At 40.7% G+C, this 288,358-nt stretch overlaps 4 protein-coding genes across 6 annotated transcripts; 3 read left to right on the forward strand and 1 right to left on the reverse strand.

Annotated features, from left to right (window-relative positions):
• Nucleotides 1–1,696: 1,696 nt before the first annotated feature.
• On the forward strand, nt 1,697–73,541 carry FAM81B (family with sequence similarity 81 member B). Its single transcript, XM_066383772.1, has 9 exons — nt 1,697–1,749; nt 6,216–6,280; nt 28,162–28,405; nt 36,507–36,625; nt 52,247–52,376; nt 61,685–61,791; nt 69,381–69,516; nt 71,065–71,260; nt 73,256–73,541. The coding sequence occupies exons 2-9, from the start codon at nt 6,237–6,239 to the stop codon at nt 73,387–73,389; spliced, it is 1,110 nt and encodes a 369-aa protein (XP_066239869.1). The 5' UTR covers nt 1,697–1,749; nt 6,216–6,236; the 3' UTR covers nt 73,390–73,541.
• A 14,165-nt stretch (nt 73,542–87,706) lies between these two features.
• On the reverse strand, nt 87,707–186,830 carry SKIC3 (SKI3 subunit of superkiller complex). Of its 2 annotated transcripts, XM_066381856.1 has the most exons (43): nt 186,787–186,830; nt 181,732–181,804; nt 174,675–174,772; nt 174,224–174,314; nt 169,712–169,855; nt 168,285–168,376; nt 167,798–167,873; nt 167,150–167,290; nt 163,700–163,798; nt 163,484–163,592; nt 156,636–156,776; nt 155,006–155,107; nt 153,350–153,489; nt 149,695–149,781; nt 149,509–149,612; nt 149,016–149,142; nt 148,175–148,354; nt 147,388–147,512; nt 138,492–138,745; nt 136,506–136,608; nt 134,163–134,339; nt 133,930–134,074; nt 133,687–133,765; nt 133,541–133,602; nt 133,324–133,380; nt 131,565–131,633; nt 128,985–129,059; nt 128,212–128,353; nt 125,179–125,272; nt 122,628–122,705; nt 120,461–120,585; nt 119,526–119,649; nt 116,015–116,236; nt 115,253–115,325; nt 112,250–112,303; nt 111,967–112,078; nt 107,520–107,648; nt 102,952–103,073; nt 101,124–101,282; nt 97,980–98,132; nt 96,136–96,266; nt 94,027–94,150; nt 87,707–91,128 (listed from the first exon to the last, which is right to left on the reverse strand). In XM_066381856.1, exons 4-43 carry the CDS (start codon nt 174,311–174,313, stop codon nt 91,054–91,056), a joined length of 4,695 nt encoding a protein of 1,564 aa, XP_066237953.1. In that variant the 5' UTR covers nt 174,314; nt 174,675–174,772; nt 181,732–181,804; nt 186,787–186,830; the 3' UTR covers nt 87,707–91,053. The 2 variants fall into 2 exon arrangements, with proteins under 2 accessions (XP_066237953.1, XP_066237954.1); XM_066381857.1 differs by lacking the exon at nt 174,675–174,772 and having other exon boundaries at nt 181,736–181,804.
• Nucleotides 186,831–186,997: 167 nt separating this feature from the next.
• Nucleotides 186,998–233,348, forward strand: ARSK (arylsulfatase family member K). 2 transcript variants are annotated; one of them, XM_066381868.1, is made up of 8 exons: nt 186,998–187,232; nt 188,955–189,084; nt 191,072–191,231; nt 214,031–214,313; nt 217,672–217,843; nt 222,341–222,565; nt 231,077–231,298; nt 232,453–233,348. In XM_066381868.1, the coding sequence occupies exons 1-8, from the start codon at nt 187,095–187,097 to the stop codon at nt 232,740–232,742; spliced, it is 1,620 nt and encodes a 539-aa protein (XP_066237965.1). In that variant the 5' UTR covers nt 186,998–187,094; the 3' UTR covers nt 232,743–233,348. The 2 variants fall into 2 exon arrangements, with proteins under 2 accessions (XP_066237965.1, XP_066237966.1); XM_066381869.1 differs by lacking the exon at nt 188,955–189,084 and having other exon boundaries at nt 187,163–187,232.
• A 13,647-nt stretch (nt 233,349–246,995) lies between these two features.
• On the forward strand, nt 246,996–248,667 carry GPR150 (G protein-coupled receptor 150). The gene has a single exon (XM_066383774.1). The coding sequence runs from the start codon at nt 247,204–247,206 to the stop codon at nt 248,479–248,481; it is 1,278 nt and encodes a 425-aa protein (XP_066239871.1). The 5' UTR covers nt 246,996–247,203; the 3' UTR covers nt 248,482–248,667.
• The last annotated feature ends 39,691 nt before the right edge of the window (nt 248,668–288,358 follow it).

A 288,358-nucleotide genomic window follows, 5' to 3' on the forward strand; every position in this document is an offset into this window, starting at 1 on the left:
GTGAAGGACCTAGTGATTTTTTTTTTTTTTTTTTCCTTTTGCATTTTTCTAAAGCTGGAAACAGGGAGAGACAGTCAGACAGACTCCCACATGCGCCCGACCGGGATCCACCCAGCACGCCCACCAGGGGCGATACTCTGCCCATCCTGGGCGTCGCCATGTTGCGACCAGAGCCACTCTAGCGCCTGGGGCAGAGGCCAAGGAGCCATCCCCAGCGCCCGGGCCATCCTTGCTCCAATGGAGCCTCGGCTGCGGGAGGGGAAGAGAGACACAGAGAGGAAGGCGCGGCGGAGGGTGGAGAAGCAAATGGGCACTTCTCCTGTGTGCCCTGGCCGGGAATCGAACCCGGGTCCTCCGCACGCTAGGCCGACGCTCTACCGCTGAGCCAACCGGCCAGGGCAGACCTAGTGATTTTTATGACAGTGAGCATTAAGGAAGACACTTCAAGCTCCTAAATTTCAGAGAACTTACTGACGTTAAGTATGAAGGCCAACCCAGTGGTAGGATTCAGCCAGTTCGCACTGGTTTGGCAAAACTGAGACCTAATTTTTTGTTGAGTTCGGTGAATCAGTTGTTAAAATGGCACTTGTAATCAGGAATCTAAGGTGGACGCCTGGGCAGCCGCCCAATGTGGAAATCACAAATTTACATTCCTTACTCTTTTTTAATGTTCATCTGCGCAATATTGAATTCTAAATGCCTGTAGTATTGTTCATTCCGTCCATATGTGGAAAAATTGCAAGTGAGGACGTCAATCAAGAAGCAATATAGAAATATCTTAAATAACAGTTTTATTGGTTTTTGTCAGATATTTAATATTTTCTCATTAATATGTTAAAACTTTTTATGACAATCTAGTTTTAGTATCTCTTTTATTGTTCTTCTTTAAGTATTAAGTGCATAAAATAATAAACAACCTTTCAGTATACCGTTTGTTTAAACTTCAAACGGTCATTAGGGCAGAGAATCGGCTGTTAATTATTTGAGTCCCTACTAGGCCAACCCCACTGACATCACAGATTCTTCCCGCCGTCACAATGCTGCTGAGCTGACCTGGAGAAATCCTGCAAACACAAAGACTCTGTGAGGGTTCAGTCAATATTCCTTAGTACTTTGGCTTTCAAAGGAAGAAAAGTTTTGAACATTTCTTTAAAAAACTGTCAAATCAACAAAAAATAAAGCCAGGAAATCAAGCATCATGAGTTCAGGTATTTATCTCATGGATTACTTAAGGTCTCTGAATCTCTCAGACTCCACTTTCTGACTTACATGTCATGTTACATATAAGCAAGGTAATAAATCCCAAAGAAGAGCATCGGAGCTCTCAGGCACAATAGGGTGAGAAATCATACCCTATTATTTCACAACAGTTTGATCTAAATGAGTACATTTCCACAAGGTTTTCTAAACGTATAATGAAAGTACCTGAGATGATAATCTATTCTAGCCGACTATTGATGTGACTGGGGCTTCTTGGGGTGGAATTGAGGCCGGGAAGCAGGGAAGGGGGAGTGAAAAACAAATTGGAAGGTTCCCTTTAACTATTGCCATATGCACAGAAACTGCCTTCATTAGAAAAAAAGAAATTACCACTGCAAAAATTCTCTTGCCATAGTTCCTGATCTGATTCAACATTCCGGTTGCCTAGATACAGATATAAACAAAAGTGCCTCCCCGGCTGCAGAGGAACCACCACCAGATGAGCCTGATGGCCCCCTTCCTGGATCAGCCAGTGACCAAGAGAACAAAGTAAGTGCTTCTAGATATTCTTATTAAAAATGGAATACTTGATTCATCTTCTTTAAAGCTCAGCATGCTTTAAATGAAAATGCTTCTTTAAAGCATTACAGAGAGTTCTGAGGAATCCTGGAAAAGTTGTTTTTCTTTTCACTCTCTCCACATTTCCTGTTTTCTTTTGTTTTCTGCTTTGACAAAGAGACTAATAATGACAGCACAAACTGGGAAGCAAAAAGGGCTCAATTTGGGAATACATTCATTGGGCTGACTTTTAATATGTATGACTAAAAATTAACAAAATTTATTTTTTATTAAGATTTTTAAAAAATTATAATAAAGTCAAGATATAGATATTATCTCTAACTGGAAAAAGAGAATAGCTAAATGGAATGTTTCTTTTATTGGTACTTGTCATATCTTCCCCATTAATGAAAAAGAACATTCAGGGAAGTGTTTTTAGACTTGACTTTGTAATTCTCATAACTCCTGACCAGCAAATGCAGCTTCCTGTAATGAAAAGCTAGCACAGTATCAAGCACTGATATTTTGTATCTGTTGGCTGTACCATGAATTAGCTGTGTGTCTTTCAGCAATTATTTAACCTTTCTGTTTCTTTTCTTTTTTTATAAAATGTATTAATTAAGCCTATCATTCAAATAAGTAGGGTTTGAATGATCCACTAAGGTAAAGAGCTTAGCAGGTAGGAAGGACTCAGTCAATTTTTTTTTCTTTCTTTTTTTTTTTTTTTTTTTTTTGTATTTTTCTGAAGCTGGAAACGGGGAGAAACAGTCAGACAGACTCCCGCATGCGCCCGACCGGGATTCACCGGGCACGCCCACCAGGGGCAACGCTCTGCCCACCAGGGGGCGATGCTCTGCCCCTCCGAGGCATCGCTCTGCCGCAACCAGAGCTACTCTAGCGCCTGGGGCAGAGGTCAAGGAGCCATCCCCAGCGCCCGGGCTGTCTTTGCTCCAATGGAGCCTTGGCTGCAGGAGGGGAAGAGAGAGACAGAGAGGAAGGAGGGGGGGGTGGAGAAGCAAATGGGCGTTTCTCCTGTGTGCCCTGGCAGGGAATCGAATCCGGGTCCCCCGCACGCCAGGCCGACCGGCCAGGGCCATCAGTCAATTTTTATTATCTATATGATCTTGAACAGGTCCATTACTTCTCTGCTCCTCAGACTCCTCACCTTTAAAAATAATCATCTTAAATTCTCTCTGTAATAAAGAAGGATTTTAGTTACTTCAGGTAATTAATATTACCCTTTTGATAAAAATGATTCCTACCTTACAGGACTATTGGAAGAATAAAATTACCTTATATGTGTGAAGTTATTTTATAGGCAATTAAACCATAAAGGAACACAACATTTTAAAGTATTATGAAACAGATGAGAACTGATGCATGTAAAATTTCCCATAAGCATCACGTTGTTAGTGAGAATTTTTACTAATTACATCCTAGCTTGTAACAATGGAGATAAAACAGAGCTGACTCCTATATGCAATTAGCAAAGATATAAAACTTATTGTCTAGATACATTAAAAAATTGCATATTAAAAAAAATAAATATGCCACAATGTTTTGCTCTAGGTCAATGAGTTTTCAACCTTTTTCATTTCATGGCACACATAAACTAATTACTAAAATTCTGTGGCACACAAAAAATATACTATATTTTTGCCGAGCTAATAAAAAAATAGGTATAATCTTGATTCATTCACACCAGATAGCTATTGCTGTATTAGTTGTTGTCATTTTTTTATTTGACAATCTTATGGGAAAGAGGTCAGTGCCCCTGACTGAATAGTCAAGTATTGCACGTTTTAAAACTTATTGCGGCATACCAGTTAAAAATTGCCAGTCTAGGTCATAGAATATGAAGTAAAACATATATTTTCTGTATCTTTTATTTTCCTATATTTTTTCACTTTTCTCCTTTTCCAGGCTTAATATTTGTTACTTTAACAGTATGTGAGTTGTAGATGTATTAAAAGGATGCTATGTATGGCTTCCTAAATAAGACATTAATAAAATAAAAATGAAACATAAAGCCAATTGTTTTACTTAAGAAAGAAAAAATAAGGCAGTAACTCAGTAATTTAGTGTCTTGAACGAAGTATTTATCATTACTAGGCCCTGGCCGGTTGGCTCAGCGGTAGAGCGTCGGCCTAGCGTGCGGAGGACCCGGGTTCGATTCCGGCCAGGGCACACAGGAGAAGTGCCCATTTGCTTCTCCAACCCTCCGCCGCGCTTTCCTCTCTGTCTCTCTCTTCCCCTCCCGCAGCCAAGGCTCCATTGGAGCAAAGATGGCCCGGGCGCTGGGGATGGCTCTGTGGCCTCTGCCCCAGGCGCTAGAGTGGCTCTGGTCGCAACATGGCGACGCCCAGGATGGGCAGAGCATCGCCCCCTGGTGGGCAGAGCGTCGCCCCATGGTGGGCGTGCCAGGTGGATCCCGGTCGGGCGCATGCGGGAGTCTGTCTGACTGTCTCTCCCTGTTTCCAGCTTCAGAAAAAATGAAAAAAAAAAAAAAAAAAAGAAGTATTTATCATTACTCTTTCATTTCACAAATACTTACAAAGAGCCAGTGAGTGCCAAACACATAAGCGTGGGACCAGCCTGTTGCTGAGGAAATACCACAAATTCCTCCCGTAGGCCAGGTCTCAGTGGAGAGGTGAGAAGGAAAGAGCTGGCACTGGTAGGTGAGGACCCCAGGGCCCAGCCCTGTTCCAGCAGAAGAAACTGGAGTAAAAACATGAACCAGAGCAGACCAGTCGCAGTCTCTAGGCAGTTAGGATAGCTTTTACAGCATGGGCCTGGGCATCCAGTGGACCATTATATTCCTTCTTTAGGGGAAGACCAGGCTTCAGAGCACCTGACCCACTGCAGACCCCACCTGGCAATGGGGAGAGAGGGTCAAGCACTGTCATGGCAGCTGGAGCCTGTTCCGGCCGCCCAGCTGCAGGTGGGCAGGGTCAGGAAGCTATCTATTGTCGTGTTCTTTATTAGCTTCCTTGCTAATTGACTTTATTTTATTTTTATTTTTAGCTTTGTTTAGTTTAGTTTTTTGAAAGAGAGGTTTCCCATTTAGTTTCTTAGAGCTTAAATTAAGAAGTGGTCATTTCTGCCCTGGCCGGTTGGCTCAGTGGTAGAGCATCGGCCTGGCGTGCAAGGGGTCCTGGGTTCGATTCCCGGCCAGGGCACACAGGAGAAGCGCCCATCTGCTTCTCCACCCCTCCCCCTCTCCTTCCTCTCTGTCCTCTCTGTCTCTCTCTTCCCCTCCCGCAGCCGAGGCTCCATTGGAGCAAAGGTGGCCTGGGCACTGGGGATGGCTCCTTGGCCTCTGCCCCAGGCGCTAGAGTGGCTCTGGTCGCGACAGAGCGACGCCCCAGAGGCGCAGAGCATCGCCCCCTGGTGGGCAGAGCGTCGCCCCCTGGTGGGTGTGCCAGGTGGATCCCCGGTCGGGCGCATGCGGGAGTCTGTCTGACTGTCTCTCCCCGTTTGCAGCTTCGGAAAAATAAAAAAAAAAAAAAAAAAAAAAAAGAAGTGGTAATTCCTTAGGCATTTGAAAAAGAAATGATTTCTGTGTGTGGGTCTTAACATATTCTGCTCAACATTATAGTATACAATAACATAAACCAAGACAAAATAGCCTAGGAACATATTTCGTTTAAATTTTAAAATGAGGTGGAATCTACTCTTCTCTCCCTATTGAATTCAATTCAGTGGCAGGCTATTAAAATGAAGGTTATTAAACTGTGTCCTGTTTTTTAAACTTAAAAATAAAAGAACATTAGAGTTGAAAATAGTTTCAGCATATGCAGAAACAGTGAGTACATTTTGATCTTTTTTCTCCCTGGAAGTGCTGCAAAATTGTGAACTTTTATGCAAATAGAACTTTCTAGTGGTACCATTTTATTGAATCAGTAAAGCGTTCATATGGCCAGCTCTGCTTAATACTAATAAGTTATGTACATAATTGTGCTCTGACTTATTTCTCATTTACTATAGTAATCTGATATCCAGATTTATTAGAAAACAAAATTACCTGGATAGGTGCTTACCTGGATAGTCTGCTAGTCTTTGGCTTGGTTTTTGAAAACGAGCTATTTCCCTCAGAATTCAGCATGTCAGGAATAATTCACTCTGCGAGCATTTCTTTAGTAACCCAGCCAATACTCATTAGATATTTTATTTAAAAATTATCTTCTAAGAATAATCTATGGCTTTGACCTTTCCAAAAAGCTTTTCCTGACTGTGTTACCAAACCTATGAAACACAGCTCTCTGGTATCTTCCCAGAACTTGTGATTTTAGTCTCCAGCAATTCCAAAGAGGCTGTGAAAGATGAGCTGGGCTGATGGTCAATGCACTATAGTTTATATTTTGTTTAAAATTAAAATTTTATATAAGGATAAGATCATTAGGGTTTCACTGTAAAGTACTTGATGATACATTTTAAACCCATAACCTTTGTCTTAGGTAAGATTCTCTCCAGTCAAAATGTCAACCAAGAATTCTACAGAACTAGTTGAATATGTTGACAAGTAAGTCTGTAAATTACTAGTTGTAACTATTTACTGTATTTAGTGATTCGGTTAGATTAAAGGGGCTGAGTGAGATCTTTAAGTTCATTCCAGCCGGTCCTCTGCTTTTGAAAGAGGCTGCTTTAGACGTCTCGGAAAGCCAAGCCTCTCTACCCTGTTCCTTTCTGATTGACAGAGCAAGCTGATTTTACTCCCTCCCCTTTAAATAATCTCCATAGGTTCTCGTATACTTATGAAGAAAATAATACAACATAGGCAATGAATGGCATACAACAAGGTCTGATATAGTTAACTATGACTGTAAAAATAAACCAGATGAATCTTTTAACATTACATGATAAAAAATCAGGAAATTTTTAAATATATTAAATTAATCATCATACAACTTTGAGCTATTAATAAGTGCCACACCGGAGCGCATCCAGGGAAGGTCTGAAGGCAAGGAACAACTCTGGGGACTTGAAAATATTTTATCGATACATGTGCAATGCCCAAAAGATCCCAGAATTCCAGTTTGAAAGGTGAGATCACAGAGGCAATGCATATTTTGAGGTATTTTCTATTCCATTCGTCAAAGGAAGATTTAGTCTTATACACCAGTAAATGTTTACAAGGCACTGGAGATTTAGTATTGGGTTAGTATCAGGCTTCCCACCATTTTCTGTGTGACCTTAGTCAGTCCCCAGGGTCTCTGGGCTTTGGCTCTTACTTTGCCAAATTAAGAAGTTAGAGTGGGCCTGACCAGGAGGTGGCGCAGTGGATAGAGCATCAGACTGGGATGCAGAAGGACCCAGGTTCGAGACCCCGAGGTCGCCAGCTTGAGTGCTGGCTCATTGGGTTTGAGCAAAGCTCACCAGCTTGGACCCAAGGTTGCTGGCTCCAGCAAGGGGTTGCTCGGTCTGCTGAAGGCCCGCAGTCAAGGCACATATGAGAAAGCAATCAATGAACAACTAAGGTGTTGTAACGCACAATGAAAAAAAAACTGCTGATTGATGCTTCTCATCTCTCTCCATTCCTGTCTGTCTGTCCCTGTCTATCCCTCTCTCTGACTCACTCTCTGTCTCTGTAAAAAATAAATAAATAAATAAAAATTTAAAAAAAAAAAAAAAAAAAGAAGTTAGACTGGGAACTCTCTAAAACCCACTGCAGCTGTAAAACAATTCTGATTCTAAAATATACATCATGACAACAGATGACAAATGATCAAAGAAATGAATCAAAGTAAAGAAAATCTACTTACTGAATTTTCATTTTAAAAGTACCTTTAACAATAAAGATGATATAATTTTCAAATTCACTGATTTTTATAATAGTATGCTCACAACTAAGAATTTTCCTGTTTCCAAACCAATTGAATTAAATAAATTTTAAATAGTTCAACCACAATATTTTGGTCCCTCATTTCATGCTACCCATAAGTTGTATGTGACAAGGGGTCTGTAATTTAGAGAACATAAAACCAAACAGGGAAAAATTATATTTTTCTCTGTTTAAATATGACATTCTGAGTTAAGGAAAATGAATGTGGTATGCACAAAAATAATTACCACTGATGGATAAATTAGCTAGCCTGGCCAGCCAGTGAGAAAGAGAAACGAGTTTCACCTGACTGTTCCAGGACCAGGGGAAAATAGAAATCATTCTTCTGATCTGTCAGATTCCAGTATGAACCTAAGTGGATACATTTAGCCCAGGCTGGTCACCTACATCCCAGGAGGCAAGAGAACAAACTCCTAAAATATGGCAACAGACTCAAAAAGAAATCCAAGAATGTTTTTGCCATTTCTTGGATTCCAGAGAAACTAAACTTAAGAGAAAGGGGAAGAAATATTCTATAATTCAAAGCAAAAGCATGATGAAGATTATCTGGCCCCAACGTTATTTCTACCTTGACCTCCCCTGTATCTCTTCCCTTGCTGCCTGAGCCATTTATCTAGAACTTTCTGTGTACAACCTGAGATGATTAGTTTTCTTTTGGTCTCCCCTCTGATCTCCCAGAACAGGCTGCAAGCCTGCTAGAGGCAGGGTCTCTGTGACCTCATGTTCTTGACCCCCCAACAATAGTCTACACCAGGGGTAGTCAACCTTTTTATACCTACCGCCCACTTTTGTATCTCTGTTAGTATAAAATTTTCTAACCGCCCACCGGTTCCACAGTCATGGTGATTTATAAAATAGGGAAATAACTTTACTTTATAAAATTTATAAAGCAGAGTTACAGCAAGTTAAAGCATATAATAATAATTACCTACCACATACTTTATGTCAGATTTTTGCTAAGTTTGGCAGAATAAATCTTTATAAAACAACTTACTATAGTTAAATCTATCTTTTTATTTGTACTTCGGTTGCTCTGCTACCGCCAACCATGAAAGCTGGAATGCCCTCCCTAGCTGTAGGGACCAGGTTGACTACCACTGGTCTACCCGTACATTGAATATGGATTCTGAGGAACTGGAGTTGACAGATTTAATGGAAAGTAATAGTGGGACAGTTGCATCTTTGGGGGTCTGCTTAGAGCAGTAGTTTCTTGGGGAGCTGATTAGCTGTAAAGCAATATGGCACTGGAGCATTTTAAACATCTGTGCAGATATTTTTAATTGACTTATTAAATCCAACAAAATAAGCATAAAAATAACCATATTTAAAATAACTTCATCCTTCAAGTCATAGTATTCTGAGTGGCAACAAATTTACTGATACACAAAGTACTTGCACAAGTAAAAATTATTATTGACTCATTAAACTGCCTGAATATATACCATTACATATTCTTATAGGTTCTACCTTATAAATCTATATTGGTATACTTATAGGTAATAGTAAAAATAACAATAACAACAACAAAAATAACACTAAAATCCAGCAACAAAAGAAGAAATGCCTAGCTTATGAACAAGGTTTCTCTAGAAACGTGTACATTAGAAACATAGGCAGACAGAGGGCCCTTGTCAGTCTCGGCAGTTGGAGCAACGCCCATACATTACGTATACTTGTTAAATGCCAGGTCATATTAATAATCCGTGGGGCAGGGGCGGTGGAATGCTTGCAATCACTTATAAGACAATTATGGTGACACTATATTAAAGGCAGTAAACAATTCTGATTTCCACATGTTCATTCACAGTGAAAAGACATTCACTGATTTCAGGACAGCGTATTCAAAGCTCCTTTAGGCTTAACTGAGCACAAAGCACCAAAGCTGTTTTTCTTTCTTCTTTTCCTTCTGCTGGTTTAAGGAGCACTGTGTGGAGGCCAGCAACCCGAGTCTAGTCTGGAATCTGCCCCTAATCAGCTCCATGACATTGAGATAAAGAGGTCTTCCCCCCTCCGTGCAGCCTCTGCCCCTCTGTAGAAGGTAGAGGTGGTGAGCCGCGGAGTACCAGGGGATGTTGTGTTTGAGAGAACACCTGGATTTCATTTCCAGGATATGCATTAGAAAAATGCCTCTACTTTCCAATTCTCAACTCTGTCCACAATTTCTCATAAATATTCTTTTATGTAGTAAAGTAAGTGGCTAAGATTTAAGAGTGTACCTTATTTTCCCATGGAATTTAATCTTGAATGGTAAACAAATTCTGCCCATAAACCACTTTTTATTTTCCTTCAGTTTTTTTTTTCTGACACTCCTTAAAATAATATTTCTGACCACTGAATTAAATAATTTATAAGGTCTCTTCTATCCCTTGGAGTCTTTAGTCTTTAAAAGTTGTTTATTACCATTTATTCACTTAACAAAGTGAGTATCTAAATGCACTATGCCAGGCACTTGGAGAGTCATCAGTGACTGAGTCAAAGACCTCTAACCGCATGGAGCCTCTATTCTAGCAGGAGGGAGGGACACGCGCTGTCAGTCTGCCCACGAAGGCCTCACTGAGAAGGTGACATTTGAGTAAAGATCAGATTGGGGGGGGGATTGTCCATGTGAACATCTCAAGGAAGAACAAAGTATCTGAGGCAGCAACATTTCTGTGGTGTGGCAGAAAGAGCAAGGGGGTGAAGATGGCTGGAATTAAAAGGAGAGAAGTATAACTTGAACTAGGATGCTCTCTGGTTGAGGGCAATGAAACGGTTTTGTCCTGAGGCGCTGTCAGGGCTGCGCTATCGCAGTATAGATCTCAGGTCCTCTCCCGGTAGTACCTTCTCAGAAGAGGAGGGTCTGGCTGACAGCCAGAGAATGGCATTTAAAATTTGGATACATAAAACTATCAGTAAGTCAAACGGGCAAAATAATCAATGATTAATGGTTTCTCCTTGTGATAGAATCTGGCATTCAGGGTCTGGAGAGTATTCACCTTCAAGGTTTTTTTCTTAGTACCACAAGAGGCATTTTATTATTCTGTGAGGTACTGCTTTTGTCGCTGCATGGAGAGGATGGATACTTCACATTACAGTACACAAGGAAGGCAGACACAACGCTGTTGTTTGAGCTTTCTGCGGGATAACTCATGGTAGGCTGGAGAACTGTCAGGCTGCATGTTGCAGGATCACGTCCATCTTTGAGGGCAACAAGCTCCCGGGTGAGAAAGCTCTAGAAAGAGTCTGCATAGCTTATGAAGATGGGGATACTCGGGGCTCCTTTGGTTGCTAGTTTTTTGTTTGTTTGTTTGTTTTTTAAAGATTTTTTATTTATTTATTCATTATAGAGAGGGGAGAGAGAGAGAGAGAGAGAGAGAGAGAGAGAGAGAGAGAGAAGGGGGGAGGAGCAGGAAGCATCAACTCCCATATGTGCCTTGACCAGGCAAGCCCAGGGTTTTGAACCAGCAACCTCAGTGTTTCCAGGTTGACGCTCCATCCACTGCGCACCACAGGTCAGGCTGGTTGCTAGTTTTTATTACCTGGTGGACCCTCTCCCACCCTGAGCAGTTGCCTGGCTCCACTGACCATATTTATTGTTATAGCTTCCAGCTCTTACTCAGTGTTAATCATCTTACTTAATCCTCACAGTAAGCCTAAGAGGTAGATAATAGCATTGTTTTCAAGAAGAAGACAAGACCGGGGCTTCAGAGGAGTCAAATATTTGCCCACGGTCACACCATGCTATAGTAGAACCAAGATGATGGCCCGGAAATTTATGTCTATGTTTCCTCAAAGCCTGTTTTCTTAATCACTCCTCTATTCACACTCCCTACCAGCTATACACACACATCCTGGGACATCATCACCTCCATTCCCTCCCTTGCAACATGGAAGACGTGATGTAACCACGGATTTCTGACCTTCCTCTCTGAGTGTCCCTCTGTGGGGTCGGGGCAGCCTGGACTCAGCACATTGTGGCTGCACCTCGGAGTCACCGCCGTCAGCGCGGTGCAGTCCTTTGATCATGTCCTCTAGCACCTTCTTGCTGCCCCACTGTCCCTCCTGTGACGGGAAAGACTGTCTGGCTGGGCACGGCTGCAGGAATTGGCCCTTCTCACAGCACCTTCCCCCAGATTAGTCAGGCAGAGGCTGCCCAGGAGTTCAGTCCCCAGGGGCTCTCTGGACTCTTGCCATGAACTCCGCTGTGGTCAGACGGTCAGACTGAGGCCAGTCTCGGTTCTCTAGAGCAGTGGTCCCCAACCTTTTTTGGGCCACGGACTGGTTTAATGTCAGAAAATATTTTCACAGACCGGCCTTTGGGGTGGGACAGATAAATGTATCACGTGACCGAGACAAGTGTCAAGGGTGAGTCTTAGACGGCTGTAACAGAGGGAATCTGGTCATTTTTTAAAAATAAAACATCGTTCAGACTTAAATATAAATAAAATGGAAATAATGTAAGTTATTTATTCCTTCTCTGCAGACCGGTACCAAATGGCCGACAGACCAGTACCGGTCTGCAGCCCGGGGGTTGGGAACCACTGCTCTAGAGCAGAGAGGGAGCCCCCCGACTGCTGGACTCCAAGCGGACCCTCAGTAGTGCAGGGAGAGATGTGAGCCAAGCAGAGGAAAAGTAACTGCAGTGAAAATTATATAATGTTGGGAGCAAGTTATATATTAAAAATAAGAGGAATAAATACATCTTATATCTGAGGAAATGCATATATAACAGGAAGAGCTACTAGTTGGTCTAAACAAAGTTGCTGTGATATAGGAGAGTCAGAGGCAGGTTTAAATGTTTCCTAGTTAACATTCTCAAGAATTGACCATATGTTGGGCCACAAAGACAATATCAGCAAATTTAGAAAAATTGAAATTGTACCAAGCATATTCTCTGATCATAAAGCCTTGAAACTAGAATTCAACTGTAAAGATATGATCCTATACATCGAAAACCCAAAGGACTCCACAAAAAGATTACTCAAAACAATAAACCAATACAGTAAGGTCGCAGGATACAAAATCAGCATACAAAAGTCCATAGCCTTTCTATATGCCAACAATGAAATATTAGAAAACGAACTCAAAAAAATAATCCCCTTCACGATTGCAACAAAAAAAATAAAATACCTAGGAATAAACATAACAAAGAATGTAAAGGACCTATATAACGAAAACTACAAGGCATTGCTAAGAGAAATAGAAAAAGACACAATGAGATGGAAAAATATTCCTTGTTCTTGGATAGGAAGAATAAATATAATTAAAATGGCCATATTACCCAAAGTAATATATAAATTTAATGCAATTCCCATCAAAATTCCTATGACATTTTTTAAAGAAATGGAACAAAAAATCATAAGATTTATATGGAACTATAAAAAACCCCGAATAGCTAAAGCAATCCTAAGGAAAAAGAATGAAGCTGGGGGCATTACAATACCTGACTTTAAACTATATTATAGGGCCACAATAATCAAAACTGTATGGTACTGGCAGAAAAATAGACACTCAGACCAATGGAACAGAATAGAAAGCCCAGAAATAAAACCACATATATATGGTCAAATAATCTTTGATAAGGGGGCCAACAACACAAAATGGAGAAAAGAAAGCCTCTTCAACAAATGGTGTTGGGAAAACTGGAAAGCCACATGCAAAAGAATGAAACTCGACTACAGCCTGTCCCCGTGTACTAAAATTAATTCAAAATGGATCAAAGACCTAAATATAAGATCTGAAACAATAAAGTACATAGAAGAAGACATAGGTACTAAACTCATGGACCTGGGTTTTAAAGAACATTTTATGAACTTGACTCCAATGGCAAGAGAAGTGAAGGCAAAGATAAATGAATGGGACTACATCAGAATAAAAAGTTTTTGCTCAGCAAGAGAAACTGATATCAAAATAAACAGACAGCCAACTAAATGGGAACTGATATTTTCAAACAATAGCTCAGATAAGGGCCTAATATCCAAAATTTACAAAGAACTCATAAAACTCAACAACAAACAAACAAACAATCCAATAAAAAAATGGGAAGAGGACATGAACAGACTCTTCTCCCAGGAAGAAATACAAATGGCCAACAGATATATGAAAAGATGCTGAGCTTCATTAGTTATTAGAGAAATGCAAATCAAAACTACAATGAGATACCACCTCACCCCTGTTAGATTAGCTATTATCAACAAGACGGGCAATAGCAAATGTTGGAGAGGCTGTGGAGAAAAAGGAACCCTCATACACTGTTGGTGGGAATGTAAAGTAGTACAACCATTATGGAGGAAAGTATGGTGGTTCCTCAAAAAACTGCAAATAGAACTACCTTATGACCCAGCAATCCCTCTACTGGGTATATACCCCAAAACCTCAGAATCATTGATACGTAAAGACACATGTAGCCCCATGTTCATTGCAGCACTGTTCACAGTGGCCAAGACATGGAAACAACCAAAAAGTGCTTCAATAGAAGACTGGATAAAGAAGATGTGGCACATATACACTATGGAATACTACTCAGCCATAAGAAATGATGACATCAGATCATTTACAGCAAAATGGTGGGATCTTGATAACATTATACGGAGTGAAATAAGTAAATCAGAAAAAAACAAGAACTACATGATTCCATACATTGGTGGAACATAAAAACGAGACTAAGAGACATGGACAAGAGAGTGGTGGTTACCAGGGGCGGGGGGAGGGAGGACGCAGGAGGGAGGGAGGGAGAGAGTTAGGGGGAGGGGGAGGGGCACAGAGAAAACTAGACAGAGGGTGACGGAGGACAATCTGACTCTGGGTGAGGGGTATGCAACATAATTTAATGACAAAATAACCTAGACATGTTTTCTTTGAATATATGTACCCTGAATTATTAATGTCATCCCATTAACATTAATAAAAATTTATTTAAAAAAAAATGTTTCCTAGTTGAGTTATGGATAATTTTTAAGCTTTGGTTTTCACCTAAATTGAAAAAGTTTCACTTATGCCCCAGAGTGGTTGTGGGGATAAAATGAAATAATGTTTATTAAAGAGATATGTTGACTATAAACACTATATATAAAAAAGAGATTGTAATAATAAATTCCTTGTATTTCCCGGAACACCTCTCTAATCATTTACCATCTGTATTAGTGCCCTAGGGCTGCCAAAACACAGTGCCACAAATTGGCTGGCTTAAAACTATAGAAATCTATTGTCTCACAGTCCTGGAGGTTAGGAGTCCAAAATCAAGGTGCTGACATGGTTGGTTTCTTCTGAGGGATCTGAGGGAGAGTCTGTTTCATGGCTCTGTCCTTGCTCCTGGTGACAGCGGCAAGCCCTGGCCTTCCTTGGCTTATAGGTGTATCACTCCAATCTCTGTCTTTGACTCTACATGGTGTTCTTCCTGTGTCCCTGTCTTCACATAGCCATTCTGATAAGAATGTTGGTCATATTGGCTACTCCAGTGAGACCTCATTTTAACTAATAATATCTGCAGCAACCCTATTCCAAATTAGCTCACATTCTGAGGCACTAGGGGTTAGGACTGCAGCATAACTTGTTGGGTGTCACAAAATTCAGTTCATAACACCATCTAATAAATAGTAAATAACTGTATATAGTAAATAACTAATTAGTAAATAACTGTAATAAGAATGCATGTCTATAAAACTTGTAGAAATTACAAAGCACTTCGGGTGTGTTATTTAAATTGATTTCCTAGGACCTAGGCAAATTGGATAAGGCAGGACTCATTATCTCCATAGCACAGATAAGAAGCTCTCTTCTGGGGAACCTAATAGAGGTTAAAGGTCATGAGTGACAGGGGCAGAACTTGAACCCAGGTCTTCTGACTCCAAGTGCAGTGTTCTTTCCCCTGCAGACTCACATAACTAACACACCCTCCAAAATAGCAAGGAAACATGGAAACTTAACTGAAGACTGCTACAAAATGCAATAGTAACTACAGAAGTCATCCAAACTACTTGCTGCTGCAGTTCTCCTATGTTCTATCATAAGTGTAACCCAATGTCCACTGTGCCCTCATTCACACAGGGACTCCGGAACACCTGCCAATCTGCTTGCCTCCATTAGACACCTAATCACAACAGGTGCATCATTAATGCTGTAATTTTATTTTTAAAATTTACTGAACATGAGGAGTTTGCCTCATACAACTTTTCTCTGTAAAGATCCACCACCAGTTTCTTTTTTTAGACTCCTCTTGGCCTGGTCACTATTTGGAGTCCTCTCCTTCCCGGGCCCTCGATGCAAATGCCATTGCTGGCCCGACCCCACCAGCCTTGGTCGGCTTCCTCCAGGACTTCACCCATGAAGTCAAATTGCCCTCCTTCATCTCCCTGGAACATTCAGTCCTTTGTAAAACTCAGCAGTGGAGGCTCTCGTAGTCACCAAAATCCATCTGCCACGTGGTAACAACAAGCAATGAAGAAACTTTAGAAAATATCTTTTCAATTTCATTGCTACATACAGACACTCGTATTATTTGTGTGAGGCATCAGAAAGTTCCATAAAGTTTCACCATATATATATGTATTTTTTTTCAGGACCCTATGCACAGAGAATGTAACTAGTCATATATTAGATCCCAAAAAAATGAAAATTTTCTTTAGTTATGCCCTTTCATGTTCTAGAAAGGGGTTAAATTTTCAAACTTTTGTGTCTTGAGTATTACAAGTTGCCAAAATGGTTCTCAGAATCTTTAAGTAAACTTAGTTCTCTATTTGCAAGAACAGAACAGGCAGAGAAGTAAGATGCTATATTGCGCCGAGGCATCTGCCAGCAACAGCACAGCTCATGTAAGTCACGCCGGATCGCAGAGAACTCGCAGTCTGCAAAAAATCTGTTCCAATTCAGTTGTTGGCTACATCATCAATGGTTTATGTAAACCCCAAACCTCTCTCTGAAAGGCCCCTAGGAATTCTTCCTCCTCTGGTTAGTGACTCCATCTGGACCAGTCTGGAATATTCAGTTAAATTTCCTTCACAGTTAAACTTACATGTAAGTCCCACTGATAAAATACAGGTACCAGTGAAACAGTGCATGTGTTCTTTTGCTGAAAGAATCGCAGTGGCCACATTTTGCTACAGCAAAAGGCCTTACTCAATTTTTAACCTTCTGGATACTTTGATCATTTGGACAATGGGGTCACTGGGAATCTCTATGCGAAAACTGAGACTGTTCACCTGCATGTTTCCCATTGATTGAGAAAGGTCAATTGGAAAACATCATTCTCTTTTCTTATGGTAAATGAAAATAGGAAAAATGGAAGCTCTGTGTTCATCTTGTAGGAATCATGTAAATAGAACTAAACAGAGCATCATGTGGTGCTTCATTACATAAGTAGTAATAACAACACTCCAATTAATAGTAAATCTTAGGTATGAAAAGAAATTTCAAAAAGGAATACCCTCCCCTGGGGGGAAGAGAAATGGCAATGGAGTAGACGGACGTTACAACTCCTACCTCCTAGAACCAAAGTGTGTTACAACCTGGGAACAATCATCTTGAAAAACCAACTTTGGACTAAACTAAGAGGAATCTATAACCAAGCATCACCAAAGAAAGCTCACTGAGACTGGTAGGAAGGGTGGAGATGCGGAAAGGGCTGCCCCAGGACCAGGAGCAGGCGGTGGCCTGGAGAGTCTCTCATGGTGGGGTGGGTTGCCCAGGGAGTTGTGGGTCCTCAGCCCCAGGACCAGAGCCCCAGAGACTAGAGGAGGATTTAGGTGAAAGAAGAGCCGGGTTACTGTTTGTGAGAGAGAGAGAGAGACAGAACTCTCAATCCCAGGCTCAGTCTTAAAGGGACCACGCAGAAAACCTCATTCACAGCCATTTACCCAGGGCTCTGGGAGTGGGGAGCACTGAGAGGACTGGAGTTGTGAGAGGAGAGTATAGTCTAGAGGGCACAGGGAGGGACTATGGGGGACAGCCACCCTGAACCCTGTACTGGGTCACTCCCCAAACCTAAAGTGGCCATTTTCCCTGGGAGAACCAACACCAGCAAAGGGAAGCAATTACCTCACCCACCAGAGGCTCTCCTGCTCCAGTCAGTACAAAGAGTTGCTTAGAAGCAGGGGCCGCATCAGGGACACAGGTTTTGAGTGCTGAAGTCTGGGCTACACCTCCCCCTAATACTACTGAGAACCCTCCGAAGGTTGGGCGGGCCCAGCTGTGGTGGGGGGCGGAGCTAGGTGAGGCGGCCCACATGGTGGCGGCGGCGGGCGGCAGAAACTGGCAGAGCATCCAGTGCTGCAATGGTGAGGGTGGAGCCCAGTGAAACCGCCTGCATAGAGGCCTGTGGGACAGCCCATGGGACAGCCTGCGTGCTCAGCAGGGCCAGTGCCTGAGCACCCAAGGAGGTGGTGGTGGCGGGCTAGTGGATAGACCACACCTTGGGAATACAGAGGCCACACACACTGGCCAACAGCAGATAAAAGCCAGCCTAGGAGTGCAGCTGATCATTGCAATGGCATCTGGGCCCAGCAGAGGCACCCACAAATTCTGGATCGCCTGTAGATCCAAGAACATTGCTAAGGGCCAGTCATAAGCAGTGAGCCCCACTGGTCTGCACCAGGTTCCAGTCAGGGAGGTCCAGGGCTGGCACATCCATCAGCGAGATAAGAACATCAGCTCAGGACCTCACAACCCTAGTTAGAGTGGTATCATAAGGAAGGGCTCTTCACACCTGACCCAGCTAAGGCATAGAAAATGCAGACACAAATAGCTAAAAGAGCAGTTGCAGCAGACAAGTAGCCCACATCAAATTACAAACAACAGCTGAGGCCAACCAAAGAAGATCTAGAAACAACACAACTGAAAGCAGGAGGCAGACAACACCAACCCTATACTCAGCTAGCTACACAAACAACACATCCAAAGAAGCAGTCCATACTCAGACAAAATGGGAAGACAGAGAATTGCAATTCGAATGAATCAAAAAGAGAAATCGCCCCCACCAAAAAAAAGAACTGAATGAGATAGAAATAACCAAGATACCTGATGCAGAGTTTGAAATAATGATTGTTAGGATGCTCAAGGATCTTAGAGCAATAATGGATGGACATAATGAGCACCTAAATAAAGAGATAGCAAGCATCAAAAAGGATGCTAAGATCATAAAAAAGAATCAGACAGAAATGACAAATAAAATATCAGAAATGAAGACTACACTAGAAGGAATTAAAAGCAGGCTGGATGAAGCAGAGGATCAAATCAGATATTTAGAGAAAAAAATAAACAAAAGCATGGAAGCAGAGTGGCAAAAAGAAAAGAGGCTCAAAAAAGTCTGAGGAAACTCTAAGAGAGCTCTGTGACAACATGAAGAGAAACATCCGCATCATAGGGATTCCTGAAGGAGAAGAGAAAGAACAAGGGATAGAAAGCCTAATTGAAAAATCAAAGCTAAAACCTTCCCTAAATTGCTGAAGGAAAAAGTCACACAAGTTCAGAAAGCACCAAGAATCCCATTAAAGAAGAACTCAAAGAGACCTACACCAAGACACATCATAATTAAAATACCAAAGTTAAGGGATAAAGAAAGAATACTAAAAGCTGCGAGAGAAAAGCAGTCAGTTACCTACAAAGAAGCCCCCATTAGGATGACATTGAACTTTTCAACAGAAATTCTTGAGGCCAGAAGGGAATGGCAAGAAATATTCAAAGTAATGCAGAACAAGAGGCTACAACCAAGACTTCTTTATCCAGCAAGGCTATCATTTAAAAATAAAGAAGAAATAAAAAGCTTCCCAGACAAAACAAAAACAAAAAAAAAACTCAAGGAATTTATTACAACCAAACCAATGCTGCAAGAAATGTTAAGGGGCCTGTTGTAAATAGATCAAAGGGGAAAAATGTAGAAAAAAAAAAGTAGATTTAAAGAGTAAAATGGCAGTAAACAACTACTTATCAATAATAACATTAAATGTAAATGGGTTAAATGCTCCAATCAAAATACATAGGGTAGCTGCGTAGATAAGAAAACAGGACCCATACATATGCTGTCTACAAGAGACACACCTCAAAACAAAAGATACACATAGACAGAGTAAAGGGATGAAAAAAAATATTTCATGCAAATGGAAATGAAAATAAAGCTGGGGGAGAGGCTGTGGAGAAAAAGGAACCCTCATACACTGTTGGTGGGAATGTAAAGTAGTACAACCATTATGGAAGAAAGTATGGTGGTTCCTCAAAAAACTGAAAATAGAACTACCTTATGACCCACCAATCCCTCTACTGGGTATATACCCCCAAAACTCAGAAACATTGATACGTAAAGACACATGCAGCCCCATGTTCATTGCAGCATTGTTCACAGTGGCCAGGACATGGAAACAACCAAAAAGCCCGTCAATAGATGACTGGATAAAGAAGATGTGGCACATATACACTATAGAATACTACTCAGCCATAAGAAATGATGACAGCGGAACATTTACAGCAAAATGGTGGGATCTTGATAACATGATACGAAGCGAAATAAGTAAATCAGAAAAAAACAGGAACTGCATTATTCCATACGTAGGTGGGACATAAAAGTGAAACTAAGAGACATTGATAAGAGTGTGGTGGTTACGGGGGGGGGGGAGGGGGGAATGGGAGAGGGAAAGGGGGGAGGGGGAGGGGCACAAAGAAAACAAGATAGAAGGTGACAGAGGACAATCTGACTTTGGGTGATGGGTATGCAACATAATTGAACAAGATAACCTGGACTTGTTATCTTTGAATATATGTATTCTGATTTATTGATGTCACCCCATTAAAAAAATAAAATTATTAAAAAAAAATAAAGCTGGGGTAGCAATACTTATATCTGACAAAATAGACTTTAAAACAAAGGCTATAGTAAGGGATAAAGAGGGTCACTACATAATGATAAAGGGAACAATCCAACAGGAAGATATAACCATTATAAATATCTATGCACCTGATATAGGAGCACCTAAATATATAAAGCAGATTTTGATGGACATGAAGGGTGAGATCAACAGCAATACTATAATAATAGGGGATTCTAATACCCCACTTACATCACTGGATAGATCCTCAAGGAAAAAAATTTAAAAAGAAACAGCATACTTAAAGGACACATCAACTGAATTTAATAGATAACTTCAGAACATTTCACCCCAAAGCAGCAGAATATACATTCTTTTCAAGTGCTCATGGTACATTCACTAGGATAGACCACATGTTAGGACACAAAAGGAGTCTCAATAAATTTAAGAAGATTGAAATCATATCAAGCATCTTCTTTGATCACAATGGCATGAAACTAGAAATCAATTACAATAGAAAAACTGAAAAACATTCAAACATTCAAACAACTCAAAATTTATGAGACACAGCAAAAGCAGTTGTGAGAAGGAAGTTTGTAGCATTACAGGCATACCTTAAGAAGCAAGAAAAAGCTCAAATAAACTATTTAACCCTGCATCTAAAAGAACTAAAAAAAAAAAAACCAGCAAGTAAAACCCAGAGGAAGTAGAAGGAAGGAAATAATAAAGATCAGAGTGGAAATAAATTACATAGAGGCTAAAAAAACAACACAGAAGATCAATGAAACCAAAAGCTGGTTCTTTGAAAAGGTAAACAAGATAGATGAACCTTTAACCAGACTCACCAAGGAAAAAAGAGAGAGGACTCAAATAAATAAAATTAGAAATGAGAGAGGAGAAGTAACAACTGACACAGCAGAAATACAAAGGATTGCAAGAAAATACTATAAGAACTGTATGCCATAAAATTAGACAACCTATGTGAAATGGGACAAATTCCTTGAAACATATAATCTTTCAAAAATCAATATAGAAGAATCAGAAAACCTAAACAGATTGATTTCATCAAATGAGATTGAAACAGTTATCAAAAAACTCCCAACAAACAAAAGTCCTGGACCAGATGGCTTCACAGGGGAATACTACCAAATATTCAAAGAAGAAATAATTCCTATCCTTCTCAAGCTATTTCAAAAAATTTAAGAGGAGGGAAGAATTCCAAACTTCTTTTATGAGACAAGCATAATTCTGATTCTAAAACCAGGCAAAGACAACACAAAGAAAGAAAACTGTAGACCAATATCCCTGATGAACTTAGATAATAAAATTCTCAACAAAATATTAGCAAACCAAATCCAGCAATACATGAAAAAAATCATACATCATGATTAGGTGGGATTTATTCTGCGGAGACAAGGCTGGTACAATATTCTCAAATCAATCAATGTGATTCAACACATAAAAGAAAGGATGAAAATCACGTAATAATATCAATAGATGCAGAAAAAGCATTTGATAAAATCCAGCACCCATTTATGATCAAAACTCTCAGCAAAGTGGGGATAAAGGGATCATACCTCAACATGATACAGGCCATCTATACCAAATCCAAAGCTAACATCATAATCAATGTGTAAAAATGAAAAGAAATCCCCTTAAGATCAGGAACAAGGGAGGGGTGCCCCCTTTCACCACTCTTATTCAAAATAGTTCTGGAAGTCCTAGCTATAGCAATCAGACAAGTAGAAGAGATAAAAGGCATCCAAATTGGAAAAGAAGAAGTAAAACTGTCATTATTTGCTGAAGATATGATACTGTATAGAAAACCCTGAAGTCTCAGTTAAAAAAACTACTGGATTTGATAAATGAATTCAGCAAGGTGGCAGAATATAAAATCAATATTCAGAAATCAGTGGCATTTTTATACACCAACAATGAACTGTCTGAAAGAGAAATTAAGAAAACAATCCCCTTTACTATTGCAACAAAAAAATAAAGTACCTAGGAGTAAATTTGACCAAAGAGGTTAAAGACTTGTACTCGTAAAATTATAAAACATTGATAAAGAAAATCAAGGAAGATACAAACAAGTGAAAGCATATACCATTTTCATGGATAGAAAGAATAAACATCATTAAAATGTCTATCCTACCCAAATCAATCTATAAATTCAATGCAATTCCTATTAAAAAACCAATGACATACTTCAAAGACATAGAAGAAATATTTCAAAAATGTATATGGAATCAAAAAAGAACACAAATAGCCTCAGCAATCCTGAAAAAGAATAAAGTGGAAGGTATCATACTTCCTGATATCAAATTATTCTACAAGGTCATCATACTCAAAACAGCTTGCTAATAGCATAAGAACAGGCATACAGATCAACGGAACAGAACAGAGAACCCAGAAATAAACCCACACCTATATGGACAATTGATATTTGACAAAGGAGGTAAGAGCATACAATAAAGTAAAGACAGCATCTTTAACAAATGGTGTTGGGAAAATTGGACAAGTACTTGCAAAAAAAATGAAACTGGATCACCAACTTACACCATTCACAAAAATCAACTCACATAGAGAAAAGATTTAAATATAAGTCATGATACCATAAACATCTTGGAAGAAAACATAGTCATTAAACTTTCTGATATCTCTTGTAGCAATATTTTTGCTGATTTACCTCCACAGGCAAGTGAAATAAAGGACAGGATGAACAAATGGGACTATATAAAACTAAAAAGCTTTTGCACAGCAAAAGACACCATTAACAAAATAAAAAGACAACCCACACAATGGGAGAATATATTCGCCAATACATCTGATAAGGGGTTAATAACCAAAATTTATAAAGAACTTGTAAAACTCAACACCAGGAAGGTAAACAATCCAATCAAAAAATGGGCAAAAGTGGCCCTGGCCGGTTGGCTCAGTGGTAGAGCGTCGGCCTGGCATGCAGGAGTCCCAGGTTTGATTCCCAGCCAGGGCACACAGGAGAAGCGCCCATCTGCTTCTCCACCCCTCCCTCTCTCCTTCCTCTCTGTCTCTCTCTTCCCCTCCTGCAGCCAGGGCTCCATTGGAACAAAGTTTGCCCGGGCGCTGAGAATGGCTCCATGGCCTCTGCCTCAGGTGCTAGAATGGCTCTGGTTGCAACAGAGCAACACCCCAGATGGGCAGAGCATCGCCCCCTGGTGGGCGTGCCGGGTAGATCCCAGTCGGGCACATGCGGGAGTCTGTCTGACTGCCTCCCCATTTCCAACTTCAGAAAAATACAAAAAAAAAAAAGGGCCAAAGAAATGAATGACACTTCTCCAAGAGGACATACAGATTGCCAATAGACATATGAAAAAATGTTCAACATCACTAATCATCAGAGAAATGCAAATTAAAACCACAATGAGATAACACCTCACACCTATCAGAATGGCGCTCCTACCTGTCAGACTGGTGCAACCACTGTGGAAAACAGTATGAGGTTTCCTCAAAAAATTAAAAATGGAATTGCCCTTTGACCCAGCTATCCCACTTTTAGAAATATATTCTATGAATACCAAATCACTGATTCAAAAGAAGAAATGCACCCCTATGTTTACTGCAGCATTGTTTACAATAGCCAAGATCTGGAAATAGCCCAAGTGTCCATCAGTGGATGAGTGGATTAAAAAGCAATGGTACATATACACAATGGAATATTACGTGGCTGTAAAGAAGAAGAAAATCTTACCTTTTACAACAACATGGATGGACCTGGAAACTATCATGCTAAGTGAAATAAGCCAGGCAGAGAAAGAAAAATATCATATGACCTCACTCATTTGAGGAATCTAATGAACCATGTGAACTGAGGAATGGAACAGAGACAGAGGTGGGATCAAAGGGACCAGAGAGAAAGTGGTCAGAGGGAAAGTGGAAGAGAAGATGGGATCAGAGAAGGGAAAAATATTAGTGAAATTACATATACATAACACAGTGTTATAGAGAACAGGACAGCAAATCTTGGAGGGAAGGGAGCAAGGCGTTGGGGGGAGGGTGCAAGGGTGATGTTGAGGGGAACATGGGGGATGGGGGGATGTATTCGGTTGAACACTTGAATCTATGTAAACACAATAAATTAAAATCAATAAAATTTTTTAAAAAAGGAATACCCTCCACTTAAATATAACTTTAAAAATAAACATTAAGGAAAAGAAATAACTACAGTCCAGTATTTCTATGTAACTTAATGTTCCCATCGTTGCAGGCAAGTACATTTCCATAGCACTAGCTGCTGCTCTCCTCAGAGGAGCGGCACCCTTCAGTGTGCCACATAGCAACAACATTGAGGCCAGCCATAACAGGCAGGACCACAGACTGGCATCTGAGCAGAGCGGCAGTCACGTTTCACTGGCCCTTCTGTCGGCTTAGGTCTGCTTTCCTGTCTCTTTTCTACAAGCTTGACACCAGGCAGCAGCACACCTGATAAATGATTGAATGTGTGTCCCGCGTAACCCTGGACTGCAGAGCAGCTGTGTGGCTCATTCTTCTCACATGTCATCTCAGAATTTATAACCAGACAGCGAAGTAGGCCCGGTTAGCCCTGTTTAAAGATGAACTAACTGCAACACTTGGTTGGTAAGTGGTAGAACCTGTGTTCTACCCTCAGTCTACCTTGCCTTCCAACTTGCCAAGCTGCTTCTGAATATCTACATAACTCGAGAGCTCATATTCCATGTTTCACACTTCAGCACTTTATTATATATCCTGCCTTGTATTATGCACTGATTCACCCTAACTGTCTTGAATTAGAGCTGTTCATTCTTTAAACTATATTAGAATCACATCAGTGCTTATTTAAAATACATATTCTTGCTCTTCCCTTCACACCTCAAAGATTATGATTTAGTAGTTCAATGGTGGAGCCAAGGAATCTGTATTTTAACAACTTCCTCTCCCTTTTCAATCCCCATGATCCTATTCGTTTCTTTCTTTCTTTTTTTTTTTTTTTTTTTTTTTTTTTTTTTTGTATTTTTCTGAAGCTGGAAACGGGGAGAGACAGTCAGACAGACTCCCGCATGCACCCGACTGGGATCCACCCGGCACGCCCACCAGGGGCGATGCTCTGCCCACCAGGGGGCGATGCTCTGCCCCTCTGGGGCATCACTCTGCCGCGACCAGAGCCACTCTAGCGCCTGGGGTAGAGGCCAAGGAGCCATCCCCAGCGCAGCGCCCGGGCCATCTTTGCTCCAATGGAGCCTTGGCTGCGGGAGGGGAAGAGAGAGACAGAGAGGAAGGAGGGGGTGGGGGTGGAGAAGCAAATGGGCGCTTCTCCTATGTGCCCTGGCCGGGAATCGAACCCGGGTCCCCCGCACGCCAGGCCGACACTCTACTGCTGAGCCAACCGGCCAGGGCCTATCCTATTCGTTTCTTTATGAGGAACACTGAATTAGACCATCAAGTTCCTTGATGGATGAAACTTCTGTATATTGTATATGGGCTAGAGTAGACATTTAGTAAATTCTGACTAATTGATGTATCTCTATTGCAACTGACATTTTTATTGGTAAGTTATTAGATACAGATATAATACTTTCAGCTTCACATAAAAAATTCCAAGCAAAATGGCTTAAATGTAAGGACATGGATTGGTTCACATAAAAATATCTAGAATTTGGCTAACTTAGAGGCTTAACAATATCAAGAACCCAAGTGTTTTCTATCCTTCCTCCCTGCCATTCTCTTTTCCCTCATGATCAATGGCTTCAAGGGGTTCCAGACATCAAGCAGAGACATGACAACATCCAGAAAAGACAAGGGAAGTTTCTTTCTATGTGTCTCTTCTTGAAAACCGTACCCAAAGCCCCACAGTAGGCATCCCCTTGAGTCTCACTGGCCAGAATTTCTCCACATACTCCTACCTGAACCAACTGCATCTTAGACCAGAATAATGGGAACCTCATGATTAGTTTGCCCCTTCCAAAGGACGCAGGAACAGGAGGATGAAGCAACTCAGGCAGAGGAGAAGGATGGCTATTGGGAAGGTAACCTACAGAGTTTGCCACACTGGGGACCCCTAAGAGAAAATCTAAATTTTGAGAGGAATATAGCATAATTTACAAATCTTTGTATAGAAATGGAGACTGGAGATGAGATGCCCTTTCCTTTGCCAATCCAGGCTGCAGATGGTCTGGAAGCCAGAAAGAAGCACTAGCTCAAAAAAAATGATGAGCAAATCTGCAGTCCACCACTAGGCTACGTGTCACCCTCGGCCAGTCCGACATCCTGCCCCCCTGCTGCCTGTGACTCACAGGTCCAGGGTAGCACTATCGGCATGCTGGGGTGTGAGAGGAATGGATTTTATCAAGATGAGGCTCCATTTGGTAACTTTCCAGAAGAACATTCTGAGTCAAATGAGAGGCAGATGGAATATGATTGATGAAACCCCTTAGCAAAGCCTTCCCATCACTCAGACGAGCAGGTGACAGGAAGAGGAGCCTCACCAGGCGGGTGCTGTTAATGCTGCTGGAGAGAAGGAACTGTACACCTTGAAGCTCCCACGACCTGTAGTTTTATAAACCGTTTCTTTTTTCTTTTTTTTTAAATTTTCCAACTGAGCCTTAAAGGGAACAGTCCAGTAGAGAAGTCAGTCAGTCAACAAATATTTTTTTACTACCTATTATGTGTTATGCACTCCTCTCAGTGTCAGGGACACTGTGGAGAACAAGTTAGAGCACCCACCCAAAGAGCTTTCATTCTAGTAACAGACAGAAGAATATAAACACAAGTGAACAAGATAATTCTTGGCAATGCCAAGTGCTCGGAAGAGGAGACATGGGTATCATGATAGAAAGTGACTGAGGGGAAGGCTTGTCTGAGGAGGGGATGTTGACTGGCCTTAGTGACCTCTAGTGTGACCTTAGTGACACACTAGAGCAAAATCCCTGGTGCAGACTTCAGAGGCCGGTCACAAAACTAAGCAAAGTAAATTAAAGAAAAAGACACAACAAGAGTAGCTTGTCCTTCAAGAAGTTTATCTGTGAGGGGAAAGAGCAATATGCTAATACAAATAGAGGCTATCAAAATTTTACGTCTTTGCCCTAATACTATTATAAATAGCCCTAGCTTTTGTCTTTTCCTTTTTCTCATTTATTCAATTTACTCTTCATTGAACTTCTGACTCTTTTTTTTAAAGGTTTCTTTTTTTTATTTATTTTATTTTATTTATTCATTTTAGAGAGGAGAGAGAAAGGGAGAGAGAGAGACAGAGAGGGAGAGAGAGAGGAGAGAGATAGAGAGAGAAGGTGGGGAGGAGCTGGAAGCATCAACTCCCATATGTGCCTTGACCAGGCAAGCCCAGGGTTTCGAACCAGCAACCTCAGCATTTCCAGGTCGATGCTTTATCCACTGCACCACCACAGGTCAGGCAAACTTCTGACTCTTTTGTTCATCTTTGCCTTTCAGCTAGCATCGTTTCTAGCTATAAGAAAGTAGCCCTGTTCTCAATATAGAATTAACAGGTACTAAATTTATGTGCATCCAACTTGGCTTGTTAGAATAGTAGGTAAAATACAGAACAATTCCTGCATGGGAAACATGAGAAAATGCATGCTGTAAGATCCAAGTGTAAGTCAGAACTGCTTCTCAGATGAAGTATAAACCGAGAGTCTAACTAACTATGTAGGTGCTAACCTCCTACTAGACTTCTCACAGGTGAGAAGATACAGGAATAGAAGTAAGGATGCAGGTTCTGGTTCTGGCTCCTCCAAGTTCATTCTTGTAACAGCCCTGGTGTTGTTTCTTTGTCCTGAACAGGGGTCGCTCTTTCCTCCCTGCCATTCCACGCAACCAGAGAAGTCAGCTGGAAGACAGACTGAGCAACCAGGAGCGCACCATAGCCTTTCTCCTTGAGCAAGCCTTCCGCATCAAAGAGGACCTCTCTGCTTGTCTTCAGGGGACCCACGGCTTTCAAAAAGAGGAGTCACTTGCCAGGAAGCTACTGGAAAACCATATTCAGACCATCACCAGTATTGTCAAAAAACTCAGCCAAAACATTGAGGTAGTTCTTCATTTCCCACATGCTGGCATCCTTGCTTGACAGAGATTACCAACCACCAGTGGTAGGATCCAGCCACTTTTCACTAGTTCAGCAGAACAAATATCTAATTTTTGTTGAGTTTGGCAAACCAGTTGTTAAAATTGCACTTTTAATCAGGGTTCTCTCTAAGGGGGGTGCCTGGGTAGCTGCCCAATGTAGAACTCACAAATTGACATTCCTTACTCTTTGTTAATGTTCACCTGCGCAACAGCGTATTGTGTACCTCTTTTATTGTCCTTATTTAAGTATGAAATGCATGAAATAATAAACTACCTTTCAGTATATCTTTTTTTATACTTAAAGTGGTCATTAGGGCAGAGAACCAGTTCTTAAATTATTTGAATACCACCACTGCCAAATACCAATGTCATTTTTCAATTATAGAAATAAGTTCCTATTTTTTAAGTTTAAATTTGTCCTTCTTTACACCCTGCCCCTTACCCTCACCCTCACCCTTTCCACATTCACTCAAGTCCTCTTATCCCTCCCCTATGTCCCCCTCTCCCTGGTGACCACTTCACTTTTATTTATGTCCATGAGTCTCAGTTTTATATCCCACCTATGTGTGAAATCATACAGTTCTTAGCTTTTTCTGATTTACTTATTTCACTCGGTATAATGTTCTCAAGGTCCATCCATGTTGTTGTAAATGACCCTATGTCATCATTTCTTATGGCTGAGTAGTATTCCATTGTATATATGTACCACATCTTCCTTATCCAATCCTCTATCGAGGTGCACTTTGTCTCTGGATTTTAGCCACTGTGAACAAGGCTGTGATGAACATGGGTGTGTGTGTGTCCTTACGTACCAATGTTTCCAAGTTTTGAGGGTAGATACCCAGTAGAGGAATTGCTGAGTCATATGGTAATTATATTCTTAATTTTTTGAGGAACCACCATACTTTCTTCCATAATGGTTGTACTAATTTTCATTCTCATCAGTAATGAATAAGAGTTCCTTTTTCTCCACAGCTTCTCCAACACTTGTTATTACCTGTCTTATTGATAATAAGCAATCTAACAGGTGTGCAGTGACATCTCATTGTAGTTTTGATTTGTATTTCTCAATTAGCTAGTGAAGATGAGCATCTTTTCATATACCTGTCAGCCATTTGTATGTCCTCTTGGGAGAAGTGTCTGTTCATGTCCTTTCCACATTTTTAATTGGATTGTTTGCTTGTTTGTTACTAAGTTTTGTGAGTTCTTTATATATTTTGAATATTAACCCCTTATCTGAGCTGTTGTTCGAAAATATCATCTTTCATTTAGTTGGCTACCTATTTGTTTTGTTGTCAGTTTCTTTTGCTGTACAGAAGCTTTTTAGTTTGATATAGTCCCATTCATTTATTTTTGCCTTGACTTCTCTTGCCTTTCGGGTCAAATTTATAATTGTTCTCTATGGCCAAGGTTCATGAGTTTAGTACCTATGAGTACTAAACTATGTAATTTATTGTTTCAAATCTTATATTTAGGTCTTTGATCCATTTGAATTAATTTTTGTGGAGGGGGACAAACTGAAGTCAAGTTTCATTCTTTTTGTATGTGGCTCTCCAATTTCCCCAGCACCATTTATTGAAGAGGCTTTCGTTTCTCCGTTGTGTTTAACTTAATCATTTCAAATAGAGGTTTTTATAATATAGTGTTAATGCTGGTTCATAATCCCATTACAATCTGATCCCCCAAATCTTTCTGACCCCATCTCATACTGCTCTCTCCTTCCCTCTGGCCATACATACTACCTCCCAGATCTCTCTAAAACATGCCCTACACTCTGGCTCAGGGCATTGGCACTCACTATTTATTCACATTGGCGGGATCATCTTCCCCTACAAATTCCTATGAAGTGTTCTTCATTCCCTTCTTGTCCCTGCTCAGATATGGCCTTATCAGAAAGGATGGCCTTGACATGCTATGAAATAGCACCCTTCCCCTCCCCAACATTCACAGTATCCCTTAAACCTGATATAATTTACATAATTTTTATTTATAGCACTTTTTGCATACTACCATGGTCTGTATTTATTCAATATTTATTGTTTCCTAAAATATAATTTTCATGCGGACAAGGACTTTGTTTTGTTCACTGGTGAATCACACACCAGATGATGAGAATGTCTGGTAGGTAATCAGCACTCTGAAAGAATGAATGAATGATAATTAAGCCATTAATTATCAGAAACAGTTTCTGATTAGAAAAAAAAGAACCCTTGAGTTAAACCATGATAAATAGGTTTTTACTACAGGCCTTTCAGCCTGTTTTTGTTTGTTTTATTGATTGATTTTAGAGAGACGGAGAGAAAAATGGGGGGAGAGAGAGAAGCATTCATTTGTTGTTCCATTTAGTTGTACTCTCATTGGTTGCTCCCCATATACGCCCTGACCAAGAACTGAACTCATAACATTTGTGTGTTGGGACAGCAGTCTACCTGATTGGGCTAACTGACAAGGATCTTTCAGGCCTATTTTTAAAGTGGTAACGGGCATGATGAATCTGGGGTAGCAATTCTCAGGCAAGGATTTCATAGGATACACTTTAGGAAGCTGGCCAAAAATGTGTAAGATTATCATGAGAATTGATGCCAATTCCCTCCCCTATGTCCTTTTATACTATCAGACAGAATAGTGGCTTATATAAAAATAAAAAAAAAAGAGGGAGAGAGAGAGAGAGATTAACCCATCAGTGTTTTCCTCATGGCTTTGTACTTAAGACTAAGGATACTGTATTTATTAATTTATATTTTATCAATAGAGTCTGGCAACTCCCATAATGTATTTGAGGGAATGTAGAAATTTTGAAAACCTTAGTGAACTTCTTAAAAGCACTTTATTTGCATTCAGCACATACTGAATTGACCCCAGGGCCTAAAAGTCAGTGCCACTTCTAAAATCACTCAAAGGTATTTCAGGCATAATAAAGTGTCATGAAAGTGACAAGGTATAAGATACCCAGTAACTTGGAGATGATGAGCAAATCAAGTAATATAGAACTAGCACTAAAATAAAATTCCAATTTAGTAGTCAAGACTTCTTAGTAATTGAAAAGAAAATAGCACTTGAAGAAATATCAAAATGCTTCTAGAATATTCTATATTTTGATCTGAGTAGTTATATGGTTGATTATATTCATAAAAATACAGACATATACTTTGATTTGTACATTTTAATACATATTAATTATACCCCAATAAAAATATCTTAGCAATAAAAGAAGAAATGTTACCAGATCTCTTGAGTCTTGCTAAGAGCTTCTTTTCCTGCAATAATCATCTTGGATTAGCTCTGATAAAAAGCAAAGCCAAAACATTTTCCAAAAACTGTAAAATCTTAAAATATTTACAATCCTGTTAGAGGTTTGGCATATATAGGAAAAATGAAGTCCTGGCTGGTTGGCTCAGCAGCAGAGCATTGGCCTAGTGTGTGAATGTCCCAGGTTCAATTCCCAGTCAGGGCGCACAGGGGAAGCAACCATCGCTTCTCCACTTTTTCCTCTCCTCCTTCTCTCTCTCTCTCTTTTTCCCTCTCTCTCTCTCTCTCTCTCTCCCCTTCCCAAAGATATGGCTCAAAGGATTCAAGCAACTTGGCCCCAGGCTCTGAGGATGGCTCCATGGCCTCTCCTCAGGCACCAAAGATGGCTCAGTTGCCAAGCAACAGATCAGCAGCCTCAGATGGGTAGAGCATCACCCAGGTAGGGGGCTTGTTGGGTGGATCCCAGTAGGGGTGTATGCGGGAGTTTGTCTCTCTGCCTCCCTGCCTCTCACTTAATATATATTTAAAGAAAAAAGAAAAATGAGGAGGACCTGTATGATTGTGCCAAAAACTGAATTAGAAAATATTTTAAAGGCTGTATAGTTACAACATTATGAAGATAGCCCTGGACAGTTGGCTCAGTGGTAGAGTGTCAACCAGGCATGTGAAAGTTCCGGGTTTGATTCCTGGCCAGGGTACACAGGAGAAGCACCCATCTGCTTCTCCACCCTTCTCCCTCTCCTTTCTCTCTGTCTCTCTCTCCCTTCCCACAGCCAAGGCTACATTGGAGCAAATTGGCCTGGGCACTGAGGATGGCTCCATGGCCTCTGCCTCAGGCGTTAGAATGGCTTCCTTTGCAATGGAACAACACACCAGATGGGCAGAGCATCATCCCCTAGCTTGCTGAGTGGATCCCAGTCGGGTGCATGTGGGAGCCTGTCTCTCTGCCTCCCTACTTCTCGCTTCAGAAAAATACAAAAAAAATAAATAATAAAACATTATGAAAAACTACCCATATTCCCCCATGTATAAGATGCACCCTTTTTTGAAAAATTTGGGGTCTAAAAACTGGTTGTGTCTTATACAGTGGTTATAGTTTTTTACTTGCATTTCCTGCTTTTGCACACTTGTTTTTGCACTCATTGTTGAAGACAGTGAATCATTATCAGACACAGATGAGGACAAGCTAATGGATGGGAGTTTTGACAGTGATAAGGAATTGTATGAATTTTATGATGAATAAAACTTGAGTTCAATAACTTTATGTAATACATTTTTTTTCTAATTTTAGGCCCTAAAATTAAGGTGTGTCTTATACATGGGGAAATACGGTATAGGCTACCTTTAGTAAATAACTGACTATAAAGAAATAAGTATTTTGTAGAGAAATAGAAGCCATTGAAGTATTTTTAAAGAATCTAAATCATTAACCAAATCAGCCTATTTGCAAATTGACTGGCAAGATACGTCTTCAGTGTAAACTGATGCTTGACCTGGGCCGTTAAAAGAAATGAAAAAAAAATTTTATAATCAACCATAACTGCAGCATTTAAGTTGCTTGTTCCTTTTTAAAACTAAATTATTTCTTGGTTTAAGCTGCCAGCTAATTATGTTTTAAAATTATTTTATTATTTTTTTATTAATTATAACTGAAGAATTTTATGTGTAACATTGCTTTATTGTGTTTTATTTCCAATTTATAAAAATAATACTTGTTCATTGTACTATTTTGAAAGTTTAGAAAAAAATTTAAACCTGGGAAAGAATTTCTCATAATTCCACCACCAAACAGTAATCTCTACACTCAAATATAGGTCCCTCTAGTCTTTCCAGATGCTCCGTTTAAGATGCTGAGACTACATTTGTAAGCACAGTCTTTTATATAAAATTATGTGATAAACTCATGTCATTAAAAGCTCTTTGCATTCTATATACACCATGATTTGCTTAATTATTCTAATATTGAAATATCTTTGTGCATAGATATGTATCATCATTTGAATTATTTTCATACTATCAATTCTTAGAAGTAGAAATACCAGGGATGAACACTGTGAAATTTTTTTGTTTGTTTGTTTTGTTTTTTCTGAAGCTGGAAACGGGGAGAGACAGTCAGACAGACTCCTGCATGCGCCCCACCGGGATCCACCCGGCACGCCCACCAGGGGGTCACGCTCTGCCCACCAGGGGGCGATGCTCTGCCCCTCAGGGCGTCGCTCTGCCGCGACCAGAGCCACTCTAGCGCCTGGGGCAGAGGCCAAGGAGCCATCCCCAGCTCCCGGGCCATCTTTGCTCCAATGGAGCCTTGGCTGCGGGAGGGGAAGAGAGAGACAGAGAGGAAGGAGGGGGGGTGGAGAAGCAAATGGGCGCTTCTCCTCCTATGTGCCCTGGCCGGGAATCGAACCGGAGTCCCCTGCACGCCAGGCCAACGCTCTACCGCTGAGCCAACCGGCCAAGGCCACTGTGAAATTTTTTGATGCATTTTTCCAAATTGAATTCTGGAAAGTTTATAGTTATTTATACTTCTATAGCATATAGGAAAGTTCTTTCTTCACTATACTGCTGCAAGTATTGAGGTTTGTTGTTTTAATCTTTGCTAATTTGGTTAGAACTGAGATTTTTTTCACTTTCTAAAAGTGACTATAACAATTTAAATTTTCTCTGTCAATAATCTATTAATGTCTTTAGTCAATGTGTTGGAGGGGTGATTAGTGCTTTTTAATTATTATTGACTTGATATGCATTTTTATTAACTAAGAATAACATCCAGTGGTACATTCATAAATGTTTAACAATCAGCAATCCATCTTTTTCTGGGTGATAAAAATCTGATTTGTAGTGCTTTCCTATTTCCATGGTGTAAACACTATTACTACGATTGATTTGGAACACCAGTGCTATGTTACTGAACACAAAGATGAGAAGAGTTATATGCAGTTGGCTTTCACAAATAGGTACATGCTGATTGTAGCACAGCACTGAAACTTTGGCGATAACATTTGTTATCAATATTTTTCCAGTTTGTTGTATCTTAATTATATTTATAATGTTTTTACAAGTTTTTTATATACTTAAACATTCTAATATTTTGTTTTGTGATTTCTCTCATTACTTTTAAGAATACAAAATGTTTTTATTCAAAGATAAAATGATCTCCTCTATTATCTGTTATTTTTATGGTTTAACTTTATTATCTATTTTTTCTAAAATCTACATTGATGTATGACATGAATTAAGGATCTAAATAGATTGTTTTCTAAATAAGTTACCAGAGAGCCCAATACCATTTGTGAAATTCCTCCTCAATTAATTTTGAATCTTATATTTGGCATATTTCTTTCTTAGTTTATCAAGGTCTTCATTACATTGATCAATTTAACTATACACATCTACTTAGCTACACTGATTTATTTATCCTTATTTTATAAAATTCTTTGGTACTTAATAGTGCAAGATCCCTTTCTTCAACGGTTTTTACCAAAACAAAATATAACAATACCTACCGTTGTGGTCTAAATGTTTATTTTCCCTCCCTCCCAAATTCATATGTTGAAATCCTAATGCCCAACCTGATGGTATAAAGAAGGCCTCTGGGACGTGCTTAGGTCTTGAGGGTGAAATCTTTGTGAATGAGATTACTACACACATAGGAGACATTCCACAGAGCTCCCTACACCCTTCCACCAGAAGAAGACATAGCAAGAAGCTGGCAATCTGCAACTCAGAAGAGAACGCTCACTGGACCCTGACCGTGCAGACACCCTGATCCTGAACTTCCAGACTCCAGAGCTATGAGAAACAAATTTCTGGTTTTATATGCTACCCAGTCTGTGGTATTTTGTTACAGCAACCCAGACTAAGATATCTACATACATACAAAAACAAATGAAAACAAACAAAATTCTAGCTAGTGTTTTTGTCACTTTTATGTCTTCAATTAAAGCTTTATTTGCTCTTAAATTTTCTTGATCTTCCAGTTCACAAATGGGCATGATTCTATAAGTGGTATTTGAAATTTCTATAATTTATTTGCTACAAAAATTCTTCTTTTCCTCAGAAAATTCATAAACATAAATTTAAACATAGTTTAAGCTTTGGTCATATATATTAACTAAACTTGAATGTTTTTCAACATCATAAATTTGTATTTTCCAAAGTCCCATACTCTCACTGTTTTCTGGGTAAATATAAATTATTTTTTAATTAAATTTAATTTATTGTGTTAACATGGATTCAAGTGTCCCACTCAACATAATACCCTCACCCCCACCCCTGTGTCCCCATTATACCCCCTGCCCCCCTCCCCCTAACTCCTTCACCCCCATATTTTTATATGTCCTGACTTTACATTGTAATTTGTTTGAATGTCATGTAATATATAACTTTTTTCTATGAACAAGTAAATTTTTTCAATTATTAAGTTAATATTAATATTAGTGAAAAAGAAGCATTCATGGGACAACCAACCTGGCAGTCTAGGACAGTCAGCTCTATTTCAGAACATCAAGACATAATGAAGACATGACTAAGAAAAGATTTTAAATAACATGTCAATATTTAAACACTGAGAGATTGAACATAAAATCTGGACTTTGGCTCCTGTGAAACCATTATTCCCACCTGGCGACAATCGGCCGGAATCAAGCCCTTGCCGCCTCCCTGGGATAAAGCGGCTTTCTGACTTTGACTCTGTCATTCAGTTATACTATCAGCCTAACTAAGAAATGCAGTTAATTTTTAAACTTCTGCTTTAAATGATAGTTTCTTAACATGTGTAAAGAAGAATTAATGGGAATTTTAACTCAAAATTACAGATGTTAGAAGACCAAATAAGAGTTCGAGACCAGGCAGCCACAGGAACTAATTTTGCAGTACAGGAGCTAAGCACCAAACACCTGCAAGGAGTCGGAGACCTCCGCGGAAGAGTGGCCAGGTGAGAGGCAGCACATTAACCAATGTAAGCGCTCAGTTCTCAGCCACTGAATTCTCATTCGCAAGTAAGTTCCATAATGTTCCAAACAAGTTCCAAAAACGATACTGTCTTCACATTAAGCTAAACTGATGAGATGATAGTTATAAAAGTGTGTCATAGAATGCGGAAGCCTCATGCTACCTGAGAGATCCAAGGTTTCTATAAAAGCTCCCTTATATAGAATGTCCAGTTCAATCCACACATGACAAGAGTCTTGTCTTTAGCAGCCCCAAAGCCCTCAACTGTCCACATGCCAACATCCATACAAAGACACACCCTCATAACCACATACAAAATCCCCAGAGGTGTCAAATTCTGATTAAATATTTAAAATATACAAGAATTACATATAAAAGGGATTTACGGCCAATGGATAAAATTTTGAATAACATCTTATGTATGAGATTTCTAAATCAAAAGAAGTAATGGTACACAGTTCAGTAAACATCTGTAGGCATTGACAATGGCAGGACCACTCTGGTAGAAATATCAGATGACTCGTGAGTGGCTGACCAAACACCTTCCCACCTCTCCATCTCTGCCAGCACCCATTTTCTCACTCCTGGATTAGCCCTACTGCCATCTTGTTAATCACTCTGCAGTGTTAATGCCCAAATAAAAGTCAGGTGATTAATACCTAATACAAACTTCTCCATCTAATTCAACAAAGATATATTAAGCACTTACCGTATATGCCAGGCAGTACTCAAGGATTCAGAAATTCAGCAACACAGTTCCCTTGCCTATAGCTGTTTACAGTCTATCTGGAAAAACAAAGCCACAAATATAAGCAATGAGGGAAGCACTATAACAGGGGTCGGGAACCTATGGCTCACGAGCCAGATGTGGCTCTTTTGATGGCTGCATCTGGCTCGCAGACAAATCTTTAATAAAAAAAAATGTTAAAAATATAAAACATTCGCATGTATTACAATCCATTCATTTCCTACCTTTCATGTTCATGGTTGCGGGTGGCTGGAGCCAATCACAGCTGTCCTCTAGGACAACACCAAATTTTTATTGGATAATGTGTAACGTACACGGGTTGTTGTGAGGTCAGGAAGTAAACTTCCCTCCTTTTAATCAAGTAGTCAGCTAGCTAATTGCAGAAACCCTTTTGACGAAGAAGATGGCTAAAAGAAAAAAAGATGAGGAGTATCATACTTTTCAGCAGGAATGGACAGAGGAATTCGCCTTTGTGGAGAGAGCAGGTTCTGCAGTGTGTCTAATATGCAATGATAAAATTGCATCAATGAAACAGTCAAATATAAAGTGGCACTTCGACACATGCCATACTACATTTCCATTGAAATATCCAGCGGGGGACAGCAGGAAGAAAGCATGTCAAGAGCTACTGTGCAGATTGCAAGCTAGTCAGCAGCAACTCCGTGTTTGGACCCAACAAGGTGACTGGAATTAGGCTAGCTTTGCTGGTGCTTTAGCAATTGTGAAAAATGGAAAGCCATTCACAGATGGGGAGTATGCCAAAATATTCATGCTTGATGTTGCCAATGAACTTTTTGATGACTTTTCGGATAAAGACAGATAATTAAATGAATAAAAGACATGCCTCTGTCGGCAAGAATTGTTCATGATCATACCATCATGATAGCAAATCAAATTGAGGCAACACAAGTGAAGGACATAAATGCAGCACCATTCTTTTCTCTCGCTTTGGATGAGTCAACAGACGTAAGCCATTTATCCCAGTTCAGCGTGATTGCAAGGTATGCTGTCGGTGACACACTATGTGAGGGAAGTCTTGCTGTTTTGCCTATGAAAGAGTCAAGAGGGGAGCATTTATTCAAGTCTTTCACTGAGTTCGTTAAAGAAAAAAATCTACCGATGGATAAACTTATTTCAGTGTGTACTGATGGTGCTCTGTGCATGGTGGGGAAAAACAGAGGATTATTAGCGCTTCTTCATGAACATGAAAAGAGACCCATCCTAAGTTTTTACTGCATCCTACATCAGGAGGTGCTTTGTGCTCAGATGTGTGGCGAGCAGCTTGGTGAGGTGATGTCGGTGGTCATTCGGGTGGTCAACTTTATTGTCGCCCAAGCTTTAAATGATCACCAGTTTAAAACACTGCTGGATGAAGTTGGGAATAATTATCCTGGTCTGCTTCTGCACAGCAATGTGCATTGGTTGTCAAGAGGAAGGTGCTCAGCCATTTCGCGGCTTGTCTGAGCAAAATCCGGACTTTTCTTGAAATGATAAACATCGAGCATCCTGAGTTAGCTAACACTGAGTGGCTCCTGAAGTTCTACTATCTCGTAGACATGACGAACATCTGAACCAGCTCAATGTGAAAATGCAAGGAGTTGGAAATACAGTCTTATCCTTTCAACAAGCAGTGTTTGCATTTGAAAACAGGCTGGAACTCTTCATCACCGACATTGAAACAGGTCGTTTACTACACTTTGAAAAACTGGGAGAGTTTAAAGATGCATGCACAGCAAGTGACCCTGCTCAACATCTTGATCTCCAGCAGCTAGTGGGCTTCACATCTAATCTCCTGCAGTCATTCAAAGCGCACTTTGGAGAATTTCGTGAGCTCACTCATCTTTTCAAGTTCATCACCCATCCACACGAGTGTGCAGTGGACAGCGCCGACCTGAGTTACATCCCCGATGTCTCCATCAGAGATTTTGAGCTACAAGCTGCTGACCTGAAGGCCTCAGACATGTGGGTGAATAAGTTCAAGTCACTGAATGAAAATTTGGAAAGACTTGCACGACAGCAAGCAGAGTTGGCGAGCAAACACAAGTGGGGAGAAATGAAAAAACTTCAACCCGTGGACCAGCTAATTGTCAAAACTTGGAATGCGCTTCCTGTCACATACCACACACTGCAGCATGTGAGTATTGCTATACTGACAATGTTTGGCTCTATGTATGCATGTGAGCAGTCTTTCTCACTTCTATAGAACGTTAAGACCAACCTACAATCACGTTTAATGGATGGAAGTCTCAACACCTGCATGAAGCTTAACCTCAGCACATATCAACCAGACTACAAAGCCATCAGCAAAACCATGCAGCACCAGAAGTCGCATTAATGGTAAGAAGTACTTTATTCATCATTGGTTAGCAACAACATAACAACGTTATTCAAAAGAATTCAGAGATTTATTGTACTTTAAAAGTGTTGGTCTTACCAAAGAAATAAAAGGCATCCATATTGGAAAAGAAGAAGTAAAGGTATCACTTTTTGCTGATGATATGATCCTATACATCGAAAACCCGAAGGACTCCACAAAAAGATTATTAGAAACAATAAACCAATACAGTAAGGTCGCAGGATACAAAATTAACATACAGAAGTCCATAGCCTTTCTCTATGCCAACAATGAAATATTAGAAAACGAACTCAAAAAAATAATCCCCTTCACGATTGCAACAAAAAAAATAAAATACCTAGGAATAAACATAACAAAGAATGTAAAGGACCTATATAATGAAAATTACAAAGCATTGTTAAGGGAAATCGAAAAAGATACAATGAGATGGAAAAATATTCCTTGTTCTTGGATAGGAAGAATAAATATAATCAAAATGGCCATATTACCCAAAGCAATATACAAATTTAATGCAATTCCCATCAAAATTCCTATGAGATTTTTTAAAGAAATGGAACAAAAAATCATCAGATTTATATGGAACTATAAAAAACCCCGAATAGCCAAAACAATCCTAAAGAAAAAGAATGAAGCTGGGGGCATTACAATACCTGACTTTAAACTATATTATAGGGCCACAATAATCAAAACAGCATGGTATTGGCAGAAAAATAGACACTCAGACCAATGGAACAGAATAGAAAGCCCAGAAATAAAACCACATATATATGGTCAAATAATCTTTGATAAAGGGGCCAACAACACACAATGGAGAAAAGAAAGCCTCTTCAACAAATGGTGTTGGGAAAACTGGAAAGCCACATGCAAAAGAATGAAACTCGACTACAGCCTGTCCCCGTGTACTAAAATTAATTCAAAATGGATCAAAGACCTAAATATAAGACCTGAAACAATAAAGTACATAGAAGAAGACATAGGTACTAAACTCATGGACCTGGGTTTTAAAGAACATTTTATGAACTTGACTCCAATGGCAAGAGAAGTGAAGGCAAAGATAAATGAATGGGACTACATCAGAATAAAAAGTTTTTGCTCAGCAAGAGAAACTGATATAAAAATAAACAGACAGCCAACTAAATGGGAAATGATATTTTCAAACAACAGCTCAGATAAGGGCCTAATTTCCAAAATTTACAAAGAACTCATAAAACTCAACAACAAACAAACAAACAATCCAATAAAAAAATGGGAAGAAGACATGAATAGACACTTCTCCCAGGAAGAGATACAAATGGCCAACAGATATATGAAAAAATGCTCAGCTTCATTAGTTATTAGGGAAATGCAAATCAAAACTACAATGAGATACCACCTCACCCCTGTTAGATTAGCTATGATCAACAAGACGGGTAATAGCAAATGTTGGAGAGGCTGTGGAGAAAAAGGAACCCTCATTCACTGTTGGTGGGACTGTAAAGTAGTACAACCATTATGGAGGAAAGTATGGTGGTTCCTCAAAAAACTGCAAATAGAACTACCTTATGACCCAGCAATCCCTCTACTGGGTATATACCCCAAAACCTCAGAAACATTGATACGTGAAGACACATGTAGCCCCATGTTCATTGCAGCACTGTTCACAGTGGCCAAGACATGGAAACAACCAAAAAGCCCTTCAATAGAAGACTGGATAAAGAAGATGTGGCACATATACACTATGGAATACTACTCAGCCATAAGAAACGATGACATCAGATCATTTACAGCAAAATGGTGGGATCTTGATAACATTATAAGGAGTGAAATAAGTAAATCAGAAAAAAACAAGAACTACATGATTCCATACATTGGTGGAACATAAAAATGAGACTAAGAGACATGGACAAGAGTGTGGTGGTTACCAGGGGTGGGGGGAGGGAGGACAGGGGGAGAGTTAGGGGGAGGGGGAGGGGCACAGAGAACTAGATAGAGGGTGGCGAAGGACAATCTGACTTTGGGCGAGGGGTATGCAACATAATTTAATGACAAAATAACCTAGACATGTTTTCTTTGAATATATGTACCCTGATTTATTAATGTCATCCCATTACCATTAATAAAAATTTATTTAAAAAAAAAAAAAAAAGTGTTGGTCTTACATAAAATGCACACATTTACTTGTATTTAGTGTTAGACATATTATATGGCTATCACGGAATTACATTTTAAAATATGTGGCGTTCATGGCTTTCTCAGCCAAAAAGGTTCCCAACCCCTGCACTATAATAAAAGGCTAGGTGCTATATGCAAATCAGATTGGGGCATAAAGGACGCTTCCTGGAGGAGATGACATGAGTTTTGAATGATATATGTAGCAGTTAGCTAGACAAAGAAGAGTGGAAAAGGTACTTCAAGTTCACATAAAGGAATAACATGTTCAAAGGAACTCAGGATGATTATTGTGACATGTTCAGGGTCTATCTGTGAGAAGAGTACCTTAGTTCTGATATTTTGGGATTTGCATATGAGGAAAGAGGGAGATTGGGAGATCGGGAGGAGTGGTCCCGAGTTGAACGATGAGGGGTCTCAAAGGCCAAGGCCGAGAGTTTGAACTTTATGTAGAAGGCTATAAATAACCCTGAGAAGTAAATGGATGACATACAATATTTAGTGACACTCTAGTAACTGAATTGGTGGATACAGGAAGAAGACATGAAAGGAAGTCTATTACAGCAAAAAAAGGTAAGAAATTTCAAGAGCCTACTCTAAGCACTAGCCGTGAAAGTTCAGAGCAGGTAACACACCACACAGATGTTAGGTAAACAGACTCTACAGGTTAATATCTGTATGTATATATAGACACACATGCATACACATATACATATATAATCAATTATGTATAAATGTATTTTTATATTTCTAAAAAATATAAGCTTCTACTTTATTATATATGATATTTGATACATAGAAATAATTTTATAATATTAGTGTAAGTTATAAAGCAAGATAATAAAACAAACACCAATACTCTACTTAGATGTGCCATGCTTTTGCAAAGATAAATACAAAACATCTGAATGAAACTTGGAATATGTTTCAGTTGGGTGGTGTACTGATGACACTGCAACAATTTATTTCTTTCTGAAAACTACTTACAAACTTATTATTTTTTTCTTATAAATCCTGTTTATATACAAGACAAAATAACATTTAAATGAGACCAAGATGAATGAAATAATATCAAGAAGAAGACATGCAACTCTCTGCTCTGCTCCAATTCATTTTTGTTTTTCCTTTTTTAAAATAAAAATTGTATATATTTAAGGTGTACAACCTGAAGATTTGATGTAACACACCTTGTAAAATGATTACTACAGTCAAGCTAATTAACATATCTTCGCACAGTTACCTTTTTCTGTGAATAAAGCCCCTGAAATTTACTCTCAGAACATTTCCATTCTTCAGTACAGTATTTATAGTATTCATGCTTACATTAGGTTTCCAGACTTATCCTACATAATTTGTACCTTTGATCTACATCTTTCCATTTTCCCCACCTCCTCCCCCTGATAACCAATGTACTACTCTCTGCTTCTATGTATTTGGCTTCTTTAAATTCCCAATATAAGTAAAACTATGCAGTTTTTGTCTTTCTGTGTCTAGCATATTTTACTTATGATAACACTCTTCAGGTTAATATATGTTGTCTCATAAGGTAATATCTCCTTCTTTTTTGAGGCTTAAAATATTTTTGGGTATGTATATTGTGTGTATATGTGTGTGCATACATATACCAATCACAAATTCTTTATCTGTTCATCTGTCGACAGACACTTAGACTATTGCCATAGCTTGGCTATTGTGAATATTGCTGCAATAAACATAGGAGTACAGATATTTCCTCCAGATGCTGACTTCATTTCCTTTGTGATTGCTGGATGTTATCTATTTTTAGTTTTCTGAAGAACCTCTATACTGTTTTCTACAACAGCTGTACCAATTTACATTCCTGTCAACAGTGTACAAGGCTCACTTTGTTCCACATACTCTCCAACACATATTTTTTTTGATGATAGCCATCCTAACAGGTGTGATATCTCATTAAGGTTTTGATTTTCATTTCTCTGCTGATTAGTGATATTGAGTATCTTATTCATGTACCTGTTGTCCATTTGCATGTTGTCTTTGGACAAATGTCAATTCAGGTCCTTTGCCTGTTTTTTAATCCAGTGGCCATTATTTTTTACTTTTATTTTATTTAGAAAAATAAACTTAATGGTGTCATTGATCAATGAGTACATAGGTTTCAAGAAAACATTTCTATAGCATTTGAACATTTGAACTGTTGTTGTATACCCATCACTCAAAGTCAAATTATTTTCCATCACCTTATATTTGTCCCTCCTTACACCCTGCTCTCCACCCCCTCCACCTCCCCATTCACTCAAGTCCTCTTCCCCCTCTTCTATCCCTCCCTCCGCCTGGTAACCACTTTACTTTTATCTACATCCATGAGTTTCCGTTTTATATCCCACCTATGTGTGAAATCATACAGTTCTTAGCTTTTTCTGATTTACTTCTTTCACTCAGTATAATGTTCTCAAGGTCCATCCATGTTGTTGTAAAAGGCACTTTGTCATCATTTCTTATGGCTGAGTACTATTCCATTGTATGTATATACAACATCTTCTTTATCTAATCCTCTATCGAGGGACATTTGGTTGTCTCTGTGTTTTGGTCACTGTGAGTAATGCTACAATGAACATGAGGGTGCATGTGTCCTTACGTACCAATGTATTCGAGTTTTGGGGGTAGATACCCAGTAGAGGGATTGTTGAGTCATATGGTAATTCTATTCTTAATTTTTTGAGGAACCACCATACTTTCTTTCATAATGGTTGTACTAATATTTGCATTCCCACCAGCAGTGAATGAGGGTTCCTTTTTCTCCACAGCCTCTCCAGCACTTGCTATTACCTATCTTGTTGATAATAGCTAATCTAACAGGTGTGAGGTGGTATCTCATTGCAGTTTTGATTTGCATTTCTCAATTAGTTAGTGAAGATGAGTATCCTTTTCATATACCTGTTGGTCATTGGTATGTCTTCTTGGAAGAAGTGTCTGTTCATGTCCTTTCCCCATTTCTTAATTGGATTGTTTACTGCTGAGCTTTGTGAGTTCTTTATATAATTTGGATATTAACCCCTTATCAGAGCTGTTGTTAGCAAAAATCATCTCCCATTTAGTTGGCTGCTTATTTGTTTTGTTGTCAGTTGTTTTTTTGTTGTTGTTGTTGTTTTTGTTTTGCTGTGCAGAAGCTTTTTAGTCTGATGTAGTCCCATTCATTTATTTTTGCCTTGAGTTCCTTGCCTTTGGAGTCAAATTTATAATTGTTCTCTATGGCCAAGGTCCATGAGTTTAGTACCTATGTTTTCTTCTGTATAATTTATTGTTTCAGATCTTATATCTAGGTCTTTGGTCCATTTTGAATTAATTTTTATACAGGGAGGCTAACTGTAGTCAAGTTTCATTATTTTGCATGTGGCTTTCCAATTTTCCCAGCACCATTCATTGAAGAGGCTTTCTTTTCTCCATTGTGTGTTTTTGACTCCTTTGTCGAAGATTATTTTTCCATATATATATATATATATATATATATATATATATATATATATATGGTTTTATTTCTGGGCTGAAAATTCTGTTCCATTGGTCTGTGTGTCTGTATTCTGCCAATGCAATGCTGTTTGAATATCATGGCTCTATAGTATAATTTGAAGTCAGGTAGTTAATACCTCCAGCTTCATTCTTTTTCCTCAGGATTTTTTTGGCTATTTGGAATTATTTTATGGTTCCATACATACCTGGTGATATTTTGTTCTATTTAAAAAATGACATTGGGATTTTGATGGGGATTGCATTAAATTTGTAAATTGCTTTCCATGATATGACTATTTTAACTATGTTGATTCTTCCAACCCATAAATATGGAATATTTTTCCATTTCATTGAGTCTTTTTCAATTTCTTTCAATAATGTTTTGTAGTTTTTAGTATATAGGTCCTTCATATTTTTTGTTAAATTTATTTCTAGGTATTTTTTTGTTGTTGCAATTGTAAAAGGAATTGATTTTATGAGTTCATTTTCTGAAATGTTATTGTTGGCAGATAGAAGTGCACCGCCTCTTTGTTTTCTGTGATTGCACATGAGCCCCATCAGCTCTCAGAGGGAGGTGAATTGGGAGTCAGCCTTCCAGATGGCAGCTGCAGAAGTTGGAGTGTTTGATGTGTGGTTCAAACTCTCCACTCCTCATGTTGAAGTTGGGATTTGGGGCCTCCATCCCAATTGTAAAGCACTGTGCCTTGGAACAGAGTTTATGGCATTATTGTCTCAGCTTTTCCTGTCCATTTCGATGTAGATATTTTATTTGTCCTTTATGCAGGAGTGTCTACACTAGTTTCCATATTTTTGTTCAGAGAGAATTAATCCACATATAGCTGTTTGTTTGGTGTGTCTGAGGGAAAAATAAGAATCAAAAACCTCCCATTCCTTCCCCTGCCTCTCCAATTTTCACTTTTCTTCCCCTTCAATCTTAGTGATTTGAAGACAAGGTCTTATTTTTCATTGAAATGTCTATAATGAAAATGTCTTCTATTTGGTAATCTGCAACAGAATCTGGCTAAAAGTCATACTACTTTAATTCACCTTTCCTCTTCTATTTCTTTTCTGTATTTTTGCCAGGCTGTTGACTTACGGACAAGCTGAGGCAGATTAATTCTGTATTTCTACACATATTGACCTTAATTTCAATTAGCATTTAGGCACAGTAAAATTAAGTTGAGCATTTTAACATAATTCTTACCAAATATTTTACTGCTTCATAAATCAAATTTAATATTTGATAATTATGATGTGCTTTGAATTTTACACTGTATATTCTACCTCCATAAAGTAGAAGTTTAAAAGCAAGTACTTCCAATGAGATAGGTTCTCAGAGCTGTCCGGCCTACCTCTGACACCCTCACCAACTCTCCTCTGTTCCATAGGTTAGTCTTAACTGTGAACAAGGGAAAGGCCAGCATGTACCAGGCACTGCAGGGAGGCTCTGATTTAGACTGTGTAGCAGCATCTGGGGAGGCCAACCTTCTGCCACCTTGAGTTATTTGGGAACCCAAGACATATCTGCATATTTAAAACATGACAAATTCTGCTGATGTATGACTGAAATAAAAAGTCATCTCCTTTGAAGAAACAATAATGATATTATGGAGATGGTCTACTTTTCAAAGGCCTACTCTAAAAGATAGAATAAAGATACTCTTATTCCACTCTTCTCACTTGAGATGTCTCAATGCTAGTTAAAAAGAAAAAGAAAACAAAAATTCCATCTTTAATATAATATGGAAGTTGGCACAACCAATGACCCCAAGCAAACCACACTTAGCAAACACTGTGACTGATAGAGTCCTCCTTGGATCTTAAACATGATGATATCTTTCAAAACAGGAGTTATAATACTGAAACGTGTACACCAAATAATTTGAACAGAGTACTACTACCTACAAGCTTGGGTGGGTTCCAGGAGAGATAAGAGGTGTCGCTTTAGAGATTCACGCCAGCAACACAGAAAGCTAGGGCAGTGGCACTCACGGGGCAAGCATGCTATTAACCTCCCTCCTTGCCAATCGTACCGGAGAGAAACTTGTTGAAGTGCAACAGGATGAGGAAGGAGAGGAGGCGACAGTGTCACAACAGAGAATCTATGACTTAGTGATTTGCTATGAGATACACAACCTGGTGTTTGAGAAGAAAATGGGTGATGTGCCCCTCCATCACCTGCCTAAGGAAATAATAGATTTCTACTCAGACAAGCCCGAGTAGAGGATATGATCTACTGTCCACTAAACACATACTCACTAATCCGCAGGGAGCCAGAATCATTTAAAAAAAATACTATGCATGGTAGTTAGGATATATTTAGCCTGTGTATAAAAATCACCACCACCTGTCACTAATCTGTGTGACTTTGAAAGTTTTATTTCTAAAGGTGGTGCCTCCGTTTCCTGTTAGATTCAGGGAGTACTGATATTCTGGGGCTGCCAAGAGTGTAACTATTGAAGGAACAGGGAGTACTGATATGGCCCCTGTGAGGCTGAGAACAAAGAAGGTCAGAGACCCTTATCAGAAGTTTATGTTTGAAATTCGCCACTAAGCTAAAACCGGCCCCTGTTGCTATGCTGGCCCCTGTTGCTATGCTGCGTGCGACCTCCCTAGCCAATAGCTAAACTGCCACATCTGCTTCTGTATATGCTTGCTCACTTAGGATATATAAGGACCTGGCTGTAAGCTCCAGGTGCGGCTTCCGTTTGCAGCTCCTTGTGAGCACGGTGTCTCCGGACACCTGGGAATTCACCCCTGTGCAGGTTAAACTGGCCAATAAAGTAACATCTAAACTCCTGAAAGTCTCCGACGATTATTCTCGTACCCAGTGGATGCTACATCTCCCATCCGTAAAATAAAATGTTTTCATATGAGTCCATTAGTTATTTGACAAAAAAAAAAAAAAATCACCACCGCCTTCATCATCAATAGATAGATGAGTAGATAGATAGATAGATAGATAAACATTGATAAAAACATAAGGCTGATGAATGTACCTTTTGAGAGGAATTACCTAGACTTACCTAGAAAAACCCAGGAGAAGTTCAAAATCAAAGGTTCTTCTGGTTTCAAAGAAATTAAGAGCAAAAGAAACATTAAAGACTGCAGATTGAACAGTTACATTTAATTTTGCTTATTTCAAAAACCCCACTAAATCTATAGTAAAAAGATTTTCTTTTTAAAACATTAACCCACAAAAACCAGGGATATCAGCACCAAAATCTGGGAACCTAGAAAACAGATGGATATGTGGACACTGATTTACAGATGTTATAAAACCAATTTTAAAGCTGTGAGATGGGCTAGAAACGCTTTAGTTTTACAGCACAGAATTCTTCCAAGGCTTGGGAGTTGTCCTAACAGGAACCTCTGAAACTATGAGCATCGGCAGGCACTCCCCTCTAGGGAAAGGAATCCAGAGGGAGAGCGAGGGGCCACTACATTAATTATTAGCCGTTTAGTTATTGACTTTCAAACTATAGGTATATTTTACTTTGATAAAATGTGAGATAAAAATTCACCCAAAAAGAGATTATCAGATAAGGAAAGGAGATAGGTAAACAAATTGCTCAGGGATAAGGTGAAAGAAAAAATTAAAATACTAGATTAAATCTACTTTAGAAGCCCCCCCCCCCCAGAGAATAAATACAACTAAAGGTAACAGAGTTATTTTTTAAAAAAAATAAGGCATAATGAAACCATTCAAAACAAGAAGAAAATGCTTTCCAATACAAAAATGCTGATAGACGAATGATGTATATGGCAGACCAGGGAGCCTTCCTCAGAGCAGACCTTAGAGGAGCTCCGAAGCAGCAGAGCAAACCCTTCAGAAGAAAACCACTCACGGATGGATACAGGAGATTTGAATTTGTAACTCAAAAGGAAAAACTGTAATCCCAGCAAAATTAATATAAGAACAATTCAACCAAGATATCCTGGTTCAAGTTACTGAACATCAAGAAAAAAAAAGACTCATTAGCTATCTGGGTAGACAAAACAGATCACACAAAACAAGGAATAAAGTAGTGACCTCTGATTTCTGCACCTTAACCAGTGCCAGGAAAGAATGGAGCAGTATCGTTCTTGTTCTGAACAATAAAAAAAAAATGACCCAGTAATGTGAACTTGCCAAGTTACCTTTCAAGCATGTATAAGAGAACAGACAGGCATTCTCAAGCACTCAAGAACTTAAACATTCCAACACTCCCAAGGACTTCTTTTAAACTTTGGATGGCAAAATCTGGCCAACCGAGGAATAAATCCATGAAGATTTCAGGAAATATATCACAATTTAAAAGGACTGTCAACAAACACAGAATCTAAATGTAGAATGAAGATTAAACAATAGTGGGAAATCTAGTTAGGGAACACAGTGTAAATGTCATATAACTCGACATTTTAAAAATAGCAGAAGATGAATAAAAACTTTTGAAAAAACAAGTGTATAAACTTATTTATTTTAATTTTTTGCATGTGGTCAATAAATAATATCTAAAGTTGAAATGTAAAAATGTAAAAAGGTGCAAAAAACCTGATTTCAATCTGTGATAGTTTTTTATAACTCATTTTTTTAGAAACAAATAACTTGCAGTGAACAAAATATGTATATCCTAATTTCAGCAATGTTTTATTTTTTACTATAGTTACTTTTCCTTAGGTTAAATTAAATTAATATTCAATATCACATTTTTAATTAAAATTGCATATATAATAATATAATGTTCTAAAATTATTTGATTATAGTATTTCTATCTCCAACTGGTGTCTGCAAATATATACACATTATATTATATGTATGTGTATATTTATGTGTGTGTTATACATATATATGGATGGAATAACCAAATATTAATAATGATTATTTCTGAAAAGTGGGAACTTAGGATAATGATAACTCTCCTCTTTGTTCTTTTTTGTATTATACGAAAAATTTTAAAAATTAACAGGTGCTAACTTGAAAGAAACAATAAAATTACTCCAAAGAAGTAGACAGAAAAGTTCTTTTGAAATATAGAGTGCAAGCTTTAAAAATCACTGATCCTTAACTACAGCGTGTAGGGTGAGGCTGGCTAGGTTGGGGGGGTAAAAATGAATAGGGAGGAACTCCCAAGTTGAATACATAAATCGTAACTGCTGATCTTGTGTTGGTGCTTCTTCTCTGCCAGGTACAGGCTAAACGCTCTGCATTTATCATCTCCTTTCATCTCTAAATCACTCTACGAAGTAACATTATTCAGGACAGCTACTTATGGTTTTGAGGGAGGAGCATGAAGCACTCCAGGGACACTGTTCACATTGTCACCTGTGTCCAGCCACTGCTGTAATTGTGTGCTGGACAAATTGTGCGTTTATATGCAGTGACTTCGGCACCATCACCCCTTCATTGAGGTTAAGAAACTTGTGCCATGTTACAAACCTAGGAAGAAGGACAAGCAGTGTTCAAAGTCTAGTCTGTCTGACACCGTAGACCAAATTCTTAACTGTGAGCCTACAATGCACAGACTAGCTGTCCCAGGAGGAGAGGTCAAGGTGGAGGTTGAGAGAAGAGGTCAGGGATTGGTGGCAGCAACCACGTCCATGTAATCTCTGGGGATTTTAACGTGGACTCACATAAGAATCGTCTAATTAACCAATAAAAGAGGTTGTTCTGACAATAACATTTTACATATACAAATGTGCGGAATGGCTCTTGCCTATGACTTTGGTGCATACCATCCACTTCCTTTTTAATCATATTAATTCCTAATTTCCCCCACACACACACTAGTCGTCTCACCCCCCAAACAAAGTTCCCTTGTCATCCTTCAAGGGATTGCTCAGGCAAAATTACCATCTCACCTTTGGCTCAACATTGGCATCAGAAATCTTAAGAAAATAAAATTTCTGGATTATAAAAAATATTAAGTCATAAAACAAACAATATTTATAGCATATAACATAACATGAAAATGAGTTCCTAATACACATTATTTTATAATAGTCAAAACAGTTACTTTTTCAAATGACAAGCTTCCAAGTGATCTCTGATAACTTCTTTACAAAACTCACCATCCAGTTAGCACTGTCCACACTATCTTTCATGCACACATGAGCGCACTGAGACTGAGGGCAATGCAGCATGCAAGCTGCTCTCTCCTGAGGAGCCATGAATGGTGGGAGTGGGTTGGGCTCCCTGACACGCTGGGAAGATATAATAGTTCATCTTCAAGTCCAATCTCATTTTACTAGAGTTCCCTCCTTAAGGTACCAGATGCAACTTTCTGGGCCCAAGCATCATTCTCATGTTAGTGTGAACTGTTTTTGTCCTAATATAAGACAACTTTGACTGAGTCCACTCAAGGAGCAGAAATTTTGAGGCTAAAAGGAGGGAAATTGTGTTTTGAAAATGGGTTAAAAGATTTAGGTGGGCCTGGACACTTCTTACAGCCAAAGGAGAACTAAGAATCTGGGAACCAAGGAAAGAAGTTAATGGGATGAAAGGGAAACTCAGAGTGTGATATAGAAGAAGAAAAATGTTCAATGTTGTCTAACCACAGGCAGCGGGGAATATTCTCAAAACATCAAAACCTGTTGGAACCCCTATAATTGAGTTAACACATTAGGCTGAAAATCTAAAATTTCCCCCAGTTTTCCCAATGTCTTCACCCAGTCCAACTCAGTTCTCTAGTTTGGGTCAACCTAGTTTCTCTCCTATCATAAAGAGAAGAGGAAAATGAAACTGAAGGAGAGTCCTGTATATGCTCCTACATCTACCAACTCATTATTCTAAGAACTCACCACCAAATGAATGCACAGAATCGAGTACAGCATTAAAAATGTCATGAGCCTATTGACCTCACCAATTTCCATCTTGCCACTAGATGTGATGCCAGCATTGTGAAGCTTTCTGGAGACATTCATTTCATCATCCATGAGTACCGGCAAATTGAAAAAATGATTCAAGAGCTCATGTCTTCCGTAGAAACTTTTTCTAAGAACTTGGATATGAAGGTAACTGAAAATAGATGGAACTCTTATATTATGTGTCACTGCCTGAAGATCATTACAGCTTATCAAAATGCCCAGTCAGATGGTAACTGTTCAAAAGAACTCTTTTCTTTTTCTTTAAATATGACAGCTAATGTGAACACACCACGAATACTGTCAGTTCAATTAACAAATATTTAATGAGTGCCTCCTCTCTTCCAACACCCCCACCTATCATGTCTGCCACTGATCCTACTGTTGCCATTGTTTTCTTCTTCTCTGGGTTTCCTTCAAAGATTATAAGCAAAAGAATTTCCTATGGTAGCTATTACTATTCAAGTTCCAACATAAGTGTGAGTTGATGTTACATCCCTGCAATGGGTTATATCCCTTACAAAATAATATACAAGACCATTGGTCTGGATGCAGGAGGCCATTCCTACCCCGGCCTCTGCTTTTCTCTTCAGTTCGCCCATCATCCCCGTGAAGCTGAGCTACCTGCAGGGAGCTGCCCACTCACCCCACTATTGCATGGCCTCCATCTGCTTCTTGTTCTGTTCTGCCTGAGAAGTCTCTGCCCATCTCATGCAGTTAGTGGTTAGAGTAAAAGAGCCAGTGGAAGTCTTCTGCACCCCACTTTGTCACATGTCTTATGTGAAAAAAAAGCACAGCTCTTCTAAGTTGTTCAGGCAGAACAAAGTGGAAATTCTTCGGAATTGGGTAAGATTAAAAGTTTGTTGTTTGATTATTTGTTTCTGGGAGCCAGTTTATCAAGAGAAGAAGGTTCACCAGGGCATAGAGCATCCTGACAAGGTCAAAGTTCACTCATCCCATGGGGCTCCAGTGTCTTCCCCCCATGCACCCATCTAACTAGTCTTAGTGTTTTGTTGTTGTTGAGTCTTTGTTTTTCAAGGTACTCAATTATGTTAACAAATTATCACAATTTTATTTCTGGCTTTCTGATTTAATACCTCATTACTTTTTTCTTAAGGCCTGCCCAGAGCTTCCATAACTTTGTTAAATAAAAGTTGCTGTGGCCCTGGCCGGTTGGCTCAGCGGTAGAGCGTCGGCCTGGCGTGTGGGGGACCCGGGTTCGATTCCCGGCCAGGGCACATAGGAGAAGCGCCCATTTGCTTCTCCACCCTCTTCCCCTCCTTCCTCTCTGTCTCTCTCTTCCCCTCCCACAGCCAAGGCTCCATTGGAGCAAGGATGGCCCGGGCGCTGGGGATGGCTCCTTGGCCTCTGCCCCAGGCGCTGGAGTGGCTCTGGTCGCAACAGAGCGACGCCCCGGAGGGGCAAAGCATTGCCCCCTGGTGGGCACACCGGGTGGATCCCGGTCGGGCGCATGCGGGAGTCTGTCTGACTGTCTCTCCCCGTTTCCAGCTTCAGAAAAAAAAAAAAAAAAGTTGCTGTAAAGCGCAAGCTTATTTGGTTCCTTAGTATACTGGAAATGTTTGGTTGTTGCTGTTGGCTGTTAATTTGATATCTTTTTAATCATGTAAAAGTCTCCATCAATTCCTACTTAGCTTTAATTAGGACTGAACATTTAATTTTAGCAAATGCCCTTCAGACATCAATAAATGTCTAAATTACCATATTGATTGTTTTTTGATTTGGACTTGTTTACTTCTTTGGCCTTCTCATGTTCTATGTTAATCTATTTCCCAATACAGAAAAACACTCTTGCATTTTTGTAATAAAATTTATTGTGTAATACTTGATTCTATATCTAAGTTCAATTTTTTTTTTTTACAGAGACAGAGAGAGGGATAGATAGGGACAGACAGGAACAGAGAGAGATGAGAAGCATCAATCATTAGTTTTTCGTTGCGACACCTTAGTTGTTCATTGATTGCTTTCTCATATGTGCCTTGACTTGGGGGCTACAGCAGACCGAGTAACCCCTTGCTCAAGACAGCGACCTTGGGTCCAAGCAGGTGAGCTTTACTCAAACCAGATGAGCCCACACTCAAACTGGCGACCTCCAGGTCTCAAACCTGGGTCCTCCACATCCCAGTCCGACGCTCTATCCACTGCACCACTGCCTGGTTAGGCTAAGTTCAAAATTGAAGTGACATTGCACTATAGTTTCTCTCTCCTTAGTTTAAAAAATAAAACAGGCCCTGACCGGTTGGCTCAGTGGTAGAGCGTCGGCCTGGCATGCAGAAGTCCCGGGTTCAATTCCTGGCCAGGGCACACAGGAGAAGCGCCCATCTGCTTCTCCACCCCTCCCCCTCTCCTTCCTCTCTGTCTCTCTCTTCCCCTCCTGCAGTGAGGCTCCATTGGAGCAAGGATGGCCCGGGCGCTGGGGATGGCTCCTTGGCCTCTGCCCCAGGCACTAGAGTGGCTCTGGTCCCGACAGAGCGACGCCTAGGAGGGCCAGAGCATCGCCCCCTGGTGGGCAGAGCATCGCCCCCTGGTGGGCATGCCGGGTGGATCCCAGTCGGGCATTGCGGGAAGTCTGTCTGACTGTCTATCCCCATTTCCAGCTTCAGAAAAATACAAAAAAACAAACAAACAGGCAATGCATACAAATGGTCCAAAAATCAAAACTATATCAGATAATATACCCTGAGAATTTTCACTCCCGTTTGTCACCAATTATCACATTATTTCATGCCTCTCATAGGTAATCATATATTCTTATTTTCCCCTTTATTACACAAGAGAGAGCATATTACTGGCATTACAATGCATTCATTTCTTTTTGTACCTGCACAAATATGTCCTGAAGATGCACCATATCAGGACATGGGGAGCTTCCTCATTCTTTCCAAACAAATGCATGCTCTTTCTCTGAACATAATAGTTCACTTGATCAGTCTCTCATGCTGGACATTTGATTCCTTTCAATATTTTGATCTTTCAAACAGTGCTGCAATATATAATCCTGCACTTACGGCATTTTGTGTATATGTAGGTATATCTACAGGATAAATATCAAAAATGGGATTGGTGGGTCAAAGGTACATGTGTTTGTTAATTTGAAAGATCATGTTCTCTGTAGGACTTTTACCATATTGCACAACCACCAGAAATTTGCAAAATGTTTTATATCCTCATTGCCTCACCAATGAGTATTGTTCGACTTTTAAATTTTGCCATTCTTATTGGAAAAAGACAGCATCTCTGTGTTTTAATTAGCCTTTCTTATTATGAAGTTGAGCATCTTTTCATATATATAAGAGCTAGTTGGGTTTTTTTCTTCTTTTCAGTGAGCAGTCTGTTTTATCCATTTTCGTATCAGCCTATTTTTCTTGTTCTTCTCAATTTCTAGGAGCTCTTTATGATATGAGCTGCAAATACATTTTCGCAATTTGTCATTTGTCTTTTGACATGCATATGTTTTCTATCTGTAGCTAAATTTATCAGTCTTTTCTATTGTGGCTTCTGGGATTTTAATTCACAGTTAGAGCTTTGCCACACAGAGGCTTGAAAGAATTGCTCATAGTTTCTCATAGCATTTTCAGCGCTTTATTGTTTACATTTAAATCCTTGATCCATTTGGAGTTTTTCCTAGTATAGGATGTATCTTAATTATTTTAATTATTGAACCCTTACAGCATTTTAATATCTGGTAGGGCTATTGCCTTTCATTGCTTTCTTTTTTTTTTCCTTTCCTGGTGATAATTGTTTTTGCATGTGATTTTAAAATCAACCTAATTCCAGCAAATAAATTAACAAACAAACAAACTCTGCTTTATTTTTTATTAAAATCATGTTAAATTTACAAATTAACTTTAACATGGGCATAGTTATAATGCTGAGTGTTTTTATCTAATAATATAGAATCCTTCCCATTTGTTCAAGTTAGCTTTTATATCCTTCAGAGATTTACATTTTTCCTCTATGTTTTGGCATCATTTCTTTTTAAACCTATTTCAAGATTTTGTTCATTTCTTTAGTTTATAGTAAATGGGAGTTTCATTTTATCTTTGAGTAGTGTTAGTTGTATATCATGAAGGCTATTATCAACTTTCTACTCAAATAACTTAGTGAATTCTCTTAATTTTTCAGGTTTTTATTCCAGACATAAAATCATATGATTTTTAAATAATTTCACCTCATCTTTTCTTAATTTCATACAAATAATTTTTCTCCCTTTCCAAACTGCTTTTATTAATTACTCCAGTAAAATAGGAACTAGCAGAGCAGGGCCGGTGAGTATCTGGCTCTTGTTCCTGATTTGAACACAATGACCCCACTGTTCCCCTCTGATTCAAAAGTAAGGTTTTTAGTAAACATGTTTAATGCACAACTAATCCTATTTTATTGAGTTTTTAATTCAAGAATTATTATGACTGTTGTCAAATGCCTTTTCAGCATCTTTGGCAATAATCACGAGTTTTCTCCTCAGTTTTAGTATTATAATTATTCACATTAGTATATTTCCTATTATTAAACCATCTTTACTTTTTAAAAAGATAAATTGCTCCTGATTATATTTTTCATTCTGTGGCTGGAAACCATTTCCTGATATTTATTTAAAAACCTTAATTGCTGTTTATAAATGAGATTGGTCTCTGGGGTTTTCATGCAATGTTTTCAGATATTTAAAATTAATGTTGCACTGACTATAAAAATAATTTTGAAGTTTCTCCTCTTTTTCTAAGCTCTGAAACAATTTAAAGAGCATTACAGTGTTCTAGTCATTAAGGATTTTGCAGCTTTGCCTCTGAAACATCTGTGCCTGATGCTTTGGTGGAAAAGGGAGTCAAATCCTTTGGTATCTTTACCTAATTTTTTTTCCTATGAAAATTAGACTGCTTAAACATTCTATCTCTTTAAAGATCAGTTTTAATAAATCACTTTTTCTTGAAAATAATATTTATTTTACCCAGATTTTAAAACTTATGGGCATAAAGTTGTACAAAATACTTTTAGGAGTGTTTTAATCCCTTCTACTTTGACCTTTCCCCTTGTCATTTTACTGTTTTACTGGTGCTTTCCTGTTTTCTTGACTATTTAGGTTAGTTGTCCCTTAACAATTATATTGATTATTCTCCTATGAGCATTTTTTTTTTTTACAAAGACAGAGAGAGAATCAGAGAGAGAGAGAGATAGAGACAGACAGACAGGGAGGGAAAGAGATGAGAAGCATCAGTTTTTCGTTGTGGCACTTTGTTCATTGATTGCTTCCTCATATGTGCCTTGACCGCGGACCTTCAGCAGACCGAGTAACCGCTTGCTCAAGCCAGCAACCTTGGGTCCAAGCTGGTGAGCTTTGCTCAAACCAGATGAGCCCGCACTCAAGCTGGTGACCTCAGGGTTTCGAATCTGGGTCCTCCGCATCCCAGTCCATTGCTCTATCCACTGCACCACCACTTGGTCAGTCGAGCCATTTTTTTAATGTATTTATTTTCCAAGTTGAGAGAAGGGGAGATACAGAAACAGACTCCTGCATATGCCGTGATCGGGATTCACCTGGAAACCCCCGTCTGGGGATGATGCTCTGCCCATCTGGGGCCATGCTCTCAACCAAACTATTTTTAGCACCTGAGGCAGAGGCACCACAGAGCCATTCTCAGCACCTGGGGTCGATGCTCTCAAACCAATTGAGCCATGGCTGTGGGAGGGAGAGAGAGAGAGAAGAGGGGGGGAGGAGTGGTTGAGAAGCAGTTGGTCACTTCTCCTGTGTGCTCTGACCAGGAATTGAACCTGGGGCATCCACATATCAGGCCGGCACTCTGAACCAACCGGCCAGGGTCTTAATGTATTTTTAAATTTCACTTCCATTTTGTTTTTCATTCCACCAATTTAAGCTTTTGTCTTTATTAACTTTTTTCCTTCCCTGCAGTTTGTTTTGTGGTTCATTTTCTTATATTTTGAAACCTTTTGTATTTGTAATTTTAATTTTGTTTACTAATACAATCATTTATGACTGAATTTTCCCTGAGCATTTGTTTATTCCTATACCCCCTAGAGTTTGATATGTAATGTTCTCCTTATTGTTTCCTAGAAATCTTGCAACTGCAAATTGTATTTTTTATTGAGTAGTTAAGAAGAGTTATTGTTGTTAGTTTTTTCCTTAAGAATTTCATGCTTTGTTATACTACTAATCATTTTTAATTTTATTTCATTGTAATTAAAATTTTCTGTAGATACTGGCTTTAGTTTTTGGATTATTTTAAGGGTCCTTTTGTGGCTGGAGAGAAAAATTTTGTACATGTTCTAAAATAATGTATATTCAGTTTTTTTAGGATACAAAGTTTAGTTGAAATCTATAGAAAATAGCTTATTGGTTAGGACTTCTTAACCCTATTTTGGTCTCCTTCTTCTGTATATTGAGAAAGATTAAAGTCTCATAACTATTGAGTTTCCATTTTATCTATAATTTCATCTTTGTGAATGTTTTTGCTATTTTATTTGGATCATAGATATTTATAACTACTCCATATTTTCTTATTCCTAATTTTATTATATATGTTTTCTCTTTTCTTCATATTTAGAGTAGGACAAACTTTGCCTATTGTCTTTTCCGCTGGGCCGATGGTAGTGGGTTATCAGAACTTATTAACTTAGTGCCTTTTCAAAGAAACAGCCCTTGAATTTACATATTAATGTCATAATTTTGTTTCTTAATTTCTTTAATGTTTGCATATTAGTCTTATATTGCTGCCATAACAAATCATCACATATCACATGCCCAGTGGTTTATAGCAAAACAAATATATTATCTCAGTTTTTGTGGGTCAAAAGACTGGGAGACTAGACTGGGTCCTCTGTGGAGGATGTCACAAGGCTGGCACTGAGGGATCAGCAGAGCGGTGTTCTTTTCGGAAAGGCTCTGGGGATGAATCCTATTCCAGGCTCACTCATGATTTTTTGGCAAATTTAGTTCCTTGCAGTTGTAAGACTGAGGTCCTTGCCGACTGCCGTCGGGGACTGATTGCCCTTCAGCTCCCTGCCTTCCTTCTTGTGTTTTCCATGTGACCTCTCGCCAGCAACAGCAGATCGATCAAGGTCATCTCACACTTGAAATCTCTGACTCCAGCTAGGGAAAGTTCTCTGCTTATAGGGGCTCCTGTGATTAGATCAGGCCACTTGAATAAGAGTAGAATTTCCCTATTTCGAAGTCTGTAACCTTATTTTCAGTTGCAAACCTATTTGGCCAACTACATATTCATAGGTTCCACAGAACAGGGCACGGCTGTCCTTGTGGAGTCATTCTGCCTTCCACAATTTGTCGATTTCTTCATCCTGCTTTCCTTTGGGTAGGTTTATCATTCCTTTTTTAACTTTGTGAAAAGAATGAGTAGCTTACACGGCTTCATTCTGTCTTGTACAATTACAGAAACATTTAATGCCACACATTTACCTCTGTAGACGTGCTGTACCCTTTTGATGTGTAATGTTCTCGTGCTTCTTCCTAAATTACAGTTGCAGAGTTGATTTATTCTTTGTCACTTGTGTTAATCCTGTGAGAAGTAAATGCCAGTAAGGAATTGGTTGTGCATGAGATTTATTGAGAGAAAAAAAAACAGGAGGAAATTGGGGAGGGAGCTGGAGGAGATGCAGAGAGCCATCAGACTGCAAGGCAGGTCTGACTTCTGTGAAAAAGACGGGGAAGCAAAGTCTCACACTGCGGCACCATGTTAACAGTGTTTCATCAGCTTCCTTGAGCCGCAGTCACCCGTCAGAGGAACACTACTCAGGCACTGGCTGAACAGCTACTGGGAAGTGTGGCTTTGATACGTGCTGATGAGTTTTAGGCTCAGCAGTCAAGGCCCTTGGCCAGTTATGCTCCTTGTAGTAGGAGATCTGAGAGGCACATTTTCTTGTGAAACACTGCAATTAAACAATAGAATTAAGTGGTGGGTTTTTTTTACTCACATGATTAGGTTTTTCTTTTTTATATTTTTCTTATTAATTTGTACTTTTATAGCATTATAGAGTTATGGGTTGTGCTTTCTCTGCTTTGGAATAATTTAAGAGTTTTTTTTTAAGTCATGTGTCCTTAGTGATTTCAAATGCTCAGTGGGCACTAGGATAGAATCAACATTTGCTGCTTGCAACTTAGATTGGTATGTAAATCTATTAAATAAACTTTGTATTTTTGATATCTTTCTATATCTTTATTTATATTTTACTTACTTGACCAGAAAAGAATCAAGAAAAGTCATGTAAAATCACAAACATATTATTTCTGCTCATTTATCCTTGTAATTCTTTAGCTATTTCTTCTTAGTTCAAAATATAAAGTAAATATAGGTTCAAAACTCTATTTTCATTGTGGATTCTATTTTTAATCTATAAAAATAACCATCTTTGTTGGTTGAACATATTTTGTCTGGAATAACATGGTATCTAATATTGCTTGGTCTGCTTTTTCTTTGCTTTTGCCAGGCATGTATTTGCTTATTATTTTACAGTTAAAACAATCCTGCCTTTAAGTGTGCCTCTTAAGTGTGTCTCCTGTCACTAGCCTTTTGTAAATATGTCTCCCATAGTCATCCATGTGCTACTGGTTGCCCACCCAACATTTATCTGTTCAAACCCTTCCCTTGTTCACCTCTTTCCTTAGAGCAGTCTGATTTTAAGTGTCTATTCTCCTCCATATGACCATCTGTCTCAGGAGTTGAAGTCTATTTGACCAAAGCCAATCGCATACAGTAGTTTCATTCCCCTGAACTGTGATCAGTTTAAACATAATTGTATGCTGTAACTCTGCTCCCATTTTCTAACCCAGTCTTCTCTCCTAAAGGAATGTCCTCAGTGTTTCTGGCATTGGAGGAAGCACTCTCATCCTAGCTTCTGGGACTCGACCTTAGCTTTTCCTATTCTTATATGCCCTCAGTCATTTCACTTGGAATTCACCTGTGCTCATGTCAGAATCTTATCTGGAAATTCCTGAGGCCTCATCTTAGGTTGCTCATTTGTGTTTTTCTCAGACTCTAATTGTACATTTACACACTTAATTCAGTAAGTATTTGGTGACTATTTACCATTGGCCATCTAATGTACACTGAAGTTATAGTGGTTACAGAGGATGCAGTAGTTTATATTGTTACTGGGAAAACAAACTAAAGAAATATTCAAATTAAGAAATAGATAAATGTATGTCAATTGTATGTTTTTGTTGTATCATTAGGTAGCCTATTAGTAAAAGAATATTATAGACAGCAGAATGGACTATTCTCCTGCCATTATAGAACTGAAGATAGTTCTATAACCATTGAATCACTCCTCGGGAAAAAAAATCATTTTCAAATGAAAATGTGTTTTAGACTCAAGTCTGCTTTCTAGCTCCTTTAGGAATAAAGAATAATTAATATAAGTGCTAGTGGTTTTGTTCAGTCACGAATAAAAGTTCCTTTTTGTACTTTCATTAGGTAATACAACTCCTAGGAAAGATAGAGGCTTGCAGTTCCGAACAAACCTCAAATTTAAGAATGGTCCAGAGGGATTACCGCCATGAAATGAACCTTTTGGAATTCAAGTAAGTGAATGAAAGATTTTTAATTCTGTGAAATGCACTCCAAAAACTTTTGCCTAATAAAAGCACTGGCATTAAATGAAAACCTACTCCAGGAATAAAAAACCTGATCAAAAATTAAAGTAACAAAATTGATGTAGAGAATATTTTACACTAAAGTAGCTTATGCATTATTCATAGTTAATAGAAGAAAAACTATGAATATTAATTTTGTCATTCTCTTTGTCTGCATCATATCCCAACTGGATTGATACACTCAGACCTGGCTTATAAAGGACTTTGAATTTATCACCAATTGTGTATTAAAATGGCTCAATGGGCCCTGGCCGGTTGGCTTAGTGGTAGAGCATCAGCCTGGCGTGCAGGAGTCCCGGGTTCGATTCCCGGCCAGGGCACACAGGAGAAGCGCCCATCTGCTTCTCCACCCCTCCCCCTCTCCTTCCTCTCTGTCTCTCTCTTCCCCTCCCGCAGCCAAGGCTCCATTGGAGCAAAGTTTGCCCAGGCGCTGAGGATGGCTCTGTGGCCTCTGCCTCAGGCGCTAGAATGGCTCTGATTGCGGCAGAGCGACGCCCCAGATGGGCAGAGCATCGCCCCCTGGTGGGCATGCCGGGTGGATCCCGGTCGGGCGCATGCGGGAGTCTGTCTGACTGCCTCCCCATTTCCAACTTCAGAAAAATACAAAAAAAAAAATTAAATTAAAAAAAATAAAATAAATAAAATGGCTCAATGTAAAGCACTATTGAATACACATTGATTGCAGAAGATTATCAAGTAATTTTTAAAACAACTTTGATTATGAAAACTTTTCTAAGAGCTTATCTAAAAAAATTTTTCTAGGCTCTTCTACTTGTTTCTTTAGTAGACTGATCTTTACTCCATCTTAAATACTACCCCCCCCACCCCCTTGAGATGGAGAAAGCAGTAGACAGGAATCCACAAATACTCAACTTACTGGCCTCCTCATCCTCAAATTCTCCTTGCTTGTTGAAATGTCCACCATCTTCTGGGCTGCTGGTGCAGGCAAAGGGCCGTCTAGTCACTTGGATGATGTTACCTCACAGCCCCTCCACCCTTGTTCTTTTTCCTCTCTGTCCTACATCACTTTGGTTTAATGCCTTGGTCAAATCTAGCATTCTGATAATGCTCTGCTTTCTCTACCCCCCCCCCCCATCTCTACCATATTTTAAGAAAACTAAGTGCCACTGACAGTAAGATGTACCATATTTTTGTTTCTCTATGATACAAAGCTAACAATTAAACCAGAGTACACCTCATTTTAAGACACCTCCCAATTTTCAAGATGTTAAATTGGGAAATGTGTCCTAGAATTGATGAAAAGCAGTACTTGTAACTAAAGCTCAGAGAAGTAGATGTCTTGAGTAAAAAGAAAATACCCGCTTTATTCATACTCTAAAAAAAAGCATATTAGGTTCTTAAAATCTAGCACGAGAATGCTCATTAAACACCTGTGTGGCACTTCATCTAATCTTACCTTCGAATTAAGATAAAGAACAATGTCCAAACAGAAGTAAATAAGTAAACTGTTTCTAGAAGTACAGTTTCTGAATTGATTTTCTTGGGGGAGAAATGGGATTTATAATCTGAAATGGAAGACTGGCTTAAAGAAATAAAGTGTATTGACAGACAGGAAAGCGGGGAAAGGAAATGTTTTAGACCAGGGGTCTCAAACTCGCGGCCCACGGGCCCGCAGACTAATCCACGAAGTTCAAAATATTTTGGATAAAATTAAGTAAGCCTAGGGGCCTACTTGTATTTTTCATTTCTCTAGCATCCTAGCTAGATATTAGCTTAGTTAACAGCAGGTGTGATGCAAACTACAGTTTCTGGTCGTTTTGTGACACTGAGTAAACTGCATGTACGATTGTGCTTGTTGGACTGATTTTTTTTTGTTTTCAACTGCAGTGAGAAAAGTGTTGCGTAACAGTTGCCTTTTGTAGACCTAGTGTGGCCCGCCGAATGGCTGTGATCTTGCTCTGCGGCCCACATGCTGAGTTGAGTTTGAGACCCCTGTTTTAGACCGAGGGCTAACTGCTTTATTAACGATGCCGTGTGCTTTTTCTATCTTTAGTCTTGTGGGAAATTGGCTTACAGACAAATAACCTAAGTAGTTAAATCTGAATGTCGGCACTTTTGTAATAATATAAACTTGAATCTTTCTCTCACTTGAAATAATGAAGTTTTAAAATTCTGTTAGCATTACAGTAGGTTGCAGTGAGCTTACAAACCAGATTTCCCCCACCCAGGAAAATATTTATGAGCTCTCACCAGTCACTGAATTACTGACTCTTTTATTTACCCTTTCTTTGTCATTTTTAAATTAAAACTTAATTGCATTCATTGTAACAAAGTAAAGGAAAGATGAAAAAAAAGAATGGCCCCAACTCAGCTTCCTAATGTAACAAATGCTACCACTGGGCATGAATAATAGATGGATGAATGAATGTTTTTGAGCACCTATAATATACAGGGTCCCCCATCTCTCACGGGGCTTGGGTTCCAGAACCCCCCCCCCCCGCCATAGGCGAAAATCTGCAAAGTAGCGGCCTTATATTTATTTTATTGTTTATATATATATATTTAAGGCTTTATTTTGATTTAATATTCTTTTAATATGTTCTAATTAATATTTTTATATCATTTTCAATTTTTAGGCTACAAAATGCTTATTTTACCACAAAAATAATTATAATTAAAATAATAAATATATAAAAATACCTATATACTGCAAAATTGCACAATATAGCAAAAAATCTGCGATACAAAATTAGATATATACAATTTAAAAATCTGTGAAACAGAAAGACTGCAAAAGGTGAACCGCAATATGGCAAGGAGCAACTGTATAAATTGTGTTTTGGAATAATTTATATTCCAAATAATCATAGCCACATCCAGTTAGGGAGGAAAATGCATGAGTAAGTGACAAGCTAAACACAAGTAAAAGGTAAGACAATGTTAAATTAAATGGATCAGGAGGTAGAAATAATAAACATAGTAATAATTTATAAATGCCTACTAATCACTAAGTGCTCCAGGTATTCAAGTGTACCCAACTCTGTAGAGTGAGTCTTACCCCATTTTTAAAATGAGGAAACATAACTGTGGAGATTAAGCAATTTACCCAGCCACACAGCTAGAAATTATCTGACTCCAAGTCTCAGGTTATTTTTGTTGATCCGTGATGCCTCCATCTCATGATTCTTCCTATTAATAAACTAGTCATGTATGGAAATTTAGGGGAATGGAAGATCACATGTGCTGGAAACCGGGAAGGTAAGAGGCTGTGAAGATACTGGGATTTAAGCTCAAATACAATTTGGAACGACCAAAACACAAGTCTTGCTATCGGAGTGGAGTTGGAATTACTTTTTAATTGGTGTCATTAATCAGAAATCACAGAACCTTAATAAGAAATTAATTTAAGATATATAAGTATAAATTTAGCAGAAAAAAATATTTCTGGGAATTAATTCCTGCTTCTGACTTGAAACTTAAAATTTTAGATTCAAACCCCACTTATTTAAATATTATTATAAAAACTATATCTTCTGTGTTTATCAGCCCATCAAAGTGCATTAAGTATTTTTATATTCACATCTGGTTAAAGCAACTATCTAAATTCTTGAAAACTTCTTAATATTTATAGTTTCTGAAAGTTCAAATTTTTCATTTCTTCTTAAAGAGTTTATTGAACATATTATTGAATGTAAGTTGCTGGACTTAAAACACAAGTGAATTGCTAAAACTGGCCCACGATGGAGACAGGTGCTCATCTATGTATGTCATCCGTAAGTTGACATCAGGGAGGTTACTAGGATGTTTGTCCCATGCTGCTCATTCTCAACACAACTCTCTGCCTGGGCTATGCTGTGTCTGTAGAGCCCTGTTACATTTTATTTTATTCTTTTGCAACTTACCCTTTATAATAGCCCTTGGAGTGTACTTTAACCTGACTCCACCAGTATAACAATTAAGAGAAAAAAAACAAGCCAACATTATCCTAGTGAGGTTTCTGGCTATAATTTAAAAGTCTTAACTTTTGTGTTTTGAGAAAAGGGAAAGAAAAAGCTATCTATTTCTATCTCTTTTTGTCTGTCTGCCTGCCTGTCTACCTACCTACCTATCTATATATCTGTCTACCTCTGATAGAAACATCCCATAACCACTGGAATAGAGGATTTGGAAACTAAAAGGTTAATATCATCCAAGGTAATTCACCTTGTTGAGATTTTAACAGTAAGTTCTAAAATTAACAGAACAGTAATTTTTTACATGGTATATCATGTCCATTATGTGAGGAAATGTCTAAGAAGAGAAAGAAGATTTCCATAAACTTTTACTTTATCCTTTTTATCTTTCAAGGAGAATGCTAATTAAATAATGCTTTCTTGTTTTAATAAACTACTAAAAGACGGAGTTTGACTTCTGATTGTTACCAGGAAACTGAGTCTCCAATTGCAGGCAAAACCTTGTAATAAAAGGCTCATAAGTAGTAATTCATTCTTTATGGCTTTATTATAATTTCAGAATTTCAATTACTGATATGCCCTTTCAGAGATGTTACTTGGGCACATTGGTTTTCAGGGGGATTTTAATATTGCACCAGTGATGAGAGTAAATGCTCCTGTTTATATACACAGGAAAGGTGAGGAGTGAAAGCTGGATTCTCGGTTGTAAAGCTACCTCTGGGTTATCTGAGGATTTAGCCCCAGAAACGGGGAAAGGAAGATGAAAACCAAAGATTAGGTCTCTATATAGCTTGGCAAGTCTATAGTTTATTTGTGAACAACCTTAACAAAAGGTATTGAATGAGAAAAAACGGCTCGTTTATTCATTTCTTTAGCAACTATTTTATTACTTTCTATATTCTAGGCTTTGTTCATAGCCAGAAACAAAGTAAAATTCTTGCCCTCCCAGAACTTCGGTTCCAGTGAAGGAGAGAGCATACCAATTAGCGTATGTCACAGAGTAACGAGCACTTTGGAGAAAAACAGAGTATGGGGAGTAGGTGGGAAAAGGGTTATTGTTCTGTTTATTCAGTGTGGTAAAAACAAAAAAGTTTCTGTGATAAGGCGGTGCTTGACTATAAATCCGAGAGAAGGTGGGAACCATTGTACATTCTATGAAAAAGAGTTCCAGACAGGAAACAGTGGGCTAACACGATATCCACCTTTCAGTTGGGGGCATGTCTGAAAACCAACAGCTGTCAGTCAGTAGCACAAGTGTTTGGAAATCATTAGACTTAAGAACAGAAAGAGGAACCAACTTCACCTCCTCCAGTGGTGAGGTGCTCACCTGAGTCATGGTCTGCTTTCTATGAAAATATCCCTCTCTGTATCAAAAAATATATATAATTTGAAGAGTTGAAGCTCAGTAACTATAATACTCAGTTAACACAACTGTTGGAAAATTAACTCACTTTTTCCGTGTTTTGATCTAAATCCTGGTTTCGCAACCTCAGCACTATTGGCATCTTAGCTGGGTTATTCTTTGCTGTGGATCTGTGCTGTGCATTGTGGGATGTTTAGTAGTATCCTGGCCTCTACCCACGATATTGCAGAAGCACCCCTCAGTTGTGACAACCAGAAATGTCTCCATACCATTGCTAGATGCCCTGTAGTCTAAATAAAAATGGTATGGCCTCACATAACTTATCTTTTTTTTTTTTTTACATAACTTATCTTTATCAATTATAAAGCAAACAGTTTTTCAGGAGAACTAGGGAGGCATATACATATGTTTATGTCCAGCATGTTTTAAGCAATTTCCAGTAATAAATATCACAAGCTAAATTATCTACATATAATTTTTCCTAAAAACAAAACAACTATTTATTATTTCAAGCCACAAGTAATCTGAGTATTTTTTATATCAACATGCAATGTTTCCGCCAATCTAATATTTTGGCTGCGCTAAAAGGGAATTCTCTCTTATTTAATACTTCTAGGATGTACCATCTTGATGTTAGCCATCCCTTCCTGAACTTTTGCCTATCATTTCCTGGGTTTGCCCCACATGAGTAACTCAGCACCACTTTATTTATTTATTTATTTGTTTATTTTTGAATGAGAGGAGGGGAGACAGACTGCCACATGTGCCCCGACACTCAAACCAATTGAACCACTGGCTGTGGGAGGAGGGGAGAGAGATAAAGGGGGGGGGGGCAGATGGTCACTTCTCCTGTGTGCCCTGACCAAGGATCAAAGCCAGGATGTCTATACATTAGGTCAACGCTCTATTCACTGAACCAACCGGCCAGGGCCTAGCACAACTTTTAGACCCCCTTCTGCCACCAACCAGCGCGGCTCCAAATAACGGTGCAGAATTAAGGAAACACACTTACCAAAACAAAAACCAATGGGACCGGGAGGACTCTTCAAACTTCCTGGCAGTATCTGAGTGCCGCATAGCCCCAGTTCGCTTTATTATATAGCCATATGCAAATCAAGGACCTTGATACAAAGTTGCACATCCAAGGCTAAGACAGGAACTCTCCCAAGGCAAAAACAGGATACATTAGTGAAATCTACCAACATCCAAAAACAGAGTTAGAGGAAGGGCATGTATATTGCTTCCAGCAACCCAAGGAAGCAAGTGGAGTGGGTGCAAATACTCAGCATCAAAGCCAAATATGGAGATGGAGGGGGGGAGAACTTAGCCTTTTGCCAAGCCTGGAATCTAACAATGGCTTTTTGCCATTTACAGTCCACAACACCCTTCTACCTTCCCTTCCCAAAGAACCCATTCACAGAGACCCATTGGTGGCAAGGGGGACTTCACTGAAGATTTCACCTGAGACAGAAAAGACGACCAAGGAACACTCTGCTTCCCAAAGTCCTTTTGAGGCTCTCTTCCTTTCCCCTTCCCCCTGTCCTGCCTCTGAGCTTCCTCTCCTCAACTAAGCAGAGCAGGTCCTGGCTGGCCCAGCTCCTCCCCCAGCCTTGGGGTAGCCTTTGCAGATCAGGGGTTCGCTCAGCCAGTGTGCTCACAGCCAAGGCTCTTTTTCTAAATAAAAGTTATATTTAATGACAGGTGAATAGAATACAAAATTTAAATATAAACTTAGATTAGACTACACTATGCTCTGTTTCAGTTTTGTTCATAAATAAGCCATAAGCCATGCTAATTTGCTTCATCTGTGAATGCTTTCTGGCTGTGACAGCAGCATGAAGTAGCTGCAAAAGAGACCAACCTGCAAAGCCTCAGATAACGTGACTCTAAAATATGTACAGCAGTTTGCCAAACTCCACATAAAATAATACTCCCCAGCCCGGGGGACTTAGTGTATTTCTCCAGACACACGTGTGCGCCCAGGGCCCTAAGCAGCAATCTGTCTCCTGCTGCTGTGTGTGCACGTGTTTAGGGAGTGTGGAGGGATGTCGGCAGCAGCTGGGCTGAACACAAGCTCAGGATGGGGCCCAGAGGGTGTTCCCTTGACCCCCATCACCCCATAAGTACCTGCTACAGACATCGAGCCTCATCATCTAAAAAACACCTGCAGATTATTTTCAGTACTAAATTTTGGTTCATGTTTAAATTTACTTATTAAGATAGACAAATTTTTCCTTTAGATTTAATTCACTTTCAAATAACCTATTTGAGGAAGTTGAGAAAAGTCAAAAATGGACAGAAAACCAGTTCGTCAGATACAAGAGAGACCAGGTGGACCAACTAAATCAGTGTCTGAAGCTCCTACAGGAGAAACTGGTAAGGGGTTCTGTTATTCGTGGAGCAGACGCTGCGTGGTCATTGTCTGGAGGTTAGCCATGAGTTAAGTCCCGACCGCTATCTTCGCCACCCACTGCAACCATCACTTTGTCAGTAACTTACCTTGTGGGGCACCAGGGTCAGAATCCAGAATCCCCTCCTCTGTTCCCATTGCTGCTCTACAACTCTGTGACCCACAGTTCTCAGAATGTGTTCTACCTCTAGAATAACCAAAAGAGTTTTTAAAAATACAGACTCCTTGTCCCAACGACGCAGAGCTGACACCAGATAGACCCTCAAAGGCCTCCCCTGGGACTCTGTGCTTCTAGGCAAGCTCCCTGGGTGAGGCTTAGACACAATAAAGCCTGATCATTTCTGCCCTAGACAAGCCATCTTACCTCTCCCGAGATTCATTAGCAGACCAAAGGTTTTCAAAACTCCTTTTCCAGATCAGACCTTTTGTAGAGAAAGCCCCAGTGTTGGGGTGGGGAGGCTCTGGGAGCCACCTGCAGGGCTCCCCTCGCCCACCGCCCCAGCATGGTGGCCACGCCCCGGAGCCCGGGCCTTCAGGGATTCAATAAGATGTTTCAGGAACTTCGGTAGAGGGGCTTTAGGCAGCCCTGTAAATGCTGCTCCTGGTCCCCCACCCGAGTTTATAAACAACTGATAGAGACATGGTCCAAAAGATGGAGAGAATTCTTTCAGCTTTATCATGAGAAGGGTATTGAACCACGTGTAGTCAGGTCTGCAGCCCCTGGGCCTGGCTGTCCTGCCTGATTCAGGCCGATGCCTCCAGTGTTTCTAGGCTGCACAAAAGAATCAGGGGGTCACCCGCAGGTAGCAGCTCCCACCGCAAGGAAGAGAGTGCCTGGATTCCACCTTCCTGAGGCAGGCAGGGCTAAAGAGAGGAGACCCAAGGGCCCAAGCCCGCCAGCCTGGTCTTGCTCCACATTCCCTGCAGGGGAGAGAGGAGGAGTCCAGAAGCTTATTCGCCTCGGGCTGCTGCATATCAGTCATCTGGAACACTTTTAAATAAGATCAATTCTAAGCTCCGTCACAGGCCAGTTAAATCAGAGTTTGGGGGTGACCCACGGTTCAGGTGATTCTAATAGACAGCATGGTGGAGAGTCACTGTTCTGGCGAAGTCTGTCCACACAGAGATACGAAGCCCAGGGAATGAGGACATCTGACAGTAAGGCGCATGTCCAAGGAGCTCGGGTCAAGCCAGAGCTAAAACGCCTTCCTTGACTACCCTTCTTTAAACACGAGACTGAAATTCCAAACTCAAGGCATTTCAGCAGGACCACAGCCCTTTCTTCTCTTCATAACATACAAAATTCCAGAAATTACAAATGAACCAGGCCAAACATTGGGATGAACTCTTATACTTGTGAACACAGTTTTAGATACAAAGGAACTTGATTGGAATTTTCGTGGTTGACAGGGAGAAGTGTATTTGTTAAAAACATTCTCAAAGCTGAATTTGTTACAGATGTTCTCTAAGCTGTTTTTCCTGCCTGCAGAGTTTTATCGTGTGATCTTTTATAGGAAAAGTCTGAAAATAATACAAAAGAAAAATCACAGCAGCTTTCCAGCAAATTAGAGAATTTCATTAACACACACAAACAGGAAGCAGAACCCAGCAAAGTAAAGCAGATAGAGAATAAATTGTCTAAAAAGATGAACCAACTGGAAAAGCGTGTCTGGGAAGAATTAGAGAAAATACAGAATGAATATCATTCAGGTGAGTAGGTACCTTTGAATAAGTAAAGAACATCAGTCCTTTCCTGTCCAGTCCCTCCGAGTGTTTTACTTTGAGCTAATAATGGCTGGGAATTAATGTTGTCATTAGTGACATCCTTTGTACTTACCTCAACTTTCCTCAATATCCCATAGATCAGGGGTCGGGAACCTATGGCTTGTGGCTCTTTTGATGGCTGCATCTGGCTCACAGACAAATCTTTAATAAAAAAAATAATGTTAAAAATATAAAACATTCTCATGTATTACAATCCATTCATTTCCTACCGCTCATGTTCATGGTTGCAGGTAGCTGGAGCCAATCATAGCTGTCCTCCGGGACAACACCAAATTTTATTGGCTAATGCATAACGTACACGGGTCGTTGTGAGGCTCTCATGGAATTACATTTTAAAATATGTGGCGTTCATGGCTCTCTCAGCCAAAAAGTTTCCCGACCCCTGTCCTAGAGTGTCAGCACGCCAGCAGGAGATGGGTAACTTTCTTCCTTCACACTTGGCAGTGTCACAAGCTTGCCACTGATGTGAAGTTGTTTTGTTTGTTATTTTAACTCTCTGTGATCAGAGACTCATAGAACTGTTAGACCTGGAAAGTCATTGGAGATCATCAAGAGTGGCTTGTGGGTATGTCATGACACTAGGAGCCTATCAAATGCCTTTCAATGAACTTGCAGGTAATGAGCCTGGACAGATATCAGATTGGAGACCTGACCTTTAGAAGTAAGAAAGAGAGATGAATTAAGAGAGTCCAGTGTAATGACAGTCTGTCTTCTTAAGGAGGCTCATGGCAGCAGTGTCAAGCTGCTAACATCAAGGAGGATTAATTTGAAAGGCTCATCTAATTTGTCAAAGCGAAGGACAGGGAGAGGTGCTGCAGAGCAAATCATTGCCTTCAGTCACAATTCTGAGGGAACTACCTGGAACCAGAAGTTTCCTTTACTAGAGAAAGCTCCAAGTCCTTTTCTGTCCTCTAGAGCTCAGAAAAGCGCATGTCCATTCTACCTACTTTTGCTCCTGTGTAGCAGTGCCTTGCCGGCGACTTGGAAAAACATCATTGTCTCACTGCGCCAGATATTGCCCACATAGAAGCAAAACTCTCTGCCTAGAAATCTGACCCTCACCACATTGCCTCCCAGCTCCCACTGCCAAATCAGAATGATCTGGCCCAGAATCGTGGCCCAAGCTCAACTGACCCTTCTTTTAGGCCCTGCTTTCTACTTAGTACCAGAGGTTTAATTCTGTTCAGCCCTAGTGCAACCGCAGCATGAGCTAAGAGGGATCTGCAATCTACATGTCCCTGCATTTTATTAAGGGGCAGCTGAGCAAACAGGGACTCCAAATTAATGGTATCTTCCTGTATGCCTTTAATAAAAGCATGTTGAGAAATGACTGTGTGAAAGGCTCTGAACGAGAAACAGGCTGTCTGTCCCCTAGGAAACCTGAGATCTGGTCGGTGGTGGTTCTGAGGGGTAAGACCTGCAGAAGAGACACAGAGTGCGCAGGGCAGGGCGTGAGGGGGCGCCTGGCCACCTTCAGGTGCCTCCAACAGGTCGACGAAGGGAAAGTGTCAAATCTCACCCGAGGTTCTGAAGGTCTTTCCCTTCAATTTGGTGATGAAAAAAAAGAGAGAGAAATCCAAATCTCCTGTCAAAGTGTACTGGGGGAAAAAAACTATTTTAAATTTCTCTCTAGACATACAGAACCATCTTATTAGGCAATGTAGTATTTGGGAGGAGAGAAAAGAAAGGAACTGAATTAAGTTTTCACAATGAAGCCAGATATAAGGAGAAAGAAACAACATTGCTAATGCATCTTCATGGCATAGGATAAATGGTTATTCATTTTTAGACTGGTCTTAATACAATTTAAAGTGCTTTAAATTAAAAGATGATCAATTACAGCAGGACTGCCAATTAACAACTTCTGTAAAAAATGAAAGTTCCGATACATTGTTTAAGTATATTCATATCCTCTTCCAGGGTTTAAATCAACCCATGACTCTCTCAGCTCCCTCCAACAAATACAGAAAACAAAGATGGATTTAGAAATAAATAAACTAAAGAAAGACCTAAAGAAATTACAGCGTAAAATAGTGGAGCTCCAGGAAGTATAAGACTTTCCAGTCACCTTCTTTTTCACCAGATGATGGGGTGATTTGTCAGTAAAAGTTGAGAAGATGAAAGGTAATAATATCTCCAGGATGTTTCTTGCTTCTACTGTCTCTGTATTTCTTACAACTTTTTAAAAGAGATGAATGTATCAAAAAATCCAATAAAGCAAAGAAGCTCTATGAGGTTTTCATTAATGAAAAAAATAATATTTTTATATACATGCCTTTTTATATTTCTTATTTGCCTACAAATCAGAAAGAGCAATCTATATAATGTAAGAGTGAAGACCCAGCTGTCATACATTAATACAGTGGTCCCCAACCCCAGGGCCGCGGACCAGTAGCGGTCCGTGGGCTATTTGGTACCGGTCTACAGAGAAAGAATAAATAACTTACATTATTTCCGTTTTATTTATATTTGAGTCTGAATGATGTTTTATTTTTAAAAATGACCAGATTCCCTCTGTTACATCTGCCTAAGACTCATTCTTGACGCTTGTTTTGATCACGTGATACATTTATCCATCCCACCCTAAAGGCCGGTCCGTGAAAATATTTTCCGACATTAAACCAGTCCATGGCCCAAAAAAGGTTGGGGACCACTGCATTAATATATGGCAGGAACTGTGGCAAATTGGAGACCAATTGCCTGTCCAAAAAAGAATAGCCACTGTGCAGTTCCCATTCGTTAACATATAATCCATTATTGCCAAAACCTTCATTTTTCAAGAGAAACCAGAAATCTCAGTTTTATATGCAACCTCCCCATTTTTAAGCATTATCAACAGTTGGCCCTCCATATCCATGGTTTTGTATTGGCAGATTCAACCAACTGTGAACTCCAAAAAAACTCCCAGGACATTCAAAAACAAAACTTTAATGTTCCATGCACCAAGTACTATGCTGAACCCATGAGAACAGTCACATGTAGGTATACCCCCCTGTAGCCCATATGCAAATACAGGTTATATGCAAATACTATGCCATTTTAGAGAAGAGACTTGAGCATCATCAGATTTTGGTGTCCTCAGGGATGAAGGGATGGAGGGGTGGAGGGATGGAGAAATGGAGAGATGGGAGGATGGTTCTGGAACCAATCTTCCCTCTCCCACCCCAAATACTGAGCTATGACTATAGTTCAAAATAGTTCTTAACCTATAAGGGAATGTCTGTGGGCAGATACTCAGTGAAGTGTCAGTTTGGGACTTCTGACCAAGATTTCTGTTTTCTAGTAATCCCAACGGACTCATTGTCTCCATATGTATCAGAATTATGAACAAAGAGCCAACTCATGCAAAATAGACAACAGTTTCCTTGAAAAACATCCAACATTGATTTAAGTACTAAATTCAAAAGCATTTCAAAAACTAGTTTTCTATAAAACTAAAATGTCTAACTTTTCTAGATATAAAGTTAAAAAAAGAGCTTAGTAATTTTCAGTAAATTCAAGAAAAATAAAACAAACTATTCATGTCATGCACTATTCTCCAGGACAAGGACCAATTTCTAATCTGAGATTTTCGTAAACTTGGCAAGGAGACCTTTGCTGCGGACTTAGGCTCCTTCCTTGGTTTAGGGAAAAAGATGACACCTTCTCCCCAATAAAGAATAAGCTTACCTTCCAAATAAGTTTATGACCAGTGCCCACCTCTCATTTTTTAGCTATATGAAACCTCTGCATTTATTTTTATTAATTTACATATAGCATAACTGATTATTTTCCAAGGAATTTTTTTTATAGCAGAATTTAATAGTTTAAAATGCAGTAGTGGCCCTGGTTAGTTGGCTCAGTGGTAGAGTGTCGGCCCTGAAAGTCTCAGGTTCAATTCCTGGTCAGGGCACACAGGAGAAGCCCCCATCTGCTTCTCTACCCTTCCCCTTCTCCTTTCTCTCTATCTCTCTCTTCCCCTCCTGCAGCCAAGGCTCCATTGGAGCAAAGTTAGCCCAAGCACTGAGGACGGCTCCATGGCCTCCTCTTCAGGCGCTAGAATGGCTCCAGCCACAATGGAGCAATGCCCCAGATGGGCAGAGCATCGCCCCCTGGTGGGCATGCTAGGTGGATCCCAGTCGGGCCCATACAGGAGTCCATCTGACTCCCTACTTCTAACTTTGGAAAAATGCAAAAAAAAAAAAAATGCAATAGCAAGTGTCCTTTGCTATCAAGTTTCATACTAGGACAAAGTATCTAGTATCTCAAGTAATCCCAATAACTCTTACAAATCAATAAATAATATTTTTAATAAGAAAAGAATATGAACAGAGTAGGCACAGAACAGTACAATAAATAATGGAGATATAAAAAGACAGTAAACCTACTACGTTTTCAGATTGGCAACTATTGAAGTGATTGATAACACTGGGTTGACAAGGGTGTAAAGAAATGTGCATTCCCATATATTTCTAGTGAGTCTGTATATTGGTGCAGTGATTTAGAGGGCAATTTTGAAACTCTATCAACATTTTCAATGTAAATATCTTTTGACCCTTTCTAATTTCTAGTAGAGAAAAAGTCCTTGTAAAATGTGCAAAGATATATGAACAAGGATGCTCATTATAGCATTATTTGTTGTAGTAAAAAAAATAAAAATAAAAGACCGAAAACAACCCAGTATTAGGAATTAATTGACTAAATTAATATTACCAAACAAAAATGCTATCCAGACCTTAAAAAAGAATTCAGAAAGTTAGGACACACAGTTGAAAAAAGCATGTTGTGAAGCAATATGAATATGATCCCACTTATGTCAAAAATCTTTTTTAAAAAAGTTAATATTTATTCCACAATATGCAAAAAATAATTTTTAATAAACTTAGCAGTGATGAGATTATGAAGACTTTTGTTTTCTATTAAGCATTTCTTAATGCTTTTACATTTCAACACAATATTGTTTCTAGTAGAAATATATTTAAAAATACCACCACCACAACAAATATACTATTTGGCTGAAAGAGTAACTCTTTTTAATCAACCAAATAAGTGGCTATAGGAAGGGTTAAGTTAAAAATTCACATAGGCCAAAGCCAGGTCACCTCAGTCATACCTACTTTTTACTTTACAGACAGCTACAAAAGCAGCAAGGTCAAAAATCAAGTGAGAAAAAGGATGCTGATGCATTTTTTCCCCTGTAGGCAAAAACGCTCCTAACGAAAATATAATTTAACAGTACAGGGTCAAGCCAAAGCTTTCCAGAACGAGTTTCATTGGTGTTGAAAGGGTAGTAACATGGAAAATAGAATGTAATGCATGGGGGTAATCAAAGGATCAAATATAATCAAAGGGTCCAGCGTTCTCTTGCTTGGGCTCCCCGGTTGGGGTGTTCACAGGTGTGCATGGACTAGATGGCCTGCGAATTGTGCCTAGTGAGAGTGTGGATCCAGGTGTGTGTGGTCTAAAGCTTCAGCAGTTCTGACTTGTTCTTGTTGTGTACTGATGAGTTGGCACAGTAATCTGTAGGAATATTCCTGGAAGCCATTGCTTCTTCAGGACAGCAGCAACTTAACTCCATACAGAAGTGACTATTATCAACATAAATATATCCTTCTAACCCAAATGTATCCCCAACTCAGCTTCTCTTTAGCTGGAGCCAAAGATGATCACGGCCACACCAGGAGTACCTGACATTAAGTAAAGTGGGAGTGGAAAGAGATAGTGGTCCTAATCAACCAATGACCTTATTGTAACTGAAACGCCTTCCGCAAATGTTCCAATCCTGTAAACACATCGGTAGGCCTCATGCAAGTGAGCGTCTCTGAGGTTCTAGAGTCATCATTTCACAGCAAACTCACCTCTGCTCAGGGACCAGTAGAACGTTGGCCCTCCCTCCCTTTACATTTATTTTGTCAAGGGGCCAAAAAGGTGACAAGGATGAATGAACTATGCAGAGCTCAATATACATGGCACTTCATTCTACACCAAATAGCAAAACCTAATCCCTTGAGAAATATCATACTTTTCTCTCCACAAATACAGGAGGATGCCTGAACATCATTGAATCTGCAACCCAGATCCACTCTGGACTTGAGGCAAATGTTGAAACAGCTCAGACAGTCCTCAATTTAGGCACAAACGCCATCTATGCAGCATGTAGTCCAAGGTCCTGCCACCACCCGGCATTTCCGCCATTTCTTTCCTCTTATCAAAACCTGCTTTTAGGGAAAATATCACATGAAATTGTTCACGCTGAGCACTAAATGATAACATTCAAAGTATTTTCACTTCCCCAATGGAGATGAAGGACAACTCTATCACCTTATACTACACAGCTGCCTTTCAGCCCCACTGGGAAGTGGATGCACCCACCTCCTGACAGCCAGGACAGCAATAAGGCCCAAGGTCAAAGAAATTGCATCCCCGGAGTACTCTGGACACCAGCAGCTCTCTCCTCTCCTACACAAACTTCCCGAACATCTGTTAGGTACTGTTGGTGTCACCCTTAATATTCCCATAACCTTGGAAATAACATTTTCCCAGAAGGAAAAACGTAATCTAATATATATGTGTTTTACCTTAGGAAGTGCCTCCATTCATTCGTGTGCTAGGCATTTAAGATACAATACTGAACAAACAAAAATAGACCCTGCCCTTTGAGAACTTACAGTCTTCTGGAGAAGACCAGCAGTTCAACTTGCAAATGCCTGGGCAAGTGAAAGGTGCAATGGGAACACCTGGGAGAGGCCTGTGGTATCAACACAGGGAAGCAGGCAGGGGGTCTTCCAGAAGAAGGATAATGAACTGAAACCTCTGAAGTATAAGTAGACATTAGCCAAGGGAGGGGGGCATGATAGGTAGATGTGGGGGCTCAGGCAGGATGGAGCAGCCTGAGCAAAGGCCTGGAGGCCAAGAATGGAACGTGTGCCAGGAAATGTGCCGGAACCTCGTGTGTGTGGTGAAGGTGTGGGTGTGTGTGGGTGGGGCGATGGGACAAACAGTGAAACAGAAGGCCGAGAAGCTAGGTGGTGGGAGGTGTCTATTACAGCGGGCCTTATAACCATCACTTTTTCTTTTCAGGGCCAACACTAGCCTTTAAAACACTTCAAATAAGACAGTAATGTCAGATTTTCATTTTAGAGAGTTCCCCCTGGCTGTATTGTGAAGAATAGATTACAGACACTGGCAAAGTGCATCTGTGTGGGGAAGGAGGGAGACGATACAGGAGAATGATAATGGCGTAAACTAACTGATTTTTAAATACCTGTGGGGTGTCTAAGTGGACCTCTGCAGGGGTGAGAGAACGATCAAGACCTGGAGCATGAGAGAAAGATCTGGACTGAGGATTTAGCATAGAAATGGTTGTTGAAATTATGGGTGAAAAGGGGACTGTCTGGGGTTGGATTGAGGAAGGGAAACATGGAGACTTCTGTGAGAGAGAGGGATGAGGGAAGAACTCCGAGGACGCCGAACAGTGTGGGGACAGGCAGAGGAGGAGCCTTCAAGCCCCCAGGTGAGTCTGTGCCACAGCAGTGAAATAAGAGGCAGTATCATCATTGGAGTGGGGGGCGGTGTCAGGCTTCCACGGGAGTGTCTGCTACCATGATGCCAACAATCAACTTGGCAGTTCTGCAGGTAATGCCGTAAGACCTGCCATTAGATTTTCACCTACTGACCCTGTAAACTTGGAAAGTTGGGTATATGACATAACTCAGTAGGCAGCAGTTGTAAATACTTCCCTGACTGCCTTTCCATGAAAATAAATGTGCTGCATTTCCTCAGATGCAGAAAGGATAATGAGGGTTCCCGAGAGGGACAGGATCATTGCTAAGAAATGCACTAGGTTGTTTTGGCCCCTGCCCAGCTTGGCATTTCCCAGGAGATTAGAGTCACACACATTTGTGGTCAAGTTCTCTTATTTCAGATCTTTCCCTTAATATACAGTCATGAACTTTTCTAACTCCATAGACTAGATTTCCATACCCCTGATGCTTGCCGAGTCTGCTACTTCATTTTCATAAGATATTTACATGTGGTAAATGTAAATAAAAATTGATGTGTTCAGTAATATGTCATCAATCAGGTCCTCTTTTACAGTCCCAAAAGACAAACGGCAAAAACAGAAAAATAATCTAAACTTCTGTGCTTAAAGTCTTGAGGGGTAAAAATTTGAGTTTAAAACCATTGCTACCCAGTCACTGTCTGTGACTTTGATATATTATTTAACTTCAGAATCTTAGTTTCCTCATCTAAAAATAGGGGGGAGGAGGTAACAACACCTACCTTGTATGTTATTGGAAGAATTAGAAAAACATTTATTGAGCTATTAACAGGTATCAGAGACTTCTATGAGCACTTAGATGAACTCACTTAATATTTCAGATGTCTATTACTGAGGCACAGAGAGGTTAGGTAATTATGTAAGGTCTCACTGCCGGTAGGAGATGGAGCCGGGACTTGAATTTGTCAACGGAGAGGACTCTTCTTAAACAGTCTGCTACATCGTTTCTTTGTATGTAGAGCATCTATTGCAGTGTCTGGTACTGTACTTGATAAATAGATTAGTAATAGCAAAGCTTTTGAATTTTATGGGAAAGACAAGTTCTATGGTACTCTTTATCCAACTCTGATTATGCCGAGTATCTAAAAATATGCAAATTCAAAAAGGTCCTTTTACTATATGAGAGAAGAAATACGTTGGCTTGCAATAATTTTAGCAATGGAGCAAAGCAGAAAGAAGTGCAAAATATAAATTTCTCCTGGAAAAAAATTATAATAAGAAAATATTCCTCGGCCCTGGCCGGTTGGCTCAGCGGTAGAGCGTCGGCCTGGCGTGCGGGGGACCCGGGTTCGATTCCCGACCAGGGCACATAGGAGAAGTGCCCATTTGCTTCTCCACACCCCCCCTTCCTCTCTGTCTCTCTCTTCCCCTCCAGCAGCCAAGGCTCCATTGGAGCAAAGATGGCCCGGGCGCTGGGGATGACTCCTTGGCCTCTGCCCCAGGCACTAGAGTGGCTCTGGTCGTGACAGAGCGACACCCCGGAGGGGCAGAGCATCGCCCCCTGGTGGGCGTGCCGGGTGGATCCTGGTCGGGCGCATGCGGGAGTCTGTCTGACTGTCTCTCCCCGTTTCCAACTTCAGAAAAATACAAAAAAAAAAAAAAAAAAAAAAATTCCTCTACTTTAAAAGCACTTCTTTCTGAGGAGGGACACTAATAGCTGGTGAAACATTATGGACATTGACTGGAAGTGGGCAAGGGGCTGATGCCAATGTCTAGTGAAGCATTTCCTCCAGGAGTCCTGACCATCGAAGCAAACCCCCAATAGATACTACTGCCAGGTAAAGCCTTTAGTGCCCAACGATCAGATGCCCCTCCAAAGATAATGCACCCCACTCACAAGGGAAACATTCAGCGATAGATTTCAATGGGGACAGGCCTACATGGATGCATGTGAACGGTGCTGGATAAACCGAGCCTTGCAACCCCAAACGCCCATAGCAAGGAATCTCTCTAGTCTTTGTGCCTGAATTCCATAGCTTTGCACTTAAAGGCTTTTAAGTATTCACAACATCAATGTAAAATCCTCAAAAAGGAATGAACACACACCCATGAGCTTTTATGAAAATACTTCCTCTGCAGGGATTAGTTGATAAATAAGGAGCACAAGGTGTTTCAAAACCAAGAAAGTGTGAAGTAACTAAGACATGGCAGGCAAAAGAACGCTGATGGGAAAGAGGGTCAGAAAAGTAAAAAATGGCCCTGGCAGTTGGGTCAGTGGTAGAGCATTGGCCTGGCATGTGGATATCCCAGGTCCCATTCTTGGCCAGGGCACACAAGAGAAGCGACCATCTGCTTCTCCACCCTTCCCCCTCTCCTTCCTCCTTATCTCTCTCTCTTCCCCTCCCACAGCCAAGGCTTCATTGGAGCAAGCTGGCCTGGGCGCTGAGGATGGCTCCATGGCCTCCATCTCATGCGCTAGAATGGCTCCAGCTGCAATGAAGCAACACCCCAGATGGGTAGAGCATCGCCTCCTGGTGGGCATGCCGGGTGGATCCTGGTCGGGCGCATGTGGGAGTTGGTCTGACTGCCTCCGCTTCTCACTTCAGAAAAGATACAAAAAAAAAAGTCAAAGAGAAAACCAAGGGCCAGCACTTGTAATTTTATCAAGCATTAACTAAAACAGTTACTTTACTGCTGGCCTCAGCTTCTATCAAGTTCCAAATCTCACACGGGTGGAGGAACACTCCTTATCATTGTATAGGTTTTAATTTGCAAAGTTAGTGCTTTGGAGGTTTCCTTCCTCCTCAGGTTCCTCCAAGAACTCCAACAGTCGCACCAGGAAACTGGCAGCATCTACGTCAGGGGTCCCCAAAGCCCACGGCCCCATTTATCCGGCCTCCGCCGCACTTCCGGAAGGAGCACCTCTTTCATTGGTGGTCAGTGAGAGGAGCATAGTTCCCATTGAAATACTGGTCAGTTTGTTGATTTAAATTTACTTGGTCTTTATTTTAAATATTGTATTTGTTCCCATTTTGTTTTTTTACTTTAAAATAAGATATATGCAGTGTGCATAGGGATTTGTTCATAGTTTTTTTTTATAGTCTGGCCCTCCAACGGTCTGAGGGACAGTGAACTGGCCCCCTGTGTAAAAAGTTTGGGGACCCCTGATCTACGTACACCTTGGTAGGGTAACTGAGCCAGTCCTAAAGTTCTTTGAGGTTTAATAGAAATTATTAACATTTGACAAAGATTAAAATATTGTCTAATTTTAATAATTTCCATTATTAAGCAATCTCGGGGCCAGACTGTTCTCTAAGAATTACAGTTTTAAAAGAGTGTCTCTCTCAGTAGTGTAAAGTGAGGGTAACATCTGTAAAAAATGTGAGAATTCAGTAACGAAGAGAGTGGCACAGAGCAGCCTTCAAGCTGTCCCCGCAGGCCCATCCCTGGCCGCGGGGCCCTGGTGGGCAAGGGCTCCACCTCTTAAGAACAGAAGCTCCGCGCTGAAAGCAAAGGGCACTGCACTAAGGGATTCTGCCCTGCTAGCTCTCGCCCGGGCTTTCTCAGAACCCACTAAATGTGCACAGAATTCTGCCCTGCTAGCTCTCACCCGGGCTTTCTCAGAACCCACTAAATGTGCACAGAATTCTGCACTGCTAGCTCTCACCCGGGCTTTCTCAGAACCCACTAAATGTGCACAGAATTGCTCCCTGAATGTTGCCCAATGTACGCAAGTATTCATCACTGCCTACTGTAAATCTGGGTTCAGTGAGTTAATAAGTAAATATTTTATTCTGAGTCTTATCCTTAGAAAAAGTCTTCCAACCCTATATATATAAGGTCTACTGGAAAGTTCTGTACTTTTCTATCACAAGTTTCGACACATAAGCACATGTTTATTTGGCGCATGTGTGCCTCTCTATTTTTATCACTTAATGTATACATACTGATGTAGCAAATTAACTAAAACAAAGTTGATTCACGTTAGTCTTATGTGTGAAGTGATAGTGTACCTATGGCTACTGATAAAGTTCATTTACGCCACTGTAATTTTTACGAATTTCAACAAGGAAGAAATGCTACAGTAGCATGTCTGTCGCATCCACCATATTCCCCGGACTTAGCACCCTCCGACTATCACTTGTTTTTGTCCTTACAAAATTTTTTGAAGGGCAACAAATTCAAAAATGAAGATATCAAACAAGCACTGGTTCAATTTTTTGCATCAAAAGATAAAACATTTTTCAAAAATGGGATATACAAATTGCCCTCACGCTGGCAAGAAATCATTAATAATAATAGTAATTATATTATTTAATAAAATTTATTGACAGTAAGAAAAACTTGTATTTTGTTTTATTCCAAAAACGGACAGAACTTTCCGGCAGACCTTATATATAGGACGTGTTCTGAGGCACTACTGTGCTAGTCTCGGGCAATTCTGAAATACCTGTATATTTATTCCCATCTATTGAAGCTGCTTCTGACAATATAACTCTGGCCTCAGCTTTGCATTTTCCAATCTCATTTTTTCCAGATGAAGAACCTTCTGTTCCATTTGGCTTTTTTCGTACGCCCAGATACTTTTCAGGCAAATTTCCAAATACCTGAAGCCACAAAATAGTCTATATACAGACTACTTTGTACCCATCTTTCCTTTCTTAATCTATTAAATTGATCAGAATAATTAAGATGAGAACTTTTTAACCAGTTTATACTGGTTCTCCAAAAAACTCCTGATTGCCTAATACTAAACTATACAGCATTTTTTTTTTTGCTACATAAAGATATTTTGTTTAATCAGAGAGAAATTGGCATTAAGAATGTGGCATTCTTCAAAATAAAAAGACAACCCACACAATGGGAGAACATATTCACCAATACGTCTGATAAGGGGTTAATAACCAAAATTTATAAAGAACTTCTAAAACTCAACACCAGGAAGGTAAACAATCCAATTAAAAAATGGGCAAAGGGGCCCTGGCCAGTTGGCTCAGTGGTAGAGCGTTGGCCTGGCGTGCAGGAGTCCCAGGTTTGATTCTGGCCAGGGCACACAGGAGAAGCACCCGTCTGCTTCTCCACCCCTCCCCCTCTCCTTCCTCTCTGTCTCTCTCTTCCCCTCCCGCAGCCAAGGCTCCATTGGCCCGGGTGCTGAGGATGGCTCTGTGGCCTCTGCCTCAGGCGCTAGAATGGCTCTGATTGCGGCAGAGCGATGCTCTAAGATGGGCAGAGCATCGCCCCCTGGTGGGCATGCCAGGTGGATCCCAGTCGGGCTCATGCAGGAGTCTGACTGCCTCCTGGTTTCCAACTTCGGAAAAATACAAAAAAAAAAAAAAAAAAAAAAAGGGCAAAGGACCTGAATAGACACTTCTCCAAAGAGGACATACAGATAGCCAACAGGCATATGAAAAAATGTTCAATGTCACTAATCATTAGAGAAATGCAAATTAAAACCACAATGAGATACCACCTCACACCTGTCAGAATGGCGCTCATCAACAAATCAACACACAGTAAGTGCTGGTTACAGTGTGGAGAAAAGGGAACCCCCTGTACTGCTAGTGGGAATGCAGACTGCTGCAGCCACTGTGGAAAACAGTATGGAAATTCCTCAAAAAATTAAAAATGGAGCTGCCTTTTGACCCAACTATCCCACTTTTAAAAATATATCCTAAGAATTCCAAATCACTAATTCAAAAGAAGAAATGCACACCCATGTTTATTGCAGCATTGTTTACAATAGCCAAGATCTGGAAACAGCCCAAGTGTCCATCAGTGGACAAGTGGACTAAAAAGCCATGGTACATATACACAATGGAATATACTACACAGCCATGGAAAAGGAAATCTTAACACTCGGGATGGCACAAATGGACCTGGAGATTATTATGCTGTGAAATAAACCAAGCAGAGAAAGACAAATATCATATGATCTCACTTATATGTGGAATCTAATGAACAAAGTGAACTGAGGAATGGAATAGAGGCAGAGGCGGGCTCACAGGGAGCAGAGGGACAGTGTCAGAGGGAAGGGGGATAAGGGGATGGGATTAGAGAAGGTGAAGGGATTAGTGAAATGATATATACAGAACACAGAGATATAGATAACAGGACAACAGCAAATCCCAAAGGGAAGGGGGGGGCTAGAGGAAGGGGGGCAAAGAGGTAAAGGGGGACAACGGGGTGGGGTGAGGGAGTTATATTGAGTGGGATACTTGATCCCATGTTAACACAATAAATTAAAATAAAAAAGTATGTGGCATTCTTATAAACTCATTATTTATGCCATCTGGGAGTCAGATAATCAATGGGAATATCTCGTGTAATGTAGATGTTATTTCTGAAGTATAACCTATTTGACATGTAGCAGGCACATGTATCATAATTACATTCAACCAATTATAGAGGGGACTGCTATGAGTGTAGTTCTGTTGTTCCTCTCAGGGTCTTAGCTCCCAGAACTGACTGTATTTCTACAGTGGAGGTCTCACTGGAAAGGGGTTCTACCCTAGGAAGGTCTGTAAGCACAGGGAGGGGCCCTGTTCAGGAAAACCAGTTGCTGCTTCACAGGTTCTGCACCAAGCAGTTTATTTCAGTTTTTCGCTTCAGTCAGCTCGCCTAGGACTAAGAAAACTTTGGTGACCCGTGAATAAGAGAATGCAGCCATTAGAAGTCTAGCTCAAGAACCTGATTTTATAAATTCACATTAAAACTAAAGGCCAAGAGATAAGACTTATCAAGTCACATACTCATTCAGTATTGGAAGTATGAAACCTACCACTTAGGTTTTGTTTAATTAATGCAGTTTCTTTTTAAAAGAATTAGAATTGAAGTACTTAATCAACTATGTTGGTGGTGCTGGGCTGTAAGTAGCATGTCAAGTGAGAATAATAGTTCAGGCATTATTACAGAAATGAACCACATATTCTTAGTCAACAATTTTTGACATTTATATTTTCCCAGTAACCATTATTAATAACTCATCATCTTTATCTAATGACCCCTTTCTTGGGCAAGAATTTAGATGACCTCCAATGTCAGTAATTTGGTGAAAATCAAATTCAAAGGAATGTATGTTCATTTTAACAGTATACACAATGAGCAATGTCCTCATTTTCTGCTGCTGGCAAACAAACGACCACCAACTCAGTGGCTTTAAAACATCATTGTATCGTCTTAAGAGTCGTACAGGGTCTCCCAGGCAACAATCGTCAGCAGGGCTGCACCCCTTTCTGGGAACTCCTTGGGAGTTTCCCTACTTCTTCCAGTTTCTAGAGCAGGGGTCCCCAAACTACGGCCCGCGGGCTGCATGCGGCCCCGAGGCCATTTATCCGGCCCCCGCCACACGGAAGGGGCACCTCTTTCATTGGTAGTCAGTGAGAGGAGCATAGTTCCCATTGAAATACTGGTTTGTTGATTTAAATTTACTTGTTCTTTATTTTAAATATTGTATTTGTTTCCATTTTGTTTTTTTACTTTAAAATAAGATATGTGCAGTGTGCATAGGGATTTGTTCATAGTTTTTTTTATAGTCCGGCCCTCCAACGGTCTGAGGGACAATGAACTAGCCCCCTGTGTAAAAAGTTTGGGGACCCCTGTTCTAGAGTCTGCCCTTATCACATCTTCAGCCAGCAATATAGAATTTCTCTGACCTTTGGTTGTCACTTCTCTCCCCACTTTTAAGGACTTGTGATTAAAGCGGGTCTACCAGGATAATCTCCACCTTCAAGGTCCCTCCTCTCAATCACATCAGCACAGCCCCTCTCCCCATGTATTCACAAGTTATAAGTAGGGTATGGACACATCTGGAGGTTATTATTCTGCCTGTCACAAGCAGAAATATCAAAATGAGCATTTCATTACCCATCTTAATATAATTTAAACATGTTTCTATAATAGGTATGATATATAGGGACAGTATGTGAAACGTGAAGCCCAAATGAACTTTGGTACTGATTCAAACTGAGGACAGACTGACATGCAAATTATTTAAACAGCCCTGTGATGTAAGATGGAATCCAACCCTTTTTTCAATGGATACACCAATTTTAATTATACCTTTTCCGGAATAATTTCCCTTCACTAAAACAAATAGGTATTTTTCAATTCTAAGTTCAAAATATAAGGAAAAAAATCCAATGTTTCATAACAGCTGTTCGTTAGAGATACTATTCTTAAGTCTCCACAAAAAATTTTGAGGTCTAAAGATAATTTAGCATTTATAATAAAAATTTTAGTTGTGTAGGCTATTTGTTTAGGTACATTAGAATTATTTTAATCAGTCAAAGAAAGGAAAAACACACTATTATATACTACAGAAACAGCTAGAAACTGAGTGATCTTTGGGTGCAATGGAGCAAGTGACTGTATTTTCTAAACCAAAATGAGGCGTATACTCAAACTAAGGGAGTTTTCTGACTTTTTACTTTATCTGTATAAAGTCTTAAAAATATATATGAGAAGATTATTGTACTTGTATCCAATACACAAATGTATCCTTCTAAAGTAAAAAAAGGCAAAACAAAAACAAACCTTCAAAGCAAAGGTCAGTTTATAACCAACAGTTGTTATACTTTGTAACAAGCAGCATGGGAGGCCAACACTTTCTCTCCACTAGACAATGAAGTGTGCGAAAGGAAGAATGAAGAAGGGTCTACTCTGTCAAAACAAAGTTTCTACGCTCTTTAACGTGCAAAAACTGAAACGGATGTGCAAGACACACGGTCTCAGACATACATTTTTATGCTTACTTTTTTTTTGTTCCTATAAAATTTCCCCAAAGGGGACATCAAACTTTCTATGGGACAACCAAATAGATATCATTTCATATATATTACTTATCAGTAAATATTTACCTAATTCAAGTTTCATACTTTTAATCCCTTAATGTATGAGTATTTCTGTCCAATGCCATCTATGTAGATTACCAAGTTAAAGAAACTCATTTTATAAAGTAAAAAAGAGTACAACACTTTAAACTAAGGTTGTATTTTTATCCTAACCAGAAATTAATGTAAGAGACACTTCAAGAAATATGACATGATCCTAAAGATTGTGTTCAAAAGTTTACTTATAAACTGAAATGTACTTCTACCACAGAAAATGATCATCAGATGCCAAGCTAGTCTACAAATCTTATCAATGGCCAAATGACAGATAAAAATGAGCAGAAAAAGCACCTTAATTCTCAAAAAATTTTAACAAAAATAATAAAATAATATAAATGCTAAATATTGGTACTTTAAGAACACTGGTTCGAAATCCTGGGCTTGCCTGGTCAAGGCACATATGGGAGTTGATGCTTCCTGCTCCTCCCCACTTCTCTCTTCTCTAAAGTGAATAAAATTTTTTTTAAAAAGAAATAACAGTAAATGTACCTGACCAGGTGGTGGTGCATTGGATAGAGTGTTGAACTGGGATGTGGAGGACCCAGGTTCGAGACCCCGAGGTCACCAGCTTGAGCACGGGCTCATCTGGCTTGAGCAAAGCTCACCAGCTTGGACCCAAGGTCGCTGGCTCGAGCAAGGGGTCACTCGGTCTGCTGAAGGCCCACGGTCAAGGCACATATGAGAAAGCAATCAATGAACAACTAAGGGGTCACAACGAAAAACTAATAATTGATGCTTCTCATCTCTCCGTTCCTGTCGGTCTGCCCCTGTCTATCCCTCTGACTCTCTCTGTTCCTGTAAAAAACAAACAAACCAAAAAAAAACCCCAGTAAATGTAATTTCTCTAGTTAAGCTATGTATAAATCCTGAAGGGAAATTTCAGCCATTTTTTTTTAAGTGAAAGGAGGGGAGATAGGCAGACTCCCACATGTACCCAGACCAGGACCCATATAGCAACCCCACCTGGGGCTGACGTTCCAGTACCAAGCTATCCTCAGAACCTGAGGCTGATGACCTGGGACCAACCAAGCTACCTTTAGTGGCTGGGCCACACTTGAACCAAGCCACTGGCTGCGGGAGGGGAAGAGGCAGAGAAGAGGGAGTGGGATGGGGAGAGAAGCAGATGGTCACTTCTTCTGTGTGCCCTGATCAGGGATCCAGCCCGGGGCATCTATATACCAGCAGACACACTATTCCTGAGCCATCAGCCAGGGCCAAATCTCGGCCACTTTTAAAGTTCCTAGAATCTGATAATGCTGATTCGCTTCTACTTTTCTTTGCTTCAAGTATACTGGTTAGCACCACTCTCCTTTATTAGCTAGGATTAAATAAATGACAGCATAAGTCTGGCATGAATTAAGCTCTGTAAAAACTACACAATTAGGAATGATTTAAGACTCACAGAAACTGAGCAGCAATTTGAAGAAAAGGTAACAAACAGAAGAGGATGTGTGTACATCTATGCCCCCCAAAATGCCCTGAGATAAAGTGGTCCCTCATCTTTCACAGGGGTTAGATTCCAAAACCCCACACAACAGGCAAAAATCTGCAAAGCAGTGACCTTATATTTATTTTATTATTTATATATATTTTAAGACTTAATTTAATTTAATATTCTTTTAATATGTTTTAATTAATATTTTTATAGTTCTCAATTTTTTTAGGCTAGAAAATGCTTTTACCGCAAAATATACGATAATTAAAATAAATATATAAAAATATCTATATACCGCAAAATCCCATGATATAGCGAAAAATCTGCGATGCAAAATTAGATGTACACAATTTTAAAATCTGCGATACAGTGAGACCGCAAAAAGTGAACCGCGATATGGCGTGGGACAACTGTACTACGGTGTTTTCCAATCTTGCTTTCTAGAAAACCTGGGTGTGAGGCCCCTAGAGGCCAGAACTAGGAAACAGTTAAAAGGTTATCCTTTGCTTACAGGCCTGGAGCAAAGGCTAACCCAGTCCACACCGCAGGTAAAAGTTATGTTAGGAAGCGACACCCCAGAAAACAGAGACCTAGAGCCAAAGCCTAAGCATTGAAGCAGAGATGCACCAGCCCCCGGGGAGGTGAAGGCCTGAGTGCTCTCCTGAGGAAGTGGGAGGCCCCAGCCCGTGCTGCGCAACTCGGGCTGAGTGTGGGCCACGCTGGGAAAGCACTGAACCGGTTTGACATGAGAAGATAAGAAACTGGAGAGAATCAAGTTGCTTTATCTTGTTAAAGAAAGAAAGAGAAGAATCATTATTGGATCAATCGAGTGTTTCACAAACCTGAATGGACATTAGAATCACGCACGCCCTTAAAATGCAGAGACCTACACCTCATCCTTAAATATTTGATCACACAGGACTGATGAAAATGTTCAGCTAAATTTGGGAATTCATCAAATTATAAGTTATTTCAACAGATTAACCTCTGAAGTAAAATTTAAATTGTAGAATATGATCAATTTATATAACCTCACAAAGTAACACTGTGAAGCAGCTGGTCTGGAAAGATGACATACATAAAATAAAACCACACATATTTATACAACAAATAATACATGTACATGTCTGAAAACACTTTTTAAAACACTAATCCAAAGTAAGTGGCATAGTTTCAAATACATAATGGGCTTTTTGAAAATTGAAATAAAATAAACAAACATGCAATAGTGCTCTCAAATATTAGAATTTAAAATTAAAAATTTTATCTGATATTGATGCTATAAAGAAAATAAGACACTGTATTTTTATTTCAGAAATTCAAGTCTTTTCATCATAATTTAAAGAATTAGATGATCAATTAAATAGCATTTTCCAAGCTTTTCCATTCATTTTTTAAAATACTGTCATATACCTGAATGTCTTGAATTATATGAACATATGCACTAGCAGTCTGAGACTCACCAACATTCATATCATGCTTCTTCAACAGAATCTGAGATGAACCACTAGTAAAATAGGTAATAAGATAACTTGGATTTTATGAGTTGGTCTGCTGAAGTCCAAAAATTCATAAAAGGAATTCTGCATTGTGCTAATTTGCTTTTGCATATTACTTAGAAAATGACTATTAAGGCTTTATTGTAAGGGATCACCAAAAAATTCTACTGTGCACCATGCAGAAATAGAGAAAATAATGGTTTATAAATAACTGTTGAATAACTGAGGGAATCATGGTTTTTTCCTCTCATTATAGACCTCGCAAAATCAAAGCTGTTTTTCAGATTAAAGTTACATTAGAATTCCTGGGAGAAATGAACAATATATAGTTTTTAAAAAATGTTGCTTTGGGGAAAGCGCTGTTTCGTTGTTTCTAACAGGTTTTTCTTTGCTTGCATTATATAAAAAATGCATTGTTATTGTGAGGACAATTCTTGATTCAGTTCCAATGCTCTCGTATCTCCATGAGTTTTGGCATTATTTACCAGCACCTGTCGGAAATTACATACAGGGACATTAGTATTTTGTTCATTACCAATATCTATACTTAGATTCATAGAAGCCATATATGCCAGAGCCACAGGCAATATCAAATAACATGACTATGTTCAATCTTTCAGTCATTTATGCTGAAATAAACTGTCCAACCAGCACTAACATCAGAGATAAGCCCAATTTATTCAAATCCTCAATTCATATAAATGCCAACATTTTGACTGTTACCACTGTCAGCACCATATAAAATTAAAGCTTTGTTTGGCAGCTTTATTTATAATAAATACTGTCACAACAAAACTTTTACCTAAAAAGACCATTTTATGCATAGAATTGTCCAAATGACACTACTCTCCTTTAAAACCACAGTTTAGGATTGAGGCTCTAAGTTCTAGGCTCTTTGAGAACTTTTCCATGATACTAACATGCCACAAAATAGAAGATTTACTTCAGCTGATAATTTGATTCCTAAAACAGTTTTTGGTTGTTCATTTCCTTTTTCTTTTTTGGGGGGGACAGAGACAGAGAGAGGCACAGATAGGGACAGACAGGAGAGAGATGAGAAGCATCAGTTCTTCATTGTAACTTAGTTGTTTATTGACTGCTTTCTCATTTGTGCCTTGAGGCGGGGGGACTACAGCAGAGTGAGTGACCCCTTGCTCAAGCCAGCAACCCTGTGCTCAAGCTGGTGAGCCTGTGCTCAAGCTGGTGATCTCGGGGCCTCAAACCTGCATCCTTAGTGTCCAGTCCGACGCCCTATTCACTGTGCTACCACCTAGCTAGGCGGTTGTTCATTTTCACACACTGTGAAAGGACTGAGATTTTGCTCTACTTGCAAGAAAACAAGTCAGCTGCCATGATACAGCAAACAGCACAAGCGTCAACATATCTACATTCACAGGGCTGACATGGAAGGACACATAGTTTCCCATATACACACTGGAGTGCATTACAAGAGGGGAACTCTGAGCCTATGAGACTTGGCAGTCAGGCCCTCTGCTCACAGCATGTTTAGAAATGCAAGAGACCCATGGTGAACTGTCTCCCAAGACTCTCATACAAGTTCTTCCTTTTTCGTTTGCAATATGTTGATTATAATGCCTTTCCCCAAACATTGTTTTCATTAACATTCCTTTAATAGTGTATGTTTTACTAAAAGGCAAACAGTATTTCAAATGTTACAGATATTAAAAAAAGCTCATTAATTTTTATTGTTTTCAAAATTGCTGGCTGAAGTTATGAGACTCAATCTATTACATGTTTTATTTTAAAAAACATTTTTAAGTTGGATTTATTGGGGTGACATTGGTTAATAAAATTATATGTTTCAGGTGTACAACTCTTTAATACTTCATCTCTATATGGTATTGTCTGTTCACCACCCCAAGTCTCTTTCCATCCCCATTTCTCCCCCTTTACCTTCTCCTCTCCCCACCAGTCTCCCTCTGATAATCACCATACTGTAGTCTGTGTCTATGAGGTTTTTTCTTTGCTTAACTAGTATGTTTTACATAGTGTACACTACAGACTCCCACATGTGCCTGCCGGGATCTACCCAGCATGCCCACCAGGGGGCAAGGCTTGGCACATCTGGGTGTTGCTCTGCTGCAATCAGAACCATTCTAGCAGCTGAGGCAGAGGCCATGGAGCCATCCTCAGCGCCTGGGCCAACCCTGCTCCAGTGGAGCCTTGGCTGCAGGAGGGGAAGAGAGAGACAGAGAGAGAGAGGAGGGGGAAGGGTGGAGAAGCAGATGGGCACTTCTCCTATGTGCCCTAGCCGGGAATCAAACCCGGGACTTCCACATGCCGGGCCGAAACTCTCCCAATGAGCCAACTGGCCAAGGCCTGTCACTATATTTTTTAAAAGAATTTTAGATATATGCATATATGTTTATATATTTAGATACCAGAGCCATCCCACATGTAGAGTAGAAACTGTCACATGTATTTTATAAAAAAAAACAAGATGCAGCCCTGGCCGGTTGGCTCAGCGGTAGAGAGTCGGCCTGGCATGCGGGGGACCCGGGTTTGATTCCCGGCCAGGGCACATAGGAGAAACGCCCATTTGCTTCTCCACCTCCCCCCTTCCTCTCTGTCTCTCTCTTCCCCTTCTGCAGCCAAGGCTCCATTGGAGCAAAGATGGCCCGGGCGCTGGGTGGGGATGGCTCCTTGGCCTCTGCCCCAGGTGCTAGAGTGGCTCTGGTCGCAATAGATCGACCCCCCGGAGGGGCAGAGCATCGCCCCCTGGTGGGCAGAGCGTTGCCCCTGGTGGGCATGCCGGGTGGATCCCGGTCGGGCGCATGCGGGAGTCTGTCTGACTGTCTCTCTCCGTTTCCAGCTTCAGAAAAATACAAAAAAAACCCCAAACAAAACAAAACAAAAAAACAACAAGATGCAGTAAAACAACTTTTCTAAAGATAATATGAACACCCCATTAAATTTTGCTATGTCTAAACATATCATATCTACCTATTTGCCTCCATGGCAATGAACATAAGAAATACCACAACCAACACTTTACACCTTTGTCTACCTTCTTTTCTGCTACACAGCACATTTGGAACATGTATACTGCTCACAAAAATTAGGGGATATTTCAAAAATGAATATGAAGTGATAAAATATCCCCTAATTTTTGTGAGTAGTATATTTCCTATAGGCTAACTCAGTAGTTCTTAACCAGGGGCAATTTCAACTCAAGTATCATTTGGCAATGTCTAGAAGACCATCTTGGTTGTCACAAGTTAGTTAGAGGGTGCAGGCCAGTGCTACTGGGATGTAGAGGTTAGAAAGGTTAGGGATGCTGCTAAAATCCTACAGTGCACAGAACAGCAACTGTCACCCTCCTCCAACAAAGTCCAAGATAAAGATTCTGAATAAAATCAATGCCTTACATCAATGAGCTCAGAGTCATTTTTAGCATATAGGTGCCTCAGTAAGTACCAACGTGCTGTTGATACAATAGATTTGGGATAGCCAGGCTGATACACCAGTCTCTCCAAAAGTCGTCGTGTCTCTCTAGGAAAAGTTATTCACATTATATAAATTAATATAAAATATTGCATATATTAATCTCATACACACATTATCTTTCTTATTCTTTTGTAGACATGGTGCTAATTACTCCACAAATTATAACAATAAAGGTAATAATAATGGTTAACATTTATAAAGTGTTTATTTTGTGCTATGTACTAGGCCCAGTGTTTTACATACACGGTCATACTTAATATTTATAACCTTGTAAGGCAGACTGCTGTTGTTAATCCCATTAAGTCTCATTCTAAATAAAAGAAAAAGGCCCTTATTTTATGAGTATTTGAGTACTCTACCTAGTCTTTTTGAAAATAAGCAGAAAATAAATCAATAAATGGTACAGAGCATAGAACAGAACAAGAAGAGATACTCAACATCTATTCTAGAGCTTAAATACTTAATGTTTTCAAGGGTGTGTTCAACGTGGGAACCCATGTAACAACAGGCTGATTTACAGCAGTGTTCTAATTTTTTCTTTCCTAATTTACTAACATCTATGACTTCTGTACTTATACCAACAATATAAATAGTGGTCATTTAGATTCATGAATAGGAGAACCTTATAAATAATATTTGTTTGAAGCAGAAACTAAAGAACTTTGTCTTGAGGATGCTTTTACATAGAAACCACATAGTAAACACATTGTTTTTTCTTAGACTGTATGCTTATTTAGGCTGATTTTGGTGGTGATAAACATTAAGAGAGGTACTGGCCCTGGCCGGTTGGCTCAGTGGTAGAGCGTCGGCCTGGCGTGCAGGAGTCCCGGGTTCGATTCCTGGCCAGGGCACACAGGAGAAGTACCCATCTACTTCTCCACTCCTCCCCCTCTCCTTCCTCTCTGTCTCTCTCTTTCCCTCCCACAGCCAAGGCTTCACTGGAGCAAAGTTTGCCCGGGCGCTGAGGATGGCTCTGTGGCCTCTGCCTCAGGCGCTAGAATGGCTCTGATTGCGGCAGAGCAACGCCCCAAGATGGGCAGAGCATCGCCCCCTGGTGGGCATGCCGGGTGTTTCTAGCTTCGGAAAAATACAAAAAAAAAAAAAAAAAAGAGAGAGGTACTAACAGAGATTACGAGAGAAAGAGGTTAAGATCCTAAGTAACCCACACTGAGCATCAGCAACAAGAGTTCATTAGGAAGTTTAAATTAGAGCCTAAAATATTTTTTGGTAAAATGAGTTATACAAAAAATGGCCATATATAAATATTAATATAAACCTGATTAGCCAAATGCCTAAATTCTTCTTCACTCCTATTTTGTGGTGTTGAAGTGATCTCTACCACATAGTTATATGTAAGCTGTATGTCTATATTACCTATTCTGTTCCAGTCATGTATGCTTCTAAACCACTGTTTTACTTATGGCTGCTTTGTGTCATAGCCATTACAGCTAGATATTACTCTTAGTATTTTGAAATACTCTTGCCTGTTTTATCATCCATACAATCTTTAAGTAACTTTCTTTATATTTATTTCTGAACCCATCACCTCCTCCCTCATTAAAGAGACTGCTAAAATTTTCATATTTTTATCTGAGAACTTTTGTATTTTCTAGAAATAATACTCAGATTATTTACATATCTGTATATTCAGTATTTATTGCTTTTTTCATAGTTTATTGCCTTGTAAGACTTATGTCAATCTAAGCTTGAACTTGAGCCTTTTTTATTTTGTTTGTTTCTAGCATCCAAATTACACTGGTGGCTCATCCTAAGACAGTAAAAAGCAAAAACCAAGGCCTTCTTCACTTGAAATACTGTCCTGCCAAATCTCATATTCTATATCTGTGTACCAAATTAGTTTTTTAAAAACAAATGTAAGACTTTACTTTCTTCTTTACTGGGTTATTAGCACCAGCCTTCCTAAAGTAAAAAGTAGTAACAAAGTTGTCAAACTAATTCTAAATCTTTCTTTGCTTTCTAGGAAGGATTAAAAGTAAAAAAAATATTTCCAAGAAAAAAATTCTTCATACCTTGCTCCCATTTTGCGATTGAACTGTAGCAAAGCTTGTAAAAGGACAGCCAGTGGACAAAAGCAAAGTTTCAATGCCTCAGTTGTAGCTTCCTGAACCAAGGATGGCCAGTGATCACTGGAAATGTTGGCCTGTAAAAATAAAAGACAAATATCATATCAAAGCTTTTGATATGTTTACCTTAAAAAATGCAATTCAACTCTCATTTACTGAATGCCCATTTGTATATGATTATTACTAAACTGAAAGCTAATTTCCTCATCTGTAAAATAGGGTGACTGTGCATATTACATTAGAACAAGCTAAGTGCTTTATATGTCTATAATTCTTTTATTCCAGGTCAGATTTAAACTTCCTAGTATTAAGAACAAACACACCACTAAATAATATAAACTAAAAAATAATGTTAGACTAAAAGAGGGGATTGAACCCACAACCCCAGCACATCAGGGTGACACTACAACCAACTGAGCTACCTGGCCAGGGCTTCATTAAGTTTCTCCTACATCTTTTTATATCTTCCTATGTGCCTATAACACACATACATACACAATATATTTAGAGATATATGCTCTTAAAAATATATACCACAGCAGCCTGACCAGGTGGTGGCGCAGTGGATAGAGCGTCGGACTGGGATGTGGAAGGACCCAGGTTCGAGACCCCGAGGTTGCCAGCTTGAGCGTGGGCTCATCTGGCTTGAGCAAAAAGCTCACCAGCTTGGACCCAAGGTTGCTGGCTCCAACAAGGGGTTACTCGGTCTGCTGAAGGCCTGCGGTCAAGGCACATATGAGAAAGCAATCAATGAACAACTAAGAAGTCGCAATGCGCAACGAAAAACTAATGATTGATGCTTCTCATCTCTCTCCGTTCCTGTCTGTCTGTCCCTGTCTATCTCTGCCTCTGTAGGGGGGGGGGGGAAATATATATATATATATATATATATACACACACCACAGCAAATATATAAGATAGCATATACACTGTTCTGCAGTTTGCCTCTCCACACATCCACTTAAATATCTTAAAAAATTTTTCCACACTAGCATATAAGACTTCTAGATTAGTAAGACTAACTTAGTGTCAGAAAACAGGATGTCAGCCTGACCAGGTGGTGGCGCAGTGGACAGAACGTCGGACTGGGATGCGGAGGACCCAGGTTTGAGACCACGAGGTCGCCAGCTTGAGTGCGGGCTCATCTGGTTTGAGCAAAGCTCACCAGCTTGGACCCAAGGTCGCTGGCTGGAGCAAGGAGTTACTCGGTCTGCTGAAGGCCCACGGTCAAGGCACATATGAGAAAGCAATCAATGAACTAAGGTGTCGCAACAAAAAACTGATGATTGATGCTTCTCATCTCTCTCCGTTCCTGTCTGTCTGTCCCTATCTATCCCTCTGACTCTGTCTCTGTAAAAAAAAAAAAAAAAAAGTAAAGAAAGAAAACAGGATGTCAAATAAAAAATTACCATATATTCCCTCTTATAGATATCAAACTGAACTGAGAAATGTGTGAAAATGTTAATCATTGGTATCTTTGTCACATATGAGTAACTGGGTTAATTCTAACTTAAGTCACCAAGAAACTAAAACGTATATTCTGCCATAAGCAAACTTAAAATTGATATCTTTAGTTACTTTCTCCAAACACTGAGAACGTTTGGCTGAAGTCTATTAGTTCATGTTCTTCTATGTCCACCAAGAGCCCAAACACAAAGTTTATCAGGTGATCACACTAGATGGCAATAAAGCAATAGGAACTCAATAGGATATTACTATATAAAAGCTTTCATCTGAAATAAAAATAAAAGAATATATTTTTCATAACCATAATTATAACATGATCTTACCACACAGACTTCTAACGCAAGCAGTGCTAGCCTCAACAGACTCGAGAGCTTCCCACTCCAACTGCCCTGCTGGGACGCGACCTGTAGACTCTTCCGATAACACATCTCTGCAGCACCCATCATTCCCTGAGACTGATAAATGTACGCCAACCACTGAGAAACAGAAAAAAAGAAGCACCCAAAAGATTTTAGTTTAGTACACAGTGTGATGCTTCCAACAAATTCAATTAACTTTGATGAAGTTAAATTTTTTTATGTAATCAATTTCTTCTAAGAAATTTCAATGCAAGGTTTTAAAATTTAACATTTGAAAATCAATGCAACCCACCACATTAACAGAATAAAGAAAAAGAACCATTCTAACAGATACCAAAATTTTTTTGATAAAACTAAATACTCATTCATCATAGAAAAACAAAAACCTGTTGAAAAACTCAGAATTGAAGCAAACTACCTTAACATGCTAAATATAACTACAAAACCTACAGCAAATATACTTATGAAATATTAAATGATTTCTTCCTGAGGTAGAGAATAAAACAAGAATGTCCACTTATCACTACTTCTATTTAATTATATTCAAGGTTCTAAACAGTGCTCTATGGCTTGAGAAAAATTAAAAATATCAGAATGAAAAAGTAAAACTTTATCATTTGCAAATGACATAATTAGTATGTAGAAAATCTGAAACCACTTCAAAGAATGAGTGAATTTAGCAAGGATGATGGAGGGTCAGTATTCAAAAATCAACTGCATTTCTAAAAGTTTGGAGATAATAATACACATACACACATACACACATACACACACACACACACACACACACCAGTTTCAATGGAACAAAAAAATACCTAGAAATAAACTTAACATAGAAAATGTAAGAGATTTCTACAATGAAAATGTAAAACATGCTGAAATTTAGAACTGAAATATTTTGGGGGATATACCACATTCACGGATAGAGAAATTCAATAGCTTTACTTTGTCAGTTCTCTTTACATTAACCTACAGGTTCATGCAATTCCAGTGAAGATTCCATCAGAGTTTTTGTGGGGTTGGGGTTTAGCAGTGGTGGGGGGGTAATTGACAATTTATATGTAAATGCAAAAAACCTAAAATGACTGAGATAAACTTAGAGAACAGGAAAGTTAGAGATCTTAATATTACCACATATCAAGATTAATTATACAGTTTTATGCAGGAATAAACAAACAGATCAAAGGAGCAGGACAGGGAGTGCTAAAAGACCCACATATACACAGTCCCCTGATTTATGATAAGAGCATCACTACAATTCAGTGGGGACAGAATAGTCTCTTCAAAGAAGAGTGCTTGAACAATGAGATATCTATAAGGAAAAAATAAACCTTGATCCTGCAACATTCACAAAAACTAATCCAAGGTGGACCACAGACCTACATGTGAAAAATAAAACAATGTTTATAAAAGAAAACAGAAAAATATCTTTATAAACTTCGATTTCTTAAACACAGCACCTCAATAAAGAATTAACCATTAAAAAATGACAGAATTCATTAAAACTAAGACCATTTAAAAATAAATAGATAAAAAACAGTAAGAGTGCTAAGCTAAGGAACAGATGTGAGAAAATATTTGGAAGACAAATATCAAAAAATGTGGTTATATCCAGAAAATATAGTAATGAATTCCAACAAACCTATAAGTAAACATCCTGATGGGTGTTGGCGCAGTGGATAGAGCATTGACCTGGGATGCTGAGGACCCAGGTTCAAAACCCTGAAGTTGCAGGCTTGAGCGTGGGCTCACCAGCTTGAGCATGGGGTCACCAGCTTGAGTGTGGGATCATAGACATGATCTCATGGTTGCTAGTTTAAGCCCAAAGGTCACTGGCTTGGAGCCCAAGGTTGCTAGCTGGAGCCCAAGCTTGCTGGCTTAATCAAGGGGTCACTGGCTTGGCTTGAGCCCCCCCCCCCCCCAGTCAAAGTACATATGATAAGCAATCAATGAACTAAAGTGACACAACTATGAGCTGATGCTTCTCATCTTTCTCCCATTCTGTCTGTCTGTCTCTCTCTAAAAAAAAGAAAAAGGCAAATAGCTTATGACAAACCAACTGAATAAAGTAATTATGTACTTTCTGTATTTTAATATCAGTAAGAATAAAGAACATAGTCATCATTGTGTATTTATCATTGTGGATAACCAGAATCAGCTAGAAGGGCAGATAATTGTTGATCTAAGCATCAAACCTGAAAATAATTATTTCTAAAAACATTAAATAACCATTAAAATCTTAGATACGGGTGACCTGTAAAGTAGCTAAGGAAAAACTACACATCCCCTCTAGAGACAGTTAAAATCTACACAGCAACCCTACTGTAAAACATCTGTAATACTTTAGTTCTCTTACATCAACTCCACTGTTTTAAATTAAGAAAATTTATAATCAAACATTAAGAAAACTTTGAAGTATTGTAACAACAGATTCTAAATTAGTATTCAACTTGCTTCGTTCCTCAAATCACAATACAGTCATCCCTCATCATATCATGGTTCACTTTTTGCCGTCTTACTGTATTGTGAATTTTTAAATTGTATATATCTAATTTTGTATCATGGAGTTTTTGCTATATTGTGGGATTTTGTGGTATATAGGTATTTTTATATATTTATTATTTTAATTATTTTTGAGGTAAAATAAGCATTTCTGGCCTAAAAAATTGAAAATATAAAAACATTAAAATATATTAAAAGAATATTAAATCAAAATAAAATAGTAGCGCACAGCAGATAAGTAGACAAAGACTCGCATGTATAAAAAACACAGCTACAGCCACTTCAGCTTGAGCTAGTTTGCCCAGATGAGATTGTACACGGCACACTATAGGCTGATGGATGGGAGGCAACCAACCGGAGTACTGTGTTCTGTATATATAAATAATAAAATAAATATAAGGCTGCTACTTCGCAGATTTTCATCTAACACGGAGGGGGGGTGTTCTGGAACCTAACCCCCACGATAAATGAGGGACCACTGGGTACCCTAAATCATGAACATGAGAGATGTCTGGTGAATTTAAAAGCATGACAAAAGAGCATACCTCTCACTTCAGCTTAATATCACAGAGTATTTTAATTCAGGATCACGTAAGAAAGATTTACCTGCCAAGCTGGAACAGAGGTTGAGTTGGACATGACTGTTTTTTGCAGCTCTTCAAGCACAGTATCTGGGAGAGGCTTTTGTGATTCTAGGAGTGCTTTACACTGAACTTGTCTCAGAAGTAAGATAACAGCTGGCTGGTCAGGTTTACTCTTTAAATTCTAAAATTTAAACCCCAAATACAAATAAATCAAATAGGTACTTAAGTGTTAAATGCAATAAGCAATTAAGCTATTCTCTACATGGGGGTAAAATCTAAATTTGACCTTTCCTTATTAAAAAGATCAACAACGGGGAAAGTAAAATAAATAAAACACTGAACACCTTGGGGAATATCAAACTATACATATAAATAATTTATAAAATCAGTAATGCTGTTATGTTTATATAAGTCATTTATTTTAGATTTAATATGTCCCTTTCACCTAGTTAATTCTCAGATGATAGCTTACGAACTTTAAACTTTAGGTTCTGACTGTAAATAGCAGAAATAAGAAAACGTGAAATTAACAATGAAGGCTAAGCTAACCCTGTACCTTATTGGGAAAAAATACTACGTAAAAAGGAAAGAGCTATATATTTTTTGCTTTCTGAACTTCTTAATGAAGATATTCCTTGCATGTCTTTCCTCCAGGCAAAAACTTCATATACATTGGGAGTAAGAGAAATGACCCACTGACCCATTTTTCCAAGCTATTTACACCCTTGTATATATGTATATATTATGGCCTTTATATACATATGGAAGAAGTTGAAGAAAGTTCTCTATACAAGTACTTCCACTATTGTTTTAAATATTTCTTCCTTTATTGCTTTGTCTCTCAGTAACATGTTTCTATTTTTTACTAATTAGGTTAGTCTTGAATGTATTTATTTCTAAAATGTACTTGATTGCTTTTTTCTAAGTAAGAGATTGAAACAATAAAATGACAAGAAAAGGCTCATAAAAGCATCTCTTATTCTGTCAGACATAGCAGTCAACTGTCAATTTATGAATACTCTACTCTCACTATGAAATACTATCCTGTCCTGAACTCAGATAGCATTTCTTAAATAAAAGAGAAAATTTATCACTCTGTTTTTCAGAGAATTCAAGAGCTGAAGAGATCTGCAAAGACCCATTTCTATTTCTCTGCAAAATTTATACTGCTCTTTTAAAACAATTTCTAGGAAGATAACATAACCTCCTTGGTAAACATTTATGAAAAAGATGTTTTCAGGAAAAGTGATGCTTAAAATTCTCCTAACCCATTACATTATATCTAAGTAGGTTTATAAAACTGATTTAATCATTCAATCCATATTTACTTAGTGAGCCCTTACACTATGTGCTAGGTAAGGTGTTAAGAATTTACTCACGGAGCCTATAATTCAGGTATATAAAAACTATACTCTGAAAGGAATAACCGGAAATCAAAGAAAAATACTACCTCCCTAATGGTGCCCCCCCCAATCTATTATACTAAGAGCTTGGATCCTAGAGTCAAACAAATGTGAGTTCACATGGCAACTCTATCCATTTGTAGCTGCAGACTTCTGTGCAAATTACCCTCCCTAAGCCATAGCTTTCCCATTTGTGAAAATGGGGATAATTATAAGTATCTTTGTCATATAGACTATTGTGATATTCAAATGAAAACTGCTAAATGCTAGGACTGACTGGCTTGGGGTAAGTATTCAATAAATGTTGGGTGTAATTATCATCATTGCCACCACCACCACCACCACCACCACCACATGCTGTTTAAATAACATGCATTCTATTTTTGAAGTTATTTTCCAAATAGAATAAGAATCCATAAATCTCAATGGTCAATTCCATAACAATACCTTCGTGCAAAGGGCTTCGGCTTCACATATTCTCCCTGTGTCTACTAGAGCAGTGACGGCTTGGGAGAGACACCACTTTTCAAGAGAGTCATTGTAATTTTCAAAAAATTCTTTGTCTTTAACTACAAACAAAAAATGTCAATGTTAACTTTTTCTGCAATTTATAATATATTCTCAGAGGAGTAACTGCTAATAAGTATCACAATAAGACTTATACATATGTATACAATTTTTATAACTTACGTAAACCACTGGAATACCACAGGCTATGCTATCATGAGACAAGTTTCTGAAAAGTTTCATGGTAGGAATATTTGTAATTAAACAAATTATATACCTGTGGCATAAGAAAAATCTCTATATCTGTAGTGAAATTAAAAATAATTCATTGAAAAAAAATAAAGACTTATTGCAATATAATTGACATACAATGAGCTGCACACATGCACATATTCAAACGGTACGTTTGGAGATAAGCTTTGATTTACAGGTAAGTACATATCTGTAAATCATCACCACATCAAGACAATGAACATATTCATTATCAAGTCTCCTCCTGGCCCTTGGTAATCACTTTTGTCCCTAACACACACCCCTTCCTCTCCTGTGTCCCCAAGCTACCACTTATCATTTTCAGTCAAAATAGATCAGTTTGCATTTTCTAAAATTTCTTGAACAATGAAATCATAAATTCTTTGATGTTTTTCACAATTATTAGCATGGTAAATGGCATTAATTTTCAAATGTCAAAGCAACTTTGTATTCCTAGGATAAACTGCACTTGATCATAATATATTCTCTTTTTTATCTGCTGTTCAATTTCAGTTGTTAAAGTTATATTAATGATTTTTTGCAGCTATGTTCAGGAGTACTGTCCTTCTGTAGTTTTCTTATATGTCTTTGTTTGGTATCAGGGTAATTCTCGTCTCAGAAGAAGTCAGAAGTGTTACAAGTTCTTTGATTTTCTGGAAGGGTTTGTATAGAACTGGTATTATTTTTTCATTTGGTAGAATTCATTAGTGAAGTCATCTAGTCCTGGAGTTTTCTTTGTGGGTTTTTAACTATAAATTCAGTGTCCTTAACAAATACTAAGCTTATCTCTTTTTCAGGAAGCTTTGTGTCTTTCAGGGAATTTGTCCATTTCATCTAAGTTGTCAAATTTAATGGCATAAAATTGTCCGTAAGCCTTTTAAAGGCTACAGTAATGTACCCTTTCATTCCTGACAGACACTGGTACTTCCCCCCCCCCCCCATGTCAGACTAGAAGTTTATTTTGTTTTCTATTTCATTATTCTCTACTTTTCATTATTTCCTTTTGTCTTAATTTGGAGTTAATTTCCTCTTCCTTTTTCTAGTTTCTTAAGGTAAATGAAAGATGACTAATTAGAGGCCTTTCTTATTTTTCCAATGTAGACATTTAATGTTATAAACTTCCCTAAAAGTAGTGCTTTAGTGGCACTGTAGAATTTTGATATGTTGTTCTTTATATTTTCATTCAATTTGAAATATTTTCTAATTTTCCTTCTGATTTATTCTTTGACCTGGATTATTTAGAAGTATGTTAGTTTCCAACTACTGAGAACTTTCCAGATAGTTTCCTGTTACTGATGTCTGATTTCATTCCCTTGTATTAAGATAACACACTTTGTGTGATGTGAATCCTTTTCAATTTATTTAGACCTGGTTTATGGCCCATAATATGACATATTTGGGTGAATGTTCTATGTGCACTTGATAACAATATGCATTTTACTGTGGTCAGAAGTGTTCTACAAATGCCCATTAGGTCAAATTAGTTGACAGTATTGTTCAAGTCTTTATTATCTCTTTACTGATTTTTCTGTCCAATTATCCTATCAATTCAAAAGAAGAGTGTTGAAACCTCTAACTGTAATTGTGGATTTATCTACCTCTCCTTTCAGTTCTATCTATAAATTTCTGCTCTAGGCAATTTTTTCAAAACTTTTCAATTTTTTCTATTATTTTACTGTGAAATACCATGCATATTTTAAAATCTGTTAAAGCTGTTAACCAGTGCCTAAATGTTATTACAAGCATACCTCAGAGATATTGTGAATTTAGTTACAAACCACTGCAATAAAGTGAGTCTCATGAAATTTTCTGGTTTCCCAGTGAATGTAAACGTTATACTTATACCATACTCTAGTCCAGGGGTCCCCAAACTACGGCCCGCGGGCCACATGCGGCCCCGAGGCCATTTATCCGGCCCCCGCCGCACTTCTGGAAGGGCACCTCTTTCATTGGTGGTGAGAGGAGCATAGTTCCCATTAAAATATTGGTCAGTTTGTTGATTTAAATTTACTTGTTCTTTATTTTAAATATTGTATTTGTTCCTGTTTTGTTTTTTTACTTTAAAATAAGATATGTGCAGTGTGCACAGGAATTTGTTCATAGTTTTTTTTATAGTCCAGCCCTCCAACGGTCTGAGGGACAGTGAAATGGCCCCCTGTGTAAAAAGTTTGGGGAACCCTGCTCTAGTCTATTAAGCGTGCAATAGATTATGTCTAAAAAAAAAAAGTATATGCCTAAATTTAAAAATACTTTATTGCTAAAACTTCTAATCAGCTTCTGAGCCTTCAATGAGTCATAAGCTTTTTACTGTGGGAGAGTCCTGCCCCGATATTGATCACTACTGACTGATCAGGATGGTGGTTGCTAAAGTTTAGGGTGGCTGTGGCAATTTCTAATCAAGTTTGTTGCATCAATTGACCTTTCCTTTCACTTGAACACTTAAGAGGCCATTGTAGGATTATTAATAGCCTAATTTCAATATTGGTGCATCTCAAGAAATAAGGAGGCCCAAGGAGAGAAAGATGGGAAAACGGAGGGTCGATGGAGCAGTTAGAACACACACAACATTTATTAACTTTTCTATCTTATATAGCATGGGGGTGATTCCCCAAAACAATTACAATAGTAATATCAAAGATCATTGATTACAGATCACCATAAAATACAGTAATTAAAAAGTTTGAAATAGTGCAAGAATTTACCAAAGGTGACAGAGAAATGAAGTGAGCAAATGCTGTTGGAAAAATGGTGCAGATTTGCTTGCTCAACAGAGGATTGCCTCAAATCTTCAATTTGTAAAGAACACAGTGTTTGCCAAGTGATATAACGCAAAGTGCAATAAACAAGGCAGGCTCATTTTGTCAGGTCCTGTTGCTAAGTTGATTCCATTGTGAAATGACCCTCCTTATCACTGCAATATTTTCTGATCTGATTCTCATTTGTCTGAAATCAATATGGCCACCATAGCTTTCTTTTGATTAGTGTTGGCATGATGTATGCATCTTTTTCCATCCTTTAACTTTTTAGGCTCTTTTTATCTTTATATTTAAATACAAATTTATATGTTGTCAGTATGTTTCTTTTTGGCAGTAGTTGGCTTTTGTTTTTTTATCCAATATGACAATCTCTGCCTTTTAACTCAAGTATTTGGACCATTTATTTTAATTTGATAGTTACTATGGCTGGGTTTAAGTCTAATGTGTTATTACTGATTTGTATTTCCATATCTAGTCTTTGTTCCCTTGTCCTCTTCTTTTGGATGACTTTTCACGATTCCAGTTTACTTACTTTGTGGCTTATTACCTATAACTCTATTTTATTAGTGTCTATTTTAAGGTTTAGAGTATTCATCTTTAACCTGTCACAGTCTACCTTTTTTTTTTCTTTCTTTCTTTTTTGGTATTTTTTTTTCTTTTTTCTGAAGCTGGAAACGGGGAGAGACAGTCAGACAAACTCCCGCATGCGCCCGACCGGGATCCACCCGGCACGCCCACCAGGGGTGACGCTCTGCCCAGCAGGGGGCGATGCTCTGCCCCTCCGGGGCATCGCTCTGCCAACCAGAGCCACTCTAGCGCCTGGGGCAGAGGCCAAGGAGTCATCCCCAGCGCCCGGGCCATCTTTGCTCCAATGGAGCCTTGGCTGCGGGAGGGGAAGAGAGAGATAGAGAGGAAGGAGGGGGTGGGAGTGGAGAAGCAAATGAGCACTTCTCCTATGTGCCCTGGCCGGGAATCAAACCCGGGTCCCCCACACGCCAGGCCGACGCTCTACCGCTGAGCCAACCGGCCAGGGCTGTCACAGTCTACCTTTAACTAACATTATATCATTTACTGTACAAAATTTTTAAAAGAAAATACTTCTATATCCCTTCCTGCCCTTTGTGCTATTGTCATACATGCTTTAAAAAGCCCATTACATTCTAGAGATTTTTATCATATATCATTTGTGGACTTGTTTCTACCAATGCATTTTTCTCTTCTTTGTATACCTATTAAATTTTAACTGGATACCAGACAATGTGAATTTTACCTTGCTGAATGCTATGTTTTTGTATTACTATAATGTTCTTGAGTTTTCTTCTGTAAGCAGTTCACCTTCTTAAAAATGATTTGATCTTTTCAAGGTTTGTTTTAAAGCTTTGTTAGATGAAACCATAACAGCCATTAGTGTAGAGTTAATTGTTCCCACTCCCTTTCCACAATACTCTTCTGAGTACTTTATCCTGAATTTATCATTATCAAATGTGTTTTGAAACTTACTTGAAGCAGAAACAGCAGATAACAGTGCCAAGTATAAATCCATCCTCTTTGGCTGAGTGTGGTTCACTAGAGCCAGTTTATCATCAGCATGACAGGCTGCCATCAGCCCGGCCCAGACAGCAGTATCACCTAAACATAGGAAATATAGATGGAAAGCTTGTTAATATTAACATATTGCTGAAAAACTACCAAAGATGAGTTTACAAACACACATAAAAATTATTTGTATCTAGAAAGGTTCCATTTTCTTAAAAAAAACCCTAAATTATAGTTGTTTTCAGAAGATTCATTACTATATTCATCCTCTAAGATTTGCCATTTTTATCAAACATATCTGTTGGGCAGATAAAATGTATTATGCTCACTTTGTTAAAGAGGCCGTTGCCCAGGTGGTATTAATGTGTGTTGGGGTGGGCTAAAGGCAGGCAGAATCCTTGTAGCCTGGGGCTTGGTTTTGGGATTAAGCCTTTCCTACCCTTTTTGGTGTAAGGTGGTACAATCCTATCATGCCTCAGAGAAGTGACTTTGTATTAGAGACTTCCCTATTATGTATATTGGATTAAGGGTTTGGATTTCTACACTATAAAATGGGGATGGAACGAGAGTTTGCGCGCTTGGTTCCTGAGGTTAGCATGAGAGAGCAGAGAAAGGAGAGCCAGCAGCAGAAGGAGGCCACGTGGAGTAGGCCAGGAGAAGCAGCCAAGATGGCGGAGTACTGAGTGAGATGGGGAACTGAGGAGAGGAAGGCTGGTGAGCTAGAAACCTTTGATTCTAGGAAACTCGGATAAGTCAGTGGCTTTGTGAGCACTGAGTGTGACTGGGTTTTGGAGCCCAGTGTGTATTTTTACTTGCCCGCCGGGTGCAAGCTAGATTAAAGGCTATGGCCCACCAGTTTTTGGCTCCGCTGTTTCTTTGCCAACTGTCCGAATCCAATGCGAACCTGCATGGGCCAGAAGGCTGCTGTGATGGTGGCCCTGGCCCTGATTACTGGCTTTACAATATCATAGCATGAGAAATATCCTATAAGCTTTTCTTCCATAGCTGGTTAGTTCAGTTGCCTAGACTACTATGCTACCGTGGAAAGGACAATTACATTCACTTCCACTGGACACCAAGGACAAGTCTCAACAGGCACTCTTATTCATCAATCAGTCCCTGTTTTAAGTGCTCAGTCATAGGAAAAGTAAGATAACAAAATTTCTTTTAGTTTTATATCTTTTTTCTTTTTTTATTTATTTATTCATTTTAGAGAGGAGAGGGAGAGACAGAGAGAGAGAGGAGAGATAGAGAGAAGGGGGGAGGAGCTGGAAGCATCAACTCCCATATGTACCTTGACCAGGCAAGCCCAGGGTTTCGAACCGGCAACCTCAGCATTTCTAGGTCAACGCTTTATCCACTGCGCCACCACAGGTCAGGCCTATATCTTTTCTTATCTCACTGCCCCATCCAGTATATACTTATCAAATGTCTGAAATTTGTATCTATTTCATTTATAGATTATTAGTATTACTAATTGTATAAAAGTCATTAGAAATCCCATACAGCCTGACCAGGTAGTGGTGCGGTGGATGGAGCATCGGACTGGGATGTGGAAGACCCAGGTGCGAGACCCCAAGGTCGCCAGCTTGAGTGCGGGCTCATCTGGTTTGAGCAAAAGCTCACCAGCTTAGACCCAAGGTCGCTGGCTCGAGCAAAGGGTTACTCGGTCTGCTGAAGGTCTGCGGTCAGGGCACATATGAGAGAGCAATCAATGAACAACTAGGGTGTCGCAACACGCAATGAAAAACTAATGATTGATGCTTCTCATCTCTCTGTTCCTGTCTGTCTGTTCCTGTCTATCGCTCTCTCTGACCGACTTTCTGTCTCTGTTTAAAAAAAAAAAAAAAAGAAAAAGAAACTAAGTTAAAGTATTGAAAAAAAATCCCATACAGATCAAAAAAGTTAACAAAAAAATAATATATGTCCATATTACAAAATAATTTCTGCTCCAGATAATGACTACCTTATTTTAAATAAGACACATTAAATTCCAGAATAAGGAAATGGGGCCCATGCCCTAGAATTTATGATGAGATCTGACTACTTTATAATAAAAGGCATGTGACTAAGGATTAGCTCTGGGTTTTAGGATTAACAAGGACACTAATTAACTATGAGTCAGCTTTCTTTGGGATTTGTTTTCCTACAAAACAACTAGATGATAGCTCATATGCTATCAGGCCTAAAGCACTATAATCCCAACTGAAATGGCCTCACTTTCTGAACACTGATTTACCCCTATGATTAACTGAACAACCTCTTTAGGAATTTAGGGTATTTTATTGTTTAGATTTTGGTAGGAGAAATGGACATTAGTGGCCAGATCTTTCTCCTGTCAAAATTCATAAACATTGCTATTTTAATTAACTTTTTTATAATCAGCAATTTAAATTCCCTAGGAAACAAAGTATTAATATAAATATATATACACATATATATTTTTTAAAAACTGTAAATCTAAAACATTTTAAATATAACTTGTTAAAAATACCTCTTAATATCACAGAAACAGTAATCTAGCAGAAACTGGATTTCCATCCACTTAATTCTAAATTCTTGGGATTATATTTATATTTCTAAAAAGATCCTTTGGAGTACCATCTATCAAAACTGTACTTTGTTCACCTAAAGATCTGCAAGGACTAGGTGTACAGCTACTACACATAACTACAATTAAATTAGCTTTCACTGGACTCTAAGAAAAAGTCTCAAACAGGTACTCATCCTCACACTCAGCCTCTGTTCTGTGTATCTTATATGATGACTCTGCTTCTCTGAGTATTTCTCCAAATAATACAGGAATATCAGAAAACATCATTAGAGGGACCTTTGTTGGCCAATCTTACTTTCTAAAGTTTATGCCACTTAATACAGTGTGTCTGTAAAGTCATGGTGCACTTTTGACCGGTCACAGGAAAGCAACAAAAGACGATAGAAATGTGAAAATCTGCACCAAATAAAAGGAAAACTCTCCCAGTTTCATACCTATTCAGTGCAGTTAGATGTGGGCTCACACACAGATTTTTTAGGGCTCCTTAGATAGCTATCCCGTATAGCCTCCACAGACTCGTCACTGACTGATGGCCTACCAGAACGGGGTTTCTCCACCAAACTGCCGGTTTCCTTCAACTACTTATCCCACCAAGTAATGTTATTCCTATGTGGTGGCGCTTTGTTATAAACGCGCCAATATTCACGTTGTACTTTGGTCACGAATTCGAATTTAGCGAGCCAAAGAACACACTGAACTTTCCTCTGTACCATCCACATCTTGACTGGCATGGCTGTGGGCTGCTCTGTTGTATACACGGTGTTACGTCACCATCTGTACATGCGCACATGCTGCCACATCATCCTACAGAAACTGGGAGGGTTTTCCTTTTATTTGGTGCAGATTTCACATTTCTATCATCTTTTGTTGCTTTCCTGTGACCAGTCAAAAGTGCACCATGACTTTATGGACACACTGTAACATCAAAGGCTAACATCTTCTATAACTGTGAATCCACAGTAAGAATTCTTGAGAGTAATTCTATCTGACACTTGGTGTAAATACCTCCAAAAATCAGAAACACACCCAATACATAACATGAATAAACTCAAATGTTTGAGGTCTCTTTTTGTTCTGATTATTTTGAAAATAAAAAAAATAATTACAGGGTTTTAGTCTATTTGTTTTATTAAAAAAATCTCTAAAATGTTAGATATTTTGCAGTTTAGTTGGGATCTTTAAAATTTATTGTGAAGATAACATTGGACCTGTTCTTTGTATCATTTGTTTCCTAACAGTCCCTGGCCAAAAGCAATAGCATTCTGATCTAACAATTGCCTTAAGCACTCTGAAGAAATATATTGTTTAATGCTGCACTTCACATTAAAAATAATATTATGTAAAAATACATGTCGTAACCTACACTGCTGGACGTCCTAGTCCTTCTGTAACAGTGGAAGCATGCTGGTACAGCCCATCAGCGGCTCTGGTGAGGAACGGAACGCACATGGCCCCGCTGATTAGAACTAAGAACTAGCTCAGGTAGGGCCAGCACTTTGGCACTTTTAACCACAGAAAACATATTTACAATCTTCACGGAGCTAACTACACATAAAAATAACTAAATATGTTTATTAAATAATTTAGTAGTTATAGGTAAATGTAATTAAAGCCTCATGGAAAATGAAAATAAAACTACCTCTTGATGATATTCCTTTAAGCCTGCATCAATCATTGATTATCTCTTCATTATCACTAGCCAATCAAAAGTAGATAATCAAATATTTATATGAAAAATCTTCAAATATTTTAAAACTCCCTTAACTTATTTCATAAAAATATAAACTTTGCTCCTATAAATCACCAATGAAAGATGAATAAAATTCTAATTAATGAAGTAGATTATATTATATTCACCTGGAGAAAGAAGAGCTGCTTTCTGAATGGTCTTTAGTGCAATATTTTTTTCATCCTCTGCTGAACTGCTTCCAATGGCCAATTGATTTATTGCAGTGTATAGTAATGCCTTCTACATAGGAGAAAAGAAAGGTGTTAACCAATTCTCTTTAGAGCTCCCTGACTTTCAAAGTGACTAAAAGAACAACTATTGGATATAATGTGACCCCCTAAGGCTAGGAAGAACAATTATTCTTTTTATTATTTAATAAGCAGAACATTTCCATCACAGGGGTAAACTAACCTTGCTGTGATTTGAGTCCAGAATATGAGCCACAGTTCCTGCTACAGCACCTCCCTATAAGAGAAAAGAACTGATCATGTCAATAATGCACAGACTTTGATGAAGAGTCTAATGAGAACTAATAAAATCTCCATTAAGTCAATTAAAAAGTTCGGTTTTATCACATTAAGTATCGACTTATTATTATTGCTTTAAAAGACCAGCTTAATATTTTTATAAAAGAAAATACTTTTTTCACTATAATCACTTCAACTCTGCTCATTAAAAGACTAAGTTATATGATTTTACAGTGGTACCAAACAAATGTACACACTTTCTAACAATATAAAAAATGGTGAGGAAAGAAAGACTGAAAAAGAGAGTAACTGCAAGAGACCACAGAACCTATATGAGATAAACACGGCTTCTTCACAAATCTATAGTATTTAAAAATTTTTCACAATCCCTAGGAAAATAAAGTTCTGAGGACCACTAAGCTCATCATTGCTTCAATAATCAACTCAATACTAAAATGAGAAAAACATATGCATATAATTTTCATTACGAAAATTTGAAATTTTTCATTTTTTAAAATTCAATTAGGTGTTTTACCTGGGAAAGAAATAAAAATGATTTCATTGTAAATCAGAAGTATTCCGTAGTCTTCATTTTATATCAGAAGTGTGTTTCGGAAATGTTTTCAAATATTTAGCATGTAAAGAATGCTAAATTTCTTTTTAAAGTTTATATAAAACACACAAAAGATAGATTAAAAAGAAGAAAGACAACACAGCAGAGCAGAAAAAGGATTTAGGAATTAGATCTGGGGTCACCATACTAACTGATCTTGCACAAGTTATTTAATCTCTATGTCTCAAGTTCCTTCCTCTATACCATGAACAGTAATTACACGTACTTCATATGGTTGTTGGGATTAAATGAGAAAATGTATAAAAATGCCTACCACAGTAGCTGGAACATAGTAAGTACTTCATTTCAATGTCTAATGATGATGGTTTTATAGGTTCTTTGAACCAACCTATTCACTGAAAATAAAAAAGTAGGATAATACTTTGCTACTCAAAGTGTGGTCTGCATACCAGCAGTACTGACATTTCCTAAGAGGTTGTTAGAAATGCAGAATATCAGACTCTACCGCATGCCTAGTGAATTATAATCTGCATTTTAACAAGATCATCAGGTGATTTCGTTTGCACATTAAAATTTGAGAAGCACTGGTATAAGATATAAAAAATATGTAGCCTGACCAGGCGGTGGCGCAGTGGATAGAGCGTGGGACTAGGATGCGGAGGACCCACATTTGAGACCCCGAGGTTGCCAGCTTGAGTGCGGGCACATCTGGTTTGAGCAAAAGCTCACCAGCTTGGACCCGAGGTTGCTGGCTTGAGCAAGGGGTTACTCAGTCTGCTGTAGCCCCACGGTCAAGGCATATATGAGAAAGCCATCAATGAACAACTAAGGTGTCGCAACGAAAAACCAATGATTGATGATGCTTCTTATCTCACTCCGTTCCTGTCTGTCCCTATGTATCCCACTCTCTGACTCTCTGTCTCTGTAAAAAAAAAAAAAAATGTATTCTTAAAAGTATTAAACAACAAGTTATTAAGGACTTACCAAGTCAAGACTAAAAGGGAAAACTAGACTCCAGAGAGGTGAGCAGGGAAACCATTTTGCCACTTGTAGACCCTAACAAATCTGAATTATTCTAAAGGACTCGTGGGCTAGTGGGACAGAGACCAGACCCAGGGCTCAAATAAAAAGGGGAAGTATATAGGAAACCTATATCAAAATGAGCTGAGACCCCAAAAGGCTATACCCACAGATTAAAGGTGAATCAGAAGTAAACCAGGTTTCAAACAACCTTGAAACCCAGGGACATAGTAGTCTGTTTGGTCCATAAACCTCAAGCTCTAACCTTGTTTAAGGTGGTTCCAGACTGGTGGAGCTCCCAAGCAACTGGCAGAAATAAGCACAGTTTCTGTCTATAGAAAGGTACCTATTCCTAGGCCAAAAATTATTTCCACAAATACTTTTCAAATATGCACAATCAGGTAAACAAAGGAACAAAGACACCATGGGTGAAAACCAACAGAAATAACAAAGGAAAACAGGCCCACAAGACTTCAAATATTGGAATTTTTTGATGTACTAAGTGTTTAAAACACATTACCTACTATAGTTAGGTTTACCAACTAGTTGAGTCAACAATGAAAGCTCATATTAACCATAGACGTTAACAAAATACTTGGCTCAAGCCCAAAGGTTGCTGGCTTGAAGCCCAAGGTCACGGGCTTGAGACCAAGGTCGCTCGCTTGAGCAAGGGGTCGCTTGCTCTGCTGGAGCCCCCACGGTCAAGACACATATGAGAAAGCAATCAATGAACAACTAAGGTGCCACAATGAAGAATTGATGCTTCTCATCTCTCTCCCTTCCTGTCTGTCCCTATCTGTCCCTCTCTCTCTGTGTCAAAAAAAAAAAAAAAAAAGGTTAACAAGATACTTTACAGACTCCTGAAAATATTGTGTCTGGCTTTTACGCACTAAAATACAGTATTTAATCCCCTGTATAGAATATTAGTGACTCTATGTTTAGATTGACATTTTTAAATGATAGCAGTAGGTTCTAGTTTTTATTTTTTTTTATCTTTAAAGAGCTTTTAAATAAGATTATCTTTTGGGATCAAAAACACAATAGCTAATGCTTATTAAATGGCAACATTTCAAGTATAACCTTATCACGTAGCTATTAACATAATCTGTATGCGTTCAAAAGAGTCCACCTAAGTCTATGCGTTGTCCACAATACCTAAAGCAGTACAAGAGTACACGAAGAAACTCAATGGACCACTGACTGAATAACCAATGGAAAATTGGGTTAACAGCAGAACTCCTTGCTATATTAGTGAATATTTTTCAGGATGATAATGCTAATACATTAAAATTATATTATTTACCACATCACAAGTTATTTAATCTTCGTGCCAGAGTTGAGCACATTCCTCACCTTTGCATTTTGTTGTGTGTACTGAGCAACCACTCGGGACAACAGAGACCAGAGAGCAGGGTCCGCTGGGTTACTACAGAGATCACCAAAAGCAGGGCTTAGTGATGGGAGTTAACCACAGAAAGTACAAGCAGCCAGCATTTCATTTAGTACCTAAGTTTATCCTTTAGACATCTAAAACAAGTTCATATAATTGTCCATATGTGGTTGAAAGTGTCTTAAATTTTAGAAAACATTATTTTATATTTCTTTTATACACCAACAGTCCTTGTGAAAATAAAGGAAAAAATCAGCAATGTGATGATTACAAATTGTGAGATCTAATTAAAAAATGTTAAGGAAATATAATATGTTGTGGTCAAAGAATACACAAGAGGTGAGAACTATGGAAGGAAAGCAGTACTGATGTAACACCTTATTGCTGAAAATAAACCCTGTTGCTAGTGCTATCAGTTTGCTATTGCCCAAACTTTGAATACATTAGTGAATGCCTATCAGATAACAAACTGACATCATAAACTTGAGAATTAGTAAGGGCTTTCATACTAAAAGTTTGGAAGGACAAAATTTCTGCTATCTCTTTATTAAATTAAAAAAAATCTTCACAGATGAAATAATATGTACAGTTAACTGACTATATGGACAATTTCATAAAACCACATTTTGGTTTCCAAATGTATATGCTTACAACCTTATTTTTTATTTTTAATAAGGTCCAAACATCAAAGACCATGTCATCAAGTTCACAAGTGCAGAACTTACCTGTGAACAGCCTTAGACACTTGTCTCTGCACCGCGACTTTGCGGCCTTGCAGTGCGTAAACTGCTGAAGTAAGAAGGCATCTCTGATAATCACTGTCTTTCTGTTTGATGTGTTTCAGTAACTCGTTCACTGCAGCTTTTGACAGTGTAGCATCCTGCATTGCCAACCCTAGAGCACACAGGGCTTGAAGGCTCTCTGTGGTTGGCTCCTTTAAGATAGAGCTGTAAATATATTTTCAAATTGCTGATTAACAAGAATACAGTAGCCTGTAACTATTAAAACATAGTTAACATTTAGTAAAAAAAAAAAAGCAATTTACTTAAAGATTCACCTAACTAAGCCCAGCTTTAAGATAAAGATAAGAACGAAGTACTTGGCTTCTTGGGACAGCAATTTCCCTATCTGAAGCATTTTTTTTTTTTTTTTTTTTGTATTTTTCTGAAGCTGGAAACGGGGAGAGATAGTCAGACAGACTCCCGCATGCGCCGGACCGGGATTCACCCAGCACGCCCACTAGGGGCAACGCTCTGCCCACCAGGGGGCGATGCTCTGCCCCTCCGGGGCGTCGCTCTGCCGTGACCAGAGCCACTCTAGCGCCTGGGGCAGAGGCCAAGGAGCCATCCCCAGCGCCCGGGCCATCCTTGCTCCAATGGAGCCTTGGCTGCGGGAGGGGAAGAGAGAGACAGAGAGGAAGGAGGGGGGGGAATGGAGAAGCAAATGGGCGCTTCTCCTATGTGCCCTGGCCGGGAATCGAACCCGGGTCCCCCGCACGCCAGGCCGATGCTCCACCGCTGAGCCAACCGGCCAGGGCCTGAAGCATTTAAAAGTATCAAAAGCCCTAGCTGGGTAGCTCAGTTGGTTAGAGCATCGCATCATATATGCCAGGCTGCAGGTTTGATCCCGGTCAGGGCATATATAAGAATCAATCAATGAATGCATTAATAAAAGTATCAATGGCCTTTCACAGAGCAGCAATAGATAAACTTCTTTTCTGGTCAGTATATCCAAGTTTTAGAAAAAACCTTTTTATTCTAATAGTAATTATGAACATTGTACCATAACAAAACAGAGAAACTTCCAAACACTTTTTAAACAGTTTATTAAAATATAACAAATATTTAAAACATTACAAAATATCACAGCTACCACTACATCTTTTACTATTTTTTTAGAAAGGGGAAACAAAATGTTTAGAATTTAATTTTGATAGTTATAAAATCATGAATTTTCATGGGCAGCGCTGGAGCAAGTTAGCAGCCTACTCTGAGCATCCACAGTAATGCTTTTTACAATAAGGGTTAAGAGATGCAGAAGTCCAAATATGGAAGGATGTCAAGCAGTCACAGTCATTTCTATCAAAACAAATAACCGCACTGTATGTTGGTACAACTGAAAAAACACATAATAAGATTTAAATCCCAATACTGACAGCAAAAAAAGAAATTCCAATTTGTTCCTTGGTTCATAAGGATGAAAACCTATCTACTCTAATACTAATATATCAAACCTACATTATTACTGGAATAACTACATCCCACTAAGCTACATGGGCTGAATACTCAGTAACTCCATGTTGTCTTGTATCATGTTCTAGTGATTTTATATGCAGTTATTTAACATAATACAATCTATTAAGTGGATAACCAGATAATTTTTCCTGTATAAATGGAAGTTATTCTCATTCTCCATAAACAAACAGCTAGGATACTGCTTAGTTTCCAATATATGAATGCCAAGCAATATTAGTAAAGAACTGGTAACTGAATTTTTCATAAATGAAGTCAAAGTAAAGAGGGCCAAGGGGCAAAGCGTTAAGTTTGAAAGATGACATGCAGAGAATCAAAAACAAAGAAACACAGCCCTGGATCCAACAACATAAAACAAGGAAGTAAAGGTTTTCCTCCTTCTAAGAGAAGAGAAAAAGGATCAGATTATATTCCATAATTTTTTCCCACTTTCATTATTGTTCGAAATGATTTCCGTTACTGTTTTAAATTGTAACACAAAATTACTCTAATTGTGTCTAATTGGGGAGTTACTTCCTCCTTGATAAATGCAGTCAATACATTAGCACCTCTGATTCTTGTCCCAAGCCATTTGCAACTTGGGTTCTTTGAACATGGTTATATATAGCCACATAAACATATTACATAAATGTATCCAAGTAAAGTGACAAGAATTATTTGTTTTTATTCCAATTGGTTTTCTTAAAACAGCAAGGAGAAAGAGAAAGAATTGCTTATTTGTTATATAAGAAAATGACTTAAATCAGGATGGGATAAAAGTATCACAATGAAGAAATAAGTATAAAGCTTACCCTATAAAAGTGATTCTCAACTAATACCAGTTAATCATCTCCCACCTTCTACCTTTGAAGAAGGGTGGGTGGGGTAATCTGGAGATGGACATAGGTCATTTTTGGTTTCACAATGATTGAGGATTATTATTAGCATTTAAGGGGAATAGGACAGAAACATAATCTTGCTGTAATTGGGATAATTCTATACCATTGTAATAATGTGTACCTATGCAAATGCTAAAAAAGCATTCATTGATAACCACTGGCCAATAGCATATATTAATCATACACTGCTTTTGAAGAAATTAAGATCAACTTTCTAAAAAATCTTTTTTCAGAAGTCAGAAAATACCAAATATATAACCACATTGAGAAATAGTTACAAGTTATACTGATTGGCAGCATTTTTTTAAAACCTCAACTTTAATTAACTTTACCATGTTAACTTGAAAAGGAAAGACGAAAACGATCTCTTTGGGAACACAAAAGGCCAAAAACCAAGCCAGTTACAACTGCTTTTATTAAAATTTTAAAATCCTACTAGATCAGGTCATTAATTACTTTTTTAAAAAATACATAAAACACACAGTGTACATGATGAGTTTGGACTGAGTGGATCCAGGACTAAGAATTAAGCCATCATCTCTAGTTCTACCTGTGACTGTCAGATCAGAATCAGGTGGGTCAATTCCTTTTGTTCACCACAGTTCCTCAAGCATTAAGACCTTCTGCTCTAGCCCTGGCCGGTTGGCTCAGCGGTAGAGCGTCGGCCTAGCGTGGCGGAGGACCCGGGTTCGATTCCGGCCAGGGCACACAGGAGAAGCGCCCATTTGCTTCTCCACCCCTCCGCCGCGCTTTCCTCTCTGTCTCTCTCTTCCCCTCCCGCAGCCAAGGCTCCATTGGAGCAAAGATGGCCCGGGCGCTGGGGATGGCTCTGTGGCCTCTGCCCCAGGCGCTAGAGTGGCTCTGGTCGCAACATGGCGACGCCCAGGATGGGCAGAGCATCGCCCCCTGGTGGGCAGAGCGTCGCCCCATGGTGGGCGTGCCGGGTGGATCCCGGTCGGGCGCATGCGGGAGTCTGTCTGACTGTCTCTCCCTGTTTCCAGCTTCAGAAAAAATGAAAAAAAAAAAAAAAAAGACCTTCTGCTCTAAATTTAAACTTAGTATTTAAGTGTTTGGTCATGGTAAGTGTTGACATCAATTATACATACCATTTAAACAGCAATGTCTTGGCTATGTCCATTTTTCCTTGTTTATATTCCGTTATTGCCAGAGCTGTCAAGATATGGGCTTTGTCTTGCTCTGACTCAACAATAGGCAAAGCTCTCTCATAGGCTGTTATATAGAGTTGGAAACAAAAAGAAAACAATATAAACGCAATCCTGATGGACACACTATATATTTTGCCTTTTCTAATTCTATTTTTCAAAAAGATCTAACTAAAAAAAAAAAAATCTTATTGTTCCTTTGCTTTCAAGCACATGGAATAAAAATTCAAAATCATCTAATTTTGTTTAGCTGTTCCAAGGTAATTCTGGGGATACCACCAAGATTATTATGTGATATTCCCTAAATTCTATTTTCAGAATCTTGAGAGCCATCTCAGTCACTATTTTTAAAACAAGTAGAGGGCAGGAGCCACTGAGATAAGCACCATAATTCCCATGTGCAGATCAGCAACTCCATCAAACAACCACAGATCCTTACAGTGAGCTGCACACACAGAGGTTGGGCCCATATGTGAAAATGCACTCAATTAGCACTTTTGCAGAAACCAAAATATAACGGTTGAAGTCCTCACTTATCAGAAAGTTATATTTAAGCACTGTGAAATAGTAAAGACCTGCTTTCAAATGCTAATTCTATGTCAACCATAAGTGATCCTGGACCTCTGTTTATTTAAATAAGGAAAGTAAAACTCAGCTCATAACACTGCTGCTATAAGGACTATTCATCATAATAATGTACTAAATGACAAAACAGATAAAAAAGTTCTTAGTATTGTTCCTAATTCCTAGTCAGATGTTAATAAACACTGTAACTCCTACATCTCAATATTACATCTTTCTTTATGTAAGGTCATCACGATCAAATTCTTCATAGCCCTGAAAAAGGTGTGTCCTTCAGCTTCAAGCAACAAACTCACCTTTGCTGCTCTCTTTATACAAACCCTTCATAAACAAAGCCAGTGCAAAACCAGTGGTGTCTTCTAACTCTTCAAGGGGTATAGACTTAAAAGCCTGGATGGCTTTATCATATTCACCAATGGAACTAAGAAGCAAAACATAATTTACTTTTAATATAAAAAATAATTTTGGCTTATATATTAAAATGTAGAGACATTATACCACATTTATTGCTATGACTTTACCTATCAGAGTTAAAACTGTAGTAGGAAAGTAGAAGGCATATCACTCATTTCAGAGAAGATGCACTAGGAAGAATTAACTTCACACATCGCTTCCTTAAATAACATGTGAAAATGACCAGTTTTGCTAATTGCAGTGTTTTATCAAACTTGAATTAAAATCCCAAATTATAAAAATAATTTAAAGTTAACTTTTATACAGAACTCTAAGTTTTAAGCTTAATACATTAATTATTACTCCCTTAGGTATGGTTCCAGCATTTTTAAAAAAATTTTTTATTTTATTTATTTAATTTTAGAGAGGAGAGAGAGAAGAAAGAGAGACAGAGAGAGAGAAGGTGGGGAGGAGCAGGAAGCATCAACTCCCATATGTGCCTTGACCAGGCAAGCCCAGGGTTTCGAACCGGCGACCTCAGCATTTCCAGATCGATGCTTTATCCACTGCGCCACCACAAGTCAGGCGGTTCTAGCATTTTTGATGAGCTTAGTAAGTCATAAAATAACCCAGTCAGACTTAAACCTAGCCCGCGTGTACACTGTTTATCTGCACGTTTTTGTTTTTGTTTTGTTTTTGGAGGGCACGCTAAAATTCCACAGACAAAGCTATGTATTATATTTTCTGTACTTAATAGGTATAAAAGTAAAAACTTATATATGATATGAAAGATAATACTTTTTAATAACAGAAAAATAACTTGTTTTGTTTATTTAAAAAGAGTGGATAAGCTCAGCTGCCATCACCTGGAATAGAAGAAACATGTATCTTTGATGTTCTTATTTAGTATTCATCACTATAATCAGAAGTTGCTTCTATTATTAATGTGTTATTAGAAATCTTTTTATAAAATCTTTTCAGCCTGACCAGTCGGTGACACAGTGGATAGAGTGTTGGCCTGGGACAGTGAGGATCCAGGTTCAAAACCCTGAGGTCACCAGCTTCAGAGCTGGCTGGCCAGCTTGAGCATGGGATCATAGACATGACTCCATGGTCAGTTGAGTTGAGCACAAAGGTCACTGGCTTGAGCAAGGGGTCACTGGCTCAGCTGGAGCCCCTCTCACACACCAGTCAGGCACATATGAGAAAGCAATCAAGCATATAAGGAGCCACAACTATTAGCTGGTGCTTCTCATCTCTCTCCCTTCCTGTCTGTCTCTCTCTCTTCCTCCCTCCCTCCTTCTCTGCCTGTCTCTCTTGCTAAAAATAAAATCATTTTAATCTTGAGAGTGTGGGTGGGAACTAAAAATTCAAGCAATCTTTGCCTCTAAAATCCAATTTACAAATGTGAAAGAATTTAAAAATCAGTAAAATCAAATATTGATATTTTGATAAAGAGAAGTTACCTTAGATTGTTTATAAATAATTTCAATTTGGGAGCAGCTCTCAACTTAAGGAATGCTTCCTCAGCTTGAGCTGAAAACCTTCCTCTCCTCTCCGAAAACCACTCTGGTGCTAGTTCTACCCTCTAAAACAACTGGATTCATTTTTTAATATATTTTAAAATCTTGTTTGAACTCAGAAGTCTTTGAGAATCTGAAGGAAGCTATGCGGCTCCCTTTCTACATTCAAAATGCACACACAGAGCAATTTTTATGTATTATTTTAAAAGAATTCAGAACATTTCTGAATTCCTAATGTCTAGCCCCAGTTTAAAAATATACAGAAAATCAGAGTAAGTCCAATACTTTCAATTAACTAGGTTTTGATTTATTAGAGACAGCAACTGCCTCTTTTCCAAATTCTCTTATATATAGTGCACCTGCTCAACTCTAAACCTGTTCATGAAGCCGCGTGGAGGTAGGTATTGTTACAGGTGGAGGAAACCGTTAACACAGCCTGCTATTGTGGGAACTGTGTATCCTGGGGAATGTCCCACCTCACTTGACCCACTATTTTCACCAGAAAAATCTAGTAGGGTCACCAAATTAATGGGAAAAATATGCTTACCATAACAATCTGGCATAATTTCTAATTGTGTCATTATAAGTAACTTGATCTTCTGCATTCTGTAACAACAAACTTGCCCTTTTAAGAAAAAGACAAGGTATTTTAAATTATCTATGTGCAATAGCATTCTTTTACCCTTCTTCATTAACTGAATCTAAAGATTTATGTTTTTACTTAATTTTATTAATTCTTTAATATTAGTTATAACACTTACTCATATTTTATTCAACTGCCACCAAAAAAAGAATACTTAATAGATTTTAGATTGTCAGGAAAATTATTTTAATAAAGTAAACCTCGTAAGTGAAATTATTTATCATACTGAGTTTTAAATATTCCAAAAGTCTTAATCTAAATATGAAAAAACTGTGTTAATGATTTAAGTTTTCACATATTTAAACCATATACAAAACACCCTTTGAAATATTTATATACTAGTAGTTTGGGTTAGGAAGCCAGGAAATTGAATGCTTTCATGTGCCATTACCTTTTACATACAAAAATATATTTGGTCACTACTGAGTTTAGGGAAGGGAAAGAGACACCAGGAGTCCTGAAAGGCTTAGAATTAATACTCCAACATGCTGACAGCCCAGATTTTTACCTTCTCATGCTCAGTCCCCTTTGAGCAAGCAGGGAAATGTCTTAACAACTAAAAGGACTGGAATACTTAGTAAGATTTTATTTTATTTTCTCTTTAAACAGGATTAGCCAGGAAGAAATATCCAAGAAAAGCTTCCATTCCCCCTGATGTTAAATGAAAAACAAAAATATGCCAGAAAATCTAAAAGACAGTAATATAGAAACAGCACTATATTAAAAACTACACCTCTGGTTAGATTTATACCTAATGAGTAGTTTCAAACCTCGAATACTTGTTTAAGGCAAAAACTCACAGCAGTCATCAGTGAAGAAAGAGCAGTGCATACACATCCAGTGACTGTGCAGTTACCATCTTAGCTGAAGATATAACCAGTGTCAGATTCACAATATGTGCAATTATAGCAGGGGTCCCCAAACTTTTTACACAGGGGGCCAGTTCACTGTCTCTCAGACCGTTGGAGGGCCGGACTTTAAAAAAAACTATGAACAAATCCCTATGCACACTGCACATATCTTATTTTAAAGTAAAAAAAACAAAACAAAACGGGAACAAATAAAATATTTAAAATAAAGAACAAGTAAATATAAATCAACAAACTGACCAGTATTTCAATGGGAACTATGCTCCTCTCACTGACCACCAATGAAAGAGGTGCCCCTTCCGGAAGTGCGGTGGGGCCAGATAAATGGCCTCAGGGGGCCGCATGCGGCCCTCGGGCCGTAGTTTGGGGACCCCTGAATTATAGTGTGTACCCCAAAACAGCGAGCACCCTAAATCTGTCTAGTTTTCTGTTTAGAAATCCTGACCTCTGTTGCATCCTATTTTATTAAACGGTCTGGTTACTGGTGAGTTTACCGTGACACTGAAGGAAACAGACTGTGGTTTTTCATAACCTCTCCCCACACACCTGGCAGAGTAACTTCTTCATGACAGCCTCCAGTACCATCTAGTGATTACTCCTTTGAACTACAGAGGGATCCATTAAAAAATGGCCAAGTATTTAGGACACCTCAATTATTTCTTAATCTAACAAGGCCTCTTCTAAAATCCATCTATTTAGATTGAGGGCAAGACTGTACCTCAGAGAGCAACAGTTACTTGCTTATTCACAAATCAACTAATTTGAAGAGATAAAACTTCATGTTATCTTCCTTTCCTACCATTCTCCTGACTGGTCACTCCACTAGAGCACACTGTCCTTCTTTCTTCCACATCTCAAGTCCACTCCTGAGTCAGAGCACTTGCTCTCGCTGTTCCTCCTGCCTGGAATGCTCCTGTCCTGACTACCAGGTGGCTTGTAGCTTCACTCATTCAGGCCAGGCCCCACTGCCTCCCTTGTCAACCTATCCCCTCTTAAAACCTACCCCAATTCACTGCCTGCCTCTGTAGTTTCTGATCCCTTACTTTGATTTTCTTTCCTAGCAATGACTACCATCACCGACGTCTCAGAGCTTACCACGTGGCTCCCCCACCAGAACACGAGCTCCCTGAGAAAGGGGGCTGTCTGCTTTAACTCCCCGCTATACTGCCAGTTCCAGGGACGCTGACTGACACACAGCAGTTCAATAAATCACTAATGAAGGGATAAATAAATGAGATTCAAGTGATTCAAATATATCATGTTCTGATTTCTTCTCTGAATAAATACATGCATTTAATAAAGCTAGACAAAGTCTAAAGGGATGGATTTTTCTAAAACAAAATCTGAGGGGTTTTTTGTTTGGTTTTGTTTTTCTCTTTCACTCTCTCTCTCAGGTTAAGCAATAGAAACCAGAATAGAGCTGAAAATTTGAACTGTATATTGTCACCTTCAAAGATGTAATAATAAGTTAATAAAAGACTAAGAAAGAAGCCAACACATTTATTTAGTACTTTCTTCATGAAAATGAAACTAAACAAAGATGAATGGCAAAACAGGACAGCCTTTCCATGCCGCGCCGAGCTTACCTGTGGTACGCCTCTGCTGCTTCCTTTCTCAGCTGTAGATGTTCGTTTAAATAACCCAACATTGTGAAAGCTGGAGCATAATTCTGAATTCTTTCTGGAAATCCAAAAATATCTTTTCCTTATATGTACGTAATGGTAGTGTGTGTAAAATATTTGTTTTATTTTCAATTTTTTCAATATTTTAAATACCAGATTATCTCCTGAGATCCCTAGAATTGTTAAGGATAGTACTGTAGTCTGAGATCTTGACCATAAAATACCAGTAATCATTTTATAATTCTTCTAAATTATTGAATAACAATTATACCTATTATCTACTTATGTTCTAAAGTTTAAACATTTTTATTCTTAATGGTATAATAATTTGAACATGTACCTCATGTTAAAACTATTTATTTATAAGGAAAATTTAGTTCTTCCTCTAATCACTAAAACTTTCTGTGATTGCCTGACCAGGCCAGGTGGCGAAGTGGATAGAGCATCGGACTCGGATGCGAAGGACCCAGGTTTGAAACCCTGAGGTCGCCAGCTTGAGCACTGGCTCATCTGGTTTGAACAAAGCTCACCAGCTTGGACCCAAGGTTGCTGGCTTGAGAAGGGGTTACTCGGTCTGCTGAAGGCCCACGGTCAAGGCACATATAAGAAAGCAATCAATGAACAACTAAGGTGTTGCAACGAAAAACTGATGATTGATGCTTCTCATCTCTCTCTGTTTCTGTCTGTCTGTCCCTATCTATCACTCTCTCTGACTCTCTGTCTCTGTAAAAAAAAACTTACTGTGATTAATTTTAGCCACAATTTTTCTTGGTGGTTGTGTTCCAATTTCTGTATGTCTTTTAAAAAAATTATAACTCAGTACTGTACACTAGAAACAGAGGATGACTTAGGTATTACCAATGTAGCATTTTAAAATTTTAATGTCAAAAACACCTTGCATCTAATAATGTACAAAAAAGAAACACATCTGATCTCATTAAAAGTAGTACATCCCTTAAATTGTTTAACAAAATTTAGTGTAATTATAACATATGCGATAGTTAGGTTTTAATATTAAAGCATAAGGTAAAAATCACATAGTCAAAGTTATTCTTGAAAAATCCTAATGTTACCACACAAGGAGAGAGTCACCACAACTGAGCCAGACTGAGTAAGAGATCTGTGCCATCCATACACACTCACCATGAGCAGTCAGCAGGACAGGGGAAGAGATTGTACTCACTCTGTATTACACCATTTTCTACTTTATTTATTTAGTATTTTGTTGGTTAAGCACATGTAGCTGAATTTGTTAAATGAGTATGTTTATCATTATGACAGCACTATAGAGTTAAAAATGTAGCTTAGTAAAACAGTGAGGAAATAATTTGTTGGTTATACCCAGAGGCAGATTAAGGTAGGCTGAGGTCCTGGCGCAGAAGAAAATATTGGACCCCTTACATTAGCAAAAAATGTCAAGTTGGGGTTTTGCAGGGCCCTTCAGAAGTTGGGGCCCAGGGTGCACACTGGGTGCACTTGCTGTTAAATCTGCCTCTGGTTATACCAGGTATCTGAATTTTGTAGAAAGCTAAAGATTTACCTCTTCACATAAATCCTTTATAAATGGTATCCATTGTATAAGGAAACCTATCAATAAAATTTCCGATCACACATCTTCTCAAGGCTCTAGGTATTCACTGGATTCACTCATTCTGGTACACAGATAACACGCTGATGTCCCAAAGTGCTGACCTGTAAGCTAAGTGCAGTCCACTCAAGTGCCCCAGGCTCAATGCAGGAAGAGTATTACAATCCTTTCAATATCTATGATGAGGCATTTTCTCTCCTACTTTTCACAATTTATCTGAGTTTTTATATTATACAGCTGCCAATATTCCTGCTTAAACTCATTGCTTCCTTAGAATTTTGTCAAAAGATAAAAACAATGCTAGTAAAACTAACATTTCTTGAGGGTGTAGGGTATGCCAGGTACTCTGCATATTTTGTATAAATTATCTTATTTAAACTCTAAGCAGTCAATATTTTCATTATTGTATTATAGGGGGGAAAACTAAAATTCTGTTTGGTTATATGCCCAAAAATTTTATCATGGCTACTAAGTTATGAAGCACAGATTAAAATTCAATAGTAGTTTGATTATGGGAAGGAAATTATTATAATAGATGGTAAATAAAACTTCACCATTCTGCCCTTTTCTTAGGCCTAAATATATTTTCCAATATCTTAAAGAAAAATCAGGTGTTAAAGAAGGAGGTTCAAGGCACTGGATTTGGAACTTACAGCGTATTACCTCATTTAATTCTCACATCTCCACAACCTTGGTATTACTATCTGTGGGACAGCTGTGTTAGGCTTGCTCACTGGTTTACTGGCTGCAAGCCCTCTGCCTGATTGGTACGTGAGTGAGTGAGTGTATGGCTGCACCACGTGTGTATGGCCTATATATAGCTATGGGTGCTTGTGCTCAGGGGGACTGCGGATGGCGGATTGCCTGCCCACCACAGTGAGGGGTGATTTTTGCTGTTTTTTTGCCAGAGGTTTCCCCTACCTATGTGCTTGCCCGCCATTGTGAGACTGAGACTCTATTAGATGGAATGGCCCAGTGTTTTCTGGCTCCACAGTTTCTCTATCATCTGCCCGAATCCAATGTGGACCTGCCTGGCTTCAGCCACCAGCATTACACTATCTACTTTTCAAGGTTAACAGAAGTTAATAGAAGTAAAATACTTGGCCTAAGACCATGGAAGAAGTAAATGTCAGAGCTAGAACAGCAGCAACTCAGGCACTTTGGGCTCCAAAATGCTTTCCATTACGACATAGAAATCATTTTTATCTTGAATCATTAGCCAACATGTTATCCCTCTTCAAAAGTCTTTATCACAGTTTAAAAAGTAAACTGCAGGTCACCGGGAATCAAAAAGGCAAATTCATATCTTAAGAAACACTAATACTATACTTAATTTGGAATTAATTTTTTAAATTAATTTATTTGTTTCAACAGTTATTAAAGTATCTTGCCATTTAAAGGTGCCTTACCTACGTATTTACTCAAAACCACCTGCGCTGCCGGGATAGCATTCATCTGGAGGATGTTGTACCGGTACAGTTCTGTTTCTCGGTTGCTTTTATCTTGCAGTGTTGTACAGACCCAATATGCATAACCTATTGCTCCCTCAGTCTTAAAAAAGCCAAAGTTAACAAGTGGTCACAGGGTAATAAATATGCCAAGAAAAATTAAAAAGTCAAACAACACACTTCAACACAGTACATAATACATCTTAGTCTTAAGTCAACTGTTAAGTGCTGTTACAGGGTCACTAAGACACAACACAGCTAAGAACATATTTGTATCACTTGCTTCAACGCTAAGTAAAAGAATCAAATTGGATAATTAAGGGCAGAACACAGACTCCACCTGATGGGTTACTTTGCTTCTTCTCAGCACCATTCCCACATGTCAAAGTATCAATTACCAATCAAACGATTTATAAAGCACTTTCATAATTAATCTAGAAATATCAACCAAGTCTAGTCTTTATCTTAAGTTTATCTTTTCTAGAGTCTTGGTTTCTATTCTGCATGACCACTACAGCATCTACTAAATCCCAATATCATTTCTTCATCAGATCTTGAAAGATAGGAAGATGCAAATGAGAAGTTCTTTAATTAAAGATAGCTCATCTGCTTCTAAGAAAGAATAAAAAGTAGAGACAAGGGCTGTATTAACATTTGATACCACTAAGTATCCACTTTCTCAACAAGGATAATACTCATTAAACAAGCCTCAAGAAAAATGCTCAAAATCTTACATGCATACTGAGTTCTGTAGTGTGCCTGAAAAGATCCATGGTGTCATAACTTCCAACTATCTCTGCAATAAGAGCCTATAAAAAAAAAAAAGAGGTTCTTAATGTGATTAAAAGGAATCATCATCATCATCATATATGAAACTGGAAAATATGTTTAAAAGCTGTGCTTAAAAACAAAGTTAATCTCAATGTCAGTCTTGTCTACCATCTTCCTGTGGCTCAGACGGTAAGAATGACTTATTAAACTGACCCTCAGGATGACAAATACTTCCAGAATTCCTTCTTTAACCTTCTCCCTTCTCTCTCACCCTTAATTTATTCACACTAGTTTTTTCTGGAGCAGGATTATTAATCCCAGGATCACCTCAGATTCACCTGGGTAGCTTTATTAAAAAGAGGTCTTCACTCTTTTAGTCTCCATAGGTATGGGGTAGAGTCAAAACATGTTTATTTTTTAAAACTCTATCAGGATTTTAAATATTACAGCTATGCTTCTGATTGAAAGACTATGTAATAAATTAAAGTTACTTTCAAGCTCATCTACCTTTTTAAAAAAATCAGGGTTCTGTTATCAGACATTAGTAATATTATTAAGAAATTAATATTGTCTCACATCTTTTGTTGGCATTTTGATTAAATCTACCAGTTATTTCCTGAAATAAATTATTTTTAAGAACTAAAATATTTGAAAAATAAAATACTTTGAGGCCCTGGCTGGTTGGCTCAGTGGTAGAGCATCAGCTCAGTGTGTGGAAGTCCTGGGTTCAATTCTCAGCCAGGGCACACAGGAGAAGCACTCATCTGCTTCTCCACCCCTCTCCCTCTCCTTCCTCTCTCTCTCTCTTCCCCTGCAGCCAAGGCTCCACTGGAGCAAAGTTGGCCCGGGCGCTGAGGATGGCTCTATGGCCTCCGCCTCAGGCTCTAGAATGGCTCTGATTACAACGGAGCAATGCCTCAGATGGGCAGAGCATCGCCTCCGGTGGGCATTCCAGATGGATCGCAGTCAGGCGCGTGCGGGAGTCTGTTTGTCTGCCTCCCTCCCCCCCCCCCCCCCCCCCCCCCCGCTTCTCACTTCAGAAAAATACAAAATAATAAATAAATAAATAAATAAATAAATAAATGCTTTGCCTGACCAGGTGATAACGCAGTGGATAGAGCATGGACAGAGTAGACTGGGACGCAGAGGACTCAGGTTCAAAACTCCAAGGTTGCCAGCTTGAGCGCAGGCCCATTTGGCTTGAATGCAGGCTTGCCAGCTTGAGTGTGGGGTCGCTGGCTTGAGCGCGGGATCATAGACATGACCCAATGGTCACTGGCTTGAGCCCAAAGGTTGCTGGCTTGAGCCCAAGGTCACTGACTAGAGCCCAAGGTCACTGGCTTGAGCAAGGGGTCAATGGCTCAGCTGTAGCCTCCCAGTCAAGGCTACAATGAGAAAGCAATCAATGAACAACTAAGGTGCCAAAATGAAGAATTGATGCTTCTCATCTCTCTCCTTCCTGTTTGTTCCTATCTGTCCCTGACTCTGATTCTGTCTCTCTCGCTAAAAAATTTTTAAAAATAAAATAAATACTGTTTTTCTGATGACACCCAAGATGTATGACCCTAGAGCAGTGCTACTCAGAGTGAAGTCCTTGGACTACCAGTAGCAGCTGCAGCAGCATCCCTTGGAAATAGTTAGAAATGCAAATTCTTGAGCCCCTGAGTTCAATTTACCCAGAGATCAGTATAGCAATGCCATTGTTTCCAGTTGCCACCAGTTAATGGGACAGAGTCTGCCTTTCTAACTCTGCTTACTTCACCAACTAACTAAAATTAGACCCAAGGCTCAAAAGTACAATAAAAAGATAATCAAAACCTGGATTAATGATTTTCTGACATGGGTGATGCTTCTACTATTCTATGAACCAAAAAAATCAATGACTTACTAATTCATTACAATTTCTTACCTAGACAGGACAAGAAGGCCACTCAGTCAAATCCCCTTCCTTTTCGGGTAAGAAAATAAAAATCCAGTAGTTTTGTTGAGATTAAACAGCCAGTCAGTGACAGACTCAGACTCATAACCAGTACACTGACTACTATTTGACTGTTGAAAAAACTACACTTTTCTTTTTGCCAGGGGTGGGGTGCTCATAAACAAGCACCAAATCGAGCATGAAGATTTTATAGAGAATATGAGACACAGTCAAAATGACCTGTAAAAATGGTAATTTGGGGGTTGGGGGAAATGTGCATTAACAGAATTCTTGACTATTTTTTAAGCTTAATAATGTCAGGCTAATAAGGTTCAAAGCCTCTCAAATCAAAGCTTAATCATTACAAGCTTTATGACCTTGGGCACAATACTTGGAGACCTCTGAGCTTCATTTTCTACATCTATAAAAAGTTTAACAACTACCACCAACTCAAAGGACTGTAAAGATTAACTGAAATAATGAATACAAAAATCCTAGCATAGTAATGAGCAAAAAGTAAGTGTTGTCATCATCATTGTTATTTATATTAATAGGTTATACCACTTTATATTAATAACTATTTATATCAACAGAATTATTAATAACTATATGTTATATACCTTACCTGTCCAATCCAGCACATTAAATAAGATGGATCAAGGGATTGAGCCATTTTGAAAGCTTCATGAGCTTGCTAAGAAAAAAAGGCAAGAAAATACTACATCAAGTTATTTTACAAATTTAATATTAAATTGTTTATGTTAAAAAAGCATAGAATAAGAAAAGTCAGACTTATCAACATAAACACATATGAACCTAAAACTTTACTGTTAAAATACAATTATCAAAGCTAAAAACAGTGTTTCACTAGAACACACATGGGGACAACTGATTTCTCCACACGTTCAGGGGTTTTGGTCCCCAGCAAAAAGGCAATATAGATGTCCATTAAATAGTCAGTAGAACTTTTAACCAATTACCCATATATTTCCCAGCCACAGGTGTGAAGGAAGTGACTAAGTAAGGCCATAGCTATTCCCTGCTCTGTGAGCTTAACTGGGTGGATAAAAACTAGAACCCACGAGGTCTGAGATATATACCATATTTCCCATGTATAAGCCACACCTTAATTTTGGGGCCTGAAATTTGAAAAAAATGTATTACATAAAGTTATTGAACTCAAGTTTTATTCATTATAAAATTCATACAACTCCTCATCACTGTCAAAACTCCCATCCATTAGCTTGTCCTCATCTGTGTCTGATGACGAATCACTGTCTTCAAAATGAGCACAAAAACAGGTGCAAAAAAGCGGGAAATCCATATTAAAAAATCTATAACCACTGTATAAGACGTACCCAGTTTTTAGATCCCAAATTTCTCCGGAAAAGGTATGTCTTATACATGGGAAATACAGTACCCGCTACTGGACAAAAGCAGTGGTTGACATAATCTGTGCTAAATAGTCAGAAAATTTTAAAGACACCTCACTTGGACACATAAAGGTACATGACTTTTTTTTCCTGCTACAAAAAATAACTTATATGCTGCTTTGTATTTCCTTCTCAATAATCTAGGTGTGGCAGGAAGCTGTCTTACATTTCCTCTAAAAAGGTAAGCTAACGGGCAACTGTGCCAATGTTCATAAAACTGCACTTGTTTATTAACTAAGACTTTCATTTACACTAAAAAATATTTCCTCACACTTTAAAATCCACGTTAATATTTTCCTTCATTCTATTTGCAGTCTTTTAAAGTAATCTCTGCTGTGATGTAATATATTCCTGAGAATATTACTGAAGCTATTTTAAAAGGATGATGACATTCAGTATACTGGCTGAAACACAAAACATTAGATACAGATATGTTAATCTGTAGATGTACAGAAATGTCTAAACATGACCTACAAACACATGCCCAATTCTCTACCATGTAACTGTTCAAGTACAACAAATTACATTGTGGATTTTAAAAGGAATTACAACGGCTAAAGCCAAATCTAATCACTGAAGCAAATGCTAAATGTAAGCTGCTAGAGTACCAGTCATTTCCCTTTCCCAACACAGCCTAGATGGGCGTCCTCTACAACAAGCACAGATACTAAGAAAAACACCCAGATAAGTCAGAGAATTGTTTTAAACTCTAAATGAAAAACCAACATAATAACACCAAAAATTCTTGAGTGGGTGGAAAGGAAAATATGTCTTAAACATTCATTATTCAATAACAATCTGAATCCATTAATTATCTAGCATATTAGATAGCACACTGGAGAGAGAACAATGTACAACATATTTCTCCACAAGAAGTTGCACTATTATAAAGAGATCATATACAGAAAATGTTCTTTATAGTTAATATGATAAAACAAACAAAACATTTACCTCAATGTTTTCATTTGAAAGGTATAACACTCCCAAGTTGGTCCATGCAACAGCATTCTAAAAAAAAAAATGTATGTATAAAAATCAGGTTCCTTCTCTATATGGAAGTCTCAGAATATTTATTAACACCAATTTTGAAGTGCGTTTTCAAACTATAGAAATGATCCCTGAAAGTATAGTCTTGAAGTGCGTTTTCACAAACACACAGAACACTCACAATTTGCTCCGACTGGATTGATTTGATGAAACAATGCTGAGCAAGAGCATAATTTCCAATACCTAAAAAAATAGAATTTGATGAAACTAAACATTACCTGAAACAGGCAATCTTCTAAAATTATTGAAGTATCACTCGAGTCTTACCACTGTGACATGAAACCACACCAAGAGCATTCCAGTATAAGTGATTATCACTGTTGAGTCTCACGGCCTTTTTCAGACACTGAAAAGTAAAAGTAGATAAATTTTTATTTCCTGGAACATCAGCATTTATATCAAGTTAAATGTGGTTTATGTGAAAACACTATAGTATTTACTTTATCAAACCATCTTTCAGAAAGCATTCAGTGTTTTTTTTAATTTATAAGAAATTTCTCAAAACCGTACATGTAAAGATTTCTCCAGCAACAATTTAAGATCATTCATGTTGCTGCCTGTTTCTGCTAGATGTTGCGCTTGGCGATAATAATTAATTCCAAGATCACACCATGTATTAGATGTAGACATCAGTTTTAATGCACGCCCATAACACCTATGGAAAAATAAAAGTGAATGTTATGTTTTGTTATAATGTCCTAATTTGATTTGAATGTCATTATCAGACAATCTTTGTAAATTACCTTCCTCCAAGATGGAGGAGCTCATTTTTCTTTAATACTTGTTTTCCTTCTTTCTGACCTAAAAGGACTCCTGAAACATTCACATTCACTTTAGATGGTGAGACAGCATACAGACTGGTACAAGCATCCCCAACTAGCTTCCAAAGGCAAGACACATCAGCTCGAAGCTGCAGAGCCCTGAAAAACAAGTGTGATTTTTAAAAATTATTTACAAAAAGTATAGCATTTATCTTCCTCATTATTACCTATAATTAAAAGAGAAAAACCATACATACAATTCTGAGTAAGAGCTACTTTTTATATTAAATGCAGAGAATGATTTACCAAATTTCCTCTAACTGAATTACATCTTTTAACCTCCCTAACAGGAAGAAGGAAGGGAGAAAAGGAGGAGTTGATTGTTTTAAGTGCCAGAAACGTCACAAACATTTCTTTGATACTCTTCATTATTTTTGTTAGAAATAGCAGAAATTACACAAATAAATCAGTAAATTTTTCAGAACCAATTTACCTTTAATATTGACTTTTTTAAAACTATGCTCTTTGTGCAACTCCTCTAACAGCTGAATATGATAAGCTCAAGGTTTTGCTTTCAGATCTTCCACAAATAAAAAAGACTAGTAACAGTATGACATATCAGATATATGTGCTGGTCCAAAAGAATTTTTACTCTCAGAGACCAATATCAAAAATATAAACATAAAAATGTGAAAATCCATATTTATTGAAGCAAGTAAGACTAAATGAACAAGCTTGAAAAGTAAACATCGTTATCATAATTATCATTAATTATGATGATAAAAATCACTTTGTTTTAGAATGAGAAAAATCTAAGCTACACATTTAATTTTTCTCTTCTCAAGATCTTATAAATAAAACATAGTCATTTAATTTAAGCCAAATCTTGATAATCAGCTATCACAAACAGCTATGTTACTGGCAGATGAACAAGCAGATGGAACATTTTTCATAGCCTTTTCTACTCATGGAGCCCAGCCAAAAATAATTTTCCAATGTCTTTCAGAGAAGTAAGATTAATTATTGCAGTTATCACTGAAAGCCCCTCGTGTGGACCAGGAAGAACAATACTAATTGTGGTTCCTTTGCCTAAATAACTTAGTATAAATTCTAAAATTGAGAACATAATAAAAAATAAAAAACCAGACATAAAAGAAGAGAAACAAGTCATTTTAACAGCCTATCCACTTATTGAACTTAAAGTTCAATAAAAAAATATTGAACTTTAACATCTGAAGTGAAATAACGTTTACACCCTTACACAAGAATTGTGGTACTATGAACTTTTAAGTATAGAAGTAAATATAAATTTGGGGCTTATCACTTTAAAAGTTTTATATACTTCCTCATAATTGGTTGTGAGTGCTATATGCTTTCCAGAACAAATTTTCTCAATACTAAGGAAGGCAGTATTTTTAGCTTAAGTATCATCACTCAAAGGTTCACATTTATGCTTAATTATAGTTCAAAGGATGCCTTTTTCACAATACTTCCCTTTTTAAAAAGGGCTATATTATGCGAGACTTGAAGAGTAGCAATAACAATCAATGGGAAAAGAAAGGCTAAGGTTTTCATTTCACACTGGTTCATATTCACAGCAAAGCAACCCTGAAGTAACCAAATCAAGACGGAGCAGAGAAGGCAAGTAGGAAAAAGAAGGAATGCACAAAAAGTTTAAGGGCAAAAAATTAAACGTATGACTAACTTGTGGACTTGTTAAAGCCATCTATCACAAATAACATTCTACCTAGCTAATGAATTTACAATTCTATAAAATATCACGTTTACCCAAATTTTTCTGATTCCTTTGTTGTTATTAGACATCACTTTTTTGCTACACAGCATCTCTCCAGGAGCCATCAGATTACTCATTTCCCTAAACCTTAGGCCCTCCCAATAAGCTTAAAATAAGCCCTTACCACTGAGCACCTGAAGCCCTATTTCTAATCGTTCCAATTCTAGACTCTCACGTAGCTAGGCCTACTGAAAGAACACTAACCCATGGTTATCAGAACTGCTGCTCCACCAGCAGACGGCTTCTTCCTCCCACCCTTCCAAGCATTCAGCATGTCAGCTACTTAAGAGCAAGAAATTGTACCTGTTCCCCAGTGCAAAATTAATACAATATGTATTAGAGTATATTCCAGAATTAATTGGCTAGTCTGTTATTCTTTATGTTTGCTATTCCGAATAATGGTTCCTATATCTAACAAAAGAAACATAAGATGTTCCTTTACTTTAAGTAGAATTTATTCTAAATTTATCTTTATAACAATGCTAAGAAAACAAACACAATGAATGACAGAATAATACTATAATACTAACCAAGTAAAATATTCCAGTGCTTTTTCTATGTAGTCTACAGCTTTCCCATCAAGATAATCGACTAGAGCTGCTTTTGCCATCATGAGGTGGCATTCACCCAAACCTAAAATCAGGTAAGTTTGTAGTTGTTAAAACATGTAAAAGATACACTTAGAAGAACTGCAAATAAATTTGTATAGTTTTTGAAACCTGTAAAAGAAACAGATACAGTAAACTCCAAATAAATTTATATTAAAACTTTCTAGAAAATAAAACTTAATAGTATTTTATAAAAATTATCTTTAAGCATGGTCTTATGCACATTTAGCAAGGAATTGAAATATATAGCAGCATTCGACTGGAATAAATATGTACTAAAAGAAATAAAAACTATATATGAAACCTAAGAATTTCCTTGACTCTGGGTAAGTTACCTCTTAAAAATCTCAGCCTTGAAAATGGAGATATTATCTAAATGCTAACCTCTGCCATATTACTAATCATCAAACATTGTAAGCTCTGACTGGTTGCTCAGTGGTAAAGCATCAGCCCAGCATGTGGAAGTCTAAGGTTCAATTCCCAGTCAGGGCACACAGGAGAAGTGACCATTTGCTTCTCTACCCCTCTCTCTCTTCTCCCCTCCCGCAGTCATGGCTGGAATGGTTCAAGTAATTTGGCCCTAGGCGCTGAGGATGGCTCCATGACCTTGCCTCAGGTGCTGAAATAGCTCCCTTCAGAGCAGTGGGGCAGTGGCCCCAGATGGGGAGAGCACTGCCCCCTAGTGGGCTTATCGGGTGGATCTGGTCAGAGCACATGCAGGATTCTGTCTCTCTGCCTCCCTGCCTCTCACTTAATAAAAAAAAAAAATTGTGAAACAAAATCTGATTTTTTTATGTTCAAAACTATATAATACCATAAAAATTAAATAAAATCAATTTCCTAAAGTGCCTAAGAAACACTAATAAAATGAAGTTTTACAGCATTTTTTTAAAGAAGGTTTTCAAGACAAATTACATGGTACTTATAACATATACTATTTCTGATTTAAACTCTAATTTCTTGTTCCAACAGCTGAAGATTTTTTTTACTATAACAAGTATATAGAACCAAAACTGTAATGCTAATGTACTACCACAAAGGAAATATTCTTTTTACTATCTTGTTGAATCACTGGGTCTGTTACCAAGAAAGAAAGTTCTATTTTTTACCATGTTTTAAGTTAAGAAAATGTGAATAATTTTTAAAAACTGAGGTTTACTCATATTTGTGCACTATTCATAATTTTAGGAGTGATGAACTGCTTGGAACAGCTGTTGAAGTATATATTTTCCTACCTAGGTCTATATACTTCTGCCATTTTCTTAAAGAAGCAAACAATGCTGTATTATATATGTTAAAGTTTTCTTGATTTTATATATAAAAGAAAAATGTTTTTGATTTTGTTTAAAAAAGAAAAAATAGAAAGCATATATAATGATTTTGATGAAATGAAATCATAAAAATTTAGATAGAAATGATGTTTTACTTTATATTACTAAAAGTAATTTGTTAACAAGGACAATGTGTCTATAGAGGAACTGAAATTAACTTAGATACATAAAAAATAATGCAAGCTGCCTCTAACGTTCAAAAATTGAAAAAAATGAGCTTCTATAATTTACAAAGTAATTAAAAGGTATTCAACTATTCTGAAGCAATAGTGAATTAATTACTAAAGTAAAGAACAGGAAAAATCTTGTCTGAGAAATCCATTTTAGATCCAATAGCTATCATATTTGTTTAAAAGTCAAATCTCTATTATATTACTATTTACTAACTTATGAAACAAGACTTCAAATTTCTATATTCAATTCTTTATGACAAGCTATATACTATTCAAGAGGATCATAATGGCTGCTTACTACTAAGAAGTCCTTTTCTCAGGTTACTCAAGACATTTAGGAAATTCACTCAAGGATTTTGTACTCAGCATCACAAAAGTGAAAGGAGCTATTAAAAACAAATTACCTTTCAAAGCAGGCACGTAATCTTCTTTCTTTTCAATGATGAGCTGGTATTGAGCTACCGCCTCCTTATATTGGCCTAGGAGTTGCTGTATTGCTGCAACCTTAAACACGCTGTATGTGGACTCTGGGTTCAGCTCACTGGCTTTTGTGAAGGACTTCAAGGCCGTTGTATAGCTGCCTCTGCTTAAGTATGCCTCTCCTAACGATTCCCAGCAATTGAAGTCCTTTGGGTCTGCCCTTAACGCTGCCTGTAAACTTAAATGTCAAGAAACAATAAGAGAATTAAAAGTAAAAGAACTACTTCTACACTTAAAAGGAAAATACAAAATAAATAATTTAATTGAATCACACATACCCATGCTTCCTTCTCTTTATAAAAGTGCTATTTAAAACAGGTATACCTGGGCCCTGACCGGTTGGCTCAGTGGTAGAGCGTCGGCCTGGTGTGGAGTCCCGGGTCCGATTCCTGGCCAGGGCACACAGGAGAAGCACCCATCTGCTTCTCCACCCCTCCCCCTCTCCTTCCTCTCTGTCTCTCTCTTCCCCTCCTGCAGCCAAGGCTCCACTGGAGCAAAGTTTGCCCGGGTGCTGAGGATGGCTCTGAGGCCTCTGCCTCAGACGCTAGAATGGCTCCGATTGCGGCAGAGCAACGCCTCGGATGGGCAGAGCATCGCCCCCTGGTGGGCGTGCCACGTGGATCCCGGTCGGGCGCACGCAAGAGTCTGTCTGACTGCCTCCCTGTTTCCAGCTTCGGAAAAAAAAAAAAAAAAAAGTTTAAAACAGGTATACCTGTTCCTTTCATAACTTGAATATTTTTTATACTAAAAAAATTTTTTCTTATTTTTTTATTGACTTAAATTTATTGTGTTTACATAGATTCAAGTGTCCCACTGAATACATCCTCCCACACCCCCAAATTCCCCTCAACATCCTTCTTGCCCCCTCCCCCCAACACCCTCTCCGCTTTCCTCCAGGATTTGCTCTTCTGCTCTCTACAATGCTGTTATGCATATATAATTTCACCAAGCTCTTTCCCTTCTCTGATCTCATCCTCTCATCCACTTTCCCTCTGTCCGCTTTCCCACTGGTTCCTTTGATCCCTCCTCTGCTTCTATTCTGTTCCTCAGTTCACATTGTTCATTGGATTCCTCATATGAGTGAAGTCATATGATATTTTTATTTCTTGCCTGGCTTATGTCACTTAACATAATAGTTTCCAGGTCCATCCATGTTGTTGCAAAAGGTAGTATTTCCTTCTTTTTAATGGCCCCATATTATTCCACGTGTATATGTAGTACAGCTTTTTAATCCACTCGTCCACTGAAGGACACTTGGGCTGTATCCAGATCTTCATTATTGTAAACAATGCTGCCATTAACATGGAGGTGCATTTCTTCTTTTGAATCAGTGATTTGGTGTTCTTAGTATATATTCCTAAAAGTGGGATAGCTGGGTCAAAAGGCAGTTCCATTTTTAATTTTTTGAGGAATCTCCATACCATTTTCCACAGTGGTTGCACCAGTCTGCATTTCCACCAGCAGTGCAGGAGGGTTCCTTTCTCTCCACATCCTCGCCAGCACTTACTCTGTGTTGTTTTGTTGATGAGCGCCAGTCAGAATGGTGTGAGGTGATATCTCATTGTGGTTTTAATTTGCATTTCTCTAATGATTAGTGATATTGAACATTTTTTCTTTTGCCTATTGGCCATCTGAATGTCTTCTTTGAAGTGTCTATTCATTTCTTTTGCCCATTTTTGATTTGATTATGTTCCTTGATTTCTCTTATCAATGTTTTATAATTTTCTGAGTACAAGTCTTTAACCTCCTTGGTTAAATTTACAGCTAGGTACTTTCTTTGTTGTTGTTGCAGTAGTGAAGGGGATTGTTTTCTTAATTTCTCTTTCAGACAGTTCATTGTTGGTGTATAAAAATGCCACTGGTTTTTGAATATTAATTTTATATCCTGCCACCTTGCTGAATTCATTTATTCGGTCCAGTAGGTTTTTACTGAGACTTTAGGGTTTTCTATGTACAGTATCATATCATCAGCAAATAATGATAGTTTTACTTCTTCTTTTTCAATTTGGATGCATTTCTAAAATCTTAAATCTACATTCCTCTTTACTAGATTCCCCAGCCCCCCTTGTACTGTTTACAACAGGACCTTTAACATTTCTTACATCATTGGTTTGATTGTAATAAATTCCTTGAGGGTTTGTTGTTTTTTTTTGGTATAGGAAACTTTTTATTTCTCCTTCTATTTTAAACGATAGCCTTGCTGGATAAAGAAGTCTTGGTTGTAGAATCTTGTTCTGCATTAATTTGAATATTTCTTGCCATTCCTTCTCGCCTCAAGTGTTCTTGTTGAGAAGTCGGATGTCATCCTTATGGGGGCTCCTTTGTAGGTGATTGATTGCTTTTCTCTTGCAACTTTTAGTATTCTTTATTTCTTAGCTTTGGTTTTTTAATTATGATATGTCTTCATTTAGGTTTATTTGGGTTCCTTTTTAATGAGATTCTCTGTGCTTCTTGAACTTGTGTGACTTTTTCCTGCATCAATTTTGGGACATTTTCAGCTATGATTTCTTCAATCAGGTTCTCTATCCCTTGTTCTTTCTCTTCTCCTTCAGGAACACCTATGATGCAGATGTTGTTTCTCTTCCTATTGTAACGGAACTCTCTTAGAGTTTTCTCAGACATTTTGATCCTCTTTTTCTTTTGCTGTTCTGCTTCTGTGCTTTTGCCTATCTTGTCCTCTAAATTGCTGATTTGATCCTCTTTTTCATCCCGCCTGCTTTTCATTCCTTGTAGTGTAGTCTTCATTTCTGATATTGTGTTTATCATTTCTGTCTGATCCTTTTTTATGATTTCAATGTCCTTTCTGATGCCAGATATCTCATTGTTTAGGTGCTCATGTTGTCTATCTATGGTTGCTCTAAGATCCTTGAGCATCCTCACAATCATTATTCTAAACCAGGGGTCCCCAAACTATGGCCCGTGGGCCATATGCGGCTCGCAACGGCCTTTTACCCGGCCCCCGTCGCACTTACAGGGATTCAGCTGGTTCCCTGATTCATTTCAATTGTAAGCGCCAGATTGAAATAATGCGCCTGCTGCTATACAGGAACTCTTTCCTGTATTGCGCTCGGCGCTCACTGTCCTACCTAGATGATCACGTCACGACGTTGTAGCGCGCGACGTGCGTATCTAGGCCTGACAGACTGAAGACCGAGGCGCTGGGTCCACAGTGCGGCAGCCACACTAGGTAAGTATATTTTTTATTTATTTTTTAATTGGATTTTAAAAATGGACCTATATTGTGGGCAGAGACCTGAACCTACATGGGAGGCAGAGACCTGGACCTACATGGGAGGCAGAGAACTGGACCTACATGAGGGGCAGAGACCTAGATCTACATGGGGGGGGCAGAGACCTGGACCTATATGGGGGCAGAGGGCATGGACCTACATGAGGGGCAGAGGGCATGGACCTACATGGGAGGCAGAGACCTGGAACTACATGAGGGCAGAGACCTGGAACTACATGGGGGGCAGAGGGCATGGACCTACATGGGGGGGAAGAAGGCATGGACCTACATTGTGGGCAGAAACCTGGACCTACATGGGAGGCAGAGGCCTGGACCTACATGAAGGGCAGAGAGCATGGGACCTATATGGAGGGGCAGAGAGCATATATATATTGGTATTTAAGTATTATCAATTTGGAATCCCTAGGAAACAATGACGTCAAGAAAGAGAAAAACTGACTCAGAGTGTAGGATATTCAAAGAACAGTGGACTTATGATTACTTTTTCATGCAGTACAAGGAAAGAGCTGTGTGTTTGATATGTCAGAATATAGTGTCTGTGTTCAAAGAGTATAATTTGCGTCGACACTATCAAACTCAACATAAAGATAAATGATTGGTTGGAGATGTGAGAAAAGATAAAATATTAAAACTGAAAAATTCATTGTCAACTCAGCAAAATACTTTGGTGAAGCAGAAGCAGCTAATGTTTCATCACTACGAGGAAGTTTTCAAGTTGCCAAGCTAATAGCATGCGCTGGCAGATCATTCGTGGAGGGAGAATTTGTTAAAGAGTGCCTTCTTTCTGTTGCCAAAGAGATGTGTCCAGAAAAGGCAGACTTATTTAGTACAGTTAGTCTTTCAGGATCTACAATAACACGAAGGATTAAAGAAATGGGGGACAATTTGCATCAGCATTTGCAAAACTCTGTGAGAAAATTTTCTTATTTTTCCTTGGCACTCGACGAGAGCAATGATGTTCGTGATTCTACACAACTTCTAATTTTTATTCATGGGATGAATGACAATTTCGAAGTCACAGAAGAGCTTGCTGCACTGCAAAGCATCAAAGGAACTACTATGGGAGAGGATATCTATGAAAAGGTTTCCCAAACTGTGAAGGATTTGGAGCTGGACTGGGCTAAACTATCCAGTGTGGCAACTGATGGTGCGCCTAGTATGGTGGGGCCTAAGAAAGGAGTAATTGCTCGCATTAACCTAGAGATGGACAAACTTAACCATTCTCATCCAATAGCCATACACTGCCTCATCCACTAACAAGCGTTATGTAGTAAATCACTGAAGTGGGACTCTGTTATGAAAATTGTGGTATGTTGTGTTAACTTCATTAGAACTAATGCACTAAACCACAGGCAATTTCAGGAATTTCTGTCTGAGCTAAATGTGGCCTATGAAGGTGTTCTGTACTACACCGAAGTCCGTTGGCTGAGTCGAGGGAGAGTTTTGAGATATTTCTGACTTACTTCCACAGATTACAGCTTTTATGCTTTCAAAAAACAAAGAATTACCAGAGCTCAATGATGTAGAATGGAAATGGCACCTCGCCTTTCTGACAGATGTAACAGAGCTACTCAACAGTTTCAATGTGCAACTTCAAGGAAAAGGGAAGCTCATCTGTGATATGCAATCACATGTAAAAGCATTTGAAGTAAAATTAGGCCTCCTTATTAAACAAGTGAAGGAGGAAAATTTCTGCCATCTCCCCTTAACTCAAAATCTGTTAGCGGAAAAACTCTTGATTGCATTCCCAAAAGAAGTATGTGTGGATTCACTGGAAAAGTTGCAAAAGGAGTTCCAATTTAGATTTAAAGAGCTTCATCTCCATGAACAGGACATTCAGCTTTTCCGTAACCCATTTTCTATTGACATTGAAAATGTGGATTCAATTTACCAAATGGAACTGGCTGAACTGCAGAATTGTGATTCTCTGAAAGACGCATTCAAGTCAAACAACTTGCCTAATTTCTATGCCTCTCTCTCATCAGAGACATATCCTAATATCAGGAACCATGCTCTTAAAATGTCAACAATTTTTGGCAGCATTTATGTCTGCGAACAGACATTTACTAGGATGAAAAATTTTAGCTTTTATTTAGTTTTGTTGTTTTTTTTTGTATTTTTCTGAAGCTAGAAACGGGGAGAGACAGTCAGACAGACTCCCGCATGCGCCCGACCGGGATCCACCCGGCACGCCCACCAGGGGCAACGCTCTGCCCACCAGGGGGCGATGCTCTGCCCCTCTGGGGCGTCAATCTGCTGCGACCAGAGCCACTCTAGCGCCTGGGGTAGAGGCCAAGGAGCCATCCCCAGCGCCTGGGCCATCTTTGCTCCAATGGAGCCTTGGCTGCGGGAGGGGAGGAGAGAGACAGAGAGGAAAGAGAGGGGGAGGGGTGGAGAAGCAGATGGGCGCTTCTCCTATGTGCCCTGGCTGGGAATCGAACCCGGGTCCCCCACACGTCAGGTCGACGCTCTACCGCTGAGCCAACCGGCCAGGGCCTAGGATGAAAAATTTTAAATGTCCAACCCGATCTAGACTAACCGATGAACACTTGCATCATTTGTTGCGGCTAGCAGTGACAAATATGGAACCGGACATTGACTATCTGATTAGCCAAAAGCAAGCCCATAGTTCCCATTGAAATGTTGGTAAGTTTGTTGATTAAAATTTACTTGTTCTTTATTTTAAATATCGTATTTGTTCCTGTTTTGTTTTTTTACTTAAAAATAAGATGTGTGCGGTGTGCATAGAGATTTTCATAGTTTTTTTAGTCCGGCCCTCCAACGGTCTGAGGGCCAGTGAACTGGCCCCCTGTGTAAAAAGTTTGGGGACCCCTGTTCTAAACTCTGCATCCGGCATCTTAGTTATTTCCATTTCATTCAATTCTTTTTCTGGGGATTCCTCTAGTTGATTCATTTGAATTGCACTTCCCTGTCTTCCCATTTTGTCTCGATATAGACTGCTCCTTCAAATATGTTGATTGTGTAGCTGAGTATACGGTTGGTGTTGTTGATTCCAGCTTTCAGTTGTGTAATTTCTAAATCTTCCTGGGATGGCTTCAGCTGTTTGTAATCCGCTGTGGGCTACTTGTCTGCTGCTACTGCTCTTTATGCTGTTTGTGACAATGTTTTCTATGCCTTAGCTGGGTCAGGTGTGAGGAGTCTTTCCTTAAGATACCACTCTAACTATGGTTGTTAGGTCTTGAGCTGATGCTCTGTATCTGGCCGCTTGATGTACCAGCCCTGGAACTCACAGGCCGGAAACTGGCGAAGACCAGTGGGGGTCACCGCTTTTGACTGGCCCTCAGCAACCTTCTTGGAGCTACAGGCGATCCAGAATCATCATCTCCTCATCCGACACCCGATCCTGCATGTCGGCCATCTTGGGCTGCTCTGGCCCAGCCCGGCCCTGGTGCGAGGCAGGTCGGGAAGGACGCTGAGAATACTAAAAAATTTTACTACAAATTTGCAATGAATAAGAACAAAATAACTTTTTTGAAGACATGCTGAACAGAATGCCTTTCCTTGACTATCTGGAAAAACTTCACTTTCCTCTCCTACCAGAACAGCTGTATGTCTCAGTATGCCTCATCATAGCCTATAAACCAGGGGTCCCTAAACTTTTTTTTTTTTTTGTATTTTTCCGAAGCTGGAAACAGGGAGGCAGTCAGTCTCCCACATGTGCCCGACAGGGATCCACCCGGCATGCCCACCAGGGGGTGATGCTCTGCCCATCTGGGGCGTTGCTCTGTTGCAACCAGAGCCATTCCAGCGCCTGAGGCAGAGGCCATAGAGCCATCCATCCTCAGTGCCTGGGCCAACTTTGCTTCAATGGAGCCTTGGCTGTGGGAGGGGAAGAGAGAGACAGAGAGGAAGGAGAGGGGGAGGGGTGGAGAAGCAGATGGGCACTTCTCCTGTGTGCCCTGGCCAGGAATCGAACCCGGGACTCCTGCACGCCAGGCCAATGCTCTACCACTGAACCAACTGGCCAGGGTCCCAAACTTTTTACATAGGGGACCAGTTCACTGTCCCTCAGACCACTGGAGGACCGGACTATAAAAAAAACTATGAACAAATCCCTATGCACACTGCACATATCTTATTTTAAAGTAAAAAAACAGAAAGGAATACAATATTTAAAATAAAGAACAAGTAAATTTAAATCAACAAACTGACCAGTATTTCAATGGGAACTAAAAATAAGACAGTCCCCATCTTTTGGGGGTAAAATTAATATAAGACAGGGTCTTATAATAGGGGAAACATGGTGTGTAGTAATGTGGGGGGAGACTTTTGGGCAAAGGGAGGTTATAGGGGCCATTATGTTGTTGTACATTTGGGGGAGTATGGGGGGGCCATTGTACTGTATAGTAATGGTTATAGCGCTTGCCTTTCTTCCTACTTCTGCTGTTATTTCACACTGCTTCCGGTGATGTGGGGTGCTGCAGCCGCAGACCGGATGTGCGTCATATGACACACTTCCAAAGCCATGACGTGTGCATCCTGCGTCATCGGAAGTAGTACTGTACGTGAGCAACGCCACGCTTTGCTGCGTCACCACATACAATACTCCACATACAGCATCCACATCCTGTGCTACTCTCACGGACCACCAATGAAAGAGGTGCCCCTTCCGGAAGTGCGGAAGTGCGGTGGGGGCCGGATAAATGGCCTCAGGGGGACACATGTGGCCCGCAGGCCGTAGTTTGGAAACCCCTGCTATAAACCGACACCAATCCTACCAAAACAGAGATAACCACAGTTGAAAAATAGGAATAATAGGCATGCTTTAAGTTTTTGATTAAATTCCATTTCCAGGAAAAGAATAAAATTAATGTATTCTAGGTATTAACATAACTTAGAAACAACTCTATCTTGATTCAAATATATTTTATTTACCCTAAGTGTAGCTCAAACCTCTTGCTTAGAATGAGCTGCTTCAAATGCCCTTCAAGCTGCAAATGTCTTCACTGCCCAAAAGCAATGTATGTGATTGGGAGAACAGATATTAACCTCCGCTTTTATCATTCCTTAGATTTCTACTGATAACCTACTATATATGATATTATTAAGACTTCATTCGGGCCTGACCTGTGGTGGCACAGTGGATAAAGCGTCGACCTGGAAATGCTGAGGTCGCCGGTTCGAAACCCTGGGCTTGCCTGGTCAAGGCACATATGGGAGTTGATGCTTCCAGCTCCTCCCCCCTTCTCTCTCTCTGTCTCTCCTCTCTCTCTGTCTCTCCCTCTCCTGTCTAAAATGAATAAATAAAAAAATAAATAAATAAAAAAATAAAAATTAAAAAAAAATTAAGAAACTCTTAAAAAAAAAAAAAAAAAAGACTTCATTCGGTTGGCTATACTCCTTAACAACAGGACATCATTTCACCCATTTTTTTAATTCCAGTACCGTGCAGATAATAAGAACCAATCAACTTTAAATAAGTTTAGCTATTTCTTTCCTCAAAACACAACCTGGTATGAGACAACCTGTAAAGTTCATTTTGGGTACAAATGAAGTTTAAGAAGCCACTATGCTGTGGAACAAAGTTTAAATATAATGAAGTGCCTTACTCAGCCACTGCTTGAGAATGCTGACCAGCTTTCAAATAGTACAGCCCTCGCCGAAGCCAAGCCCATTTTGCGGTTCCAGCACTTGCCTTTTGAGTTACCGTTGTCAGGATAGCTAAGGCAGTTTCCTAATAAGAAGAACTAAGATTAGAAGATAAGCAAATATCATAAAAATACAAAACACGTAAGTAAAGTATTCAAATATATACATATTTTTTTAAGTGAGAAAGAGACAGGGACAGACAGAGGGACAGATAGGGACAGACAGACAGAAAGGGAGAGATAAGAAGCAACAATCCTTCGCTGCGACACCTTAGTTGCTCATTGATTGCTTTCCCCCATGTGCCTTGACGGGGACTACAGCAGAGTGAGGGACGCCTTGCTCAAACCAGTAACCTTGGGGTCATGTCTATGATCCCACACTCAAGCCAGCAACCCCGCTCTCAAGCTGGATGAGCCTGTGCTCAAGCTGAAGACCTCGGGGTTTTGAACCTGGGTCCTCTGTGTCCCAGGCCAATGCTCTATCCATTGTGCTATCGCCTGGTTAGGCTCAAATATATTTTCATTTACCACTTCTGATTTTTTAAATTTAAACTGGTATATACAGTTTCAACAATAAATTAAAATTTTAACGTCTGCCAATGAAATGAAAATTTACTCTATGATGACAAATATATTTCCTATTGCATCTACAAGGAAAAATAAAGATAATTTTAAAGTATACATATATAAAAGTGTTTCTATTTCCACACTTCACATAAAAACAAAGGACACAAATTATTGGACATACCATCTCCTCCAGCTCCACACTTAAATCAACCGCAGCCGCTCCAGATTCCACATCAGTGTCATCTAACTCAAAAGCTTTCCTGTAACATCCACGAGCTCTGTTTTTATCTCCTATGACATCTCTGTAATAATGACCCAAATAGCAGAAAACTTTGCCCAGGTATGTATCCAGTCTGGCAGCCTTTGTAATAAAAATTGGTAACATTGTCACCCCATTAAAATTAATAAAAATTTATTTACAAAAAAAACTGGTAACAAACATTAAAGTTTCTCTGGATAGGTCTCTTTAAAAACACAAAAGATAAATACTCAGATTAAAGGGAAAAAGGAACAGTTTTATTAAATATACAAAAATATGCTAAACATCCTTTAATGGAAGATTTAAAACAGGCAAGAAAACGAGCTGTCACTGCTTAAAAGTGTAAAAATGTTATCTTTATTAAAAGAAATGTGAAATTTGAGTATTACATTAATCTGCTTTTATAAGTCAAGGTAAGAAAGTAAGACTTCCAGATGGTAAACATCTAAAAACCAAACAATATAAACATCTAGAATTACATAATTATATGTCCACAAAACTAGAGGTAAATACTTAAGAACAGTATTGTTTTTCAGAGATAATAATCTCATTTTCTATAAAATGTAATTAAGTAACTTCTAAACTTTTATGATTTAGTTTTCTTTGAAAATCCATATAACATTTTTACAAAACCTTATGTATGAGATGAAACACAAAAACAGTTCAGTAAACAGTAATTTTAAGAATCTAATCATATAATTACTATTTATGGCTTTATTATGAATCCATTCAACTAAGAATTAAATGGTAGCACTTATTTTACCTTTAAAAAGTGGGTAAGAGTCTTTGTTTTATCTTTTCTTGTTTCTTCACCCATGAACCAATAGGTTAACCCAAGATGGTAATGATAATCAGCCACTTCAGCATCTTTCCCAAGAGCTCTCTGAAAACTAAGTCACCGGGGGAAGTAAAAAGGAATATTGAAATATATAAATAACAGAATCCTAGCTTAAACAGCCAAAGTTTGATTGATTCAAGGATGGTGAATCTTAAGTCATTACTGTAGGATTCAAATTACAATGGGGAAAAACACCAATTTGTTCCAGCTGATTGGATTTCAAACCCACCATGGATTTTTTTTCTATAGTTACTGTGTTACATGCTAAATACACTACTTAAAAATACCAATACTTAAACCTTACAAAGATCAAGTTTATACAAAACTGTATCTGTACCAAGCCCACCTACTTTGAATTTTTGAAAAATATAAAAAACGAAGATACAACTTAACCTATTAGCAATCCATATAGCCTTACCATTTTTCTGCTTGCCGATAGTCCTTTTTGGTAAAATGAATAAAAGCCTCCAGGGCATGAGCTTCAGGTAGGTCAGGATAAGAAGCGAGCACCTCTTCCATAATCTATAAAGTAGGTATCTGTCAATTCCATATCCAAATTAAAATAACTTAAAAAAAACTCCTCAGTTTGAATGATAAAACCAACCTTTGAAGCTTCATCTAATGAGCCTTTATTCAGATAGGCCAAGCTTCTGAGAACCAACAGTCCTGGGATATTATTTGCATCAGAAATCTAGAAAGTAATAATTGTAAAGATTGCTATAAATCTCCTTCAAAACAGGCAGCAATATTTCCTGTAATTAAATAATAACCACGGAAGAGCACAGAATAAAGACACAGAGGTATTGATTTCTATCATTACTCAGTTTCATTCTTTGCAACCTTTTTCTAGAGAAAATTTCAAACACATAAAAAAAAATCAGAGAATAATATATTAAATCACATGTACTCATCATCCAGCTTCAATTATTAACATAGTCAATCTTTTCTTTCTATACCTCCACCTAGTCCACACCACACCCTGCTGAGATTATCCCACATGACAAACTTTTCATCTGATACTTCTGTGTCTATATCAACAAAATAAGTTCAATTTTAAATAACATAATCACACTAACATTATAAACACCTGAACAAATTTAAAAAAAGAAAAAAGCAAACAAGAGAAAAAAAACTAAATAAAACCAAAACATCATTAATAGCATCAAATAATTTGTGTTTAGAGTTCTTTATCTCATATATATTTGAATACTTTATTTAATCAAAATCAAAATAAGGTGCATATATTTTAAGTTGCTAATAAGTCTGTTAAGTCTCCCTTTATTATTTAATTTACTGGGGTAACAGTGGTCACTAAAATTACGTTTCAAGTGTATAATTTTATAAGACACACTCTGCACAATGCGTTATGAGCTCATCATGCAGTCTTCCATCGCCACGCTTAGCGCATGTACCCTCTTCTACCCCCCACCCCTCTTTCCCCTGGTAATCACTATACTATTGTCTGTGTCCATGAGGGTATGTTTTTTGCTTAATCCCTTCGCCTATTTCACCCAGCACCCCAGTTACCCTCCTCTGACATCTGTCAGTCTGTTCTCTGTAGAAATGAATCAATGAGTCTGTCTCTATTTTGTTTGTTATTTTGTTCATTAGATTGCACATATGTATAAGTGAAATCATAAGGCACATGCCTTTCTTGACTGGTTTATTTCACTTAGCAGAATAACCTCCAGGTACAACAATGCTGTTTCAAAAGGTAAGAGATCCTTCTTTATGGCTGAGTAGTAGTCCATTGTGTAAGCGTACCACAGTTTTTTATCTGCTCATCTACTGATGTACATTTGGGCTGCTTTCAAATCTTGGCTATTGTAAATAGTGCTGCAATGAACATAGGTGTGCATATTTTGTTTTGAATCAGTGTTTTGGGATTCTTAGGATATATTCCTAAAAGTGGAATAGCTGGGTCAAAAGGCAGTTCCATTTTTAGTTGTTTGAGGAATCTCCATACTGTTTTCCACAGCGGCTGCACCAGTCTGCATTCCCACCAAGTAGTGCACAAAGATTCCCTTTTCTCCACATTCTCGCCAGCACTTGTCATTTGTGGATTTATTGAAGACAGTCATTCTGACAAGTGTAAAGTATTATCTCATTATGGTTTTAATTAGCATTTCTCTTATTAGTGATGTTGAGTATATTTTCATATGTCTGTTGGCCATCTCTACGTCCTCTTTGGAGAAGTGTCTCTTTAGTTCTTTTGCCCATATTTTAATTAGATTGTGCTTTTTTTTTCCTTTGGTGTTGAGTTCTTCACACTTTTTGGATATTAACTCTTTATCAGATGTATCAGTGGGGAATATGTTCTAACCATTAATAAGATGAAAAGGAAATCCATTGAATGGGAGAACATATTCACCAATGACATATCTGTTAAGCATTTTTAGCATTCCTTCCACCCTTTTCTTCTTTCTCCCTTACAATTTAACTGTTGAAAAATATGGGCCATTTGTCAGTTTCTCATAATCTGGTTTTTTGCTAAATGTATTCTCATAGTGTGACGTGTTCGGTTCCCTGATCTTCTGTAAATTAGGTCTAGAAGCCTAATCTGATTCAGGTTTGATGTTTTGGCAAGAATACCTCACATAGCCTGACCAGGCAGTGGCGCAGTGGATAGAGCGTTGGATTGAGATGCAGAAGACCCAGGTTCAAGACCCCGAGGTTGCCAGTTTGAGTGCGGGCTCATCTGGTTTGAGCAAAGATCACCAGCTTGGACCCAAGGTCGCTGGCTTTAGCGAGGGGTTACTGGGTCTGCTGAAGGCCCTTGGTCAAGGCACATATGAGAAAGCAATCAATGAACAACTAAGGTGTCGCAACGAAAAACTGATAATTGATACTTCTCATCTCTCTCCGTTCCTGCCTGTCTGTTCCTCTCTCTGACTCTCTCTCTCTGCCTGGTAAAAAAAAAAAAAAAAAAAAGAATACCTCACATGTATTTGCACTTGGTTATGATGTCTGGTTGTTTTTCTTTTCATGATGCTTGTAGCCACTGATACTAAATGCCTGTATCCATTCATTACAGACTGCAAAAGTGGTGATTACTTTTCTCATTTTATCATTCGTTTGTGGAATACTTCAACAAAGAGAACTTTCCTTTCCTCTATCTATTTGATTATTCTTAGGAACAGTACATAGAGGAAAGGCATCATAAATGCCTTAATTCTTTTCAACTGGTCTTTAGCATCCTCCAAAGATTTATTTTATTGAGGATGTTTTGTTGAAAATTTTTTTTTGTATCATCATGAACACTTGTATTTAAACATATTTGATGTCTTTCAATTCACTGCAGTTACTGGTGCTCAAACTGCCCACTCTTCAACCAGTGAGGATGCATTCATGCTAGTTCCTGAGTCCCTCCAACAAATCTAGGACCATTTTAGTTTCCTTGATTTCTAGCACTGAAAGATGTTCTGGGCTCTTCCTGTATGTTTTCTGTCTCAGACCTGGGTGCTATCAGTTTTCCAAGGCACTTTTCATTTTGTTTTTTTGTAAAAAAATAAAATACTGAAAAGACCTCCACAAAGCATTCATACATTATTGGTAGAAGGCAAAGAGGAAATAAGGTATTAGTTCTTGAAGGATGCTTCCAACTACTAATTTTAAAGAAATAATACGAAATGTAAAACCCTTTGAAATATACAAAACAGATTTTTTTATAGTCAAAACCTTGCAATATACTGAATGATATAAATTTAAATTTAGATTTAAAATGCTTTCATCTGACAAAAATCTTTAAAGGCACTGTTGTTATAATTCGTAACTTACCAGTTAAGTTTTTTTGCTAGGGAATTTCAAATTGCTTGAATAAATAACATTATGAAATCAGTTTGCTTCTTAAATATCAAGCTTCCTCTGAGTGTTTTATTAAATTGCATAAAACAAATAAAGAACATTCCCTACCATGAAGCTACTTGTGTCCTTAGTTATTCCTGTCAATAACCTATGAAATATATTCTGTGAGAAAAAATTAGAATCCCAAATTAATAATAATCAAGTAGTAACTTAAGAGGGCAAAAAGAGAAGAGAATAATAAGAGCAAGAACTAAAGAAAGACATTGTATCATATGAAGAGCAGTGTAAATAAGTAAGGAGAAGCAGATAACCTTAGGAGTTACAAAAGTACAGATGCGGTGAATTTATACCTCTAACACAAAACTCATGTAAGTAAACGTGGTAAGAAAACGCCCTTGATGCCTGGTTGACTGGAGACTAAGTCAGCTGAAGGGAAAATGCAATGATAAGACTACCTGATCAAGAGTACAAAGTGCTTCCTCCGAAGATTCATAATCTGAGAGTTTAACCAAAGCCTCTGCTTTCAAACGAAGACAAAGATTCTTCTGATGAAAACTGCCACCAGACATACCAAGATTATCCATGTTCTTCAGAGCTGACAAAATTAAGGACATCTAAATGAATACAACCATATCACTTCCCTTCTTTTCTTTTTAAGAGACATATAATAAATTAGTTACAATAATAGTCAAAACCATACATATGATGATAATTAAAAGCTAAATATAAATTCTCCCCTGAACTCTTTGTGGAAATATCTGAATTTAAAACAGAACAGACCTCAATTTAAAACCTTTATCTTCAGCCTGACCAGGCGGTGGCACAGGGTATAGAGCATTGTACTGGAACACAGAAGACCTAGGTACGAAACCTCAAGGTCACTGGCTTGAGCATACGCTCATCCGGTTTGAGCACAGCTCACCAGCTTGAACCCAAGGTTGCTGCCTTGAGCAAGGGGTCGCTCGATCTGCTGTAGCCCTTTGGTCAAGGCACATATAAAAAGCAACCAATGAACAACTAAGGTGCTGCAATGAAGAACTGATGCTACTCATCTCTCTCCCTTCCTATCTTTCTGTCCCTATCTGTCCCTCTCTCTTTCTGTCACAAAAAATAAAATAAAAACAAAACTTTTATCTTCACACAACATAACAAGACTGGATATCCTGAAACAATGATGGCTGTGGTTTCTGCTACATAACAAAGGTTAGCTCTCAGCCAATGCATCTGTAACAAACATAGCAAATTAAGGCTACTGAGAAGGGAAAGAAGCTGAATTAGAATGGACCAGGGTGAATTGTTTCTCAACTAAAGAGGGTAGGCCACCAGCTGTATCAGAGCAATGAATCACTTGTGATTTTCTATCCCATGCCATTCAAATAGGCTCCAAGATGCCTTTCTTTATCTAGGAACTAGTGAAGGTCCTGGAACACACCAGGAACTTTATTGTTACAAGACAGAGCACCACCACACAAGCCAAACTGACTGTCAAAATTCCAAGAGTGAGAAACCTTTGACAAATATTCATTGTCAGTTTAAAAATACACTAATAGGGATGCATAGAGACCTGGCATTTTTTAACCTCAATGAAATTTAAATTAGTTGGTAACTTCAAAAATAAAATATAGCAGCCCTGGCCGGTTGGCTCAGTGGTAGAGCATCGGCCTGGCATGCAGGAGTCCCAGGTTCGATTCCCGGCCAGGGCACACAGGAAAAGCACCCATCTGCTTCTCTACCCCTCCCCCTCTTCTTCCTCTCTGTCTCTCTCTTCCCCTCCCACAGCCAAAGCTCCATTGGAGCAAAGTTGGCCCGGGCGCTAGGGATGGCTCTATGGCCTCTGCCTCAGGCGCTAGAGTGGCTCTGGTTGCAGCAGAGCAACGCCCCAGATGGGCAGAGCATCGCCCCCTGGTGGGCATGCCAGGTGAATCCCAGTCAGGCGCATGCAGGAGTCTGTCTGACTGCCTCCCCGTTTCCAACTTCAGAAAAATACAAAAATAAATAAATAAATAAATAAAATATAGCACTCTTTAAAATATACATCTTTTTAAACCACTCTCTTTCTTCACCAAGATGAAAAGGTACAGGGTTGGCCAACTTTAAAACATCAAGGATACCTTGATTGCATGAAAGAACAGCTTCCTTAGGTCTATGCATTTTGATTTGGGCTTCTGCCAGATGATACCATCCAGTTGTGCAGAGAGGACTTTCTTTTAACCCTAAAAGAATAAAAATAAGCACAAAATCCAAGGTTTCCATGACTATTGAGATGAACAGCACCACCACCTACTCTCCAAATCAGACCTCTCCCCCTTTCTCATCTCTCACATCTCATCAGTCACAAGGTCACTCTGACTCCAGGCCCCAATCCACTTCTCTACCACCAGGACTGCAGTTCAGTCTCCATCATCTTTATCCCAGAGCACTTCAAGTGCTTGCCATCCACTCTAATTCTCTCTCTATGCTGTGGTGAGAAAATCTGTAAAAATATGAGATTATGAAAATCCCCTGCTTAAAACTTTCCACTGGTTCCCTGCTGCCTTAGGATGCTTAACAAGGTCTGCAGCCTCACTTCTTGTCCTCTTCCTGCTCCCACATTTCATTTGCAAATCTGGCCAAACTACAAGCAATTCCCTGAATGCCAGCTTTCCTCTAACCCAGGCATGGCCAACAGTTTTTGCCCCCGAACCAGATTAGAAAGAAAACTTTTTTCACGGGCCAGACAAAATATTAAAATTAAAAAATGTTAAATACAAAAACAATTTGTTTAAGTAAACAAAATTTTATTGTAATTTGTTTATGAATAAAAGTTAAGTAATTTAGTACAACAAATTAACAAAAAACTAATGTGATGTGTTGAGGTGCTTTGTATTGCCTATTATTTTTTTAATATCTGGCTCTATACTTGTAGTAGCTATTCTTAACACAGCCTCCAAATGTAAATCATTCAATCTTGATCTTGTTGTACTTTTATTTAGATTCATTAAAGAAAAAGTTTGCTCACAAATATAAGCTGAGCTGAAGATTATTGAAGATATCATAGTTTATGTATAGCGATTTAGTTGTGACACCTTAGTTGTTCATTGATTGCTTTCTCATATGTGCCTTGACCGTGGGGCTACAGCAGACCGAGTAACCCCTTGCTCAAGCCAGTGACCTTGGGTCCAAGCTGGTGAGCTTTGCTCAAACCAGATGAGCCCGCGCTCAAGCTGGCGACCTCGGGGTTTTGAACCTGGGCCCTCCGCATCCCAGTCCAACGCTCTATCCACTGCGCCACTGCCTGGTCAGTATGTATAGCGATTTAAAAGTACCACTTATTTCATTTCCACAGTGCATCGTGTGGAGAATATTAAAAATTTAATCACGGGCTGGATCCCACCCGCGGGCCGTATGTTGGCCATGCCTGATCTAACCTCAGCCTATTTCATTCCTTGGCCTGAAATGCTCTTCCCACCACCACACGTATATTTGTCATTCAGATCTCAATTTCAATGTAAGAATGGAGATATTATTATCCCTATTTTATATATGAAGACACTGAGACAGAATTTAATTAACTTATCCAAGGTCTTAAAATCAGTAAGTGGCAGAGCTGGAATTCAAGCTTAAGCATAATCGCGAGCATATAAGTTCATTTTTTTTACTCCTATCTTAAATATACATTCCTTAAAGAAAGGTTCAAAGATAAATACCTATTGAATGAATAACAACTATATCCCATGTTACATGCCATCACTGTACACTTACCTTCTTTTAAGTTCCTAACAGCATCTTCAAACCTTTTGTCTTGTAATGCTTTAATGCCTAAACCAATGAGGCCTGGACCACTTTTTGAATCCATTTCCACTAGTCTGCAACAATATTGCTGTCCCTCATCAGTAAGACTTCCTGGAATTAAAAGAAAAAGTTATTAACATACATTTACCAAATATCAAAGCCTCAAACCCCATATAATTTAAATCTCAAAAGCTGTTTTAAAAAAGAAAATGAATTGGCTATTACAATTTCACCTTCAATTTCTACCAATCTGAATCAAAACTCTCTTACTCCCTAGAAACACAACTCCTGACAGACTGCCTTGGTTACATAAACTTTTTATTAGAGAACACTCATTGGGGATAAAAAGAAAAAAAGTCTATCATGAGTCTTTCCATGATTATCTATATTCAGGGTACCTAAAAACTGCACACAGGTAAGCAAACTGTGGATAGGTACTTGAAAATATTTTCCTAAAGGATAGGATGAACACAAAAACTTCTAAAATAAGGTAAACTTTCCTAACATATCCCCCTTTGCTAACATCTGGAAGCACAATTATAGAAACAAAAAGAAATGTGGGAGGATCCCACTCATGTTTGTCCTGTGTAACATACTCTTCACATATGACCAGATGGCACTTAAAGGAATTCTCTGTAGTGTCCTCAAAAACCACCTGCAATAATAACACAACTGATTCTGTGCACAGACAAGGACTATTCCAGCTTCAATCCTCAATCTTCCTCTCCTCCATACTAATTCCTGTTGAAAATACCATCTAAATGTACAGTATGATGATAGGAAATTGACCTCCTTGTTTTTCAATAGCAATCATTTATTTAATTTATCTGCTATTTTTAACACTTAAAAGACTCCAAGATTACATATTTAAAGACTTTAAAACAGCTTGACAATACTATTTATATTCCTCGGTAAGGCAAGCCAGATTTGGGGCTGATGAATGCTAAATCTCCAAGGATAAAAAATACATTCTGAGGAGGTCCAGGGCAGATGCTAAGTATTACCTGTGAGAAGTCTGTTTCCTAAAGGTTCTTACCAAAAACGTGAATTTTAAAAAATAACTAATTCATTTTTCACATCCCAAAACAACTGATCACTACTATAGAATTCTTCTTTTAAATAAACCTTGTTGGGCATGAACTGTGGTGGCAAAGTGGATAAAGTGCCCACCTGGAATGCTGAGGTCATCAGTTCAAAACTCTGGGCTTGCCCAGTCACAGCACATGGGAGAAGTAACTATGATGAGATGATGTATCCTGCCACCCCCCTCTTCTCTCTCTCCTTTCTAAAAATCAATAAATAAAATCTTTAAATAAATAAATAAATAAATCTAGTTGGGGGAGGGAAACACAGTATGTACTTATTTCTTTATTTTCACCTAGATTTTCTAATATTTCTACAACACAAAATCTTAAAACTCTTTTCTCTGCAGATTGAAGAACCAAACTTTCTTTTTTTCTCCCATTTTAGCAATAAAGCAAAATAAATCAAAAAGTTCATTTAGCATGAAAGAACATTTGTCAGATGACAACTATGAAAGCTATTCACTATTTATGTGAATCTTTATAACAGTCAATCTGAAAATCAACCAAGTCTCAAAGGAGGACAAATGAGAATGAAATACATTTGTCGCCAATGGAAGAGAATCCGGTAATTAACTGCTGTCAAGTAGCAAATTCCACAGAAATTAAGAATACTCTGGGGAAGGTAGAGAACATAGAGATTTTCAGAAGTTCCTAATACACAGGAAGTTTGGTTTACAGGAACAATAAAAGGAAAATAGGAGTCATTAAACAGTTTCCCACTGTTCTGCATTAACTATTGAACTTCCACTCCAGAATATGGACAAACTCTCTAATCAATCAGCATAATCCCCCTGCTACTTTTTTTTTTTGTATTTTTCTGAAGTGAGAAGCAGGGAGGCAGAGAGACAGACTCCTGCATGCACCCGACTGGGATCCACCCAGCATGCCCACCAGGGGGCGATGCTCTGCTCATCCGGGGCGTTGTTCCATTGCAACTGGAGCTATTCCAGCACCTGAGGCAGACGCCATGGAGCCATCCTCAGTACCTGGGCCAACTTTGCTCCAGTGGAGCCTTGGCTGCGGGAGGAGGAGAGAGAGAGAGAGAAAGGAGAGGGGGAGGGGTGGAGAAGCAGATGGGCGCTTCTCCTGTTTGCCCCGGCCAAGAATCGAACCTGGGACTTCCACACACCGGGCCAATGCTCCACCACTGAGCCAGTCAGCCAGGGTGCTACCTATTTTTTCGAGAACTTTGTCATATACATAGTGAATTCAGGTGCAAAACTTTGCAGACTATTTGCTGATTCTATTTCTTCTTATTTTTGTAGGCTTTTTGGAATATAAGGACCATAGGAATAAATTGCTTACTAAGAAAGCATTTAATCAGTTCTCAGGAAGAAATTTCAAAGTATTCTCTTGTGCCATCTGGCATTTGAGCAGGTAAAGAATGAAGAAAAGGTACAAACCACTAATAGCTAAACAGTCATAGCCAGAAAAGAGTAAACACTGGCCATTAATTTCTTAATAGCAATTTTAACAGTAGAAAAAGGAGTAGAGGAATTAGTACCAGATGCAACACAATAAAGAAAATCAGTTCACGTATGTTGGAAACACACTGGGACTCCTGCTAAAATCTAAAGGAACTGGGTGATTCAGGAATGATGCTTCCTATCAGCGAAATACACCCACTCAAGCATTTTCTTACATACAGCAAGTCTCTTAGCATACCTCATCCTCCTCTGACCTCAATGCACTGTTCATAATGTTAACTAGTCCTTTCTTCTTAAACTCTCCTGCCAGGTGACACTATTGCAATCCTCTCTTCCTCCTCCTCCTCCTCTAAAAGCTTACTTTTCTTTTGCATGCTTCCTCTTCCTCTCCCTTAAATGCAGTCAGTCAAGTCCCTCGATTGTCAAGTCCTTTTATACCTGCTAACCACTTCTCCCTACTCTTATTCCATCACTGTAATTTAAGTTCCAATTCAATAACTCTGATTCAAAAGACAGTGCTAAAGAAGGCTTCCTAATTATAAAATCAGTCGTACATCTTTCTGAAATGCACTTTGGTTGCTTCTTTGCTGCTTTGCAGGCCCCCAGCCTCCTCCCTGACCTTTCCTCTTTTCCGTTCTCTACTTCCCCTGCCCCTTCCCCTCCTCTCCCCTTCAAGCTGGCCAGAGCTGTCCAGGTACAGTTCTCATCCCTTTGTTCTTTAGGCATCATCTGAAGTCATTCACTACACTTCACTTTCACCTATTTCTGTGGACTGTATTGCTCTAATTTCAAATCCACATGTTTATGACAAAAATAAAGAATTTTTAACTTTATTTTTCTATTACAGTTTATTTTGTATTAGTTTCAAGTGTATAGCATAGTGGTTAGATAATCATATCCATTACAAAGTGGTCCCTCAAGTGCGCACCTGGCACCAAACCTAGTTATTACAATATTATCGACTATATTACTGATGCTGTACTTTACATCCCCAAGCTGGTTGATAAGTACCCATCTGTACTTCTCAATCCCCTCACCTTTCTCACCCAGTCCCCAAGCCCCTCCCTCTGGCAGCCAGCAGTCTGTTCTCTGTAGTTCTGAGGCTGTTTCTATTTTGTTTGTTCATTTATTATGTTTTTGTTTTAGCGAGAGAGCGAGAGAGAGACAGGGACAGACAGGAAGGGAGAGAGATGAGAAGCATCAATTCTTCATTACAGCAACTTAGTTGTTCATTGATTGCTTTGTCATATGTGCCTTGACTGAGAGTGGGGTTGTAGCCGAGCCAGTGACCCCTTCCTCAAGCCAGCGACCTTGGGCTTTAAGCCAGCAACCTTTGGGCTCAAGCTAGCAACCTCGGGGTTTCGAACCTGGGTCCTCTGTGTCCCAGGCCAACGCTCTATCAACTGCATCACCACCTGGTCAGTCATTCTGCTCTTTAGAGTCCACATATAAATAGAATCATATGGCATTTGTGTTTCTCTGTCTGATTTGTTTTTAAGAGCAAAGCTGTTTTAATATAAGAGTGAAGTAAGATGTGTCAGGATATCATCATCTCATCTGTTGTCATGGATAAGCTCTCAGCAGCTCAGCTGCTAAAGGGTACCACTGAAAACTTATCGATAAAAGACATGAAGAAGCAACTATAGCAAGGGAACATTAAGATTCTAAGCACTGGGAGTTTGTGAGACTATTTTCACGAGCATTTGGTCTGGGCAAGGAGGCCCTTTGTTAATCCAAAGCTCTCCAAAGACCTTTTGGGCATTGGCTCAGCAGTGGTGAAATCTGTGCAGTGGCCCCTGAAGGAGAACATACTGCCAGCCAACTAATAGTTGTTTAATATTACAGTAACATTGTAAGCACTGTAGTCCACCAGCAATGTGCTCTAGCTACAAGGAACTTTTCAGGTTTTTGTATTAGTAGCTCTCAGTTGGTTACCACCCTTACCCAAGAAGAGAACCAACCTTGTAGAAAAGGTGCATCACAACTAAACTTGGACTTGATTCTTTTCATCTACCTTTACCTTAAACAATAGTGTGATTAATCTACTGTTGGTCTGGAGCATGTCATGTCTTCAATGTCTTTAATGACTTGTTAAGAGACATTATCCCATATGCTACTGGCTTGTGAAATTCCCACAGTGAACCTGTGTTAAATAAACTGTTGGCAAAGACAAATTCAGTCTCTGAGCAAAGTTTGCCACCCAAAACAAAACACCCACATACAAATGACTTCCAAACCATACGTCTAGCTTAGTATCGACTGCTCATCTGCAAACCATTAACGGGCAATTCCCTTTGAATGCCCATTAACATCTCTCCACAATTTACCTTTCATATATACCATTACTCTATATTTGGCCAACTCTTCAGGACACTCAAAAGTTAAAATTGATTTCTCCCTCCTTACCTCTAAAAACCTCTCCTATTTTTTTATCCAGTGTTACTTTTTATTTATTTATTTCCTTAAGTGAGAAGCAGGGAGGCAGAAAGACAGACTCTCCCATGCTTCCTGACCGGGACCCACCCAATAATCACCCTATGGGACAATGCTCTACCTATCTGAGACCACTGCTCTGTTGCTCAGCATCCAAGCTATTTTAGCACGAAGCAAGGCCATGGAGCCATCCTCAGCACCTGAGGCCAACTTGCTCCAACCGAGCCATGGCTAGGGGAAGAAAAGAAAGAGATAGAGAGAAAAGAGAAGGAGAGGGGTGGAGAAGCAGATGGGCGCTTCTCCTATGTGCCCTGACCGGAAATTGAACCTGGGACTTCCACACACTGAGCTGACGCTCTACCACTGAGCCAACTGGCCAAGGCTCATTGTTGCTTTTAATTGTTATCATTTCCCAGTATCACTTACTTAAATCGAGTCTATCTTCTATACCATCTCTCCTGCACACCATATTAAAGATTTTATACTTCATAAATTGACTCGACATGACATTTGTAATGTTTTCTTTTCTCATGTCTATGAAGAGTGCTCTTGCAAGTCTAAAGACTCAGACAAAGTAAGGGGAAAAGTCCAAATTGCCAAAGGAAAATAAAATTCCGAGACCAAAGGTAACAGTTCTATATTTAATTCACTCCAGGGGGACTATAAGTACGAGTAGGACTTATAAGGGGAAGTTAAAGTGGGGAGAGCTGAGAGGAGAATGATAGCTTTCTAACAGCAATGTTCCCTCAGGTATCTCCTATAGTTGTTCAAACACTTTCCTACTATGAACATGTGATGGTCACTCATGCACAAAGCATTGCCCTGTGTTTCCTCATTTATGAAAAAGAGGAAAAAACTGATTAGAAAAGTTCTTCAATAACTTACAATCATTACTATTGTGCCAGTACTATTATTTTTATTTCAGTAACTGGTTTCTGTGAACTTTGTTCACATCAAGGGAATATAGACATGAATAAAAGTAATGTTCAAACTATCAAAAAAACAACTTATTCAGACAGATATTGAAGAAAGAGAAGAGGCTATTGTGAAAACTAATACATTTCCTCCTGTAAACTGGCTGAACACCAGCCTAGGGTTCAGCCAGATGTAGCTAGAGCACATTGCTGGTGGACTCTAGTGCTTACAATATTATTGTAATATTAAACAACTATTAGTTGGCTGGCAGGATGTTCTCCTTCACCTCCACTGCTCCAGTTCTGGGCAACTCCCAGCAAGCCAGCTATGATCACTTCTCTTCTTCCCCCCAAAAGTACACAAAGAAGCAAGAGCATAAAACAGGCACTGAGACACTCTGACTTGAATCTGCTCCTGCTCATTAAAAGAGTAGAACATTTGCAAACTTCATTCTTATACTATGGTATTTACAATAATGTACTTGTGACACAGTAACATTAATGCTGGGAAAGCTAATCTTCCACAAAATCCTCTGTGTGATATTCATAGCCCTACGTAATACAATTCAACCTACTTAAACCAAAATATATCTTCACTACTTTCACTATAGCAAATAAAACTATTTTATTATTCCCCAAAACTGCACCTAGCTCCATACCTCTACTAAGCCGTCTATTCTAGAGCACATTTTACCTCCTCCTGTTTATGTAATTTCTATGGAAAATTCCAGACCTTTTCCAATTCCCACCTTCAAAAACACTTCACTAATCAACAACTCATAATTCCTTTGTATCACTATACTTTCCTATACTTATCAGCCTTTTCATGTGCACAAAGACTACATTGTACCATCTTTTGTGTCCAAAATATTGAAACAAAACATTACCCAGTGTAGGCACTAAAACAATTTTTGATTAATAGTAACATCACTCCCACACATTCATAAAGAAAAAATTACCTGATTCAATTAAATGCAAACAAAGCACTTCTAATGGATACTGTACAGTGGGATAGATGTTTAGCATTCCTTCACAGGCCTTCTTCAATCTAGCAGTCTCATGAGGAAACTTGAAAATATAAAAGTAAAATAAACTAAGAAGTAGTAAAATATACTTCTGGACGCTTTCCTATTTAGAATAGAAAACTCACATTAGAGATGTCAAAATCAACTTACTTTAGATAAACAATGAATGAAATGTCTATAAAGTACTTGGTGATCTTCACTAGGAATCTTATCTGATAAGTCCAATGCATTCTCAAAAGCAGTTAAAAGCTGAAACAAATAAACAAAAAAGCTATCATCTCTAGCATATTTAAATGACAACTATAAAACAGTTCAACATTTAAGACTCACACAAACTACACACTCAACTAACTGTAAATACATTGTATTGTATGCCCTGATCATTTCAATGAGGAAAAACATGTATATATAAGTTCTGGAATACATTCTAACTCCAGTGGCCAGCAGACTGCAATGAATTAATATGGGATAACTATAAATTGGCAACATTAACAAAACAGTCCTGTAAGTTTGCTATTCCCTACAAAGTAGTAAACCAGAGAGGTACAGTCTCATATGACAATGTAGCTGCTACTGCTCAGATCATGCACAATATCTCTTCTGAAATCACCCGCATGTTGTTTAGAACATCTTTAATGATAGCAAATTTTATATTTTATGAACTTAAGTTATACTTTTGGTAAAATAAAGCCAGAAATATGACTAAACTATTATAAAATAATTTCTTATATAGTATCATTAACTAACTTTAAAGAAAATTACAAAAGAGGACATCCAAATAGGTTTTGAGTTAAAACAGCAATAGTAGAATCCAAGGCAAGCACTTTAAAGGACATCATTCATTTGATTACCTAAGTTCTCCATTTTAAAAGACTTCCCATGACTCAATAATGAAAACTTATAATACAGTTCACTGCCTCACATTTTCTTGATGAAGTATGGTACAAAGTCTATATAAATAAGTCAAATTTTACTGCTCTGACATAAAAAAATATTTAAAAAAAATAAAGAAAAAGCCTAACTTAAACAGTCAAGCACAAGGGTGTAAAAATAATGAAATGAATCCACATAGAAAATAGGTGACAATTTTTTTTCTGAGCACATTTAAATAAAAGTTATCATTAGCATTCAAGGTAAAAATAACCACCCTCAAAAACCCTTTTATCATATTTTTAACAGTTAGAAGTCAATTCTTAAGATGATAAGTATAATTGTTCTCTTTCATGAAGAAGTATAGCATAGATCAGTGTTTTTCCATTGCCGGTCTGTGGAACAGTCCACCAGAAACTTTGTGTCAGTCCGTGAAAGAGTTAACCACCCTGATGATGTATGATGATTTTAGACCCAACGATCTTAGCTGAATTCACTTATGCTCAGGGTGATTTCTTCGCCTTAGTGGTCCCTGAAATAAATCTGTTTTTGCCGGTCTCTAAGTGTAAACCTACTGGTATAGAGAATTCAAAAAAACCACTTCACTTATTCTGATATGTGTTTGACTTTCTAGGAAGATACAATTTAAGAGCAGTTAGTAAATCACCTAATTTTTGTCAGGGCTCATTTTTACCCACAACTAAATCTATATAGATAAACCAACACACATATGCAGATCTTATTCTCATTCTTATCCTCAGCACTTAGGGTACTGCCTGGCATATAGTAAGCTCTTGATAAACACTTTCTGACTAAAGAAACAAATTAATGAGCAAGCAATTGAACAATATACAATGAAATGAGATTCCCATTCTATATAGAGCTTATCATTGCTTACATTTAAAATTTCCATTCAATTTAAAAAGTATATATTGAATGGCTACATACTATAGTAAGAAACTAAGTTTGTTTTTAAATTTAAAAACATAGGCCCTGGCCGGTTGGCTCAGCGGTAGAGCATCGGCCTGGCGTGCGGGGGACCCGGGTTCGATTCCCGGCCAGGGCACATAGGAGAAGCGCCCATTTGCTTCTCCACCCTCCCCTCCTTCCTCTCTGTCTCTCTCTTCCCCTCCCGCAGCCAAGGCTCCATTGGAGCAAAGATGGCCCGGGCGCTGGGGATGGCTCCTTGGCCTCTGCCCCAGGCGCTAGAGTGGCTCTGGTCATGGCAGAGCGACGCCCCGGAGGGGCAGAGCATCGCCCCCTGGTGGGCAGAGTGTCGCCCCTGGTGGGCGTGCCGGGTGGATCCCGGTCGGACGCATGCGGGAGTCTGTCTGACTGTCTCTCCCTGTTTCCAGCTTCAGAAAAATACAAAAAAAAAAAAAAAAAACCATAAAAAAATACTCTGGCTGGTTGGCTCAGTGGTAGAGCATTGGCCTGGCCTGCAGGAATCCCGGGTTAGATTCCTGGCCAGGGCACGCAGGAGAAGTGCCCATCTGCTTCTCCACCCCTCCCCCTCTCCTTCCTCTCTGTCTCTCTCTTCCCCTCCTGCAGCCGAGACTCCGTTGGAGCAAAGTTGGCCCGGGCGCTGAGGATGGCTCTGTGGCCTCTGCCTCAGGTGCTAGAATGGCTCTGGTTGCAACAGAGCAACGCCCCAGATGGGCAGAGCATCGCCCCCTGGTGGGTGTACCAGGTGGATCCCAGGCGGGCGCATGCGGGAGTCTGTCTGACTGCCTCCCCATTTCCAACTTCAGAAAAAAAAATACCAAAAAAATTAATTAATTAATTAAATAAAATAATAGAATGCTGAAGATATTTCCCAATTATGGTTCAAACCCATTTTTTAAAGTCTTTCAAAAATTATTTTCGGCCCTGGCCAGTTGGCTCAGCGGTAGAGCATCGCCCTGGCGTGCGGGGGACCCGGGTTCGATTCCCGGCCAGGGCACATAGGAGAAGCGCCCATTTGCTTCTCCACCCCCACCCCCTCCTTCCTCTCTCTCTCTTCCCCTCCCGCAGCCAAGGCTCCATTGGAGCAAAGATGGCCCGAGCGCTGGGGATGGCTCCTTGGCCTCTGCCCCAGGCGCTGGAGTGGCTCTGGTCACGGCAGAGCGACGCCCCGGAGGGGCAGAGCATCACCCCCTGGTGGGCAGAGCGTCGCCCCTGGTGGGCGTGCCGGGTGGATCCCGGTCGGGCGCATGCGGGAGTCTGTCTGACTGTCTCTCCCCGTTTCCAGCTTCAGAAAAATACAAAAAAAAAAAAAATTATTTTCAATTATTTCAACATTTGCACATTAAAAGGACTATTTCTATAATCAGTACTCAAAATACAACTATAAGTACTCTAAATAAAATACTCTAGTTGAATCATTCAACCTCACAGTAATTTAGTATTCTCAGTTCATAAATATAAAGAAATATGCCTTTTAGGCACAACTTTTTAGAAATTATATCAGTTTTGTGAAAGCCAATTTCAGTCCTTTTTTCTTACAGTGAAAAAGTAACTGATCCCTCTTATGCATACAATGGAGTAATTCTGCTACACTGAATACCAATTCCACTCTGTCCAGACTTAGTACAAGACTGTAGCCAACAATTCCGTCTTTAAGAGGAAAAGCCTCAGAATTAAAACTGGTCATTTACAAAATATCTAGTCTGATATACAGTACTTTTTTCTATTCTAAATACATCACTTTGCTTCCACTTTCTAAATTCAGGGGAATAAGCAGGTCAATACCAATTGCTGGGTCTCATTACTCTGATGCTCAGTGCTCTCAGCCAGCAGCTGAGTCAACTTCCTCCACAGCTGATGGAGCTCCTGGCGGTCTGCACCTCCTTCCTGCCGCACCTTTATCAGCTTGTGCCATGTTCGGGCCACCTACCAAGAAAATTCAAAATAGTTATTTTATCTTAAATACTAAAAATGTCAATAAAGTCTGCAAATAAAAATATTTTCATCTGCTAATACATAAAAACAGCAAAAGCATAGAATTCTATTATGAACTCTATGAGAAATAAGCTGATGGGTAAATCTACAGAGCACTTCGATCAGAGGGATGACTGAGCTACCAGAACAGACATAGGAATCCCGTTCCACCCTCATGACAGCATCAGCTATGGGACAGCACAAATAGGCCACTACATTCTACAGACGGTGCTTTTACTTATTTATTTCTGCAGTTTCAAAAGGGTTTGGAAGTTATAATATCTGAACTTTGAATTTTAATTTACAGTTTTCAAATCACCATGATTTGTATTATCCCTCTAAACTTTTTAACACCTCTTTCCATAACAATTTTTAAAATTTTCCCTTAAGCTAAATGAAAACTTTCTTCTAATACTGATTTTATTAAAAGTATACTACCCCAGAAAACCATTGACCAACCTCTACGTGTTTCTTTTCTTGGTAATAGAGATCCACAAGTTTCCTACAGACATCACACCACTTCTGTTTGTCAACACTTAGAATAAAAAAATAAAAAATAAAGTGATTTTTGAATCTAATAAAAACAATTGAAAATATAAAACACCAAAATTAAAATATCTCAATACATAATATTGTCAGGTACTATTTTAAATCAGAACATACTACATCTTTCATACTACAGTAAAATTTTATAAAATAAGACTCTCCCGAAAAGGCTTGAGAAATATTATCTTCCATTACACTGACTGAAAATATTATCAAAATTAGTCAATCCTTTTACTATCAGTATTTTGATTCCATTATAATCACAATCAAGAGATTCTGTTGTAAGAATTTGAAAGAAAAATAATTTCCAGTAAATGTTTGGAGTACTTCTTTATCATTTTTAATCAGTTCTTCTAATTCATGCTTTTAAAAAAACTGGCCTTTCACACGTATTGATTACCTTTCATAAAGATCCAGGAGCTTTTGGTAAACACCAGGTAAGTCATCCTTAGCATTTATCTCATTACATTTCTCATATAGGTTTGCTAACCCCTAAAAGAGGAAGAAGTACAAGTCATTCTTTCCAAAGGCATTTAATGCTCTTGCATGTATATATTTTCTAAAAGTGACAATCTATAAAGATTATTCATGACAATGATAATTACTAAATGATATCTGTCTGGGATTTTCCTCCAAATTTGGGGTGGAAAGGAGTAGGTGAAAGTTTAGATTTTAAAAAATTGACTATCAGAGGATTTTTATTATAGCTGGATGATGGTCAAGATGGACCCATACCACACTTTCTTTTGAAAATATATATAAAGTGTTTCACAAGAAGAAAAATATTTTTAATGGTAATTATATAGTCTTAACCCCTAAGGTATTAGCATATAATATAACTACTTTTATATGGTGATACTAAAAAAAAAATCCAAGTAGTCTGTAAAAATTGTCATTTTTGCTTCAGTAAAGATCAGGTATCCTGAACCAAACAGTACAGAATAAATGCAAGAATCTCTCTAAACTAGCAATCTCCAATGGGTGTGCCGCCAGAGGTGCAGCAATGTGCCACAGAATTTCTAAAACACGCGATACCGGACTGTGAAGTTGAGGCACTGACCTCTTTTCCCTTAGACTGTCAAATAAAAAAATAACAACAGCAAACACAACAACAGCTGTCCAGTGTGAAGAAATCAAAATTATACTTGTTTTTTTATGTAGATCAGAAAAAAAAAAAAAAAAGTATGTTTTGGTGAGCTGCCGAATTTTAGTGGTTTGTGTGCCATGAGATGGAAAAGTCTGAAAACCACTGCTCTACGTGTTACCAAACACCGCATTTATGTTCTTGCTCATGTAAGCCTGAGAAAAAGAGGTTCACGTTCTACTACTGCCTTTTAAAAAGTTTCCAAGATGTGACTAAGATATGAAACAAAGTTATTAAATACGAGAAAGTTGGAGAAGCCAACTAAAAAACAGAAAGAGCGTTAAATACAAAAAAATTTCACCTAAAAAACAGATAATTGCAAATTTTCTTATGATTTTATTTTTCAGAAAACATATTAATAAACATTTCCCTCAGGTAAACATAAAGAATATTCTCAGTAAATCTTTCATATGTACATATAATTAAGTGGGAGACTTACATAATCATGTTTTAGTTCCATTCCTCATGTTTGAAGGAATTCATTGGATTGGATTGTTAAATAATGGTAAATAGCATCGTTGGCACCACTTCTTTAAAAAGCAACTTTCAGGATTAAAAGACTAATAAATCTAAATTATTTCTCATACACAGTAGACAGAGGTTTAAAGTTTTTAAAAATAAAGCTGTTACTTGTAATTCTAAACAGTGGGGCAAGGGGCAAACTCTTTCCTATAAGGACATACCTGCCAAGCTAGTAACTGGTCCGGCTCCAGCTCCACAGCCTTCTTATAGGCACCCTGGGCCTGGCTGGGCTGCTCTAGCTCGGCGGCAGCAACACCAATAAAAACCCAGGCATTGTAATTATTTTTCTCTTGTTTTAACACTGTCTGGTTAAAAAAATTAAGAGAGGGTCATTAAATTTTGAAAGTAATGGAAAACACAGTTTACTTGAAGGTCAGAAAATCTGAATCTACCACTAATTGGACAATCTTAAAAATGCTACTTGACCTCTCTGGTCTTCAGTTTCCTCAGTGAGAGAGGGCGTCAGACTGGATTAGTAATTTCGAGGGGTCTGAAATATGAGGTATATTTTTTAAAAGCTGCCCAAGTAATACTGATGCTTCCACCAAATGCCTTTCCCTATCCCCTGAAAATAATGGATATAAAAAGAAAAATAAGAATGTTCTTACTACTTAACCATCCTGCCTGTCTCCACTCTACAGTACTTCTTGTTAACTCACAAAACTCTTTTCCACATGGTGTCACTTTATCCAATTCCCATATTTTCATTCACTATAACATTTCCCCATATTAGACAGATAGATATTTTCATTGAAATTATAGGCTAAGAAAGTAGATTGACCCCAGTCTGACTGTACGAACTACATTCCAATAAATAGTGGCAATGAGTGGTTAAACAATACCTGTCAGCTAGAACAAAAATTTTATACAGAGCTATTACTTTCAGAAAATAATAGCTACTTACTAAGATAAAATAGTTTTAAACAGAAAGCAAAGATGTTCTAGTAAAACAAAACTAGTAGCTAAGATGAAATCAGAGCTCCATTTTAGATATTGCAGAGGAAATAAGAACATATCTATGAGTTGAACAAGTCAAATTATTAGGCTTATGTGTATCCACACAAGACTCCTAGCAATCTGTCACCAATTTACAGCAGAAATCCCATTCTAGCCAACAATGTTGCCTCTCAAAAACCAGCAACAATGAGGTAACTACCAAAGTTAAGCTCTACACACTGGGGCCTTATTCATGCTTGTGGCCTCCACAGCTACAACAATGACTGGCATGTAACTGCTGAACAAACAATAAATGTCACAGTCAACCAGCAATCATTACCTACCTACTGTCTGCCTAATGACCAGGTTTCTAAAATTTGAAATAGACTTTAAAGAAATAATTATAACAATTAGATGAAAAGAGGTATGACATGCTGAGAAAACAGAAAGTGTGGAAAAGGTGAAGGGATTAAGAAGCCAATTACCGGCCCTGGCCGGTTGGCTCGGTGGTGGAGCGTCGGCCTGGCGTGCAGGAGTCCCGGGTTCGATTCCCGGCCGGGGCACACAGGAGAGGCGCCCATCTGCTTCTCCACCCCCGCCCTCCTTCCTCTCTGTCTTTCTCCTCCCCTCCCGCAGCAGAGGCTCCATTGGAGCAAAGATGGCCCGGGTGCTAGAGTGGCTCTGGTCGCGACAGAGCACCCGGATGGGCAGAGCATCGCCCCCTGGTGGGCGTGCCGGGTGGATCCTGGTTGGGTGCATGCGGGAGTCTGTCTGACTGCCCCCTGTTTCCAGCTTCAGAAAAAATAAATAAATAAATAAATAAATAAATAAATAAATAAATAAATAAAAAGCCAATTACCAGTTATAAAATAGTCATGGGGATGTAAAGTATTGCAAAGGGAATACAGTCAATAATATTTTTTTTTAAGTACCAAACTTCAAAGTCCATCTACACAAGTCAAGAAGGCTCCCTAAAAGGAGGCTTCTAACTAGTTATAAAGGCACACAGCAGACAAGGTGGTAATCTGGCAAGACATAGCAAATACACAGAGATACATTTCTTTATTAAAAATTTTATTTAGTCTCCATCAACATTCTAGATTACTACACATAAGTAATCACCTTTACTTCCTGCCCATCTCTGCTTTCTGGTTGGGTCTCTCCAGTATAAATGACGAACTGCTTGGTGGAACTCACACTGACTCAGAGAGAAGATGACTGGTGCTGCTCTAACAGCAGAAACAGGCACGTGTCAGTGGACTGCCCTGGGGCAGAAGGCAGCAGTCCCTCTCCAGCCTCTCCCCCCGGCAGCTCCCTCACAGCCTGAACAGACTGCCCAGCCTTCTTCTAACCAGGGTTTGTTCTGTCCTGGCCTCCACCCCTGCTGGGCTCAGTCACCACTGGAAACCTAAACCTCACAAGGGCATCCTTTGCCCCTAAAGCATCACACCCTGCAATGATGTGTATTTTCCTCAGTCTTTCCCAATTCCCTCCCTCCCAGTCTCAAACTCTCCACTGTGCCCTCTGGAACTCCCAATCTGGACCAGCCAAGTGTCCTCTACATTTTCAACCCTTATTTTTTTTTTATTTATTCATTTTTAGAGAGGAGAGAGAGACAGAGAGGGAGAGAGAGGAGAGACAGACAGAGAGAGAGAAGGGGGGAGGAGCTGGAAGCATCAACTCCCATATGTGCCTTGACCAGGCAAGCCCAGGGTTTCGAACCGGCAACCTCAGCATTTCCAGGTTGACGCTTTATCCACTGCGCCACCACAGGTCAGGCTTTCAACCCTTCTTTTAACTGTACCAAGTTCTGCCTCAACTGAAACGTGGTTACTAACCTACAGAGTTACATGCTGCCGCTGAGTTCTTCACTCTTACATCCCACATGATCACAGGACCGGGAGCTGAGGAGAAGCTCTTCCTACTCACGTGGTCACCTGCATTCCTCCTCTGCTCCTCCCTCCTTCAAAAACTGCAGTACCACTGAAGCTCAAGCCATTCAGCTACACTACGACAAATATCCTTCCTGTTACCGTCTACCAACCTCCTAAGAATCTCCCTTTTCTGCAGTGAAAATGTGCATCCTTCCTCTCCACCTCAATTCCTGTATTCATTCTAATATCCATGTTGACCACTTAACACGGCCTCTCAGTTACTCACCCTCAGTACTACTCAGCCATCCAAAATCTGGAGGTCTGTATGCCCCCTCCTAGTCTCCCTCGGTAACACAATTCTTTAACCTCTGACGTGTCTAATTTTTTACCCCATTGCCTTTTTTCTCTATCATCCCATCTCTCAATTCTTGTTCCTTCATGGCCCATCACTGTCATCACTACCTTGCAAACACCCGCAACAACTCTGCCTCTTTCCCCTCACCTTCCTCACTGTCCATAGCTGAATTCCATCATGCCAGATCTCCAAGTCTGAGAAGGTGAGCAAGGGAGAAATTACACAGATGAGTTCAGATTTTACCTTAAATAACCTGGTCTTCCAATAAGCATCTACCAGGGCATGATAATCCTTTCAATCCTTAAGAGTATGTTTGTTTTCCCACTATGAATAAAAACTGTTATACCTCTCTTTTTCCAAATTTATTTTTTATGCAACTATAGTTGATACACAATCTTATGTTGGATGTAACAGTTTCAGGTGTACAATACAGTGGTTTGATATTTTTATACCTTACAATGTGATTACCCCCCAACTCTAGTAATCATCTCACAGTGTAAACCTATCACAGCATTACTGACAATATTGATTTCATACTTCTTTTGTCTCAAACCTCCTATACAATCCTTCTTCCACTCTCACTTTACACACCACTAAGAAACCAGAAGCCATCAGAGTATCACTCTCCTCTTCCCATCCTCAACTCTCCAAACCTGACAACGTACAGATCTGCATCCATCTTCCCTCCTTTCTAGATGGAGAGAGTATCAACAACCTCCTCAGAAGCGCTGGGTCCCACTCACTTCCCGAGGGCTTCCTGCTGCTACAACCCTCTCTCCTGCACACGCAGTTTCAGCCTGTGGACTGGAACATCCCCATCAGCACACATAGGCACTTTAGTGTCTTGGAATTAAAATGGCAACATACCATTAAGCAATGAAAGCTGTAAGATACAGTAGTGTCCTATAGTAAACACATCAAAAGATACCCAAGAGATATTCAGATTTTAAGAACTTGGCTTTGGCCTGACCAGGCGGTGGCGCAGTGGATAGAGCGTCGGACTGGGATGTGGAGGACCCACGTTGGATACTTGGAGGTCGCCAGCTTGAGCGCTGGCTCATCTGATTTGAGCAAAGCTCACCAGCTTGGACCCAAGGTCGCAGGCTTGAACAAGGGGTTACTCGGTCTGCTGTAGCCTCACAGTCAAGGCACATATGAGAAAGTAATCAATGAACAACTAAGGAGCCACAACGAAAAACTAATGATTGATGCTTCTCATCTCTCTCCGTTCCTGTCTGTCTGTCCCTGTCTATCCCTCTATCTCTGTGTCTCTGTAAAAAAAAACACAAAAAACAAAAAAAGAACTTGGCTTTGGTAACTTACTAATACAGAGAAAGACAAAATTAAGTGTGGTAGAAATAGCTTATCCTAGCACAACCACTCTAATGGTTCTATTAAATAACCTTACCACTTTTGTTATATTTAAACAGTAAATGACTCACATATTATGAACTGATGTTATAAGGAAATAACATAGTTTTATTACAGAAGAACAAAATATTGGTTACCTTACAATGTTTCAAAGCTTCTTTGTATTCCTTATTTCTGATTGCGTCTCTAGCACTTTTCAGAGCAGTCTTCACTTCCTTGTTAGACATTCTGTCAAAATAAAAAGCCTAAATAAATATACAATAACAATCTGCATAACTCTAAGAGTTCCAGCAAACTTAACCACTTGAAAAAGGCACATGTGATTTCTTCCACCTGGAACACTCTTTCCCCCTTAATATACACATATCTTATCCCTCACCTTTTTAGATTTTTCCTCAAATGTCTCTTCCTCAGTGAAACCTTCACTGGCCATCCTATTTAAAATGTCAACACTGCCTTCTTTACTCCAACCACCCAATATTCCCTTAACCCCCTCTCTCTAATACTCATTTACTTTTCTTCAAAGCACTTATCACCATCTCATACACTTATATCTTATACACTGTATATTTTACTTATTTATCTTACCTATTAATCTGTTCTCAACCCCATCAGAATGTAAATTACATGTATGCAGGGGGTTTGTCTGTTGTTACTCCTTTTTCCTGCTGTTCTACAGTCAGCACCTAGTACCTGACAAATTGTATATATTATTGTGTTTGAAACTGAGTTGTATTTGAATTATACTCTCTCTCCATATAATAGACTAAAACAGATGACCAGGACCCAAAACACATACCAATTTCAATTCAACTCCACATTAGTATAAAGATTTAGTAGAATAAGCCCAAGTCATAGAGTATGAACAGTAACACAAATTTCAGTAACTATGATATAAAAGTTTAAGACAGCACTCTGTTTTTAAGCTAGTTTGTGTAACATAAAAATCAGGGTACTGGCCCTGGCCGGTTGGCTCAGCAGTAGAGCATCGGCCTGGCGTGCGGGGGACCCTGGTTCGATTCCCGGCCAGGGCACATAGGAGAAGCGCCCATTTGCTTCTCCACCCCCCCCCCCTTCCTCTCTGTCTCTCTCTTCCCCTCCCGCAGCCAAGGCTCCATTGGAGCAAAGATGGCCCGGGCGCTGGGGATGGCTCCTTGGCCTCTGCCCCAGGCGCTAGAGTGGCTCTGGTCGCGGCACAACGACACCCCAGAGGGGCAGAGCATCGCCCCCTGGTGGGCGTGCCGGGTGGATCCCGGTCGGGCGCATGCGGGAGTCTGTCTGTCTCTCCCCGTTTCCAGCTTCAGAAAAAAAAAACAAAAAAACAGGATACTAACTTTCTTCACAGCAAAGGTTACTGTAAGATTATAGTAATATAGTACTCTTTGTAATATAATCTTTGAAATGAAATAAATGCAATGTTTTCACCAGAGGTCCCCAAACTACTGCCCGCGGGCTGCATGTGGCCCCGAGGCCATTTATCCAACCTCCCCCCCCCCCCCCTGCACTTCCAGAAGGGGCACCTCTTTCATTGGTGGTCAGTGAGAGGAGCACAGGATGCATCCTCATCCTGTGCTCCTGAAGTACTGTATGTGGCCGCGGCGCTCACATACACTACTACTTCCGGTGACGCAGGACGCACGCCTCACGGCTCCTGAAGCGCGTCATATGATGCACATCTGGTCTGCGGCTGCAGCGCTCTACATTGAAATACTGGTCAGTTTGTTGATTTAAATTTACTTGTTCTTTATTTTAAATATTGTATTTGTTCCTGTTTTGTTTTATTACTTTAAAATAAGATATGTGCAGTGTGCATAGGGATTTGTTCATAGGTTTTTTTTCTTGTTTTTGTTTTTTTGTATTTTTCTGAAGTTGGAAACAGGGAGGCAGTCAGACAGACTCCCGCATGCGCTCGACCGGGATCCACCCGGCACGCCCACCAGGGGGCGAAGCTCCGCCCATCTGGGGAATTGCTCTGTTGCAACCAGAGCCATTTTAGCGCCTGAGGCAGAGGCCACAGAGCCATCCTCAGCGCCCGGGGCCAACTTTGCTTCAATGGAGCCTTGGCTGCAGGAGGGGAAGAGAGAGACAGAGAAGAAGGAGAGGGGGAGGGGTGGAGAAGCAGATGGGCACCTCTCCTGTGTGCCCTGGCCGGGAATCGAACCCCGGACTCCTGCATGCCAGACCGACGCTCTACCACTGAGCCAACTGGCCAGGGGCTGTTCATAGTTTTTTTTATAGTCCAGCCCTCCAACAGTCTGAGGGACAGTGAACTGGCCCCCTGTGTAAAAAGTTTGGGGACCCCTGGTTTACGCTTAAAGGTAATGAATATGCAAGAGGATTCTACACTAACTTCAGCCATAAAAAGATGTATCAATTGGTAGACAAAGTATATCTTCATTTAATACTAAGATATAACATTTCATTTTAAGTAAATTAACATATCTTAAGATTTCACAACTTATTCTGGTTTACCAGTAAACAAGTCAAATTCAATCACAACTTGATGTAAAAAAAAGAAATATTTGTATTTTTGCCAACTCCATTGAACTCTAATATCATCAGGAAGATAAAACAAAGCTGCATAAATATTAAGTTGGTATAGCCTGCAGTTGTCCAGGCAGCATAATGAACTAAGACGATGGCTTGCTGACATGGCACACCAATAGTCCTTTATACGCAAAGGAGACTGAGGTAGAAATACAAGATCAAAGAAGTTATAGAATTTTCAAAAATCCTTTCAGCTTAAAGAATGTTAGGTTTTGAATAATATAATATAAAAATTAAGATATCTGCCTGACCGGGTGGTGGCGCAGTGGATAGAGCGTCGGACTGGGATGCAGAGGACCCAGATTTGAGACCCGAGGTCGCCAGCGTTGCCAGCTTGAGCGCGGGCTCATCTGGTTTGAGCAAAGCTCACCAGCTTGGACCCAAGGTCACTGGCTCAAGCAGGGAGTTACTCGGTCTGCTGAAGGCCCACGGTCAAGGCACATATGAGAAAGCAATCAATGAACAACTAAGGTGTCGCAACAAAAGACTGATGATTGATGCTTCTCATCTCTCTCCGTTCCTATCTGTCCCTATCTATCCCTCTCTCTGTCTCTATAATAATAATAATAATAAAAAATTAAGATATCATAAAATTAATTTATCTGCAGCTAGAACCAGATTCAGAATCCCTAAATTGGCATAACAGTTCAAAAAGGACTTTTTGGCTAGTTATAATTACAAAACTAAAGTAATATATTTCATATGCTCTTAGTTTAGAAACTGCTCTTTTAATTGAAATTATCTTGGTTAAAATTTATAGCTGAAAATTTCTCAGGGATTTTTCCTGAAGTTAAAAATCTTGACTGGAGTAGACAATAAGTTTCGATGCTAAGTGCACATTAAGTTTTTAAACACCAGTTATCTTTTGAGGGTAAACATGCAAACTAAAAAGAAAAGAACATCAATGATGATGACAACTAATCTAGACTGTTAAGTCTAATCCGGAGGGACCCGAAACATTGAAGACACAAACAAGGTCCATCGATTACACACCAAAGCTTTATTGTCTAGCTTGGCCAAGCGGCGGCAACTCCGACAGAATTCTGAGGGAGAACGCGCGGTGGCTCCTCAGTTAACTCTTTTGTGGGCCAGCACAAAATTTCTAGCAGACAGGTCTGCATTAGCAGTTGAAAAGCACTGATTTTATTATATTAGTAAGAGCAGAGGCCTTTTTTTCCATTTCTTTCATGTCGTATGCTGTGAACAGCTTGGGAGTCTAAGTGCTGGTTGACTCTCCCTTGCTTGGACGAGCTTCCATTCATATGTTGGGTGATAGGAAAGATGGTCTTTGTCCTGGAAAAGCTGCATTCTTCTATTTGTTTTTCTTGGTCTTGTCTTGGCACTGTTTCTTTTTTAACTTGGACTTCTTGATGTTTTCTCTTGGATGCATTTTTATTTCTGTTGGTCTATGAGGAGCCCTGAGGAGCCACTGCGCCACCTCACCCGCAGGTGTTGTAAAGTACCAAAAGCTACAGAATCAATATTAATATTTTAAGAGGCTTGAAGAACATTTTATTAATTTGGGTTAAGGTGTGCAGAGAAATTCTGAGACTAGTCTCTGTACTGTGTGATTGGCATGACCAGGATGGCCCTTGGCATTGTATTGTAAATGCAAAGGGGAGGAAAACATGGATTCCCAGACAATCCACCACACCTGTGGGGAAAGGGGTGAATGGCTAGCCAGGTGCAGGAAGAGAAAAGCCAAAATAAACCTTTTCTTATAGCAATGAGCCATTTGCGGGCATTTGTCCCCATGGAAACTACTTCTCCTATGTAAATGCGTATGATTAACACGTGTGACTCTGGACAGTGAGATGGCGGATAAACACTAGATAATATAGGAATGCCTTTTAATATGTAAAGAGACATCTTTCTACCATTGTGTTGACTTGTAAATTTTGTTTTCTTCAAAATGATGTATGGCTTGCAAATTGAACATGGTCCTATCATGTTAAAGGACATATGACTATAACCAATAGTGGTAAAGGGCTCCTAATTACAATTTTTGCTTCTGTACTTCCCACTTACAAAACTATTAAAACTAGGTAGAACAAAGGGCCGGCGCGCTCTCCCTCAGAATTCTGTCGGAGTTGCCGCCGCTTGGCCAAGCTAGTCAATAAAGCTTTGGTGTGTAATCGACGGACCTTGTTCACGTCTTCCATGTTTCGGGTCCCTCCGGATTAGGCTTAACATTAACCACACTGATGTTGTTTGAAGATTATAGACCAATGATCTTAGTCAAATTTGCTTATGCTCAGGATGATTTCTTAGCAGTCCCTGAAATGGTTCCCCTATTCCCTGGTCCCCAAGTGTAAAAATGTTGAAAGCCACTGAAAACAAGAGAAAGACCTAAGGTTTATGAGTCACTAATGAATCAAATGCTAAACTAGGGATAATGAGTGAAGTGCAATAGGAATTCAGAGAAGAAAAGTGTGTTGTGAAGTATTTGCTACCAGATGGAGAAGACAGGATTTAAAAATGGCCTGACTGGCCCTGGCCGGTTGGCTCAGTGGTAGAGCGTCGTCCTGGTGTGCAGAAGTCCCGGGTTCGATTCCCAGCCAGGGCACACAGGAGAAGCACTCATCTACTTCTCCACCTCTCCCCCTCTCCTTCCTCTCTGTCTCTCTCTTCCCCTCCCGCAGCTGAGGCTCCATTGGAGCAAAAGATGGCCCGGGCGATGGGGATGGCTCCGTGGCTCTGCCCCAGGCACTAGAGTGGCTCTGGTTGCGACAGAGCGACGCCCCGGATGGGCAGAGCATCGCCCCCTGGTGGGCGTGCCGGGTGGATCCCGGTTGGGTGCGTGCGGGAGTCTGTCTGACTGCCTCCCCGTTTCCAGCTTCGGAAAAATACAAAAAAATAAAATAATAAAAAAATAAAATAAAATAAAAATGGCCTGACCAGGCAGTGGCGCAGTGGATAGAGCGTCAGACTGGGATGTGGAGGACCCAGGTTCGAGACCCCGGGATTGCCAGCTTGAGCACGGGCTCATCTGGCTTGAGCAAAAAGCTCACCAGCTTGGACCCAAGGTCGCTGGCTCAAGCAAGGGGTTACTCGCTCTGCTGAAGGCCCGTGGTCAAGGCACATATGAGAAAGCAATCAATGAACAACTAAGGTGTCGTAACAAAAAACTGATGATTGATGATTCTCATCTCTCTCAGTTCCTGACTGTCTATCCCTCTGTCTGACTCTCGCTCTGTCTCTGTAAAAATAAAAAAAATAAATAAAAAAAATAAAATGGAGGGAAGGAGGAAATTAATCAGAGGCAACTGCATTAGCAAAGTCAGAGACATAGAATGAATGTGATAGAAATGAACTGTATAGGAAACATGAGAAAATGAAACAGAAGGACCTTGATGAAGAATAGAAAAAAAATAAGCTGGGTAGGTAAAGTAGAGGACCAGATTACATAAGACCTTCAAAGTCAGACAGACAAGTTTAGACTTAAATATAGCAGCAAACAGAGCTATTTAATGCTTCTAAGTAAGTTATTTTTGAAGACCGCTATCGACAAACTCCATTCTTCTCTTGGTAACCAATTTTAATGTTCCTATACCCTTCCATATCCCTACATGTCTCCATATGTAATTACAATTACAATTACTCTTGCTTTGATGCAATCCTCTGGTCTTCCCTTCGTATTCTTTCTTCAATTTGACATTTAGCATAATACACTAGCACTGAGGCCCTCTCTTCACCCAAAATAAATAAATATATATGTGTATGTGTGTGTGTGTGTGTGTGTGCATGTGTGTGTATGTATATATATGGCATATGTGTGTGTGTAATATCAGATATATATATATATGTTTCAGGAATTTATACATATATGTGATTAAGGGGGCTAAGTAATTTTTTTTCTTATTGAATTATTAGTGGCATTAATAAAAATATTTGGGTTTCAGGTATACAATTCTGTAATATATAGTGATTTTTTTTTTGTATTTTTCTGAAGTGAGAAGCAGGGAGAAAGACTCCCGCATGCAACCAACCAGGATCTATCCAGCATGCCCACTAGGGGGCGATGCTCTGCCCATCTGGGGCATTGCTCCATTGCAACCAGAGCGATTCTAGTGCCTTAGATGGAGGCCATGGAGCCATCCTCAGCGTCTGGCCCAACTTTGCTCCAATGGAGCCTTGGCTGTGGGAGGGGAAGAGAGAGAGAGAGAGAAAAGAGAGGGAGAAGGGTAGAGAAGCAGATGGGTGCTTCTCCTGTGTGCCCTGGCCAGGAATCGAACCCAGGACTTCCACATGCCAGGCCAACACTTATATTAACTGGCCAAGGCCTTATATTAATTTTTAAAAAGAAAAATATCTGCCAATTCCGAGCCCTGAAAAGATCTTCTCCTTAGGAGGTAGAGTGAAGAAGGGAGACTCATTCACTCATTTTCTAAACAAAACTTCACTGAGTACTAACCATCTACTAGACACCATCAAATTCACCTCCTTTCAGAGTAAAACTCTACAACCCAAAATTATTCCAGGAGACCCCATACTTCTCTTTTGGGAATATTTTCCTCCATTCCAAGTATTTCCAATACCTTAAAGAAAAATCTAGCTCTCTTGCAAGTGTCTAATCTTCCTCAGCCCTGCAAATTATACCTTTCCTCTTATTTTTCTCCTCAATCTTAACTGACTTTTTAAAATAAGAGCATTCATTTTGCACGTTTTCACCCAATAAGTTTTCTACTACCAACTTAAAAGATTTTAATTCAACATATCAATCATAAAAAGTAGCAACTGCACTTAAAAAAAAGTTAGAAAGGGACAATCATAATAAAAAGACATATACCTCAAAACTAACAAATATAGGTAGATGGAATAATATACAGTATACTACAGAACCCATCTAAAGCTAGGGCACCTTAAGCTATATTCATTTGTACAGATACAAAGATTCCATAAAACAATAATAATAGCTACAATTGTAAATAATAGTAATAATAATGACAATTACAGAAAAGCAAAAAATGATACCTTTAAATCTAATAACAAAAGTCTAAATGCATTTTATAATAACCTTTATTTTGAAAGAATTTGGTAAGATCAATTATTGAATAAAAGTAGATTCCAATCACCTATTATTTAGCCTTCTAAACACTTACCTTTTACCTACTATCACTCTCTATCTTCCTTTGAATTGAACTTCAGATTGTTCCTTAACCGTTATCCATCTAAATTAAGTAAAATGAGACAGTCAGGCACATAAAAGGTGACATATATAACCCCAAACCTACTGAACTTTTTTTAATACATAAAATTTAAGCTCGCCTGACCAGGCGGTGGCGCAGTGGATAGAGCATCGGACTGGGATGTGGAAGACCCAGGTTTGAGACCCAAGGTTGCCAGCATTGCCAGCTTGAGCGCGGGCTCATCTGGTTTGAGCAAAGCTCACCAGCCTGAGCCCAAGATCACTGGCTCGAGCAAGGGGTTACTTGGTCTGCTGAAGGCCTGCGGTCAAGGCACATATGAGAAAGCAATCAATGAACAACTAAGGTGTCGCAACGAAAAACTAATTTATAACTTAGAACGTGAGAAACCTTATGTATAATTTTTCATCTTTCCCCGAAAGACACTAATCTTAATCTCCAAATTTCAAAAATTAGTCTAAACCATGTTCCCACAGCCTCAAGAGATAAAAAGAACTTCCATAAACAATCACGTTCGGAAAAAACACTCCAGGAACACAAAATATATTAACTTCAGTGTAAAAAGCTGAGCCAAGAGAATATCACCTATTTCTCAACTACTTTGTTTTGAATCTAGGACAAGGATACTTATTCAAACCCAATTTGCAGCCTAGCTACATTAAAGTGAACCTTGTTCCAAGCCGTATAAAGAATTATAAATATACTGCTCACAAAAATTAGGGGATATTTCAAAATAAATATGAAGTAATAAAATATCCACTAATTTTTGTGAGCAGTATATTTTAAGATGTTGCCCACATCATGCGACTACATTAGTTTGTAATTAAATAAAAATAGAGAAAAGTTTTTTAAGGTTAAAAATCTATCTAAATAGCCATATAAAATATTGGCACAAATTCTACATTACTACAAATTCTGAGTATCTTTTGACGGCATCCTAGATTGAGTCAAGCAAAATTAATCTAGGATGCTTCGTGGAGAGTTTTTTTGGAGTGGTTTTAGAAAACTGAATAAAGTTTAAAAAGAAAACATGGTACTTGACAACTAGGAGATGAATAAAATTTAGATGAGGCAGGTGGGGATGAACACGAAACAGAAAGTGAGTTTACTGGACTAAAACATGCTATCAATATACTTAAATATTAGTCCCACGGAAAAGCATCTTACTATAAAGAAACAAAGATTTGTGATTCAAACAAATGTTTAGGAAAGTAAAAGCTAAAACAAGGGGTCGGTAGGTAAAATAAATGTTAAAATCTGACTCTCCATATCACTAACTTCTTTAAGCCCCCATCCCGCTATAGTCCATATTCTTCCCATCCAACCTGATTTAAATTTATTATTCAGTCACTCTGTCCCTAAAAATACTCCAGAGTTTTTCAGCCTCTTCACTCTGCCATATCCATACACCAAAGCAAGACTTAACTTGGTTGAGGAGGGGCTTAGGAATCAGATGGATCTGGGTTCAAGTACCATCAGACCGTGGGCACCTTACTTCATAATTCCAGGCCTATTTTCTCATTGGTAAAGTAAGTATCACATCATTTATCTGATACGTACATAGACGTAGTGCCTGGACACAATATATGTAACTTCTGTTCTTAGCTACTGCCACCCTCTCAACCAACTTCACCACTTCTTTTCCATTCCTACCCTACAGTGGTTATCATATACTTTCTCTTTACATACAAAATCCCCACCACTCTCCTTCCTTGATCTTTCAAGAAGCAACCTTTTTGCCTATGCTCCTCAAAAGATGGCTATCATTAAACAGAAGTATTCTCTTCAAATTGGTCAGTACACAAATATGAGACTAAAGCCTGCAAGAGAACCAGTCTCTCCTGAACCACTAAAGCATTTACTGGTTGAGCTATTCAACTGACATTTAACAGACACTTTTTATTGTTCTATATAAATGTGTCCTGTCTCCCAGGTCAAAAAATTCCCCAAATAAAGATAACATGTCTGACGTAATGTACAAAATTTCAACAATGTAAGGAGTTCCTTACATATCCAACACCTATTAAGTACCATAATGTACCAGCTTCCAAAGCCTACTCAGAAATAGTTTTTAGTTCCCCACTGCCAAACAGCAGTAATTCTCCATTTGCTAAAGTGAGAAAGGAACAATCTTTTCAACATTAGCTCACATTACCTTTTCCACCATCCCCAGAGCTTTTCACCTCTACCTCTTTACATCTCCCATTCAGCCTGTCCAATTCTGCTTGTCTACTCAAATCCCACGTGGTAATTCAAGTCTACATTCAAGTGTCAAGCATAAAGCCTTCCCAGATGAATCTCATACTAGTCAAAACTTTTTAACACTTATTATCTATACAAACTATTTCCAAAAGTGTATACCAAGAAATATTAACATGCTCAAAGGTGTCAATACATGGCCTAATAATTTTGTGTATACTGTACATTACATATGTCACCCTTTGAAAGTCATTAGGCTCTGGGAAGTGCTATAGTAAAGACCCAAACAGTTTAACCCAGGGACTCTGCCAGTTATGTTACTATGAAACATTTATTTCAATGAACAGTAATTAACATTTGAAGCACTAACATTCTCCTAAGTACAACTGGGATATTCTGGTTTTCAGTTTTTGTTTGTTTGGCAATTAACTGTACTTTTTGATACCTTTTATACTGTTATTAAATTTATAGGGGAGTGGGTATGTGTTTGTTTCCCACAATAAGCCTAAAAGTTCCTTAGGAGCAAAAACTGTTTAAACTACTGTCTTGAGTTCCTAGTGTCTGGTACATTGTGATATTTAACAAATATTCACAGAATCACTGCAGGTGAAGAAAATACTGAATTTATTCCACATAGTCACTAACTACTGACTTAATACCTTTTCTTAAGGCAGAATACATATACATAGTTCTTCTGGAACTTTGAACATTAAAATATGAAAAACCAAAACCTGGACGAAGACTTTCAATTACAGACCTTTACAAACTACAGAGTTAAGCATTTCAATAAAGCAAGCAATCCCTAACAAACAAATCTTTAACTGATGACTTAAACATACACATAATGGAGCCCCCTACCCTCCCTGCAATACAGATACATACACACATGTACATGTACACAGATGCACACTGCCACCTCAAAAGTTCCTTTTCTGATAAACTTATGATTAGCAAAAATGCTCTATGTACAGAAGAGAGTGATCAAAATAATAGACACCTGCAATTATATAATAATTAGTTGAAAAAACAGGAAAAGGTTGGGAGAGGTGGGAACTAGTGTGGGAAATGGTGAGAAGTAGATGAAAAGGGGAGATAATTCATGTAAAGTGAAGAGAAATTGATAGATGAATGGTTAAAAGTCGAGATAGGCTGACTTCAGCTCAAAATAGAATTTCTAATAATTAGACTGGTAAAAATGTGGAATAGCTGCTTATAGGAGAGTGTTTCCCATCACTAGAGATGGAAAAGCACAGACTGGACAACCTACTGGCAGAAACACTGTAGGACAAAATGAATGTCAGATGAGAAGTTGGATTAGAAGCTTCTTAGATTCTTCCAGTGCTACGTGCCTGGGGACCTAAAATATTCATCCTGCCCCACCCAATGCAGCACCTGCTCCCACTGACACTGTCAAGTGGAGACAGAGCTAAAAAAGATGCAGTCCTGTCATCCTGACCAGGAATTCAGAATACAGGTCCTGTGGAAACAAGGCCAGAGAGTAAATACAGTTCACAGAATCTGTACTATGCCACAGATGAAGTTAAGTACATTTTTGATGAATCTAAATGTCAGTCAATGTTTCTATGGTAAAATGTGTTCTGCATTCCAAATTAACTCTGAACATACCCTGTTCATGAAAAAGCCTATCTGTATTACCTTCCACGTTGGCCTATTATTTCACCTTTGTTTCCCTACAGTATACATTCCTTAGGACAAGGACTACTGTTTATATATCTGTATTCACCACAGATGTCAGGCATGCTGCTCGGTTAATATTTCTGCTTCACTAACAGAGCAAGGTCAGTAGATGTCCTAAAATTTTGTAATTAACTGGAGACAGAGTATACAGTGAGGTAGGGCACAAAGTACTCAAATTCAAGTCCTATTCAGACTGGCTCCCTGGGTAACCTTGGGCAAGTCATTTAACCTCTCCACGCCTCTGTTTTCCCATTCGCAAAATGATGAAAGTGCAGAAAATATTCCATGTAAAATTATTTGTTGCACAGTAAGTGCTTAATAATGTTAGTCTAATCTCCAGGATGGAATAAGTGTTATGTGTGTATTAAATAAGGTCTGTCCCACACTACAATTATTTCCTGCAAAAGATCAGATATTACTATTGAGTTGATTTTATGTCAAATGAGTACTGAAACTGCCAAAATATTAAAAGAACTAATATGATATGCAAATTTATAGCTGAAACTATGATAATTAAGTCAGGAATTTGGCGCTGGGACAGAAATATGCTTCTTCCAGATTTCTCCAAAGGAGTCCAACAGTCAAGATGGACCAGTGATTTCTCTGCAGAAAAACAATGGGTTCTGAACCTACGTCCATTAATCTAGTACGTCACACAGCCCAGCATTTCTTTCTGTTCGTGTCTCTCCTTTGCACCTTAAAGGCAAGAAGTACCTAAGCTTTCCCTACCTAGAACCTTAAGCTGTACTTGCGGCTCCGCTCCTGACACACCCGAGTCCAGTCCATTCTAACCGCACCGGCAGAGGCGGCAATAAGCGGGGGCAGCGGCAAGTTTCCTCGGGGGGCTGTGTACAGGGCCCCGCCGTCTCCGCAGCGCACCGGGCCGCCCGCAGAGGCCCCAGCGAGCACCACCCCTCCTCCTCGAGCGGCAGGGCGCCGCCACCTCATCACCGCTCAGTCCTCGGTCTCGCCTACTACTCAGCCACGCTCGTTCGGCGCAAAACCAGCACCCTTGGCCCTGACCCTTTCACTCTCCCCATTTTCACGTCCAAAATTTCAACCGCCTACCAACTCCAACTTCTGCAAAAGCGACAGCCACCCGGACCCACCTGGGACAGAAGCTTCTACAAACACGTCAAATCGGGCGCCTGCGCATTTCCCAAGCAACGCTCACGTGACTGGGAGTGGCTACCGCCTTGTTTTTTCGGCATTCGATTAAAAGGTCTTAACATAAGTTTACTAGGGGGGAGTCCACCTTTGCGCATGTGCTCACGCTGACCCTGATGGGAGTTGTAGTTCTTCGGAGAAAGTACTAGGAAGAAAGCAAACCGCGACCTCTGAGATCCCTGCCCACCTCTTCCCTGGTGGAGGAAGGCGGGCCCAGGACCCAGAGGCCGGCGGTCAACTGGTCCCTGCGATGCTGCTGCTGTGCGTGTCGGTGGTCGCAGCCTCGGCGCTGGCAGCACCAGCTCCCGAGACCACTGGGGAGAGGCAGGGAACCGTTCAGGCTTGGCCCGATGCGCCTAACGTGGTGCTAGTTGTGAGCGACTCCTTTGTAAGTACGGAGAGGCGACAGGGGGCGGGGCGCACGGGTTCAGATCCGCTACCTCCGCAGCCTTTCCGGTGCTGCAGGTCTGGGGAGCAGAATCTGAGACTCAAACATGTTTTACCCCGATGCAAACTAAGTGCATTTTATCTTGAGGCCACGTATAAACACAAGAAGACCACATAGATACGCCTATAATACATATAAAACAATACTTTAGTGAATAAAATGCACTCTGAGAGCGTCTTTGCTTCTGCTATAAGTGGTTATTTCCACATACAAGTATGCTCTGATTCTTCCCACCTTTAAAAGAACCTGATCTGAATTCTACGTTCTCCTCGAGCTGACACTCCAGTCTCTAACAACTATCCCATTTTTCTGTTTCCCTTTGCAAAACAACTTCTTAGGATAGCTGCCTCACCTCCTCACCTCCCATGCTCTTTTCCCCTTTCTAGTCTAGTTGTCCATCCCTACCGCTCTGTTGAGAGTGCTCTTGTCAACAGCACCGACTGATTCCCTACTGCCAATTCCAGTGTGCATTTTCTGGCCCTTTTTGGGGTACCCTCTCAACACAGCTGACATTACCTCTTTCTTGACATCCTGTCTTCTCTGGGCTTTCCTGGGACGCAGTGTTCTGTATCTTCCTCACTGGCCATTCTTTCTCAGTTTCTCATGCTGCCTTCTCCTCTTACTTGGGACTCCTCAGGTTGGGCTTTCCTGGGACGCAGTGTTCTGTATCTTCCTCACTGGCCATTCTTTCTCAGTTTCTCATGCTGCCTTCTCCTCTTAACTTGGGACTCCTCAGGTTTCCCACTGGGTTTCTTCCTTTCCCACTTTCACTCTCTTCTTGAAAGGTTTCATTCAGTCTCATATACGGTGAATACTATACTAGACTCCCAAGTTACCTTTCTCAGATCCAGACTCCTGCCTGGACGCAACATCCCATCCTATTCTACATCCATTTGGAAATCTCATACATCTCGTGGATTTATCTATATTCCATATTTTAAATTGGCTCATTTTAAACTGTACTTTCACTGATTTATAATTACATTGAAAACATATCATAGTTATAACTCCAGGACTAGAATATTTTTTTTTCTGTTTTTGCTCTTTACCAAGGAAAGTTCAGTTCCCAATTCAATTCCAAACTACATATCTCCAACCCAAACATCTCTCCTAACTTTCAGGCGCATTTATTTGCTGCCTAATTGATACCTCCATTTACGTCTTGCAGGTGTCTCTAACTTTACATGCCCCGTAAATCATTTGAACGGCTGGCTCCTTGTCATTAGAAGCCTTCACCGTCCACTCTATACCTCAGGCTTTTTGCAAAGCACATCAGTCTACTTTTTGCTCTGCCACCAGAATAAACTTCAAAGGCACCAAGGACTCTGTTTTATCTCCAGATTGTATCTCCAGACCTTACACAGTGCCTGGCACATAGTAAATAATAAATGTTGGTTCAATCAGTCCATCATCGTCTAACAGAATGATCCAGAAAGTCCTTCAATTTATTTACTATGTTTGAATGCATATAAGTGTAACACTACGTTGAATTCTCCCAGATGCTGATATCATGTCTATACTTGTTTTTATCCTTTGAGTATTTTAGGATCATACTGCAGTCTTTTGATGCTTGTATATTTTATGGTTAAAATTAAAGGAAATAATTTTCTTTTTGCATGTGTGTGTGATGCAATCAGTGCTAATTAAATTTCTGTATTCCAGGATGGAAGGCTAACATTTTATCCAGGAAGTCAGGTAGTGACACTTCCTTTTATCAACTTTATGAAAGCACATGGCACTTCCTTTATGAATGCCTACACAAACTCTCCAATCTGTTGCCCATCACGTGCAGGTATGAACGTGCTTAGCAGTAATGGAAGAAAGAGGGCACACATTGAAAATAACTTTACAATTTGAAATGTTATCCCCAAAAGTAGTATAGTAAGTCATATTTGGCATCTAATAAAAACAATTTTTAAGTGATATGGATTTTAGTGTTGAGTATGGGGGTTATTAGACTTTCTAATTTACTTTTTCAGAGTAGTAATTTTTATCATTTAAAATGGTGTTTAGTTCATGTGTTACTGTTTTACTTTCTTATGATTGGTGACTAAGAATCTTTCACCAAGAAAATGAGGAAATATTTGTATTTCCTGGAAGAGTTTTATTTCCAAAGAAATTTTTCAGTATGAGGGCGTTGGGAGGGGATTTAAGAGTATTCCACACAATAATCAGAACTGTTGTACATCAGGTTTATCTGAAGTTTTCTGTGTTATTTCAGATTATACACTCTATCTTTCTTTAGGCTCAATTCATTTATATCCCAATCCTAATCACTTTTATTATAGTAATTTAACAAATAGGCATGGTAATGGAAAAATGTGACATTAAGCCATGAATAACTGAGAAATGGAAAAATGGCCATTTTCTGACAGAGTTGTTTTCCGCATTCTAATACGTGATTGTTTGCTTAGGTACCTAAATAGCACTCAGCTCTGATCTTTGTTAGTTCCTTTCTCTAACTTTGAGCATAGATTGTTTTTCTTTTTCTAGTTCCTTGAGATGTTCAATTAGCTTGTTTATTTGAGCTCTTTCTTTTTTTTCTTTTTTTTGTGACAGAGACAGTGAGAGAGACAGAGAGAGGGACAGATAGGGATAGACAGGAAGGGAGAGAGATGAGAAGCATCAATTCTTCGTTGCAGCACCTTAGTAGTTTGTTGATTGCTTGTTCATGGGGGGGGGGGGGCTACAGCAGAGTGAGTGACCCGTTGCTCAAGCCAGCGACCTTGGGCTCAAGCCAGCGACCATAGGGTCATGTCTATGATTCCACGCTCAATCCAATGATCCCGCACTCAAGCGGATTAGCTCATGCTCAAGCCAGCAACCTCAGGGTTTCGAACCTGAGTCCTCTGCATAACAAGCCGATGCTCTATCTACTGTGCCACCACCTGGTCAGGCTCTTTTTTCTTAATATAGGTATTCATCACTATGACCTTTCTTCTTGGAACTGCTTTTTCTGCATCCCATTAGTTTTAGAATGTTGTATTTCCATTTTCCCAAGATATATTTTGACTTCTCTCTTGATTTCTTCTCTGACTCATTGGTTGTTCAGTAGCATGCTGCTTAATTTCCACATATACTGGTATGTGAATATTCCCGTTTTCTTCATTGTAGTAAGAAAATTGCTTGATATGATTTCAGTCTTCTTAAATTTACCAAGATCTGTTCTGTAGCCCAACATAGGATCTATTCTGAAAAGTTCCATGTGTGCTTGAGAAGAATATATTATATATTCTGTTTCTTTTGGATGGGATATTCTTTAAATGTCTGTTAAGTCTTTCTGGTATAACAGGCAGCTTAAGTCTAGTGTTTTCTTATTGATTTTTATCTGTTGTTGACAGTGGGGTATTGAAGTCCCCTACTATTGCTATCTATCTCTCCCTTTATGTATGTTAATATTTGAAGAGGGACTTATTGAAGAAATAGTTGTAGAAAATGAGAAAATTAACCATTAACTACTTAGGGATTATTTTTATGATTGAAAAAAGACCCTAAAGTCAGATAGGCTTTATATTATATTTAATCACAGCTGTTTTTACTGTAAACAACCTATAAGCCTTAGAGACTCGCCTGTAAAATGGAAACAGGCACTCCTTGCAGAGTTTTCCCCTGGATAATCGAGGTAGTTAGGGATGTTGGGGAAAGCACCTTATGCAGGTGTGCCTTATTCCAGAGCGTGAGCTCTAAACTAGTCGACTCTATTCTCTCTTGGAGTATTTGTCTTAATAGTTAACCCAAACTGGTAAGCTTTACACTAATCCCAACTTCTTTTTCCCCAGCAATGTGGAGTGGCCTCTTCACTCACTTAACGGAATCTTGGAACAACTTTAAGGGCCTCGATCCAAATTATACAACCTGGATGGACATCATGGAGAAGCACGGCTACCGAACACAGAAGTTTGGAAAGTTGGACTACACTGCAGGACATCATTCCATTAGGTAAAAAATAAAACAAAAATAGTTCCTAGTAGGCTTCTCTCTGCTGTTTACATAAATGTACTCTTTTTTACTTTTTTTTCCTCTACAAAGGTAAAATTAAATCTATTAATCCCTTAATTGTGTTAATTTGGCACTTCACCTTTCTTTAATCTTCTTAAAATATTAAACTTGCTAATATGCTGATAATTTTGTTTTTCTTAAATATTAAAGGTCTATTAGAGTGATTATAAAATTTAGCCCACAATTTATTTTTAGTGAGTTTGTTATAAAGTGGCTACTGTATTATTTACAATCTGTTTAAAGGTTAGTCTTCTTGCTACTTGCCTTTGTCAGTTCATTCTAATGTGAGTCTATTGCAACCTTTTTTTTTTTTTTTTTACTAAATCCTCAAAAACCAAGCCGTCAAGCATGGTGGATAATAATGAGATCTAGAATCAGATTGCCTACTTTTGAATTCTAGTTTCTCTATTTACTACTAACCTGTAGTAATCTTGGGAACATTATCTAAGCTAAGGAACTTTGTTTGTTGTAAGGATAAAATGAAATAATATGTGCAGAAAAGAGCTAGCACTATAGGTCTGAGATGTCTATCCTTGGAAAGGTCTGCTTTCAAAGTTGGCTGACATCTGGGAACTTGAATTTCAAGAGTGTTCCCTATATTCCTTAACTGATAAAATGACTTCCTGAGTACCTAGAGTGTTTGTACAATGTAGTTGATGCTGAACACCTGCTTTCACTCTGGGAGTCTGGAGTTTTGGTATATTCTAGGCAGAAGGTGTCCACATCAGCCCCCAGTAACAACATAGGTATTGAGTTTCTAATGAGCTTTCTAGACCACACTTCACACATATTGTCACAGTTAGGTGGTGGGTGAGGTAAGTGTGTTCTCTGGGCAGTTTGTGCCTGGTTTCCTGTGAAATCACCCTAAGCATATCTTCCCTTTGTTGACTTTGCTTTGTGTCCTTTTTCGGTAATAAATCAATGCCACGAATAAAACTATTTGTTGACCTGTGGTGGCGCAGTGGATAAAGCATCGACCTGGAATGCTGAAGTCACGGATTCGAAACCCTGGGCTTGCCTGGTCAAGGCACATATGGGAGTTGATGCTTCCTGCTCCTCTCCTCCTCTCTCTCTCTCTCTTCTCTCCAAAATGAATAAATAAAATCTTAAAAAAAAAAAATAGGACTCCTGTGAGTCCTCCTAGAGAACTTAGGTGTGATTTTGGGGTCTCCCAACACTGTGACTCCTGGCACAAATGTATATACTAAGACCTAGAGCAATACCTCTTGCCCGCCAGGTGCTAATTGAGGGCTATGGTAATTATAGGGTAATTATAGTAGTGATGAGGATAATGCTAATGATTATAGTAAGTAAGAACCAGAGAAATAATTCAATAAAAGTAAGGGTGAGTGTTGTGAGATACTGTTACCCAAAAGTTCATATCCACCTGGAACTTTAGAATGTGACCTTATTTTGAAATTGATCCTGCCTGACCTCTGGTGGTACAGTGGATAAAGCATTGACCTGGAACGCTGAGGTTGCTGGTTCAAAACCCTGGGCTTGCCTGCTCAAAGCACATATAGGAGTTGATGCTTCCTGCTCCTCTCCCCTTCTCTCTCTCCTCTAAAATGAATAAATAAAATCTTTAAAAAAATAGATCCTATTTGCAGATTTAATTAGAGGTGAAATCATCGTTGATTTAGAGTGAATTTTAAATCCAAGGACTAGTGCTCATTGGAAGAGAAACGGACACAGACACACAGAGAGGCAGTGTGGAGACAGAGACATAGATGGAAATGGTCACAGCTACGAGCCCAAGAATGCTAAAGATTGCCAGGAGTTACCAAAGGCTAAGAAGAAGCAAGGAGCCTAACCAGGCTTTGGCTTAGTGGATAGAGCATCAGACTGGGATGCGGAGGACCCAGGTTCGAGACCCCGAGGTCACCAGCTTGAGCGCGGGCTCATCTGGTTTGACCAACACTCACCAGCTTGGACCCAAGGTCACCAGCTTGAGCAAAGCTTTACTCAGTCTGCTGAAGGCACACGGTCAAGGCACATATGAGAAAGCAATCAATCAATGAACAACTAAGGTGTCGCAATAAAAAAAACTGATGATTGATGCTTCTCATCTCTCCTGTCTCTCTATTTCTCTCTGTGACTCTCTTTCTAAAAAAAAAAAAAAAAGAAGAAGAAGAAGCAAGGAAAAGTTCTTCCCTAGAGCCGTTAGAGCAGCAATTTTCAACTGGTGTGCTGCAAGAATTTTTATAGCATGTCATACGTGACAATTTAAGTCAGGAGGACTGACCTCTTTTCCCTTAGGTTGTCAAATAAAAAAATAACAGCCAACACAACAATAACCAGCCAGTGTGAATGAGTCAAAATTATACCTATTTTTTGTCAGATCAGCAAAATATATATTTATACTATAAATATACAGTAAAATATACATATAAATATATATTATACAGGAAATAATATATTTTTACTACCTCTGGCTAACATAGAAGAATATATTTTTCGTAATCAGATTATGTGTGCTATGGGATAGAAAGGTTGAGAATTGCTGCTTGGAGGGAGTGCGGTCCTGCCAGCAGCCTGGTGTCAGATGTCTGGCCTCCAGAACTGAGGGAATCCATTTCTGTTGTTTTCATCCACCCAGTTTGTCCTCATTTCTTACAGCCGCCTGAGGAAACTAACGCATTGAGCTTTGGATAACAGAGACTAAAATAATCGAAGAATGTGAGTGGGGCTGGTTTCCCAGCGCCCTTTTGTTCAGGGCCTCACTTCATTGTAATGTTGATGAGATGCCCTAGAAAATACTGTTTTCTGGTATCAATCGGCCAGTGGTAAAATTGGTTTTGTCATTTCACTAAAGTCACAGAAACAGTTGATGATACTAAGTGAGGATTTACTGTATTTATCTTGCTTTTCTGGTTATTGTTATATTTCTTTCCTTTTCCATCTTCCAAAATCTAAAAGATATCAAAACTAGAAGCCCAGAAGTAATCCTGACTTCCCCACCCATCTTCTAATCCATCACCGGATAATGTCAGCTCTACTTATAAAATATTTCTCCAAATTGTTTACTTCTCATCCTCTCTGCCAAGTACTGCCATCTCTTGCCTAAATTATTGAAATGGCCTCCTCACTTCCTTTCTTCTGACTTGTTTTCTATAGGCAGCCAGAGTGATCATTTAAAATATATCCATTTGATCAAATGATTTACCTGCTTAAAATCTTTCACTGGTTTCTATCTCACCAGGTAGACTAAAATCCCAAATCCACAACATTGTTTGTAAGACCCTACAACACCTGGCCCCTGTGCAGAGGTGGGGTAAGTTTGGTTGAGGCCCCGGGCACAGAAGAAAATATTGGGCCCCTTAAAAAAAGAGAGAGACAGGGAAAATAAAAATACAGGTTAACCATATTTTTAAATAAATAAAAAATATTATGTACTATTTTTTTTTTTTTTTTTGTATTTTTCTGAAGCTGGAAACGGGGAGAGACAGTCAGACAGACTCCCGCATGCGCCCGACCGGGATCCACCCGGCACGCCCACCAGGGGGCGACGCTCTGCCCACCAGGGGGCGATGCTCTGCCACGACCAGAGCCACTCTAGCGCCTGGGGCAGAGGCCAAGGAGCCATCCCCAGCGCCCAGGCCATCTTTGCTCCAATGGAGCCTTGGCTGCGGGAGGGGAAGAGAGAGACAGAGAGGAAGGAGAGGGGGAGGGGTGGAGAAGCAGATGGGCACTTCTCCTGTGTGCCCTGGCCAGGAATTGAACCCGGGACTTCTGCACACCAGGCTGACGCTCTACCACTGAGCCAACCGGCCAGGGCTAATAAAAAATATTCTGTACTATTAATGTTAAAATTGCACACATGAAATCAAACTTGGTGTCATTAGAAAAAAGTGTCAAGTTGGGGTTTTACGGGGCCCTCAGAAGTCGGGGCCCAGGGTGCTCGCCCGGTGCGCCCCCGTTAAATCCGCCTCTGCCCCCGAGTGCCTCCAGGTTTATTTAGTACCGCTCTCTTACTCCTTCAGTATGTGCTTGGTCTTTATTTAAATCCTTGAACATGCTTTTTACTACCTCCGATGATTGATAAGCTAGTCCTGAGCGGAGCGCTCTTCCCCTGCTCTGCCTGGCTAACAAAGCAGAAAGGGGGGAGGGAAGAGTGTGGTGGGAGGGGCACAAGCTATGAATCGTCAAAACAGTTAAGTGCCAGCTGCCTTGCCTACCATCGGGAGAAGTTACTTAACCGCTCTAAGTGTCCGTGTTCTTACCTGTACCTGGGGTTAATAATACCTACCTCTTTGAATTACTGTCATTTTTAAATGAGTTAATAAGATTATATAAAAGAATTGAGTGAAATAATACAAAGTATTTAACAGTTCCTGGTACAAAGTAAGTATTTAATCAATGTAAAATATTGTTGTTATAAAATGGCTTAACCAGAATAATTATAATATAATACATAACTTTTTTTTTAAGTTCATTGCACTGTATTTATTTCATGCAGTTTTACAAATTTCTCTTTAAAATCCTTCTCCTTTTTATAAAATAAGGCTATTTTATAAAGTAAAATACAACTATTCATGTTATCCTACTTGAAATTCTTCCTCGGTTTCCTCAATCAATCCAATAAAAAGAATCTGAAGTTGAACCCCTTGTCCTCCCTGTTATCATCATTCTTTCTGAAATGGTTAAAATATAGCCTGAACTTGATTCTTCAGTGTGATCATTTTTGAAGGGCAAGGACCCTGTCTTTTCCCTTGCTGTATTCCCACGGCCAGTAGTGCTAGTGCGTTACAGGCGCACAATTAAATTTTGGGGGAACAAATGAATGAAATAAAAAGTTATGTTGCTCTACCTATAGCTTATTATTTGATAAACACTGATATTCTGTTTAACCGAGAGTCAGATCACCTGTTCATTATTAGTATTTTGTATATATCTTCAAGTTATAGAATATGTCCTGTTTTTCAGTGTTTAAAAAATTTTAAATATCCTTTATTTTCCTAAGTTGTTTCTCATTTGGAATTCTTTTTTTTTTTTAAATAATTTTATTTTTAATGGGGCGACATCAATAAATCAGGATACATATATTCAAAGATAACAACTCCAGGTTATCTTGTCGTTCACTTATGTTGCATACCCATCACCCAAAGTCAGATTGTCCTCCATCACCTTCTATCTAGTTTTCTTTGTGCCCCTCCCCCACCCCCTTCCCCTCTCCCTCTCCCCCCTCCCCCCGTAACCACCACGCTCTTATCAATGTCTCTTAGTTTCAATTTTATGTCCCACCTACATATGGAATAATGCAGTTCCTGGTTTTTTCTGATTTACTTATTTCACTTCGTATAATGTTATCAAGATCCCACCATTTTGCTGTAAATGATCCGATGTCATCATTTCTTATGGCTGAGTAGTATTCCATAGTGTATATGTGCCACATCTTCTTTATCCAGTCATCTATTGACGGGCTTTTTGGTTGTTTCCATGTCCTGGCCACTGTGAACAATGCTGCAATGAACATGGGGCTGCATGTGTCTTTACGTATCAATGTTTCTGAGTTTTGGGGGTATATACCCAGTAGAGGGATTGCTGGGTCATAAGGTAATTCTATTTTCAGTTTTTTGAGGAACCACCATACTTTCTTCCATAATGGTTGTACTACTTTACATTCCCACCAACAGTGGATGAGGGTTCCTGTTTCTCATTTGGAATTCTTAAATTAGTAAAAGGAAAAGAGTCACTTAAATGTTATTTCAGAGGTCAAAGATGGTTTTCAGAATAATAACTGCTTACAGCATAGTTTCATTTACTCACCCTCCTACCAGTGAAATTGAAATAAACTATCAGGACTGTTTGTATGAGTGCTCTACCCACACAGTCATATGGCTGACAAATAGGTCAAGGCTTCAGATAATAGCATGTCTGCTAAGGTTATATGAATCAGGGCTTATTGTCTTTCAGCTATTTCTGTGAAAGTTTAAAAATTGATCTTGGGGGAAATATTCTCTTAATATCAAACTTCATAAATAGGAGCATTCAGTGTTTTTGATAGACTGACTCTCAAAGTCAAAACTCAAGTTTTTATAACTTTTGCTCCATTGAAATGGACTCTTTTTGATCTGTTTACATTTTCAGCCAGAAATGCAAGTTTTTTAGTTTATTACTATAATGGCCTCTTGTTCCTTTTAGGCATCAAGTGAGGCTTTCTTTTTGTACCAGGTTAGGAACACTAGTCCAGCTCTGTGTCCCTTAGTCTAATAATATACTCCCACATTGGGAGTTCTAAGGGCTGCACAATTGTTTCTTCCAGACCATTGTTAGTCAAGTACTGGTAGTACTGCTCATTAAGATGCCACTAACTGATTAGAAGACCTTGAGCAGGTTATTTATCTACACTCACAAAACTTAAGGGATATTTAAAAATGAATATGAAGCGATAAAAAAAAGAAGCATTTCTGACCTGTGGTGGCGCAGTGGATAAAGCGTCAACCTGGAATGCTGAGGTCGCAGGTTCAAAACCCTGGCCTTGCCTGGTCAAGGCACATATGGGAATTGATGCTTCCTGCTCCTCCCTCCCCTTTCTCTCTCTCTCTCTCTCACTCTCCTCTCTAAAAAAAAATTAAATTAAATTAAATTAATAAATAAAAAAAAAGAAGCATTTGTTCTTTTTTTTTTTTTTTTGTATTTTTCTGAAGCTGGAAACGGGGAGGCAGTCAGACAGACTCCCGCATGCGCCTGACCGGGATCCACCCGGCACGCCCACCAGGGGGCGATGCTCTGCCCATCTGGGGCGTTGCTCTATTGCGACCAGAGCCACTCTAGCGCCTGAGGCAGAGGCCATGGAGCCATCCCCAGGGCCCGGGCCATCTTTGCTCCAATGGAGCCTCGTTTGCGGGAGGGGAAGAGAGAGAGAGGAAGGAGGGGGGGGGGGTGGAGAAGCAGATGGGCGCTTCTCCTGTGTGCCCTGGCTGGGAATCGAACCTGGGACTTCCGCATGCCAGGCCGACGCTCTACCACTGAGCCAACCGGCCAGGGCCTGCATTTGTTCTTTTTTATTAAATAAGAACATCAGAAAGGTAAATGACAAGTCAAAGAAAGTTGTTTGGTTATGTAAATGAGATGCAAAGCCAACTTTTATTTCATTGGTGAAAATGCACTATACAAAAGGCTGAAAGTACAGGAGTATCTCTGCACGTTCCCTGATCCCCTAATTTTTGTGAGCAGTGTACTTAGCATTCCAGGCTCATCAAATGAGCTTACACTAGATGACTTTTTCCTTTCTGAAATTGTGACTTTAATGGAGTACAGTTAAGTTGTTTATAAACTCCTAATACTCATCTGCCCCCCCATCATATTATATGTATCTATACTATGCTTACAGTAGTTTTATAGGTTCATATTTGCTACATCTTCTTAGCAACTGAAAGAAAACATTTGTATTTAATTCATTAGGTGGGTGGATCACTTTTGCTATAAAGTAAAACTTCTGCCAATATATTGCCAATATTTAAAACAGTGGCTCTAGACCAAAGGCCATTTTCATCCCAGAAGACATCTGACAATGTCGGGGGACACTTTTGGTTGCCAGCCCTGGGCGAATGCTGCTGGCATCTAGAGGAAGAGGCCAAGGTTGCTGCTAACAGTCAGTGCTGCACAGGACGCCCCCCAGTCCCCAGCAAAGAACTGTCAGGCCCAGAATGTCAGTAGTGCAGAATTTGAGAAACCATGATCTAAAACCAAGTATTTTATACTTGTCAGCCTTAGGAATGTCACACTTACTATCACACCTGCATTTTTTTAATCTTAAATTTATTCTTCCATATTCTAAGGGATCAGACGAAGTTGAGACTAGTATGTCAATTTTTTAGAGTTAACAGAACCAAAGAAAATGTTAATTTGGAAGTTAAAGAATTATAAGGTAATTGCCCTGGCCGGTTGGGTCAGTGGTAGAGCGTCAGCCTGGCGTGCAGGAGTCCCGGGTTCAATTCCTGGCCAGGGCACACAGGAGAAGCACCCATCTGCTTCTCCACCCCTCCCCCTCTCCTTCCTCTCTGTCTCTCTCTTCCCCTCCCGCAGCCGAGGCTCCATTGGAGCAAAGTTGGCCCGGGCGCTGAGGATGGCTCCATGGCCTTTGCTTCAGGCGCTAGAATGGCTCTGGTTGCAACAGAGCATCGCCTCCTGGTGGGCGTGCCAGGTGGATCCTGGTCGGGCGCATGTGGGAGTCTGATTGCCTCCCCGTTTCCAACTTCAGAAAATACAAAAAAAAAAAAAAAAGGGGAATTATAAGGTAATTAATTTCATATAGACATTTTAAAACCTAGATTTTTTTTTTTTTTGATTTTTTTTTACAGAGAGAGAGAGTCAGAGGGATAGATAGGGACAGACAGACAGGAACAGAGAGAGATGAGAAGCATCAATCATCAGTTTTTTGTTGTGGCACCTTAGTTGTTCATTGATTGCTTTCTCATATGTGCCTTGACTGCGGGCCTTCAGCAGACCGAGTAACCCCTTGCTGGAGCCAATGACCTTGGGTCCAAGCTGGTGGGCTTTTTGCTCAAACCAGATGAGCCCGCGCTCAAGTTGGCGACCCTGGGGTCTCGAACCTGGGTGCTCTGCATCCCAGTTGGACGCTCTATCCACTGCACCACCGTCTGGTCAGGCAAAACTAGATTTCTAAGATCAATACAATTTAATAAAGAACTTGAATATTAAGTAATATTTTTTAAAGTACTACTACTAAAAGGTGATCTTTAAGTTAGTTACAAAAGTAAAATCAGATATACGCAATACGTATATAGCAAATATTTGTTGAACCACCTACTCTGTACCAGACACTATTTTTAAATGATGAGAATACAATGGGCAGAGCATCGCCCCCTGGTGGGCGTGCCAGATGGATCCCGGTCAGGCACATGCGGGGAGTCTGTGTCTCTGCCTCCCTGCTTCACACTTCAGAAAAATACACACATACAAAAGATGGGTCTCTTACATGGAACTTACATTCCTGTGACATCAGAAGAGAATTTAAACAAGTTGCTGTCTTTCCTAGCTAAAAGTTTAAAACCTAAAATCCAATTCTTCTTTACTTCATCTTACTCCCACAGTAATTATGTATGTTCTAAATTCATATAGTTTTGGGTTTTTCTGAAGCCAGTTCTCAACAGGCAACTGTTAATCCTCTCAAACAAATTTTAAAAGGCCTACTTCTAAAATGAGAGAGTTGCTATGGAAAAAACTCAAGCTAGCACCTCTTGGCAAACGGCAAAGGGAAGCGGAGGATAGACTGCTAGCACCACCCCTCCTGCGCCAGCAGCATCGCAGTTTTCTAAATAGAACCTAAGTGACCAAGAGGAGAGCGAGAGAACTCAAGAACAGCAACCACAGCGCCCTCTCTCAGTCCCTCGAATTCTGCAGCCTAAGGAGTAAGTGTGTTTACCTAGCTACGTCCACTATTATTTAATAATCTGGTATCTATACCTTTAGGTCAGTTTTCTGACCCATACTTTCTGATTTTATTCTATTCTTTTCCCATGATGAAGAAAGACATTCATTCCTTCGATCATTTTAGAAGCTTTTTTAGACCTACTCCCCCCCACACACACACACAACCTTATCTTTATTGATACTCAGTATCTAGAACAGCTTACATAATTCTGGGTGCATTCTCAGCATGATATTTATGACAGTGGAAGAGCCTGCTGTTGTTTTGGCTTTGTTTTGTTATTCCAGAACTCTCCCTCTGATGACTAGAAAATTCTTGGCAGAAGCAGCTTCTGGAGCTGTCTTCAGATTGCTGTCTACCATGACTAGTTTCCTGTAACACGAGTGACAGCTCTGAGCCCACAACCTCAGTCCAATTCTTGGATTTTTTTCCCCGTTTAATTATTAAAGTTTAATATTTAGCTGCCCATAATAGATTTTATCTTCTACTTTTTGCCAGTCTTAGCCATTTGAGGATTTATAAATTTATCTTAATCTACTTGGAAAGAGCCTGAAATTATTTAATCTGGAGATTTAGCTTTTTCAGTTTAATTAACTTTAGCATTAACCAGATATGAACTAACTGAAGAGATTTATAGTTTAAAATAGGAGGTTAAAAAATAGGTCTAGATAACTACATCAAAGGGGAAAATGTGGTAAGTGCTGATTAGCGGAGGAAGCAATCCCATACAGATTTTTTGAAAGGGTGGGAGAAGAGGCTGTAAGTTACTGTATTTAACCTGTGCTAAGGTGCACAGCTCTCACTATCTAACATCTCTGAAAGTTTAGTGCATCTTAGAACTGATAAAAATTCCCTTATATATTGGCAATGTTTTTCCTTAATAGTATACATTTTTTAAAGTACATTTTACCTCAGGGGTCGGGAACCTTTTTGGCTGACAGAGCTATGAACGCCACATACTTTAAAATGTAATTCCGTAGGAGCCATACAACGACCCATGTACATTACGTATTATCCAATAAAAATTTGGTGTTGTCCCGGAGGACAGCTGTGATTGGCTCCAGCCACCCGCAACCATGAACATGAGCGGTAGGAAATGAATGGATTGTAATACATGAGAATGTTTTATATTTTTAACGTTATTATTATTTTTATTAAAGATTTGTCTGTGAGCCAGATGCAGCCATCAAAAGAGCCACATCTGGCTCACGAGCCATAGGTTCCTGACCCATGCTTTACATTAACAGTATTTTAAATTTAATCAACTCTCAGAAGTAGAGCATCACTAGGCTCAAATGGGGGACAGGAAGGACAAACTAATAAACAAAGGCATCCAAGGAGGAAGAAAACAAACTTTTTGGAGCAGTGGTCCCCAACCCCCAGGCCACGGACTGGTACCGGTCCATGGGCCATTTGGTACCGATCCGCAGAGAAAGAATAAATAACTTACATTATTCCTGTTTTATTTATATTTAAGTCTGAAAGATGTTTTATTTTTTAAAAATGACCAGATTCCCTCTGTTACATCCATCTAAGACTCACTCTTGATGCTTGTCTCGGTCACGTGATACATTTATCCGTCCCACCCTAAAGGCCGGTCCGTGAAAATATTTTCTGACATTAAACCGGTCCATGGCCCAAAAAATGTTGGGGACCACTGATCTGGAGGACATTGGATCAACCAGAATTCCTATAAGGAAACACTGAAAGGCGAGGCTTTAAACTTATGTGAGGACTTAATAACAGACCGAGGCAACTGGCAGAAAATAACCTGCGTGTTTCTTCACATAAGCTGAATTTTATAACCTCCATAAAGTTTTGTTCTTTAAAAAAAATAGTAATTGCCTTGTAATGTTTCTGTTCTATTAGTTTCATCCTTGAACATATTTTTTGCCCAACTGTTTTAGACGAATTTTTTGGAATTCATGTAATTCCTTGATTGATCTAATCTGCCATCCCTTAAAAGTAATATCTACCATATCCCAAGTTAGATTAAAGCAAAACCAGAATGTATTAAAAAATAACGTTAAAGGGAAAATTTTTTCTCAACCAGACAAGGTAATTAAAAATTGATGTCTGTCAACAAAGAAAGAACAAAACTCATTAATAGCAGTCAGGAAAACTAAAAAATAGTCCAGATCTAATTTAGTATGAAGGCAAGTATTATTATAACCCAGAATAATAGCTTATTTTTATATTGACAATCCTTAGTCATTTAATACAAGATTTAACTGATAAAAATGTTTAAAGTAATACTATGTGAGGAAGCAAAGGACAATACTAGCCCAACTGGCTAAGTGTGTGTGTGTGCGCGTGTGCGTGTGCGCACGTGTGCATGCGCATGTAAGAGAGAGAGAGTTTCTTACAATGAGAAAGCCCCAGGACCTGGGCAGTTAGCTCAGTCTGTGAGAGCGCTGTTCCGGAACACCAAGGTTGTCCACGGCGCATACAAGGGGCAGTCTATCAGTGCACAACTAAGGGGAACAACAAACGAATGCTTCTCTCTGTCTCTGTCTCTCTCTCTCTCCCCTCCCTCCTCTCTCTGTCTCTCTAAAATCAATCAATAACAAAAAGCCTCAACTTTCAGGAAAATTCAGCTTTCTAAAAATATCATAACCCAGAATAATAGCTTATTTTCATATTGACAATCCTTAGTCATTCAATACAAGATTTAAACAAGAGAAATGTTTGAAGTAGTACCATATACCTTTACGGCTTGGAGTCTAGAGTACACCAGAGTCATGCCATAGAGCCAGGCTGGCCATGACACTGCTGCTGGCGGCACTGTTGTCATCATTAATCTTTGTTATTCCTATGTCTTTTTGTCACTCCCTGAAGATTCAGAATCTCAGGACCTGAGTATCAAATAGGCAAGATTAGGTCATTTGCCAACTTACTCCCTAAATGCCTGGGATCATGGTGAGAATACATCACTCCTGCTTCAGCTTCCGCAGTGGGAGATGGCATCTTCCCTCTCATACAAAACCCACGCACAGGGAAATCTCTTCCAAAAGGCAGGTGATGTGGAGGACATGCAACATCCTTCACTGGACTGTCTTGGTAGCCCTTCACCAACAATTGTAGACATGATGACATGTGTTGTGCAGTAACTGCTTGGCAAATTCTTAGTGACAGATGTACTAGAGAACAGCTCACCCACTTTGTCTTGCAGACTTGATGGAATTCTGATCAGGTGATATTTTCTGTATAATATTGAAAAGCAGAAGCTTACAAAACTTTTAAATGTTAGAGTTGCTCAAATTGGTATGTTAAATTACTTTGAAGGTACTGTATAAGAAAAATCTCCCCCCTTTTTGATAAAAAGGTAGTGATGGATCTAAACCATTATAGTCACAGCCAAACTCTTTTATCACAGTTGCTTTTTCCACAAAGTAGCATATGGGCCTTTATTTTTAAAAGTATAGTAGTAGAAATGCGGTGGTAATACCATTCTGGTCGTTAAGCGAGTCGCCTCAAGCTCTTGCCTAGCATGCTTACAGAATTTGTTAGGCACATGGTAGGCATTCCATGAATTATTTCTCGAATATACTTAAAAAGGCTCCCTTTATTTAAGTAAGACCAAACTGCAGAGAGCATTGCTGTCAAGGGCTATAATCATTGTAAGAATTCAAAGTTATAAATATTGATGCTCTCATTGTCATGAACTCACTAGCACACTAGCAGATGACTGGGCTGAAGCTCACAGCCTAAAAGCCATTATGTCCCTAAGTGTTCAGCACCACACTCATGCAAAATAAAACACACTTAAACTCTAATTACTATTATTATGTAGCATTTTATTATATAGTTGCATAATGTTTATAATAAACATATAATAAAATAAATATACGTGCTCGATAATATATTAATAACAGTATAATTACTAATATATAACATGTTATTATAACTTACTATAAAGTATATTGATATTATATGCATATTATATGTGTTATAATATTAATATCTTTCTATTGTTTAGTGGCAAAAAAAATCCATGATTTTAATCAGATTTATGAAGAGCTCTATGAATAAAAAGGATAAGAGCACCAATTCCTGTGATTTCACACACACAAAAAAGTTGTAACTAGTAAAATTAATCAATGGGAAAACATACATATATAGGGCATTTAAATAATGTATATTGAAAAGTGATGTTCCAGTCTGAATTTGCCAGAGTTGGTATTATTTGTTCAAATAAAACAGACTGCAGGCCCTGGCCGGTTGGCTCAGCAGTAGAGCATCGGCCTGGCGTGCGGGGGACCCGGGTTCGATTCCCGGCCAGGGCACATATAGGAGAAGCGCCTATTTGCTTCTCCACCCCCCACCCCCTCCTTCCTCTCTGTCTCTCTCTTCCCTTCCCGCAGCCAAGGCTCCATTGGAGCAAAGATGGCCCGGGCGCTGGGGATGGCTCCTTGGCCTCTGCCCCAGGCGCTAGAGTGGCTCTGGCCGGGGCAGAGCGAGGCCCGGAGGGGCAGAGCATCACCCCCTGGTGGGCAGAGCGTCGCCCCTGGTGGGCGTGCCAGGTGGATCCCGGTCGGGCGCATGCGGGAGTCTGTCTGACTGTCTCTCCCCGTTTCTAGCTTTAGAAAAATACAAAAAGGAAAAAAATAAATAAAAAGAATAAAAAAAACAGACTGTTGTGATATAAATCTAAGGAAGATGGACAACACCCTTTAAGTTCCTTAAAAATGGTATGTGTGTTTCTCCCAACTTTGAGAGAAGAGTAATTCATGGGAATAAGTATGGATTCCTTTTTCTCTTACAGAATATATTAGGCTGATATTATTTGCAAGGGCATTATTCAGAATTGTAATCTTCCATGCAAGAGACGTATCTAAGATGTTATCTGTTACAATCTCATCAGTAACAATGATTGTGTGTGTGTGTCCGTGTATACAGTAACAATGATTGTGTGTGTGTGTCCGTGTATAAGTGAGAGAGAGTGAGAGCACTCTCCACAGTCTAAGGTAGTTAATTATCTTAGCAATCTTAGGAAGCTGAAGGTTTAAGTCTAGGTTCCAAATTTGTTTTGAAATAAAAGTTATGTTCTCATCAATTTTAATGTGTGATATTTTTTTCAGATGAGATTGTTACTCTGCGCTGTGGGCTGACCGTATCCAGGGCTACAGCAGTAGAATTTGGCACTTTGGTATAGGAAACCCACACACAATGGCACCTATACAAATATATGCAATAATTAGTTGGTAATGTGTTAGGTAGTTTTGTTTTCCATTTTTATTAGGACGAGATTTTGGTGTTAAAAAACTAATCAAACTACTGACTATTGGATAGTGTGTTTAGCCATGACCTTCTTTTCTGGACTCAAACCAAGGTAGAATAATCCTATTTATGGGCTACTATGGAAACTATTTTGATTATTCTGTGTAAAATTTGAGGAATTTTTTCCCGTAAAAGAATTCTTACACTGTTAAATAGAGCAGTGCAATTCAACTTCAATGTGCATAAAAATCACCTGGACTTCCTGTTAAATAGCTTCTCTGATACAGTGGATCGGGGTGGTGCCTGAGACTCTGCATTTGTACAATGTCCCTGGTGCTGCTGGTGCTGCTGGTCCTTGGACCACTCTTGGGAGTAGCAGAGATATAAAGAACCAGACCTCAGGTCAGCACCTCCTCAGGGGGAAGTAGGACAAGGTGTGACCAACCGTGAATGCCTTTATGAGAAATGTGCTTATTTGGTGTGTCCCTGTGAGAAGAGAGGCACCCTCTTAACATTTCTGCCAAGAAGTGAAGTAGATCTTGGACCACTTAGGAGGGACATTGGACAAAATGACACATTGAAGCTTCTGTAAGTTTATAGAAAACAGTCTTTTAGAAAGGTATACATTGCATCCGAGCTCCTCCCTGAGGCTAAATTAGAGTCCACTGTACACTCGTGAAAGAAAGAGAACGGAAAAGGCAAGGAACATCTTACTATTATTAAAACAGTAGCTTTGACCTCATGGATCCCCTGAAAGCTTCTTGGGTTCTTGCAGAGAACCCTGGGTCACACTTTAAGAAATGCTGGCATACAGGAAGCTACACATTGTATGTTCATGTCTATTACAAGTAACTGTAAACTTATAATGAGAGGAGCTAATAAATCATTATCTAAACCACAGTAGTTTTGGTTCCTTCCCGTTAGTAGAAGCCCTTTTTGTCTTGATTGAAACTGTACTCTTGAGCCTGACCAGGCGGTGGCACAGTGGATAGAGCATTGGACTGGGATGCAGAGGACCCAGGTTCAAAACCCCAAGGTCGCCAGCTTGAGCGCGGGCTCATCTGGTTTGAGCAAAGCTCACCAGCTTGAGCCCAAGGTCACTGGCTTAAGCAAGGGGTCACTCGGTCTGCTGTAACCGCCCCCTCCATCAAGGCACATAAGAGAAAGCAATCAATGAACAACTAAGGTGCCACTACGAAGAACTGATGCTTCTCATCTCTCTCCCTTCCTGTCTGTCTGTTCCTGTCTCTCTCTGTCTCTATCACAAAAAAAAAAGAAAGAAAAAGAATGAAAGAAATTGTACTCTTGATATCCCAGACAAAGCACATAGAAATGGAAAGGAAAAAAATTGTTCAAAATATCCACATTGGTTAAGTAATGATAAAGTTTATATTTGGAGGAGGTTACAGCAATTAATGGTGGTGGAGGGTATGCAGAGAAAGACAGCACTTAGAACACCACCACAAGGAAGCAGAGCTAAGCACAAGGCCAGAAGACACTGTTTCCTGGCGCAACAGTCTGGCCTACTTAAAAGGGGATTGGACACACTAGTTGTTTAGTAAAGAGAATTATAATTTAAAAAAAACTATCTGTTACAATAATTATAGTTGGTTATAAAGTTGCATATTCACATTCCCTTTCCCCATTTTCATCATTTGTGTTATTACTGACCAGGAGCTGAGCTGAGAAGCACAGCGCCTGTTAACAGCCCACTGCTTATTCTGTGTTGACTGTGCTACTGTGCTTAACTGGAGCCCTGGAGGCTGGGATAGCCCAGGAGTAGTGAGAATACAACCATCAACATTGATTATAATTATTAATATTACTGAATACCTAAAACATGCTAAGTGATTTTAAGTTATAAAGAAGGAAATTTTTACTTTATATCATACTTAGGCACAATGCCTGAAAATGGATCAACTAAACAAAGTGTTAACACTCTTTTTTTTTTCTTAAGTGAGAAGTGGGGAAGCAGAGAGACTCCCACAATCACCCAACCGGGATCCACCCAGCAAGCCCACCAGGGGGCGATACTCTGCCCATCTGGGACCATTACTCCGTTGTAACTAGAGCCATTTTAGTTCCCGAGGTGAGGCCATAGTGCCATCCTCCATGCCCAGGCCAACTTGCTCCAATGGAGCCATGGCTGTGGGAGGAGAAGAGAGAGATAGAAGGGAAAGGGGGAAGGGTGGAGAAGCAGATGGTCGTCTCTCCTGTGTGCCCTGTCCAGGAATCAAACCTGGGACATCCACAGGCTGGGGTCGATGCTCTATCACTGAGCCAACCAGCCAGGGCTAAAGTATTACCCTTGTAATGAACTAGCTTACTCAAGATTTCCTGAAAGAGCAGAAAAGAGGAAAATTTGGAATTTATGAGAGGATCTTTTATATTCAGCTATAATCTATCCCTGCTGCCTTAATAATGCTGAAATTACTTGTAACTGTCCTGAGTACCAACAGTTATAAGAATCATGCAAAGGTACACAGTATGACGAATTAACAAGAGGATGCCACTTATATAGGAGAGTAAATCACATGTTATTTATTAAGAGGGAAAATATAAAGCCAAGTTTGAAATTAGCCATAATGACAACAGTAGGTCAAAATTAACTTGATTTGAGCATTTTTACTCTTAAGGGATGAACCTAGATTTTAAAAGAACCTCAGGAACAGAGTTAAAAATAAAAATAGAGAAGGGAACATAATCTTATCAGAAAGATTAAATGGAATCACACTTATTCACTGCTGTGGCAAAACATACAGTAATCTAGGTTTGGTACAGTAATCTTTCAAGGTTTAATCACCAATTAAGATTCTGCACCCAATTTCAATGTGTATGTGTGTGTGTGTGGGGGGGGGGGGTGTGTGTGGCAAGTTTCCATACACCAACAAGCACTCTCTTGGAACCAAAGAGTGTCCTATTCAACTCAATTCTGACACTAGCTCCCTGGAGGCAGCATCAGATACCACAGGGTAAGGACTCAGAGGTGTAAGACTGTCCCCTCCCCTCCACTTCAGAAGTCAAGTCACCAGTCCAGTTGTCTCCTGTGCTTCTGACCACTGGCTATAAACCAGAGCTTCCCATGACCCCCTCCTTGGGCTCTATTAATTTGCTAGAGCAGCTCACAGAAAAACATTTCACTTACTAGATCACTGACTTATTATAAAAGGTTGTACTGGAACTCAGAGCCAAATGAAAGAGATGCATAGAGCGAGATATGGGGACAGAGCAGGAAGCTTTCATGCCTCTCTGAGCCCGGTCACTCTCCCAGCCCCTCCATGTGTTCCCCAGCCAGGAACCCTCAGGAAGTTTTATGGAAGCTTCATTGCACAGGCAAGGTTGATTAAATCACTGGCCGCTGATAATTGAACACAAACTCCATTCACTCATACACTCTCTCCTCCCTCGAAACAAGTTGGCAGGGAGGACTTAAAATTTTCAACCCTCCAATCACATGAGTCTTTCTCTGGACAAGCAGCCCCTTTAAGTAACCTCATTAAAGTAATAAAAGGTACTTAGTTGCTCTCATATCTTAGGAAATTATAAGGGTTTTAGGAGCTGTAAACAGGACTAAGATCAAATATACTATACTGTTCTCAAAAATTAGGGGATATTTCAAAATGAATATGAAGCGATAAAATATCCCCTAATTTTTATGAGCAGTATATATTTCCTATTATAAATCACTATATTACACCTATTGAAGGGTTGCCCAGGGTGGGGGGAGAGTAAAGAGGGACAAATATACAGTGATAGAAAATAATTTGAGTTTGGGTGATGGGCACACAACGCAATCAGCAGTTCAAATGTTATAGAAATGTTCACCTGAAACCTATGTACTCTTACTGATCAATGTCACCTCATTAAATTTAACTTCAAAATAAACAAACAAGCAAGCTTGCTTGATTTCTCTCTTCCGTAATAATTTTGCAGCCATATTTTTTCATGTAACACTCCTTGATTGAGAAGAAAGCACTTTGGTTCCTGAACATCTGTATGAATCTCAGTGTCCTATTTCTTCTTAACATCCTTGAGCTCTAGCATGAGTGCTGCTGATGTAATAAACCCCTAATATCCGCCTCCACTGCTGTAACTAATAATGGTCACATAGTGAGATTTCAGCAATGACTTTAAGCAAAAGACCAAGAAACTAATGCTATATTGTTTTCATAGTTACAGCTAGTGCTCAACTTACAACCACAATTGGTTCTGACAGACCGGTCATAACACGATTTGGTCGTAAGTTGAGTAGGCTATATGTACAGTACTGTAAAATGATGTTATAAAAATCTTTAAGTCAAAAAAAATCTTTAAGTCATATTTTATCATAATTTTCTTTCATTATTATTATATATCATAATTTTCTTTTTTCATTTTATGCCATTTGTATCATCTCTACACCATTTTGTTTCTTTACCAGTACAACTGGTTTAATATTTGCAAAGACAATTTCCTCTTGGTAGACATCTTGGGAGGGGTTTGATGAAAAATATCCAAGACACAAAACACAAATTGCTGTACCGAGTCTGGGATAACAGTTGAAATGGTGCACGTGGAGATGGTAGTGCTGCTGGAAGCTGGTCCGCACTGTCGTGTGCCCAGCTGGGCAACACTTGCGCTGCCAGACGCGGAGCAGTCGTGGCTAGCGATTGTGGTCGTAAAGTTTGAATGGTCGTAAGTTGCATAGGTCGTAAATCAATCAATATTTGTACTGACCCAAATTAGCCCTTTCTCCTTGTCAGCAAAAAATCCATTAGTCATTCTTTCCCCTTATCACCAGATCTCTCTCCGTTGTAATCCTGTTATTTCTGTTCTGCTTCTGATCAATAAAAGCTGAGGGAGAAGGAAATTCAGGTCTTCTTTGCCTCCCTTGGTAGACCTCCCCCTCTTCCTCTTGACATAAGTTTGTGTCTTGAGTAGGTTTCTTCCACGTGACACTGGTAGTTTCCAGCAGGCTGGAGTACTACACAAAAACCCGAAAAATAGAACAAGAATAAAATAGTTGCCTATGTGTTCTCTAAAACTAAGATTATTTAGAAAAGTTACTTTTTCCTAGAACAAGATATTTAGTAAAATAAAAGATGTTTTAGATTCCAAATACTTCTGAATTTTCTAGCATTTTTGTCTTTTATTCTTTTAGAATAAGTTTAGAAAGGAATATGACAATGTGCCAAGATATAGTAGTAGCTAACCAAAGCTACTATAATTTTCTCCTGTCACTAAATCTTTGTATTTTTAAAATCCTACCTCCAGTGTGTACCCTATGTGTTTCTGCAGGTTCATGTTTTAAACAGTTTCCAGCTCTATCTTTCTTATTATAAGAACAATTTTAACTCTGCTCTAAGCCGTCTAAGCTAATAGTTATATACAAATTCCTTATCCATTATAAACTAGATATATTTTGGCCCTGGCCGGTTGGCTCAGCGGTAGAGCCTCGGCCTGGCGTGCGGGGGACCCGGGTTCAATTCCCGGCCAGGGCACATAGGAGAGGCGCCCATTTGCTTCTCCACCCCCCCCTCCTTTCTCTCTGTCTCTCTCTTCCCCTCCCGCAGCCAAGGCTCCATTGGAGCAAGGATGGCCCGGGCGCTGGGGATGGCTCCTTGGCCTCTGCCCCAGGCGCTAGAGTGGCTCTGGTCGTGGCAGAGTGACGCCCTGGAGGGGCAGAGCATCGCCCCCTGGTGGGCAGAGCGTTGCCCCTGGTGGGCGTGCTGGGTGGATCCCAGTCGGGCGCATGCGGGAGTCTGTCTCACTGTCTCTCCCCGTTTCCAGCTTCAGAAAGATACAAAAAAAATAAAAATAAAAAAAATAAACTAGATATATTTTTATTAGCTGAGTTAAAAGTTTTTGATTTTTCAAAATTTTTAATCTATTTTTTCTAACTGCTTGATAAGTTACATAGCAGTACTTCTACTTTTTCTCAACCCATATACAGTATATTTACTTGACATAATGTTTAGGAAGCAATCTTGGATATTTCTAAGAAGCTTGTTTTTATGTTTTGTTGAGGCAAGCACCTGCAAACTAACCTATCAATTAAGAAATGAGTTTTTAAAAATTCAGTTACCAATTTACAAACAAATAATATTTTATATTAAAACATAATAGCCTGACCAGGCAGTGGCGCAGTGGATAGAGCCTCGGACTGGGATGCAGAGGACCCAGGTTCGAGACCCCGAGGTCACCAGCTTGAGCGCGGGCTCATCTGGTTTGAGCAAAAGCTCACCAGCTTGGACCCAAGGTTGCTGGCTCGAGCAAGCGGTTACTCAGTCTGCTGAAGGCCCACAGTCAAGGCACATATGAGAAAACAATCAATGAACAACTAAGGTGTCGCAACGAAAAACTAATGATTGATGCTTCTCATCTCTCCGTTCCTGTCTGTCTGTCCCTGTCTATCCCTCTCTCTGACTCTCTCTCTGTAAAAAAAACCCCATAATATTCCATATAAGGGAAATTTCAAACTTTCTAAAATGACTGACGTGCCCCATAGGTGAACTAAAATAGAACTTGTATCTGCCTTGTGAAGACAGGTAAAGAAATTTAGGTAGCCATGATAAAAATAAAAATTTTCTAGTATTTATTCAATGTGTTTTGATAAATATAAATAATGAAAAGTAGAATTTTGGTGGATTACATCTAACAGATTCTAATTAATTCAACTTGCATATGGAAAGCCCTAAAATAGTAAGTTTTATAAAATTTATAATACAAATATTGATTGACTTACAAGTTCTGCAACTTACGACCATTCGACTTTACAACCACAATCGCTAGCCATGACTGCTCTGCATCTGGCAGCGCAAGCGTTGCCCAGCTGGGCATAGGACAGTGAGGACCAGCTTCCAGCAGCACTACCATCTCTGCATGCACCATTTCAACTGTTATCCCAGACTTGGTACAGCAATTTGTGTTTTGTGTCTTGGATATTTTTCATCAAACCCCTCCCAAGATGTCTACCAAGAGGAAATTGTCTTTGCAAATATTAAACCAGTTGTACTGGTAATGCAGTGTTTTACTTAAACCTGACGAATGTAAAAATAAGAAACAAAATGGTGCTGGCCTGACCTGTGGTGGCGCAGTGGATAAAGCATCGACCTGGAAATGCTGAGGTCGCCGGTTCAAAACCCTGGGCTTGCCTGGTCAAGGCACATATGGGAGTTGATGCTTCCAGCTCCTCCCCCCTTCTCTCTCTGTTTCTCTCTCCTCTCTAAAAATGAATAAATAAAATTTAAAAAAAAAAAAGATTCTTAAAAAAAAAAGTTTAGAAACAAAATGGTGTAGAGATGATACAAATGGCATAAAATGAACAAAGAAAATTATGATATATAATAATGAAAGAAAATTATGATAAAATATGACTTAAAGATTTTTATAACATCATTTCACAGTACTGTACATATAGCCTACTCAACTTACGACCAAATCGTGTTACGACTGGTCTGTCGGAACCAATCGTGGTCATAAGTCGAGCACTAGCTGTACATTCTTTTTCTTTTGCTAATTAACAAGCACAAAGGAAGGGGCAATCTAGAACCTCTAGGTTAATTATCTAAAGCCTGTGCACATGCATTCCTTTGTGTCTGCACAAAGGTCACTCACACAGCTTCTTGGTGTTTGCATCCAAGAGACATTCACTCAAGGCTTTAAACTAAAGTTCTCCAACCCAAGTCAGAGAGAGTTCAAGGTTAGGTGGGTGATTCCCTACATTTTTGAATTTGCAATACTTAATAAATTTCTTAATGAGACCCAGTTCTATTAGTCTGAACATTTACATGACTGACCCTAAAAATTATTTTCCTTGCCTAATCTCAAAGATGAATTTTCAGCAAATATCAAGCCTAACATTTGTTCTAAACTTTTTGCAGATATTTTTGTCTGGCTAAAAAAATTTCTTTTACTTTGTAATAGTTCTCCCATAAGTGGATGTTATTTCATCTTTATTTTGTTAATAAGGTGAAATATGTTGATTCAATTTCAAACGTGAAACCAAATTTTCCTTTGTAGAATAAACACTTTGTCAAGTTTTTTAAGAAAATAATTTTCCATATTGCTTTCTTATCTTTCTGCTTAGTTTTTAAAACTTTTTAAATACCTTTGAGTATACCTGTTTTTATTGCATCCCCAGCAATCGTGTGGAAGCGTGGACAAGAGATGTTGCTTTTTTACTCAGACAAGAAGGCAGACCTATGGTTAATCTTATCCCTAAAAAGACTAAAGTAAGAGTTATGGAAGAGGACTGGAAGAATACAGACAGAGCGGTAAACTGGTTAAGAAAAGGAGCAGTTAATTACACTCAACCATTTGTTCTGTACTTGGGATTAAATTTGCCACACCCTTACCCTTCACCATCTTCAGGAGAAAATTTTGGATCTTCAACATTTCACACATCTCTTTATTGGCTTAAAAAAGTACGTACACTATGTGCTCAATACCAGAAGTTAATGTGATATCTGTAGGTTACTTGTATTTATTTACTCACTGTTTCTTTTATTACCACTTTAAAAAATTTTAATACTTATTATATTCACATTAAAGCAAATTGACCAATAACTGGTTTCCTAAAACTGAAAGGGCAATTTTACAGAAATAAAATAAGTGTTAGAACTTAGATACCTACTTCTGAATTGAATACATTTACATATAATATGTCTATCAAAAGAGAAAATGAAAGACATTCTCCAAGGAGTGCAGGCGGTATTTACTTTGCACGGGTCAGAGTCACAAAAATAACCATGCAGGATGAAACTGTACAAAGCTCTTAATAATCCATTGGGAAGATGACCGTTTCTTTAGTACTCTTCAAACATTTGTCACAACATTTAAAATTATTCTATCTGGGGTTCTAAATGTATAGGGAAATGAAAAACAGTGAAACTAATATTTATTTAATGCATTGTAACTAGAAACACTGAGAATTAGTGTTTTGCTTTTTTGTTAAAAAAAACAACAAACACATTGAGTAGTTTGAACACGGCTTGCCTTCTTATTGTATAATTTAGATATGAAGCAAGTATCTTCACATCTTGGCATATTCTTTGATCAGGGGTTGGGAACCTATGGCTTGCGAGCCAGATGTGGCTCTTTTGATGGCTTCATCTGGCTCGCAGACAAATCTTTAATAAAAATAATAATGTTAAAAATATAAAACATTCTCATGTATTACAATCCATTCATTTCCTACCGCTCATGTTCATGGTTGCGGGTAGCTGGAGCCAGTCACAGCTGTCCTCAGGGACAACACCAAATTTTTATTGGATAATACATAACGTACTCGGGTTGTTCTATGGCTCTCAGGGAATTACATTTTAAAATATGTGGCGTTCATGGCTCTCTCAGCCAAAAGGGTTCCCAACCCTTATCTTAGATTCTTAGATTCCTTTCCAAATCTGGCTTACCTTCTGACATTTTCCCCCCTTGTACTCTCAATATTGTAATATATTTCTGAGAGTTCCTTTCATGTGAAGATTTTTGTCACTGTCACTTTATCTAGGACATGTTTATACTTTTTCTCAGTAATCTTCCTCATTTGTATGCATGACTGTGTCTTCACCAAGTTCCTCTGGCTCCATATCTAGCAGTGTCAACATTCCCATATCAGCTATTTCTTTTATACTTCCAGTTAATGTTTGATTCACATTCCACTTCCAGTGTTACCAATTTTTACTTCTTTATTGTATATTCATCTTTGTTAACCAATTCCCTCTTTTGAGTATCTATTTTTAGACAATGTCACATGGATTTATCACTGGGAGACAGGGAGACAGCACAACTACACACTTTGCTGTCTGTGTGTATACTGATTAAAAGATGTGCAGTGACCACACCCTTTGAAGGAAATGGCCTGATTAGTCACTGACACACATCTTTCATTCATATAGTGATCTGTAGACTAAAGAGCTAGTAGCATATGAATGTGAAATTTTGTACTTTATGCAATAACTCACAGTTAATATACCTTGAAGTAGGGCCAGTAGCCGCAGCCACCATCACAGCGGCCTGGCTCATGCAGGTTCACATTTGATTCAGACAGATGGTAATGAAACAATACAGCCAAGAATTGGTGAGCTATTATCTTTAATCCTAGCTTGCACCTAGTGGGCAAGAAATACACACAGTGGGAAAACACTTCCCTTTCCATTCAGGGCTCCCAAAGCCACTGACTTATCCGAGTTTCCTAGAATCAAAGGTTTCTACCTCACCAGCCTTATTCACCTCTGTTCCCCATCTCCTTCTCTCTGCACAAACTCTGCACAAACTGGCTTCTCCTTCAGCACTCCGCCATCTTGGCTGTTTCTCCTCTCCTCCACATGGCCTTTCTCTGCTCTCCTCCAGTGTGGGCTCCTCTGCCCCATTTTATAGTGTAGCAATAAAAACCTCTATACCAATATACAAACAAGGAAGTCTCTGATACAGAGTCACTTACCTGAGGCATAATGGGATTCCTCATGAGAGTGTACCACCCCACATCACGCAACAGTCAAGGGTGTGGGGGGAAAAGCTTAGTTTTAAAACTAAGCCTTAGGCTATAAGGATCCTGCCTGCTTACAGCCTGTCCCCCACACGCAATGCAAACTATAAGTGAACAAACATATATATCATATTTACAAACTTATTTGACCAAAACTTGATAACTGATATCTGTACATATCTGAACCATGTCAAGGGAGGACCGCTTGTGTTTTGAAATGTGTCTTTTAAATAAAATTTAAGTTACTTTAAAAACTCTAATCGGAAACACTATTTAATGCACCCTATCTTAAAGAAAATATTGTCAAAGTTCCAAATACATTACATCTTAAAAAGTTCTGATTCTATCTTTAAAAAATTCGTCTATAGTTAGTACTAGCCTAATGAAACAAGTCAAATAATTTTTATTTTTGTATTTTTCTGAAGTGAGAGGCAGAGAGACAGACTCCCCAGATGTGCCTGACCAGGATCCAACTGGCACGCCCACGAGAGGGAGATGCTCTGCCTATCTGGGACATTGCTCCATTGTAACCGGAGTCATTCTAGTCATTCACTTCATTCCAATGAAGCCTTGGCTGCGAGAGGGGAAGAGAGAGAGAGAGAGAGAGAGAGAGAGATAAAGGAGAGGGGGAGGGGTGGAGAAGCAGATGGGTGCTTCTCCTGTGTGCCTTGACTGGGAATCGAACCCAGGACATCCACACGCCAGGCTGATGCTCTACCACTGAGCCAACCAGCCAGGGCTCAAATAATTTTTAAGTAAATAATAAGTAGATACTTAAATTTTTAAAGATATGTGACTAAAAGATATATATGACTTAAATCTTAATATTTGTCACCAAAACTATAAGAATTTATATATATGAAAATATATTTGTTTATAACAAACAGTTGGCTATCTCACTAGATATTGCCATTGTACTGGTGAACTGTTGGAGGAAAGGAGTTCTACATCCTTAGCTTGTTGATTCTGAAATCTGAATTGATCACACAACTATATTAAAGTATTTGTACCCTTTTTCTGTACTAGAATAAAACCCAATATAGCTCATGTTATTTTCATTGACATGTATAATTTTAAAATAATTTTCACAACTGTCTCAGTATGTATACAGATACTAGTATATACATTTTGTTATTACTAGGAATATTAACAATTTGTTTCTAATTTATGTATTTGATTTACCATTTTCTGTTCATAATTTTCTACTATCCTAAATAATTAAAGTAGATATGTCTAGTTCACCACACATACTTGTTGGATGACAGGAACATTACTACTTTTATTTTTTCTCTTTTTAGGTGTCTTTTGATGACATCAAAGTCCCAACATGGTTGCCTCTATCAGAAATGCACCCAATAGATTATTACTCTTCTTATACAAAAAACTGCACTGGGAAGTTTACAGAAAAAGAAATTAAGAATATTCGAGCCTTTTATTATGCTATGTGTGCGGAGACAGATGCCATGCTTGGTAGGTGGTATAATAATTAGCAATTACGTGAAGAAAAGTATAATATCTTTCTAAGACACTGTGATAATTCTGGTTGTTGACTTGTGTGAACGTCTTGAGATAATTTCTTTTTTTTTTCTTCTTTTTTTCTTTTTTTTACAGAGACAGAGAGAGAGTCAGAGAGAGGGATAGATAGGGACAGACAGACAGGAAGGGAGGAGAGATGAGAAGCACCAATCATCAGTTTTTCGTTGCGACACCTTAGTTGTTCATTGATTGCTTTCTCATATGTGCCTTGACCACGGGCCTTCAGCAGACCAAGTAACCCCTTGCTCGAGCCAGCAACCTTAGGTCCAAGCTGGTGAGCTTTATTCAAACCAGATGAGCCCGTGCTCAAGCTGGCAACCTCGGGGTCTCGAACCTGGGTCCTCTGCATCCCAGTCCGACACTCTATCCACTGTGCCACCGCCTGGTCAGGCAAGATAATTTATTGTATCAGTTGCTTAGATTTAGGATTATGAGGTTCTTGCCACGTATAAAAATTAGATAATTTGTATTAATAGTAGAACAAAAGCCTTTTCTATTTTAGTTATTAATAAGTTAATAAATGCTTAGATTTATTAATACACAAAGAAAGAATCATTGAAGGCAATGTCATTTGCTTGAAACAAAACCTTTACTAGTCTTGCCTGACCTGTGGTGGCGCAGTGGGTAAAAGCGTCAACCTGGAACGCTGAGGTTGCCAGTTCAAAACCCTGGGCTTCCCTGGTCAAGGCACATATGGGAGTTGATGCTTTCTGCTCTTCCCTCCCTTTTCTATCTGTCTCTCTCTCTCTGTCTCCTCTCTCTAAAATAAATAAATAAAATCTAAAATAAATAAATAATTTAAAAAAAAAAACCCTTTACTAGTCTTAATCAGTAATCAGTACAAGCATACTTCTTTTTATTGTGTTTCACAGGGGTTGTTTTTTTTACAAATTAAAGGGAAGACCCTCCACCCAGCAAAAAGATTACAGCTTACTTTATTGCAATACTCACTTTTATTATGGTGGTATGGAACCGTACCCGAAACACATGTGAAGTGTGCCTGTATTCATCCAAACACAGGTAGACATGTGACAGGTAACTATAAGGCATTTTAGGTTCTAGGAGACAAAGTTGTTTAGTTGTAGAGTCTTGTGACTTATTATAATTGCAAAACAAATCCATTTGCACTAGGCCCTTCAGAGTAAGGCTTAACTAAAGGTGAAGTCAGATTCCCCATGTATATTCTGGTGTAGAATCATATTGAATTTTCTTCCCTAACTTAGCTCAAAGCCAAACCTGTCTCTATAAGATGATTATAAATAAAATGTTTTGCCTATTCACTTGAAGGATTATGACAATTTCCATTTTAGGTAGAGAAACCAGTTTTAAAAAATAATCCATTTCTAGCTTGACCAGGCAGTGGCACAGTGGATAGAGCGTCCTCCACAGTGGGATGCGGAGGACCCAGGTTCGAGACCCCAAGGTCGCCAGCTTGAGCATGGGCTCATCTGGTTTGAGCAAAGCTCACCAGCTTAGATCCAAGGTCGCTGGCTTGAGCAAGGGGTCACTCAGTCTGCTGTAGCCCCACGGTCAAGGCACATATGAGAAAGCAATCAATGAACAACTAAGATGCCACAACAAAAAATTGATGCTTTTCATCTCTCCGTTCCTGTATGTCCATCCCATCCATCCTTCTCTCTGTCTCTGTCTCTGTCTCTGTCAAAAAAATATATATATATCCATTTCTATAATAAGTTCTTTTCACAAAACCATTATCATTTCTTTTGTTGCACATTGGAATAGAACATAATTGCATTAGTGAAGTATAGGTAGCTCCTTTTCCATACAAAGTAAACCTCAGGAGCAAACAAGTGAATGGCTATTTTTAAAAAAGCAGTCATTGAGCAAAAATAGAAAAGTATAAAACAGAAAGCAAAACAGTCATACGGATAAATTATAATATAGCAAGTATAATATATATGAAAGGAGTCTTGAGGACTTTCCAATTACTTAATCTAAAATGCAAGTAAGATTTTAATTAAGTTTTTAAATCCTTAAATCTATGTAAATGTTGAATTGCATTTATATATTTTCTGATGTTAGTGATTGTCACCCATTTGCACCCTGGGAATCTCTCTTGAATGTTTGTAGCTATCCATTCATCCATATCTACTAAAGTGAAATAGTATACACTACTGCTGTAGGAATACTACTCTTGAAGTTTCTTCAGGAAAAAAAAATGCAGCAGCTCACTTCAAGTTACAAAGGTTATGAAATAGATCATATCTTTGCTGTGAAATCTACAGCTGGTTTGATCACCGTATAGTATTTATGACTGTTCACAATGCTTGTTCAACAAACATTTAGTGCCTCCCAGCAATCAGACACTATGCCGGGCACTGGTAGTATTAAATTGAATATTATCAAAAAATCACATATGAATTAAAAACCCTTTAGGCATGTACTCTACCTCAGGGCCTGTCAGTCACTGTTCCCTCTGCTAGAGATGCCCTTCCCTTTGCTTTTTACATGGCTGGCTATTGTCAGTCTTTAGCTGTTGGCTATCAGCAACTCAGGAATATCTTCCCAACCACTCTAAGTAAGTATACCAGCCCCATCACCCTACTCTGGTCTATACTTTGCTTGCTTACAGTATAATCTTTAATTATTTTGTCTATTTACCTGTTTATTGTCCATATTCCGTGAAGAATGTGAGCTTCATGAAGGCAGAGATGTGCAGTCTTATTCAACATTGCATTTTAGGTACCTAGCTTTGCATCCATAGTGCCTGCCCACAGTAAGAACTCAGTAAACATTTACTAGCAATTATAATACGCTGTTGTAACCACTGTCGTGTACAAGTTGTGGGCTCTTGCAGGGCAGAGTGATTGACTCTACCTGGACGATTGGGGAATGCTTACCAGGGAGGAAATGCTTGAGCTGTGTCACAAAGGAAGAATGGCAATTTGCCAAGTAGACAGAGAAAAGGCATTGGACACAGAAGGCAGAATATGTACTGAGGCAAGAAAGTCTAAACTAATTATTATTAGTTCAGGGGACTAAGTTGTTAGGAATATGAAAGTTAAGGGTTGGATAGTGGACAGGGGCTTTGTGTGTCATGCTAAAGAATTAAGCAATGAGAAGATGCAAAAAGGTTTAAATGGAGTGTGACATGATTAGATATTTTAGAAAGATACCCACCAGAGTAGCACAAAGAATACTGTGGAAGGGAGAGAGGAGTTCAGGCAAGAAGACCAATTAGGAAGCAATCACAGCTGTCCAGCTGAAAGATCCTGATGGTGGTCTGAATTCCGTAATAACTCTACAAAGCCCTGGGTTTCGGTTCTGTCTGAACCTCTGGATCACCTGTGGTTTTTGTTTATTGTTTTTAAAAATAAATTCCAGCCTGACCGGGCGGTGGCGCAGTGGATAGAGCGTCAGACTGGGATGCGGAAGACCCAGGTTCGAGACCCCGAGGTCGCCAGCTTGAGCAAGGGCTCATCTGGTTTGAGCAAAAGCTCACCAGCTTGAGCCCAAGGTTGCTGGCTCGAGCAAGGGGTTACTGGGTCTGCTGAAGGCCCGTGGTCAAGGCACATATGAGAAGGCAATCAATGAACAATTAAGGTGTTGCAATGTGCAACGAAAAACTAATGATTGATGCTTCTCATCTCTCCGTCCTGATGTCTGTCCCTGTCTATCCCTCTCTCTGACTCTCTGTCTCTGTTAAAAAAAAAAAAAAAAAAATTTTTTAAAATAAAATCCAGACCTCTGTATCCCAGATTGAGGAACTGCCAAAGTAGGGATGACTCTTCTCTCCAGACTTTGCCTTTCTGTGATTCTCTTAATTATAATGAGGAGGAAGCTTCAGGACACCATGAAACAGGGACTGACCAGAGGAAGTTTACTGTCCAGGTGTTCCCTGTCCCAGAATGTGCTGATCACACTCATATGCTGTCTGTACTGGTTCCAGCCCTTCTTCAAAGATGGGATTTCCTTAATCCTCTGCCACCTTCATGGCCCATGAAGCATGGGCATGATCTGGTGATTGGGGATTTGGTAAAGGGTAGCAGAGGAGTTCTGACCCCTCTTACCACCTCCCATTGGGCAAAAACTGTGGGTCAGTGTGGTATCGACCCTTTCATTACCTGAGACACGTGTGGTGCTGCTGTCCAGACGTCTTTCTTTTCTCGTTCGAGTCACTAAAGGGGAAAAATTTTTCTCTTATTCAATAGAAACAGAGAAAGCATAACAGCATGACCTTCAAATAAAGAAACTATCCTATAAGTATTCAATATTATATTTTTTGCTTCCTCTCTCTTGTTTATCAACTGAGGAACAGGCACATGGTATTACTTACTTAAGAGCAGTAGATAATATTCAGATGTTAAGCATCCTGAAAAACTCCTATAGGATAGAACTGTTATAAACTTATTATGATAGAATAAAACATTAACTAAAAGCTAATTAAGATTTATCTTGATCATATTGTAGGTGAAATTATTTTGGCTCTTCGCCAGTTAGATCTTCTTGAGAAAACTATTGTCATATACACTTCAGACCACGGAGAGCTGGCCATGGAACATCGTCAGTTTTATAAAATGAGCATGTACGAAGCTAGTGCCCATGTTCCACTCTTGATTATGGGACCGGGAATTAAGGCCAACGTACAATTATCAGATGTGGTTTCTCTTGTGGATATTTACCCTACTATGCTTGGTAAGTAATGTCCAGTAATTCTGTAAATCTTTATTTGTAATAATGCTGGAGAATGAATAAGCAAAGTAGTCAAAGGCCCTGCTGACTTGCTTATAACCTTGAGTAATTCCTTTAACTGTGAGTCAAATCCATATCTGAAAGGTGAGGATATTCCTCAGGTTCCTTTGGCCTTCAGTTACAGCCATTTTTCCTTCAAAAATTCACAATCAGGATATGGCTATAGAGCAAGCCACGTAAGATACTCAAGTTCATAACTTCTGAGGTATGATTTATCATTTGATTTTCTGCTTTCCTAAAATGTCAGCGCTTCCCTTCCTGATTATTTCATCCACTTTGAGACTTCTAACTTTGTACAGTGTTAGCCAGTCCCTTAATCTGATGCTCTGAACATTTCTTCCAAGAATCTTTAGATTGTTCTGTGCTCTCTGCTTTACTAGTTTCCTACAAGCATAACTGCAGGTCTGGGACAGCAACCTTTGGATAATGGAAGCTAGCAGTTTTTAATAAAATAACGCTATCATCAAATATCAAATTCATAGGGAATTATACAGAACTATTAGTTTCTATCTAATTTAGCAGACTACTTTAAATTCAATATGATTTAAATATCATTCTTCCAATGTTTTGCTTTGTTTGTTTTTTAGAGAGGAGACAGAGAGGCAAAGAGGCAGAGATACAGGGAGAGAGATGAGAAGCATCAACTCTTAGTGGCAGCACTGTAGTTGTTCACTAATTCTTCTTATATGTGCCTTGACTGGGAGGCTCCAGCTGAGCCAGTGACCTCTTGCTCAAGCCAGCAACCTTAGACTCAGGCCATGACCATGGTGTCATGTCTATGATCCCATGCTCACGCCGGTGACCACGGGTTTTCAAACCTGGGTCCTCAGGGTCCCAGTATCCCAGGTCGACATTCTCTCCACTGCACCACCACCTGGCCAGGCTATTCTTCCACTGTTTTAAAGAGCCATCAGCTACAAAGAGTACCATCAATTTGTAGATAGATTTAGGTGAAAGAAAAAGATAGCACAACATAAGATATATATGTTTAAAATGTATATAAATGTGAAAGAAATGTCTCTGAAAATCAAGAAATAAGAGAATACTTTGTATCTCCTTTCCACTACAAAGTCTTTCCCTTCTTTTACCTAAAGGCTATTCCAGGGTCTTAACTATCCTTACAGTTAATTTCTATCACTGTCCTTTCCTTTTCTCTTTTATTTCATATCACTTCCTTATATATTTGAACACTTCTTTGTTCTTTTCTCTAATGTATATATATTTTTATATTCATTAATTTTAGAGAAAGAGCAGAAAGGGAAGAGAAAAATGTTGATTTGCTATTCCACTTATGTATGCATTAATTGGTTGATTCTTATAGGTGCCCTACCCGGGGATCGAGCCTGCAACCTTGGCATGTGGGGATCCTGCTCTAACGAACTAAGCTAACCAGTCAGGGCCCCTGATGTATATTTTTAATATCAGAGTCTTAGTCGTCATTTGCTGGTTCCTTTATCTCGAAGTAATTAACACAGTCATATCTGCCACTTTCTGGCACCACCAATCCCTATTACTTTTCCTCATTTCTGTTTTTGAAAGAAATCTGTAGACCCTGGCTGGTGGCTCAGTGGATAAAGCATCAACCCAGCAAATAGATATCCCAGGTTCAATTCCTGGTCAGGACACACAAGAGAAGCGACCATCTGCTTCCCTCCTTCTCCCTCTTCCCCTCCCACAGCCAGTGGCTTGATGGGTTTGAGCTTTGGCCTTAGAGGCCCTGAAGATAGCTCAGTTGATTCGAGAATTGGCCCCAGGCACTGAGAATAGCTTGGTTGATTTCAGCATCAGCCCCAGATGGGGATCCTGGTCAGTGCCCATGTGGGAGTCTGCCTCTCTATCTCACTTTCTCTCACCTAAAAAAACAAACAAACAAAAAAGGTGTATATACAACTATGTATATGTGTAAGTCTCTCTCTCATTATCATCTTTGTAGTTTTATGAATTGTAAAGCTGGTGGCCATGGCCTTGCAGGTTTATATTGGATTCAGGCAGACGTTAAAGGAACTGTGGAGCCAGAAAATGGTGGGCCAATCCGTTTATTAGAGTCTTGCAACAGCAGATGAGCAAACAGGCAGAGAAAACCACTTCTCTCTCTCTCTCAGGGCTGACAAGCAAACAAGCAGGGGGGAGGGAGGGCAAGGGAAGACCCCTTCTCTGGAAAACAATAGCAAAAAATGGCCGCTCCCAATGGCCACAGGCAATCCGCAATCTACAAGGTGCGGCCCTGAGCGCAAGCACCAGCAGCCTTACATGGACTATACACACGTGGTGCTGCCCCCTGCTCATGGGCCAGTCAGGCAAAGTACAAGCAAGCAAGCCTAACACACTTGTTTGCCCGAGATGAATATATGCTTATTTATATTGGCATTTCTTTATAGCTTCCTCCCTGGCTTTTCCTCATGTAGAACTTTCCCCACCCCTCCCCATTTCCAATGAAAAGCCTACTGAAGATCATCATATTTGATTAACTTTTTAGCCTTTTGTTTAATGAATACAGTGATTAAGGTTGGGGGGATTATTTCTGTTTTCCTCCATATATTTTATGGTGCTATCTGGCATTCTGTTTATCTTCTTGACTCTGGAGCTAAATGATACAATATCTTTAGGGAACTATGTGCAGTATATCCTAGCCTGTTCCTAGTCATCTGTTCACCTTATGTGTTAGCTGATTAATAAGCATTGTTTAATCATTTTTCTTTAAATATTGTTTATATTTTCCCATGATGCACATTTTCTACTTTACAATCTTAAGATAAAACAGTATACACACCTATCTAATTTTAAAATTCCAGTATTAGAAAATAAACTATATACAGTAAGATTTATCTCCATGGATATATATTATAGTACTGTATTAAAAAATTTAAGCCCTAGGCCCTGGCCGGTTGGCTCAGTGGTAGAGCGTCGGCCTAGCGTGCGGAGGACCCGGGTTCGATTCCCGGCCAGGGCACACAGGAGAAGCGCCCATTTGCTTCTCCACCCCTCCGCCGCACTTTCCTCTCTGTCTCTCTCTTCCCCTCCCGCAGCCAAGGCTCCATTGGAGCAAAGATGGCCCGGGCGCTGGGGATGGCTCTGTGGCCTCTGCCTCAGGCGCTAGAGTGGCTCTGGTCGCAACATGGCGACGCCCAGGATGGGCAGATTATCGCCCCCTGGTGGGCAGAGCGTAGCCCCTGGTGGGCGTGCCGGGTGGATCCCGGTCGGGCGCATGCGGGAGTCTGTCTGACTGTCTCTCCCCGTTTCCAGCTTCAGAAAAATGAAAAGAAAAAAAAAAAAAAAAAATTTAAGCCCTAGCCAGTTAGCTCAGTGGTAGAGCATCAGCCTGGCGTGTGGAAGTCTTGGGTTTGATTCCTAGACAGGGCACACAGGAGAAGTGCCCATCTGCTTCTCCACCCCTCCCCCTCTCACTTCTATCTATCTCTCTCTCTCTCCTCCTCCTCCTCCTCCTCTCATGCTCGATTGAAGCAAGTTGGCCTGGGTGCTGAGGACGGCTCCATGGCCTTCACCTCGGGCACTAAAAAAATGGATCCCGTTGAAGATGGGCAGAGCATCGCCCCCTAGTGGGACTGCAGGGTGAATCCCAGTTGGGGAGCATGTGGGGGGTCTGTCTCTGCCTTCCCTCCTCTCACTAAAAAACAAAAAAAGAATGCTTAATTGCTAGTGAATTAAATTGCAAAACCCTCATTGTCAGGATCTCAGTGGAGGGTTTGGATAGGCATTCTGTATAGCCAGTGTTTTTTAAACCCCCTATCCACAAACCAGTGCCAGACTGCCCGAAATTTTGTGCCAGTTCACAAAAGAGTTAACCACCCTGATGTTGTATGAAGACCAGTGGTTGAAAAACACTGACATAAAACCATTTTGGTTTTATTTTATTTATTTTCTTTTTTTTCAATTACAGTTGACATAAAATATTTAGTTTCCGGTATACAACACAGTGATGAGGCATTTATATAACTTCCAAAGTGATCACCCCCTGACACCATACACAGTTATTGCAATATTATTGACTGTACTCCTTATGCTGTCCTTGACATCCCATGACTGTTTTCTAACTGCCAATCTGTATGTGTTATCCCAGCGTTCTTTCACCCAGACCTCCAGACCCTTGACATCTGGCAACCATCAACTTTTTCCTCTGTATATATGAGTCTGTTTCTGTTTTGTTTGTTTGTGTTGTGTTTTTTTTTTTTTAGATTCCACATAAAAGTGGAATCATGGTATTTGCCTTTCTCTGTCTGACTTATTTCACTTAGCATAATACTCTCTAGGTCCATCCATGCTACTGCAAATGGCAAAAGGGAATCCTCATCCCCTGTAGGTGGGGTTGCAAATTAATATAGCCTATTTTGTTTTTACTGGCTTAAATGTATTGGGAAGTTGAGTAACTACAGTAAAGCAAGTGCAGTGTTGAAGGGTCAGAGACCCTGGTCCGCCTAAATTCAGATCCCTCCTTCAGTATTCACCGTTTGGCCTTGGGCAAGTTACTTAATATCTCTGGCCTTCGATTTTCTTATCAATAAAATGGAAATAACAGTGGCTATTCCATGGTTTAGAACAATGACTAGAACATTGACTAATAATTAAATACTATATATTATCATTCCTATTTTTTGTTTATCTTAGGTATTCCCTTAAAATGTACATAGTTTGCATCATTGCCTTACCAGTCTGATGCCTTATCTACTTATATATGGTCAGGAAGAAATATAACCTTTTCTCTCTTAAGGAGACCACCACATATATCCAGGTCTGCATTTTTACCCCTTACTCTTTTAAATTTAAGTCACTCTATTTAGAATCCTGAAGTTACTTTTAGTCTTCACTTATAAGATAAGCTTTTCTTAGAAAGATAAGATTTTCTTAAAATGTAATTAGATTTGCCAGAAGAAAAAATATGAAAAATGGTTTTAAACAAAGATCAATGAGCTTTCTGAAAAACAGCTTAAGCTGAAGTGCTTTTTTTTTTTTTTTTTTTTTTTTCATTTTTCTGAAGCTGGAAACAGGGAGAGACAGTCAGACAGATTCCCGCATGCGCCCGACCGGGATCCACCCGGCACGCCCACCATGGGGCGACGCTCTGCCCACCAGGGGCGATGGTCTGCCCATCCTGGGCATCGCCATGTTGCGACCAGAGCCACTCTAGCGCCTGAGGCAGAGGCCACAGAGCCATCCCCAGCGCCCGGGCCATCTTTGCTCCAATGGAGCCTTGGCTGCGGGAGGGGAAGAGAGAGACAGAGAGGAAAGTGCGGCGGAGGGGTGGAAAAGCAAATGGGCACTTCTCCTGTGTGCCCTGGCCGGGAATTGAACCCGGGTCCTCCGCACGCTAGGCCGACGCTCTATCGCTGAGCCAACCGGCCAGGGCCTGAAGTGCTTTTAAGAAAATTATTGATAAATATGAGAAATGAATAAATACACAGTTTCCTGAGGCACAGACAAATTAATAAATACATAAGGTATTTTTTAAATTCTATGGATATTTGATATGAGTTTTGTACAACATCAGTTTATAAAGGTATATTATTCTACTACTGATAATGGACTGGGCACCTGAAACCTGTATAATTACGTTAACCAGTGTCACCTCAATTAAAAAAATAATAGACTGGAAATAAGTCATAATATCTCTTGCCTGGACTCCTGCACTATAACTTCCTAACTCCTCTCTTCTACCTGTACCCACTTTTAGTCAATTTGCCATACAGTAGTTGGCATCAGACCACTCTGCTCAAAATCCTCTACTGGTTTCCCATTTCCCTTAGAGTAAAACCCAAAATCTCTAATTGGGCGTGGTAGCCCAACATGAACCCTTCCCCTCCCCAATTCATCTTTTACAGTTTTACCCCTCACTACTGTGCTCCAGCCACACAGGCACCTTGGTGTTTGGGGAATGAGCCAAGCAGGTTCCCGCCCCGGCCTTGACGCTCGCTATTCTGTGGGCTAATGCCCCTCCAATCTAAAGGGCTCACTCTGGCCTTGCCTCTGGTCTCTATTTAAGTGTGACATCATCAGAGAGGCCTTCCTGGACCACACTGTGTAAAACACACATACCCACCCACCTGCCATCATTCTCTGTCCCTCAGCCTGCTTCAGCTTTCTTCACTGCACTGACTGCCATCTGACATGTCTGTCCAGCTCCCGCATCAGAACAGAAGCTCTAAGAAAGCTTATCTGCTTTGTCCAATGTTTTTTTCCTACTCCTAGATAAGAACCTAATTTGCTGAATAACTGAAAAAAAATTATGCTTAAATGTACTTTTATCTCTGCTTACTACTTACTTCCCATATAAACAGGAGAATAATGTAAATTTTCTTAGGCTTTCGAGCTTCTTTAGGAAAATTAGGCTATGAATAGGTATAAAATAAAGTACGTCTAAGTATTGAAGGTTATTAAAATGCTAAATGAAGGAGCCTCCCAGTCAGGGATATATGCCCTTTAGTCCCTGCTTCCCGACCATCTTCACAGTCCTCTTCTCCCCCTTCCCGCTCCTCGCTAGTGTGGCCACCGACGGCTGACACACACAAGGGGGCTGCCTGACCCAGCCTATTCCCTGGCTCCGTCTTTCCTGACAGGGACCTTACAGTAAATAGTCTACTGTCTTGTAGTGCAGTTATTTCATCTTGGGCAGTCCCTTTCTCTCATGCACGTTCTCTTTAACATCCTTCCTCCTCCTCCTCCTTGTTTTTAACCAGTTATCTTTAGAATAATTTTTTTCTTTTTCCCCTTCCTTTCTTTCTTTCCTTCCTTCTTTCCTTCCTTCCTTTCTTCCTTCCATCCTTTCCCTCTCACTCTCTCTCTCTCAAAAGAATGCCTTGATAATGATTGGTGGCAGAAGATTAATACCTGCAATATGCCTCTTCCAAGGAAATGGAAGATACAAATTTTAAATTAAGTTCCATGTAAAACAAGCACTTTCAGAAGACTTAGAGAAGTCTTTGACTATTTCTTTATTCTCCTTTAATCAACCTGTTTTTTCTCAAATACATATAATCAAATTAAATTAATTTTTATATTCAATTTTGTTTAATTTTTAGCAACACAGATCCATTACTTTCTATTTTTCATTGGAAATATTTAATTATACCTAAAAACATAAAACACTGAAAAGGGGTGGGTAGGTAAGGCAACTACACTAATTTTGGAACTATCCTGAGTACCCAGCCATAATTAATGGTATTTTTTCTATAAGAAAAAGATAGTTTGAATTATTAAACCCTGAAGAGCAATTTTTACATTATATTACATTATAAATACCTCGTTCTTACAATCTCTTTTTAAGTTAGACATTTCCATGCTATGGTTTATATATCTACATTTGATGAAGAAAATAAATTATTTTTCCCTAAATCTAGGGAAATTTAAATTTAATCTAGGATTTCCCAACAAATGTTCTGCAAAATACTAATTCCTTAAGGCACTACTTGGGGGTAAAAGAAAGTTCTGTCATCAAATAACTTTGGGACACAGGACATACTATATACCACTTTCAAAGGTTTATGATACATAGCAGTAGTAAATTTACAAATACATAAATTTACCTATTTAATTTTAACCATTGTTTGCAAACATGTGATAAATAAACCCCTTTCTCATACAGATCTTATTAATGTCTCACAAAAGGAATGTGAGAAACATCTGTGATTATTTAATCATTCAGAAATTAAGGACTGATAATATTAATATTTGTTGAGGGCTATGTGCCAGGCACTGGTCTCAGAATTTTACATAAATTTTCATATTGAAACCTAAAATAAACCTACGAAATACAGGTATTATTGCCACGAACCAGCGCAGCTAGTAATTCCAGGTCCTGAGGTAGAACGGCGTGGAATTAGGAAAACAGACTCACCAAGAAAGAGAATGGGATCAAGAGGCCTCTGCAATGCTGATGGCAAGATCAGAGAGAGAGAGCCCCCGGTCTGCCTCATTTTATAGTGTAGAAATTAAAGCCTTTAAGCCAATTTACAAATAAGGAAGTCTCTAATACAAAGCCACTTATCTGAGGTATAAAAGGGATTCCTCATAAGAGTGCACCACCCCACATCATGTAACAGTCAAGGGTGTGGGGAAAAGCTTAGTTTTGAGAAGATCTTAGCATTAGAAGGATGTTGAAAAGATCTTAGTATTAAAAGGGTGTGTGGAAGATCATAGTATGAGAAGGCTGGAGAAGAGCTTAGTCTTAAACTAAGCCCTAGGCTGTGAGGATTTTGTCAGCTTACAGCCTGTCTCACACATAGTATTATTACTCCCTTTGTACAGATGAGGAAATTGAAGTTCCTAGTACTTAATAACATGCCCAAGCATGACTAGTGGAGCAAGCACTTGGATCAAGGCCATCTATTTACAATATCCATATATTGTACAGTCTCTAGCCTCTGAGATCTTTAATATCATTGATGAATGTCCAATTAATGAAAAAATGAGTTATTTTTAAATATTGTATTACTTGTATTATAGATATTGCTGGAATTCCTCTGCCTCAGAACCTGAGTGGATATTCTTTGTTGCCGTTATCAGAAGTGTCTAAGAATGAACATAAATTCAAAACCCTGCATCCACCCTGGATTCTGAGTGAATTCCATGGATGCAATGTGAATGCGTCCACCTACATGCTTCGGACTAACCAGTGGAAGTATATAGCCTACTCTGATGGTGTTTCAGTATTGCCTCAACTCTTCGGTAAATTTGTTGATACATTTTCTATATGTAGTATGATGTGTAATGAGCTGACCTACATAGTGTTGCCTAAGAGATCCAGTAATCATCATTATATAAATACCTGCTGCTTCTCATACTGGGACAATCTACAAAAGGTTGCCTATGTGAAAAGCAGCTTTCACAAATCACAAATCTTTGCAAATCACAATCTGAACTCCAGAGTAAGTGCCCTAAATCTTTTGATCTGGGACTGAAGGTTGAAACCACTGGGTTTTTTTTTTTTTTCTGATCAGGGTATCTTCTAATACTCATGGTTATCTTTCCCAGTTAGTAGTCAGCACCCTCTCAATGTACCCTGGTTTCAGCTGTTCTGGAGGATTAACATCTATATCTTATGGAGCCTGACCTTTTACATATATTATTTAATGTTCCCTGCAACCCCACAAGATGATGCCATTATCCTCATTTTATAGAGATGAGCAGGGGTCAAAGGGATCAAATGCCTGTGCAGGGTCTCACAGCTAAGAAGTGGTAGAACTGGGATTTCAATCCTGGTCTGACTACAAAATCCATGCTCCTTTCACCCCACAATAATGCCTCCTCCCTTCATTAATCTGTGAATTAATTTTAAAGCAGCATTATTAGAATTAAGGTTTTACTTATATCCCTTGCCCCCATTTCACACATAAAATATGTATGAATGCCGTTATCAATATTTATTTCTCCCTAAGTTTCCTTTCCAGTTACAAATGTCAAAATTATTAACTCAGAATAATTGTTAGTTTGGGGCTATTGATGTGGGACAATAAAATCATTACTGCTTTTTTTCTATGCATGTCAAGGTAAGCAAGGCATCAAAATCAGGAAGAATTAGGGCTAAGCCAGTTTACTAGAGATAAGGTTTGACTGTTTCTGCCATCTAAGGGTAGATAAGAAAAAAATGGGATAGCAGGATGATGGTCAGAATGAAGATATTTTGAACATACATTTAGAGAGGTGTTTAACTTTTGGTATATTATTTTACCATTTATACTGTCCTTCATCGTACTACACTGAGAGGAACTGAAAAGAAAAATAAATTCTAATACATTATCTGTCACAAAGTAATGACATTTTAAAAAGGATCTCATAGCAGGTGATTATTTTGACAGGTATTTAATTATTTTTTCTTTCAGATGTTTCCTCAGATCCAGATGAACTAACAAACATTGCTACAGAATTTCCAGAAATTACTTACTCTTTGGATCAGAAGCTTCGTTCTATTATAAACTACCCTAAAGTTTCTGCTTCTGTTCACCAATACAATAAAGAGCAGTTTATTAAGTGGAAACAAAGCATAGGGCAAAACTATTCAAATGTTATAGCAAATCTTAGGTGGCATCAAGACTGGCTGAAAGAGCCCAGGAAGTATGAAAGTGCAATTGATCAGTGGCTTAAAACCAGTACTAATCCAAAAAAAATCTAAACAAAAAATAAGGTTCTAAAGCTATATAGAGATATGTTAAAAGATCATGCTTAACTATGTCTTTTGTTTGTTTGTTTTGTATTTTTCTGAAGTTGGAAACAAGGAGGCAGTCAGACAGACTCCCACATGCGCCCGACCGGGATACACCCAGCATGCCCACCAGGGGGCGATGCTCTGCCCATCTGGGGTGTCGCTCTGTTGCAACCAGAGCCATTCTAGCACCTGAGGCAGAGGCCACAGAGCCAACTTCAGCGCCCGGGCCAACTTTGCTCCAATGGAGCCTTGGCTGCGGGAGGGGAAGAGAGAGACAGAGAGGAAGGAGAGGTTGAGGGGTGGAGAAGCAGATGGGCGCTTCTCCTGTGTGCCCTGGCCGGGAATCGAACCCGGGACTCCTGCACGCCAGGCTGACTCTCTACCACTGAGCCAACTGGCCAGGGTTATGTTTTAATTTTTTTTTTTTTTTTTTTTACAGACGGAGAGTCAGAGAGAGGGATAGACAGGGACAGACAGGAACGGAGAGATGAGAAGCATCAATCATTAGTTTTTTTTCGTTGCGACACCTTAGTTATTCATTGATTGCTTTCTCATATGTGCCTTGACCGTGGGGCTACATATAGCAGACCAAGTAAGCCCTTGCTTGAGCCAGTGACCTTGGGTCCAAGCTGGTGAGCTTTGCTCAAACCAGATGAGCCTGCACTCAAGCTGGCGACCTCGGGGTCTCGAACCTGGGTCCTTCGCATCCCAGTCCTACGCTCTATCCACTGCGTCACCACCTGGTCAGGCTAATTTTTAGTTTAATAATTACTAATTCATACTTTCAAAGAATGAACACTACTTTAAAACAAAAAACAGTCATTACAGAATTAATTATTTTCAAAAATGATTACTATTAACATCTCATTCACACCAACTTCTAAGAACTTAATGGAAGTATTGAAAGGATGAAAGCAAACAATATAATATAGTTACATTCTTCTGAATAATATGGAATGTAGAATAACTATTACTGATTATTGCCGGGGTCCAGCCCCGGGGGGAAGGATCCAGGGGTCCCACAGGAGGAGACGGCGTCGGCGAAATCGAGTGAGAGAGCCGAATTCTTTTCTTTCTCTTTATTCTCCAGTTAGCATTTACTGCCAGGCATCTCTCCCAAAATGCTGGTCTAGCTTTCTTTTTATGCACACACACTAAGTTACAATCACATGGTATTCAGAATACATTGATCAATCATTGTTTTTGTATCACTATGCTTACATCTATAAATCAGGTGGTAAGTCATTCAAAGTACAGTTATACAATCACTTGAACAGCAATAACAATATTGATACAAACTTCTAAAAGGTCAGTATTGATTAATAACTCTACCTTGTCTAGGATACTATTGTCTAGTCAAATTTTATTTATTACTATATTCATACACTAATTAAGTTCTAACTTTACTTTTCTCAGAGTGTTCCACCACCTGCAGGTCAGGTATGCATGAAGAATGGAAAGTTTCTTTACTCTACCACATGAGAAGGCTAGGGAGGAAAAGTGATGAATTAAGTGAAGGCTGAAAGGTGCTCTGTGTATAGTTACTGTTTCCTACCTATTCATAAGTCACAATCTATTCTTTCTAACATGATTAATAAGAAGAAGTTCTCCTACCAACTTAACCCTTTATGAGGGATATCATAGCCAGCCTCTTATGTCTATGAGCCCAGTTCAAGGGGCTTACAGGCTTTTCTGTGGAACTCACACCCTCTGTCTCATTTCCAAAGAAATTACTATGAATCTACAGGGAAAGCACGGTACTATTATCCCTGTGCCATAAATGATAGCACACACCCAGAAAAGGGGGGATATAAGGCCAGATTAATTCAAAAAGGTCAAAAGGGGGAAGTATCGTTGTGCCTCTCCTCTGCGGTGACTTTGTCAACCCGCAGCTGTTAGTCTTCACTGCGGTGACTTTATTAACCAGCAGCCATTGGTCTTCTTCTGCTGTGACTTTGTCAACCAGCAGTTGTGGATCTTCTTCTGCTGTGACCTTGTTAGCCAGCACTAGTGGATCGGCTCCCGACAGATTATTACTTATGGGCCCTGGCCAGTTTGCTCAGTGGGTAGAGCATCAGCCTGGTGTATGGACATCCCAGGTTCAATTCCTGGTCAGGGAACACATGAGAAGCAACCATCTACTTCTCTCTCCCTCACTCTCTCCCTTCCCTCTTCTTTACTTTCCCACAGTCAGTGGCTCCATTGGTTTGAGCATTGGCCACAGGTGCTGAGGATAGCTCAGTTGGTCTAAGAGCATCTACCTCAGGCACTAAAAATAGTTTGATTAATTTGAGCATCGGCCCAAGACAGGGTTTGCCGGGTGGATCCCAGTTGGGGTGCATACAGGAATCTAACTATCTCCCCTCCTCTCACTTAAAAAATTAAAAAATATATATTTTAAAAAGATTACTTATGAACCATAAAATAGTAATTCCATGAGTATTTGGTAGTATCTGATGAATTATTTGTATCTGATGGGATGTGGGTCATTTGTGTTTATTTGATGAGATTATTTGGAATATTTGATGGGACACAGACCCTGGATACAGTTGACTTTACTTTTTTTTTAATAGGGAATATCTGTATAAGGTACAAGCTTCAAAAGGTACAAAGCAGTTAACAATGAGCACGAAGTCTCCCTTTCCCAGTCCTCCAGCCACCCAGTTTCCCTTCTGCGAAGCCAATACTTTAATCACCTTCCTATGGATCATTTTAGAGACAAACCACACATCTACAAACTTTATATTCTTTTTCTCCACACACAAACAAATGATAGCATACTATACAAACTTTTCTGCATCTTGCTCTCTTTTTTTCCCCACTGAACAACAGATAACTAGAAGTGAATTTGCTAGGGCAAGACCAAATATACCTAAACAAAGTATACCAACTTAATTCTCACCAGCAATGTGTAGGAATACACTGTGAAGACTTGCAGAGTTAGGGTAAACAATTAGAGGCAGAGACGCTCCCTAGGCAAAAGCCCTGCACAGACCCCGGATGAGAGTCCAGAGGCCTCTCTGACCTGTGCTGGAAACAGCAGGATAAGATTTAGTAACAGAAAGTGTTTAGGCTCTCAGAACAGAGATGAGGAGTCAGAATGTTCCTTGCACCTTACTTCACCTCCTGAAGACTTCTGCTGTCTGCTTCCTTGAGTTATTTGGAAGCTGATAAATATCTGAGTAAGGCTGGGATGGGGCTTCAGTCCTTCGGTCTGCTGACCAGGACTGTTCCCTCCACTCGGCCCCCTGGAGCATTCCATCTGGTCTCCGAGGAGTTCGTTGTCACCGCGACAGCATTGCATACCCTCACATCCTTTGCCAAACTGATTAAAAATATATTATTACTTTTATTTTTATGAGTATAGTATATCATATTTGCATATATTTACTAGTCATTGGAATTTCCTTTACTGTGAGCTTTCCTATTTTCTGTTCTTTGCCCATTTTTGTTTTGGTAGTTGGTCTTTCTTTTCTTCTTTTTTTATTACAGGCATGCTTTAGATACTGTCTATAAAAGAAGTGTAATTTTCTTTCCTTTTTAATTTGTTTTTTTACTTTGTTGCAGTGTTTTTAGCATGTAGAAATTGGCATTTTCATGGAATCAAATGTATGAATATTTGCCTTTGTAGCTTTGGAATATTGTGTCATATACACTGCTCACAAACTTAGGGGGTATTTCAAAATGAATGTGAAGCTATAAAATATCCCCTCATTTTTGTGAGCAGTGTCTATTTAGAATGGTCTTCCCCACTTTGCTTCTTTTAGAGTTTTATTTTTTCATCCTTAGATCCTTGACCCATCTGGAATGGTTACCAATTAGAGGTCTAACTTTAATTTGTTTTATAAGATGACTACCCAGTTGACTTTCACCAAGTAAACTAGCATTTATCCCATTGGTTAGAAAATGCCACTTCATTATATAACACTTTTTACTGAATAAATTATCTTTTCCTCTATTGATTTGAAATGCCCCTTTTATCATATACCAATGTCCTACATTTGGGTCCTTTCAGAATATTTTTTATTTTGCAATGGACAGTTCTAATTTGTTTATTAATGTGGTGGTCAATATCTGATCAGAGTGGTTCCTTTGCAGTGGTTTTCTTTTTAGAATTTTCCTGGCTAATATTGCTAATTTATTTTTTCTATTCAAATTTAGAATAAGTTTGTCTAGTTTGAAAAATGAAAAGCCTTGTTAAATCATATTAAATATATAGCTAATTTTAGGGGGAACTGCATTCTTTTTGATGTTCAGTTATTCTAAAGAATAGAGTATGCGGCCCTGGCCAGTTGGCTCAGCAGCAGAACATCAGCACAGCATGTAGAAGTCCTGGGTTTGATTCCCAGTCAGGGTATGCAGAAGAGGCAACCATCTGCTTCTCCACCTCTCCCCTCTCTCTCTTCCCATCTTGTAGCCATAGCTCAAATGGTTCCAGCAAGTTAGCCCCAGGCACTGAAAATGGCTCAACAGCCTTGCCTCAGGCGCTGAATAGCCTGGTTGCCAAGCAATGGAGCAGTAGCCCCAGATGGGCAGTGCATCGCCCAGTATGGGGTTTGCCGGGGTGGATCCGGTTGGAGTACATGTGAGAGTCGATCTCTCTGCCTTCCTGCCTCTCTCTTAAAAAAAAAGAAAAGAAAAGGGTATACTTTTTCCTTTCTTCAAATCTTGCATTATAACATTCGGTAGACTTCTAAGTTTTCCTCAAATAGATTTGTTTCTTCATAGAGATATTTGGAAAGTAGGGATCTTTAAAAAAAAAATCACATAGGCCCCACCCCATACCAACTGAATTAGAATTCCAGGGATGGCACCTGGGCACTCTTTTGTTCTTATTGTTGTTCTGTCTATTAAGCTCTTCTAATGTGTAGCCAGAGGTGACCTTATTCTGAATTGTTTTGTCATTATTGTTGGAGGTGCAATTTTTTTCTTTTTTCTTTTTTTGAATGAGGGAGACAGAGACAGACAGAGAGGGACAGAGAGACAGGACGGGAGAAAGATGAGAAGCATCAGCTCTTTGCTGTGGCATTTTAGTTGCTCATCGATTACTTTCCAAAATGTGCCTTGACCAGGGGACTCCAGCAGAGCCAGTGACCCCAGACTTCAAGCCAGCAACCAGGAGGTCGTGTCCATGATCCCATGCTCAAGCCAGCAACCCTGCGCTCAAACCGGTGACCTCAGAGTTTGAACCTGGGTCCTCTGGGTCCCAGGCCAACACTCCATCCACTGTACCAGCAGCCGCCTAGTCAGGCTGGAGGTGCTATTTTTAAGCAGATCTTTCTTCCGTTGTATCCTCTAACTGATTGTTGTTTATATATGCAAACTCTATTTCTAGATGTTTATTTTGTAACAAACCATATTATCATTGGTAATAGTTTCTCACTTGGTATCTTATATTTTCCACGTAAAAAAGCTTATCTGCAAATAATAATTTTACCTAATTTCCTTTTCAACTGTCTTTGAAGTTTTCTTTATGAACCAGTTCATCTCCTTTATTTTTATTTTACCATTCTAAAGTGAATTTGTATGAGCTTATCTTTATAGTTATGTATGACTTGCTGAGAAATAAATTTCACTTCAGGTATATTCTGAAGTAAAACCCTTGAGAAAAAGATCTCAATCTTAGATTATTAAGGTTAAAATTAAAATATGCAAATCTACCTTCCATATCCTAATTAAAACTAAAGAACATAAAATAGCTAATGTGTGGGCATATGTGTTAATTTTAGGAAAAAATAAAATAATTATAGAAATGTGATGCTAAAAACACAGGCAGTGTAGATACATATAATCCACCTTGTTCTACCAAACCCTTTGATATGGATCCATTGTTAGAATTTCCAGTGTCTTAAGCATGTTTGGTACAGGATCACAATTAGGTATAATTGAATTTTAAGAACAATATCTAATATACAATGGCATCTAACAACCACAAAAACAAAAAAAGATAAGAAAAACTTGCAAAATAATTTATCTAACACCAGAATCTGAGAGAAATAAACACAAAACATAAACTGAGTTGAGGTCAATCTTTGGACTTTAGATTTTAACTACCTCTTCTGCTACCACCCGTAACAATCTACCATAATCTGTGCTTTAGAATTCGGCAATAACCTCCTTAGAGGTCTCCCTTAGTCTGCCTGCCTGTGGCTTTCTCACCACGGCAATCACAGAAATTATGTTAAAATATATCCATTCACATCACTGGATACTCAAAATCCTCCCTGGTTTCCCATCTAACTGTAAAAGCCAGAGTCATGACAGTCGCCTTCGAGGCCCTCTCTGATCTGGCCAAGCGCATCTCGGACAGCATCTCCTCCACACTGCTACTTGGTTCGCTCTGCTCCAGCCACACTCGCTCTGCTGTTTTCAGGCACACCAGGCACTACCAGGCACGCACCACCTCAAGACCTTCGTACCTGTCAATTCTTTCTGCCTCCAATGAAGTTCTTCCCTCAAATTTCCACAGGGTACACTTTGTTACCTCCTTCAAGTAATTGCTCAAATACTACCTTTCAGAAGGGCTTCTCTGCTTTATTTTTCTCCATAGAAAACATTACCATCCAATTTAGTGTATGTTTTACACATTTGTTTATAGTGCCTCCACAGCTCCTCCCCCCCATAGGGGATGAAGTTCCATTTAGGCATGGCCTTCTATCCTTCCTGTTTCCTAGAGTATCCCAAATGCCCGACACGCGGTAGAAGCTTAGCACTTACTGAATTAATGTGAGTTAGGATTTTACTGAATTAATGTGAGTTAGGATCAGAGGTAGAGTTTATCAGATACCATATTGGAAGAGAAAACTAACATATTAGTTCATGGCCGGGCAGGGGGTGAAAGGGAGTAGCCTCTCAATAAAGTAGAATCTTCTAGAAACAGTCAATTCTAGCAAAAGCCTGAACAGAAGAGCTGACAAAGAGACTCTATCCCTCTTTGTTTTATCTTTTTCTATGATAAAGGCCAGACACTATATTTGAAGCTTTGTGATCCATATGGTCTTTGACAACTACTCAATTATGCCCTAGTAGACAACAGTAAATAAATGAACTTGGCTATGTATCCTTGAAACTTTGTTTTCAAAAACACAGGATTCGACCTGTGGGCCATAATTTGCTAACTGCCGGTCTAGAGCAATTGTTCACAACTTTGCTGCAAATTGAATCACCTGAGTACATTTTAAAACTCTCAATGACTGGCTCTGCCCTCCAAGCATGGAGAGTTTTAAAAGCCTCTCAATTTAAAAATGAAGAAATAACAAACACTACTTTTTCATATACGAGAATAACAAAAATTCAAAACAATGATGAGGCTGTTTACTATTGGGATTATAGGGGAAAACACATATATTGCTTGTGTACCATGTATTAAAAATGCTTTAAAAATGTACGTGCTCTGCCCTAGCAATACCAGTTCTAGGATTTTATCTTAAGGGGATAATTGAATGTGTATGGAGGAATATATGTGAAGAGATGTCCTTCACAGAATTATTTATAAAATAAAAACTGGAAAACCTCTGTCCAAATATAGGGGGTTATTTAAATCTTTATAATTTATTTCACATTAAACAGATAATTATATCACATTTTTTTACTGACTGACATGGAAAGTTGTCCAAATATAATTTTAAATGGAAAAAAAAGCAGGATACAAAATATCATATATAGTATGATCTATTTTTTTAAATATATAATAGTCTGAAAGATTTATAACTTAAGTATTAACAATGGTGACCTCTCTGTGTTTGTTAATTGGCTTTTGTTGCTAATCTGTATTGTCCTTTTTCTGCAATTAATTTGCACTATTTTTATAATAACATAAATATTTAATGTTTAAAACATATATGTCACACTTAAAATATCAGCAATATTGAGACAAATGAGCATTGTGTGCCCCTGAATTGATTACACTGAGGAAAAAGCATCACCTACACAGTATTTCTGTCCAAAAAGTCTATTCCAAATTTCATTATGTGGAAACAAACACAACTTTAGAACATTCTATAAAATGTGCCAAAGACCCTTCAGACCCACCAGTGTCATGAAAGGAAAAAGGTTAAGAAAATGTTTTAGATTAAAGACCAGTACAGAAACACTACAATGAAATGAAACACAACTTATGATTCTTGATTGCGCCCAGCACACTGGATGAAAATGCACAGCAAACTACCGCTTGGTGAAATTTGTCAGAGACAAGAAGAAAAAAATCAATAAGCTTCCAGATTAAAAAAAACAAAGAACGATGATTACGTCTAAGTAAGTAAGGAATCAGAATGGCTTTAAGCTTCTCAACACAAACGCTTAGAAGCCAGAAGCAATGGAGCAATGCCACCAAAATCTAGAAGGAAAATGTTCCTAGTATAGAAGCCTAAACCTAGCCAAGGTATCATTAAGTATGAGAATACAATAAATTTCAGACATGCAAGGTCCAAAATTTACCCTTTCAAAGAAGCATCACTGAAGGATGCTTTCTACCCAAGCAAGGAAATACACAAAGAAAGAAAAACCACATAAGATAGGAAAACCAGCATGAAGCAAGTGAAGGGGATCTCTAGGATGATGGTGAAGGGGATCTCTAGGATGATGGTGAAGGGGATCTCTAGGATGATGGTGAAGGGGATCTCTAGGATGATGGTGAAGGAGGACTCCCGGATGACACACCTGTCCTAGAGGGTGGTCTGTCCAGATTGAATCTCCATGACTCAAGTAATAGGCTCAGTGAGAGCTGTCCTCAGCCTGTGTATAATCTTTTAACCTTATAATATATTGGATAATGGGTACTACCAAATGAGAAGAAACCAAGGGGAAAAAAGACCAGAGATTCAAAGAATGGGGACTCCAAACCAAGAGAAAGGCAGAGAGTTTTTGTTGTTGTTTTTTGGGGTTTTTTAATTTACAGAGACAGAGAGAGAGTCAGAGAGAGGGATAGATAGGGACAGACAGACAGGAAGGGAGGAGAGATGAGAAGCATCAATCATTAGTTTTTCGTTGCAACACCTTAGTTGTTCATTGATTGATTTCTCATATGTGCCTTGACTGTGGGCCTTCAGCAGACCGAGTAACCCCTTGCTCGAGCCAGCGACCTTGGGTCCAAGCTGGTGAGTTCTGCTCAAACCAGATGAGCCCGCACTCAAGCTGGCGACCTCGGGGTCTCAAACCTGGGTCCTCTGCATCCCAGTCTGACGCTCTATCCACTGTGCCACCGCCTGGTCAGATGGCAGAGAGTTTTATTGACAACAAATGATTGTTCCAGGACAATATTTATGTAGCAGCCCATGCAGGAGGAAAATGGAAAGAAACCAGCATGGAAGAAAATGAAGGTATCTGTAAAGCCAGTAGCCACGGCCACCATCACAGCTGCCTGGCCCATGCAAGTTAGCATTTGATTCGGACAGACAATAATGAAACAATGGAGCCAAGAACTGGTGGGCCATTACCTTTAATCCTAGCTTGCACCCGGCCGGCAAGAAATACACACAGTGGGAAAACACTTCCCTTCCATTCAGGGTTCCCAAAGCTACTGACTTATCTGAGTTTCCTAGAATCAAAGGTTTCTACCTCACCAGCCTTATTCACATCTGTTCCCCATCTCCTTCTCTCTGCACAGACTCTGCACAAAGTTGCTTCTCTTTCAGCACTCTGCCATCTTGGCTGCCTCTCTTATGCAAAGCTAATTTCAGGAACCAAGAGAGAGAGCCCCTGGTCTCTCTTATTTTATAGTGTAGAAATTAAAGCCTTTAAGCCAGTATACAAATAAGAAAGTCTCTGATACAAAGCCACTTATCTGAGGCATAAATGGGGTTCCTCGTTAAGAATGCACCACCCCACATCATGCAACAGTCAAAGGTGTGGGGGTAAGTTTAGTGTGGAGAAGATCTTAGTATTAAAAGGGTGGGAAAGGAGCCCTGGCCGGTTGGCTCAGCGGTAGAGCGTCGGCCTAGCGTGCGGAGGACCCGGGTTCGATTCCCGGCCAGGGCACACAGGAGAAGTGCCCATTTGCTTCTCCACCCCTCCGCCGCGCTTTCCTCTCTGTCTCTCTCTTCCCCTCCCGCAGCCAAGGCTCCATTGGAGCAAAGATGGCCCGGGCGCTGGGGATGGCTCCTTGGCCTCTGCCCCAGGCGCTAGAGTGGCTCTGGTCGCAATATGGCGACGCCCAGGATGGGCAGAGCATCGCCCCCTGGTGGGCAGAGCGTCGCCCCATGGTGGGCGTGCCGGGTGGATCCCGGTCGGGCGCATGCGGGAGTCTGTCTGACTGTCTCTCCCTGTTTCCAGCTTCAGAAAAATGCAAAAAAAAAAAAAAAAAAAAAAAAAAGGGTGGGAAAGGCTTAGTCTTAAAACTAAGCCTTAGGCTATAAGGATCCTGCCTGCTTACAGCCTGTCTCCCACACCCAATGCAAACTATAAGTGAGCAAACATATACATCATATTTGCAAACCTATTTGACCCACAGTATCTGATAAGGTTTCCATGAAAAAAAACCAAAAAACAACTTGAAATTGCTATATTACAGGTTAAGAAACTGACCTAAAAAAAAAAAGAAAAAAAAAGAAACTGACCTGGTGGAAATTGTACTGAGGGACTATTTAAAGGTATAGGAAGAATTAGCTGTCATAACTGAAAATTAAGAAAGGCAATTATTAACTTCAACAAAAAAGTAAAAGAAAATAATATTTATAATATCCTACAACATTCAGTTGAGAATATTTTCATTTCATAATGTGAACACTGAATATGGATTTAAACTGAAATTATATTACTATATTAGTATGTGAAGAGAGAAACTGTAGAGACAGAGGTATGAGAGCTAAATCTTTAACCTTATCTAATAAGAATGTATTAAATACCTAAAATTACTGAAGTAATAAAAAGCATAACACTCATTATTTAGAATTGTGGAATGAAGTACGTGCCAGAAGAAGTCTAGAAGGGAGAGGGAGTGAAGATGTAGGCACAAGGAACCCTTTTTTTATCAGCCCTCCAGTTCCATCTGACTTTCAAAGTAATGTGCATGTATTTTAATAAGAATTTTGTGTGTGGCCTGACCAGGCGGTGACGCAGTGAATAGAGCGTCAAACTGGGATGCGGAAGGACCCAGGTTCGAGACCCCGAGGTCTTCAGCTTGAGTGCGGGCTCATCTGGTTTGAGCAAGGCTCACCAGCCTGGGCCCAAGGTCGCTGGCTCGAGCAAGGGGTTACTCGGTCTGCTCAAGGCCCGCGGTCAAGGCACTATGAGAAAGCAATCAATGAACAACTAAGGAACCGCAACGAAGAATTGATGTTTCTCATCTCTCTCCCTTCCTGTCTGTCTGTCCCTATCTGTCCCTCTCTCTGTCTCTGCCAAAAAAAAAAAAATTAAAAAAAAAAAAAGAATTTTGTGTGTGTGTGTATTTTGTCTGAAGTGAGAAGCAGGGAGGCAGAGAGACAGACTCCCACATGTGCTCGACCAGGATCCACCCCGCAAGCCCATTAGAGGGCAGTGCTCTGCCCATCCAGGGCGTTGCCCCTTTGCAACCAGAGCTATTCTAGCTCCTGTGGCAGAGGACATGGAACCATCCTCAGCACTCAGGCCAACTTTGCTCCACTGGAGCCTTGGCTTCAAGAGAGGAAGAGATAGAGAGAGATGGGAGGGGGAGGAAGGGTGGACAAGCAGATGGTGGCTTCTCCTGTGTTTCCTGGCCAGGACAACCACACGCCGGGCCGACGCTCTACCACTGAGCCAATTGGCCAGGGCCAGTAAGAATTTTTTAAATTAATGTTTTGTCAGGTCTTAGTAAAGTTCTGTGAAACATAATTTCACTAGTAGACTCTTGCTGTGTCATATGACAGCATTTCAATAAATTTGAAACAAATTAAAGATTTATTTTGAAAAACATTAAACATATAGTAGCTAGGAGAAATCACTGAATTATTGGTATTGCTTAGAGCTCCCTGGAAAAAATAGATCATAAACTGGGTATGTTACACAGAAAAAAAGCCCTGGCTGAAACCTTCGAGGGGAAATGTGAAAATTAAACCAGGAGTGTGATGTCTCAAGGCTATCATTCTCCCTCTTTCTTAACTGTTCCACCAACAATGGCTATTCCAACATCTCCCAGGGCTCCCCTGGGCTCCTCTAGATGATACTGGCATAGATGGGTTTATACTCAAGGCAGGAACATTTGCTCACAGTTTTCTAAAATGAGTCACATATCCATTAATTCATTAACTCAAAACATATTGACTGATACCTATACTGTGTCAGGCCCAGTGGTAGGCACTAGGGATATGATGATGAAAATGATAAAAAGTGTCTGGCCAAAGGACAATAGCACAGGAAAAGGCAGGATTATCATCTGCACCCATCAAGCCCTCCTATCTCATGCATCTTGAAGGGCCAAATGTTTTCTCAGCCTGGGAATGTGGACCTCAATAGATTCCCAGAGCAGGAAGTTCAGGAATTCTACTTTCAGCGTGACTCAAGTGGAGGATGCACAAAAGACAAATTAATGCTTCCAAAAGAAAAACTAAAATTTGTTTGTGAGGATGGAGGGCTAAAATAAAAGCCAGCATTTAATCTAAACCATTTCCTATAACGTGGATGTCCTTTTTAAATATTGGCCACCTTATTATTTTCTTAGTCACCTTTTCTCTATGCTTATTGGAGGCGTAGTCTCTCCTAGCAACCTCCCGTCTGCTGGAAAACAGAGTCAAGAGAATGAGAAGCTGTGATGACACATCACCACTGGATGACAATATTAAGGGAAAAGCAGTAAGTGTACTACCATTTGCATAAAACCTATTAATGTCCTCTTCAGACTAATGAATTGTGTTTTTACATCACCAAGAAAGCAGATGTGGTCCTCTGCTTCTATTAATGAGGAGTATTTGAAACTATCTGCAAACCACTGCAACTCCCAAATGCCAAGCAACATTACTGACTTTATCAGTGGTCAGCAAAATCATTAGTAAACTGAGCCAAATATCAACAGTACAACAGTTGAAATTTTTTTATTATTATTATTATTTTTTCATATTTCTGAAGCTGGAAACAGGGAGAGACAGTCAGACAGACTCCCGCATGCGCCCGACCGGGATCCACCCGGCACGCCCACCATGGGGCGACGCTCTGCCCACCAGGGGGCGATGCTCTGCCCATCCTGGGCATCGCCATGTTGCGACCAGAGCCACTCTAGCACCTGGGGCAGAGGCCACAGAGCCATCCCCAGCGCCCGGGCCATCTTTGCTCCAATGGAGCCTTGGCTGCGGGAGGGGAAGAGAGAGACAGAGAGGAAAGCGCGGCGGAGGGGTGGAGAAGCAAATGGGCGCTTCTCCTGTGTGCCCTGGCCGGGAATCGAACCCGGGTCCTCCGCACGCTAGGCCGACGCTCTACCGCTGAGCCAACCGGCCAGGGCAGTTGAAATTTTTTTAAACTTAAACTATATAGGTAGGTACATTCCTTATCGAGGTAGCGCCCACACATGGTATTTTGTGGAAGAGCCGCACTCAAGGGGCCAAAGAGTCACATGTGGCTCTCGAGCCAGTTTGCCCATCAGGGGTCTAAGCAAATCCTCTCATTGTTGGCCAGAGAAAGACATGTCTTTATCAAAGATTCATCTGTTGGGCTCCTCTTTACTCAAAACGCTGTTAGGGCCTGACCTGTGGTGGCACAGTGGATAAAGTGTCAACCTGGAATGCTGAGGTCGCTGGTTCAAAACCCTGGACTTGCCTGGTCAAGGCACATATGGGAGTTGATGCTTCCTGCTCCTCCCACCTTCTGTCTCTCTCTCTCTCTCTCTCTCTCTAAAATAAATAAAGTCTTTAAAAAATTTAAAAAACAACAACAACAAAAAACGCTGTTAGGTTTCTTTGTTCCTGTTTTTCTCCTGCTAGTGTAGGTCCACGCATCTCAAATCTTGTTTTTAAAATCAAAACTCATTTCCTATTTATTTTTTTCCTAATAGCCATCAAGAAGCCATTTTGAGGGGTACAGACTCACTCAGGAGCTTCATTTTTTGGGTACTGGTTCTGGGTTAACTGAGCCTTTACAACTGGCCTAGCAGAGCTACCTCTGTCCAGATGTGCTCTATCGGTAAAGAGCGAACAGGGGAGGTTCCAAAGCAATCCCAGCGGTCTGTGGGAAGTAAACGTGGGGGCTTTGGCAGAGATCAGAAAGACAGACTGGATTGGAAGGATAGGTTCATAGAAGGTGGAGAATAAGAATCATGTGTGTTCCTCAAGTGTACAACCCACATTCGAGTGACAAGTGACGAGAACAACCTATAAAAAACGAGTGCACATCTACCCGAATCCAGCTCTCTCTCTGTGCATGTGCGTTTTCAACTAACTTTGGGAACTCACAGACCCGGCATCACGCCCCACGCAGCCTCACCTCCACCTCTGTTTCCCGCGCCCTACCTGCCGTCTTCGGTGTCTACTCTTCCTCCAAGCTAAGGATGGAGTATCCCCTCAGCCTCTCAACTCTGGCTCCGGCGCCCAACCTCTCCGTACCCATCTCGCTGGGCTGGGGTCTCAACCTGACTTCCGCACAAGAAGTCCCGGCTGCAGGGCCACCGCCGCTGCCGTCAGGACAGCCCGGCCACCTGGTTGTCCTGGGGGTCATCCTGGTGGTGGCCCTGGCTGGCAACACCAAGGTACTGTGCCGCCTGTGTGGCGGCGGCGGACCCTGGCTGGGTCCCAAGCGTCGCAAGATGGACTTCTTGCTGGTGCAACTAGCCCTGGCAGACCTGTACGCGAGCGGCGGCACCGCGATGTCGCAGCTGGCCTGGGAGCTGCTGGGCGAGCCGCGTCGGTCGGCGGGAGACCAGGAGTGCCGCTTCGTGCAGCTCCTGCAGGTATCGGGCCGGGGCGCCTCTGCCCACCTGGTGGTGCTCATTGCCCTCGAGCGCCAGCGCGCCACGCGCTGCCCGCAGGGCCCGCCGCTGCCCGCGCGCGCCCTCGCCGCCCTGGGCTGGCTGCTGGCGCTGCTGCTCGCACTGCCGCCGGCCTTCGTGGTGCGCGGGGGAGGCCCCTCCGCACCCCCCGCCGCGTCCCCAGCCGCCCGCGCCTGGCCCGAGGAGCATCGCTGCCGCGGCATCTTCGCCTCCCTGCCGCGTTGGCACCTGCAGGTCTACTCGCTCTACGAGGCCGCTGCGGGATTCGCGGCGCCGGTCGCGATCCTGGGCGTCGCCTGCAGCCGCTTGATCCGCGCCTTGTGGCAGCGCCCGCCCCCGGCCCCGTCTGCTGCGGCGCGGCCGTCGGCGAGTCCCGGCCCAGCGCCCGCCCACAGTGCGCTGCCGCGCGCCCAAGTACGGAGCCTGAAGACGAGCCTGGCGCTTGCGCTGCTGTTCGTGGTTTTCGAACTGCCCTATTTTGCGGCCCGGCTGGCAGCCGCGTGGTCGTCCGGACCCGTGGGAGAGTGGGAAGCGGAGGACCTGGCGGTGGCGCTGCGCCTCGTGGGGGTGACGAACAGCGCCCTCAATCCCTTCGTCTACCTCTTCTTCCAGGCAGGCGACTCCCAGCCAGGGAGGCGGCTGTGGAAGCGCCTAGGCGCGCTCTGCTGCTCGCCGAAGGGAGTTTCAGAGGACGACGAAGCTGCCCGAGGCCAACCCGCACTCCGTCGCCACCGCTGGCCCCACCCTCACTATCACCACGCTCGGCGGGAGAAGGGCTGCGCACGCCCCCCGCCGCCGCGCCCCTGGCCGCGGCCCTGCTCCTGCGAAAGTGCGTTCTAGGTGGTCCGTGGCCAGAGACAGGCCACCTGTCGCCGCTGAACAGCCTCCGGGAGACGAGAGGCCTGTCGGGTACAATCTAGATAACGACGGACACGAGGTTCTCCGAGAGAGTGACACTGAAACTGTCCCCATTTTTCCTTTGTTTTTCCTATTTATTTTCTTCCTTTTAGTTCCTTTTCACATTTGCGCGAGGGAGCGAGCCATTGGGAAATTGTAAAAGCAGTCCAAGTTACAGTTATTTTTGAAGCTATTTACGCTCCCATAGTTTTCTGGATAACATCATCTGTTATAGCTAAATTGCAAGCTTTTTATTATTTGCTGGGTTATCATCTATTTTTGCTTATTTTGAGCCATGTTTAAATCGAGTGTACTTTCGGAACCAGGCTTTCTTTCCAGGAGGCAAATCCCCACGTTGCTCTCCCTGAGGAACCCAGAAATTGTACCAGTGATGCTGTGAAAAGTGTAATCATGCTGTTACTTAAGAGCCACAGAATATCGGTAAAATAAAAACATTTCCCAGAGCACAGTTAGTACTGTGTTTTGTTTTTTAACATGGTAATGTGTTTTCTCAGGGGGAAAAAAAAATCAGTGTGGCCTTTATTTCCAGTTAAGCTTCCACTTCAATAGAAGCTGTGCTTGTAGGAGGGAGACATAAAAGCTAACCTTAGTCCCTTTCAAAAAATGCCCAGTGGCAGTAGAAAATTGCTCTGTGCCCAGACCAGCCCCTACAGCGGAGATTCTGTCTGCAGGTGAAGCCTCAGCACAGTCCCCAGCAAACTAGAGAACACAAGCACCAAGGTGGTCCACTCACTGTCCCAGGTGGGGGAGCCTCGTGGACATTTGCAGCTTGGGAAGGAAGCTGCAACCTCAGAATGCTTCATGGACGTATAAAACTCCCTTTGTTAAAAATGAAAGCTGTGTCTAGTGGTGTGGATTGCTGAGAACAAGTCAAAGAGTAGATTTAATTGGTACCCTGCTCTTACTTGTCCTTGGTTTCATAGCACTGGTGAACAATATATCTAGGCATTTATTTTCCAGTGTCTTTCAGCTGAGTATCTGCAAGCTTTCCATTATTGTTATTGCCTGTGCATGCACAAAGGGGCAAGCATTGGTAAAATTCACTTGCAGAGTCAATGCTCTCTCCGGGCTTTCTTTGTTTTATTCGCTGATAATATATGCCAAACAAATAATACATGACATAAAGTAGGCACTCAACACATATTGGTTGAATAATTCATTATATGAGTCAGGCGTTGACAGAATGGATAAAAGATTTACAAAAAGAAATTGTCATTAGGCTTGAACCTCCCTACTATTTTCCATAATGCCTGTACCAGTTTATATTTCTACCAGCAATGAATGAGGGTTCTTTTTTCTTCACAACCTCTCCAATAGTTGTTATTACTGTACTTGTCTTGTTGATAATAGCCATTTTGACAGGTGTGCAGTGGTATCTCATTATTAGTTTTGATTTGCATTTCTCTAATAGCTAGTGAAGATGAACATCTTTTTATATATCCATTGGCCATTTGTATGACTTCTTGGGAGAAGTGTCTGTTCAGATTCTCTGCCCATCTGTTAATTGGATTGTTTGTTTATTTGGTGTTGAGTTGTATGAGTTCTTTATATATTTTGGATATTAACGCCTTGATGGAGCTGTTCTTTCTAAGTATTGTTTCCCATTTGGTTGGTTACCTTTTTGTTTTGTTGGCAGCTTCTTTTGCCATGCAGAAGTTTTTAGTTTGACATAGTTCCATTCACTTATTTTTGCCTTTACTTCCTTGCTTTTGGGTTAAATTCATAAAATCTTCTCCAAGCATTAAGAGATTGAAAAAGACAATGAAATGGAAGTATATTCCATGCTCATGTTGGAAGAATCAACATAAAATGTCCATATTACCTAAAGCAATATACAGATTTAATGCAATCCCCATCAAAATACCAGTGACATTTTTAAAAGAAATAGAACAAAAAAATTACCATATTTGTATGGAACCACAAAAGACCTCAAATAGCCAAAGCAATCTTGAGAAAAAGAATGAATCTGGAGATATCACACTACCCAACTTCAAATTATACCTAAAAGTGTCAATAATCAAAATAGCAAGGTACTGGCCAAAAACAAAAAACAAACAAAAACCAGACATACAGCACAATGAAACAGAATTGAGAACCCAGAAATAAACCCATGTGTGTATAGGCAAATGTTTAGACAAATGACCAAAAACATACAATAGAGAAAGAAAGCCTCTCAGTAAATTTATGCATGGGAATTTAACCTCGCAAAGCTGCCTGAGACTGCCGTGCAATGAAAAAGCATAGACAGCCTGACCAGGCGGTGGCGCAGTGGATAGAGCGTCGGACTGGGATGCAGAGGACCCAGGTTCGAGACCCCGAGGTCGCCAGCTTGAGCACGGGCTCATCTGATTTGAGCAAAAGCCCACCAGCTTGAACCCAAGGTTGCTGGCTCCAGCAAGGGGTTGCTCGGTCTGCTGAAGGCTCGAGGTCAAGGCACGTATGAGAAAGCAATCGCCCTGGGCTGTTGGCTCAGTGGTAGAGCGTCGGCCTGGCGTGCGGGGGACCCGGGTTCGATTCCCGGCCAGGGCACATAGGAGAAGCGTCCATTTACTTATCCACACACCCCCCTCCTTCCTCTCTGTCTCTCTCTTCCCCTCCCGCAGCCAAGGCTCCATTGGAGCAAAGATGGCCCGGGCGCTGGGGATGGCTCCTTGGCCTCTGCCCCAGGTGCTAGAGTGGCTCTGGTCACAACAGAGCGACCCCCGGAGGGGCAGAGCATCGCCCCCTGGTGGGCAGAGCGTCGCCCCCTGGTGGGCATGCCGGGTGGATCCCGGTTGGGCGCATGCGGGAGTCTGTCTGTCTCTCCCCGTTTCCAGCTTCAGAAAAAAAAAAAAAAAAGAAAAAAAAGAAAAAAAAAAAGAAAGCAATCAATGAACAACTAAGGTGTTGCAACGTGCAATGAAAAACTAATGATTGATGCTTCTCATCTCTCTCCATTCCTGTCTGTCTGTCCCTGTCTATCCCTCTCTCTGACTCACTCTGTCTCTGTAAAAAAATTAATTAATTAAAAAAAAGAAAAAGCATAGACAGGAAGGCCCAGCTACTCAGCCATCCCAGTTGGGCCCCACTCCCAGAAGACCCTCCAGCTAAGTGCACTGGTATGAGTGACCGCAGGGGAAACCAGTAGAAAAACCACTGAGCTCACCCACACACTTGTGAGAAGTAATAAAGCATAGTCTGTATATATTGGGTTAGTTTGTTTTACAGCAATAGATAACTGAACAATGGGTAGATTAGTAAAATGGTGTTGATTCCTTAAAAATGGAAGTCACAGGACCAGATATCAGAAGATCTGGGTTATAGTCTCCAACCACATACAAATTGGGATATTTAACTGCTTACTGTACAATTTGGTGAGGTTTCACACCAGTTTGAAGTGAGAGAAACCCAAGGGTATGGTCAAACTCAGGGGACAGGGCTAGGGCCCCAACCTTAATCCCTGGAGACTCAGGAGAGTTGGTGGTATAATTCCAGTCTGCAGGCAAGAAAAGACCCACGTCCCAAGTCAGTAGTCAGGCAGAGAGAGTGCCTCTCTCTTTTTCCACCTTTTGTTCTACTCAGACTCTCATTTTGGGAGTGGGCAATCTGCTTAACTCAATTTCCCAATTCAAATGCTAATTTCTTCCATGAACCTTCTCACAGGCACACCAATATATAACATTTAACCGTATATCTGGGAATCCCATGGCCCAGTCAAGTTAACACATAAAATTAACCATCACAAGAAACTATGAGGTCTCCTTATAACTTCATTTCTAACGGAAAGTATCAAATGTCTACACTTTTTTTTACTTATTTCTCTTCCCGAAAGTGCTCTAAATGATATGTAATGTTATCTTATTAAGCATAGAAGGATACAGAAGATTGGAAATTAAGCCTGTGTCATCATTCATGAAGTTACACTAAGAGAAAGGATTTGGGTACTGAACATCCAAGAATCACATTGCAAGCTACAACATTCATTCTTTTGACCAATGAAGTCATACCACTGTTAAAAGAATAAGACCCTGGCTGATTGGCTCAGCGTAGAGCATCGGCCCAGTGTGTGGAAATCCCGGGTTCAATTCCCAAAAAGGGCACATAGGAGAGGCGCCCATCTGCTTCTCCACCCTTCCCCTTTCCTTCCTCTCTGTCTCTCTCTTCCCCTCCTGCAGCAAAGGCTCCATTTGGAGCAAAGTTGGCCTGGGCGCTGAGGATGGCTCTATGGTCTCTACCTCAGACACTAGAATGGCTCCGGTTGCAAGGGAGCAATGCCCCAGATGGGCAGAGCATCGCCCCCTAGTGGGCATGCTGGGTGGATCCCAGTGGGGCGCATGCAGGAGTCTGTCTGTCTCCCTCCCCGCTTCTCACTTCAGAAAAATACAAAAAAAAAACCACAAAATGAGAACCAGTCCCTGCTGGCTCAGTGGATAGAGCACTGACCTGGCATAGGGACATTCCGGTTCAATTCTCAGTCAGGGTATACAGGAGAAGTGACTGCTTCTCTCCCTCTTCCCCTCTGGTAGCCAGTGACTTGATTGATTCGGGCATGACCCTGGACATTGAGGATTGCTCAGATGACCCAGCACATCAGCTGCAGTCAATAAAAATAGCTTGGTACTCAAGCATGAACCCCAGATGAGGTGGCCGGGTAGATCCCAGCTGGGGCGCATGTGGGAGTCTGCCTCACTATCTCACTTCTTCTCGCCTAAAAAAAAAGAAAAGAATTAGACTTGCTTTATTGCAAATCATACAGCAAACATTTCTTTAGCTGGATGAAAATTAAAGTATATTTTAAATTTTAAAAAGACTATTCTTCATATTTGTCATTATTGTATATTTTTAACTATAGTCACTAAGAGTCTACCTTAGGCTACCATGTTCTAGAATATATACTTTGTGAAGTAGCAGATGCTTATTTATTAATATATTATAAAGGAAAAAATAGTTTCATACTTAAATGTTTGGAACCCTAGGTTAAATAGGGGGTAAAGCCAGTAGGCACGGCCATCACCACAGCCTCCTGGCCCATGCAGGTTCGCATTTGATTCGGACAGACGGTAATGAAACAACGGAGCCAAGAACTGGTGGGCCATTACCTTTAATCCTAGCTTGCACCCGGCGGGCAAGTAAAAACACACAATGGGCTCCAAAACCTACTCATTCAGTGCTCACAAAGCTACTGACTTATCCGAGTTTCCTAGAATCAAAGGTGTCTAGCTCACTAGCCTTATTCACCTCTGTTCCCCATCTCCTTCTCTCTGCACAAACTCTGTACAAACTAGCTTCTCCTATAGCACTCCGCCTTGGCTGCTTCTCTCCTCTCCTCCACATGGCCTTTCTCTGCTCTCCTCTCTGCTCTCTCCTCTAATGCTAATCTCAGGAACCAAGAGAGCAAGCTCCCAGTCTGCCCCACTTTATAGTGTAGAAACCAAAACCTTTAATCCAATATACAAACAAGAAAGTTACTGATACAAAGTCACTTATCTGAAGCATAATAGGATTCCTCATGAGAGTGCACCACCCCACATCAAAAAGGATGGGAGCCTGACCTGTGGTGGTGCAGTGGGATAAAGCGTCGACCTGGAAGTGCTGAGGTCGCTGGTTCGAAACCCTGGGCTTGCCTGGTCAAGGCACATATGGGAGTTGATGCTTCCTGCTCCTCCCCCCCCTCTGTCTCTCCTCTCTCTCTCTCTCTCTGTCTCTCCCTCTTCTCTCTAAAATGAATAAATTAATTAATTTAAAAAAAAGACTACATCCTTTGATTCACCTTTAAAAAAAAAAAAGGATGGGAAAGGCTTAGTCCTAAAACCAAGCCCAAGGCTACAAGGATCCTGCCTGCCCACAGCCCGTGCCCAACACACATTCATATAATCACACTCAGTCCTAGCAAGAAGGGCAACCAATCACCTGGGTGACAGGCTTCCATGTGGGCAACGCCATCTTTAACAAAGTGAGCATAATATATTTTATCTACCCAACATAGGGTTTATCCTTTTTGACTTTTTATTACAAAATATACATAAAAAGTTGAAGAAGAATACAAAAGAATACTCACATATTCACCTCTGAGCTTCAACAGTTAACATTTTTAAATGTTAGCATTGTTAAATATATAAAGTTGCTGTTTTTGAATAAGTTGTAAATTAGTTGCAAACATCATATCATTACATTTCACCTCTGAAAACTCAAATGCATCTCGTAAGACATGCTTGCATAAAAAGCATATGACACTCAAGAAAATTAACATTAGTTTCCTAATATCATCTAATACCCAGTCCATATTCAAATTTTACCTTCTGTCCTCAATATAACTTGTAGAGATTTTTTTCTTTTGAACAAATATATAATTACAATCCATACTTATATTAGATTGTTATGGCTCTTTAGTCTCTTTACTCTAAAACAGCCTCCCCGGCCTTTTTTAAAATAAAGGTATTGTGAGTTTTGGGTTTTTTTTTTTTATATTTTTCCAAAGCTGGAAACGGGGAGGCAGTCAGACAGACTCCCGCATGCACCTGATCGGGATCCACCTGGCATGCCCACCTGGGGGCGATGCTCTGCCCATCTGGGGCGTTGCTCTGCTGCAACCAGAGCCATTCTAGCGCCTGAGGCAGAGGCCACAGAGCCATCCTCAGCGCCCGGGCCAACTTTGCTCCAGTGGAGCCTTGGCTGTGGGAAGGAAAGAGAGAGACAGAGAGGAAGGAGAGGGGGAGGGTGGAGAAGAAGATGGACGCTTCTCCTGTGTGCCCTGGCCGGGAATCGAACCCAGGACTCCCACATGCCAGGCCAACGCTCTACCACTGAGCCAACCGGCCAGGGCCAAAGGTATTGTGTTTTAAGAGACCAAATAAATTGTCTGGAAAAATATCCCACATTATTAATTTTTCTTAATATTTCTTTATGGTTTTTTTTTCTTCATTTTTCCAAAGCTGGAAACGGGGAGGCAGTCAGACAGACTCCCACATGCGCCCGACCGGATCCACCTGGCATGCCCACCAGGGGGCGATGTTCTGCCCCTCTGGGGCGTCGCTCTGTTGCATCCAGAGCCATTCTAGTACCTGAGGCAGAGGCCACAGAGCCATCCCCAGCACCCGGGCCATCTTTGCTCCAATGGAGCCTCGGCTGCAGGAGGGGAAGAGAGAGACAGAGAGGAAGGAGAGGGGGAGGGGTGGAGAAGCAGATGGGCGCTTCTCCTGTGTGCCCTGGCCGGGAATCGAACCCGGGACTCCTGCACGCCAGGCCGACACTCTACCACTGAGCCAACCGGCCAGGGCCAATATTTCCTTATGGTATTGTATATGGCCAGTAGCCACAGTCACCATCACAGCCACCTGGCCCGTGCAGGTTCACATTTGATTCGGACAGATGGTAATGAAACAACATAGCCAGGAACTGGTGGGCCATTACCTTTAACCCTAGCTTGCATCTGGTGGGCAAGAAATACACACAGTGGGAGGACACTTCCCTTTCCTTTTAGGGCTCCCAAAGCCACTGACTCATCCGAGTTTCCTAGAATCAAAGGTTTCTACCTCACCAGCCTTATTCACCTCTGTTCCCCATCTCCTTCTCTCTGCACAAACTCTGCAGGACTCCACCATCTTGGCTGCCTCTCCTATGCAATGCTAATTTCAGGAACTGAGAGAGCAAGCCCCCAGTCTGACCCATTTTATAGTGCAGAAATCAAAACTTTTAATCCAATATACAAATAAGAAAGTCCCCCCCCCCCGGCCAGTTGGCTCAGTGGTAGAGTGTCGGCCTGGCGTGCAGAAGCCCCGGGTTCGATTCCCAGCCAGAGCACACAGGAGAAGTGCCCATCTGCTTCTCCACCCTTCCCCTTCTCCTTCCTCTCTGTCTCTCTCTTCCCCTCCTGCAGCCGAGGCTCCATTGGAGCAAAGATGGCCCAGGCGCTGGGGATGGCTCTGTGGTCTCTGCCTCAGGCGCTAGAGTGGCTCTGGTCGCAACAGAGTGACCCCCCGGAGGGGCAGAGCATCGCCCCCTGGTGGGCGTGCCAGGTGGATCCCGGGTCGGGCACATGCGGGAGTCTGTCTTACTGTCTCTCCCCGTTTCCAGCTTCAGAAAAATACAACAAAAAAAAGAAAGTCCCTAATACAAAGTCACTTATCTGAGGCATAAATGGGATTCCTCATAAGAGTGCACCACCCACATCATGCAAAAGTCAAGGGTGTGGGGAAAAGCTCAGCGTTGAGAATATCTTCGGATTAAAAGGGTGGGAAAGTCCTAGTCTTAAAACTGTGATAAGGTGCCAAAGAACTGTAAAACTTAGTATTGGCCATGCTATTTTAAAGAGGAAAAGTCAGGCTTCTTGCCCCCTCCTTTCTGTGGAGAATGGAGGGAGAAGAATGTGAGAGCTTCCTGGTTTACAAGGACATACTACGTACTGAAATATGAAATCCCCTTTTACTAAGAGGCTTAAAAGTCATTCTATGATGTAGCCCAGGCGTTCAGAGAGATTTTGTAAATACGATTTGTATACTTGTGTGTGATTTACACCAGCTCAAAATGGCCGATCGCATTTCTGCTTAGGAAGGGCTATTATATTGTAAATAGAGAGAGGTTTTTGTACTAGGTTTTGAATGGAAGAAGGAAGGAGACTTGGACCCTCTCCCTTCCCCACATCTGTGAGGAAGAAGGTAAACAGCCAGGAATGTGGGAGAGGGAAGAGAGATTTGAGTAGCCCTTTCCTCTCCCCTTTCTTTCTCCTCAATGGGCGATTTACAAACGCTTATCCTCTGACATCATGTAGGCCCCCTCCCATCCTGAAATCGTGTGATTGACATATGTACCTCTAGACAAAGGGATCACGAGACCACTACCCCTTGCTTGGGAAGCCTGTATTCTGTAACATTTTATATGCTTTCTGGTAATCATTCCTCTTGAAATCCTTTATATGTATAAAAACTTGTAAACCAATCAAACAGGGACTAGCTTCTTTGGTTTCCAAGTCTTAGGTTTCATTTCTTTAACCTGCCAGCGTCAGTTTCGTTTCAGGGCTTGTGGCAGGTGACTGTTGGTCAAATAAGTTTGTAAATATGATATATATGTTTGCTTGCTTATAGTTTGCATTGGGTGTGGGGGACAGGCTGTAAGCAAGCAGGGTGGTTATAGCCTAAGGCTTAGTTTTAAGACTAAGCTTTTCCCCACATCCTTGACTGTTGCGTGATGTGGGGTGGTGCACTCTCATGAGGAATCCCATTATGCCTCAGATAAGTGACTTTGTATCAGAGACTTCCTTGTTGTATATTGGATTAAAGGTTTTGATTTCTATACTGTAAAGTGAGGTAGACCAAGAGCTTGCTCTCTCGGTTCCTGCTATCACTATTGCAGGGACCTCCCTGATCCTTTGACTATTAAGCCTAATCCGGAGGGACTCGAAACACTGAAGACACCAACAAAATCCGTGGATTTCACACCAAAGCTTTATTGTCTAGCTTGGCCAAGGGGCGGCAACTCCGACAGAAATCCGAGGGAGAGCACCACCCTTTGTTCTACTTAGTTTTTATAGTTTTGCAAGTGGGAAGTACAGAAGCAAAAATTGCAATTAGGAGCCCTTTACCACCATTGGTTATAGTCATATGTCCTTTAACATGATAGGACCATGTTCAATTTGCAAGCCATACATCATTTTGGAGAAAACAAAATTTACAAGTCAACACAATGATAGAAAGATGTCTCTTTACATATTAAGAGACATTCCTATATTTTCTAATGTTTATCCGCCATCTCTTTGTCCAGAGTCACACACATTAACTATGGTGCATTCAAATGGGAGAGGTAGTTTCCGTGGGGACAAATGCCCACAAATGGCTCATTACTATAAGAAAAGGTTTATTTTGGCTTTTCTCTTCCTGCACCTGGCTAGCCATTCACCCCTTTTCCCACAGGTGTGGTGGATTGTCAGAGAATCCTTGTTTTCCTTCCCTTTGCTTACAATACAATGCCAAGGGCCATCCTGGTTTTATGCCAATCACACAGTACAGAGATTATTCACAAAATTTCTCTGCACACCTTAACCCAAATTAATAAAATGTTCTTCAAGCCTCTTAAAATATTAATATTGATTCTGTAGCTTTTGGTACTTTACAACACCTGCGGGTGAGGTGGCACGGTGGCTCCTCAGGGCTCCTCATTCCCCCCTCTGAATGGGAGGATAAGATGTGATATCTACCAAGGGGAGAGGCTGGTAGGTGGGCTGAAATGTAGGTTGAAGGACCAGGAGGTTGGTGGCCCCTAGCTTGCATTTGACCAGGGTGACCACCATGCATAGAACACAGGGGCCGATCAGGAGCATGGCAAGGAGCACCAGAATGGGACCTGCAAGGGAGGAGAGCAATGTAGTGGCCCATGAGGGCCAGGTAAACCTGGGGACCCAAAGTCCATGTGTTTCTCTGTCCGAACGGCGTTTCTCCAGGCGGTCTCTGAGGAGGTCCAGAGATTGGCGGATGACTCCGGAATGGTTGGCGAAGAAACAGCATTGCTCTTGGAGAGCTGCACACAGTCTTCCTTGGGCAAGAACAGCAGGTCGAGTCCCCTTCGGTTCTGCAGTGCAACTTCTGCCAGGGAGCCCAAAGATTTCTCGAGAACTCGGATTGAGCTCTCAAGGGTGGCAATGTCCTGGTCAATGAGTTCCTGAAGAGCCCTGAAACCAGAGTCCTGGACAACTAGGGCCGAGATACCTGTTCCTAGTGAGGTGGCCCCTAGCAGGCTGGCCAAAGCTACCGCCCAGGGCCTATAGCCCTTTTTCTTCGGTGAGGGGAGTCAGAGTGTGACTGGTCATAGAGAGCCTCTCGGTCCTCCTCTGATAGGTAGGTTACTCGGGGAAAGATATGGACTAGAACACAGCCTCCTTTAAGGTTCTTGAGTGGACCTTTGGAGTCTGGTTGAGCCCTCCATCTAGCTGTGTCAGCTCGATCAGGAATTGGCTTGATGTGAGCTCGATGAATCCACGCTGCGTGGCCAGCAAACTTTACAGGCGTGGGGGTACTGAGGACCACCGGGAATGGGCCCTTCCACCGAGGCTCAAGGCTCGAAGCTGTATACCTGCGGATGAGGGCAAGATCCCCGTGATTACTTGGGCTCGGGGAGGCGGCCCCTAGGGGGTGGGCTCGCCTCACCTTGTCATGGATTTCCTGTAGGGCTTCTTCAAAGGCCTTCAAGTGAGAACTAAGTTGTGATTTAGTGAGTGCTGGAGTTAGCTCTAGGCCTATATGAGGGACAATTGGGGGGTCCCTGCCAAAGAGGATTTGGTAGGGAGAAAACCCATGTGTCCCCGGGGTGCACCGAGCCCTCAGGAGGGTGTAGGGAAGCGCTTCCACCCAACCTAAGCCAGTCTCCAGATGAATTTTTGTGACCATTTCCTTTATGGTCCTATTACACCTTTCTACCTGTCCTGAACTCTGAGGCCTATATCCACAGTGTAATTTCCAATCTATTCCTAACACCTTAGCAAGGACTTTTGATATTTCGGCCGTGAAGGTTGGGCCATTGTCGGACCCCAGGAAAAAGGGAAGGCCAAATCTGGGGATTATTTCCTGTAGCAGTGCCTTTGCTACTGTGGATGCATTCTCTCTCCGAGTTGGGTAGGCTTCTGGCCATCCTGTAAAAGTGTCTACAAGCACTAGTAAGTAGCGGTACTCGTATTTACTGGCTTCATCTCAGTAAAGTCCACTTCCCAGTGTTCCCCCGGGGTTGTTCCCTGATACCTGATTCCAGACGCCCCAGGGCCTCTGCCAGCATTGACCTGTAGGCAGGCCTGACATCGGCGAGCAACTTGTTCAGCCAGTCTGCGTACATGTGGAATCTGGAACCAGGGTGACACCAGGGTTTGCAGCTTCTTTCCACTTAGGTGCATTGCTCTGTGGATTTCCTCGAGAAGCTTTTCACCTAGGGCAGCGGTTCTCAACCTGTGGGTCGTGATCCCGGCGGGGATCATACGACCAAAACACAGGGGTCGCCTAAAGCCATCGGAATATACATATTTATTATACAGGTGACCCCTGTGTTTTGGTCATTCGACCCCCACTGGGGTCGCGACCCACAGGTTGAGAACCACTGACCTAGGGGCTGTGGTAAGGCTACCTTACCTTGGGAGTTCTTCCACCATCCACTTCTGAAAGTCCAACCCTCTCGATGGTATGTCTCTTGTTCTTCTTTGGAGTAAGCTGGCTTTTCCTGGATAGTGGGTTCTATGACGAGGAGGAGAATTCGAGCGGCGACCTCCCTGGTGGCGGCGTCTGCATGCCTATTACTGCGAGCTTGCGGGGAGTCCCCTTTTTGATGTCCGGGGCAGTGGAGGATTGCCACTCGCTTTGGGAACCAGAGGGCTGAGGATTTCCTCTTTATTCTTGATTTCTTTTCCTACTGAGGTGAGAAGCCCTCTGTTCTGTTAGATTTGTCTGTGGATGTGGGCTGTGGCGAAGGCATATCGACTATCCGTGTAGATCAGGGTCCCCAAACTTTTTACACAGGGGGCCAAGTTCACTGTCCCTCAGACTGTTGGAGGGCCGGACTATAAAAAAAACTATGAACAAATCCCTATGCACACTGCACACATCTTATTTTAAAATAAAAAACAAAACAGGAACAAATACAATATTTAAAATAAAGAACATGTAAATTTAAATCAAGAAACTGACCAGTATTTCAATGGGAACTATGGGCCTGCTTTTGGCTAATGAGATGGTCAATGCCTGGTTCCATATTTGTCACTGCTAGCCATAACAAGTGATATGATGCGCTTCCGGAGCCCTGATGCATGCGTCCCGCGTCTCCGGAAGTAGTAGTGTACGTAAGCGCCGCCGCACTTTGCGGCGCCGCTGCCACCACATACAGTACTCCAGGAGCACAGGATATAGATATTGAACACCAATGAAAGAGGTGCCCCTTCTGGAAGTGTGGCGGGGGCCGGATAAATCGCCTCAGGGGGCCGCATGCGGCCTGTGGGCCGTAGTTTGGGGACCCCTGGTGTAGATGTTGGCTACCTCATGATAGTTCTAAGGCCTTGATCAGGGCAATTCTGCCTTCTGGGCTGAGGTACCTGGGGTAGGGCTGAACTCCAGAGGATTGTCGCATCTCCTGAGACCACAGCCGCTCTTGCCAGTCGACGGCCGGCCCTCCCGGACAAAGCTTCTGCCATCCGTATAAATGTCCTTTCCCCCAGGGATAGCCTCATCCTTAAGGTCCTCTCTGGTTCCCTGTGCCCCGTTCAGTACCTCTATGCAGTCATGTTCTGGTCGGTTCCCTGTTCCTTCTGGCAGCAATGTGGCCAGATTCAGTCCTCCTACAGTCTCGAAGGTGATCCGGGGCATTTCTAGGAGCCAACCCTGATAATGAATGAGACGGGAATTCGAGAGCCATTTCCCTGACGCCTGGGTGAGAATTGGTGCCAGCGAATGGGAAGTGATGATTGTGAGGCTCTGCCCTAAGGTTAACTTGTCCGCCTCTTGCGCCAGGGCTGCCGCCGCTGCTAGATGCTGCAACAGGTTGGCCAGCCTCTTGCGACGGGGTCGAGCATTTTTGAGAGGTAGGCTACAGGACGCTTCCAGGGTCCTAGCTTTTGGGTAAGCATGCCAGCAGCGGACCCTCCTTTTTCAGTCACATAGAGATTGAAAGGCTTTTCTAAGTCAGGCAGCGACAAAGTGGGGGGCTAACCAGAGCCGTTTTCAGATCCTTAAAAGCCTGGGCACACTCCGGGGTCCACCGGAGAGGCCCGTTCCCTTTCGTGGCTTTGTACAGGGGTTTCGCTATGTGGACAAAACCAAGAATCCAGATTCTGCAGTACCCCACTGTGCCCAGGAATTCCCGAAGCTGTCGCTTGCTCGCAGGGACCTGGAGGGCCTGGATGACTCGAGTCCTTGACTCAGCTAACGCCCGCGTCCCTTGGCTGAATACGTATCCTAGATATTGGACAGTTTTCTGGCAAATCTGGGCCTTTTCCCAAGAGACCCTATATCCCAGGTCCTGTAGGGCCTGCAGTAGCCCCTCTGTCGCCACCGTGCATTCCTCTAGGCTTGGTGCTGCTACCAGCAGGTCATCTACATACTGGAGGACAATTGCTTTAGGGTGTGCCACCCGGACCGGGACCAGGTCTCTCGCCAGTGCCTCTCCAAACAAGGTCGGAGGATTCTTGAACCCTTGAGGCAATCGGGTCCATGTTAATTGACCAGAGTCACCCGTGTCGGGATCTGCCCACTCAAAGGTAAACAGGGCCTGGCTCTGCGGAGCCAGGGCTATGGTGAAGAAAGCATCCTTTAAATCTAGGACCGAGAACCATGCTAAATCGGGTGACAACTGGCCCAGGAGGGTGTGTGGATTTGGCACCACCGGGTGGATGGTTTCTGTCCAGGTGTTTACTTCCCTAAGATCCTGGACCGGCCTGTAGTCATTTGTGTCCCCTTTACATACCAGCAGCAGCGGAGTGTTCCAGGGGGATTGGCATTCAGTTAAAATCCCCGCCTCTTTCAGTCGGCGGATATGGACGGCTATCCCCCGCCTGGCCTCGGGCCTAATCGGGTATTAGTGTACTCGCACCGGGACCGCCTGGGCTTTCAGAGCCACGATGACGGGTGGGTGGTGGCTCGCTAGCCCAGGCGGGTTATCCTCCGCCCACACTTTGGGGAATTGAGTCCTCCACTGTCCGTCCGCTTGGGGCCCCGTTACCGGTTCATTCAGGCGGTGCTCCTCCACCAGCGGCAGGGTGAATGCAATCGTCTCCGGTTTGTTGAAAGCGATGGCTCCTGTACCCCCTTGGAACGTGATGGAGGCACTCACTTTCCGCAGTAGGTCTCGTCCCATCAGGGGGTAGGGGCAGTTGGGCATTACTATGAACGAATGAGTGACTAACCCTCGTCCCAGGTCCACCGTCCGGGCCGTGGTCCAGGGATATCTGTCGGCTTTCCCTGTAGCCCCTTGCACGGAGATCGTGTTCTTGGAGAGGGGCCCCAGAAGTTCTTTCGGGACAGAGTGTTCCGCCCCCGTGTCCACAAGGAAGGATACGGGTTTTCCCCCTACTTGGACTGTGATCATGGGCTCGAGGGGGTTTAGCGGAATTGAGCCCCGGCCCCGTCAGTCCTCTTCCTCAAACAGAAGGGCTTTGGGTTTTTGTTTTTTTTAATAAATAAATTTTTATTAATTTTATTTTATTTTTTTATTATTCATTTTAGAGAGGAGAGGGAGAGACAGAGAGAGAGAGAGAGGAGAAACAGAGAGAGAAGGGGGGAGGAGCTGGAAGCATCAACTCCCATATGTGCCTTGACCAGGCAAGCCCAGGGTTTCGAACCGGCGACCTCAGCATTTCCAGGCCGACGCTTTATCCACTGTGCCACCATAGGTCAGGCAATTTTTATTAATTTTAGTGGGGTGACATCAGTAAGTCAGGATATATATATTCAAAAAAAACATCTCCAGGTTATATTGTCATTCAATTATGTTGCGTACCCATCACCCAAAGTCAGATTGTCCTCCTTCACCTTCTATCTAGTTTTCTTTGTGCTCCTCTCCCTCCCCCTTCCCCTCTCCCTCCTCTCCCCCCCATAACCACCACACTCTTGTCCATGTCTCTTAGTCTCATTTTTATGTCCCACCAATGTATGAAATCATGCAGTTCTTGGTTTTTTCTGATTTACTTATTTCACTCTGTATAATGTTATCAAGATCCCACCATTTTGTTGTAAATGATCCGATGTCATCATTTCTTATGGCTGAGTAGTATTCCATAGTGTATATGTGCCACATCTTCTTTATCCAGTCATATATATATATATATATATATATATATATATATATATATATATTTTTTTTTTTTTTTTTTTTTTTTTACAGTGAGGGGGCTTTGGGTTTTTGTCCTTGGCTGCCCGTTCCTTTTCCTTTCAACTTGGGCCAATCCCGCTTGAAGTGGCCGTGCTCACAGAGTAGGCACATTGATCCTTTTCTAGGGGCTCTCGGGCAGCTATGCAGTTTCCAGCGGTTATGCTGCTTTCCGTCGCCCTGCTTTGTTACAATCCCTTGTTCTTGTAGGGCCGTCACTAGGGACCAGTTTGTCTTTTTCGCTGCTTTTACTGCTTCAGTGTCCCTATTGTTATACACCCGAGTGGCTATGCTGCCTAATTTTTCCCTAGTTTCCCCATCAAATCCCTCTAATTTCTGTAACTTTTTTCTAATGTCTGGGGCCAACTGGGTAACAAATCCTAGGTTAACCGCTCGCCTATTGGGTTCCGCATCGGGATCGATGGGAGTCCAGGTGCAGTATGCCTCTAGTAGCCGCTCTAAGAATGCGGCAGGGGATTCCTGCGGTCCCTGCGTTACTTCACTTACTTTGGTCAAATTTGTGGGTTTGCGAGCTGCCGCCCGCATCCCGACCAGGAGATACCGGTGGTCAGCTGTGAGCGCATCCCTACCACCTCGGTCGTTGGGGTCCCAGTTAGGTCTCTCAGTGGGGAGTGCCTCTTCTAGGGCTGCCTGGCCCACCGGAGTATCTGGGGCTTCCTGGCCCGCCAGGAAAGCGCATCTTGCTCCGGCACGGATACGCTCCCGCTGCTCCGTTGTGAACAGGACCTGCAACAACTGCTGGCAATCGTCCCATGTTGGTCTATGTGTGTGAAAAATAGACTCAAGAAGGGCAGTTAATGCTTGGGGTTTCTCCTCAAAGGAAGGGTTTTGGTGCTTCCAGTTGTACAGGTCAGAAGTGGTGAAAGCACATACACGAAAGCACCCCAGGGACCTCTCTGAGGAGCAGGAGGGTGGACTTCTGCCTCCCGGCAGGGCTTACCTCACTGTCCCTGTCCTCCCCTTGGTAAGGGGTGCCCTGCTAGTGTGCGCGGGGGAAAGGGAGGGGGCTTGGGACGAGGCTCCCTGTTCTCCTCAGCTGGAGATTCCCCCTCCGGCTCATATGGGGGATTCGGGGTTTCTTCCTGTGGTGGAGGCTCCCGATATGGAGGGGGCTGCAAAAGGAGCTCATCTTCTGGTGCACTAGGCAGGACTGCCAGCCTGGGTTCTTCTCGGGGCCTGGCCACTCTAGTTACTAACACCCTGCTACTTCTTTTCAGGGAGCATTTCTGCATCCACGGGGGGGTTGCTCACAGAGAGCGACCCAAACGTCAATGTAGGGGAATTGGTCCGGATGCCCGGGCCGGCCTGTTATTACTGACCATGCCCTCCGGGCCAGGACTGAGTCGAACGACCCTTCGGTGGGCCAGCTTACCCCAAATGTAGGCCATTTGTGTTTGCACAACGTGTGAAGGAGGCCCTTGGAGAATTTCTCCTTGTATACATCCTCCTGTGGAATATAAGCCAATTTAAAATGAGAAATCATACACTCAAGGGGGGACTGCGGACCTTTGCTGCTTCTGCCACCCATGTCTGGCTCTGGGGAGAATAGGACCAAGACAAATGCAGTGACAAAAACAGACAAACAGCAAAAACAAATAGACAGACAGGCGCCACTCTTCCCTTGAGCTCAGAATATATGAACTCAAACAGGGTTCCCTAAAAGCAGGATGCCCTTCCAAATCTCCTAACCTCACGTCCGAGGGGAGACGGCCACTGGCCCCTTCCCAGCTCATCAGCCAGGGCTTGCATGGCAATCAAATGGTCGCGACCTTGTTTTACTTACCCAGGGTTGAACAAGAAAGCTCCGGTGTACAGACCGATGGCAGTCCCTTGATCCCGGACGAGCCCCCAAAATGTTAAGCCTAATCCAGAGGGACTCAAAACATTGAAGACATGAACAAAATCTGTCGATTTCACACCAAAGCTTTATTGTCTAGCTTGGCCAAGTGGCAGCAACTCCGACAGAAATCTGAGGGAGAGCGCGCCGGCCCTTTGTTCTACTAAGTTTTTATAGTTTTGCAAGTGGGAAGTACAGAAGCAAAAATTGTAATTAGGAGCCCTTTACCACCATTGGTTATAGTCATATGTCCTTTAACATGATAGGACCATGTTCAATTTGCAAGCCATACATCATTTTGGAGAAAACAAAATTTACAAGTCAACACAATGATAGAAAGATGTCTCTTTACATATTAAGAGACATTCCTATATTTTCTAATGTTTATCCACCATCTCTTTGTCCAGAGTCACACACATTAACTATGGTGCATTCAAATGGGAGAGGTAGTTTCCGTGGGGACAAATGCCCGCAAATGGCTCATTACTATAAGAAAAGGTTTATTTTGGCTTTTCTCTTCCTGCACCTGGCTAGCCATTCACCCCTTTCCCCACAGGTGTGGTAGAATGTCTGGGAATCCATGTTTTCCTCCCCTTTGCATTTACAATACAATGCCAAGGGCCATCCTGGTTATGCCAATCACACAGTACAGAGACTATTCTCACAATTTCTCTGCACACCTTAAACCAAATTAATAAAATGTTCTTCAAGCCTCTTAAAATATTAGGAAAAGCTGGTTTTCTGCTTTTCTCTTGTCTTTTCTTGTGGCTTGCCTGCCTTGGTGAGACACCAATAAAAAGAATGGCCCACCATCCTCCGACTCACCATTTCTTTACTGTCTGCCTGAATCCAATGAGAACCTGCATATGAATGGCCACGATGGCGACTCCTGGCCTTAAAACTGGCGTAGTTGCAGCAGGATTCAGAGATCGGTATGGGGCCGCCACCCTTGACGGGTGGGGTAGAGGACTGGTTCCTGCTCTGGCTCCCCATGGCTGTCCTTTTAGGGGCCATGGGCTACGTGTTTTTTACGCAAGAGGAAACCAGGAGTTCTGTGCGAGAAGCTGCCCAAGGTCAAAAGCTTTAGTATGAATTGCAAATCAAACGGCAGAAAAGGCTAGAATTAGAGCAAGCACTGGAGAAGGAATTACTGATTTGCAAGTTGCAGTTTGCCTGGAAGCTGAACGTTTGTACCAGTGGATTCAAGAGCTCGAGTCTCAGCTTCTGACCAAAAGCCAGCAGCCACAGGAGCCTAAACGGTCACCAAAGGAGCAGCAGCATCCGTGCCGGTGGATTGGCTTTGAGTCAGTGGGAGCAGGCGCTTGCAACTCCTCTTCTGAGGATGAGAAGGCTCAGGCTGAAGCTGCCATATGCACACTGATAGCCCGACCAGTTGTCGCCAAGAAGGTAAAAACCCAGGAACAAAGAGTCCCTTAGGGACAGCCACAGCCTCCAACCCAGGTAATGGAACACTCTGTGGTTTGGCCCTATACCCAGGCAGAGCTGATGGAGTTGGGGGCACAATTTAGGCTGAATCCCTGGTAGCCTGTTTACTACGATTATGGGACAGAGGGGTGGATGGCATCATGCTCTTTGGAACAGAGATGGAGAAATTGGCCGCCATTACCACACACTCTTCCTTGAGGCAGCGTCTTCAGAACTGCCGTGGCAACCCAGGAGACCATACCCTATTAGAATGGGTGATGGCTGCCATTCGTATGGTCTGGCAGAATGCTGGAGAATTGCCAGGGACAGTGAGTCGGTGGCAGTGCTACAGTGAGTTAGTAAAGGTCCTTCGGGAACTAGGTATGAAGAATGCTGTTTTCAACCCTGGGTCCCGTGGGCCAGATGAGGAAGTATTTACGGCCAAAATGAGGGAATTTGTCCTTGCTAGCGCCCTGTCAGCCTTTTTGGGGTCACTTATGGCTATCTTGGGCCCCCATGTGGGGCAGCCCATCAGTGCAATTACACAGATGGTAGCAGATTTGGGAGAGCTGGAGGCTGCTCGGGATCATAAAGCAGTGAGGGCTGCTGCCTATGTTGCCCCCCAACTAACAAGGGAAATGGGCCTATAAAGGTTACCCGAACACAGATGTGGATAGATTTGTTTGTGGCTGGATCAGATGAGGGGAAATTGGATGGCCAGTCTAATAAAATTCTTTTGGAGCTTTGGCGACAGCTTAAACCAGAACAGAAGTTCCAGCCACTGAGACGAAAGGCCCCAGCAGTTACCAATAAAACGTTTGGTGCGCGTACAGCTCGGTTACAAGATTATATGATAGAGACGGCCGAGGGAGAGGCGAACTCCCAAGACCCATTGTACCAGTTTAAATAGGAAAAGGGCCGAGGGACCCGTCTAACGGGGGTGGGTGGGGACCAGAGGCCACACTTGGAACTGGCTATCCACTGGTCCCCTTCCAATGTACAATGGGTGTTGGCCTTGGTGGATACAGGTGCAGACTGTTCTCTCCTCTATGGGAACCCAGAGCGGTTTGCTGGGACCCCAGTGGTCATTGACGGTTACGGGGGCCAAACTGTTCAAGTGAAGCCAATAACTATTCCATTGGGGATAGGAAGACTGCCTCCTAAACCATATAAGGTGTATGAATCTCCTATTCCTGAATATATTTTGGAGGTAGATGTCTTGCAAGGACTGTGGTTGGAAACTACAGCCTGGGAGTTCTGGCTGCAGATCAGGATTGTGAAGGCAATGTTGCAGGGACACGCATCACATTCCCCTTTGCAATTACCCATTCCTCAGCGTGTGACTAACACCAAGCAGTACCGCCTGCCAGGTGGTTATGAAGAAGTCACAGGGACAATCCTCGAACTAGGAAAAGTGGGGATTATCTGGCCAGCACACAGCCCTTACAACTCCCCAGTGTGGCCTGTGTGCAAACCAGACGGAACCTGGAGAATGACAGTAGATTACTGGGAACCTAATAAAGTTGTTCCCTGTTGGGCAGATGGAATGTATTATGCTCACTTTGTTAAAGATTATGCTGCCCACGAGGAGGCCGTCGCCCAGGTGATATTAATGTGTGTTGAGAATCCTTGTAGCCTGGGGCTTGGTTTTGGGATTAAGCCTTTCCCACCCTTTTTGATGTGGGGCGGTACAATCCAATCATGCCTCAGAGAAGTGACTCTGTATTAGAGACTTCTCTATTTTGTATATTGGATTAAAGGTTGTGAAGCTACACTATAAAATGAGGGTAGAACGAGAGCTTAGGCTCTCGGTTCCTGGAATAGCATTAGAGAGCAGAGCAGAGAAAGGCCACGTGGAGGAGGCCAGGAGAAGCAGCCAAGATGGTGGAGTGCTGAGTGAGATGCCAGTTTGTGTAGAGTTTGTATCTGGGATAAGGAAGGAGATGGGGAACTGAGGAGAATAAGGCTGGTGAGCTAGAAACCTTTGATTCGAGGAAACTCGGATAAGTCAGTGGCTTTGTGAGCACTGAATGTGACTGGGTTTTGGAGCCCAGTGTGTATTTTTACTTGCCCGCCAGGTACAAGCTAGAATTAAAGACTATGGCTCATCAGTTTTTAGCTCCACTGTTTCTTTACCGACTGTCCGAATCCAATGCGAACCTGCATAGGCCGGGCTGCTGTGATAGTGGCCCTGGCCGTGGCTTCTGGCTTTACATTTGGCGTAGTCTGTGGCAGGATTCGATACAGATCGGCAAGGAGCCTTTGATCGGTGGAGTAGAGGACTGGCTAGTGTTAGGGTTCCCCATGGCTGTCCTTTTGGGGATTGTAGGCTGGCTGACTTCTACAGCCATGCGTGAGGAAACTGAGAGCTCTGTGGAAGATGCCGCCCGGGACCTGCAAACCGAGCAGTGGAAGGAGCTAAAGCAAATGCAGGAGAAACCGATGCTGACCCTGGAGCTGGAGGAAGTGCTGGAGGAGGAGGCCAACCAGGTGTTCGAGATTCACCTGGAAATGGAGCAGCTGCTGGAGGAGGATTCAGAGGTTCGTGAGTTGCAACTTGCCCTGGATGTTGCGGAGAGCCAGCAGTGGCAGGAGGCCGGGGCTGAGGCTGAAGCTGAGGCCGGGTCCGGAGCTGCATGGTCTGCGGAGCAGAAGGCGGCGGCAGCCCGGGGCTTGAGCCTGGCAGCGGGAGCTGGTGTTTTCAGTTCCTCTTTGAAGGATAAGGAGAATCGGGCTGGAGTTGTGATTTGCAGTCTCCAGAAGATGGAAGCCCAGCTGGAAGGATCACCTACTACGGCCCTGGTAGGTCTGCGATCTTGGGGACATAGGATGAACGTTATCATGCTCTCCAGAGCCAAGATGGAAATGCTGACTGCCATTGCCATGTGCCCCTCTTTGGGACAGTATAAGACCTGCCAGGACGGCAGGGATGAGGGGGGTGGCTGATGCCCTATGTGCATGGACTGATTTCCTGGACTACGACCGGAGTGGGCATTGGCTCCTTTGTTGGATGGACTTACGGATTACGGATTTTGGACAATGTGAAATACCCTGATGGGGGTGGGGGGTGGCTTTGCTGGAAGCATTCCACTACCCCGGGAAGTTTTTCCCGTGGCTAGAAAGAAGGCCGAGGACATTTTGCGCTTTGGGCTAAGTGCTGAGAGACTGGTGAAATGTACCTTTGTAATTGTTGAAACTGTATGATTTTTGCTGTTGTAATCTGTGTAATGTTCTAATTTCCTTGCACAGGAATGCTGGTGATGTAAATTGTGGGTAGTAAAGTGAGCATAAGGGTGGATTGTTGGGCAGATGGAATGTATTATGCTCACTTTGTTAAAGATTACGCTGCCCACGAGGAGGCCATCACCCAGGTGATATTAATGTGTTGAGAATCCTTGTAGCCTGGGGCTTGTTTTTGGGATTAAGCCTTTCCCACCCTTTTTGATGTGGGGCGGTACAATCCAATCATGCCTCAGAGAAGTGACTCTGTATTAGAGACTTCTCTATTTTGTATATTGGATTAAAGGTTGTGAAGCTACACTATAAAATGAGGGTAGAACGAGAGCTTAGGCTCTCGGTTCCTGGAATAGCATTAGAGAGCAGAGCAGAGAAAGGCCACGTGGAGGAGGCCAGGAGAAGCAGCCAAGATGGTGGAGTGCTGAGTGAGATGCCAGTTTGTGTAGAGTTTGTATCTGGGATAAGGAAGGAGATGGGGAACTGAGGAGAATAAGGCTGGTGAGCTAGAAACCTTTGATTCGAGGAAACTCGGATAAGTCAGTGGCTTTGTGAGCACTGAATGTGACTGGGTTTTGGAGCCCAGTGTGTATTTTTACTTGCCCGCCAGGTACAAGCTAGAATTAAAGACTATGGCTCATCAGTTTTTGGCTCCACTGTTTCTTTACCGACTGTCCGAATCCAATGCGAACCTTCATAGGCCGGGCTGCTGTGATAGTGGCCCTGGCCGTGGCTTCTGGCTTTACATTCCCCCTTTGCACGCTGCTGTTCCCTCAATAGCTAACATGATGGATCGGCTAAGCCAGGGGTCCCCAAACTTTTTACACAAGGAGCCAGTTCACTGTCCCTCAGACCATTGGAGGGCCGGACTATAAAAAAAACTATGAACAAATCCCTATGCACACTGCACATATCTTATTATAAAGTAAAAAAACAAAACAGGAACAAATACAATATTTAAAATAAAGAACAAGTAAATTAAAATCAACAAACCAGTATTTCAATGGGAACTATGGGCCTGCTTTTGGCTAATGAGATGGTCAATGTGCTCCTCTCACTGACCACCAATGAAAGAGGTGCCCCTTCCGGAAGTGCAGTGGGGGCCGCATGCGGCCCGCAGGCCGTAGTTTGGGGACCCCTGGGCTAAGCCATGAGTTGTGGACATACCACTTTGTGGCAGACTTGGCCAATGCTTTTTTCTCTATTGATATAGCTGCAGAGTCAAGACCAATTTGCCTTCAGTTGGGACGGGAGACAATGGACCTTTACGTGTTACCCCAGGGCTATCTGTATAGCCCCACCTTGTGCATGGGCTGGTGGCTGCTGACCTGGCTAAATGGAAACAGCCCGAGGCAGTTCACATGTACCATTATATCGATGATATTACACTAACTAGTGATTCTCTTCCAGAATTGGAGCAAGCAGTCCTATCCTGCTATCCCATTTGAAAGCATGTGGCTGGGCAGTCAAGTAGAACAAATTACAAGGACCTGCATTATCTGTTAAATTCCTGGGAGTTATCTGGTCAGGTAAGACAAAAATTAATCCCTGACACAGTTATAGATAAGATCCAAGCATACCCTGTGCCCACTACAGTAAAAAAGTTATAGGAATTCTTCGGTTTGTTGGGGTATTGGCAAGCACTTAAAACCCATTTGGCTCAGTTACTACGCCCCTTGTACAACCTTATACGGAAGGGGGTTCGTTGGGATTGGACTAAGCGAGGTTCATTTGCAGCAACTAAGAGAGCTGTCGAGGTGGCACAGGCCTTGCTTGAATGTGTTTGTTCGTGCCAGACCCTGTGAGCTGGATGTTCATGTAACCTCGGAGGGGTTTGGATGGGGCTGTAGCAACGGACAGAGCACTTACAGCAACCTATTGGGTTTTGGTCCCAATTGTGGAAAGGTGCTGAAGTCCATTACTCATTAGTGGAGAAGCAGCTGACAGCTGTGTATGCTGCCCTCCTGGCCACTGAGAGTATTACAACCACAACACCAGTTACAGTCAAAACAACATACCCTATAGCTGGATGGGTGAGAGATTGGGCGACCAAACCACGTAGTGGTATGGCCCAAATGTCCACCCTGGCCAAGTGGGGTGCCTACCTGCAACAGTGCTGTGCTCTTAGCACCAGCCCATTGAGGGCAGAACTGCAGGAAGTCTTGGGTCCAGTCACCTATGAGACCTTAGAATCAGGAGCAGCTGGGGCCCAGGAGGCAGAACCTGAAGTCAGTCCCTTCCAGGAGGGGTGGACGCCCATCCCCGAGGATGCCTGGTATACTGATGGTTCCAGCAGGGGCCAACCTGCCAAATGGATGGCTACAGTCTTCCATCCGGCCACTGAGACTATTTGGATGGACACAGACGGGTACAGGCCAGAGCAGCCAATGGGCAGAATTAGGAGCTAATTGGCTAGTTGCTCATAATGAACCTTCACCTCTGGTGATCTGCACTGACAACTGGGCCGTCTATCGTGGACTGACCCTTTGGATTGCTACTTGGCACATTAACCAGTGGATGGTAATGCACCATCCACTATGGGGTCAGGCTATGTGGCAGGACTTATGGGAAATAGGACACCAGAAGCAGGTGACAGTATATCATGTCACAGGGCATGCCCCTCTAGTCCTTCCTGGGAATGATGAGGCAGACACCTTGGCAGGGGTGCAATGGTTGGAGACTGCCCCTGCAGGTGATGTGGCACAGTGGCTCCACTGGCGCCTGCTCCATGCAGGACAGAGAACTATGTGGGCTATGGTTAAGGCTTGGAACTTGCCTGTGTCCTATGCAGAGGTACTTGCAGCCTGTGAGCAATGTGCAGTGTGTTCCAAGGAACACCCTCGGAGACCACTGGTGTCACCTGGACAGATCCAGGAGGGGTCATGTTCCACTGACACGATGGCAGATAGAAGTCATTGGACCCTATGTACCAGAAGGGTACCAGTATGCAGTCACTTGTGTAGATACTGCCACTGGTCTGCTTGTACTTACCGAACCCATAACCCTGACCAGAGGGCAGTCATACAGGCTCTGGACCACCTGAGTGCTGCATACAGGCGACCGCTGGTCCTTGAAAGTGACAATGGTACCCACTTCACTGGTTCAATGGTGAGGCAATGGGCTCAAAAGCTGGGGGTGGACTGGAAGTACCATGTTCCCTACCACCCCCAGGCTGCTGGTATCATTAAGCTGTATAATGGCCTTTTTTTTTTTTTTTTTTTTTTTTGCATTTTTCTGAAGCTGGAAACAGGGAGAGACAGTCAGACAGATTCCCGCATGCACCCGACCTGGATCCACCCGGCACGCCTACCATGGGGCGACGCTCTGCCCACCAGGGGGCGATGCTCTGCCCATCCTGGGTGTCGCCATGTTGTGACCAGAGCCACTCTAGCGCCTGGGGCAGAGGCCACAGAGCCATCCCCAGCGCCCGGGCCATCTTTGCTCCAGTGGAGCCTTGGCTGCGGGAGGGGAAGAGAGAGACAGAGAGGAAGGGGGGGGGGGAGGGGTGGAGAAGCAAATGGGCGCTTCTCCTGTGTGCCCTGGCCGGGAATCGAACCCGGGTCCTCCGCACGCTAGGCTGTATAATGGACTCTTAAAGCAGGGACTGCAACAGGAGGGGGGCACTGGCTCCCTTACTGGATGGACATGCCGTTTATGGATGATACACTGGATTTTGAATGAGAAACCTCGACGGGGGAGCCCAGTTCCAGTAGAGGCCCTCCTGCATCGGGCAGCTGCCCCCATTCAGTTGCAGATATGCACCAAGGACATTTTACTCAAGCCAGGTTTTGGACAGCAGGGCAACGTGCTCTTGCCTGCCCCAACAGCCCTCCTTAAAGGCCAACAGCTTTGATGGACTTGGCCCTGGACTGTACAGGCCCCCCATCTGAGATGGGGGCCTTGTTGGCACCATGGAGAAAGGGACTAGAGGTGGACCTCCAGTTAACTCCTTGGGCAACCAGCACCTGGCCACCTAAATTAGAAGTGTATTATCCCTTGAGTGCTCAGGGGGACAGCATTATGAAAGGCACCTTTGTACTTTTTTTATGGCCAATAATGAATTCTCCTATTTTACTACACATAGAACCAGCAGATGCTGGTGTATTGGGCAATAAGGTTTGGTATGCCTGCTCAGGGTGGCCTCTGGTACCAGCTACTGTGCTGTCTGCAGACAAAACTCTGGCCTGTATTCTGCCAGAGGGAAAAGATTTGCTTCTCTTCGTGCCGCTGACAGCTCTCTCATTTTGCCCATAGCTTTTGAATTGTTAATCCTATTGCTGTAGTTGGTACTGTTTCTGTTTATGCAATGTACCCCACTCCTTGCACAGTGACCATCATGGAAGATACCTATGGTTTAGATTGTGAAGCGAGCAAAAGGGGTAGAATGTTGGTCAAATAAGTTTGTAAATATGATATATATATTTGCTTGCTTATAGTTTGTATTGGGTGTGGGGGACAGGCTGTAAGCAGGTAGGGTGGTTATAGCCTAAGGCTTAGTTTTAAGACGAAGCTTTTCCCCACACCCTTGACTGACTGCATGATGTGGGGTGGTGCACTCTCATGAGGAATCCCATTATACCCCAGATAAGTGACTTTGTATCAGAGACTTCCTTGTTTGTATATTGGATTAAAGGTTTTGATTTCTACACTATACAGTGGGGCAGACTGAGAGCTTGCTCTCTCTCGGTTCCTGCTATCACCATTGCAGGGGCCTCTCTGATCCCTTGTACTTCATGGGAAAATCTGGTTTTCTGCTTTTCCCTTGGCTTTCCTTGTGGCTTGCCTGTCTTGGTGAGTGTAAAGCCAGTGGCCAGGGCCACCATCATAGCAGCCATTCACGTGCAGGTTCGCATTGAATTCGGACAGTCGGTAAAGAAACAACGGAGCCAAGAACTGATGGGCCATCACCTTTAATCCTAGCTTGCACCCGGCGGGCAAGTAAAAACACACACTGGGCTCCAAAACCCACTCACATTCAGTGCTCACAAAGCTACTGACTTATCTGAGTTTCCTAGAATCAGGTTTCTAGCTCACCAGACTTATTCACCTCTCTTCCCCATCTCCTTCCTTCTCCCTGCACAAACTCTACACTAACTGGCTTCTCACTCAATACTCCGCCATTTTGGCTGCCTCTCCTGGCCTCCTCCATGTGGCCTTTCTCTGCTCTCCTCTCTGCTGTCTCCTCTAATGTTAATCTCAGGAACCAAGAGAGCAAGCTCCCATTCTGCCCTCATTTTATACTGTAGATTCATAACCTTTAATCCAATATACAAAATAGGGAAGTCTCTAATACAAAGTCACTTATCTGGGGCATGATGGGATTGTACCACCCCACATCAAAAAGGGTAGGAAAGGCTTAATCCTAAAACCAAGCCCCAGGCTACAAGGATCCTGCCTGCCCACAGCCCACAGAGACACACATTAATATCACCTGGGCAACAGCCTCCACGTGGGCAGCGCCATCTTTAACAAAGTGAGCATAATATATTTTATCTGCCCAACAGTGAGGCACCAATAAACAGAATGGCCCACCGACCCTGCCATTTCTTTACCATCTGCCTGAATCCAATGGGAACTTGCATGTGAATGGCCACGATGGCGGCTCCTGGCCTTATAGTGACCAACCGCAAAGGAATGTCCGATGATGTCATGGACGGTTGAAACTGCTGACGACTGAAAATGCACCAACATCCATAACTGGTGAAAAGCACCCCTGCACACAGCGATAGCAACAGCCAATCAGCAAATGCCCTGCTACGCTTCCTACTTCCCTAAACCTAGCCCTTAAAACATGACCTAAGTCTGTAGCCAGGGCTGCTCTCCCTTACAAGACAGCCCAGCAGATTTCCTTTCATTAAAGTCTTTTACACTGGTCTTTCGGACTCCTATTGATTCTATCATTTGGTGCCGAAACCCAGGACAGGGTACTAACTGCCTGGACGATCTCTCTTTGCCATCAATACTTACAACCAGGGAAGCAATGGGCAGCGGCAGCTCATCCTGGGTTTACTTCCTGATTCTGTTTGGATATTGTTAGTCAAATAAGTTTGTAACTATGACATAAATGTTTGCTCACTTATAGTTTGCAATGTGTGTGGGGGATAGGCTGTAAGCAGACCGGGTTGTTATAGCCTAAGGCAGGGGTCCCCAAATTATGGCCCACGGGCCACATACAGTCCCCTGAGGTCATTTATCTGGCTCCCGCCGCACTTCCAGAAGGGGCACCTCTTTCATTGGTGGTCAGTGAGGGGAGCACATTGACCATCTCATTAGCCAAAAGCAGGCCCATAGTTCTCATTGAAATACTGGTCAGTTTGTTGATTTAAATTTACTTGTTCTTTATTTTAAATATTGTATTTGTTCCCGTTTTGTTTTTTTACTTTAAAATAAGATATCTGCAGTATGCATAGGAATTTGTTCAGTTTTTTTTATAGTCCGGCCCTCCAACGGTCTGAGGGACAGTAAACTGGCCCCCTGTGTAAAAAGTTTGGGGACCCCTGGCCTAAGGCTTAGGTTTAAGACTAAGCTTTTCCTCACATCCTTGACTGACTGCATGATGTAGGGTGGTCCACTCTCATGAGGAATCCCATTATGCTTCAGATAAGTGACTTTGTATCAGAGACTTCCTTGTTTGTATATTGGATTAAAGGTTTGGATTTCTACACTAAAAAGTGGGGCAGACCGGGAGCTTGCTCTCTTTCGGTTCCTGAGATTAGTATTAGAGGAGAGAGCAGAGAAAGGCCACATGGAGGAGAGGAGAGCAGAGAAGGCCATGTGGAGGAGGCCAAGAGAAGCAGCTGAGATGGTGGAGTGCTGAGGGAGAAGCCAGTTTGTGCAGAGTTTGTGCAGAGAGAAGGAGATGGGGAACAGAGGTGAATAAGGATAGTGAGCTAGAAAACTTTGATTCTAGGAAATTCGGATAAGTCAGTAGCTTTGTGAGCACTGAATGAGTGGGTTTTGGAGCCCATTGTGTGTTTTTCCTTGCCCGCCAGGTGCAAGCTAGGATTAAAGGTAATGGCCCACCAGTTCTTGGCTCCGTTGTTTCATTACCATCTGTCCGAATCAAATGCAAACCTGCACGGGCCAGGTGGTTGTGATAGTGGCTGTGGCTACTGGCTTTACAGGTGTGTAATTGTGGGTTTATTGGCTGGCGGTCTGACCCTGTCCTGAACTCCTGCCGGACCAGAGTTAGGTGATTTTTTTTGAGGTCTTCTTATCCCCGGCAGGTCCTTGTGCCTTCCTTCCACCCCACCTGTCCCCGCCCCTGAGTCGTGCTTCAGGAGGACTCTCATTTAAGTGGCCTGTCTCAATTCTAATTTTCTCAGAAATCTAGGCGCCCAGTTAGGTTGCTCTCATTCTCATTAGGACTGAGGTCTCCAGTGACACCTGGTCACCTCACGTTCTACTTATTCCATGGGGAATAATTGAGGGAGTTTGAGGATGCTCGTCTCTCTCTTTATTCTCAGCCCATCATGGGCACCTCCCAATCACGAACCTCAGAGGCTATGCCCCCAGGCTGTCTCTTAAAAATCTCATCAATCTCGATCTCTCGGACCTCAAGCTAAAAACTCATCTTCTTCTGCAATACAGTCTGGTCCCAATATAAACTCGACAAGGACTGCCATTGACCAGAAAACAGCACATTTGACATAAACATCCTTCGAGACCTAGACAATTTTGCCATCGGACTGGGAAGGCCTCAGAAATTTTCTATGTACAGGCTTTCTTATTTCTCCAATCTCGACTCTCCCTCTGTTCCTCCTGCTCAACCTACCAAATACTTTTAGCAAAAACCCCTTCTCGGCCCTGGCCGGTTGGCTCAGTGGTAGAGTGTCAGCCTGGCGTGCAAAAGTCCCGGGTTCGATTCCCAGCCAGGGCACACAGGAGAAGCGCCCATCTGCTTCTCCACCCCTCCCCCTCTCCTTCCTTTCTGTCTCTCTCTTCCCCTCCCACAGCCAAGGCTCCATTGGAGCAAAGATGGCCCGGGCGCTGGGGATGGCTCCGTGGCCTCTGCCTCACGCGCTAGAATGGCTCTGGTCATAACAGAGCGACGCCCCGGATGGGCAGAGCATCGCCCCCTGGTGGGCGTGCCAGGTGGATCCCGGTTGGGTGCGTGCGGGTGTCTGTCTGACTGTCTCCCCATTTCCAGCTTCAGAAAAGTACAAAAAAAAAACCCCAAAAAACAAAACCCCTTCTCCCCCGTCCTTCTCCAACTTTCCTCTAAGCTCTGATCTTTTTGACTCCTCTAACCATGTGGTGCCACCACCAGCACCTCAACCTCCTCTTCTCCTCCTCCTGCAGATTCTGACCCTCCTTCTTTCCATCCAGCTGTTCACGCTGTCTGTCTGTCTGCTTCCTCTCTTCCTCCTCTCTATGCTGACAACTCTCTGCCATCTTGAGAAGCTTAAAAAAGGCAAAGTTGTCTATTAAGCTGTGTGAGTAAGTAATTTGTTTTGTCTCTTTGTTTATAAAAAAAATATCTCTAGTATAATTTTAATTAAAACAGGTAAAGTGCACTCATTTAAATTTCTAGATTTATAATTTATATGTGAAGTCTTTGTTTAATGTGTAACTGTGTCTGTTTTTAAGGCCTTAAACCAATAATTACCTGCCTCTTAAATCAAGGCTTACTCATCCCCATGGACTCTCCGTGCAATACCCCCATCCTTCCTGTTCAAAAACCTTCAGGGGCTTATCACCTCGTACAAGCCTTACACCTAATCAATGAGGCAGTAGTCCCTAATCTCTATAAGTTATTGTCACACATTCCCTCAAACAACACTCACTTCATGGTCCTAGACCTCAAAGGATACCTTCTGTACCATTCCTCTACACCCTGACTCTTACTTTCTGTTTGCCTTTACTTGGACTGACCCAGACACTAATGCAGCCCAGCAACTTACATGGAATGCCTAACCCCAGGGGTTCAAAAACAGCCCACACCTGTTTGGGCAGGCACTAGCTCAGGATTTAGCAGCATTCAATCTCAAAACTAGTACTGTCTTACAATATGTAGATAACCTACTCCTCTGCAGCCCCTCCCTGCCTGCCTCGAGGAGATACACCGCCACCCTTCTTAACTTCCTTGCCATTAAGTGATATAATGTCTTCTCTGCTATGGCTCAACTTCACTCTCAGTCTGTAGTCTATCTAGGCATCGCCTTAACCCCCACCACCTGAGGTCTCACCCTAGATCGAACTCAGACCCTCTGCAGTCTCCAACCACCTACCACCACGGATCAAATCCTTTCTTTCCTCGGTCTAATAGGCTTCTTTAGACACTGGATTCCCAATTTTGCTCTCTTAGTCAAACCCCTCAATGAGATCTCCTGAGCATGGCTTTTAAGGTCTATAATAAACAAAAAAAGGCAGACAGCCCAAAAGAGATCAGGCAAAATACCAGCTCTTGGTGGCTGCCCTTAAAGTCTCCAACACCCCTAAGGGGCCTCATAAAACTCCACCAGAGTCCTGCTTCAAGTGTGGAAAGAAAAGTCATTGGGCAAAAGCCTGTTTGGCTCCTCAGCCCTTGCCAAGGCCTTGTCCTCACTGTGGGAAAAGGGACACTGGAAGGTAGACTGCCCCCTTGCTCCTCTAAGGGAGGGTTCAGTCTCTTCTAGCCCTACCCTAGCAACCTGTGACCTAACCTTGCCCAGCCTGCTGGCACGTGAAGGTGCCCAGGGCTGTCAGCCCCATCTCACATCACCATCAAAGAGTCTAGGGTAACCATCCAAGTAGCAGGTAAGCCAATCTCATTTCTTATAGACACATGGGCCACTTACACTGCCTTAACCAAATATTCGGGTCCTGCTCATCCCTTAAAGATCTCTGCTGTGGGTGTTGATGGTCTTATTTCCTCCTTATTGGCCACGGACCCACTGCCTTGTCTAATACATGGTGTCTCCTTTGCACACTCTTTTTTCCTCCTGCATCAATGCCCTATGCCTATTTTAGGCCAGAACCTACTCTCCAAATTCAGAGCCTCTGTCTCCTTTCACCTCCTGTTCCCAGAGTGGGCTCTGTTACTGCTTCTCGGCCAGCCAGATTTGCCCAATTCTGTTATAAGTTTACCTCTACCACCCAGCATAGTGAATACCAAGGTTCTCCTCACCACCCCCACAGCTGCAAAACTCCAGGGAAAGGCCCCCTAGTTTCATGTCTCCAAGTTAAAGAAAACGGAAACTCCGTCTCCACACATGCCTATGGATGACCCTTCAAGTCAACCTGAATCACCACCCAGATACGCCTGCTCACCCTTAGGGCCCACTGAGGTCAGTCTGACTAAAATCCCAGAAGAACAGTCTGAGCTGTGAGTAACTATAATTACCCCCTGATAACAGACAGGATGGAGATTCCAGCTTGCTTTATGCTTTCTTATCTCCTTACCCTTAAAGGCACATTTTGCCCCCATACCCTCCCTCTTGAAATCCTATCATCTAGAAAGCTCTTTTAATCTTATTTAAAATCTCATAATCAAGACTAACTTCTCCTATGCAGCAGATTGCTGGATATGTCTGTCCATGTCATCTTCAGCTTACTCAGCTCTTAAAAATATTCCTCTATTCCTCTCTATAATACTCATCTCCTTCACACCACTCTTACGTACAAGATTCAGAAAGGGGCCACCTGCTGTGAGAGAGCAGCACTCTCCTAGGACATTACCCCACCTCAGCTGCCTACTGAGCAAACAAGCCATGCTAAACCTACTATTCCCACCTTGACAAGCTCCTTCCACAGCCCTTTCCAACCACAGACTCACACCTATCAATCCTCCCTGGGGACCAGGTCTATAGGAGGACACGGGGAAAAACCCCTCTCCAGCCTACCTGGACAGGGCCCCACACTGTTATCCTGTCCACCCCACCACCATCAAAGTGGAAGCAGACTCACACTGGACTCACTTCTCCAACATTAAGCCTTATCCCACCAATATCCCTAAAACCTACATCTCCACCCCCACAGGTCCTCTGTCTCTCAAAATCTCCACATGTTCCCCTATCCCAGAAGAACCAGACCAGTCCACCTCATAATGCTCCTCCAAGAGGCCATATCCCGCTATACCGCCCAGTCCAGCAGGCACTCACAACAGGCAACTGCCAATTACCACCTTGCCAGATTCTTCTACTTCCTTCTCTATAAAGCCAGAATCCAAGGCCAGGGCCACCATCAGAGCAGCCCAGCCCATGCAGGTTCACATTGGATTCGAACAGTCGGTAAAGAAACAATGGAGCCACAGACTGGTGGGCCATAGTCTTTAATCCTAGCTTGCACCTGGCGGGCAAGTAAAAACACACACTGGGCTCCAAAATCCAATCACATTCAATGCTCACAAAGCCACTGACTTATCCGAGTTTCCTAGAATCAAAGGTTTCTAGCTCACGTTCCCTTATCGTTCCGCCTGGGCGGGATTCTGACTTAGAGGTGTTCAGTCATAATCCCACAGATGGTAGCTTCGCCCCATTGGCTCCTCAGCCAAGCACATACACCAAATGTCTGAACCTGCGGTTCCTCTCCTACTGAGCAGGATTACCATGGCAACAACTATCGTTCCGCCTGGGCGACGGCCTCCTCATGGGCAGCGTAATCTTTAACAAAGTGAGCATAATACATTTTATCTGCCCAACATTCTCCAAGCCTCCGAGGACCTCTCCTAATTTTGGTCTCACTCCAGTAATATTGACGGATTTCTCAATTGGATGCGAGACTTGGCCTGGCAAGGTTCTCTACTTGAATTTTCTCCAGAAGAAACAGCGGCTTTTCAATTTCTTCTCTTCCTCTTAATCACCCCTAAGCCCAACCACCATGCCCCCAGTTCTTGATCTCCTAACAGCAGTTCTACTTTCTCTCTTACTGGGTGCCACATATGCTGCTCCCATCTCCTCTCTCCTAGAGAACACATATATAGAACACTCTCTGAACCTCACTCAAATACTTTTAATTAAAGCTAATTCTTCCTATGCAGTTAATTGCTGATGTGTATATCTATGTCCTCCTTAGCCTACTCTGCCCTCCCTATCCCAAACAACAACACCCACCTTCTACGGACAGTTCTCATATACCAAACCCAAAAAGGAGCTTCCTTCTTTGAGAAAGCTGACACTCTTATAGGGAATTATCCCACTTTAGCTGCCAACTGAGCAAATAAGCTCTATCAAATCTATTATTCCCAGCTCAAAAAATTAATACTCCAAATTACCTCTGCTCAGGAACCAGTCACCCTGAACACCCACCTGCTTTCACCTGCACCCTTTATGCTTTACTGCTCAAGGTACTGTCCCAGTGGGTCACCTCCCTTCTAACCTCTGCACAACTATCAAGTTTCTCCAGAAGCAAACAAATTATTTTCTAACACTGTTCAATTCACAGGACCCCCTACTCTTACAGCTTCACAACATAAATGCTCCTATCCCACCACACGGCTATATCCCTGGCTCACTACCCCTACCACATGGTTGCAATGCTCAAAGCAGGCCTCTGACAATGTCTCCCCCTAATTGGGGCTGCACTTTCCTCCACCTTGACCGTCTGGAGTTCAGAGTTGGATGGACGAAGCCAACCCCTTGTCCATCTATTCTCTATTCACCTCACAGACTGCCTCACCTAATTAGGGGCTTTCTACTTGTGTGGGACCAACACCTATATGTGTCTGCCTACTAATTGGATGGGAACCTGTACCCTAGTCTACCTTACCCCAATATCAACCTAATCCCATCCCATGAGCCTCTTCCCATTCTTAGTACACTACCCGTCAATATAAGGACCAAATGAGCTGTACAGTTAATTCCTCTTCTTGTTGCTTTAGGAATCTCTACAGGAGTAAGTCTAGGGGCAGGGGGACTGGCCACTGCCCTGTCTTATTACCACTCTCTCTCTGAAGACCTCCAAAGCTCCCTAAAAGAAATTGCCTCCACCCTAGTAAAACTCCAAGATCAAATTGATTCCCTAGCCGCTATCATGCTACAAAATCACTGAGGACTTGATCTCTTAATGGCAGACAAAGGAGGTATTTGTGTCTTTTTAGGAGAAGAGTGTTGCTTTTACCTTAATCAGTCAGGACTAGTTAGAGGCACGGCAACCAAATTAAAGGAACAAGCCCAGCGAATTCATGAAAAACAAACCGAATCGTGGAATCAGTGGTTTCGCACAAACTGGGTGTCTTGGCTATTGCCTTTCATTGGTCCACTCACTTTCTTATTTATTATTCTAGCTTTTGGACCCTGCCTCTTAGTTTGTTTACTAGCTTCTCACAGAACCGCATGCAGGCCTTCGCCAATCAGAAAATTGGAGAAATCTACCTAGCCCTACACACCAACCCCGAAACCTGCCCTCACGAAACAGAAAAATTTGGACCCCTGTAAATACACTATACCCAGCAGGAAACCATCCACACACCTCTCTAACCTATGAACCCCCACTGAGAGTAATCCTTAGAGAGGCCATAACCCCTCACCACCCCTACTCAGCAGGAAGAAGTTACAGAAGATAATGACCTCTGTCCCCTTTCTCTTGAGCCTATCTAGGAATCATTCTCTTTCCTTTTTATATATCAAATAGTTGGGAATCTTAGGTTTTATTTCTTTAACCCTGCCGGCATGAGTTTCATTTCAGGGCTTGCGGCTGGTGACCAACCATAAAGGAACGTCCGATGAAGTCATGGACGGTTGAAACTGCTGACGATTGAAAATGCACCAACATCCATAATTGGTGAAAAGCACCCCTGTGCCCAGCAATAGCGACAGCCAATCAGCAAATGCACTGCTACCCTTCCTACTTCCCTAAACCCAGCCCTTAAAACATGACCTAAGTCTGTAGCCAGGGCTGCTCTCCCACGAGACAGCCCAGCAGGTTTCCTTTCAATAAAGCCTGTTACACTGGTCTTTCAGACTCTGATTCATTCTATCACCAAGGGTATTTTCATTTGGCCTTGTTCCATGCTAACCATTTTGCTGTGGTGACAGGGATGGGGGGTAGTCACTAGAAGATTTGGGAATGTCTTTTGATATGTAAAATGACATTTATCACTACTGTGTTGATATGTAAAATGACATTTTCCGCTATTGTGTTACCTTGTAAGTTTTAATATGTAGGAATGTTTTTTCCTTTCAATAGATCCTTGTTGGGCGGATAAAATGTATTATGCTCACTTTGTTAAAGATAACACGAGGAGGCCGTCGCCCAGGTGATATTAATGTGTGTTGGGGTGGGCTAAAGGCAGGCAGAATCCTTGTAGCCTGGGGCTTGGTTTTGGGATTAAGCCTTTCCCACCCTTTTTGCTGTGGGGTGGTACAATCCAATCATGGCTCAGAAAGTGACTTTGTATTAGAGACTTCCCTATTTTGTATATTGGATTAGAGATTGTGAAGCTACACTATAAAATAGGGGCAGAACGGGGGCTTGCCCTCTCTTGGTTCCTGAGATTGGCATGAGAGAACAGAGAGAGTAGAGCCAGCAGCGGAAGAAAGGCCACGTGGAGTAGGCCAGGAGGAGCAGCCAAGATGGCGGAGTGCTGAGTGAGATGCCAGTTTGTGTAGAGTTTGTATCTGGGATAAGGAAGGAGATGGGGAACTGAGGAGAATAAGGCTGGTGAGCTAGAAACCTTTGATTCTAGGAAACTCGGATAGGTCAGTGGCTTTGTGAGCACTGAATGTGAGTGGGTCTTGGAGCCCAGTGTGTGTTTTTACTTGCCCGCCGGGTGCAAGCTAGAATTAAAGACTATGGCCCACCAGTTTGTGGCTCCGTTGTTTCTTTACCGACTGTCCGAATCCAATGCGAACCTGCATAGGCCAGAAGGCTGCTGTGATAGTGGCCCTGGCCTTGGCTCCTGGCTTTACAATCCTATAAGTGAATGTTGCAAACTTGTTAATAATTAACTATTGTGTCATGCTCCCCCAACCTGTATGTGATCATGTCTATATAACTACCTCAGAGCTATATTCGAGGCTGCACAATTTGGGTTAGCTATACTCCGTGTAAGTCATATGTAGCCGGCTTATTAATAAATCTCCTCCCAAAAATTCTTTTGTATCCTGCCTTGGTGTCTCTAGGTAACTGTTGGAATCCATGGGAGTCCAAAAGACCAGAGTAACAGGCTTTATTGAAAGGAAGAAAGGAACCCTGCCGGGCACTTCTCCCAGGGAGAAGAGCACCGGTTACAGACTAGGGGCAAGTTATATAGTGTTTGGGAGAGCCTGAGGGGATACTGAGGCAAAAGTCCTGGTATGTCTGGAATGCCCCTCCTTGGGGGGCTTCGAGCATGTGGGTGTTGAATCAAAAGTCCTGGTATGTCCGGAGCCCCTCCTTGGGGCAGGTTGTCAGCTTTTTGGAATTCCCCTGTCTCAGGGGCATAGTCCAGTAAGGGTGAGGTCTGACAGATAAGCGGAACAGCAAGAGGGCAGTTTGGAATTTACAAATCTGTCAGTAACCCACGGATTTAAGGTATGATACTTTATATCATTTAAAGGCTCATCTAGGATGCCGGTGTTCCGTGTCACCAGTAGAGAGACCCAGACTGGTTGGCCTCTCCGGAGGGTTGCCTGACCCCGCTGGATCTCGAGGAGGGGCACCCCCTGAGATGTTCCAGGGCTCCAGTTTTCCTGTGGGGTTTGGACAACTTCTCGTCAGACAGCTCTGGGTCCTTGTAAAGCCAGCAGCCACGGACAGGGCCACCATCAGAGCAGCCCGGCCCTTGAAGGTTCGCATTGGATTCGGACAGTCGGTAAAGAAACAGCGGAGCCAAAAACTGATGGGCCATAGTCTTTAATTCTAGCTTGCACCCGGCGGGCAAGTAAAAATACACACTGGGCTCCAAAACCCACTCACATTCAGTGCTCACAAAGCTACTGATTTATCCGAGTTTCCTAGAATCAAAGGTTTCTAGCTCACCAGACTTATTCACCTCTGTTCCCCATCTCCTTCCTTATCCCAGATACAAACTCTACACAAACTGGCATCTCACTCAGCACTCCACCATCTTGGCTGCTTCTCCTGGCCTCCTCCACGTGGCCTCCTTCTGCTGCTGGCTCTACTTTCTCTGCTCTCTCATGCTAATCTCAGGAACCAAGAGAGGGCAAGCCCCCGCTCTGCCCCTATGTTATAGTGTAGCTTCACAACCTCTAATCCAATATACAAAATAGGGAAGTCTCTAATACAAAGTCACTTCTCTGAGGCATGATTGGATTATACCGCCCCACATCAAAAAGGGTGGGAAAGGCTTAATCCCAAAACCAAGCCCCAGGCTACAAGGATTCTCAACACACATTAATATCACCTGGGTGACGGCCTCCTCGTGGGCAACGTAATTGTTGGAATCCATGGGAGTCCGAAAGACCAGAGTAACAGGCTTTATTGAAAGGAAGAAAGGAACCCTGCCGGGCACTCCTCCTGGGGGAGAAGAGCACCGGTTACAGACTAGGGGCGAGTTATGTAGTGTTTGGGAGAGCCTGAGGGGATACTGAGGCAAAAGTCCTGGTATGTCCGGAATGCTCCTCCTTGGGGGGCTTCGAGCATGTGGGTGTTGAATCAAAAGTCCTGGTGTGCCCGGAGCCCCTCCTTGGGGAAGCTTCTCAGCTTTTTGGAATTCCTCTGTCTCAGGGTCAATAGTCCAGTAAGGGTGAGGTCTGACAGATAAGCGGAACATCAAGAGGGCAGTTTGGAATTCACGTATCTATCATTTCTCGACTCTGTGGTTACATATAAAAGAAAGGCAGTTATTAATTTTATAATATATGGTGAGGGGTGATGAGGAGAAAGAGGAGAAAAAATTGGAAAATTATTGCTTCTTCTGGAGAGAACTCGAGAAGGGAACCTTGTCAAGCCAAGTCCCTCATCCAGTTAAGGAGGTCGTCAATTTCCATGCTGTGAGGTCTGAACCAGGCGATGTTTCTGAAAACCTGAGTGAGGAAGTAAACAAAAATTTTGCGAGGTAATAATTGTTAGTTGCTTGCTGCTAGTGCCAAGTGGACAGAGTGACATGGTGATACATGGTCTCCTGTATGAGCCTCATGAGACATGCTGGTCTGGTTCCTCTCAAATGAGAGGACATGTGGAGATTTTAAGAGACAGGGAACCTGTTGGTGTAAATTTTTAGAAGAACTGAATATGTGTGGTTAAAAAGGAAGAGGGTTTGGAGAACATTCAGGAGGGAACTTCTCGGGCTGAGGGGCGGCTTCTTCCTGCTGTCATCCCTACCTATTTGATATTTCCCTCGTGAAGTTCTCCTTGGGGTACTGGGGAATAGGAGTGTAGGAGCATTTGATTGTAGGTAATCCTAGAGATTTCTCTCATCCCGGCCTGTAGGAACTTAATAAAGAAAGAGGCAAGTATTTGGAGATTAGCAATGCAGAGATAAGGAGGGTTGTATAGGGGTGTGTGTGTGAAAGTTCTTCCATGGTAAAGTTAGAGATATTTTTTCCTGGCAGACCTGGAGAGAGCAGTTAGCTTGAGTTAAAAGAAATGTTTCATGTCCGTTTGTAGGCTCCAAGA

Source organism: Saccopteryx leptura, chromosome 4 (genome assembly GCF_036850995.1).
Source record: "Saccopteryx leptura isolate mSacLep1 chromosome 4, mSacLep1_pri_phased_curated, whole genome shotgun sequence".
Classification (NCBI taxonomy): Eukaryota; Metazoa; Chordata; class Mammalia; order Chiroptera; family Emballonuridae; genus Saccopteryx; species Saccopteryx leptura.

What these genes read in the sequence shown, in the direction of transcription:
- FAM81B (XM_066383772.1), top strand. Translation starts at nt 6,237, where the DNA reads ATGTCAACCAAGAATTCTACAGAACTAGTTGAATATGTTGACAA. An exon ending in CTAGTTGAATATGTTGACAA is followed by an intron (nt 6,281 to 28,161) that starts GTAAGTCTGTAA and finishes TGTCCTGAACAG; the next exon opens with GGGTCGCTCTTTCCTCCCTG. An exon ending in AGCTCCTACAGGAGAAACTG is followed by an intron (nt 69,517 to 71,064) that starts GTAAGGGGTTCT and finishes GATCTTTTATAG; the next exon opens with GAAAAGTCTGAAAATAATAC.
- SKIC3 (XM_066381857.1), bottom strand. Translation starts at nt 174,313, where the DNA reads ATGTCTAACAAGGAAGTGAAGACTGCTCTGAAAAGTGCTAGAGACGCA. An exon ending in AAGCTTTGAAACATTGTAAG is followed by an intron (nt 169,856 to 174,223) that starts GTAACCAATATT and finishes TTTTTTAACCAG; the next exon opens with ACAGTGTTAAAACAAGAGAA. An exon ending in TGTTCTTTCATGCAATCAAG is followed by an intron (nt 153,490 to 155,005) that starts GTATCCTTGATG and finishes TAATTTTGTCAG; the next exon opens with CTCTGAAGAACATGGATAAT.
- ARSK (XM_066381868.1), top strand. Translation starts at nt 187,095, where the DNA reads ATGCTGCTGCTGTGCGTGTCGGTGGTCGCAGCCTCGGCGCTGGCAGCA. An exon ending in GGAGACAGATGCCATGCTTG is followed by an intron (nt 217,844 to 222,340) that starts GTAGGTGGTATA and finishes ATCATATTGTAG; the next exon opens with GTGAAATTATTTTGGCTCTT. An exon ending in AGTATTGCCTCAACTCTTCG is followed by an intron (nt 231,299 to 232,452) that starts GTAAATTTGTTG and finishes TTTTTCTTTCAG; the next exon opens with ATGTTTCCTCAGATCCAGAT.
- GPR150 (XM_066383774.1), top strand. Translation starts at nt 247,204, where the DNA reads ATGGAGTATCCCCTCAGCCTCTCAACTCTGGCTCCGGCGCCCAACCTC.